The sequence below is a fragment of the Cryptomeria japonica genome, chromosome 6 (assembly GCF_030272615.1).
Source record: "Cryptomeria japonica chromosome 6, Sugi_1.0, whole genome shotgun sequence".
NCBI lineage: Eukaryota > Viridiplantae > Streptophyta > Pinopsida > Cupressales > Cupressaceae > Cryptomeria > Cryptomeria japonica.
The window spans coordinates 225,010,878-225,299,235 of NC_081410.1; the positions used below are offsets into that span (position 1 = coordinate 225,010,878).

Below are 288,358 nucleotides of genomic sequence, written 5' to 3' on the forward strand. Positions count from 1 at the left end.
TTCTTGCTTGGGATAAAATTTGCCGTCCCAAGGAGCTGGGGGGTGCGGGTATCCGTGACTTGGTTATTCAGAATAAAGCATTGGGGGAAAAATTGATTTGGAAGTTATATGCAGCCCCCTGTAGTAAATGGGCCTCTGTCATGCTTGCCAAATATTTAAGGGGAGCATCCAGAGAAAGGATTTTTACTACAACATCCCTTCCGAAGGGTTCTGCGTTTTGGAATTTTTTGATTTCTTGAGGGAGGTGGTCCTACCACATTTATCTTGGGTTGTCCATAATGGGAGAAATGCCCATTTTTGGGATGAAGTTTGGAATGGGCATCCGACTCTCTCAACTATTCATGATTGGTCCCCTTTGCCGGATATCCTATCGGATCTTTGGGGACCTTTTGTTGCAGATTATTTTAACATTGTCACCTCAGGTCCATGTTTAGTGGCTAAATGGAAGGATATCCCTCCCCTGTCTATCAATAATGATATTATTTTAGCTTTTGTAGAAGAACTTCATAGGAGACCTTTAGTTTTCCATAACAAGGAGGACTCTTTGGTTTGGGTTAAAAGTGCTTCAGGCTCCTATTCGGTAAAAGAGGGGTACAATTCTTTGGTTCAGGCCCCTATGCCTTTTTGTTGCCTACTAAGCTTTTCTGGCATCTTGCTTGTCTTCCAAAAGCAGGGGCTTTTGCTTGGTTAGCAGTCCGAGATAGAATCCTTACTGGAATGCGATTGGATAGGCTCAGGATTAGAACAATTTTCCCTTGTGTTTTCTGTGGTTATTGTATGGAATTGGTGGATCACCTTTTCCTACTATGTCCTTTTGCCTCTGAATGTTGGTATTGGTTGTTTGGTATGTTAGGATGGTCTTTTGCTCTCTGTCCAAATCTACTTTCATAATTTATGTCCTGGCCCTTGTTGTTTCCCTCTTGTTCCTCCATCTCTAGTGATTTGGAATCTTTGGCTTGAAAGGAATTCAAGAATCTTCAAACATAAGTCTGCATCTTTGGTAGACATAATTGGTAAAATTCAAACCTTTATTAGTGAAGTGGTGCTTTCTTTCATTCATAAAAATTTAGATCATTTGAGGTCCTTTTCTCATTGGGATAATTGGGTTACTTGGCGATGGTCTTCACTTCATTTGATGCCTTCTCATGGGGTTGTATCAGATGGATTTTCTTCGCTTCTTAAGCGCAAGATAGCTAAATGGAGCCCTCCTCCTTTCCCTTCATTCAAACTTCAGTTTGATGGGGCCTCTAAGGGCAATCCAGGGAGGTCTAGGATTGGGGTAATTATTTTTTATCACTCTTCAAAAATCATCAAAGTAGTTGGTAAATATATTGGTTTTGGCACTAATAACGTGGCTGAGTTTCAGGCTTTATCCTTTGGACTTGATCTTTTTCTTTCTCTAAACATTAAGGATATTGTTATTGAGGGTGATTCAATGCTGGTCTTTCAGGTAGTTGCTAGCAAAAAGTGTCTCTCTTGGCACTTGCAGTATTTTTTGGAGCACATTCTCCTCCAACTTAATGGTTTTTCCACTTTCTCTATTTCTCACTGTTTTAGAGAGATTAATGTTTTCACGGATTTTCTTGCAAATAAGGCTATTGCTAAAGGGGCTGATTATATAGAACTTGCCCCTTCAAACTTTCCTATCTCCTGTATGAAACTTCTCTCTTAACAGTCCTTCCATTTGGAAACTTCCTTCATTCCCTTTTCTTGGTGTGGTTGTTCTTTCGTAAGTGCCTATAATGAGGGTGTTGGCCTTTGAGGCAAGATCATTGCTATTGACATTTATTGGGAGAATCTCCTTATTAAGGAAAGAGTTCATGATTTGAGGGAATTTTTCATCTTCTGTTATGAGGTCTCTTGTTGGACATTTTCTTTTATGATGACAAGATAATCATACAACGGTTATCTTCTTCTCTGTTATACTCTAGATAGGTCTGCAGGTATGGCATTCATTCTTTTTTGTTCTTTTTTCTATTTACACAATGCTTTGCATTATTTGGAGATTGTTTGGCAAAATTGGTGGTTGGTGGCTTTTTCTGAGGAATTGGAAAGTGCAGTTTATTTGGTGGTGCAGATGGCTCCTTATCATGTTGTTACTAATATGGCTTTTGCTTTGGACTATTTTATGGATTGGCCTTACCCTGTTTCTTGAGGGTTTTCTCCATCCTTCTCTACTTCTCATATGGATAGGCATATGTATGCTAACCATTTTTATGTTGACAGGATTGCTTTTTCTTGGTTCCCTTTTGGCTGTGTGTTTTGTTCTCTGTAGGGCCTTGGACTCATGTGGTGCATAGGCAGATTGGCTTTTTGGGGTGCTGGCACTGATTTTGTTTGAGATATGGTGGCTTCATTTTGGGATGTTCTTCCTCACTGGGTCCTACAAGCTTTTCAAAGCTTCCTTTATATCTAATGCGATTGATGTTGTAATCTGGGGTTGTATTCGGGTCACCTATGAACTATTGTAATGGGTAGATAAGCTTTTGTTTTCTTGAGCAATACTGAAGGGTTTTCTTACTGGTTCTTTCTCTTCAGTGCTCATTAAATCAGACAGCATGTAAAAAATATAAAGATTTAATATAATTTCAGTGGGTCATCCACTTTTATCAAAAAAAAATAAAAAAATCCATAAAACACAATTATATTAGATGTTAAGAAAATTAATATGAAATAAGTATAAGGATTGTAAATGTCAGCTTATGTAACAAAAAAGAATATATCACTTTGAATACTAAGACCATATTCTTACCACATAGTTAGTGGCAGAAGTGTTAGAAGGATGCACTCTCTACTTGTCTAAGATATAACCGAAAGAAACACGGTGACCCAGGATAATTAGCTGTGCGAGCCTGATTATATATTCTTAAAGTAAAGAAAATCTCGAAGATTTCAGTTGAACATTGTATACTGTGGATCGGATATGTTTTTGGGAAGGTCATCTAACAGGTATGTTGCTCTTCTTCCATTAGTTTTTCTGTGGAATTACTGTACCAGTTTTGCATGGGCCCAAAGTTTGGTTCAAAGATCCCAAAATAGTTGTGGCGTACGCCAAGTATGAAATTCTGTGCTTGTACAGTATTCTACGGCTTCTATAGATAGGAGTATATTTCTGAAGGTTTGATACTCCTTCCGGGTATGATGTTTTATACTTTATAATATCATGCAATAGAAAAAAGGGAGGGCGAATCCTTTTGTTGGAACATACAAGTTTCTGAACTGTTTGCGCAATCAAGTTAATTGAAATTGGGAAGCCATGGGCCACGTGCAATGTTCTAGATATGCACTATCTATAGCTTATATTTTTCAGCTATATTTTTGGTAAAGATAAATGACAATTCGGGGAGAACTGTATCCTATACATACATTTTTCAGACAGCAACAGTGAGAATATGGCAGTATTTCTTATTTTGCTGGGATATTTTACTGTTCGTGGTGGACTTCTTACCATTTCCGATACGGCTATACAGTCCTTAGGATGCACCAAACATCAATTGTTATTGTTTTGTATTTATAATGTATGAAGGGTATTGATATCTTGGTGCATCTTAAGCGCTGGATAGCCATTTCCGTTTTTGTCAGGCGTTGAATTCGAGGAGTACTTGCATGTTTTTTAATTTTGAAAAAAAACACATTTTCTTTTTTGTTATTTCTTATTTCACTTTGATCCTTTGCAGATCACATTATCTGAGGACTCCTCCAAAGTAACACTATCTCTGACATTGTTATGCATCCCATTATTATCGTGCTCTGCAATACTCTGTTGTTTGTCAACAGATAGTGAATCTTCTGATGTGATAGCTTGATCCGCATTAATATGACATGTTTCTGCATTTTGATGCACGCCCCTTGCCACTTTTAGGAACTGTGCTTGATATTTCTAACAAAATGGAAACTGTTAAAAAAGGACATTTGGCAAACAATCTATCTATAAATTGTTATTGTTGATAAGTTAAAATATGACTGTATACATTGCCAAAATATGACATGTTTCTGCATTTTGATGCACGCCCCTTGCCACTTTTAGAAACTGTGCTTGATATTTCTAACAAAATGGAAACTGTTAAGAAAGGACATTTGGCAAACAATCTATCTATAAATTGTTATTGTTGATAAGTTAAAATTTGGGTAAAACACAAATTCAAGCAAATATAGATTATCATCAAACAAAATCCAAAAAACTCACTAAATTGATCTATTTTATAGAAGTTCAAGGCTACTATCAAAGACTCAAAAGATTCAATATCATCTCTAACAATGAAAACAAATATATCAATCAATAGAAAGAATCATAGATAAATTAAAAACCCACTAGCTTATTATTGATTCATTCCTAGTTGTACTTTGTTGGCTATGGCAATTGGGTGCAGGTTTTCTGCGTTAGTCAGACTCACAAGAATCAAGATATTTCAGGTGTTAGTCTGCACCAATAACCACTAAAGAAAAAAATTCAATTTTAAATCCATATGATAGTTGAGACAATATCCACACTAACATTCTAGAATGGGTGACTAAAAATTGAATTTTGGGTAGGTAGTACATCTGGGCATAGAAAAAACCAAGCAAAGGATAACAATAATTCAGAGCTGAACTAAATGTATAAAATAATCATTGAGAGCCTATATGGTACTTATATGAAAAGTGGCAGTTGTAATCGCACTAAATAAAAAGTGCCATCATCATATTTTGCTAGGGGGTATCAATTGATTTAGTGAATTAGGGGGTCTTCTTGTGGTTGCACTTGTTTCCTCTTGTAAAGGGGAAAATTAGGTGACTTGGCAATTTGCAACAATGAAGAAGAAATCACCAAATCACCTATTTTCGCTTTGGGGGAGGGGGGATGCCTTCACATTCAAAAGAGGTGGTAAATCTACTAGATCTAGTCACTAATCAGATTAAGACTGAATACTAAGTAGATTGATTGAAATGGAATGTGTTTGACCCTCTTTTGTAAGTTGACTAGTTGAATTAAGATTTAAGTGCTGGAAGTGAAGACAAATATGAGAAAACAATGAGCTACAGATTTGGGATTTCGTCGTGCACCTGGATCTGAGGAATTTGAGATGATTCGGAGCTGCTATGTGAAATCTGCCAAAAGTAGAAGGGACCGTGTGTCTGGACCAGGTCACCCACCCTCTTGGTCCTCCGAACTTTCTGCGCGTTGAAAAGGGTTTTTCCGTCTTTGCAAATAAAGCTTAATTCCAGAGGTACAACTGCGCACTTGCTTCCTGTACACAGAAGGAAAGGGAAATGTGTTGGGAATAGGGGTTTGCCTTTAGGTCAAACCCCAGTTTTGGAATTAACCAAGTGGTTGAAATAATGTAATTGAAATGACTGAAAGTAGAAATCCTCTGTTGGCATTTGCATGAAGATTGCATTAATGATATGTTATGCTGTCATTGATGTCAATTAACCGGTAATGATATTGTTGATATTGTTGTAATATTGTTACTGTAACCGGTAGGACGAATTTGTGGAGTGAACCGGTAACCGGTGTAAACCTTATCTATTGATGTAACCGGTAAACCCTACCCGTTGTTTGTGATAAACCCTAACCGATTAAGTTTGGTGAATTGGTTATATTGGTTTATGATCTGATGATGAGCGGTAATGATTATGACATGTATGATTATTGTATGAAGATAGTTTGAAGAGATTTTGACGAGTTGTTGTCACGGTTTTTGTCTAGGGAATGAGCAAATGTATTGCATCTAATGCAAAGCACGTGATGAGTTACTAAGTTCAATGAAGCGGCGATCAAGGTTTTCTTGATTGATGTGTAGAGATTGCTATGTAATACAACGGTCATACTTGAATCGATTTGTTTATAATCTCTATGAGAATTAGGTTTTTGTTGTGTTATTGACTTGATTGATTTGTTTATAAGATCGATGAAGTTGTTTAGTTTAATGAGTTGGCAAAGAGTTGGCACAGATCAGTTGAGTGTGTGGTTGCCGAATTGGATGATGTATCTGCAGTTTGAGTAAAGGTAGATAGGAGCATGAAATGGATTTGATCAAGCAAGTGTAGTGCTATTTAGACAGATCAGCAAACTCTTGTTGTTTTTCTAACAATTACAGTAGAATTGAAACCCCCTAACCGGGTAAGCTCTAACAAGCTTGGTGTTATTCAAATCCTCTAACAAGGTGATCCATTAGAGTGGATTTTCAAATCCTCTACCAAGGTTACTCCTTATAGGGTATTGCTTCTAACAAGGCATTTGTAGTCAATCCCTTAACCAGGTGATTCCTAACAAGATCAGTTCTTAACAAGACTTTTTGTAAAGCTTTAACAGACTAGGCTCCTAACGGGGCAAATTTTAGAAGAGTTCAAATAGTTATCTTGTGAGTCTCATCTCACTGTGGTTTTTACCTATTTTGGTTTCCAAGTCAAAAAATATTTGTGTCAAGTGGTGAATGTTTTTGTGGTTGATTTACTTAACTACTTAACTATTTTGATAAGTCATGATAACCAGAAGCATTGAGAAATGAAGAAGTTGTTTACTGTTAATTTGTTGTAACAGTCAACCGATTTATCTTATGAGTTTTTATCTTGACAGAGGTATTACATTGTTAGTTCTAAGTTTACTTTGAGAGATTGATTATTGAGATTGGTGAAGTTTGTATCAGTTTTTCTATCTACTGATTCACCCCCCCTCTCAATAGTTGACCGGATACTTATTCTTTCATCATACCATCAATTGGTATCAGAGCAAACCGGGTTTTCTAAGGTCTAAGCCTAACAACTTGAGGTAAAGATCTTGCAGATCATGATGAAGAAGGAAGCTTCAAAGTTTAATAGAGAGAACTATAGGATATGGAGTGACAGAATGAAAATTTATATCAAGAGTTTGGGAAACCAATATTGGGAACATTTCGATACTAAGTATGTTGCACCTACTGGGATGTTGACTGATGATCAGAAGAAAGAGCAACAAGAAAATCATCAATCATTGGAGGCTATTATCAGTTCTTTGTCTGATGCAGAGTATGTAGATGTTCATGGTCTTGAAACTGCATATGAGGTATGGAAAAAACTTGAAGAGATTTATAGCGGTGATGAACATGTTAAGATGGCTAAAGAAGAGAGTCTAAGAGGAAAATTTGATGACATGCGGATGGCTGAAGGTGAAAATATCTAGCAGTATGGTCAAAGGATAAAAGAGATAGTCGGTGAAATTAAGAGTGTAGGAGGTAAAGTGGAAGATTCCACAGTAATCAGTAAGGTACCGAGAACCCTGCTACCGGTTTACGCTATCCGAGTTGTAGCTATTTGGGAGCTGAAGTCCATTGACAAAACTAAGGTAACTCTTGACTCCATCATTGGCAAGCTTACTGCTTTTGAATTAAATGGTTATGGTGGTAGCGTACAAAAATCTAAATCTGAGTCTGCATTTAGAGCTTCTATTTCTAACCCATCTGTGAGGAAAAGTAGAGATGCCAGTCACAGTTATAAATCCAGATCCAGCAAAGAAGTTGATGATGAAGACAGTTTAGTTGAGCTTGAAGCATTGTTGGCCAAGCGGTTGCCTAGAGGTACAGGTAAATATAGAGGCCAATTACCTTTGAAATGTTTTGCATGCAACAAGATTGGACACATTGCTACTAATTGTCCTAATGGTGATAATGAGCACAAACAAGAGATTCAAGAAGTACAAGGGTAAAGGCAAAAGAGATTGTCTTATTGCTGTTAATGGTGGTATCATTGATGAGGAATCTGATGGTGATGCTAATGAAGACATTGTGTTTGTAGCCATTAAAGAAGAGATGTCAGACTAGAAGGCATTAGTATCCAGGATGGATAACTCTGATGATTGGATCATTGATAGTGGTTGTTCACATCACATGACCGGTGATCGGAGCAAATTTTTTTTTCTGAAGGAAATTGATGGTGGAGTTGTAAGATTTGGTAATGACTCACCCTGCAAGGTTAAAGGTAAGGGAACTATTTCTCTTAATGGAAAGAGCAGTGCAGATGATGTCTACTGGGCTGAAGGTCTAAAGCACAATCTTTTGAGTGTGGCACAACTCAATGACAAAGGATACCCATTAGAGTTTAAAAATGGTAGGTGCAAAATCTATGACAGCAAAGGTGAACTGATTGCAACCGGGAAGCAAACTAAAGGTAACTTGTTTCACCTTAATCCTAAAGTCAGCAGCTGTTTAATTGCAAAGATAGACGATAGTTGGCTTTGGCATAGGAGATTTTGTCATATAAACTTTGATAACATTGTTAAAGAGAGTAAGTCCAAGACAGTGAGAGGTTTGCTTCAGTTAGACAAACCGGTTAATGCTCTGTGTAAAGAATGTCAGTTGGGAAAGATGACATCCTCAACTTTCAAGAGCAAATCCTTTTAAGCAGAACATTTGTTAGATTTGGTTCATACGGATCTTTGTGGACCAATAGGAACAAAAAGTATTCAAGGTGACAGATATTTTATGATCTTCACTGATGATTGCTCAAGGATGATGTGGGTCACATTCTTGAAGGATAAGACTGAAGCTTTTGGTAAGTTCAAGGCATTCAGGGCCTTAGTTGAGAAAGAGAGCGGTAAGAAGATAAAGTGTCTGAGGACAGATCAGGGCGGTGAATTTACTTCTGAGGAATTCACTAGGTATTGTGAAGAAAATGGTATCAAATGACAACTTTCTGCATCAAGGACACTACAACAGAATGGTATTGCAGAGAGAAAAAACTGGTTAGTTGTTGAAGCTGCTAGGACGATGTTGATACAAGGAGGTGTAGCGAAAACTTTTTGGAGAGAAGCTGTCAGCACAGCTGTCTACACTATGAATCGGATTCTGGTAAAGAGAGGTAAGGAAAAGACTCTTATGAATATTGGTATGGAAGATCACCTGATGTTAGTTATTTCAGAATATTTTGAATCAAATGTTTTATTAAGAGAGGTGATTATATTAGCAAATTTGAGGCTAAAAGTGATGAAGGTATATTTCTTGGCTATTCCACCAAGAGTAAGGCCTACAAGTGTTTTAACAACTGGACACAAAGAATTATTGAGAGTGCTGATGTTCGAGTGGATGAAAATCCTAAAGTCTCAGAGGAAATTAGTTCAGAGAAAAAGGATGAAGATCCTTGCATTTTATTTTTGGAACCAAAAACTGTGAAATCTGAAACCGGCAAAGAAAATATTGATGTACCAGTTCAACTGGAACATATAAATTTAGAAGAAGATGATGATAATGAAGAAGCTGATTCGAAGATAATGATCATGTTATTCCAAGATATGTGAGACTGAATCACAATCCTAAACAGATTATTGGAGATAAGGATGCTGGAGTACTAACCAGAAGAAGAATCAGAGAGAATTCTTGCATGATCTCCACTATTGAACCAAGAACTGCTAAGGAAGCATTTGGTGACGATCATTGGGTTAAAGCTATGGAGGAGGAATTAGATCAAATTGAGAAGAACAACACATGGACCCTAGTACCCCGACCAGTAAATAAAAATGTGATAGGTACTAAGTGGGTATTTAGGAACAAGTTGAATGAAGATGGTGTTGTAGTTCGCAACAAAGCTAGGTTGGTTTGCAAAGGTTATGCACAAGAGGAAGGAGAAGACTATGATGAGACTTTTGCACCAGTGGCAAGACTGGAAGGTGTCAGAACTTTACTTGCATTTGCAGCACACAAGAAATTCAAGATATACCAGATGGATGTTAAGTCTGCATTTTTGAATGGGATACTAGAAGAAGAAGTATACATTGAGCAGCCAGATGGTTATGCTTTGACTGATAAGAAAGACATGGTATGCAGATTGCATAAAGCTTTATATGGATTAAAGCAGGCACTGAGAGCATGGTATGAAAGGCTTTATACACATCCTGATGAAGATAGGCTTTCTAAGAACCAGTGATGATAGTAACATATATCTCAAATCTGAAGGAGATAAAATACTAGTCAACGAAGTATTTGTTGATGATATCATATTTGGAGGTAATGATGACATGAGCAATAGCTTTGTAGATGAAAAATGAGTTTGAAATGTCTTTAGTGGGGGAAATAAATTTTTTCATAGGCTTGCAAATACAACAAATGAAGAATTGTATTTTTGTCACACAGTCTAAGTATGTGAAAGAGGTCTTGAAGACATTTGGCATGAGTGACTGTAAACCAGTTGGGACACCTATGGTTATAGGTTGTAAGTTGTCTAAGGAAGATGAGTCCAAATCTGTTGATGAGAAGGAATACAGGTCAATGATTGGAAAATTGCACTATGTTGTTCACAGTAGACCGGACATAGCTCATGTAGTTGGCATAGTTGCTAGATTCCAGAAGAATCTTAAGGAAACACATCTAATAGCAACCGAAATAATTTTTAGATATCTGAAAGGTACTATTGATTATGGGTTATGGTATCCATATGGCGGAAATTTTGACTTGAAGGTGTACACAGATGCAAATTGGGCAGGAAATGTTGATGACTGGAAAAGCTCAACTGGTGGAGCATTTTTTCTTGGAGGAAGACTTGTTTCATGGAGTAGTAAGAAGCAGAGCTGTACTTCACAATCTACTGCTGAAGCTGAGTATGTTGCAGCTTACATGAATTGTACACAGGCTATATGGATGAGGCACATTTTGGAAGGTTTTAAGATGAAGATTTCAGAACCTATAAAGATTTTATGTGATAATACAAGTGCCATAAATATTTCCAAGAACCCTGTTTTGCACGCACGAACCAAGCATATTGAATTGAAGTATCATTTCTTGAGGGAAAAAGTACAGAGTAAAGATGTGATCTTGGAGCATGTTTCTACCAAGGAGAAGCTTGCAGATATTTTTACTAAACCTTTGCCTAAGACTACTTTTGAGTATCTTAGAAGTCAGTTAGGGGTTGTCCCTCTTCATGAAGTTAGTTAAGTATGATGTAGATTACATCAGTCCCGGAGCTACTTGCAAAATTTTACAGAAGGATTGGTGTAGAAGTAGATTTATTCCACAGGGGGAGCATCAAGTTGTAGATTGTTGATGATGCACAGTGAAATTTGACATTACATGTTTTACTTTCTGTAATAACCCACCAAAATTGATCCAACAAAAATTGAGTATTATTTTTTTTATTTTATTTTATTTTTATTTATGTTTTATTCAATTGCATACTCTGGGCATCCATTCAATTAGGAATAGGCATTCATCCATTCGGGATGAGCTTCTAACCATACAGGTTAGGCAAATTGTCCATACGGGACGTAAAATTCCATCTATCCAATACGGGATAGGCATCTACCCATACAGGGTAGGCATCCATCCAAACGGGATAGGAGATGCTCTGGCCAGAGACTTAGACTCATCGGGACCATTCGGGTCCTGAGCCACTCACTAAGTACTACACTCTTCTAACAAGAATGCACAGAGGTCGCCGTCCTTAGGAGTAATTAAAAATAATACAAGCTTGAATTCCGCCTCGGAATTTGGCTTAAAGCCTCGGGAAGTCAAGCGAATCCATACGGGATTCCTTCCGAGTATGCATTGAATTAAGTTTGATTATCTTATCTTTCAATTAGGATTCTTACTCAACCAAGCCTAGACCCCACCCACGAACGCCTGAGTACGAGGGACAACTCCGTCCCAAGACTGCCTACATACCCTCTTCGGCACGGGATCAAGGCGTAAAGTATGTAGTTCTATTTTCTATTCTATGGTTTGATGTAAACTGATTTGTGGGTACGCAACCCTTTCTAGGGTCAGTGTCCCAGACAGTTTCTCTGCGGTTGCTACCCACGATGGTAGCACTTAAGCGAAGGCTCAAGATGGCCTATTGCTTGTGGCCTAAAAAAGAAAATAACTAGATCCTAATACTTATCATGAACGTCACCCAATTGCAAAACGCCAATATCCCTTCAAAGAAATCAATTTCATGAGAGTTTTTGACTTGACCATCCCTAAGAGGGGTTTACTATGGTTTATCTCAACGGATGTGAAATTCATTTAAAAGTTATCTTATTAAATTATCGATCCAAGGGGGATTACCCGCCCCTCGGATTTTAACTTCCAAATGTCCCTTATTACTCCCCGACGATTTATAGGGACGATGCCACAGACGTCGTTAATGCAGCTTTATTAGGCGTTAAGTGCAGTAGTTCAACACGACGGCATTACCCGTAAGCGTGACCCAGAGGCACCATATATACCGAACGCTGCTAGTTTTGGTTTTCCAACTTCCTTTGTTTAGTTTTCTAACTACGAATAACAAAAAAAGAAAGCGTAAATAATTGAAGTAACTACTTGAAGTGTAAATTGCATAATAATGACCATCACGAAACTTGCATAATAGTAATTGCATGTAGATAATGAATGCGGAATAAAAGCAAGGTAAAATAATATCATTGCACCCAAAATGAAGAAGTGTTTACTCTTATTGTAAGAACGATTAAATATAGAGTTACTAGCAATTAGTTTACACTTTTGGGATTAATCATAAGACTTAAAGATTTAAGTAAGCTCAAGTTTATCACCCAAGAATAAATTAGATCCTCAATGGATTGGGAGGTCCATTTTTTTTTCATTAATACACCATACGATAATCTCTATTGATTATTAAAAACTATTAATAATGATTATCAATAATTTATTAATAATTATTAGCAATTACATTAATAATAATTATTAATAAGTTATTAATAATCATTGTTAATTAATTTAAAACTTATTAAAAAAAATATCTAAAGTTTATCAATTATTACCAACTATTAACAATTAAATTCCAAAGAAAAAAGGGGATTTAAAATATGCAAGTCGTGGTATTGCGTGCCCAGCGCATTTAGTGGGAGGGGGACCCCACGGTTCCCCCCACTACCCTGTGGCCACTGCCGTAGCAGTGACCGCAGGTTAGTGGAGGGTACCGTAACGGTACCGCTCCCCACCTGCAGAGTTATTAACTCCGCCTGTGGCCGAAGTCCCATGCAACGTACCGCGTGGTGATTACAATCTCTCATGCGATGGGTTTTTTTTTTAAAACGCTTCGTATATATATATATGTATATATATATACGGTTTTATTTATTTTATTTTATCTTATTATTATTTTTTCTCTTTTCCAGGTTAATTTAAATAGATAGAGAGTAGATTTAAACTTTAAGGATAAAATAAATTAAAATATTAAGTAGCAATGGGGTTCATTTTCAGGAATAATTAACCCAGAGGGATAAACAATCCAGGGAGAATAACTAGATCCCAGCATAGTGCAGAGGATTGAAAACCAGATGTGTAACTAAGGGTAATTCATATTTTGCTTCCACACAGAGATTAAAATATCCCAGAGAGTAAATCGTTTCCAGCCATGAAAGGTAGATGGATTTATGTAGGCTTATGATTGTATTTCGTTAGTCTGATTTCAATCTTAAATTTACAGGGATAAATTTATTCCTACAGGAGGATTTTCTTCATTCAAAACAAGATTTTATTCATAGCAAGGAATATTTTAATTCTACAGCAAGAATTTGAAAACAACATTTTGATTATTCAAACTGACAAATCCAAACTACAGCAAGCAATTGTTGGATAATATTTCAATTAACAATTTCCAATCTACAGCAAGAAATTGAAAGACATTATTTTAAATCTTCAAGTTAACAGTATCAAATCTACAACAAGAAATTGAAGGATAATAATATTATTTAACAGTATCCAATCTACAGCAAGAAATTGATAAAACAATAATTTAATTCTTCAACTCATCCACTACAAACAGATTTTTCAACTAAGTTCAACAATATATATTAAACCTTGATCTAACAAAAATTTTTTTTACAAATGAATCTAATTCCTATCAAAAATCTGAAACTAAATTTCTTATCAAGACTCTGAAAAAAAAAAACAATTAATCTAGTTCTCATCAAATGATTCTAATCACCTACTTCTTATAAAAATTTGAAACTAATTCTTTCAAAAATCTGAAAACAAAAGAATCTCATTCTCATCAAATGATTCTAATTACCTACTTCTTATAAAATTTGAAACTAATTCTTTCAAGAATCTGAAAACAAATAAATCTCATTCTAACAATTAAATCAAATCTAATTGCAACAAAATAAGATGCATGAAACTAAATTTGAAAGAACCTGGGTGCTTGGTAATGGTGTAGAATCCTCTATGAATCTTCCTTGATCCTCCAAACTTGAAGAGAAGTCCTCCCAAACAAAATCTTAGCTGAAAATGAAAATTGACTGCAAAGGAAAATTTTACTTGCAGAATTTCTTATGGAATAGCCAACCACTCATTTTGAAACTTGTACCTCTTTTATAAAAGAAATTTCAAATTCCCACTACCTAATTTTTAATTGAAAAAAAAGAGATTCTCTCCCAATTTGGCCTCCATGCAAATTGATTAGGCTTAGTGGGAGGAGTTACATGCAAGGGTGGTGGAGAAGCCTCTAGAAGCTTCTTATTCCTCCTACAACATGTGCCTTAATTTGGGTGAGGGAAATTAAATAACCAATTAAAAATATATATGTATTTTCCATGTGTGTGTGGTTTATTATTTTTATTCCCTTACAATATTCATTCAATAGTTTATCCAAGGAAATATAACAAAGTTTTGTATTTAAATCAAAAAGGTGATAAAGGAGGGTTGTGACACTTTCAATTTGGCATTGCTGTCAAAGGGGGAGAAGAATTATGTGATTATGGGAAGGAGAACTAGCGGCAAGCTGAAGACATGGAGAGCATGATAAATACTTGGTAATGTAAACCAGGATTCCTATTCACAATCACGCAGCAATCAATGGTATTGATATTTGTATTGTCATCAATGCCAAAGGGGGAGATTGTTGGCATTTGCATGAAGATTGCATTAATGATATGTTATGTTGTCATTGATGTCAATTAATCGGTAATGATATTGTTGATATTGTTGTAATATTGTTACTGTAACCGGTAGGACGAATTTGTGGAGTGAACCGGTAATCGGTGTAAACCTTATCTATTGATGTAACCGGTAAACCCTACCTGTTGTTTGTGATAAACCCTAACCGATTAAGTTTGGTGAATTGGTTATATTGGTTTATGATCTGATGATGAGTGGTAATGATTATGACACGTATGATTATTGTATGAAGACAGTTTGAAGAGATTTTGGCGAGTTGTTGTAACGGTTTTTGTCTAGGGAATGAGCAAATGTATTGCATCTAATGCAAAGCGTGTGATGAGTTACTAAGTTAATGAAGCGGTGATCAAGGGGCGATCGAGGTTTTCTTGATTGATGTGCAGAGATTGCTATGTAATCCAACGATCATACTTGAACCGATTTGTTTGTAATCTCTATGAGAATTAGGTTTTTGTTGTGTTACCGACCTGATTGATTTGTTTATAAGGTCGATGAAGTTGTTTAGTTTAATGAGTTGGCAAAGAGTTGGCACAGATCAGTTGAGTGTGTGGTTGCCGAACCGGATGATGTATCTGCAGTTTGAGTAAAGGTAGATATGAGCATGAAATGGATCTGATCAAGCAAGTGTAGTGTTATTAAGACAAATCAGCAAACTCCTGTTGTTTTCTAACAATTATAGCAGAATTGAAATCCCCTAACCGGGTAAGCTCTAACAAGCTTGGTGTTATTCAAATCCTCTAACAAGGTGATCCATTAGATTGAATTTTCAAATCCTCTACCGAGGTTACTCCTTACAGGGTATTGTTTCTAACAAGGCATTTGTAGTCAATCCCTTAACCGGGTGATTCTTAACAGGATCAGTTCTTAACAGGACTTCTTATAAAGCTTTAACAGGCTAGGCTCCTAACAGGGTGAACTTCAGAAGAGTTCAGATAGTTATCTTGTGAGTCTCATCTCACCGTGGTTTTTACATATTTTGGTTTCCACGTCAAAAAATATTTGTGTCAAGTGGTGAATGTTTTTGTGGTTATGTTTTCATGGTTGATTTACTTAACTACTTAACTATTTTGATAAGTCATGATAACCGGAAGCATTGAGAAATGAAGAAGTTGTTTACTGTTAATTTGTTGTAATAGTCAACCGGTTTATCTTATGAGTTTTTATCTTGACAGAGGTATTACATTGTTAGTTCTAAGTTTACTTTGAGAGATTGATTTTTGAGATTGGTGAAGTTTATATCAGTTTTTCTATCTACTGATTCGCCCCCCCCTCTCAGTAGTTGACCGTATACTTATTCTTTCATCATACCATCATCCTCCTCTTTGAGGGGATGTTGAATTGATTGAAAATGAAATGCTTATACCTCCTTGTGAAGTTTTGCTTGCCTCCACATGGAATTATGATTTAATGAATTAGAATGATGATCTCCTCTTCAATGCTTGAAATCTTGACTCTATAGGTGCTCCACAGTTTGAAGGAAGACTGAAAATGCTCAATTGCTCTTGATTGCTTGGATGCTTGATTGAATTTCATGATCATCAAATGAGAGGGGAAACCCCTCATATATACTTGCTAGTAGGATGAATTAATTAATTTTCTGACATGAGCCGACATAGAGGGGTGCTTTCCTGCTTCAAATTTGAGATGGGGGAGGGGCCCAAAAATAGGTCCCCTTTAGGGAGGACCATGGCACCATGCCCTAAACCTTCCCTATTTTAGGGTAGGATCAAGGTGGCATCGGGTGCACCTTTGAGCTAGGATGCTGTCTTTGACATGTATGAGCATAATCAGGTCTCCGATCAGGCTGAGGGGCGCAAACACTAAGGCGATGACCCAAATGCGATCGAAAATTGCAATGGGTGCAATTTTAGGACTTTACATTTAGCGCCCACTTTAGCGGGAGTATGAGTTTACGCAAATACTCACAGTAAAGTACAAGGAATTCAGATTGAAAGACTTTCACAATGTCAAAGAGGCAAGATACACCAAGCCCCCAGTGGACTTTAGGATCTTACGACTTCAATGATAAGGTAAAAGGGAAGATCATGAGAGAGAAAGAGAGAACCTTGACTACAACTAGTAAGGTTCTCTTACTATGAGTCATGAAAAGAAAAGCACCAAAAATTACAAAGCAAAGACAAAGTTTGCTAAGTAACTTTAAGTATCAAGAGAAAGAATCATGAGCGGAGTGTATGCCCCCACATTAAAGCGATTGCACACACCTTGCCGGGAGCAATTGCTTTATGGTAGGATACACCCAAAAAGACAAGCACGTTATTACAATAATTTAGTTCCCAAGAGAGGATAAATCAAAGGATAATGAACACAAAGCATAAAACATGAGGTGGTTTCACCTAACTTTTGAGTCAGTATGCTTTTTATGATAACTCATGTATATATATATGTGCATAGAAGTGTCCTCATCCCCCAAAGAAAGGAAACCACCATGGAAGAAGGGAACACATGTGTCTTTTGAGTCAACATGGAAGAGACCAAAAGAGATCTCAACATTTTGCATCGTCCTCAAGTAGACAACACTAGGGACAACAAATAGAAGAATAGGGGAACAATTAGAAGAATGTCACAAATAAGCAAGAGAGAGAGAGAGAGAGAGAGAGAGAGAGAGAGAGAGAGAGAGAGAGAGTCTACGGTACTAATGAAGCTAATCAATTACGTTATCCTCCCCCCGACCTTGCTGATCATTGTTTTGGGAAGGTGGACAACACGCAAGAGGAGCCACATTGAGCACAATAGATGGAGCTATCACAAGTTCCAAACAAGGACCAATTAATTGACACTTACAGTGGGTGAAAAGTATATAAATTGAGGGTGAGGAGATTCAAACGTGTGTGACAAACCATCATATGCCACAAAGAATCTTCAAGACTTTCTCAATTTCGGAGTTGTTGAAGGTAAATTTAATTAATGTCATATTTACTTGAATTTTGATTTGTTACTAACTTATTTTTTACACAACATTAGGCTGTTAAGACTGGATTTTCATAGGTGCAAGAGACATTGGGTGCCATAGTTGTTAGCCACCAACAGAGCATTTGGAAGCAATCAAAATTAGATAGGGCCTAAAAGGCCAAGTCATTGATCTTGGATGATGATTGGTGTACTCGTGTGGACTATCTCTTGAGTTTCATTGAACCTATCATGAGTATGAGCAAGTTTGTTGATATTGATTGACCATGTTTGGGGAATCTATGATGGCATGGATTCCATGATAAAAAAAAGTAAAGGCTATAATAGCAAAGAAGGAGAATTACTGAAGATTTTTTTTTTCAAAGTGTGGAAAAATCATTCATCATCACTGGAACAAGATGAACATACTCTTTCATCTACTTACATATGCATTATCCCCCAATATTTATAGCACAACGATACTCTCTGCTAGGGAGAATCACACTATATAATGATAGTGAAGTTGCTAATGGGTACAAGTTGGCATTTTGAAGAATCTTTTTAGATCCAGAAGTGGTGGATAATGTTGGAAAAGAGTTTGACAAGTTCATCATAGGGTGAGATAATAGTATTTGTGCTCTTTGAGACCAATACAAGGACAATGCTTGTACATGGTGGTACCTCCATGGGAAAGACTATTTGTTCCTATAGCCTCTTGCAATCAAAATTCTATTACAAGTAAGCATTTTTTCATTCTTTAACATTCATAGTGCTTACCATTCTTTTTCTTTTTTGAATTTTAAGTTGTATTGACTTTCTCTCCGATTTCAACAAGTTGCAAATTCTTCTTTAGCTAAATATAATTGGAGCACATACTCCTTTATTTACTCAGTGAAGTTCACTTGGTCTATATCCATTCCAACTTGTGTCTCTTATCACATAAGGAAGTTGACTACAAGGTGCAACAAAGAATCAGGATACAACTCTTGAGTGTACCAACTTGGATGCATCTATTCTAGAGTTTACTAGATTTAATGTAGATGATGACAAAGCTCCTACACATGATGTACCTAGTGGGAGTGGTACTCCATTAAATTGTGGTTCAAATGATGTTGAACTGAGTGATGACTTCGATCTAGATGCTTTCAATGAAGATTGAAGACTTAAGCTACAATTTTTTGATTATATTATTTTCAAATTTTTTAATTTTAATGGATTTCATTTGAATCTTGACTGTGGAGTTTTGGACATATATGATATATTACATAATACTAAAAATTTTGAACTATAAATTGAATTTTTTTAATCACTATTACTGATACTGATGAAGTATTATACTATGAAAGATTTAAATGTGACTATCATTTTATGATATATCAAATGCATTTTCAATTTTGTATATATATTTTTTAAATTTTTTGCATATGTATATCATCAATTTTGTATATATATATATTTTATTTTTTTGCATATATGCATATTATATAGTTGTACCTAGTTGTACTATATGCAAGAAGTTTTGTCCATATTAGCATACTTGAACCTTGTGCTTATACTTGACCCCATACCAGAATTGACAACTTAGTTAAAGAGAAGTATGACAAAGCTGGTTGTCCAATCTCTTGGAAACCCAATATTGATGATGTTGAAAATCTTCCTAATACACGGAGATGAAATGTCTTTTTCCCATTTTAAGTACTTTGCCTATAACTCAATTATGCCCCAGGCAAAATACCTTTTTAACCTCTTGCAAAGTAAATAGATGCATTCTTGTGTTGACCGTGGGAGGTTTCTCTATCTATGGTTCATGCTTATATAGCTGCTTTGCATGAGTAAGCGATTGATTGGCTGTGATTTTACTATCCATGTTTTTCTTTCTTTGTTGAAGCTTCCTCCAAAAAAGTTTTGTATTATTTTTCTCTAAACAGATTAGCTTGTCTCTTCTTGTGATCATGTAATCTTTTTTTTTTTTTGGCTTTGACAATTTGCTTGGCTCTTTTAGAGCTTTCCTTGCTACCTTGCACTCCTCATCGAACCAAGCATTTTCTAGAAAACAATTTGTTTTCTTTTTCCTGTTTTGTTGCGCTAATGCATCTTTCTAGAGCCTCTTTGTATTATGCTTGTTAATTCATGGCTTATGAACTCCTTACTCTTTTCTTTTGTTTGCATTATTTATTTCAAAGCTTCTACAAAGGTAAAGTGTTTTTCTTGCGTTATTAACATTTTTCCTTTTGCCAATTGTTGATGGTTATGCTGCTCTATTATGTTAGGCTAATTGCTTTTTATGCCCAAACAATATACTACAAATTGGGTAGTGATACGATTTTAGATCCCTATGCGGATCCTTTATTGCTATCTTTATTATCTTGCCTTTCAAGCTTTGTGAGAAAATGATGTAATCAACCACACTCACACCATAACAGATTTTACTTATGTAATTTCTAGAGTACTCCACTAGGACTCGTACTCAGCTTGCACTCGACAGCCCAAAATTTTGTCTTGGACTTGGGACTCGACACAATCTTGGCAAAAAACTCTGCCCGAACCTTAGAAAAAAAAAAAAACCCTTACAATTACACAAAAAAAAAATCTTATAGAATCTAATTTGATTATCAGTTTGTTAAATTTCAAACATCACACATGTCATATGATCCTCAAACTCTCTAAATTTGAAATTTCATAGTTTCAGAATCAAAGAAACAACAAATTTATAAACAATAAATGTATAATAGCATCATAACTGTTTACATGTGATGATATGTCAAAATGAAAAAATAATTAAATACAATCTACATCATCCTCTTTTCCCTCCTAGCATAAATTTTTCAAGCCTCAAACTAGAAGGTAAGTTAGTATTAAAATAATGATAGATTGTTTCTTCAAAAGTGTCTTTGTCTCCTCCATTGCATCAGATTTTGTTGCTTTTGCTGCTCCTTTCTTCTATTCTGCAAGATCTTCATCAGTTTGGAGGACAACATTTTGTTCATTGATAGTCCATTCACCATAAGGATCAATCTCATCCAAGTTGATGGAATCATGTGAAATGCTCTCCACCTTTCTAGTTCCAAGTTGAAGGTTGTACCCAATGAAGAGAAGATCATTGGGGCACTCCTGGGTCAACTTGTTTCTCTTCTTCATGTGGATGCTCTCAAACAGGCTTCAATAATATTCACACCCAAAAGCACTATAGGATTGGGACGAAATACAAATAGCTAGCATTTGAAGATTTGTTATGCCAACATCATAATTCTCCCACCATAAACCTACAAAAAAACATTTAAAAAAATATAAGAATCATGTTTCTTATTTCTACTTGTAATATTAAGCTAAAAATTAAAAGATTTTTTTACTTTGTTGTTATTTTTCTCTCCTTTGAATTGCTTTAGCTGAAGAAAAGAGCCTCCCTTCTGCACCCTTGTAGACCTTGGATAGATAGATGAAATATAGTAAGTTAATTATTATGTCCATAAAATGGATGTTTCTAGAGAGTCAACATTGCCAAATTCATAAATAAGATATAGTGAATCATATTTAGTAAATCTCATCTTCAACTCATTAACCATCTTATCAATACATGAAATAAAACCTGCCATGACCTCCTCATCAACCTTAAATGTATTAGAGAAATAGAAATTTGGGTTCTGGTAGTAGGCCAAGGCATATACCGGTTGTTGGAATTGGTTTATCCATTTGTGATCAATGATTGATCAAATGGAATCATTTTTTTTTGGTTTCCACCATAGTAATGCAAAATGGCTTCTTTGGTCTTATCCATGGCCTCATAGAGGAAACCCATTGCCCCATCCACCATATGAAGAACCTTGACCAAAGTTTCTATCACCTCAAATTTGAAAACAAATTTGAAATTATTACAAAATTAACCCCTCAAAAAAAATCAACATATATATAATTTTGTATAAAGTTTATGTTTATATTTTCCTTATCTTGATTAACTCCTCTCTATTTTTGATGAATAAGTCATCAAAAATTGTTCTTGCAGTTTTCTCCCCTTCAACCTTTTTGGAAAATGGAGATTCCAATTAAGCATCAAACACAAACATTTCTCGAGATGAGGAATTGCAGCAAGAATGCTTTGCAAAGTGAGGAAGTGGCTAGTAAATCGTGTCACTCCTAGTCACGCAAACTCCTTGCCATTTTTGTGCTTTCTCATCAAAGAAAGGACATTATGGTTTATAGATAAATTTGGTAAACTTTTTAGCATCTTCATCCACACTTTTGACCCATCTGATCTCCCCAGTGTCCTCTAACAACAAATTCAAGCAATGTGCAACACAAGGAGTCCAAGAAATAGTAGGATGTTTCTCCATAATAAGTTTCCCTATGGCTACATATGTTGCTGCATTGGCCATGATAAGTTGCACAATGTTCTCAACCCCAGCCCCTTGGAGCACCCCGTCCAATAGATTGCACAAACTCTTAGCATTTTTGACTTCATGCAAGGCATCTATAGAGTTCAAGAACACCAATGTGCCATTAGAAGCAACTAAAAGCTAAGGAGAGTCCGATTCCGTCTATCTGTCCAACTATCAAATAAGATGTTGCAACCTTTTTTCTGCCATACTTTCTTTTGATCATCAACCACAAGCTGTGTGTTTATGGCTTTCTCTTGCAATGACCCACTCTATGCTCTACTTGGAGTCTTAAACCCCTTACCGGTGATTGTTAATGCATCCATAAAACCTTCACAATACGGGTTGTTTGCCACATTGAAGGGTAAATTATTATAGCTCCAAAAGTTTGTTGCTGCCATCTTAGCCTCATGGTGTTTTTTGTTATTCCATGCGGTACCTTCATGTGAGGGTTGTGCTCCTGGAACATTGCATGGAATAAAGAAATTTGGTGATGATGAAGGAATATGGCTAGAAGTAGAAATAGAACCCTCGGGTCTCTTACCAATAGAGGATTGTAGATGATCAATGCTTAGAGTTGGGGTATCAAAGGAATCTGTATATACATTTTGATTCAGCACTGCTGCTAATGCTTCTTTTGTCTTTTTCTTTTCCACTTTTATCATTTCAAACTCAGCAAGTAGGGCATTCATCTTTCTTGTAACCTATTTAGATGACTAAGGGCATCCCTTCACTTTTTGACCAGGTATTTTAGAAAGGTAGTTTTTTAATTTATTAATTTTCTCTATCATAGGCTGCTTGCATTCGTTACAAGTGACTTGGCCCTTGATAGCTCCTGGTGCCCCATACTTCCATGCAAGATCATTTTTACCACTCATTTATGTTGAACTTGACATTGCTGTTTTAACATGTAAAAACAAAATTAGTAGGGTTTTGCAAAAAATCACATTTCCATATAGCTGACAAGTTGACAACCCCAGACATCATTGGTGATGTTTAAAATGCAAATAAAATGAACATCACCAACCATTGGGGGTGATGTCAGCAAAACAAGGCTCTAAGATCTGTGTAACCCTACACAATGTGTGACTTGCCATGATCAAGCATCATTGAATTTGTCCTGCTCGAGTCTTAAACAAAATTCACAAACCAATCAGTTCTATTTAGCTTTGATATCAGTTACATTTGCTGTTTTATAGCTTTTAGCCATTTATGGACGTTAATTTGATTTGAATTTGAATTTCAGTTTCTATGCTGGCTTTTGAGTGAATGCAAAATGTAAAGCCATTGCAATATTGTAATGATAATTCTATATGAGTTAAATCGAAACCATAGTAAAATTACTCATATTTTTTGTGTTGTGTTGTTTGCTGTAGAAATTTATGATTTCCATTTATCTTCTACCTTAATTTTTGGAATATTCCTGTTGTGTAGTTTGATGCTTTTGTACGCTTCTTAAAAGTCACTGGATTTGATTGTGTTCAGCACTGGACAATTTTGGAGAGCATTTCAAAAAACAAATATTGTTTCCTGTTCAAGAAATTCTTCACTGGTATAAAATGTGTTTATAAAAGCTTCTTATACTATACTATCAATTGATATTTGTCATTTTTTCTTCTTGTCGTTTCCAATTGCATAGGAAATGCTATTAAGTGTAGTCATTCAGCCTAGTACCCTGATTTTGATTGCAAGATCTCATATGTGGGGAACAAAGTAAGGGTCAAGAGCATGAGTCGCACAAGTGATCGATCAATCGCAATGTTTGGTGACAAGAGGACAAAAGTCCAAAAGACTATGTGGAGGCCTGTTAATGCCCTGTCACATTCACCTGAAGGTTTGTTCAATGCTTTGGGCTTTAGTCATTTCCATCAGTTGTACCATTGAGGGAATAATGTTGTTAATACAAGTCTATGCTTAAGGATTTCTTTCATATTCTGATTCGTAATAAGGATGCGTACATTGTTTTACATAATATTTTTTTTTAATGATTAATTATCAGGTATAAGATGTAAAACGTGTCTTTGATTATTAGGCTTTGTTGTTTACAATCTCCATTTATGTTCTATAGGGTTTCCCCATTCTTAGAGAATTTGATCCAATTTATTTTGTGAAGCTGTTTGCCTTATAACTAGCAAAGCTCCATGAAACAATTGACAATCTTAATTAAGAAATGAGTGATCTTATATATTGTTCTAATTTAAGCATTCTGCATCTACGTGTTTTTGACTGTGTAACCCTATCTTAGCCACTCTATTGTGCATACCAATTGATCATGGAATGTGAACACCAGACGAATTGCACTTTTTTTAAGAACAGAAGAGTGCATTCTAGTATATTACATTGAATACTGATGGCATTCCTGCTACAGTTCATATTCTAATCTTTTGTATTTCTATTATGAATCTGTATTGCAATAAATTATGATTCACATTTAGTCTCGCTGCCCTTTTGTGATTTTGTGTACTTTGTTATGCTTGTAAACATGTTTCAAAATTAATTTGATCAAATTTCCACAATCCATAACTGAATCAGTAAGCTGTTTCTGGATTTGATTGTGTGTATCTTTTTTGCATCAACCTTTTGGATCACACTGTGTGATCCATCATCAGGATGAAAGAGAGTATCAAGAGATGTAAAAATAATAAATTGCAGACAAAGGCTTACTTAAGGGGTATTTGAAGGGGGAGGTTTTGGGAGGATGCACAAAGAACAAGGAGGAAAGGAGGCAAAGAAACACAAGACTAAAGAAAAAAAAAGGTTATTAAACTAAGTTAAAAAATACAAAAACTAATAATGCAAAAGAAAATTAAAAGAGACTAAAAACCAAGAAAGACGAAAAGACAAAAGAAAGTTAAATAAAGAAATAAAAAGTGGCCTGATGTCAGCGCTACGCTATTTGATTGTGGTGCTCTCTATATAGGCGAAACAAGTTGCTCTTTCAACACCAGAATCAAAGAGCATAGTGCTCACATTAGGCATGTTCGTGTTCACAAGTCATCCTTAGCTGAGCACTCTTTGTCCACCAAGCATCATATTTGTTTGGAAAACACTCTTATCCTATTTAAGGAAGACAACTATTACAAGAGAAAGTTGAAAGAGGTTATAGAAATCTACAACCACCCTTCTAATCTCAACCATGACGAGGGGTGGAACCTTAGCCCTTTTTGGCACCCTCTTCTTTCTTCCTTAAACACCCACCGCCACCCCTCTCCTTGACCATTTGTTTGCCCTCTCTTGCTCCGTGTTGATGTGTTTTTTATGCACATAACAATACAGAATAAATTACCAAAGTAATTTACCCTCTCTTGAACAAAATCACCTCAGATGCTAAGAATGAGATCAACTAAAATGATTCCAAGGTTTCTACATGTCAGGTCTTGACGAGTGGATAAGTTCAGTGGTTGATGTGAATTGCTGTGTTTCACTTTGGGGACTTACGCAAATGTTTGGATTATCATGAATGATGCGGAATAGGTGTGCTGACAACTTAAGATTTATCAATAGGGCTTTGGATTTACTTCTTATTAAAAAAAGGGGGAAAAAAGAATAGGGTTTAGGAAATCTATTCTAATCCTAAGAATGTAGGGAATGATGAATGGATTTAGTGGAATCAAACCAGGCGAGGTCTCACAATCAGGTATTGACACAAGCTTAGTGCAATCATCTAAGGTATACTTAATGATTTTCAGACTATTACCATCAAACGAAGACACCATCCAAGTTGATGCTTGTCAACAGATGCATAATAGTTGAAGTTATGCTTACTCAAACTCCAGTTGACCACACAAGGCGCACTTACCAGCGGAAAGAGGCTAGTGGTATGGATTAAGGATTCCACACAAATATAGTCAACAAATCTTCCATTCGATCTAACATACATGAAAATAAATTCTAATCTAAATTCTAATCTAACTTGGAGGAATTGAGAACCATGAATGCAAATACAACACTTGAAGAGCAAAATCACCAACAATTGAACAATGATTAGGATTCAAATAGCTGTAGCATATACCAACAATTCTACAAAAGCTCTCTCTTACAAATGAGAGACAGAGGGGCATATATAGAGTCTCTTACAAAATGGATGGCCCAGATTGATCTAAGATCAACGGCTGAGATCATGCCAATAAAACCCTAGAATTGCCCTAATTAGGGTTACATAAAAAATGGTGCCACCAACATATGGCCCAATAGAAAGATACCTAGTCATCATATAGGGAATCTTCTAGAAGATTCCTCCCTGCATCTCTCTCTCTCTCTTAGCATACTCCAAGAATCTAGCCAAAACTGAATCTAACTCCTCCATGGAAATGCTAGGCAAGGTATCCTGCTGTAAATCAATCACATCCAATGAATCCGAGCAAGCATTCAAAGTGTTCTCCCATTTAGGCATGAGCTTCTGCGAATTATGAACATGAATCAACAAAGAGACCAAGTCATCTATCTGACTCTTCTGCAAAGAGTCCAACTGGCAAAAATACATAAATTTTATCTTGTCTCTTAATTCGGCTAAGTGTAAACCACTAGCATCACTAACATCAACACCCAATAATTCCTCAATCGAGGCAAGGATCTTCATCTGAATGTCCTGAATTAATCCTTCCATCTCCATACAACTTGATTGGGCGTTCTCATAAGCTGATTTCTTCAAAGCTAGTGCACAATACCAGCCATGGAAATTATATATGTCTCCACTGTGCACAATGTTCTCGCTGACCAAAATGGAATTATGAACCTTCTTCAATGCCAGGAGGCGTGGAATAGTCTTCTCTTGGATAGGCCGGAATTCTTCCCAAACTTCCTCCAAATACTGGATCCTGAATACAAGCGTTGCTGTCTTATCATATGCTTGGACAAACTGAGTAAGGAAATCATCTGCCTGCTTTCTTGTGCTTTCAATCCACTTTTCCACCTCTGAGTGTGTACCTCTCGCTACCTCGCAGTGTGAATGTATTCCATGGTCAACTGCAATAGGGGAAATAAGGGTGGGATCTCCACGCCTTGTCCCTGCAATATACTCTCTGAGTCTAATATTTTCTTCTTTGTACCTTTCATTCTTCGCAATCGCTGTGTCTAACTTTGCATTGATTGCTTGGAGGTTGTCACCAATCTCCTGAAATTCCTGCCCTGCGGATGGACGACCAAGGGCAACTGAAGTGATCTGGAAATCCATGGGAGTAGCAGTGTCCACTGTCACGCCGGCTCTAGGAACAACAATCTGCGCAATCCGCATTCCCGTCTCATCTCTAGCTATGTGCGACAAAATCTCCGCTCTCTTGGGCTCCTTCTTCTTAGCACTCCTAGCTAGGTAGTCATCAATATCCTCAATAGGCTGTACTTCTATCATTTGTTTACTTTTTTCCATACTCTTCCTCAACCATTCAGGAATAGCGGTCATCTCTATACCATCATCAAGACATATTTCTCGATCAAGGTCCTTCAGTGCTGAGATAACTTCATCATTATCATCAGGATTATTCTTGGTCCAATCATATACATCATTTCCCAAACTAACTTCCAAAAGGACAGTAGGGGATCCCGGCTGGTCATCATTCTCATCAGGAGGTGCAGATGTTGCTATGGCATGAAATTCCTGAGTATTCTTAGGTAGTATCACTGTGTTGGAACACTGCTGAGTCTCCTTATTCTGTTCTGTTACTTCAATCACTTCGATTGATGAGACACTGGGAGGGGGTGAAGGAATTATAGTCTTCTGTTTCTTCTTCACATCCTCAATCTTCTTCCCTCTAGCATTGACTTCTCCAGGCATGTTCTTCCTTCTCTTGGGAGCTTGACTTTCTTCGTCTGCATGAATCCTGACATCATTGACAGTCCTCTGATCATCCTCGGAAGTAGACTCTTCCGTCTTCATCCTCTCATAAGTGAAGGGAACACCCATGTCAACTAATCTGTTCATCTGCATATCTACCCATGTGCGGGAGAAATTCAAGACTTCTCTCATCAATATATTCAGATCAGTCTCCTCTGACTCTGACCAATTTGGCAATAGGATTGCCTTCTTCATTTCATTCTCATAATGTGGGTGTGTATGATCTCTATCATCTAATACCTGATCAGGGATGAGGAAAAGTCCACACTTCCTCATGAAATCCACTGACATTCTGGACCACATTCTTCTCTTTACTACTTGTTCGTCCATTAAGTTAGCCCAATAATCCTCTATGTCAACCTTGTGAGTGAACTTCTCTCCTCTGATCCTTCTGACCTTCTTGTCTGGATCGAATCTCTCTCTTTTCTTGTAGGTAGCAAATCTGTAGAATGCAATCTCCTCACCTGCAGTGCTAGTAGCTATGGCGGATTGGCAGACCTCTGACGTCTTCCCAACTGAAATAGGGAATGTCATTCCTGTCCTGTGCTTCTCTCTCTGGATAACATCGAACTCTAGAAGCTGTCTTACCACTTCCAACAATATCATTTTGTCAGTAGGATACCTAGGAAGTCTGTGAGGTTCAGATTGAAACCCATGAATCCTGAGGTATGTGAAAGTAGGAAACTGTATATACCACGATCCATATTTCTCTATTAACTCTGTTGCCTCCTTGGACAATCTTCTGTGGATTCCGCCCTGCAGCATCCGTGTGATGTACATAGTGAATGCATCATTCACTTTCTTATAGTCTTCAATTCTGTGCATACTCAATTGGGGGTAGCATTCATAACTCTTAAACTGTCCTTGCCCATTCCCGACTTCACCTTTGCATATTAATCCTCTGTATGAAACAAATCGTGCAAGCAGGTACACTAGGTAAGAAGTCATGGCGAATGACTTGGACCGCTTTAAATTCCTCAACTGAAAATCGAGATTGTCGCTTATGATCTTAGACCAATTCACTAGTGTTCCTTTAAGACAATTCTGGATCAAGTAGAACATCCATCCTTGAAATATTGCTCCCTGCGGCATTCCCATCACTCTGTTGAGTAGGAATATCAAATCACTATATTCCTCCTTAAAATCTACACACATAAGTGTCTTGGGAGCCTTGGAATGATGATTCCTAGGTTCAATCATCCATTCTTTATTAATTAAACTCTTGCATACACCCATCTTCTTCGTGTATCTGTCTGCATAATCTTCCTTGGTCACATCCTTCATGTCTGTACTGCGTGGAATTCCGAATACCTCAGCAATGGCATCCTCAGCAAGGTAGGCGATGACAACACCCTTCGGACTCTTGATCATTCTTGTGAGCGGATCATAACATCGTGCACACTCTAGGATAAACTCACTGCACTGTATGGATTGTGGAAACCCAGCGGCATGGAAAATGCCACTCTTCATAATATTCGCATATGCTGGAGAAGGAACCTGATCTCTGGATCCGAACATTCGACGCTGCATCTGGTCGAAGTCCAGGAAATGCATGTTGGTATCAGTGATCTCCCTCCATCTGGATGAAATCTTGAACTCTGGATAAAATCCAGTCTCCAACGTCTTCAGCAGCTCTTTCCTTTCCTTGTATCCTGACTTCGACCTCGCACCTGTACGAAACTGGAAGTTAGTCCTAGGATAAAAATAAATACTTGTAATAAAATTCCTGACTTTCTAGAGATTTAGCTAGTTTAGAGCATGGAGTCAGGAAAATAATCCATACACTTGGTAAATTTTAGCAATTACGTTCAATGTGTGACAACACTAAGGCATGGAAGCCTTCCATAAAATTCATTTATACCTCCTTACGCTTAGAAAATATGCAAGCAAAGAATGCAAAGGAGTATACCGGATTGATGATGACTTAGGAAAGGTGTGAAAGGTTGTGTTTTCACACAACGAATGTCTGAAGACACCTTCCGCAGTCAACAATGGAGGTCAAAATTTTGAAGACAACCTGAAAATTCAGACTTTCAAAATATGTTGTAATCTTCAAAATGTGCATAAAATCAATAAAAATCAGTTTTATTGATGAAAACAATCATTTTCTGGAATGTAAGTATGGCTGGTAAAAATTAGTTTTTTGAGGACAAGTCTGAAAATCGAACACTTCAGACTTACCAGCACCTTGCAAAGTGGTTTAAATCCCTAAAAATGATGAAAAATGGCTTAGGAAACAGCCCCAAGCAAATTCGCCAAAATTGGTTAGGTGGCTGGAAATGAAAATTTCTGAGGACAACCGCCTAACAATGGAGTTTCAGACCTGCAACAGCGATAAAATGGTCTAAAAAGTGCACAGAAAACTCCACAAAATGTCTCCAAATGCTAAATATTTAAGTTAGAATTGGCTGGGCAATAAAAACTTAAGTCTGAAAATTAATGGCAGCCATTAATGGAGGTCAAAATCTGAAACAAACCTCAGATCTGAAGCGAATCAGCAGGCTGGAAATGATGACAGCCAACAAACATGTATGAAAAAAATCCACCAAAATGTGGCCTCCAAGCAAAATCGAAATTTTCCCAAGTCTAGTGCTAAAATGGAAATCTGAAAATTGATACCAATGGATAGCTCGGATCTGCAATAATGGAGGATGGCAATAATCTGGAAAAAATCGCCCAAGTTGGGATTGAAAACCCCAAACACAAAAATTTGCCTGCCTTAGCAAAAAATCGAAATTTTCAAAATTCTGAAAATCGTTGTCAATGGCAGCAATCTGCAGAAATGAAGGTCTGAACAACAAGCAACAATGGTGGAGGAAAAATCGCCCAAGGTCTCCAAACACAAATTCGCCCACTTGAAAAAAAATCGCTCTCATGGAGACACCTGGCAGAAATAATAATAAAATAATGCTGAAGTTCCTCTCATATACTTGCTTTCAGCTCCAACTTTCACCACACAAGCAATGTGGGATAAAAAACACTTGTATAAATACTTGCTTGGTGAAACCCTAACTTGCTTCTAGAAGATTCAAACATTTAATAATTATTGCAAGTTATTAAATTTTATTTTAAATTTTAAATAATCATTTAATAATTATTTAAAAGCAATCAAAATGGGGCTTTTATTTAAAATTTTCCAATTTAAATCCAAAATAAAGCCTCTAGGGGAAAATCGCTATAGGTTGGGATTAAAAAATCCCTTCAAAAATCGCTTAAGTGTCAAAATTTGCCCCATAGGGGAAATTCGACCCATGCTTGGATAAAAATCCATGCTCAAAATCATCAAAATGCACATAAATCACCCTCTAGGGGAAAATCGATATGAGTTTGGACAAAAATCCACACTCAAAAATCACTTAACTTGAAAAAATACCTCCCTGGTGGAAATTCGACCTCAGTCTGGACAAAAATCCGGACTTAAAAAACTCTTCATAATGTTCCCAGTGGAAAATCGATCCCTGTCTGGACAAAAATCCTTAAAAAAATGCTCAGGGGAAAATCGATCCCTGTCTGGATAAAAATCCGGACAAAAATCCTAACTTAGTTGTCACAAAAATCCTGGTGGAAAAACGACCCAGGCGTGGAATTATCCTTGCACTCCAATCCGCACTCCTAGGGGAAATTCGAGGGGTGTCTGGATGAATCCTGACACTTAGCCAAATTTTAGCATCTCCAGGGGAAAATCGCTCCAGGTGTGGATAAACAGTGGGGGAAATTAGTGGCCAGTATGGATTCCAGGGGAAACCCATGTGTAGTATGGATTTTGAGTGGGGGAATGGGTTGGGTAGTCTGGAATGTGAGGGGAAAATCACCTCTAGCATGGATTTTGACCCTTTAACCCTTGGAATATGGATTTCCCTTAGGATTTTAACATTTTAACCACTCAAAATCACTTAGCGACTTTAAATTTAACTGGACTTAGACTAATTTTTCAAAAATATGAGCAAAACGCCAAGAAAATGTTGGAATAAAGTGCGAAACCAATTTAAATATTACCTTAAGAGCGAGAAACAACTCCAAAAGGTCTGTGAATATCTTAGCACTTTAAAATCATTGATGCGCGTGTTTAAAAACACGTTAACGTTCAAATGCTCAAACACTTAGCAAAACTTAGGATCATTAAAAATAACATCTTTTGCAACTTGATCCTAACACTTCAAAAACCCTAGACGGCACTAGGCATGATCAAAACTCTGAGACTCGGGCACGGAAAACGCAAAATTGCCCACTAAGCAGCCAAAACCCTAACCTAACGACGAAGGAAGCTAGCAAAGAGGGGGTCCCCGTTAGCAATGGGGTGATGTGTGAAAAGGTCACAACACTCCGCTCCTTCCATATTTTGGGGCCCTCCCCTTCTCCCCTTTCTCCCCTTCTCTTGCCCCTTTTTTGGTGTGGTCTTTCTTCTTGTCCTTCCTCCTTTATTTTTCTTGTTATCTTTTTCCTTTACTTATGCTTATCTCTTTCTCTATTTCTTTCTTTTGTTGGTTTTTGTTTAGCTCTAGTTTTAGGTTTTGTATATATACATATATCGGGTGTTGGCATTGGGTTTTTTCTCTTATTTTTTCTTATTGGTTATTTTTTGTTTGATTTCTTTTTGTTTTCTTTTTGTATTGTTTCCTTGTTCTTTGCCCTTCTTGTATATATATATAATTTTTATAATTTTCTATATTTGTTTTTATTACTTTTTATTTCTTTATTTAACTTTTTTTTGTCTTTTCGTCTTTCTTGGTTTTTAGTCTCTTCAATGTTCTTTTGCATTATTAGTTTTTGTATTTTTTAACTTAGTAGTTTTATAACCTTTTTTTTTTTCTTTAGTCTTGTGTTTCTTTGCCTCCTTTTCTCCTCATTCCTTGTGCATCCTCCCAAAACCTCCCCCTTTAAATACCCCTTAAGTGAGCCTTTGTCTGCAATTTATTATTTTTACATCTCTTGACACTCTCTTTCATCCTGATGATGGATCACAAAGTGTGATCCGAAATGTTGATGCAAAAAAGATACACACAATCAAATCCAGAAACAGCTTACTGATTCATGTATCAAAATGTTATTGCTGTTATGTAGTACCATTGGCTATTCAAGTCTCGTTGATGTAAATGAAATCCTCTTGTTTTTAACAGAATCAGTTTTAACAATAGGTTTGGCTGTTACATAGGCTGCTCATACCTTTGCGTAAGTGCAGGCAATACAAATCCATCTACTCATATTAGCTTTTGGATTCTATGAGTTGAATCAAAAAGCTAAAATTTTAATTATTGTATTGAATAAACTCTCTCATTAAATTGTGTTTCAATTTTCCCAATCAGAAATAAATATTTTTTGATGTTTACAAGTCAACAAAATTGACTGAATCTCAATGATTAATGGACATTCATGCTGGTTCCTCGTGCACAATAAAATGCAGGGATTTGTCTACATTTTATACATAAATATTTATTAGAAAATTTAATTAGATAGGATTGTCAGTGGGAATTAAGGATTTCGATGTGTTGATATATATATATCATAGAAACGAGACTTGGACTTGGCGAGGGTGACTCGACTCGAGACTTGGCAAAAAAAACTTGGTGCACACTCATCAAGTGAAAAACCCAAGATTTTAGAATTTTTAAGGAATTAAAACTTGTTTCATGCACCCTTTATTAAATAAATCTTAAAGACACAATAACATCATCAAGTAGAAGCTAATTTGATCACATACACAAGTATATATCAATCACATAATTATAAGCACAAATTATAGTTGAAGGAAATAACACAATAGATATTTAAATATTGTCAAATGTATACAAAACTCATGGAATATGAAATCCATGACACTAAATGTTCTAACAAATATTAGAACAACTACTATAAATCTATGGCTTAGAGGAGTTTGCATCCACCCTACGAAGGCATCTAAGGTAGGTCCCACTAACTCCTGGGGGTTTGGGAGTGGAGATGCTAATGGGTTTGAGGCACAACAATGATAAGTTGCACAAGGTGTTAGATGTGAGAAAAATCCAACAATAAAAGGGGTGCGGGGAAAATTATTTTTAGAGAAAAAGAGAAAAAAGAGTGGAGAGCTGATGCAGAGTAAACTGCAATAAGGTTTCCACCAAATTGTTCTTCAAGGGGTCCTAACTACACACCCTAATGTGACCTTAGACCTTCAACTTTAGGTTTCTACCATTGAGACCTTATTGAGCATTCTTGGGACATGATAGCAACATCAGAGTTGTAATCTAATACAAGGTCCATTTGTAACCTTAAACAACTTCATGTCTTGTACAACAATGCAATGATGCATGGTTACACCTTCCCATTCTAATCTAGTGTGAGGGACCTGTTCTAAGGGCATACAAATAAGGACTGATTTGAAACAAGTTGAGACAGGGTTTGAGGGACCTTATTGACATAGAAACATTCCAAAATGGATCAAAATGACCCTAAATGGTCTTAAAGGACCTTATTGGACCCAAACACAACCAAACAACCAAAAAAACCAAAAATGAGTATATGCACTCTATGATGCCCCTGCATCAAGAGCAAAATGATCTTTGTATGGGGCAACATGATGCTTTTAGGAACATTTTAGGGATTTTGGATGCAATTTATTTTTTGAAAAAACATAAAAAAATGTTTGTTTTTGTTTTTTTGGCCGAATCTAGGCATTGGGACTCACCAAGTCTGAGCTGAGTCTGTGAGTCTTGAGCCTCGGCAAGTCTCGCTTTGGGCTTGGATGAGCCCAAGTCTGGGCCCCTGGGACTCACCTAGGATCACTCGGCTGGGGACTCGTTGAGTCCAAGCGAGTCCTGGAACTATATATATATATATATATATATATACATTCATGCTTGCTGCTGCAGTGTGAAATGGGTCAAACTGATTTACTAGCCTGCGAGAATATCAGGTCTTCTGATTATAAGAGTAATGAGGATTGCAAAGATACATGTATAATTTAGCAAAGATATATATATATGATTGCTGCTGCAGTATGAAATGGGTCAAACTGATTTACTAGCCTGCGAGTATATCAAGTCTTCTCATCGTAAGCGAAACTAGGATTGCAAAGATACATGTAGAATTTAGCAAAGAGACATAACACCAAACATTTTGTGGCAAGATTGTCATAGAATTGTATTAATGATGTGTCAAGTGTCAACATTTGCATAAACTAAATTAAGGTCTTGCATAAGGTGATAATTATGGCCCAATGGTGAAATCTTGTGTACTTTGAAATGGAGATCACATGTTCAAATCTGGAGTGTGTCAGGACTGTATACATCAATTAAAAAAAAAATTCTCTTGTGTGATGCTTGCATAAGGGTGTCACATACACCAAGTTGCTCTTTTGGTGGTGACCCAAGAATATACCTTTACCTTTGACCTTTTTACAATCACTTAAGAAAACTTAATTGAGAATTGAAAAAAAGATGGACCAGTAATGATGGTCATGTGGGGCCACATCAACCTGCATATCATGTCCCCGTTTTCAAATTAGAGCTATGGAGAAGACTAGTAGCTTATTGTCATTTCCCCTAGGCTAAAGGATAAAGCAAGGGAAATGACTAATAATATGATTATAAGTTGGACCAGATAATTTATTTTTTATGCAGCAACTTAATAATATTATTATAATAAATTTAAAAGTGTTCTTAAACTTTTAATTATTTAAAAAAGTGTTTTAAATACTTTGAAGGTAAATATTAATCCAAGGGCCTGTTTGGAAAGGTTTAAAAAGGTGGTCCTTGGCTTCACTTGGCATTCTTCACTTTGGAGCAGTTGTGTTTGAATCTACAATCAAGGACGAAAAACCTTCGTTGTTTGGAGTTCTTGGAGGACAAAAATCCTCTCGGAATTCATTTTTGGATTTGGGACAAAACCACTCATATCCTTCTTGGGCATCCTCATAGAGGGCTGCATTGGAGATGATTTTGAAGAGTTCCTATTGAGTTTTCTTGTTGAGGAATTTGATTTGCAAGGAACTATCAAGAGCACCATAGCTGGTTTCAGAATTTACTCCTATTTTGATGTGTCATTGATCAGCAGCAGCATTTAACATCTTTCATTAGGAGGATCACAGCTGGTATAAGGGTGATTTGGGTAGACAGCAGCTTACATCAAAGGGCATTTGATTTCTAAGTGCAGCTTAGTTCTAGGAAGTTGACTATTGCTGCCACACTACACAGTACAGGCCTTTAATTACCTGCAGCCACTTCACATCATCTTCCAGCAGCAGCAGACACAGGGTGGGTCAAGTGCTATTACCAGTTTGTTACGAGGAAAAATTGCAGGGCACAGTGAGATTAATTGTAGTATATAAGAGGTCCAAGATTTGATGCATTTCCAAATGTGATCATAGGTTTTGCATCATCAGAAAATTTTACAAATTTAAGTCTGAGCACAGACCAGCCAGAATTGAGTCATCAACAACCACTCATCACTTTTGGCGGGGTCGGGGTGCGGGGGAGTGGGCAGGATAAAGGGGTATGTACATCAGCATTTTGAAGCCTGATTACATTCTCAGGTTTAATCTCAACTTGCGACTATACCTTGGACAATGAAAATCACTGGTTTATTGTAAGTGCATAATTGCTTTCATTTTGCATAAGCTAGGGTTTGTAGATCAACCCTTATTTTGATGTAATGCAATTCAGATCTAATCAAGGAAGTTTCTTGAAAATTTCTTGAGGATTTGAAGCAATTGATTTTCAATTTCCAGTTACTATTCTTTTACTTACTTTCCAAATATCAGAAAAATGCAAAAAAAAATGTATATTCTGGATTGACACATTACACCACTTGTCAAAGAGTTATGGTTAATTTTGTTCATGTCTGACACGATTTTATGGTTTCCATGCTTGATACAAAATAAAAGGAAGCCTCACAAAATATGCTTACCTACTACATTATCAAGAATAAGAGTGTCCTCAAACATATGATGAAAGAGAAGAGGGTTGAGTGATGCCTTATGGCATTTATAGTGGTGCTTTTAAAGTTGTGAGCTGACATTATAAGCAGTCATTGTACCTCTCGTTAAATGATTTGCAAATGTCTCATTGGCCCTTAACAGCTATGCAATATCTTCATAGATTGTAATGTCCTTGACAGGACAGAGCTTAAATGCACCAAAATTTCTACAATCAATTCAAATCCTAGTTCTTTCAGATCACCAAGTTCCCAATGTGAGAAAGGTGTGAGCATACGAAGACTAGAATGAGGACAATGAAAATAACCAGGAATTTATTGGCAGCTAGCAAGTCAAACTACAATCAATGCCAAAATGGTAGACAATGATATGCAAACTTTGATCATGCCAAACTAGCAGATAACAAGCAGACATGCGTCAGTGCTAAAACAGTAGACCATATTAATCGATGCCAAAATCATAGATAATGCTATGCAAATTCTTATCATGCCAAACTAGCAGATGACAAGCAGACATGTGTCAATGAGAAAATGGTAGACCATATAATCGGATTCTGATTCATGCCAAATTGGTGGATAATGGTATAAAAATAAAAATGGATCCAGTGGTTAAACTGATAAGGATCTTCTTACAATTTTAGCATGGATCTTATTTTGAATTGTTTGAGATCTTTAACCATAACAATCAAACTTCTGTGGTAAACTATCCAGTTATTAAAATATAGGAAAAATATTAGAACTGAGATTTTCACACAATATCAGCACCATAACTAGCAACAGCAAGATTGAAATGATTACTTTCCACAATATCGTTGGAATTAAAACACCAGAATGTCATACCATCAGTCCTAATTGTATAACCAGCTCAATGATGGATGATAGCAAATAATTTTGAAATTGTGATATATTGCAGAATTGAAGTTGATTTGTAGGTTGTACGGCCTGTAAAAAATAGGGCGTGGCTAGCATTTACTTTTAATTTTTTGTTTGGAAATGGACGCCTCTGCATGCAAACAATATGGACCACTGAAATATCATTTGCTACTGCCAAAAAGGGAAGTTCACACAGTACGGTATTGAATTTGCAAATCATTCAATCTGTATGGCTAGGTTGAGATAAATATCAATTCACTTTTTTGACTGGTGTGGCTTGAACTCATGGATTAATATCAACCAAAAACATTGCCCAATTCACAAACCCTATAGAAAAATATTTGTTTTTTTTGAACATGTGGACTAGCGAGAAGTGTATAGCTTGGCTGAATCTTGTATAAATGCAATCTTTTTTACTCACAATTGGTACGGTCTGCATATGACATTGAATTCACAAAATAAAGTTTGATAAAAATGCAATAATATTATTATATCACCTTTGCAATCCAAAATTGGAATTTTCAAACCAAAAGTCAAACATTGGATACTGGAAATCTTAATCAATTTTAACACAATGGCAATCCTTGTGTAGGATTGCTCTTAATAGCTATAGGAGGGTTTTTGTCCCGAAACCATCTTACCAAAGGATTTTCAATCCTTAGGTGAAAAAAGAACTCACTTTCATTTTAGAAGTTTTTGAGGGAATTTAATATTAGTTTATATTATTGATAGCCCTGTTTTTAAATTGATTAAATTAAAACTTTTTTCATCAAACAGCAAGTATCATCATGCATCAAACCCTTTTTTCAAGTTTCTTTTAGTTAGAAAATGGTAGCATCACTTATTTCTCGTACCAGTTGTCATACTTGATCATATTTGAAATGTTATGTTTAACCTGTTTCATGTCAACTTTTAGTATTAAACCTAGTTAAAGTTCATCAGTTTGAGTAGAAAAGTCCATTGTTTCAACCAGAAATCTCAGGAGCAGTGATGCAGCTTGCCAATTCACTGAGATTTACGAATACAATTAAATCTCCAAAGTTATGCAAAGATCATACAAAATCTTTTATGGGAATGTTCTTGGTAATATTTCACACATTGTGGTCAGTTTTCAGATCAGAATGCCTTTTGGATTTTGAGATATTAAAAGTTAAAATTTTTCACTGGACCATTTACGGAAACAATTGAATTTGAAGTTTATAGCAGGTGGAGAAGAATGGTTTGGTAGGGGGGTTTGTGGCATCATTTTCAACAATGTGGCCAATTTTTAGATCAAATTGCCTCTTTCTGCAAGATATTAAAACTTCAGTTTTTCGCTTGTCAAGTTGCAGAAACAATTAAGTCAAAGGTTTTTTTCAATTTAATAGGAACCGATCTATGGGTTTTGGTTACAATGATATGATTAACAATCTGGCAAAGTTCCATGGGCAAAAACAACCCAGTCAAAAGTTATAATTGTTTTTCTCTTGCACTTGCGAAGGTTTATCAGAGAAAGTTTCATTAATTTCTTTGCAATAATTAAAATTGTTTAAATAGTAAGGTTTTTGACAAAGTTAGGAATTTAGTCTCAACCATACAATTTTTTCGTGTAATCCTAACTTTTGAAAATTAAGGTTTATGTGAAGGTTAGAAATTGAGCTCAATTGCGTGCCTTTTTGTCAATTTCTAACCTTTTGGGGAACTAAATGTTTTTAGCAAGTTAGAAATTGAACCTCAACTGTGCACCTTTATGTCAATTTCTACCCTTTTGGGAAGTAAAGCTTTTTAGAAAACTAGAAATTGAGCTTCAACTATGCACTTTTTCATGGATTTCTAACCTTAGTCAATGCTAGCATGCTCTTTTTCATGGATTTCTAACCTCCATCAACTCTACCATGCTCAGTTTTAAATGAGTTATGAACTTCATCACTTTCAAGCACTAAGAAGATGTAGTAGTTTTTATAACTACCCGTGACAAGCATTTAAGACCGAAATTTGTTTTTAAGCAATACATGGCTATCTATCGAAGCATGAATAGCAGATGTTTAGCAAAGACTGAAATTGCAAGTGTTCTATAGGCATATAAAAATGTGATGCATTGCCAAGGCAAATGAATTGTTTTGTTATTTCATGGAATGTAATGATTGCTGGATATTTGCATGATGGTTTCATTAAAAAGAATTTTTGTCAGTTATTGGCATTGCAAGTGCCATGGTAAATTTGTATGTTAACATTAAATTGTTTGATTGAATGGCTCAGGCAAATGTGAAAGCATAGGCAAGGGAGCAAATTGTTTGATAGTGCCAATGTGGGAGCTTTGGGCAATGTATAATCATTTACCCAGGTGTTGAAATTGTTGACACAATGCACCAAATGAAGTGGCACCTCATGGGATACCATGGTTGCTGGATACAAACACAAAATGGCTACATTGTAAAAGCTTTAGAAACTTTCAAACAAATGCAATTTGTAGTTGTAAAGCCAATCTTCACAACGTGCACCACCATCCTCCCAACCTGCACCAAAGTGGCACCCTTGAAGAAATTGTTACAATAAATCTATAGCTCTTAAGACCTGTGGCTGACCTTGATTACTGTTGACATTTTTTATGTCACCCTGAGAGCCATGTAAACAATCGTTCTGAGATATTTCCAGTGGCTTAAACCCTAAACCCTTGCTAACCTGCGTGTTAGTCATTCCAGCCTTGTTCTTATTTCTGGTTGACCAGCTAAGGCGGTTGTATCACTTAAGCGTCATCAGTTGGAGCGTCCCTTATTCGTCCCGGAATCGGCCCCACCCTATCTTACCCGCTACCGTGTCAGGTGGGACCAGTGAATATAAGGTTAATTGCTACATAGATTGCCAGATTGCAAGTTCGCAATAGTTAAGGTGAATTGCCAATCAACCTTGCGATGCTGCGATGGACTGTTGGAGGTTATCGTAAGCTGTTAAGTCGCATCATCGTAGTGGTTAGGACATGTGCTATTTCCAAACTGCGATCCTATGATTGGCGGCTAACGGTTAAGTAAGATGCTCGTCGCATCTTCTCGCATTTTATGTAATTGTTTTGGGCTAACCTTCAATCCCGCGAGATCCTGCCACGTGTCCTGTCCAGTTAGTGAGATGATAGTTTTTGGCACGCTTGGTGGGACCGACAGAGCTTCACATACGTGGGATAGCTGTTCGATTTTGCGTGAAGGGAAGGATCCAGCGACCCATATTCAAACTTAGAGGTGAACATTAGAATTCAAACAGTTGCCATGGTGGTTGCCGACCTATTAGGTCAAAATTGAATGCAAGTTCCATCGACACGCCATATCTGATCAGATTGAGTTCCAATCAACTCCAGTCGATGCAGGGCGATGAACATTACTCCTTTCGTTTCTGCAGAAGTTTCCCAAGGTCTCCCATGCTTATTTATTTCTTGCAGGGACTTTTTTGGCTCGATAGAAGACTTCAGATGTCATCTCCTGTCAGGGCTGCCTGGATTTTTTGTGAATTTTCTATCTCCATCGACTACAGTAACTCTCTAAGGATCTGCTCTAGCACGCAACATCAGATCTTCCATCTGATTCATGATCCTGATCTCTCTCTGTAACCTAATCCTAGTCGGTTAGGGTTTCGGAGCCTAATATTCTACTAGAGTTATGTCTAATCTATAAAGGCAATTTTGTATGATTTTCTTAGGATCCTCTCCCTGTTTTCTTTTATGGAAATTTATACCTTCTATAACTGTAAATGTCGCCTTGCCTTACATCAATAAAATTTGTCTGCTTTCCCTCTTTTCAGTTCAAACATTTTGTGTGATGCATCTTACCTCTTTGTTTGAATACATTCGTCTCTGTTTGTTGGTTGAAAATTTTGTACACTTGGGGAAATATACAAAATTGTGGTTTCAACCACAGCGTGTGAGTAAAACTCTCCTAATTAAGGGAAGGCTCCCCCTATCTATCTACAACTTAAAACTAAAATGGGATAGGACGACAGTCTTTCTTCTTCTTTCAAGAAAGCCAATATCCTTTTCTCTTCACAGAAAAGTGATAGCAATTTAACATAAAACAACATTAACAAATTTTTTGAAATGAAATGAGAGAAAGGAAATGAAGTTTCCTGAAAGATCAAAGACTTCCGTCAATTCCTTCGTGACGGGACAGCAATATCAAGCTCAAAGTCTTGATTATGTGAAGTCCTATCTACCCTTTTTCTATATTAATGATATTTAGAACAAATTATATCAGCACAAAGACTGAAATACCTTATTCTTTTCTACGTAAAACAGTAAGAAGTAGTACAAGCTCAAAGACTCACAACTATTTCTTACAAAATCTGCTTCTAAACTCTCTTAAGAACAAGTGCAAGCACAAAGTCTTATAGCTCCTCTCAAAAGAATATTTACTCTAATTTACATTAACCTCCAATACTTGCAACACAAAGACTGCAAATCAAATTTGATTAAGCTCTTAAAGAAACACTTGCAAGAAAGATAATATGGAACACAAACTCAAGAATGTAGCACAAAGACTCAAAGCTTGAGCAATTTTCTTCTATTTCTTTCAATTCTTGAATTCACACATGAAAGCTCAAAGACTTCTTTGCTGTAAATTTGGTAGAGTTTTTGCTTACTTTTCTAAAAGATAAAGATTACAATAGACCCCTCAAGTATTTATAGAAGAGGAGTCTTGAGAAAAAGGTGGGAGGATCCTAACTAACTTGAGAGATTCTCTCAACCACGAAGACTTATTCAATAACTAACTATGACTTATTCCAACTATAGTCCTAATTGAACACAACTTGTAGTTGTTTTACATGTAATTACAAAAGTGCAAGTAAAGACTTGACTTGCAATTTACAAAATGTTTTTATTTGTAACTTGTCAAAAGAAAAACTACAACTAAGAGATTACAATTCTGGAAAAAACGCAACTAAGTGTTGAAAAACACTTAAGTTGCAGCATGTGAAGACATGAATCCTTTGAATTTTTGGATGATCATTCGTAGCTCAGCAGGATTCGGTGCATGGGTGTTCTTGGCAACAACCATGGTCTTCACGATGGTGTCATGGCATTGAAGAAGCATAGAGTCGTTCTTCTCCAAAGTCGACTAGATTTTGTGCAAAAAGATTTGATGTTTCATCAAAACTTGAATTGAGGTAGCTGAAAATTGTTCGCTCCTCCACTCATTATGAATCTTCATCTGTAAATTTGCGAGCACTTCTTCTTCTGGTATCAACTCTCCATTTTGACGCATGATTTTTCAAGAGGCCTTCTCACAGTGGGAAACAACACCTTGGAACACTTCAACTTGCAATCTTATTGCATCGTCAATCTCCTCAATGAGGGATTTGAGAATAAGGGCTTTGTTCTCTAGAAGTTCTTCAAATTCCAAGTACATGACCCTGGAAGGGATAATGTCATGCTCTTGAAGAACACTCAATTGTTGTCGATGCATTGTGCGCCAAATTGTCAAACTACCTTCATCCCTTTCCAAATTATGTTTGAAAGTCTCAGAGGTATGATTCAATTTTTCTTCAATGGTCTCCAACTTATACATCGTTTGGAAAATGTCTTTTAGCACTTGTGCACACAGATCATGAAGTTGATCCACCCAAGAATCCAACACTTGTACTTTTTGAGTAGCTCTTTCAACTCTCCGAATTGATTCTTATGAACCAGAAGAACTTGTAGGATTACTCCCTTCACCAACAGGTTTTGTAATTTTATGAACAGTTGCAACAAGTTGCCTATTCTCCTCTTCTAGCTTGTCTTTCTTTGCTAGAAGTTCATCATACCGCTGTAGTAGTGAAGCTACGGATTGCTGGGCATCATGCTTTACCACTTCATGCGTTTGTTTACCCAATTCTATCCTTGTAACCTTGTAATTAGCAACTTGCATTTCCTCACATGGCTTATCTGCAAGGGGTTTAACAATTTCTACCACTTTAATCTTGTTGCTGTCAACAGTTACTCTTGAGATCGTCTTGGCTTTTTTAGCAACCTTGGGCCTAGACTGCTTGAGTTGTTGATAATCAAAGACATCAGGAGAGATTTCTAGCTTCTTCCTCTTTGGGGTAAAAGAACTAAGCCATGGAGGTAAAATGACTAGTTCTTCTTTAGTAGCTACTGAAGACGAAGGAGAAGCAGTTTCTGTTTGAACAGTCGTGGTCACCCTGGGAGGAGTATCTGTTTGGATGGTAACCATGGTTTGCTCGGTAACCAAAGTGCATGAAGATTGCCTCATAAATTCTTCAAAGCCAGAAGTAGAGGTATCAATCTCTGATAAATGGATAGATGCAGGAGTATCCTCGGGGATTTCCAACAAACTCTCTTGTTGATGATCAAGAGGTGGCTCAACTGCTGAAATAGGAACGACATTCTGAGGAGACTCCACTATTATGTTAGGAGGAGATAGAGGCAGCTCCATGGAAACTGAGGAGGGAATCTCATGAGGTGACTCCGAAGCCAGTGACTTAGGAGCATCATCGGATTGTTGTCCTTCATCCGGATTATCAGGATCAATCACATGAATGTGAATCTGGGATTTTTCTTTTCCATGAACTGTCGCCTCTTCAGGAGGAAGAACTATTGCCCGACTAACCCACAATTTGATCCTAGTGCCTAAAGATGATGCACCTTCCTTGTTGTCAATATGAATCTCAGACTTACGTCCAAGAGGCCTTGTAGAGTCATCTTCTTTTCCAACCTTGATCTTGATGAGTCTAACACCATTACCTTTGAGCCAAGTGTTGGTGTTAGCTAAGATAGGCTGAAATCTTTCTAGAATGGAAGTACATTCTTTAAGTGACCATTGGATTAAAGGAAGTGGGGCTTCCTCAACCCTTCGTGAGACAAACTCTGGGTCAAGCACATTACCATCCTCAATCATTCCTTGCGGAATGTCCACTAGGTTCAGATCAATAACCCGCTCAACAGTAAGCTTGCAGTAGTCCATCTTGAGAACCTCCAATTCTGTAAGTATATCTACCTAGATATCCTCAATACGATGCACATGTACAAAGAACTTTTTGATCTTTTCCTTCATACCCCGGTAGTCAAAATCTGCCCTCGACTTAAACCTTTTGAGTTTAATCTCCTGCATCTTAGTCTCCATAGCTTTGGCTTTGACAGATGTGACAAGAGAATACCGACCAATCTTCAATGGGTTAGTTGTAGAAATCCCCATTCCAACCTTATGTTTGACAGATTGATGAGCGTGCATAGCCATGATCCGTCTTCCCAACTCGATAAGAATGATCCTATCGGTTGAGTATCTAGGAAGCATGTACAGCTGCCCACTGTAGCATCCGACTCTTACATAAGTGAAAGTTGGGAATTGAAGAAACAAGCACCCATACTCATTCACTCTTTCCCATGCTTCATCTGACTCCCTTATGTTCCTTAGAGTCTTGTCAAACTGGCACATGAAGTAACCAAAGAATGCATCTTGAACCCTTCTGAAATGTAATCTGCTAGGTCTCAAGGGCAGCTGATCATAATATTCCCACACAGGTATAAGCGAGCGATCACCCTTGGTAGAAAGACCAGGGAAATGTCTGAGTGATGCTGCCAAAGACACTAAGTATGAATTCATGTAGAAAGTCATGTGGTAGTAGGGATTGCTGCAAGTTGTTCGCACAAAGTATCACTGATAATCTCTCCCCATGATATATGATGGCACTGCCTTATGAACATGGTAAACTGATACATCCAGGGCTCAAAAACATTAGAGTGTTCAAGACCCATCATCCTGATGAGGAGAGTAATGATGTCTCCAATTTCCCACTTGAAGTCACAACGGTACAACTTAGCCCACCTCGTGAAGGCGGCTCGTGGCTCATGAATCCACCTGTTAATGTGGCGTTTGCAGTCCTTTTCCCTCTTGACATAGTACTCAGCTGCACTATCCTTTGAAATTTCCATATAAACAGGTGCTGATGATATTCTGAAGACTTTCTCAATAGTATCCGCATCAAGGCGGATTATTACTTCACCGTCATCATTTCTAATGGTTCTCGTCTCTTTGTCGAAGTGGTGAGCGCAAGCGAGAACAAATTCAGGTTCTAGGGCAGCCACTGGAAAAGAAGATGCATGATGAATGTGGCTGTCCAACAACCACTGCATATTACTATCCTGCAGATCCTCCACCCTCTTAATGAATTTTGACATGTCCACATGCCCTATCTCCGTATCCTTGATATGATCCAAAGGAGAGGAAACTTGTGAAGGTGAAACTTCATTCTGGTACTTGTCATATTTATACTTCATTTTCTTCGGAATGGGAGATGATGGTAAATCTGACATTGAAGAACAACTTGGTATGCTGCGATGAAGACTTAAAAGTGTTAAAGCAACATCATAATCAACTGCAACTAACATTTTTCCTTCTTCAAATGGGAAGAACTCCAACCCTTGCACTTCACAACTTTGTGAGAGAAAGATGGGAAATAAATGGGAATGCTGGAAACTTGACTTTGACCAATTTCGGATCTTGGGGAATGTTTTACAAGTATACAAGTGGGGAAGAACAAACATGCAATCAGATTTTTAAAACCCGAATGCAAGTATACTTGTAAAACGGAAAATGGAGAAATGAGTGAAAAATTAGATTTGGACATGTGTGAAATGACGTGAATGGAATGTGTGGATATAGGCAATGAGTATGGATAAAAATGGGAAGATTTTGGGAATGCCATTTTCAAGAAAATGGGAAGAACTTTCAACATGCAATCCGGTTTTAAAAACCCGATTTTGGAAGAATGGGTATCTTTCATCTTTGCAACTTGGAATTTCAACAAAAGATGGTTAAAGTCTTATAACCATAAGGGAAGATCAATTATTTTCATCCAACTTGTAATCGAGATTTAAAATCCCGAATACAAGTAAAGAGGGAAAATGGGGAAGAACAATGCAATTCACAAATTGCTTTGCAAAGGGGAAAATCTCTCTCACAAAACTGATTTTAGGGCAAAACCAACATATATACAAATTTACAACTAGAATGGAAAAACAAGAAGACAAGAAAATGGAACAAGAAGAAAAGAAAACATACCTTGCTTAAATCCAAAATGCCTCTTCAAAAGATGAAACAATCTTTGAATGAAGATGACAATCCTTTAAATAGAAAAAGATTCCAAAACCCTTGTCACGTTTTTCCAAACTCAGATTTGGAGAATAACAGCAAAAACGTGTTTCAAGATGCAAGAAAATGGGTCGAATCTCTATCCAAACCCCACGCCTAGGTGAAGGAAGCAAAAATGATTTAGGAGAGTGTTGAAATTGTGACAAATTTCAAAGAAAATCGTGGCATTAATAAACACGTTTTTTACTGTTCATATATCATTAAAACCTAACGATTTGAACCTCCAAATGGCGTGGGACGTGTTCATGAATGCATAAAAGTAGGAAACAATCCAAAATGCCTCTTACCTCCTAAAATTCCTCCACAAAATTTGCTTGAAATCTCAACAAATCCGCCTTCTTGGCTGGTCGGGTTCTTGGAAATGAAGAACAAGTTTCAATTTTGCATGCAACAATGAAAATTGGGTTTTTGACTTCATATTACATGTTTAAAATGTCACTTTATCTTGCACAAGGCAAAATCGGGTTTTCAAAACCCTTTAGGAAGTCTAAAATGCCTTTATTTTTATTCATGGAGCAAATCGGGTTTTTAAAACTCAATTGCAAGTTTAAAATGTCACTTTATCTCCATTCTAGGCAAAATTGGGTTTTTGAGAGAGAAATACAAGTTATAATAACTTGTAAGGGGAAAATAAAATCCCCTCAACAAGTTTTAATAACTTAACACATGTAATAGGGGAATAAAATCCCCATTACAAGTAAAAACACTAAACTAGGAACTTTATAAAAGAATTACAAGTGACTTTTTAAATTTGCAATTTAAAAATTAACTTGTAACTTATCCAAAAAATCCCTATTATGACTTAAAAAGCCAAAAACATCAAGGGGGAAATAAAAAGTAAGTTACAAGTTCTTTTTTCATAAGTGCACTAGTAACTAGCTAAAAATTTCCCTCCAAAGACTAAAACAAAGGAAAACATTAAAACTTGCAACTTAAGGAAAATTTCCCACCTCTAGTCAGGGAGAAAAAACCCGAAATTGAAGGAAAAACATAGCAAACGAACCCAGAATGGGATAAAATTTGAAACGTGGTTCGAGGATGGACTGAGGATTAAGCCAGTCCAAGGGCAAAGCAAAATTCTGCCTCGAGAAGCATGCCATAGAGTAAAATTTTCATTTTTGATCATTTTTTTTAATGTAATGGTCCATCATTTTTTGAAAACAAAAATAAGGACAACATTGTTCTCAAATTGTGTGATTGTGTTAACACCCCTATAGGTGCTGTTTATGAATTCCCCTTCATTCTTCTCATCACCTTACAAGATGCTAACCTTTGCACACACTTTTGGGAGCTGATTAGAAGTAGGAAATTGTGCATGTCTTTGGGTAATTTCTATTGGTGTCTTGTGCAGTTACAAGTAGGAAGGATCAAAGCTTTAATCTTGGTGCATCACCTCCTTTTACATTCCGCATTTCTTTCTCCCTTTTCCTCTGCAAGTGGTTAGAATAGGCTTAGAATAGGTTTTACAAGTGTTGAGTTGGTTCAACACTGCACTCTGATTGGAAAGGAATTCGGCCTTCCCCGGAGATTCAACCTCACATGCGCAAGGTCCCGCACTTGGAGGTTGTTTCCATGTTTCACAAGGTTGTTGAGCATTAGTTCTCAACAAGGGTGCAAACTTTTGTGACAACAATTTTTGGCACACTCGGTGGGATTTGTTCTTTGTCAAGTTGAAGGTTTGGTGCATTCTTCAATGTATTTAGCTTTGACGAGGTATTTTCCAAAGCACTTGGTGACTCTACTGCTTATATGGATTCTCAGACCAGACAACATCCAAGTTTCATGTCCAAAATTGAAACAAGAGCATCTTCAAAAGGTATTTTTCAATAATCTGAACTTTCAAATCCAAGTTCTAGGAGAAGGAGAGGTAGACTTTCATTATCATTGGTAAGGGGCATTGAGGTAGTTACATCTACACCTCTTAGATCTCGTTCTACTCCACCTATTAGACCATCGCAATCTAGGGTATTGACCACTCATACAAATATATCATTGTTTCCTATGGCTGTCCCTAGAAATTAGGCTTTTGTTACCTTTAATGGAGGCAGTCCTCTTGATTTAGCCCAAAAAGATAATATACCAATAGCTTCTCTAAAAGCCATATCTTCATTTACCGGTGAAACCTCTGTTACCTTGCTTAAACATATCCAAGATGTTGCTAGCATTTCATTGCATTTGATGTAACTGAAGATAATGTAGCAGTTAGGCTTCTTGCATTATCCTTTAAAGGTAAGGCCTTACAATGGTATAGAGGGTTGCCCTCCAACTCCATTCACAACTGGGATGAGTTAGGAGAAAAACTATGCAAACATTTTGAAGACAAAAGTGATCATTTATCACATGTAGAGCAGTTGACCACTATCAAGAGAGCACCCCATGAATTCATGGGAGATTTCAATTACAAATTTCAAAAGACCTGGGATAGAATCCTTGCCTTGGTCAAGCCATCTTCTAGCCATGCCTTCTTGTATTTCCTAAGGGCCCTCAATAGTGATATTGCTACCATGGTTCAATCAATGGGAGGAATGACCTTACTAGATGCGTATGATATAGCCATAAGGACAAAAAATTGTCTAATACAGGGGGGAAAGATAGCCCCTAGATCCCCAATGCCCTTATTCCCAGAGGCTCCTACACAACAACCCATTTTGGCACCTCTCCCAATGGCGTCTATGAGTCAACAAATCATGCCTGCACCCCCTACATCATTAACAGAGATACACGAACTCAAAGCCATGGTCCAGGGTCTTGGCAATCAGTTGGTTACAATAAAGAGGCAGCTGGCTCAGGATAGCAAGCCCTACCAAGCGCAAAATCAGAACTATCAACAGAATAGGCCACCCTTTGAAGGGCAAAACCAGTGGAGTTACACAAAGCCTTTGAATGTTGTGTGCCCTACAACTGAAGGTGATTCTAAAGCACTAGTCCCATTGTAGAACAACTTGTCTCAAGAGCAGGATTGGTGTATTCCATGCAATCAGCCTCACAATCAAATTGCATGCCAAAGTGGAGAACTTTCTCAAGCCTTAGTAGCACAAAGTGATCCAACAACCTTAGGACAACAGTATGATGTAGATCAATCCAAAGCTAGTTGTCCGACCTATGCACGGGGAGATTCCACCCTATGAACTGGTAGGAGGTTGATTTTTGTGGCATTAACCAATTGGACAGTGACTTTGTGGCAAATAACACTAGGTCAAAGAGAAGGGCTATAGATAAGGATGCAACTTCTATGAAAGACAAAATTTCACAAGCTGCTACACATACTATAGCTATAAAAACTCTAGACAAGGTAGCAGCTCGAAACATAGTTCAGAGTAGTGGGAAGCAGATGGATCCTAAAGTCACTTAAGTAACAAAACCAGAGCTTGTTACTGCTAAGGGTCCTACAAAGGCTATGGTTCCCTTTAACATTGTAGAGCAAATGAAGAAAGCTAATCTTAATGTCTCTATGTGGGATGCTCTCTCCATACCATCTTAAAGAGACTTGCTTCAAGAAGCCCTAAAGAACATCAACAAGGCAGAGGGGACAACAAGAAGTAGATCATCGACTGCAACAAGTTTGTTACAACCTAAGGAGGCAAAAAATTCTAACAAGATCAGTAAGTTACCTCCTTTCTATCTCTCTTTGATTATTTGAGATAGTTAGTTCACAATTGCATGATAGATTCAGGAGCTAGTAGCTCAGTCATCCCCAAGAATGTAGCTAACTGTCTAGACATTTAATACGAGCCTGTGACTAAAGGAGTTGATGCAGAGAGTCTTGGAGCTAATCCTATTCACCTTCTTGGTTTCTTGTCTTACTCAACCCTCTAACTCCTCAAGCCCATCCAATGGTACTTGCTTGGGGTTTTGCTATCTAGACCTCCAAGGTCTGATCCACTTTGGCTTGCCTCCAAGGTATAGCCATTGATCTCTTTCAATCAACTCTTCCTATTGAGGTTGCCACCACAATCTCTTTACACCACTCCTAAGGCTCCAACAACTTCTGCAAGGATCACAACACACCAACTCATTCAATGGGTTCAAAATGCCTTTACTTAGTGCCTTTGAAGTCTTTTAGAGGTTTGAGCACCTTCACACCCATCGCCAAGCTTTCCTAACCTCTCTTTGTCTTCACCGGGATCAAATTGGCCTAATACAATTAGCCCTCCCTTGGCGGTTTTAAGGGCTTAGTTTCAAAACTTCCCAAATAAGGCCACAAATAAATTATAGTTTTGGATACCCTTTTCAGGGTTACAATCAATATTGCAAGTTTGAATCTGGGTTCACCGTACACATATGGGAACCAAATCTGTCCTAATTTCAAGGGTTTTGGCCTACCCGAGTGACTTACAAACTTATTCTTTAAAACCTTCACTAGTTGAAACATCTGCTCAAATAAATTGAGGATTCTTTAAGGGCATTCATAGGGCTTTCCAACCATGGGTCCATTTCTCTTCTACCAGTCCACATGTGCTCAAAATTTGCACATCTTCTGCTGTCCTAACTCACTAACTCCTAGCAGTGAGCCTAGGGTTTCATTGTTGCTCCTCCACAAAGGCTTGCAAAAACCCAAACACCTACTCTAGACAAATGTACAGACCTTAACCTAGCGTTCCACTTGATTTCAACTAGTGCCATCAATGGATGCTCAGTTTAGAGTCATTTTCCCCTTAAACCCTACCTTGCAAGGGTTTTACACCTAGTCCTAGAGAATGGAGTAGATCTCTGCAACCAGACACAATTAGACTTGCTAATCTACCTTATTGAAAAGTAGATTCAATAACCTTTCATCACCTGCAAGTAATTCCCTCTGTCAAGGACGTATTGGGCCGTACAATGCAACAAAAACAAACAAAAACTGTCAAAACGGTGAAGAAAACAAGATTTCCTTACAACTCAAATACTTGTTGTTTGCATTCTCAATCCTCCAACTCGTACAATGAAGTTGTTTTTGGCTTATATGCCCATGATTCAGCTGGTTGAACCAACTTCCAACGCCAACATCCAAAAATGCAACTTTTGCAAAAATGTTGCAAAATGTTGTTCAACAACTTTTACATTTTTTGTCATTTAGGATGCAACTTTGCATTCAAGTGTATTACAAGACTCCCAAAGGCCCTCAAACATCCTAGAAGACCTAAACACAATACAAAAGACCCCTATTACATGATGACTCTGATTTAGAGTACTATTCCTGTGATGAACATTATCATTACAACTTCCTAGGTTGATAGCATCTTGAACACAAATGACACAACCAAAAGCCTTGACAACTCAACCATGGCTCTACTGAGTCCCAAATGGTTGGTCCATTATTACATCATGAGAGACAACACATAAACTTAGAAGAAACCAAAATTGCATGCTTGGAGTGTTAGGTGCCCTGCACCAGGAGTTGTACAACTTGATGGCACTTCAGTTCAGAGAGTGGGGGCAATTAAGGATTTATGTTTGACCTTGCATGCATGCCCCGGTTGCAGTGTCTTGCAAGACATTTCAGTCATTGATCTCCCTGCTTTCTTTGCTATCTATTTATCCAAGGAGTTTACTGCCAATATAGGTGGGTACTTGTCTTCAGATTGGTCCCATATGCTATTTAAAACAAGATATGGTACAAAGGTTACTATAAAGGCGAAGCTTGTTGCAAATGACCACATTGAACCTTACATTCCTAGCCCTGTAAATATGAATTGTACCTTTCATGATGAGAGAGGATTATTTAGTTCAGGAGCTTGCTACTCTTGTGGAGGAGGTCCTTGATTGCCTTCTTGATGACTGGGCTAATGCTTTCTGATTCGACCCAATCGGTGAGGTTGAGGAGACAGGTGTTGGTACTTATTGCATTCACGAGGAGAACACTCCTATTCCCAATCTCACCAAAGCATGCGATGACTTCAAGGGATTGTGGAGTATGTTTTTTGATGGCTCAAGAAACAAAAATGGTGCAGGGGCTGGTCTATTTCTCATTTCTCTTGGTGGGGAGAAATACTGCTTCTCATTTAGGCTTCATTTTAGCTTCACTAACAATGTAGCTGAGTATGAGGCCTTGATCTTAGGTCTCCAAATAGCGCAAAGAAGAGGGATCAAAGCCTTACATGCACATGGAGATAGTGAGTTGGTTGTTAATCAGATTGAAGCTCAAAGCATAACCAAGAACAACCTCCTCAAATCTTACGAACATAGAGTTTGGGACCTATTGGAGGGGTTTGAAGCCTTCAACATATCTAGTGTCCCTAGAAATCAGAATAAACATGCTGATAGGCTAGCAGAAGTTGGCGCTCAGCATGACATACCAACTCATGTTGCAAACAAGGAGCAACAGATCAGGCTTGTGGCTAGGCCAGAGTGCTCATTAGGATAGGTTGGTCTCCTTGTGTTTTGAGTGAGTTAGTGAGTGGCCCAAGTCAGGTTCTCTTTTGCAAGCCTCTTCTAGGTCAGGCCTTGAGCTTGTTTTTAGGGTTAAGTCTTGATTGAGTTTGAGTAAGTCATTATATCATGCCAGGAGTTTAGCCTTGCCTTTGAGGCCTATGCCATTGAGTCAAAGTGAGTCAAAAGTGTGAATGAAGATGTGAGTTGTTTGAGCTATAGTGTTGTCAAGACATCCCCCTTTCAATCAAGTTAAATTGTTGCTTCAAGCCTCAACTATGGTGAAGTTGACCTTGGATGTGTCTTTGGGAATGTATTTGAACGAATTTTGGTCATGGACAAGAAAGAATGTAGACAAAAGGACCAAATTCGCTCCTGTCCCTTCCAAAGGTACATGAGCGAATTCTTCAAATGAGAGATTTTTCCCTTAATTTGGATGGACTCCATTTCGAGGCCTTGTTTGATGCAAACTTCACTCATTCTCCCTTTGGAGGAACAATACCATGAAGTTTAGATTTGAATACTTGACAAAGAGATGAGAATTTGAGCTAAAACACCAAATTTGCTCTTGTCCCTTCCAAGGGTACAAGAGTGAATTCTTCTAAGGCTCCCTCTTGGCTCCTATTTTGGACAAAACCCTCACTCTAAGGCATGGATTGGAAGGAAATTAGCTTGAACTTGCCCTTAAGAATGAATTTGAGCAAGTTTAGGCTTAGAAATTTGGAGGAAAGTTAAGGATTTGAGCTCAAGAGCCAAATTCGCTCATGTCCCTTCCAAGGGTACATGAGCGAATTTCCCTAAAATCCCCTCTTACTCCGAGTTTGGATCATAATTCTTGATTCCACGCCTTGATTGAATGAAAATTGATATATCCATGCCTTTGAAGTAAGTTGCAACAAGATTGGATGATGAAATTGAGCCATGAAGCCAAATTCGCTCCCGACCCTTCCAAAGGTACAAGAGCGAATTTTCTTGAAATCTCCTTTGTGCCTCTAATTTGAATCAAACCTATGCTCCAAAGCATTGATTAAGGTGGAAATAACTTAGACACAATGTTTGAATGAACCTTTGATCACAAGAAGTGAGGAATTTGACTCAAAAGCCAAATTCGCTCCTGACCCTTCCAAAGAGGTACACGAGCGAATTTCCCTAAGAGCACCTTCTTGCCCTTTACTTGGATCCAAATTCATGCTTTCAGAGCTCGAGTGAAGGGGACTTAATTCATACATGCCTTTGAAGTGAATTCAAACAAAGTTGAGTGATGAAATATGAAGAATTTGTGCAAACTTGACAAATTCGCTCCTGACCCTTCCAAAGGTACAGGATCGAATTTTCCTGAGGGTCCCATACCTCTCTAAGGTACACAAGTGAAAACGTTAAGACATGTTTTTTATCCAACATTTTGAGCAAGTAAGCCTTAAAGGTGACTTCTTAGTATGCCTCAAGACCATAGCAATGTGGATAAAGGAGAAGAATGAGCATTTGGTAGACATCTAAGCTTCATGTTCCTAATTCGCTCCTGACCCTTCCAAAGGTACAGAAGCCAACTTCTTGGAAAGACCTAATACTTCACCTAGAACATTGAATGGATATCATTTTGAGCAATAGTGAGAGCAAATTGGCTTGAGTATGGTAAGAAAAGGATCAAAGGTCAAGTCTAAGACAAGGTAATGAGAAAAGAAGCATGAATTGAGCTAAGAAACAAATTCGCTCCTGACCCCTTAAAGGGGACAGGAGTGAATTTCTTCAAGAGACCTTGTACCTTTCTTAAACCCTTGAACGAACCCATTCCTAAGCTATTTTAAAGGCAAATGACTTGATTTTGATGAGGAAAAAGTTGAGAGATGAAGTTCTATGAAGGAAGAATTGAGCAAAAAGCCAAATTCGCTCCTGACCCTTCCAAAGGTACAGGAGTGAATTCTTTCATAGTCTACATCTCACGTCTAGTTTGGGTAGAATCTTTAATCCAAGAACGACCTCATCCAAACCCTAAGGACCTACAATCATGGTTTGACCTATGAAAGTGAGAAAGGACAAAGAATTTGAGCATAAGTGCCAAATTTGCTCCTGTACCTCTCAAAGGGACAAGAGTGAATTACCAAAGAGACTATGTACCTTGTCAAAGGCACCCAAGCGAAACCTACTCTTAAGCCTTTTGGGGGTCAAAATGATGGTACCTTCACATGAGAAGGATCCAATCTAAGGCTATAATGACAGGGAGAAGGTAATAACTAGATTGAACAAGGAGAATGAGCGTGCCCTTTCATCCAAACTTCATGCAAAATTGGCTCAAATACTTTCTTGTTGATGGCTTGAAGTGAGAAATATCATGTTAGGATGAATATATCATATGTACTTAACCATCTTTTGTTTTCTTTATAGATCAAGAAGACTAGAATAGAGGAAGAATGGACAAAGACAGGAAGGACTTCTTCAAGCTTCATGTGCATTAAGGACGCCTTAGATACATGAGAGAGGACCCAAGGTGCTGCTAGGGTGAAAGGACTTCGAATGATCAACAATTGCAAGTAATAGAGAAAGCTATCTTCAAGATCCTCATTCTATCACATGGAGGGATCACGAGATGTCAAAAGGAGATCATACAAACACTTCAAGGCGAGATAAGCTACTAGAGAAGAAGGATGACTTGATAGTGAAGAAGCCTCATCAAACACAAGAGAGTCAAGGAAAGGTACATGTGATGTCCCCATCTAAACAGTCAAAAAATGATGATGCCCGCTTTAAAAAAAAAGGAATTTAATAATAAATAATATACAATTAAAATATAAAACTATATATGTATAACCAAATAAATAAAATTTAAATAGAATGAACTAAATAAAATCTTAATAATAATAATAATCAATATTTAATATATAATTTATATTTATTAATTATTAATATAATGACAGAAATTAATCATTATTTAAATTCATTACCAACATTAATAAATAATTCTTAATATTACTAGTGCGAAATTCCTATAAGAATCGCACTAAGTAGTGACGGCTTCTCTAAGAGTCACAACCCCTGGCGTTGATGTATTTTGGACAGACGTGACTTCAATCAGTCATGTCTCCTCTTTAGAATCGTGACCAATAGTCATGACCTGTGGAGGAGTTTTTATGGGGCAGTTAGACTTTCAAACAAGACATGACAGCTTTTTTGGAGGAAAAAGGAAAGGAGTGGGGAAGAAGAATGGCTGTAGGCACATACATCTAGTATAATCATATAAGGATATCATCTGCAATTATCGAATAGATGGGAAATGATTAAATATGGTCTATGCTCATAAAAGGAGGACAGGCAATAACTTCTTTGTTCTTGGGGGTGTCCCTAGGGGATGTGCTTATTACATATACCTAATATATGAAACTTGATAATGTCTGTATGCAGAATTTGATAGTAGTATAGACTGCAATGCATATGAGACATTTCATTTTATATATAATGGCAGACCAGATCTGACGCATGTCAGATCTGTCTGCCTTCACAACCACTATTATACTAACAACTGATAATCTTACAAGGGTTAGGAGGTTTAGAGGCAGTACTCATAAACTTCTTTACTAAAACTTACTAATTGACAATTAAAGAAAGATTATAAAATATATATTTCAGGTCAGATCAGAACTGTTATTAAGTTACAGGCAGTGACAACCTTGTCCTGAGTGGTATGCATAGGGGGTGTGTTTAATAAAGACTGTTTAATGTATAGACCGATAATGTTCGTATGCAGATTTTAATAATAATAATATTAACATAAACTACAATATGTATAATAGTAAATACTAATATAAAGGGATTCAAGCTTACTTTCACATACTATGGCATGTCAGTTCTGTCTGCCACTACAGCTACTAGGTGGAATAATGATCGGTGTTTAGTAAATGGGCAGTGTAGTAATTTATATTACAGGGAATATAATCTGTTTTATGTATATATATATAAGGGTTGTTCAGTCAAATAATATTTTACAAAGAACTACTCTGCAATAAAACTTATAGTGTAATACTATCTGAACTTAGATAAATAAATATATATAGAAACCGTAATTTGAATGAACAAGTAAATGTGAGATTATAGATCTGATTGAATTATCAATTCAATATCAGGAAGAAGATTATGTTATCACTGATTGAATTCCGGTTAAGATGGTTTTGTCTCCTAATCAACGTAGTTTAAGTCAAAATGTATAGAAATAGATTAATTATGGTTAAACAGCCCTAAACTTAGTAGGGGACATTACAAATGGGTATTAGGGCGGTTAGTTTTTACGCCACAAGAATATGTGTGTGGACGTGTGTGCCACACACACACATATATGTTTATAATGGATCTGTCTCTTTGACAGAGTGATAGTTTTATAATAATATTGTCTCATGTATATGTAGCAATAGATATATGTGTGTATGCAGGATATTTGTATGGATATAGGATCAATAATAGTAATTAAGGAATATGTAGATACAGACATAAATTATAGATTAAAAAAATGATAATGAAATATAAACTGTTATATGAATAACAATAATTTGGCTATGTGATGGAGGCTATTGGGAGGAAATTCCCTTAGCCTAATTCAAAGATTATGATAATCCTTGGTAGGCAGTATATATTGAGTATTTATATGCATATATGCTAGGGCTTGGGTGTCAAAGGTTCACCCAAGAAGAGACGGATCTGGCCGGTCCTCTCTGGTAGACTTTGATGATGAGATGCATCATCCAAGGCAAGGAATTGATCATATATGATGGTCTTCCTTGGTAGGCTTGGATGTAAGATGTTACATCCAAGACAGGAATCGAATTATCCATCGATTTCCTGGTATGGCTTGGAACCAAGATGGGTTCCAAGAAGGCGAGCGTTACAACTGCCTAAGGACATGTCCCAGCACTGCACTCGTATCCTTTTTATTAAATAAGAATTGAGACTAGTTTTAATTAAGTAATTGAAGTTTAATTGCAAATTAGATTAGTTATATATATATTTGTTGCATTCTAACAGTCTGTTTTGCAGGACAGTGATCCCTAACTAGTAGGGACATTACAGTACATCATTCATCAAGTACATCAAGGATGAAGGAGGATCAACCAAGGTCAGTGCAAGGGTATGTTGAAGAAGCAGATAGTTTCAAAAGAGTTAATCAAATTCCTCTTCTCATCATCATCACATTGAGTATCAAGAAATATTGCTCAACGTTCCTTGACCAAGAACAAACGTAAGACAAGGTGGCATCCTAGTCGCTATTCCTCCAGTCAGAAAGGTCCATGTCAACATGTCCATATTTAGTGAACCAAGCTTATACATGAAGGCACAAACTCTGATGTACCTACCCCGGTTTCCTATTGGTTCACAAACATTGAATGTAATTTTCTCATTGGCTAAGGGAGTTTGTTGTAACAAACCCTAATTAGGGTTTCCATCTTGTAATCCTGGCCATTGATTGTAAATCAATCTGAGCCATTGAAATGTAAAAAGCTCTCTATATAAAGCTCTGGCTCTTCATTTGTAAAGGTTAATAGTTAGTAGTTGGTCAATAGTTAATAGCAAGTAGAATAGCTAATAGTCAAGAGTTAGTAGTTATAGAATAGTGAATAGTCAGTTGGTAGGTAGATAATAGCTAGAGTATAGTAGGAGGAGAAGGCAAGAGATTGTTGCCCAAAATTGTAAATAAACTTCATTTTTCATTTGAAGTTAAGGTGAAATGTGTTGTTTCTTGCAATATGCATGGTTTCTTGTTGGATTTTCATATTAGATGGTAGATAATTAGATTGAATGGAGGAATTGGTTGAATGCATTTGTGGGGAATCCTTTAGTCCATACCACTAGCCTCTTACGGATTGCAAGTGTGCCCTGCGTGGTCAACTGGCATTAAAGAGCTTAATTTCAAATTGTTATACGTCCATTGTTCATGCATTAACTTGGATGGTGATCAGTGTTTGATGGAAATGATTTGAACATATCCAAAACGTCCATTAGAAGATTGCAGTGAGATGGTGTCGAATTGTTCAGTCTGATGGTGAGACCTAGCTCAGTAGGACTCCACCTAGTTGTTCATCTATTTTCTTACATTCTAGATCTTAGAGTAGACTCTTTAAACCTTGTATCTTTTGCCATTTCTTTATCTCCCAGTGAGTAGTTAGGACTTAAGTTCCAACAAATCAAGCATTTGAATGTAAGTCCCCTTGTGATTCCAGCAAAATCACATCACACTAATAGAGCTTATCCACACATAGAGACCCTACATATAAGAACATTGGAATTGTTTTGATTAATCCTTAAGCAAATCTTCAACATTCGAATAACTTTGTTCAAGAGAGGATAAGATACTTAAAGTATTTTATTTTGTGTTCGCATGTGCATGAAAAACACATCAACAACTCCCACTCAGGTGGTCTCTCTCATTGATGAGATTCGTGACACAGAGATCAGACATGTTGACATGTTCAAATTTTTGGAAAGAATGGAGTGTTCACCAACCCATGGGATGCAGCTGCTTTGAATAGCTATATTCTTTTAGTGTCTTCATTTCCGATGGCTGCTTTAGAACTTGAGTTCGTCCTCACATGTGCTACTCATTTTGATCGAGAAACGAGGACAATGAGGGATGAAGATGGGAATGATTGGATCCAGAAACAATTGACAAGATCTTCAAAGTCCCCGCAACTCCTTTGTATGCGGACATCATTGAAGAGTGCCTTGGATCACTGCAATCAGAGAAGGTCAGATTACATCAGGCACATTAATGCTAAGTGGCTGAAAACTCCCCAGACCTGCTTTTCAAGATGGCCTAAGTTATACTGCTGTGACTTCATTGGAGAAGTAGGCGACATGATCATGCTTCTTAGTAGAATAATGGGGTTAAAGCATTCTAATGTGTTTGAAATTTGGATGTATAAGTATATTGTGATCATGAGGAAGGGACAATTCCACATCTTCTTGGGAGAGATCATCAACGACAACTTGTGTGAACAGCTATCACAAGTTCCCACTACCTTCACTTTTTTTATGAATTCATACTTGGTATATATTGCAGCATCACTCAGACAATTTCCTGGTCTTTCTACCAAAGGTGATTGGTCGCTAGTGCTAGTATGGAAATACTATGATTTGTTGACTCTAAGGTCCAGTAGGCTTGATTACAGAAGAGTGCAGGATGCATTCTTTGGTCACTTCATGTGTCTCTTTGACAAGACACTCAAGAACAAAAGAGTTTCTGAGGCAACATGGAGAATAGTAAATGAGTACGGGTGTTTATTCCTGTAGTTCCCAACTTTTAGTTATATGAGAGTTGGATGTTTTGAGGGGCAACCATACATGTTACCTCGATACCCCACTGATAAGATTCTTCTGACGGAGTTGGCAAGACAGTTGATGGCAGTTCATGCAATACAACTTGCCAATCATAAGCTGGGTATCAATATTTCTTCACATAATCCATTGCAGATTGGTCGATATTCTTTGAACACTTCTGCGAGAGCCAAAGCAATGGAAACTGAACTTCAGGAGATTAAGTTGAAGAAGTTCATGGCAAGGAATGATTTTGATTACTGAGGGATGAAGGACAAAATCAAGAGAACCTTTACCCATGTCCATTGTCTGTAGGATATCTGGATAGATCTCCGCATTGAAGATGAAATCAGGAGAATGGATTACGGTAGGCTCACCTTGGAGCAAATTGTTGATCTTGATTTAACCAGGATTCCAAAAGGCATGGTAGATGATGGAAAGATCCTTGATCTAGAATATGTTGAGCAGAGAGTAGTAGAAGCACCTCTTCCTTCTCCACAATGGTCCAAAAATGAGTGTGACTCAATCATTGACAGATTTCGGCCCATCCTTGCTAACACTAACACCTAGCTCAAGGATAATAATGTCATGACAATCAAGGTCAAAGTTGAGACAAAAAATGATTTAGCTGGTCTCGTTGGGTGAAGATTTGAGGTCAGGGTCAAGTCTAAAAAAGGTGCTTCTTCTGGCACAAGGATCAAGTTGAGAGTAAGTAGAGCTTTGGTTATCCCTCCTCTAGAAGTGTCACTAAAAGCAAAGGAAAAACCAGAGGTGTAAATACAGGTTATTGATGCTGACAATAGTACTCACGAGGAGAATACATCAGGATCACCTCCTTCTGTAGGTTTGGAGTCTCCTCATATAGCCCTTCCCCAATTATCATTGGATGTACCAATGTTCCCAATTGATACAGATGTGGATTCTTTCTCCACCGTTCATGTGGAACCTGTGGAACTAAGTACATCTGTCTGTACTAGTGTGGAAGTACTTGTTGAGACCTCTCACGGTGGCTTGGAGAATGTTTTTGATGTGAATCCCTCATATGCCATCTTGTCTAATATCGATACTTCTGTCATGAGTTTCGATAAGTTCATGATAGAAGAAAATCATGAATTATCACCTGAGCAAAGGATCGTCGCTGTCCAGACATAAGCTTCTCCTCGAGTCACAACTATGGTACAGGTAGAGCTTGTTTCTTCAAAAACCACAGTTGCAGTCTCTGATGTGAACTCATTAGAACTACCCCCTTGGTTGAGTTCAATCACACCTAAGAGGAAGAAGCAGGAGATCTCTCTTGATATATTTGATTTTCGGTAGGTTGCAAAACTTAAGCCCAGAGCTATTAAGAAGGCAAAGATAGTCTCGCAGGTGGTAGTAGACAAGAATAGAATGAAATATGTAGAAGTAGCAAAGCCATTGGTTGAGAAACCGCCAAAAGAGATGCAGCTGTCGGATTACAGGCTCACAAGGATAGAACTTGGGAAGCAAACACATACATCTATCATGCATGATGCCACAGATTCAATAGCCTCTTTGGTCCATAATTATGATGAATTACTGGCTAAAAAGAATGATCTCAAGGAGAAGAATTCACAGCTCATCACGATAATTCAGAAAATAACAAATTCTTTAGAGCAGGATGATCCATTGAGCTCTTCCACATCAAAAAGAATCTGTTAGACGATTGAAGAAAGTTGTTCAGAAGGCCATGGCAGTTGATTCTTGGGTAGATCGGTTGATTGATCAAGGTACCCAAGTGGTAAAGAAGGCATTGCATGTTTTGAGCAATTTTAGAGCAGCAAGAGTTAAGCTGAACGAGACTATGAAAGTTTTCAATCAAAGTCTGGTTTCGATTGAAAAAGATTTAAAGATCTGGCATGAGATAGATCAGATCAAACTGGAGATATTGTGAAACAATATGGTAATATCTGGCATAGAGAAATATATAGAATTTTATGAACTTTTGACAAACAAGTCATTGGTTGTCAAGGATCTCATCAAAGATATTCAGGCAACACTTGAAATGAGTGGCGAAGTTGAACAAGACATACTCTCTAGTTTTGAAAAGATGTCTTGCAAAATCCTAAGTCTAGATGGAGATTTGCTTGTAGTAGATGTGGTACTTACATAAATGGTATCAAGTCTTCGCCAGGAGTTAGAATTAGAACAGTTTACTGTGGATTCGATCTATAGGTTTGTAAGCTATCAAGTGTTTTTCGATAAAATGTAAACTGTTCTTGAAGAGCATAGGGAGGCAACACTAAGATATTATGATGTTATCATTAAAACTGTTGCAGTTGGCAGGAACACAGGACGCCTTGAACCTGATGAATTGTAGAGATCTACCAACAATTTCCAGTCTTTCAGGGCCAGAGATGGAAAAGAATAAAAAGTGTCTCATGACATTTACTCTTTATTTTATGTATTTTGTTTTTGACAAGCTACATGTAGAATCAAATTTTGTAATTGCAAGTGTCACTTTCACTTGCATTTTTGTAAAATGTAATTATATGTAAAGCAACTACAAGTTGAGTTAGATTAGGACTTGTTGTGACCTTTTTCACACATCGCCCCATTGCAAATGGGCACCCTCCCTTTTTCCTACTTTCTAGGGTTTTTGTTAGTGTCCCGTGGCCTTCCACTTCAGTTCTGCTCGGTTCTGTCAAGTTTTGAACGGTTTGAGTCCTAGAGATTGAAAGTCAGTTTGTGCAAACCAAGTGATAACAGACTCCGGATACCATCAAAGTGCCTAGAAAGGCCAAAGGACGAAGAACGCAATTGATTTGAACGAATTTGAAAACCTTTCTATTTTTAGAAAGTTTGCGTTTTTGCTTTTTCCTATTTTTAGGAAGTTTCGTTTTTGGCATTTTTAGCCCGATCCCCGGAATGGCTATTTTTAGAAAGTTTTCCTTATTTTTTAGGGATGCCTGCTTTTTGCTTTTTCGGAGTGGAGACCTAGGGTTTGCACTGGTACCACTGGCATTCATCAAAAGCTATCGAAAACTTTCAAGTTTTGACCCAAAAAGATAAGTTCCTATATTTTAGGGGGTCATGGCACATTCAAAGGATAATCAGCTCGAAAAATCATCTAAGTCTTGAAATTCGCATATGTCATCCTGATTTGGCCTGAAATTTGACTAAGTCTAAAATTTTAAAAGATCTCCTAAAAACTAGAATTTGCATTATAAGTCCTAGAGATTTGAAACCACTCTCAAACATCCGGACAATATATATGAAATATAACTTAAAGTATAAGCTTCTTATACTTAAATGTTATATTTCATATACAAACAGAAGAAACTTAGTGTCAAGAATTGTTCCATCCTCAGAGTGCACACTTCAAATTCTGCCTTGGAGGTAGTCTCAAAAGTCCGCCCTACTTGGTGATACTTCAAAAGTCTGCCCATGCATGATGATGGAGATGCCTAAAAACCCCGCCCAAGGTGCTGATGAATGGATGTCTGTGAAAGTCCGCCCTTGAAGCATGTGTCTCAAACTCTGCCATGATGGTGATCTCTTGAAACTTTGCCCATGATCATGAACAAGTCAAAGTCCGCCTTGGAGGTAGTCTTCAAAATCCGCCTCGTGGGATGATAGCAAGTGAAGTAGCTTCAAAACTCCGCCCTATGGAGATGCCTAAAAAGTCCGCCCTAAAGGAGCACTCATTGAAGTCCGCCTTGGTGATGGTCTTGAGCTTCCAAACGTCCGCCATCTTGGTCTCTCCAAAGTCCGCCTTGGAGCACAAGGTAGAAAGTCCGCCCAAGTTGCATACCTCCAAAAGTCCACCCATGATGCCAAGCCTACAAAAGTCCGCCCTATGAGATGATGGTGAATGGTGTGCAAGCTTCTCAAAAGTCTGCCTAAGGTGATGAAGGAAGATGCCTATCTCTCCAAACTCCGCCTAGAAGATAGTTTCAAAGCAACACTTAAATTCCGCCCTTGGTGATCACTCAAAAGTCTGCCCTTGGTGATCTCTTCAAACTCCGCCCTCCAAGCCAAGTAGTGGAGCTTAAGAATTAAACTTCGCCCTATGAAGTGAAAGGTTCTCAAACATGAAAAGTCCGCCCTAGGAGGAAGGCATATGAAGAAAACAAGAAGAAGTCCGCCCAAGTTGTGGTCTTCAAAGTCCGCCTTAGGTGATTTCAAAATGAAGAAAATTCTGCCTAGAAAATGGTTTCTGAGCAACACTTAAACTCCGCCCTTGGTGATACTTCAAAAGTCCGCCTTGAGGGAAACATGATGAAGTTAAGACATAAAGTGCACATAAACATAAGGAAAGTTCCCACTCTATAAAAGTCCGACTTTGCCTTGCAACACAATGAGAAATAAATTTCATGAAGTTCGCCTAAGTCAAAGGTGAAGCCAAAAATATTTGCTAAGCATTGAGAATAGGGAATATTCCTTGGTGATGTCATCCAAATCTTCATAAGATTCGAACTAAGTTCCAAATTAGAAAGTTTAAAAAGAGATATTTTACGATCAAATATGAAGTGGAAAATCAAATTAGAAAGTTGTAAAATAAAGGATTCGAACTTAAGGAAGATGACATTGCAACTCAAAATCAAATTGGAAACTTTCTAAAGGTTGAAATCGAATTAGAAACATGAATTGGAAAAGATCTGCGTGTTTCTAATTGCAAATTCAAACTTCATTACAAATACCTTCTTCACTTCTTCATTCTCACACATAAGGTTTGAACTTTTTGAGCAAGTTAAGAGTAATATCGAGAGTTATTTTGCAGGTTGAGAGTTATTTCAAAGAAGATTTTGCAGATTGGAGGTGTTGCAGGGTGATCTCTTGCAGATTGAATGAACTTTTGAAGGAGTTTTAATTTTTCAACCTCATTCTTATCAAGTATCTGCAGATTTTGGAGTCCAATCAACTAGTAGAAGGCATAACTTCGAAGTTTTATGAGTTTTGTTCCTTCTATATTCTCATTTCTGTCAAAGGTGAAGTTGATTGGTGGGCAGACTTATCAATTTTGTCAATTTTTCTGAGTGTATTGGAGGTGTCTTTATCGGGTTTATCCAAAATTTTGATAAGAGGATCATTTTGGATTGAACGTTCTTTCTTTCAAGCATGACCTTCTAAGTGTTTCAAAGCCAAAAGTATTGAGAAATCGGAAGATCAAAGCATTCTGCCATCTAACCTTCAAAACTAAGCACTAAAAGATAGATTTTTAACTTAATTTCCTTTGGTTTTGTAGGTCGTAGATGGTAGTAGAAGCGGGATCATCTTAGAGATCGCAGCTGGAGTTTCAAGCCAAACGGAGGATTGAGGACAAGTTCGCGAGCAAGGTTCATTCGAGCGTGAAGATAGCCAAAATTTGGCTAAGTGTGGGAAATATTTCACAAAAAAAATTCCAATTTCCTCAATTATGATGAAGGCATGAAGAAATTCTTCTCCAAATTTCAGGGTATCAAGAAGGAGAGTGTTTACCTCACTGGGTAAACAGGAAGAATACAGAAATCGAACAGTAACGCACAATGCAAATACAAAAGAAGTACCAGTAGCTCAAAATAAATTGGGGGTCTGGGGGCAACGCCCCCAGCGGGGTTGAGGGGCAGCGCCCCTCGCGGGGTTTGGGGTAGCGCCCCAGCGGGGTCGAGGGGCAGCGCCCCCGCGGGGTCGAGGGGCAGCGCCCCTCGCGGGGTCCTGGGGCAGCGCCCCAGGTGCGCTCCCTTCTGTGATATTTTATGAGTTTACAACCTTCAGAACCCCACAAAAGTCCATGGCGCGCATCATTTCTGTGATATTTTATGATGTCAAAACCCTTCTTCTACACTCCAATATTTTCAGTGTCAGTGTCTAGGCTCCAGATGTCATCGAATCATTTTCAATCCGTCGTCGTTTTTTTTAACCACACGCTGTTCTTCCTTCTACCGCACGGTAGCTCCTTCTTCGCCCAAAATTCGACTTCCTTCCTTCTATCGCACGTTAGCTTCTTTCTCTTCACGCTATTCGGCTGGTACATCGGATTGGGTTCACCTTCTGTTCGCCCATACAAGTAATTAATCCTTCATTTCAATTTTTTGGCGTTTGACTTCCTTCATTCCCCCGCGACATCTCCTTCGTGCGGCGTTCTTAGCGTGCGGTGTCGTCTTCCACGCCTTTATCTCCCACGGCCTTCGGTTTCCACCGCACGGTGGCTTCTTCTTCTTTCCCTCCCTTCGGCGGCTCTTGTTTTCCCTTACCGCGTGGTGGCGTGGTGGTTCGGGGTTCTTCTTCCTTCCCTGCGTGTCCTGTGTTTCCTTTGCGCTGCGTTCGAATGACCTTTTTTTATGCGGCTTTCCCTTCGGTGGGCGGCTTTCCCTTCGGTAGGCGGCTTTATGCTCCACGGCTTCCACTGCACGGTGGTTTCCACCGCACAGTGGCTTCCACCTTCGGTGGTCCCACCGCACGGTGGTGTCCACCGTTGGTGGTGCCACCGTACGGTGGTGTCCACTATGGTGGTGCCACCGCACGGTGGTATCCACTACGTGGCCACCATACGGTGGTCCCTTTTCTTCTTTTTTTTTTTGACTGTACGGTCACCTGTCATACGACCGTACATGTTTTTTTTTTTTTTTTTTTCCATCTCCTAATTTAGATGTCTTAGAGAGTCGTCTGTTCAGGTCCCGTGTCTCTGGGATTGCCCTTCATCCTTCTCAGTTTTCCTCGCTCGACAGTCTCCTGTTTTGGTCCTATACCTGGCGAGTCGCCTGCTCGGCCTCTCGAGTCTCCTTCCATCCCCTCGGGTCCCCCTCCGAACTCTCGGGTGTCCTTTCGGCCTCTCGGGTCCCCTACACGCTTCTCGTGGTAGGGTTTCCATTTGAACCTATTGGTGGCAAGTTTGTTTTCCATGGCCATCCGAAGACCTGGAACCACAAATTCTACAGGGACCATGGTCTCCTTCCCGTACATAAGAAGAAGAAGAATAATAAAGATTTTGAAGGCTGCGGCCTTCCACACAGGATTCCAATCGGTGCCGACACTCTTCGGATTATTTACGTCGCCAGGGTTTGGGGCGTCTCCCTTCCAATATTCTTTGTATTCCGGCAGGTACACCTCTGTTGGTTGCTCTGGTTCCTCTACTTCTAGCCTGTAGCTTTGGAACATTTCGTAATCTTCCATCTGCCAGTGGAAGAGCCCGTTAAGTGAGCATACCTCATCTTCAGAACATCCCTCCAATTCGAGCACCCCTTCACTGTTCGGCTCCATCGCGTTCTTGCCCTTGCTTTCATCGGGACCCCCTTCCCCTTTATTAGAGTCCTCCGAGTCCAAGTCGGAAGAGGCGAGCTCTTCGCCAACATCTTGGGTGTGTAGGTCAATGGTATATTTCCGCCCTCCCTTCTCCATGGAAAGTGTATTTTTCTTCCAATTGTGGTTTACTCTCGCGTTGATCAACCACACTCTCCCCAGGATGGCGTCATAGCCTTTCTTCTTCGAGGGAATGACCACGAAATCTAACAAAAATGGTTGCGTACCAATTGTCACTTGCTGGGCCATCAACAAGCCAAGTGGCTTAATGCCGTGTTGGTCCGCTCCCACCAGGTTGAATGTGGGTGGCCATAGGGTGGGCTTCCCCAGCCGCTTCCATGTTTCTTCTGGTAGTACATTCACCCCAGATCCACCGTCCACAATGGTGTCCTTCAGAATGGTCCCACGGATACCCATTTCTACCACAGCTGGGTGTCTACCACTGCTCACGGCTAGTAACATCGGGTCAGTCAAAGGGCTGACGGAAACCTCCACCTGTGGTGTACTCTTCGTAGCGGTGGCGGGAACCCCTACCTGTGGTGCACTCGACGATGCGGTGCTTTGCACATTGGTGAGGATGGCAGTCCTCAATTGTGGCATAGAGTCTAGAAGGTCTTTTACCTTTATCGACACCTCCATCTGCAATATTTGCCCAATGATGTTATTTTCCGCTTCCGTACGGAATGATGTACTCGCCACCTCGTTGTCCCGTCGTTCGGTCGTCATCTCACGTTCAATATTGGCCTTTGCCTCCCGTAATCTCTCCTTCTCCGTACGGGGGTCGGGATAAGTGGCTTTTTTCGTCTGGGCGCGGGTGATCGCCAGTACTTCTTTCTCACGAGTCTTCTCAGCCTTCTCAATGTTGAGGAGATTAACCCCTGCCTGCGGGCAATTTGCGTCCTCATGGTCGCCTGGCCCACACCAACGACAGAGGTGCTGAGGGGTGGCTTCCTTCGTGCAATCACGGGCGAAGTGCCCCCACTGATTACAGGCCCTACATTGGATAATTGGCCGGCCCTTAGCATCATACTGGATACGGCTTCCGTTATTGGTATTGTTGCTATTCCTTCCGCCGCCGCGTCTGTTGTCCCGGTATCCTCCAGATGATGCATTATTGTTTGCCTCCGATGTGGATGGCTGCTCCTGCGCAAAGAGCACTTGCTGGTTACGTGCCTTCAGATTGTATGGACATTCCTTCGTAGAATGCCCCATAATCTGGCAGATGTCGCAGAATGCCTTCTTGGGACAGGCACCTTTCGTGTGGCCGCTCTCCTTACACTCCGTGCACCATAGTTCATCGTCCTTACTTGTAGTCCCCTTCATTGTCTTAAATTCTTTTAACATCCTTTCCATATCTTTTTGAAGGGCTGTGACTTTCTTCCTCGGCTTCTCGTCACTACTACTCTCTTCTTCCGATGTGTCATCATCTTCAGATGATGATGAAGATCTATTCTTCTTCTTTTTGGCCGTCTTATTTTCACTTTCCAGGTCCATGGCCCGGTTGTATGCATCGTCGTAGGATGTTGGAGGCACAATTTTCATCTTCCGTCGTAGCTTAGGGTTCAAACCCTCGACAAACCACCTCTTCTTCAAGCCATCGGCCGGTTGGCTTTCCATTTTCCCGACTAACTCTTTTAGTCGGCGCCCGTACGCCCGTACGGTCTCCTTTTTTCCTTGCTTTGTTCCGTAGATTTCGGAAACTATCTCGTTATCATCCCGGAGAAGCCGGAATTCCTTCTCGAATGCCTTCTTCAATTCATCCCACGTAGTTACACTGGTTTTATCCAAGTCTGCATACCAGTCAATAGCCACTCCTCTCAGTGTGGCGGGGAACTGCTTCATCCATTCATCCTGGTCAGTCACCTCATTGGCTGTCCAGATGGTTTCGCATGTACGGCAATGCCGTGTAGGATCATCTTTGCTATCCCCGTTGAATTTGGGTAACTTCTGTTTGGTCGCCATTGATGGAAATCGTCTACTTGGAGGTGGTTGTGGCTGTGTTTGCCCTCCGGTGCTGCTCCCTTCGATGCCGCTGATGCCTCCTGTGGTGGTGACCAAAGGTACGGTGTTCTGCCTTATACCTACCGTGCGGTTAACTTCCCCTTCGTCGTCGCCCGTGCCAGGCTCCCTTCGGTGATCCTCCCTTTGTGGCGCTTCGTCGTCACCCGTGCCCGGCTCCCTTCGGTGATCCTCCCTTTGTGGCGTGAGAGATAAGTTTTTGAACCGATCTCGAGTCTCTTCAACTAGTTCTCTCCGTAACCTAGTTTCCTCCAGAAACTCTTCAAGGCTTCTCGCTCTACCGTAGTCTGGCGACGCGTAGAAATTCCCCTCGGCTTCTGCACCTTCCGTGACACCTCCTTGGTTCCCTTCGGGCAACCCTTCGGCAGGTCGTCCTTCGGCAAGTTGCCTCAGCCTCCGTCTACGTTCTACACGTTGTTCCAGAATCAAAGCCTTCTGCGCAGCCTCCCACTCGTCGGTTTCTAATTTCTTATTTCTGTCTTTATTCAGTAAATTGGGCATTAATTGTGGTACAATTTCATGTTTCTCAACACATAAATCAAAACACAACACGTCTTTATTAATTCATTCTTTTGTATACAATCAACATAATTCTTCTGCTTCTAACAGTGTTCTTTATTTCTCTCCTTTCACAATTTAAGGATTATTTGTCCTTTGTCGGTCTTCCCTACGTCCGTCATCCTGGCGCTCATGAAATTCTCGTAAACTTTGCTGTCGTCGGTTCTCCGGGTTTACTTCACCAACGGGTAGGCCCATTGTGTCTGTGCGCCATCCGTGTCTTCCGTTCCTGAGTTCGTCCCCGGCAACGGCGCCAAATGTTTACCTCACTGGGTAAACAGGAAGAATACAGAAATCGAACAGTAACGCACAATGCAAATACAAAAGAAGTACCAGAATAATCTTTCCATTAATGTCAAAGGATGTTCATATTATATCTGTCGTACATATTACATTTTCTCCAACACCCGGAGGTGGTACAATATATGACAGCCGAAGGGGTGCGACACAACCGTCGCGACTCCAACTACCTACCCGTCGGCTAACTAACTGACCGCCGTAACTCATTATTACCGACGACAACATAAACATAATATAACAACATAACATAATGATTATTCCCGACAATAGAGAGCATGATCACAACGAACGTATGAACATCTTGATCCTATCATTTCATATTTGCAAGGGCTTATCTAGAGCTTTCACCCTCCTCTCGCGCAACATAAATTGGGGCCACGAAGAAGCAAGCATAGAGTTGTAAACAAGAAATTATTCTAAGAAATTCAACAATTTTCCTTCCGAGCTTCATGGGCCTGCCAATCATTCCTCTTGAACCAAGAAGAGATCTTGAACCACTACTACAGCCAGACTTGAATTTCAACGATGAGCAAGAAAACATCATCACATAATTATACAACTTAGCTTGGAGTGTAAAAAGAAATTATCCTGACTAGTGTCGAATGTGCTTTATCCTTGAAGAGGAGGAAGCGATTGCTGATTGCATTGAAGCATATATTCAAGGAAGAGAGCAACTTCCATTGCCGCCCCAAGGAGTTGATCCAGCTCCTGTACCTGCTCTTGTGCTGATTGTGCTGCCTCAGCAAGATTAAGAGTGACTCACTCTGCAGTGGCGCCTCGTCATCTTTCGACCAATAAGATTGCTCCAAGTCAACATGCCCAGATTTAATGAACTTGACTTATCCGAAAAGGAAACTAGACGCATACTTTAGTGAGAATGGCAATTGTGCCACTTGTCATGTTCTCATTCATTCAAACTGATAGGGTTTTGGGAAACCCTAATTAGGGTTTATAACTTTCAATCTGGGCCCTTGATCACTGTTTGATCTCGGCCGTTCATTTATTTTCTGAAAACTATATAAGGCTACCTCCTCTCATTTGGAGAGAGTGAGGTTTTTGATATATTGTTGTGTGAAGGTAATTTTTTTCAAATAATATATTGCATGTGTGCTTTCTCTTAAGGCTTTGTAATCTTTGTTGTTTGAGTGATTAGCATGGTTTCAATTTCCTCAACACATTAATTAAAGTTAATTTAGCTTTGCTTTCATGTTGTTAGAATTGAATGAAGGATTTGATAAGTGTTAATTGACGGTGTATCTCTGCTTATACTTTTGGTGAATGGATGATTTCCATTTCATTGGGCAAAGTTTGTCTGAGCCTATACTCTGTGCATGCCAACATTCCGATCATAAGCACAACCCGTTGAAGATTGCACCCGCTTTGTGTAGTTGTCCTCAGTGTTGCGAAGCAAAGTGCGGTTCCCCGAGAGCACCTAGTTAATACCATCTCCAGAATTCGTAGGTTTAGATCAGCTTTCTTAAACCCTATCCCTTTTTCCCTTTTTGAAAGTCTAAATCTCGAAAATCCCAAAAATGAAAGAGCCTAAAATTGATAAATCTATCTAAGTCCAAAAGCTTGAAAGACACTTGTTAACGTAAGTCCCCCTTGAGATTTTCAGCATACACTACCCAGGTAGCTATTTCATTAAAGTCGCTTGTTCGCACATATAGACCTTGGAATCAGTAGTGATTTTTTAGGAGAGGATAGAATACCTTCGGGTATCTTATTCTAATGTTTGGTAGATGATAAAACAAACACCAATAGGACTGTAGTTGGAATAAGTCATGGTGGTTGAGAGAATTTCTCAAGTTAGTTAGGATCCTCCCACCTTTTTCTCAAGGCTCCTCTCCTATATATACTGGAGAGGTTCTACTGTAATTTTTATCTTTTTGGCAAGCAAGTAAACTCTGCAGAATTTTGCACTCATAAAGACTTTGAGCTTTGAAGTTTTAAATTGTTTATTCTCAAGTAATATCAAAGATTTGGAATTTCAGACTTTGTGTTGAAGCCATACTTTGTGCCTATTGTAACCTATTTCACTCATCGCCTCATCACAGATCGGGGACCCCCTGTTTTTGCTTTTTAGGGTTTTGTCCTAGCTTTGCAGTTTCATAAATCCATTTTCTTTGAGAGTTTTGAGTTAGAGTTTTGAAGTCATCTCGAGCCAAATAGAGAAATCATGCTCAGAATCATGTTTGAATGTTATCAAAGTGCTTAGAAAGTCTGAAGGACGAGGATCGCAATTGCTTTGGGTCATTTATAACAATTTTCTATTTTTAGGAATTTCTGCTTTTTTGCTTTTTTTCTAAATTTAGAAAGTTTTGTTTTTGGCACTTTGGGCCTAATTTGAGAAGCAGCTTTTTTTGGCTTGCTTTTTGCTTTTTCGAAAGTAGAACCTAGGTTTTGTTCCTCAGGTCATTGGTCAGTGCCCATGTCTTCAGATTCACAATTTTTGCCTCAAGTACAAAAAGAAGGGTTATGTTTTTTCTGCTTTTTTGTGGAATTAGGGTTTTGATCCTTAGGCCATATCATTACTGCCCATGTTGTCAAAATTGAAGGATTTTGCCTCTAAGTGTAAAAAGCAGGTGGAAACCCTAATTAGGGTTTTTTTCCCAGATAGTCCAGGTATAAACATGGCAAATCAGAGATGGACATGACAGTTTGATTAAGTGCGAAGACATGGCTGTCCAGATAAAATGCCAAGCATGGAAGCATGAACATGGAATGACACATTAAACATGAACTCCGCCCAAGTATGTTGGAGAAGTGGCAAGGTAAACCTCCTCTTTACTCTCTAGGATTGCAAGCATGACAGAAGCCTGGGCTGATCTGCAAGATATTCAAGATAGAATTGTCCCATGCCTTAGAGAATTGAAAGGAGTTTCGAAGCAAGAACTAATTGATGGAAATATAAATTGAAGCAGGAGCTGTATACGACTTCAACAATTGGCAATGGACATTAGTTGCATGCTGAGGAACAAATAAAAGAAGTTCAAGACAAGGTTTACCTTGTAGCTGCAGAGGTGCTTGAAAAGGAAACTATTCGAGAGAAGGATATGAAGTTGGTGAAGAGCACTCAAATATACTGAGAGTGGGGGGGGGGGGGTGTGAATCAGTATATTATTTAATTTTCACTTCTTAAAATAAACTGAAACAATGTTGCTACTCAAATAACCACACATGTTTGCAAGGAACACAAAGAACACAATTATTTTCTTGTGGAAACCCAATGAGGGAGAAAACCACGGTTGATAAATGTTTAGTGAAATTCTTTTACAATAACTATAGAGGCACCAACCCCTTATTTGATTTGTGAGCACCAACCCACAAGAAGCACCAACTCCCTAAACTGATTTTGTGAGCACAACCCACTGGAAGCACCAACTCCCAAATCTGATTGTGAGCACCAACCCACTTCATATATATTGAATTTCCATCTTGACAATGTTGCTATATCAACTGATGATGGACAATTTGATCTTGTCAAATCTGCATATATTTCTTCATAAATCTGTTACAATTTCTTCTCCAAAATCTGCAAAGTACTCTTTCACAAATCTGCTGTCAAATCTGTACTGAATCCTGATTTCAGAATTATACAATCCTCCTTCTGAAATATTTACACAGCATTATACATTCTCATATTCACTTTCTACACATACTCACGCACATCACACTTCCCATAATGATCTTTTATTTTTTATTTTTCTTTCACATGTATTCACCGCGATCTCTATGTTCACCCTCAACACATGAATGGTATTTATTTATATATCTTACTTGTGCCTCTTCATGAAAGAAAGCATTCCTTAGAAAGTTAAATCTCATTTTATAAAGTCGTGACCTTTAAGAAATGATGGTTGCCTTTCATAAATAATCGCTGCACCTTTTACGTTAATCTTCAATTATAATCGCTGCACCTCATAATTAATGTATTACTGCTTTTTATCCTTGTTAATCACAACTCATATGTTAATTCTTCCTCTTCATAACATCAACGCTTTCTTTTAGTTATTCACGGCACTAATATAATTATCGTTTGTTTATTAAATAAGTCGATTCTTTAACAAATTGCCACCTTATAATTTTTATTTGCCACATCAACTTTGATTAATTTCTTTTAATTGCTGTCCTCTAAACATGAATCACATACTTTAATAATTGTTTTGGCGTCATGTATATAGGCATTCTTATGATAAAGTTGTCTCATATTATTTTATTTCAAGTCAATTGTCTACTGCTGTCATTAATCATCGTTGTTTCTTTCATAAGCGCTGCTCATCTCCTTGTTAATAAACTGACCATTGCTTTCCTTAACATATTTAACTCCTTAATTAAGTCATCCTTCTCACACGTCTACATGTATTGGAATGATGTGAATATTATAACTGCTGCAAAATGCTATTCCCACGATGATAATGTCACTGTCTATAATCACTGTATTCGGATGACCATCACTGCACAGATTAATTTGATCATCGATTGTCTTTATATATTAGTATGATCTGCTATCTTTGATGGAGCACTATGTAGTCGAACTTCACACTTATAGAGTTGGCTGAGAGATATGTGATGAAGAGACTTCTGTATAACTTCAGTCACTGATTTTTCCTTGTTACCGTCTTAATCATGAATGTAGTCAACTATTTCATAAAGTCTACCATATCTGTGTGAGTGAATTTTATCCTTCAACAACGTATACACCTGATTTTTTTGTTCTTCAAATTTTGAACTTGGATTGCTGTAAGAGTATCTGAAATCTGTGTATATGTATACTCCTGATTTCACCATCCATGATCTAAAAGGAATTATATCGTCCTCTTCAACTTTCTGTTGGATGTATTGGTACGAACTACAGAAGTATAGATAATTAGAAATAATAGATATCTAAGTCAAAGCTGTAGCCAAATATTTTGTCATACAAACTACATATATATATATATATATATATCCTATGAATATATATATGTATATCAGCATTTATGTATAAACCAACTATACCCCAACTATATACTGTGAATGTATCAGTATCTATGTCAGCATCTGTATCAGCATCTGTGAATGTATACATATCAATATCTGAGATTATTCAATTAGGTTTAACAGCACATAACCTTCTTTGACATCAATCACAATAGTCTTCTTGCATCTTTGACATCAATGACAATATTTCCATCAGTTGGAAAATCTAAAACCAAGACACAGGAGATCTTCACCATTGGGCCAGCCTTGAAGCAGAAGCTGGCTAAGGCATCGAACCTCCTGTCCATCAGAGATGCTTTCCAGAAATAGGAACTAGATTGGAAAATCACTTTTGCTGTATGTGCAGATGATTTGGAAGGATTAGAATTCAGAGTCAGTGTGCCACCACATGTCACGATGGAAGAGGTTGATCAAATTGTGACCAAGTTCATTGAACTTTCTGCCTCTCAACAATGGAAGGGGGTGCAATCCAAAAAAATAGCACCTTGTGCCATTTGTCTTACATGCATTGGATATTAATTTTATTTTGGGAAACTCTAATTAGGGTTAGGTTGTCTTAATCTCAACCGTTGATCTTAGATTGATCTCGGCTTTTCATTTGTTTTCAGAAACTCTATATAAACTCATTCTCTCATTCCATTAAGTGTGGAGATATTTATGAAATTGTTGTGTAGAGCTACTTGGATAATAAAAAGTTCATTATCAGTATTGTTTTGAAGTCTTATTGTTATCAAGTGGTTGCATGGTTGCATATTTTCTTCAACACATAGAATAGATTTGCTTTAAGTAATTTGCTTTGAAGTTGTTAGATGAATGAAGGATTGATAGTTTATATTGGTGAAATTTTCCTCACTTTTTTTGGATGGATGATTTTCATTCAATGTGGAAAGTTAGCCTGAGCTTTTGATGTGGATGCTTAACTTCTACTTTGAGTAATGTTGTTCAATTGTTGGTATTATTCATAAGTGTGAAAATCTTGAGCACAACCTTAGAAGATTGAACATGCTTTGCGTAGTTGTCCTAAGTGTGGCGAAACAAAGTGTCATTTATTGGTTTCACCCAGTCTACACCGTCTCTTGAGTTCTTAGCAGTTGTTAGAATTCCTAAACCCTCATCCTTTTTATCTTTTTTAAAATCCCAAATTAGAAAATCCAAAAACAAAGAACATTTATTGATAAATTCGCTTAAGTCCAGCTTGTGAATGATACTAGTTGTCAAGCGTAAGTCCCCCTTGTATTTTAGCACACACTACCCAAGAAGCTATCCACATAAAGTCGCCCGTTCTCACATATAGACCTTGGAGTCGCCTTGTGGTCTTTCTCGCAATCTTGGCACAAGTAGTGATTTTGTTCAGGGGAGGATAGAGTATTCTTGGATATGTTATTCTAATGTTCGGTATATGATAAAACGTACACCAACAGTTCCCCTTTGTGTTCTTATGTCATATGGGAACATTCCTTTGTACTTGCTTGATATTGTGGAAAGTTGTTAAGAAGAACTTCACTCTAAATATCTGCAGACTTTGTGCTGCAAATACCGAAGGTGGAATTAGTTTAGTTTGCTGTTAGAAGTTGAGAAAAATTGCAAGACTTTGCGCTTGTAGTAATTCCCATATAAAGTGACTTGAAGGTGCCACATTCTTGCACACTTTGCGCTGCCATATGCTGCACGTTGTTCTTATTGTATCATTCTGAAAAGGGTAGATAAGATTTCAGAAACTCAAGACTTTGTGCTAGTTTGCTGTTTTCCCGTCCCAGAGGAGGTGACGGAAGTCTTTGTGCTTTTAGGAAACTTTATTTCCTCTCTTGGTTTTACTTTAAATTGCTGCTATTATTACTTTAAAAATTGTTGTTTCTTTTCTGTGAAGAGGAAAGAACATAATCTTTTCTGAAACAAGAGAAAAGGTTGCTGTCCCACCCATTTTAGATTAAATTAGTCTTAGTTATGTGTTAGAAAAGGGGGAGCCTTCCCTAAATTAGGAGAGTTTATACTCGTGCTGTGGTTGAAAACACAATTTTGCACATCCTCGCGGGTGTACAAAATTTTCAACCAACAGTGATCTGCTATGCTATTTTTTCTCTTGATATGGATATGTTTACATGGTTGTCCAATCTATAATGTGAACATAGTAATACATCAAAATTCTACCTGTTATGGATATGTTTAGAGCCCTCTCAGTAGGTGCTTGATCAAAAGGTGCTCTTTGACCAATTTTCTGATTAATTTTGTTTGTAAATATTCATGGGCATATTGGCATTATCAAACATTCTTTGAACTAATATTCCTAATTTTGCATGATAACTTTCCTTGACATGGTTCTGAACTCTTTAATCTCATTTTGACTATTATCTTTATAGATTGGGATCCTTTTGGGATCAAGTGTAAAAGGTTTTAGAAATCATTGTCTCCCAGCAGAGGTAGAGTAGATGACCTAGTGAAATCTCAACAGAAAGGAGGTTATTGGTCAATTTGGCCAGAAGTATTTGATATTAGATTGGAATTGTGAGGGAAGGAAATGAAAAGAAGCATCATTGTTTATTTGTGCATGATATTTTAATGAGAAGCTTTGTTTTTTACGGTTTGGTAATATTAGGATAAAGCTCCATTGAACAATTAAACAGTGTATTTGCAGTTATTAAATAATTTTAATGTTCAATTTTTTTCGTAAGATAGTTTTTTGTTGTTATGCTTTCCTAGTTGTCAAGGATTTCTCACCTATTTAATGCTTCTGCAGGAAAAAAGAATGAGGATACCAACGTCCATATCAAAATAACACAGAGGGAGAACAGTTCAGTGGCAAATGCTAAACATTGGATTGTTGTAAATGACAACAGAAAACCTTCAGATAGTAACATTGCTAGCAATTTAGACATCGAAAACTCAAACCAAGATCTTGAGACTAAGAGTGAAACAAAACCTATAAAATCATTTATCGCAGTGAAACATATAAAATCTGAAGATTCAGTGAAATGCATAAAACCAAATCAAGAGAGTCTAGCTATAGAGCCAATTATCCTCACTAATCCTGAAGATATTTCCAGCAGTGAACAGGAGGTGTCTCTTGCCCAGTCTGAAGCTTCAGTAAAAAGTGTACAGAAAAGCCATAGGGGTGTGATTATGGAGGTAATTACCTCAGACCATAAAGATTTTGTAGAGAATAAGAAGCAGAAAATAGAAGAAGATATAGATTCCACAATTTTGCAAAATTGCACAGCTGCAGAAGAGTCTGTTGAGACTTCGAGGCTCTCAAGTACAATTAAGGTGAGATCTTGGAGAAGCTTACTACCCATACTCCCAGGATTGCAAATGCCATGTGTCTTTTGAATTTGCATTTCATTTATTAGAACTCTATACTCTTTACAAAAATGCACTATTACACAACCTTGCATAGACTATACGAAGTTCAAGTTTCATTTGGTATTTTGGTTTAGTTTATGACATTTATATCAAAGGCTAACATCTGGTCAGTAGATCTTTTCTGGATTACACTGTGTTCTTGCTTTCATGATCTATCTTTTTGCTCAAAATAACTTTTCTGATTGGTGAATTCCCCTTGTGTGGTGTCCTCGGTATGAGTTTTCCATCAAATTGACTCAGGACTTGCAGCTGGCCTCATTACTTGGGATATGCTATGCCCAGACTTGGATATGGTAGTTTTGCCTGATTCAACATTTAACATTTCTAAATGTTTCAGAGTGGAACGTGTCTCCTGGGGATTTGAGCATAGGCCTCCATTAAGAAACCCTTGAAGATTTACCACTTGAGTTTATCATATTTGAATTGTTCAAAGTAGAAACTTATATGCCAATAATAACAGTGATTTTATTAAGTGATTTGTTCAAAGTGGAAGTGCCCATAAGCTTTCCCACTGCTAGTGGATGTGCTAATAAGCTTGTTATTTACTTTCAATTTGTATAAGCTTTACAATTGCAAAGTGGATGTTCCCCTCACATACCATTAGACAAGTGGAAGATGCAATTTTAATTTCCAGTAATGTATATGCATCCCACTGAATAAGTGGTTCTGGTGAGCTTGCCGCCTGATGCTTTCCTTTCAGCAGTTTGCTTTGAGTTAAATGTAATCCGGAACACCGTATGCTCTCACCTTGCCCTTTCTAGGATTTGAGTTATCAGAAAGTGGGAAGGAAGTTGATTTGCATCTCACTTTTAGTTGGTGTAATTTTCAAAAAATTTAGGGATGTATATTATATATTTGCATGTATTTAATCAGGTCATTTAGGACTATCATGGCACAGGTTGGTTTAGTGAGACTTAATTGGTGCTGCATTTGAATGTGAGAGTATAATTATACTAAAAAAAAATAAAAATTATATGAAATACAATGATAACATTATGATAAAGTCATAATTCAGTTCTGATGCTTTCATTGCTTTTTCATTCCTCCAATTTGATTATTTTGTGTATGGTTTGAAGCTTTCCTGCACTAGTTGAGTAGGGAATAATGACCCACTTTTCTCAGGGTGGTAATATTTAGGGTGATTGCAAGAAGGTTTGTTATCTTAGATTTAACCAGATCAAATAACAAAAATATGCAGTTCCAACTCGAGCATTATTTTAAACTTTCAGTGGACAAAAAGGTTTGCTTAAGAGTGTCAAGTATCTGTTCTTGCTATCTTTCTTGACTTTGGGAGAAATCTGGATCTTGTTTGTTCTGAGAACAAAATAATGTTACTTGTACTGCTTATTTTTTTTGCAATTTTATTTTGAGACTTGTGGTTCTCTTGTCCATCATGCTAGTTTCTTCTGTTTTGCTGTTAAATTTTGTTGTAAGGGGTAACTAATTTATGATAAACTTAGAATTAATACTTCTTAAAATTACAGTTTCATTTTCAATTTCAAAAGATGAAATTGTTGTCATATGTTAATTTTTGACAATGTCATCATTGTTTTCTGTAGGTTGATGCTGCTTTGTTACGCTTTGTGAAAGGAAAAGGGTACGTTTTTGTTGCTTAAAGTATCCCTTAGTCTTTAATATTCACATGCTGAAGTCTGAAGGACTGTTGTGCATCATTCCCTATCTTTTGGTTCAGAGGGAAAGTGCAGCAGAAAATAGAGGAGACAACAGGTGTAAAAATTAGCTTCAAATCGACCAAAGATGAGAGTGCTGTTGGTATGTATAAATTGAGAAATGTAGCACCTATTTATGCTTGTTGGAAGAAACTTATTATTATATTGGTTCCTACTGCTATCAACATTAGTTTTGTCAACTAACATACCAATGAAATTTGTTTTTTCATTGGAATTATATGAGATTTTCTCTTTCACACTAGAAGACAAATGAAATTGGTTCAAGCAAAAGTTATAGTGCCTTGAATTAGCATAATTAATCCAATTTTCTTCTCTCTCATGTAAAATGAAATTGGTCTAGTTTTGCTGTATCATTCTTACTCTGAATGAATTTGTATAACTAATTAAAGTGTGCCCCCTTGGGAAAAATCCTTGTTTGTTGTGTCATTATTGTTGATTGAGTTCAATAATTCAATCATTGATTCCTTGAAATTTAGGAACAGATACAAATTTTCAAGTATTTGAGATCTTAGCTACCTTTTGGATTCATATTACTCTGGGTCCTTGTTGTGACGTATTCACACATCGCCCCATTGCAAATGGGGACCCCTACCTTTTGCTTTCTAGGGTTAGTTTTCTTGGTCTTTTAGGTTCTTGTCTATTGACCTCTTGCATTTGAAGGGTCGCCAGGGGGCTCATTAGGATAGCAGGCTCTGCTTGAGTCAGGTGGATCTACTCAAGAGGTCAGGTCAATTGAGTGATTAGGGGTAATTTAGATCATTCCTAGGGTGTTTTTTGTGTACTATCTGGTCGCACTTCAAGTTGCTAAATCAAACCTTGGTTGAATGCATAATGTCCTCCTAGGTCCCATCCCTTACATCAAGGGCAGAGCGAATTCGCCTTGAGAAGTCTGGAATGTCATCCTAATCCTCAAATGTCCTGAAATTTGGCTCTGTCTGGAATGTCATTTTGATCTTGAAATTTGACTAAGTCTGGAAAATTGAAGAATTCTCCAAAAACTAGATTTTGCATTATAACTCCTGGAGGTCCGAAACCACTCTCAAACATCCTGACAGTATATATGGAATATAACTTAAAGTATAAGTGACATTTCTTATACTTAAATGTTATATTCCATATATGAATCCTGACAGAGAGGCTAAAAATCTTGTAAGACCCTATTTCTTCACAAAATCTTGAACTAGATGCAAACTTGAGGAGCAAATTCACTTGATCATGATGGAAGGAGGCCTAAGAAGTAATATCCAAGCCAAAGAAGGGAGGAAAAAGGTGAGAAATGAGCCCAAGTAAGAATTTCGCTCCTGACCCTTCCAAAGGGTCCAGAGCGAAATTCACATAACCTTCATTTTCTTCCTTGTCATGGCCAAGTTGTGGACTTCTAAGGCATGGTTGGAGTGACCTTGAGGTGTTCTAGCCTTTGAAAGAAGGTTTGAGGCGATGAAATGGTGAAAATCAACCTAGAATGGAAATTTCGCTCCTGACCCTTCCAAAGGGTCCAGAGCAAAATTCTCCATAAACCTCATTTTCTTCCTTGTTTAGACTAAAAGCCTTGTTCCTTGGACATAGTGGGGGTAAATGGACATGTTCTTGCCTTAGGAAGAGAATGAAAGCATTGAAAAGTGAGGATTTTGTCCAAGATTGGGAATTTCGCTCCTGACCCTTCCAAAGGGTCCAGAGCGAAATTCTCCATAAACCTCATTTTCTTCCTTGTTTAGGCCAATATTTTAGTTCCTTGGGCATATTTGGAAGTGGATTAACATGTATTTGCCTTTTGAAGTGATGGGATGTGAAGGAGTGAAGGATTTTGTCCTAAAACTTGAATTTCGATCTTGACCCTTCCAAAGGGTCTAGAGCGAAATTCTTGAAAACACCTATTTCCCCTTTAGATGAGGTCAAGACCTTGGTTCTTATGGCGTGGATGGAAGTGAAGTGATGTGTCCTTTCCTTTTGAGGTGGATTGGAGTTGAAAAAATGAAGAAATGAGCTCAAGACATGAATTTCGCTCCTGACCCTTCCAAAGGGTCTAGAGCAAAATTCCCAAAATCTCCTTTTTCTCTCAATTTTGTGTGAAGCCAAGTGTGGATCAAGGTGAATTAAGATTAAATATGTCCTTAAGCATACCTTTGAATAGCTTGTGACCATCAAATATGAAGGAATTGAGCTAAAACTTGAATTTCGCTCTTGACCCTTCCAAAGGGTCCAGAGCGAAATTCTCTAAAGATCCTGTCCTTGGCCATGATTTGGAGCGAATTTCTCCTTTCAGGCCTTCTTAGGGGTTAAAAAAATGTTGCTTTCATGAGAGACGGATACAAAGTTGAAAGTCAAAGGAAAGCAAGGTATGAAGAATGAATCTAGGTGAAGGAAAACAAGCAAATCTTGAATTTCGCTCCTGACCCTTCCAAAGGGTCCAGAGCGAAATTCTCAAAATCACGTAGTTTGCTCATGATTGAGATCAAGACATGGATTCCTAGGCCTTGGTGGAGAGAAGACTAGTGTATGCTTGCCTTGGGAGGCATTTTGGAGTAGAGAAATGATAGAATTGGAGCCTAAGGAAGAATTTCGCTCCTGACCCTTCTAAAGGGTCCAGAGCGAAATTCTTAAAACCTCTATTTTGTTCCCAATTTTGCATCAAGCCTAGTATTGATTGAGATTAGAAACATCCTTAGGCATGCATTTGAGCAAGTTGTGGTCACAAAATGTGAAGATTTTGTCCTAAAATGCAAATTTCGCTCCTAACCCTTCCAGAGGGTCCAGGGTGAAATCCTTTGAAACTCCTATTTTTCACCTTGTTTGAGCTAGGCAAAGGGCTAGTTGTGAGATTATGATAAGAAGAGGTTTGAAGGCTAGGCATAAGATTATGAAATGATGAAATGAGGTCTAAATTAAGCCTAAAATGCAAAATTTTGCTCCTGACCTTTGAAAGGGTCCTGAGTGAATTTTATTATAGGACCTGTCCTGTAATGTCCCCATTTTGCGAGCATCAGAGTTTGTAAGAATTAGCCTATCATTTGACCCTCGTAGGCTAACAATTATTGATAGAGGGCCTCGTGTGGCAGTTACTTGGTGATTAGAGACATTACTCTTCAGCTGGATTCAGGTTTTGGCCTTTGCACAGGTTTTTTGACTCAGATTGGCACACTTACTATTTATAGTAAGTTACTATTTTGGGAGAGTCAGGGTTCCTATTAATAGAAAGACACCTGAGCAGAGCTTATTGGCAGTGTCGACCTTGATTGGGCCTTTGCAGCTATTTCTAGACTCAGTTCCACATACTTACTATTTATAGTAAGTCACTATTCAGGGTTTCTATTTTTAGACAGGCATCCAATCACATGGAGAACAGGGAGAGTCGACTCCTGGCTCAGACGGCTTAGCAATCAGACAAGTACATCAAGAGATATTAAAGTTTAAGTGACTTAAGTGATTTATTTAATATTTTAATATTATTATAAAGTTCTAAAGTAACTTTATAATAATAAAGTCACTTTAATATAATAAAGTGCGTTAAGTGAATAATTTAATGTGGGAATAAATCTTTTATCCCACATTGGCCAGGAAGGTGTTTGAGCTCTGTTAAGGAAAGAATAAAAGGAAAGGCAAGAGTTCATTCTCGGCATCCAGTTGATGAATAGTATTTTGATTGATTTTTATTGTGGAGCCTAGGGCTTTCGCAATTTTCTTCTTTGATCATAGGAAACGAAAACTTCCTATTGATAGCAATTTTGAAGGTGTGAAATAACACCTGAATTATTGCAGTTGTGGGAAAGAATACTTCAGTTCTTTCATTTGTGCAAATTGGTGAAGTTTTCTACAAGGGTTTGAAGTTTATTGTTGAAGAACATTTATAGTTGGTTGTGAATCATCCTTCTTTGGCACATGGAGTTATATCATTCTTGTTGGGAGAGATTATCAACAAATTATTCAAGGTTTTAAGAGCAGATTGCAAGTTTTTTCATCCATTGCTACAGTACTCGCGTGAATAGTACCCGCGTGAACAGTGCCATGAACAGTGCCGTGAACAGTGCACTACAGTGCCGTGAACAGTGCGCTACAGTGCCGTGAACAATGCGCATGAACAGTGCGCTACAGTGCCGTGAACAGTGCGCTACAGTAGTTTGAGTTCTATAGAAGGGGATTTAGAAAGGTTGAACAGCTATATATATTTGACAAGGGATTTGCATATGAGGAGAATCAAACCAATATATCAAGGCAGCCATTGAAATACCAGGTTTTCTATCTATGGTCATTGTATTAGAAAATCATTACTTCATTGCATCATTTTCTATTATGATTATATCATGAAATATTTGGAGGTTGCATATGTTTAATGGAGATATAATTTGCATATTCCACATTCATGGTAGCATTCAACATTGATCAGCCACTTAGCTTTTATGCCAATTGTTTGCTTAAATGCCTAATGGCTGTAGGTATACATTGGGATGCATGACAAGTGTTTGTCTTAATGTCAACTAGCTGTACTAGTTAATTTCAGTCATTACATATGTGTGGAAAGGTCTAAAACAGCTAGTATATCATTTCTATAACAACTTTGCATTGTTAGAAGCTTTCCATAACTTCATTTGCAACCTACAAACCCAAAGAAGACAAATAAAGAATTCACTACAGCGGCTTCAAACATTGTATGCCAAGTGTTTGACAATATTCCTTGGTGTTCAAATAAGCAAAACAGGGTCAGATTAGCCAAGGGATATTACATGTCCCTGGAGAGTATCTTGAGCAAATTTCATTCTAATGCCTTCTTGTCAAAGATATGAAAGGAAATGCTATGTTAGAATGAATTTATTATGTGTACTTAATCACCTTTTGGTTTGTTTTGCAAGTGGAAGAAAATCTGGAAAGGACAAGGACGACCTATTCCAAGCCCATCATCATCAAGGACATTCCAAAAGCATAAAGGAGGACTCAAGGTGTTTTGAAGCGTTAGAAGACTTCAAGTGTTCGAGGAGTTGCAAGCTAGCCTCAAGATCTCATTCTACCACACAAAGGAACCACTTAATGACAGAGAAGGAGGACCTTACAAGCTCTTCAAAGCAATATGAGCTACCAGAGGAGAAAGAGAACTTGACAATAAGGAAGCCTCATCAAGCACATAGAAGATCAAGGAGTGCATCTTTCTTCGCATCAAGGATAGAGGAGGATCAACCAAGATACAAACGTCAGACAAGGTGGCATCCCAGTCACTTTTCCTCCAGTCGGATTGGTCGACCTTAGTATGTCTAGATTCAATGTACTTGACTCATCAGGGACGACACAAACTTCGGTGTACCCACCCCTGCTTCCTATTGGTCCACACTCATTGAATGTAATTTTTTCATTGGTTGAGGTGTTTGTTATAACAAACCCTAATTAGGGTTTTCATCTTGTAATCCTAGCCATTGATTCTAAGTCAATCAGAGCCATCAATTTGTAAAGGGGCTCTCTATATAAAGCCCTGGCTCTTCATTTGTAAAGGTTAATAGTCAGAAAATAGTTAGGAGTTAGCAAAAGAGAGAGTCAATAATTAGTAGCTCAATAGTCGATAGCATTTTAGAGTAGAGTAGAAAGAGAAGGCAAAGATTGTTGCCAAGAGATTGTTGCAAAAGACATGTAAACTTCATTGAAGGAATGGTGAATTCTATGTGTCGATTCTACAATTTGCATGGTCTCTATACTTCTCAAATTTAATTTCATGTTATTATATGAATGGAAAAAATTTGTATGATCAATGGTGAAATTTGTATATCCATGCTACTAGCGGTTTGTTGATTGCAAACTTGCCTTGCATAGTTAACTGGAATCATTCAGCTTAAGCTTAACTACAATTATCGCTTCTTCATTGATATGCATCAACATGACGGTGTCTATGCTTGTAGCGGTGATCTGAACATCATAAAGATTTCCTTAGAAGATCACACTAACCTTGTGGAGATGATCCTAGCATGTCAAAACAAGACTTAGTTAAAGTTTTATCAAAGGTCATCCGTTGCTCCTACATTCTTAGTGTTAGAATTAGATCCTTCTCCAACCCTTATCCTTTTCCCTTTTTTAAAAATCAAGGATCAATAAAGACCCATGTTCCAGTGATATCCAAAGCAAATCAGACGCTCAGGTCATCGAATGTAAGTCCCCTTGTGATTCCAGGAAAATCACATCACATCGCAAGAGCTTATCCACACGTAGAGAACCTACAATTAGAACCTTGGAGCTACTCCGATTGATCCTTCTGCGAGATCTTCAACATTCGGGGAAGCTTTATTCAAGAGAGGATAAGGTACCTTTAGGTATTTTATTCTGTGTTTGGTCATGTACAAAAGACACATCAACAAAATTGGCGCTAGAAGGAGGTCATGATCACGATGAACACTTGAGTAACTGAAATCCAGATGTTATCAAGTCATATTTAGAGGAGCTATCCAGAACTTTTACCCTCTCTCTCACGCTCAACATAAATCTTCAGCCGGAAAGGATGGCATGAAGGTGAATGCGAACTCTTGAATCCAAGGAAGATCAGTGGAGAGCCTTTCCTCAACACTCAGTAGAGCTGGTACAAAGAAAGGAGGTGATTGTTGGGTCGTCAGTTGGACTTGCGAAAAGAAGGAAGCAAGCTGGAACTAGTTGAGATTTCGAGTTGAATCTGAGATATTCAAGATCTCTCTCATTCCAGAAAATCCAAAAAAAGTAAAAAACCAAAAATCCAAAAAAAAAGGGAAAAAATAGAAAATCCCCCAAAAAATAAAAAAAGAAAAAAAGAAAAGATTTCTCAATGGAGCAACAACAATTTCACGATGAGCAACAAGTTGATTTTCCTCAACTTTGGTGGAGATTGAATACACAAATTTATCCACGCCGATTGTCCGAGTTTGCAAGGCCAGGGCAGTGTCGAATCCATGAGACAGATGAACATGATGAAATGCATTGCTTGAAATACTTATCAAGGATGGAATCGGCAACGCAGGGAAAAATCTTCTTTTGGGATGTCCCCAGGCCAAAAGTAGAAGGCAGTTTCAGCGTCCTAGAAAGCAAAGATCCTCTTTCAAGCTTCTTATGGATGATCGAGAGTCAACTTATTTTGGATGGTGAAATGCATTTAGAGGGCATATTACTACCATTGTGGTGTAGGATTCATAACACATCTCACTCTGAATTTACTTGCTCAGTATGTGAAATGGCCATCAACCAAGTTAGATATCAGTTTGGAATGCCGGTTTTATCCGAGGAAGAGAGTATTGTGAACAGATCTTGGGGTACACATCTCGCAGCTGAATTCAGGAGAACTTATGAACAAGACATTGCTCCAGCACCTGATTGTGAGAAGAGCCAGTTGCAAGTTGAGGATGCAAGCTTCCTTAATGATCAATGTGAAGCAGTGAATGAAAGCTCTCTACACCTTGTACCAAAAGAAGAAAATGATTCAACAACCTCTCAAGATGGTGACTTATTCCTTGAAGAATTTTCATTTATGCTACAAAAGGAAATCCTTGAGAATGGAATACAAGAGGTTTCAAATAGCATTCTTAAAGAGGACAATCAAGTTGGGATGTTGAACAAAGAGCTACAAATCATCATAAGTGAGCCCAGGTATGAAGAACAAATCGAGGGGGCGCTTAGAGATTTCATCACCACCATATTATTTGAGGGGGCACCGAAAGATCTTATGGAAGAAGTACAAATGGAATCACTGCCAATTTTTTTTCAAGATAAGCAAGTTACTGTGAGTGATGTGATTCATCATCAGCTCCGGCCTCCCGAGACTATGCTTGAAGATGAAATGCCACTAGAGATTATATTTGATCAACTTGAAATGTTTGAAACTCAATCTATCAAGGAGTGCTCAATTTTTGAAGATATGCTCACAAAGTTTCATGAGGATGCGTGGTTTATGCATGGGGATGAACAAGATGTTATTGTGAAAACGAAGAAAGTTGAGCTATTCGAGGGGGCGCTAAGCCTATTTCAAAAGGATTGTGCAAGTGAAGATCAACATGTCATGGATGCTCGTGGAATGGTACATCACCAATGGTGACCTCCTGAAGTTGCTGATGATCTCGATACACTTCTATTTGAGCAAACCCTTACATCTGAGCTTGAAATATGCCAGGTTGCCTCTTTCCTTAATCCTAGCTTTGAAAGTTATTATGGTTTTGATTATGGGGATTTTGGGAAAACAACTTGCATTTGGATAGATCATGGTCCTGATGAGTTACCTCAACTGATTATCTTACATGAAACCTTGCTTGAATATGAGAGATGCATGGTGAGAGCTTGCTTTTCCATATTCAAAGATGAATTTGCTCGACTGAGAACCATCACTTTTGCCATGCTCCTGTTGCACAACTTGAGAAATCATGTATATATTTCACTTCTTTGAGTCATGTCAAGTCTAGGAGTCTTGTATATAAGCTTTAGAGTAGGTTTTCCTTTTGTGTGCTTTAGTTTAGAGGTTTTTGAGCCTTGTTCCTAATTTGAGTCATTTGACTCATGATTCCTGAGTGGCTCAGATAGTTTAGTCGCTTGCTTTCTTTAGTTGGCTTTTGGTTTGCTTTAGCTTAGTTTTCTTTTGGGGTCGGTCGTTTGCTTTAGTTTAGGTGTCTTGAGTAGGAGCCTCCATTTGTGAGAAAGGCGTCTGTGTTGTTGCTCACACACTGGCAACATCTTGGATCTTATGTTAGACTCGTTTCTTAGATATCTATTCATGAAATGCTTTGAATCTGAGGTTATTCCTCCCCAACTTTATCATCTGATCAGGACTTGTACTTGACTTGGAAGGGAATCACTTTCTGTGTCTTGATGCCGACATCTGTTGATTACTATATCTTTACACATTAATAAACTCCGAGTCATTATGGTTTTTTTAATTTGGGCTGTTTGTGAACTTTGTGATGGTGCAAGTATTTTATTATGATGCACAATTTGTCCAAAATTTGCAGCTCATAGGTGACTCTACAATTTCTGTTTTGTGACCTTTTGAGGCTTCATTCAAGCACATAAGAACTCCTTTTTAGATGCAATACTTTTAAAATGAATAATTTCCGTATACTTCATAGTGGTGTTGTTAGTTTCACTTGATTCTATTTCAAAATTGTACTTTATGTATTTAGCCTATTTCAAGCATTTGTGAAAGTTGAAACAATGAAATCAAATCCACTATGTATTTTTTTGCAAGTGGGAATTGTACTAGCACTAGTTATGAAGTGTCAAATCATTTTTGGTAAGGGAGTGTATTGATTGAGTTACAATGAAGGATCTAATAATTGAGTAATTTAGGGGGTTTCTTTATGGATCATGGTTTCCACAATTCTATAAATTAAGATAAGTATTTGTCTTGGAAATAAGGGATAAAGAATCATTGCATGGTGCATGATCTCTTGCTTCATCTCCTTGGACTTGTTCTTGAGTTTAGTTAGTCTTCGTAGAATTGTGAATGGGGAAACAACAACAACATGGTCTATAGAATAAGTTATTTAATAATTTTCAAGATATTTTGTATCATATTGAACACATAGAGTGCCCTTTCACTGCTTGGACCATCATGTGATAGTTGCATGGAGATTTTGACTCCATCTAAGAGTGATTGTTCCTTAGAGAACATTTCAAATGTGGCTGATATTGATTATTTTAAATCCTCCAAGTGATACCCCATCTATAGTTGAACATTCCTCCCTATTGCTTCATCATGGGCTGAAATTCTTTGGAGCAGTTTCATACCAATCTTTTTGATCCACCTAATTGGAACATTTTATAGACATTTCACATTTGTTTGTGGAGTCCCACTTATTGGATATTAATGACACTTTCAGGATTTAGACATCTTCTTTGATGATAGTGACTCTACAGTTATTGTCTCCACATCTTTTACACCTTTTTTTCACGAGTTACCATATCATTCTAGATGGTCTCTTTAGTTAGGCCTAGGACTCCTAATTTTTGTGAGTCTTGTGACTCTCATTAGCACCAACATGGTGACACTTGAGTAGTTTTTAGAGACATAGAGATTGAGTTTGCATTGCCCGAGGACAATAAATTTTTTGGGGAGGGTGTTACGACCACCCCTTGGTTGCTACTAATTTTTTTTTTTACAAGTACCAACTCAATCAACCAAGTTTCTTGTTCTAGCTTAGAAGTGTTGACTTCATAATTTCTTCAATCACCATAGTGGTGACAACTCTACACCACCACTTATGCTTACTCTCGAAGTTGGTAAGCTTATGAGGTTAGAGTCATCCCTAGACCTAGACCTATGCCTTAAGGGTTCATTCCTAATGACTCTATCTACGTATTTCTTCGAGGGAAACAAGAGGCTTCATAGTTCATCCAAAATGTTAGAGGGAGATCTTTCTCTCCTCTTGTATGAGATCTTTGATCTCTCCATAAGCTTGGCTATTAATTAAATGCAATCTATTAACTTAGTCCATTTCAATAGAAGATAACCATTGGCCATCAGGTAGTGTACAAGCATACACAATTTTCACAAAGGGTCATGTCCTTCTATAATTCCCAATTCTCCTTCCATAATTCCCAATTCCATAGAGAGGGACTTGAGCACACATTACGTAAACACAAGGTGACTGGCTCATACATCTCACACACACAATGACTAGCTCTAGCATACATCACATATACATAGTGACTAGCTCTAACATATGTCACATATACACAAGGACTAGCTTTAGCATACACCACAATATACAATGACTAGCTTCAACATACATCGCGTACATGGTGAACCAGCTCCAATGTACATCACATATATACAGTGAGAGACTGACAAATCCATAATGGCTAACTATCACTCACCCATAGTGCATCCTAGATAAAAGGAATGTCGATGCACTACGCACTACACAATGAGTCACATTCTTTTTCTCGGTCTTCTACACCGAGCAAGTGAGACATGATTCAATGTATCCCATACTAGACTGAGTGTTCGTCCTTGTCCCAACAAGGTCAAGCATATCATTTCCACACCAAGATATGCCCAAAATTATACTATGAGGTTGGTCCTATTATTACCTACCTATTCTTCATTAGAAACTCACTTCCATGCAGTCCATCGATCGGCTAAGCAATGGGGACATCCATTGCTGACATGCAACTGGCTCCCAGTGTTGATACATGATAGCTTCGGTAAGATAAATGATTTAATGAGAGATAAATGAAGTCTCTCATTCAATCATCTATCTCATTGATAGACTATGATAAGACTTCATTTATCATTCCTTTGTCTGATGATTATTATAATTGTTCTTCTATATGTTATTGCATTATCGGTTTTTCTTATACCAATAATGATGATCGTATGCATGATCATTCAAACTTATGTTGATATTTACATATACGATCTTGCTATGATCGTATTCCTTGATTTGTATATATATAACCTTGCAAACAAATCCCGATTAATATCGAGTTCTTAACCAATTCATAAATACCGATTAGCATCGTTCATAATTCGTAATGCACAAACACCGATTAGTATCGGTTGTATTTGTTAAATACATTGACACTGATTGGTATTGGTAAAGTACGATTATGGTTTTGAAAAGGCACGATCAAGTAATATCTTGATCGGCCATGTCTAATAGACATGATCGGTCAAGGTATTACTTGATCCCCTTGCTCGCATATATATATACCGATCGGTGGATGTTTGAGAATCATCGAAATTATTAATGCTCTCTCTCCACCTGCAACATAGAATATAATAATCAGATTTATTATATAGTGAATTGACAATTACATGAAAAATACAATAACATTATATATCTTGCTCATTGAATAGAAAATTGAAAACAATTACATGGTATCAGAGCCAAGTTAAAATCGAACCTGCGGCTTTTCAATTTTGTGTAAAATTCAAGTCAAGAATATATCCAACATCACATTTCTCCAAATGACCAGCACTATCAGATTCGAAGATAGACTCGGAGGAGGCGATGATTTCTCAACATGGAAGTTCAGAATTAAGATGATTCTAAGAGAAAATAAAGTTGAACCATTTGTAAAAGCTGAAACTACAGAACCTGAGACTAAACCTGACAAAGCGACATGGATAGAGGGAAATGAAAAAGCCATCAAAATCATAGTTGATGGGGTGAGGAATAATAGTTGATGTAGGTTATTTCATTCTCTCTTGTGAAACCGTTGTGGTTTTGTGGGATTGAACTTGGTTCATCTTAGCCTTTTGGAGGATGGAAACCCTCTTGGAGAAAGTCATAGTGGTGAAAGATCCTCCTTGGTTAATACGATGTGGGTCATTCAGAGTTACAAGTTGCATGGAAAGTAGATTTCCAGTTTCAATTGAAGGTTAGATCAATTTTTGAAGTCTGCAAGACAAGTTGACAGATTTTTAATAGATGATCATCAAAAAGTTAGTGTTATTGGGTTTGACTGAGTTTTCAAATTTCACTTTGGGTAATTGAAGCCTCTGTATGGGAGACCATTTAATGAGGGTTTGATTGTTAATATTTCATGAGGAGTTTTGGCTGTTGGGCGTTTTATACAGAAGATTGAATCCAGTTGGTCATGAGGTTAAAGGTTATTGAGACGTAGAGTTCATCATAGTGTGTTGGTGTATTGATATCCTTGTTGGGCAAATTGCTTGAAGGGGTCTTTGATACATGTGTAGGCTTAAATACCTTTCCATTTAACCAGCAAATTAGGTGCAACTTCCCATATCGGCTTCATGATTTCCCAACAACCTATTCAAATTTTACAACTGTCATACCTTCTTAAGGTTGTGTTGATGTGCGTTTTATGCAGTTAACATTTCAGAATAAAATACCAAGGTAATTTACCCTCTCTTGAATAAAATCACCTCATATGCTTAGGGTAAGATCAACTAAAATGATTCCAAGTTTTCTACATGTCAGGTCTTGACGAGTGGGTAACTCAATGGTCGATGTGAATTGCTGTGTTCACTTGGGGACTTACACAAATGTTTGGATTATCTTCTTTGACCATGAAATATGCGGAATAGGTATGCTGACAACTTAGGATTGAGCAATGTAGTTCTGGACTTAATTCTTACTAAAAAATGGGCAAAAGCAATAGGGTTCAATAAATCTATTCTAGGCCTAGGAATGTAGGAAATGATGAACAAATTTAGTGGAATCAAACTAGGCAAGGTCTCACAAATAGGTATTGACACAAGCTTAGTGCAATCGTCTAAGGTATACTTATGGATTTTCAGACTATTATCATCAAACGTTGACGCCATCCAAGTTGACGCCTGTCAAGGGATGCGTAATAGTTGAAGTTAAGCTTACTCAATTTTCCAGTCGACCACACAAGGTGCACTTACCAACGGCAAGAGGCAAGTGGTATGGATTAAGGATTCCACACAAATATATCCAACAAATCTTTTACCCAATCTAATAAACATGAAAACAAATTCTAATCTAAGATTCTAATCTAACTTGGAGGAATTGAGAACCATGAATGCAAAGACAACATTTGAAGAGCAAATCACCAACAATTGAACAATGATTTAGATTCAAATAGCTGCAGCATATACCAACAATTCTACAAAAACTCTCTCTTACAAATGAGAGACAAGGAGGTATATATAGTCTCTTACAAAATGGATGGCCGAGATTAAAACTAAATCAAGGGCCAAGATCATGCCAACAAAACCCTAGAATTGCCCTAATTAGGGTTTACATCAAAAATGGTGCCACCAACATATGGCCCAATAGAAAGATACCTAGCCATCAAATAGGGGATCTTCTAGAAGATTCCTCTCTGCATCTCTCTCTCTCCTAGCATACTCCAAGAATCTAGCCAATATAGAATCTAACTCTTCCATGGAAATGCTAGGTAAGGTATTCAGCTGCAAATCAATCACGTCCAATGAATCCGAGCAAGCGTCCAAAGTGTTCTCCCAATCTGGCATGAGCTTCTGCGAACTATGAACATGAATCAACAAAGAGACCAAATCATCCATCTGACTCTTCTTCAAAGAGTCCAACTGACAAAAGTACATAAGTATCATCTTGTCCCTTAATTCGGCTAAGTGTAAACCACTAGCATCACTAACATCAACACCCAATGATTCCTCAATTGAGGCAAGAATCTTCATGTGAATGTCTTGAATCAATCCTTCCATCTCTGTACAGCTCTGTTGGGTGTTCTCATAAGTTGATTTCTTCACGGCCAATGAACAATACTAGCCATGGAAATCGTATATGTCTCCATTGTGCACAATGTTCTCGTTGATCAACGTGGACTTGGGAATCTTCTTCAAAGCTCTGAGGCGTGGAATAGTCCTCTCCTGGATAGGTCGGAAGTCTTCCCGAACTCCCTCCAAATACTGGATTCTCAACATGAGCCCCGTTGTCCTATCATATGCCTGGACAAACTGAGTAAGGAAATCATCCGCCTGTTTTCTTGCACTCTCAATCCACTTGTCCACCTCCGAGAGTGTATCTCTCGTTGCCTCATAGTGTGAATGTAGTCCATGATCAACCGCAATAGGGGAAATAAGAGTTGAATTCTCATGCCTTATCCCTGCAATATGCTCTCTAAGTCTGATATTTTCTTCTCTGCACTTCTCCTTCTCTTCAATTTCTCTATCCAACCTTGTGCTGATTGTCCTAAGGTTATCAATAACCTCCCGAAACTCTTGCTCTCTTATAGTACGGCCAAGGGCAATTGAAGTAATCTGGAAATCCATAGGAGTAGCAATGTCCGCCGTCACATCTCCAATAGGAACAACCACCTACGCAATCCGCATTCTTGTCTCATCTCTAGCTATGTGCGACAAAATCTCAGCTCTCTTGGGTTCTTTCTCCTTATTGCTCCTAGCTAGGTAGTCATCAATGTTATCAATAGGCTGTACCTCTATCATTTTCTTACTCTTTTCCATACTTTTCATCAGCCAATCCGGAATAGCGGATATCTCCATACCATCATTGAGACACATCTCAATCAAGTCCTCTCAATGCCGAGATAACATCATCATCATCATTAGGATTACTCTGGGTCAATGTGATAATCCTGTGTTAGCACCTGATGTAAAGTATGGATCAAGTAAAAATTATTATTGTAAACAGAGGAAATACATTTAATATAAGTATTATATTATAGAGGGAATACATTATTTAAAATGTCAATGTTTAATATACACATATAATAAAAGAAGTATTATATTATTATTTCAAATAAAGGAAGTATTATATTATTACTTTTAAATATTATATTATTAAAAACAATGAAGGAAGTATTATATTAATATATATATTAAAAGCGCAAACTTTAATATATTATTATTAAAAACTAAAGGCAACCATTAATAAACCCCCCGATCCCCCCCCACACCAAGACGTGCGACGGTAATCAATTACCACCGCAACCCTTGGTGCGGAAGGAGTTCGTGAAGGGTCACAGCCCTTCACGAGGCTCTAAAAGAAGCAGCCACCGCAAGGAAAGTAGGAGAGGGAGGACGGGAAGAGCAAATAGGAGCAGACCTTCGCGGACAGCAGGTAAGAGGTAAGGTAGGATGTACTAGGATTAATTAGTATATATATTAATGCAGATTAATATATATTTCACTGAACATTAATTAAGTGTGGGAACTAATATATGTTGACATTAACCAATGTATGTTTCATTAAGCATTAAATTAATGTTTCATTAAGCATTAAATTAAATATGATAATTAGGATGTTAATATTAAGTAATGTATATTTCATTGAACATTGGTAAGAATATATTAAGGTTAAAACATATGTGCATTAAGGAAGGTAATTATTTAATGTACTAATCTGCACACAGGGAATGATTAAGAAATAAAAATGTTATCAAGGAAGGTGTAATACATATGTCAACAATAGTAGGATACATTTAATATGTATATTTGTTAAAGAACACATTAGGAATACATGTTAACGTAAAATGAAGATTAGGAAATTAAAATAGGACTAAATCATCAAATGCATTAAAAATACCAATGTATACCCATGTTGGAGGCTATTGGGAGGAAACTCCATTAGTCTAAGGAAGGGATTATGAAATCCCTAGGGCAGTATATATACTGATTATTAATATGCATATGTAGGGCTTGGTTGATTAAGTTCAACCAAGAGGAATGGGATCTGGCCGGTCCACTTCGAGGACTTGGGTGATGGGATGCATCACCCAAGGCAAGGAATGACATATGGTCTTCCTTGGAGGGCTTGGGCGTAAGAGGTTACACCCAAGACAGGAATCGAGATAACTTTTCGATTTCCTGGAGGGCTTGGATGTAAGGAGTTACATTCAAGACAGGAGTCGAATTCACCTTCGGCTTCCTGGAGGGCTTGGAACCAAGATGGGTTCCAAGAAGGCGAGCTTCACGGCCGCCTAAGGACATACTTTGTATGGCATACGTATCCTTTTCATTAGATTAAAACTATGATTATGTTAATTAAGTAATTTAAATTTTCGATTGCAATTTAGATTACATATATACATATATATCTATTGTATTCTAACAGTCGGTTTTGCAGGATAGTGATCCTTGCCGAGTAGGGACATTACAGTCAAATCATATATCTCATTTCCCAAACTAACTTCCAAAAGGATGCTAGGGGATCCCAGTTGATCATCATTCTCATTTGGTGGAGCAGATGACGCTGTGGCATGTAAATCCTGAATATTCTCTGGTAGTATCACTTTGTTGGAACATTGCTGGGTCTCCTTATTCTGTTCTGTTATTTCAACTTCCTTAATTGACGAGACACTGAGAGGGGGTGAAGGAATGATGGTCTTTTGCTTCTTCTTCTTGACCTCATCATCATCATCATTAGGATTATTCCTGGTCAAATCATATATCTCATTTCCCAAACTAACCTCCAAAAGGACGGTAGGGGATCCCGGTTGATCATCATTCTCATTTGGTGGAGCAGATGTCGCTGTGGCTTATAAATCCTGAATATTCTCTGGTAGTATCTCTTTGTTGGAACATTGCTGGGTCTCCTTATTCTGTTTTGTTATTTCAACTTCCTTAATTGATGAGACACTGAGAGGGGGTGAAGGAATGATAGGTGAAGGAATGATGGTGTTTTGCTTCTTCTTCTTGACCTCCTCAATCTTCTTCCCTCGGGCCTTGACTCCTCCTACCGTGTTTTTCCTTCTCTTGGGAGCTTGACTCTCTTCATTTGCATGAATCCTGACATCATTGATAGTCCTCTGATCATCTTCGGAAGTAGATTCTTCTGGCTTCATCTTTTCATAAGTGAAGGAAACTCCCATATCAACTAACTTATTCATCTGAATATCCACCCATGCATGGGAGAAACTCAAGACCTCTCTCATCAATATCTTTAAATCTATCTCTTCTGATTCTGACCAATTAGGCAATAAGATCGCCTTCTTCATTTCATTTTCATACTGTGGATGCATATGATCCCTGTCATCTAACACCTGATCAGGAATGAGGAAAAGTCCACACTTCCTCATGAAATCTACTGACATTCTGAACCACATTCGTCTCTTCACTGCCTGCTTGTCCATCAGGTTGGCCCAATAATTTTCTATGTTTGTCTTGTGGATGAACTTCTCTCCCTTGATCCTTCCAACTTTCTTATCTGGATCAAATCTTTTACTTTTCTTGAAGGTTGCAAATCGATAGAATGCAAGCTCCTCACTCGCAGTGCTAGTGGCTAAGGTAGACTGACAAACCTCCAATGTCTTCCCAACTGAAATAGGGAATGTCATGCCTATCCTATGCTTCTCTTTCTGAATGGAATCAAACTCTAGAAGCTGTCTCACCACTTCCAACAAGATCATTCTGTCGGAAGGATACCTAGGAAGCCTGTAGGGTTCGGATTGAAACCCATGAATCCCAAGGTACGTGAAAGTGGGAAACTGAATATACCACGATCCATATTTCTCTATTAGCTTTGTTGCCTCCTTGGACAACCTCATGTGGATTCCGCCTTGCAGCATCCACGTGATGTACATTGTGAATACATCATTCACTCTTATAATCTTCAATTCTATACATGTTCAACTGGGGATAGCACTCATAACTCCTGAATTGTCCTTGCCCATTCCCATCTTCACCTCTGCATATCAATCCTTTGTATGTAACAAACCGTGCAAGCAGGTACACTAAATAGGAAGTCATGGCGAATGACTTGGACCACTCTACATTCCTCAGCTGAAACTCCAGATTGTCACTTATGATTCTAGACCAATTTATCAATGTCCCTCTAAGACAATCCTGGATGAAATAGAACATCCATCCATCGTATATTGCCCCCTGTGGCATCCCCATCACTCGGTTAAGCAGGAATACTAAGTCACTATATTCCTCTTTGAATTATGTGCACATGAGTGTCTTGGGAGCCTTGGAATGATGAAGCCTAGGCTCGATCATCCACTCTTTATTTACTACATTTTTACACGCATCCATCTTCTTCGTGTACCGATCTTCATATTCATCCTTAGTTACATTCTTCATGTCTGCTCCACGTGGAATTCCAAACACTTCAGCAATAGCATCCTCAGCAAGGTAGGCAATGACAACGCCCTTAGCAGTCTTGATCAATCGCAAGCGAGGATCATAACATTGTGCACACTCCAGGATAAACTCATTGCACTGTATGGACTGTGGGAATCCAGCGGCTTGAAAAATACCACTCTTCAAAATGTTTACATACGCTGGGGAAGGAATCTGATTTCCAACTCGGAACATCCGCTGTCGCATCAGGTTTGGGCTCAGGAAATGCATGTTCGTATCCGTAATTTCCTTCCATCTAGATGTGTAATGTCCCCTTATGGGTTTAGGGACATCTCCTTCCCCACTTCTTAAATACTGATAGTAATAACATGTTTTAGACTATATGTATACTAATTGCTTATGTATTATGAATATATATATGAAATTAAGTATGACTGTCATACATATTGCAGTCCATATTAATATTATTATTTATTCTGCATAAGAACATTATTGGGCTTCATATATTAAGCATACTTATTAAACACATCCCCATGCATACCACCAAGAACAAGGATGTTACTGCCTGTAACTTAATAACAGTTCTGATCTGATTTGATCCATGGTGTATATCCTTTGGCAAGAGATACACCCTTTCACCATTGGCACCCTTTGAAAGAGTGTAACTCTTCATTATTTCTGCCCTTTGAAAGGGACACAACCTCTCATAATCAGATCTGCACTTATCATTTAAATCAGATCTGCACTTATCATTTCCAAATTATTCCCTCCCTCAAATGAGGTTCTCTTCTCCCTTTTATATCTCATTGTTGAGGGAGTCACAACCTTTCCTTTCATTTCTTTTGACTTTTCATTAACTTAATTAATTTTTAATTAATCATATTTAATTATATTTAATTATTTTACTTTATATTTTAATTTAATTTTAAATATTTTAATTTTATTATTACCATTTATTATTGAATTTTATTTCTAAGTGGGGACATTACAAGATGACATCTTGGATTCTGGATAGAATACAGTCTCCACAATCCTCTGTTGTTCTCTTCTTTCCTTAAATTTGAACTTCGACATTGCACCTGTACGAAGCTTGAAGTTAGAACTTAGGAAAAATATAATATTCTTAATAAAATTCGTGACTTCTTAATGATTTGGGCTAATTAGGGTATGGAAATCAAGAAAATAGTCCACACTCTAGGTAGATTTTAACAATTTAAATACGAAATGTGACAAGATTAGGGTATGAAACCCTCATGAAATCAACACCACCTTATACTTAGAAATTTTGTGCAAATTATAATGCAAAGGAGTATACCGGATCAAGAGTGACTAAGGAAAGGCGTGAAAGATGGTGTTTTCACACAAAATTATGTCTGAGGACACCTTTCGAAGTCAACAATGGAGGTCAACAAAGTCTGAAGACAACTTGCAACTGTACAAATTAGTCTTTCAAAACAACTTGCAATCACCTAAACGTGCATAAATTTGATGGAAAACAACTTAGACAATGAAAGCAAATCAAATCCGGGAAAAATAGTATGGCTGGTAAGAGTTAAATTTTCTGAGGAGAAGCAGCCATGGCGAAGTTGCAGACCTGTAACATCCCTCAAATGGTCAAGTGATTGACTGAAAATGACTTGAAAATTCTCCCAAAGGTAAATTGTTAAGTTTAGAGTTGGCTGGCAATGAAAGTTTAAGTCTAAAAATAGATGGACAGCCAACAATGGAGGTCACCCCTGCTGCAACAATGGCGTCAAAGTTTAGATCTGAGGAATGACAAGAAGTAAGGAGCAATGGGAATATCAAGAATGCATGGAATCCATCAAAATATGCCCTCAAAACACTTGCCAAATAAGAATCGTATTTTCCCAACCATGGCGTCACCTTCAAATCTGGAAAATGTCTTCAATCTGCATACAATCTGCCAACAATGGTCTAAGAACAGCAAGTGAGGATGGCAGCATCAAGGAAAATCATCAAAGATGGAAGAAGAAACTCCAAACATAAAAATCACCCCTTCACCAATTTGTGGATTTCTCAAAAAATGGCGAACTTTGACCAAAAATCGTGGAACGAAGGGTCTTCAATGGCAGCTAAATCAGTCTGATAACAACATGCAAAAATGGCAGCCCCAAAGAAAATCTCCAACTTAGAGTAAGAGTCCTCTTATCACTAAAGCTTGCACCCTTGCTAAGCTATCAACTCAACAACCTTGTGAAACATGGAAACAACCCCGAAGTGTGGGACCTTGCGCAAGGGATTGAATCTCCGGAGAAGGCTGGCTTCCTTCTTCAATTAGGTGCAGTTGTTGAACCAACTCAACACTTTAAAACTAATTCCTAAGCCTTCCTAAACAACTTGTAGAGGTAAAGGGAAGAGAGAATGCTAGAAATAGAAGGAGGTGATGCACCAAGAAGAGATTGTTCCTCTCCCCACCGAGATGACACAAAGAATTAACTGAAACACCCAGGAGATGCACAAATTCAGTTGCATGAGTGACTCCAATGCATGTATGGAGGTTAGAATTGGCTAAGTGTCAAGAGGGGAGAAGGATTCCCACAAGTCACACTCACAAAACAAGTTAAGACAACATATATGGAGAGAAAAGTCACAAGACATACACCTATAATGAAGGTAAGAAAACATACACAACATACATAGGTTGAAAGAAGGCAAGAATGGTGATTTTCAATTAATTATAAGACCAATGGACAAACTTACAGTTGCATAAATGCAAGATAAATACAAGAGAAGTGGGAGAGCATAGAATAGCTCAAGCCAGCAGGGAGAGAACCCTTTACAATGAGGCTTAACAACCTTTATATAGAAAAAATGGTTACAAGGGTGATCATGACCCCTGCATGTCAGTCTGGAAGTGCAGGGAAGTGCATGCACTTGACTTGTACATGCAAGCAACCTAGCCATACCCACAAAGGGCAATCCTGAGAAGGTGGATTGACCAACCTCCCAAAGTCAGACATGACATACGTCACCAAGCATGGCCCCATACCTCCTTGATAGAAATCCTGCCAAAACATTTAATGCACCCTTGTGGCTCCATAAAAGAAAGTGCACAAGTCACCAAAACTGTCAGAGCTTTTAAAGCCTTGAGTGTTGATCACGCCATCCGGAAGTGTCGCCAATCGGAAGGAAGTTCGGAGACTTCGGAAGCTCGGACTCCTGAAGTGAAGAAGACAAGGGAAGGAGCAAGGAACTTCGGAACCTCGGGGTTACGGAGTTGCAGAGAATTTCAAAAGGCTAAGGAAAGAACTTCAGAACATCGGAGTTCCAGAGTTCCGGGATGGAGAGAGGAAGAGAAGAAAAGGAACTTCGGAACCTTGGGGTTTCGGAGTTCTGGAGAGAGGAAGGGGAAGCAAGGAAGAGAACTTCGGAACCTCGGTGTTCCAGAGTTTAGAAGAAAAGGAGGAAAGGCTAGGAGGGAACTTCGGAACCTTGGGACCTTAGGGTTCCGGGGAACTACTCAAAAGAACTTCCGAACCTCAGGGTTCTAGAGTTCTGGGAAAGGGGAGAAGAAAAGAAGGAACTTCGGAACCTCAAGGTTCCGGAGTTCCAGAGGAGGAGGGAGAAAGGAGAAGAACTTTGGAACCTCGGGGTTCTGGAGAAACTGGAGAAAAGCTAAGGGAAGGAAGGGAACTTCGGAACCTCGAGGTTCCGGAGTTTCGGAGGAGGGAGAAAGGAGAAGAACTTCGGAACCTCGGGGTTCCGAAGTTCCGAAGCAGGAAAGAAAGCGGCTAAGGCAAAGAACTTCTGAACCTCGGGGTTCCGGATTTCTGGGAGAAGAGAAAAAGAGGGCCTAGGAACTTCCGACAAGGCAACACTTCAAACCATGCATCCACTGATTTTAACCTTGATCAACTAGGGCAGCGCTGATCCATGGAAAATATCTCTGATCGGTTCTTACTGATGGACGAAGGGTGTCATAAAATGACAACATTTTTGGCGACTTCTGCGGGATGCTTGCCTGCTAAGCATGAAGTCCAGAAGCCTTAAGCATCCATTGGGCATTGAGTCATCGAAAGACCCAAACATGTGTGTGCCATCACTTGGAGGAAAACTGAAAACTAGAGCGCACACCCTCTTAAGGAGAATGCGGCATGTGCATAAGCACTTATGAAAGCAAAACAACTTCTAGTCTAATATTTACATAGTTATCAACACCCTCTTCAAAAGCAGGGCTTGAGATGAATCCCATTCACTGGGATTGGAAGAACTTCACCATCAAGCCTGGAGAGATGAAATGCATTGGCCTCCTTGCAATTAGTGATGACATATGGACCACTCCAGATAGCATCAAATTTGGAGTGTCGCCCAACTTTGGCTTTGTCTGCATCCCACTTGAGAACTAGATCTCCCTCTTAGAAGACCCAATTAGTTGCCTTTTTGTCAAAAACTTTCTTGACCTGCTCTTGATGAGTCTTAAGTGTATGCATAGCCTGACTTCTAACCTCCTCTAGCTCCATTAGCTCTGCTAGCCTTACTGTCATGGCATCATTTTCTATCAATTCCAGTTGATGTGCTAGTTCAAGAGAGGGTAACTCTAGGGAAGTTGGGAGTTTTGCTTCCTTCCCATATACTAGCATGAAAGGGGAGTTACCAATTGCCCTCTTAGGTGTGATCCTGTCAGCCCATAAGGCTATCTTCAACTTAATATGCCATGCCCTTTGATTGTCTTCAATTGTCCTTTTAACTATCCTGATGAGGTTCTTGTTGGAAGATTCATCTAAGCCGTTACCTTGAGGGTAATAGTTGGATGATGTCTTCAAGTATACACCATGGTTAACTGCCCAAGAATTGATTTGGGTTCCAACAAATGCCCTGGCATTGTCTAATATGATAGTGGAGGGGATACCGAATCTTGTCACAATTCCCTCAAGGAATTCCAACACTGAGGCCTCAGTGGCATCCCTCAATGCAACTGCCTCTGTCCACCTAGTGAAGTAATCCGTTGCGGCCAAGATCCACTTATGGCCAACATTGGAAGGTGGATTTATCATGCCAATGAAGTCTAAACCCCATTGGGCGAACGGTTGATCTGCTTGGATGGGATGAAAAGGTAGGGCAGCTAGTCTTTGCTTCCCAGAGAAGAGAGCACATTTCTTGTAATTCTTCACCCATCTATGTGAGTCATTGAATAAGGATGGCTAGTAATAACCAGCCCTCATTATTTTGATAGCCGTAGTCCTTGCAGAGAAGTGGCCCCCTGAAGAGCCATCATGAAATTCCTCTAACAGTCTGCTGACTTGGTTTTGCTCAATGCATCTTAGTAAGACTCCATTGGAGTCTTTTCGGAAAAGAGTGCCATTCACTAAGACATAGGGAATGGATTGCAACCTAAAATGCCTTCTTTTGGTCCGGTCTAGACCTTGGGGGTATCTACCTTCCATTAAGAAGGTGGTCATGTCACCTACCCAACTGAATTGAGTGTTTTTGCCAGTTGGTTGATCCTCTTGTAACACAAAGGCGACCTCTTAAGTAGTCTCAGAAGATGAGACAAGCTGTTCACATAGGCCCCTGCCTCTTACAAGCTTGGTGATCTTGATGTTGATGTCATATTCCATGACCTTGGTTATCCACCCAACCCTCTTCTCATTGATATCCTTGTTTAGAAGGAAATCCTTGACATTTGCATGCGGAATTAAGAGCTGGATCCTGTTGTTGGACAACATGTGTCTGAACTTTTTTAATGCCCTTACAACAGTGAGGGCTTGCTTTTCTACATAGCTACACTTAAGCTCATAGTCCTTTAGCCCCTCACTAAAGAAAGCAATAGGTTGCTCCAAATTTTCATCGTTCAGCTGTGTTAGGACAGTTGAGATGCTGGATTCTCCTCCAAAGGTATAGAGGATAAAATCCCTTTCGTAATTAGGATTGACAAGGGTAGGGGCCTGAGCAATTGCTTGTTTGATCTCTTCGAAACCGGCCCTTCCCTCCTTGGTCCAACTGAAAGCCAAGTTTTTCTTCAACATGGAAGTGAGGGGTTTTACCATGGTGGCAAGGCTGGGAATGAACCTCCTCACAAAGTTGATCCTACCAAGGAAACTTTGCAATCCTTTCTTGTGACTGGGGAGTGGAAGAGAAAGAATAGCCTCCACTCGCTCTGGATCAATAGTCAAACCCTCCTTGGATACGATGTGTCCTAGCAATCTTCCTTGATCAGTAACAAATACACACTTGCTAGGGTTCAAGGACACACCATACTCCCTGCATTTCATGAAAACCTGCTCAAGGTGACCAAGATGGTCAGCTGCATGCTTCGAATAAACAGTTGTCATCAAGGTATACAAGCACAAACTTTGCCAATACACCCTTGAAAGCCATGTCCATTGCTCTTTGGAATGTGGCACCTGCATTGGTTAGCCCAAAGGGCATTTTACAATAAGCATAGGTACCCCACTTAGTAGTAAATGCAGTCTTGTATTGGTTTGATTCTTGGACCAAGATCTGATTGTAACCTGAATACCCATCCAAGAATGAAAATCTTTCTGAGCCACTGACCTTTTGGAGAATCTGCTCCATAGAGGGAAGGGGATAATGATCCTTGAGGGAGGCTCTATTGAGATCCCTAAAGTCTACGCATAGCCTGATTTCCCCATTCTTCTTCCTTACAGGGACAAGGTTGGCCATTCAGGAGGAGTGCTTGATAGGGAAGATGATATTGGCTTCTATGAGCTTGGTCAATTCCTTCCTCATTAGTGGCTCAATTTTGGGGTTTATTGGCCTTTGCTTTTGTCTAACTGGCTTTGCATCTGGGTCTAGCTCTATGGTATGCTGGGTTAAGCTAGGATCAAAACCCTTCATGTTTTCGTAGGTCCAAGCAACTATGTCATCATATTGTTGGCAAAGCTCAACAAAGGCCTCTTGCTCGGTTGAGGAACAGACCTTGCCCAAGTTCAAGGACTTACCCTCAGCAACAACAACTGGCTTGTAATCACCCCTCTTTGCAGCCAAGTTCATTTTCTTCTTGAACTGATCATTTGAGTTGAAAATGCCCTCCAAGGTAACTAGACCTTTAGGCAGCTTGTTGGAGTTGAGCCGCATGATTTGATCTCCATACTAGTCCTACAGCTTAGATTGATTTTTAGCAGAAAATTTTGCTTCATTTTGCAAGAAGTTGACGATCTGCTAATCGTTTTTAAACACTTGCCAATTCACTTGATTGTCTAGGACAGCAGGCCTCACAACTAGTCTGATGTGTTGCTCCTTCTCGCTTGCAACATGTGCTGGTATATCGAACTGAGCACCAACCGTTGCAAACCTATCAGCATGCTTGTTCTGACCCCTAGGAATGCTCTGGATATTGAAGGCCTCGAATCCTTCAATCAAATCCCAAACCCTGTATTTGTATGATTTGAGTAGGTTCTTTGCTAAACTTTGGGCTCGGCTGTGGTTAACAACCAACTCACTATCTCCAAATACTTGCAAAGATCTGATCTTTCTGCTTTGTGCAAGTTGGAGGCCTTGGATCAAGGCTTCATACTCAGCGACATTGTTGGTGCAACCAAATTGAAGCCTAAAAGAGAAGAAGTATTTCTCCTGCTCAAGAGAAACAAGCAACACCCCGACACCTGCACCATTCTTGTTTCTTGAACCATCAAAAAACATGTTCCATAACCCCTCTGAATCTCCTTGTGTCTTGATGAGGTTAGGGATAGGAGTATCCTCTTCATGGATACAATAGGTGCCAAGCCCAGTCTCTTCAGTCTCAGCTAATGGATCAAACTGAAAGTCATTGGCCCATTCATCCAGCAAGCAATCAGGAACCTCTTGCAAGAGAGTGGCAGGCTCACGGACAATACACTCCTACCCCTCATGCAAAGTGCAATTCATGTTGATAGGGCTGGGGGTGTAGGGATCTATGTGGTTTTGGGCAATGGGTTCTGCCCTTATGGTGACCTTGGTACCATACCTTGTTCGAAATAGCATATGGGACCAGTCAAAAGACAGGTACCCACCTATCTTGGCGGTGAAGTCTCTAGACAGGCAAATGGCAAAGAAGGTAGGGAGGTCGATAATCGATATGTCTTGCAAGACAGTGCAACCAGGGCATGCATGCAAGGCTAACTTCAAATTTTTCACCACCCCTACTGTCTTGATAGAAGTGCCATCTAATTGGATCACCCCTTTGGTCACAGGTTCGTATTCTATGCCAAGAAGATCAGCTACCTTCTTAGGCATGACTGAGCTACTAGCTCCTGAATCTATCATGCAGTTGTGAACCAAATTATCTCCTATGATTAAGGAGAGATAGAAGGGGGGAGGCTTGCGGATCTTGCTTGAATCTTCCTACTCCTTGGGTTCCACCAAACTGGTGGAGATTGCCTTTTCTTTGACTGCTACCTCATCACCTGACTGATTGACGTCCTTCAATGCCTCTTTAAGCAAATCCCTTTGAGATGGGATTGAAAGGGCCTCCCACATAGTGACGTTGAGGTTGGCCTTCTTCATTTGATCAACTATGTTCAAAGGAACAGCAACTGACTTTAGAGGCCCCTTTGAGGCTACAAGGTCTGCCTTTTCTCTTTGGACGACTTGGGCCTCCTCCTGCCTCTTGCTCCCTTGCATGGTATTTTGGCTTGTATCATGGACGGCTACATTGGGTGTTGGAGCTTGGGCTGATATTGAAGGTGAGGCAGCCTCCATCGCTTTCTTCTTTGACCTTGCATACTGTAGCATGGACTCACCATTTGTTTGGTTCAAACCACAGAATTCTCCCTCCTGCCAATTGACAAAGGTAGAATCCCCTTGTAAGTGAGCCTGAGTACCCATACTAGGCTGATTTGGATCATATTGCTAGACAGAAGTGGTCGGCTCATCTTGCACTACAAAAGTTTGGACAACCCTTCATTTTGGCATGCACTTTGGTTGTGTGTTTGATTGCATGGTTGACACCAATCTTGCTCTTGGGCGAGGTTATTTTGCATTGGAACTATCGCCTTTGAGTTGCTTGCGGTTGTGGGGTTCACACTAGTCAACGGCCTGGCGTTGCTCCATTGGTTTTGCCCTTGAAAGGATGGCATCTTTTGCTGATAATTCTGACCTTGTGCTTGGTAAGGTCTGCTATACTGAGTTTGTTGTCTTTTTAGTGCCACCAATTCATTGCCAAAGTTTTGTAGTAGAGCCTTGACCTCATGTAGCTCGTTGGAGGATGTAGAGGGTGTGGATGATTGTCCTGCGGGAGCCATGGGGATAGGAGCCAAGGTGGGTTGTTGAGTAGGACCTTTTGGGAAGAGAGGCATTGGAGGCCTTGGAGCTATCTTCTCAGCCTGAATCAAGCAATTTTCTGCTCTTATGGCTATGTCATATACACCCGGTAGAGAGGCTACACCCATTGGTTGTACCACGACAGCTATATCGCTGTTGAGAGCTCTAAGATAGTACAAGAAGGCATGATTTGGAGATGGCTTCACTAGAGAAGGAATCCTATTCCATGTCTTATGGAATCTGAAATTAAAATCTCTCATGAACTCGTGGGGTGCCCTCTTGATCGTAGTCAACTGCTCCACAAGTGATAGGTGGTCACTTTCATCTTCGAAATGGTTCAAAACCTCTCTCCCAATTCATCCCAATTGTGAATGGAGCTAGACGACAACCCTCTATACCACTGCAAAGCTTTGCCTTTCAAAGATGTGGCTAAGAGTTTGATAGCGACATCATCTTGCGTGATATTATGGACAGAGCAGGTATTTGCAATGTCTTGAATGTGCTCAATGGGTGTAGTAGTTGTCTCATCAGTGAAGTATGGTATACTATTCAATGCGGCCATTGGTATGTCACTCCATTGAGTCAAAATAAGGGGACTCCCTCCATTGAAGGTAACAAAAACCTGATTTCTTGCCATGTGAAACAATGGTCTATTGATATGAGTGGTGGGAGCCCTCGATAGTAATGGTCTTGTAAATGGAGGAGTAGAACGAGACCTGGGAGATGGAGTGTTTACAAACTCGACACCCTTGACTGGTGACAATGAAGGTCTACCTCTTTGCCTTCTAGAGCTTGCAGATGGGAGCTCTACGAATTGGAAGCTGCCTCTAGAAGACGCCCTTCTATGAATTCTAGGCATGAAATCCGCAACCGACCTCGGAAGTTTGGAGGTCCGGAGTTGCGGAGTATGAACACTTCAGTACCTTGGGGTTCCGAGGTGAGGAAGTTCGGGAGTTCGGAACCTGGGGGTTCCGTAGTTGCAAGGTTGAGAGATCTCAGGAACTCGGGGCTCCAGGGTTCCGGAATTCAGCGACTAGTAACGGAAAGCTCGGAGTTTCGGGGTTCAGCAAGTAACCAGAGTCGCCAAGTGCTTGAAGATGACTGCCTCTAAAGGTTGAGATATTAAGAATAGCACTGAATCCTTAGTATGTAATTCAAATGATGTCCCACCGGGCATGCCAAAATCTGTTATCACAAAAGCTTGCACCCTTACTAAGCTATCAACTCAGCAGCCTTGTGAAACATGGAAACAACCCCGAAGTGTGGGACCTTACGCAAGGGGTTGAATCTTCGAAGAAGGCTGGATTCCTTCTTCAATTAGGTGGAGGTGTTGAACCAACTCAACACTTTAAAACTAATTCCTAAGCCTACCTAAACAACTTGCAAAGGTAAAGGAAAGAGAGAATGCTGAAAATAGAAAGAGGTGATGCACCAAGAAGAGATTGTTCCTCTCCCCATCGAGACGACACAAAGAATTAACTGAAACACCCAGGAGATGCAGAAAATTCAGTTGCATGAGTGACTTCGATTCATGTATGGAGGTTAGAATTCGCTAAGTGTCAAGAGGGGAGAAGGATTCCCACAAGTCACACTCAGAAAACAAGTTAACACAACATAAATGGAGAGAAAAGCCACAAGACATACACCTATAATGAAGGCAAGAAAACATACACAACATACATAGGTTGAAAGAAGGCAAGAATGGTGATTTTCAATTAATTATAAGGCCAATGGCCAAACTTACAGTTGCATAAATGGAAGATAAATACAAGAGAAGTGGGAGAGCATAGAATAGCTCAAGCCAACAAGGAGAGAACCCTTTACAATGAGGCTTAACAACCTTTATATAGAAAAAATGGTAACAAGGGTGATCATGACCCCTGCATGTCAGTCTGGAAGTGCAGGGAAGTGCATGCACTTGACTTGTACATGCAAGCAACCTAGCCATACCCACAAAGGGCAATCCTGAGAAGGTGGATTGACCAACCTCCCAAAGTCAGACATGATATAAGTCACCAAGCATGGCCCGGTACCTCCTTGATGGAAATCCTGCCAAAACATTTAATGCACCCTTGTGGCTCCACAAAAGAAAGTGCACAAGTCACCAAAACTGTCGGAGCATTTATAGCAGAGAAACGAGAATTGCTCGAAATCGTCCAAACTCGGCGAGTCCGAGTCCGAGTCAGGCCAAACGAGTCCCAGGGGCTCGGACTCGGACTCGGCCGAGTCTGGAGAGTAAACTCGCCAGACTCGCCGAGTTGGCGATTTTGGCTCAAAATCGCCAGACTCGCCGAGTCCTGAGCCCCAGACTCGGCTACTGGCTGGGTTAATAAAATGACAAAAAAAAAACATTTTAAAAAGTTTCTTTAAAAAGTAATAAGTTTTTTTGGAAGGGCGAAATTTGACATTTTGGTCTCTCCGTCAGGATTATTTTATGGAATATAACATTTAAGTATAAGTGACATTTCCTTATATCTTTCTTCTTTCTTATACTTTAAGTTATATTCCATATATACTGTCAGGATGTTTGAGAGTGGTTTCGGGCCTCCAGGAGTTATATTGCAAAATCTAGTTTTTGGAGGATTCTTCAGTTTTCCCGACTTAGTCAAATTTCAGGATCAGGACATTCCAGACTTAGCCAAATTTCAGGGCATTTGAAGATCAGGATGACATTCCAGACTTTATCACTCACCAACTTGACCTAGCTTGGACCTTCAAGAATGATACTCACCAAGCAAGACCTAATTAGCAACAAGTGCAAAACCAGGCCCTAAGGAAGACTCTCAAAGAAACCCTAATTTAGACTTGTAATAAGTTTTTTTGGCCTCGCGGGGCGCTGCCCCTCGACCTCGCCCTGTATCGCGACAAGAAGCGCGCAAGGGGCGCTGCCCCCAAACCCCCATCGAAAAATATGGGGGAAACTGTGTCGATAGAAGTAGAGAAAATTTAACCTCCGAGTCTGACATTGATTGGATCGACCAGGTAGATATAGAGGTTGAGACTGTAGCCATGGCAGAGGAGGAGCGGAGAGCACGAGCACAGACAGGATATTCAGAGGCAGATAGTGACACGGATGTTCCTGATGTTGGTGAGCATGGCATGGTGTCACAGGGAGCGGCTATGGCAGTCGAATCATCCAGGAACTACCTTAGACGCCTTCGCAGGGGGCTGGGGCCAGATGGTGCAGGCTCCTCTGAGCCATAGACTTGTAGTTGTATTTACCTTTGGTATTTGTATGAAACATTTGATGATGATCATATGATGACATGGATTTTTTATTCCATGAGTTTTGTAATATTGTATACATTTGACAATATTTATATATCTATGTTTGTTATTTTCTTCAGCTACAATTTGCGTTTATGCTTATGTGATTGATGTATACTTGTGTATGTAATCAAATGAGCCGAGTTTGATGATGTTATTGTGTCTTTAAGGTGTATTCAATAAAGGGTGTCTGAAACAAGTTTTAAATATTTAAAAATCTCTAAATTTCTTGAGTTTTTCACTATCCCGAGTCCAGCTGAGTCTGGAGCCGAGTCTGACGCCGAGTCCCGAGTTCGAGTCCCGTTTCTTTGATTTATAGCCTTGAGTGTTGATCACGCCATCTGGAAGTGTCGCCAGTCGGAAGGAAGTCCGGAGACTTCGGAAGCTCGGACTTCCGAAGTGAGGAAGACAAGGGAAGGAAGGGTTCCGAAGTTCCGGAGAATTTTAAAAGGCTAAGGAAAGAACTTCGGAACATCGGGGTTCCAAAGTTCCGGGATGGAGAGAGGAAGAGAAGAAAAGGAACTTTGGAACCTCGGGGTTTCGGAGTTTCGGAGAGAGGAAGGGGAAGCAAGGAAGAGAACTTCGGAACCTCGAGGTTCCAGAGTTTCGAAGAAAAGGAGGAAAGGCTAGGAGGGAACTTCGGAACCTCCGGGCTTCGGAGTTCCAGGGAAGGCAAGGGAAGGGAACTGCTCAAAAGAACTTCTGAACCTCGGGGTTCCGGAGTTCCGGGAAAGGGGAGAAGAAAAGAAGGAACTTCGGAACCTCAGGGTTCCGGAGTAGTGGAGGAGGAGGGAGAAAGGAGAACTTTGGAACCTCGGGGTTCCGGAGAAACTGGAGAAAAGCTAAGGGAAGGAAGGGAACTTTGGAACGTCGGGGTTCTAGAGTTTCGAAGGAGGAGGGAGAAAGGAGAGGAACTTCGGAACCTTGGGGTTCCGTAGTTTCGGAGAAATTGGAGAAAAGCTAAGGGAAGGAAGGGAACTTCGGAACCTCGGGTTTCCGGAGTTCCGAAGCAGGAAAGAAAGCAGCTAATGCAAAGAACTTCGGAACCTCGGGGTTTTGGAGTTCTGGGAGAAGAGAGAAAGAGGGCCTAGGAACTTCTGACAAGGCAACACTTTAAACCATGATTTCACTGCTTTTAACCTTGATCAACTGGGGCAGCGCTGGTCCATGGAACATATCTCTGATCGGTTCTTACTGATGGACGAAGGGTGTCATAAAATGACAACAAGTCCTCTAAAATCATCAAAGTTGCCAAACTAGGAAAAATTGCTATCTCCCAAAAAATTGAAAATCTGAAAACAATCTAGTCAAGGAACTTAAATGGTAGCAATCAAGTGAATTGCGAAGCTGGAAAAATGGAGGAAAAAATGGAAGTCTTCAATCAACCACTCCACCAAAACACTTCATCGAAAATCACCAATAAGAGAGAAAATCACGCTTGCGTGGAGACACCTTGCAAACTTAGCAATAGAATAATGCTGGAGTTCTCTCTATTTGAACTCACTTTCATCATCAAATCTCACCTCACAAGCAATGTGGGATAAAACACTTTTTCTTATACTTGTTTTGGCTGAAACCAATTTGCTTCTAGAAGGTTGAAAAACATTAAATGCTTATTGCAAATCATTTAATTGTTTTTTAAATTTTTTAAATAATCGTTGCTTTATTAAAAAACAATTAAAACTAGGCTCACTTTATTAAAATATTGCAATTTAAATCAAAATTTGAGCCACTAAGGAAAATTGATTCAAGTAGGGATTAAAAAATCCCATCAAAATCATTTAAAACGTCAAAATATTCCCAACAAAATCCATCAAAATGCACACTAAATGGGGCTAGGGTAAAATCAACCTTACTCTGGATGAAAATCTGGGCTCAAAATGTGGAAAATCAACCTCAGTTTGGATGAAAATCTTGACTCGGAATCATTAAAAATGCTGTCAGTGGAAAATTGCCTTTAGTCTGGATTGAGAGTCTGCACAAAAATCCTCAAAACTTGTCACAAAAGACCTGGTGGAAAATCGACCCAGGTGCGGAATCAAGACAAATGTCATCCGCAATCCTATCCATAGTCCCTGGTGGAAAAACGTGGGTAGTAAGGATAATTCTTGACACTTAGTCAAAATTTAATGCTTCGAGGGGAAAAACGACCCTAGTATGGATTCACAGTGGTGGGAAAATGAGGCAAGTATGGATTTCAAGGGAAATCCATGTCCAGTTTGGATTCTGAGTGGGGAAAACCATGGGTAGTTAGGAATATGAAGGGAAATGCACCTCTGGTATGGAATTTTGACCTTTTAACCCTTTAAATATGAATTTTCATTCGGAAATGATGATTTTTCCACTCAGAAATGCTTAGAAACTTTGAAACTCAATGAAACTCAACTGGACCTAGGCAAATTCATCAAAAATTGGAGTGTAACACAAGGAAATCTATCGGGATAAAGTGCGAAATCAACTCGAATAACTCCCTAGGAGCGAGAAAACAACTCCAAAAGGTCTGAAAACGCCTTAGCACTTAAAATCACCGATGAGGACATTTAAATACACGTTACCGCTCCAAAAAGTCAACACTTAGACAAAACTAGGATCATTAAAATCTTAATTTTCACGCACTTGATCATATAACTTCAAAACCCTAAACGACACTAGGCATGATCAAAACTCCGAGACTCAGGCACGGGAAACACAAAATTGCCCACTAAGCAGCCAAAACCCTAAACGACATTAGGCATGATCAAAACTCCGAGACTCGAGTATAGGAAACACAAAATTGCCCACTAATCAGCCAAAACCCTAACCTAACAATGCAGAAAGCAGGAAAAAAGAGGGGGTCCCCGTTAGCAATGGGGTGATGTGTGAAAAGGTCACAACAGGTTGCCATACCACATATCACAGGGTAAGAAGTGGTCGATGCTTATTGACAAGTTATTACGATCCTTATGTTCCTACGTGGCAATTTCCAAGCTTTTAGTGCACCATCTAATTGGTCAAAGTAGCTAAGACAACTTCAACGAGGAAATTGTGACTTTCCCAGTCTGCAGCTCCTTCCCATTGCCGCCATATGTATTTGGAATTGTTCTACAGTTTATTGGAGTCACTATAGTGCTTCTAAAGGCTGCTAAACATGCTGAGGGAGGTATAATGAACCTTAAAAAGAAATAGTTGAAATCTCCAACAATGTTAAGGGCAGTCCCTCTATGTTCAGTCATTTGGAGTTAACAAGCTGAGTAGACATTTATTGGATCCATTCAGTCAGGTTTGCAGTGCTAAGGAACAATATTAAACATTTATATGTGGGTTGGTTCTTATTTATAGCTGATAAGTGAGTTTAACTTTAAACACCCTTGCTGGGTGAAAGGGAGGTCTGCTTGTTGGTGTTGGAAATAAGCCACACCCGGACTGACGATGGACTGGTCCAAGAGGGGCCAGTAGCTCAGTGGTAGAGCACTTCAGCATCATATGGAAGGTCCTAGGTTCGAGTCCTAGCTAGTCCATGTCTCAACATGGTATCAGAGCCAAGTCCAGGCTAAGAGCCCCAAGCACACGAGAGGTGTGGCTTAAGGGGGGGTGCTGGTGTTGGAAATAAGCCACACCTGGACCGACGATGGACTGGTCCAAGAGGGGCCAGTATCTCAGTGGTAGAGCACTCCAGCAGCGTATGGAAGGTCCTAGGTTCGAGTCCTAGCTGGTCCATGACTCAACATGCTGCTGGTGTAATAATTATATCAGTTTGGTTGGGCGAACAACAGTGACAGTTTGAGGTGATTTTCCAATATATATTGAGGGCAATTTCAGACACTACTGCTTGGTGATAGTCTACAGGTCAATTTGGGAGTTAGCACCTGGACATTGTCAACAAACTTGTGCTTTTAAGTTTTAATGCTGTTACAGACTTCAGATTGTGCTCTCTTGTACCATTTTAGAAATCCACTGTTTATCTGCATTTGTAACAAGAGTGTTTAAGGAAGTTTCATTGCATGGTGAATGATTTCTTGTTTGTAAATGACCAAATAATATGCAATGTTTGGTATTCTCTTCAAATATATTTAAATGATATTCAAATAGAAAAACATCATTGCCCATGCATGTGGAATATTTGATAAAATTAACAAATCGGTAAAGTTGGTGTTGATGTGTGTTTTAGGCACATAACATTACAGAATAAATTACCAAGATAATTTACCCTCTCTTGAATAAAATCACCTCAGATGCTAAGAATGAGATCAACTAAAATGATTCCAAGGTTTCTACATGTCGGGGCTTGACGAGTGGTTAACTCAATGGTCGATGTGAATTGTTGTGTTCACTTGGGGACTTACGCAAATGTTTGGATTATCATGAATGATGCGGAATAGGTGTGCTGACAACTTAAGATTTATCAATATGGCTCAGGATTTTACTTACTAAAAAATGGGCAAAAGGAATAGGGTTCAGGAAATCTATTCTAAGCCTAAGAATGTAGGAAATGATGAATGGATCTAGTGGAATCAAACTAGGCAAGGTCTCACAATCAGGTATTGACACAAGCTTAGTGCAATCGTCTAAGGTATACTTAAATATTTTCAGGCTATCACCATCAAACGTTGACACCATCCAAGTTGATGCTTGTCAAGGGATGCGTAATAGTTGAAGTTAAGCTTACTTAAAATTCCAGTTGACCACACAAGGCGCACTTACCAGGCGCAAGAGGCTAGTGGTATGGATTAAGGATTCCACACAAATATACTCAACAAATCTTCCACTCAAGCTAACATACATGAAAATAAATTCTAGTCTAAAATCTAATCTAACTTGGAGGAATTGAGAACCATGAATGCAAATAGAACACTTGAAGAGCAAAATCACCAACAATTGAACAATGATTGAGATTCAAAATAGCTGCAACATATACCAACAATTCTACAAAAACTCTCTCTTACAAATGAGAGACAAGGAGGCATATATAGAGTCTCTTACAAAATGGATGGCCTAGATTGATCCAAGATCAACGACTGAGATCATACCAACAAAACCCTAGAATTGCCCTAATTAGGGTTTACATCAAAAATGGTGCCACCAACATATGGCCCAATAGAAAGATACCTAGCCATCAAATAAGGAATCTTCCAGAAGATTCCTCCCTGCATCTCTCTCTCTCCTAGCATACTCCAAGAATCTAGCCAATACTGAATGTAACTCCTCCATAGAAATGCTAGGCAAGGTATCCTGCTGTAAATCAATCACGTCCAGTGAATCCGAGCAAGCATCCAAAGTGTTCTCCCATTCTGGCATGAGCTTCTGCGAACTATGAACATGAATCAACAAAGAGACCAAGTCGCCTATCTGACTCTTCTTCAAAGAGTCGAACTGGCAAAAATACATAAATTTCATCTTGTCTCTTAATTCGGCTAAGTGTAAACCACTTGCATCACTAACATCAACACCCAATGATTCCTCAATTGAGGCAAGGATTTTCATCTGAATGTCCTGAATCAATCCCTCCATCTCCATACAACTTGACTGGGCATTCTCATAAGTTGATTTCTTCACGACTAATGAACAATACCAGCCATGGAAATCATATTTGTCTCCACTGTGCACAATGTTCTTTCTGACCAAGGTGGAATTAGGAATCCTTTTCAAAGCCTGGAGGCATGGAATAGTCTTGTCTTGAATAGGCCGGAATTCTTCCCAAACTCCCTCCAAATACTGGATTTTGAATACGAGCCTTGTTGTCCTATCATATGCATGCACAAACTGAGTAAGGAAATCATCTGCTTGCTTTCTTGCGCTCTCAATCCACTTTTCCACCTCTGAGAGTGTAGCTCTCGCTGCCTCACAGTGTGAATGCATTCCATGGTCAACTGCAATAGGGGAAATAAGGGTGGGATCTTCACGCCTTGTCCCTGCAATATAGTCTCTAAGTCTAATATTTTCTTCTCTATACCTTTCTTTCTCCACAATCTCTCTGTCTAACCTTGCATCGATTACCTTGAGGTTTTCACCAACCTCCTGGAATTCTTGCTTTCTGGATGTATGACCAAGGGCAATTGAAGTGATCTGGAAATCCATAGGAGTAGCAATGGCCGCTGTCATGTGTGCAATAGGAACAACAATCTGCGCAATCCACATTCCTGTCTCATCTCTAGCTATATGTGACAAAATGTCTTCTCTCTTGGGCTCTTTCTCCTTAGCACTCCTAGCTAGGTAGTGTTGATGTTTTTTTTATGCACATGCGAACACAGAATAAAATACCAAGGTATCTTATCCTCTCTTGAACAAAGTTTCCCGATTGTTGAAGATCTCGCCGAAGGATCAATCAGAGTAACTCCAAGCTTCTTGTATGTAGGGTCGCTACGTGTGGATAAGCATCTTGCGGTATGTTGTGATTTTGCTGGAATCACAAGGGGACTTACTTTCGACGACCTGAACGTCTGATTTGCTTTGGATATTACTGGAATGTGGAATTTCACCGGCCCTTGATTTTGAAAAAAAGAAAAAGGATAAGGGTTGGAGAAGGATATAATTCTAACACTAAGAATGTAGGAGCAATGGATGACCTTTGATGAAATTCTAACTAAGTCTTGCTTTGACATCCTAGGATCATCTCCACAAGATTAGTGCGATCTTTTGAGGAAAGCTTCATGATGTTTAGATCACCGCTACAAGCATGGACACCGTCAGGTTGATGCATATCAATGAAGAAGTGATAATTGAAGTTAAGCTTAAGCTGAATGATTCCAGTTGACTACGCAAGGCAAGTTTGCAATCAACAAACCGCTAGTAGTATGGATATACGAATTTCACTGTTGATCATACAAATTTCTTCCATTCACCTAATAACATGAAATCAAATTTGAGAAGTATAGAGACCATGCAAATTGTTGAATCGACCCATAGAATTCACCATTTCTTCAATGAAGTTTACAAGTCTTTTGCAACAATATCTTGGCACCAATCTTTGCCTTCTCTTTCTACTCTACTCTAACTATTTCCTACTCTCTGACTATTCACTATTAGCTAACTATTAACCTTTGCAAACGAAGAGCCAGAGCTTTATATAGAGAGCTCCTTACAAATTGACGGCTCTGATTGACTTAGAACCAATGGCTAGGATTACAAGATAGAAACTCTAATTAGGGTTTGCTACAACAAAGTTTCTTAGCCAATTAGAAAATTACATTCCCGGAGCGAGGACCAATAGGAAGCAGGGGTAGTGTTGACGTGTATTTTGTACACAATCATACACAGAATAAAATACCCAAGGGTACCTTATCCTCTCTTGAATAAAATCTCTAACTGCTGAAGATATCGCAAGAAGGATCAGTTAGGGTGACTTCAATGTTCTTTTAAGTAGGGTCTCTACGTGTGGATAAGCACCAGTGGCCGTTGTGATTGCTGTTTCATCAAGGGGTCTTACGCCAAATCCGAACTGCAGGAACAGGGTTTCCTAATACTAACAAGCTCTCAAAAAAGATCAAAAGAGTAGGGCTTGCAAGAGATAAAGTCTAATCTAATCCTAAGAATGACTCAATGTGGACGAGACTTGGCAAGATTCTACCAACTTCAATATTGCCATAAAGTAACAACTCAATTGAAATTGATGCGATCTTCTAAGGTAACAAATGATTTTTCAATTCATCAAGGATCATAAACACTACCACAAAGGCACATGTCCAAGATACAACAATGATTGAAAGTTTAAGTGATTCAAGTTGATCCAGTTGACCACGCAAGGCGTTCCTACAATCAGCAAGAAGCTAGTGGTTTGGAAAGTGAACCTCACCGACGATCAAGTCCAACACTTTGTCCTTCAAATTAAAACACTATTTTGATTGAGAATGATTCAAGAAAACGAACAACTATGAAGATAACCACAAGAATTGCAATAAAACACCATAACTTCAATATTTTATTGATCTCAAAGCCATCATGAACAACAATTGTTTGAAATTCCTTCTTCAAAGCTCAATCTTGCTACAAAATACTTGCTTCTATCAAATTGCTAATCTCTAATCACTAATGCTGATATCTAAACTCTAGTTTCTAGTTACAAAATGAAAAGAAATGAGGGTATATATAGCATCCTCAATTACAATGAATGGTCCAGATCAAAAAGAAGATCAATGGCCAAGATTATGACACCTAAACCCTAATTAGGGTTTGTTACAACCATTACATAACATTTAATGCTTGACCAATGATAAAATTGTATTGCTTGGACACATGTCCTCTCTAGAAATTTCCACCAATGGATAGCTAGGGTAGGTACATCGAAGTTTGTGCCACCTTCTATGAATTAGGTACATTGAACCTGGACATTGTTGAGGTGGACCAATCCGACTGGAGGAGTGATGACTAGGATGCCACCTCGTCTGACACTTGTAGCTTGGTAGATATTCAATTTGATGTCGTTGAGAAGCTATCTTTAATTAACTCTTGTTCTAACTCCTTTTGTCCTTGATTTGCAGGATGATTGATGTACCTCGCCTTGGAATGCTGGATTGGAAGAGGTCGCCCTTATCTTGATGATGCTGGATCGAAGAAGGTCGTCCTTGATGAGACCGTCCTTGATCTGGCTTGATTTTCCTTGAGAAGAGTCTTTCGACTTGTAGATCTTTCGAGCTTGGGAGTCGCCATCTTGATACCTACACAACATTTCATAATAAGTAATAGATTTTGCAATGTATAAACATAGATTAGATTAAGGATTGAATTTAGGAAACTTCATGATAAGTCCTTGAGTTATCATTTCCTAAATACGATTGAGCTACTGGAAATTTCAAAATTTCAAAATTCAAAATTTAAGATCAATATTCAAAATTCAAGACAAGGGAAGACTTCGCCATACCTCACTTGAGAGCTAACTCTAAAAATGCAAAATAAGGAAATCGCCTAGGCAAAAAATCGAAATTTGAAGTATTAATGCGATCCTCCTCTAGCAAAGGCGCCTTCCTTGTTAACTTCGCCAACTTGTGGGGTCTTCAATGTCATGATGGCAAATTCGCTCCACTTGAACACAAACCAAGTTCGCACTCCCCTTTGAATGGAAATTTCGCACCTCTCCTTGATGAAATTCGCACCTTGTAATTGTCTTCTCCAAATCGCATGCAAAGGATGATTGAATGATGTTTTAAAATGCCATATCACACCCCCTTTATATAAGCGCTTACCTCCTTAATTACCTCTAGGCCGACTTTTGGAAATAAGGCAAAATAAAAACAAATTTTAAATAAAAATCAAGGCTGACCTTTTTTTAAAATATGGAAAATAAAACCCAAGCGCCCCAATTTATTTATTTAAAATAATAATTAATTAATTTAATGCCTTCGTATTTAATAGTTTCGATTTAAAAGACAAAACTAATTAATTAAATGTCTTGTGCGCACTTATTAAATGCCCATTTTATCGAAATTTAGCATTTGAAATAATTTGAAAATGATGTTAGCGCCAAAACATGGGAGATGTAAGGGGTACAAACCACATCGCTCTGGTCCCTGGGAGAGAGACATGAGCGATCTAGCAATTTGCTCTTGAATTTCTTGCCTTTTACGTTCAAAATCACTTCCTCCATGTTGAAACTGGCATCTACATAGGGAATCTCGAGCTTGATCTATTCAATTTTGTAGATGAACGCCTCTTAAGATCATTATCGCCCTGGTCCCTTGGTGAGGGACAGGAGTGAACTTTGTATTTACTCCTTGGTCTTCACCTCTTTAATCACCAATTTGCATCACAAGGCAAGTAACAACTTTATCCTTTCATTCCATGCGTACTTTACTTGTCCTTTACAAGGCAAATTTGACATCCAAGTGAATATCGCCCTGGTCCCTTGGTGAGGGATAGGAGCGAACTTGACACTCTAGCTCAAATTTGTCATCTTTTATCATTAACTCCTTGTTCATCACCTTTCAAATGACATTTCGGATCTTGTGTAACCTTGCTTTGATGTGATCTAGGAAGAAAAATGATTGATTTTATGAATATCGCCCTGGTCCTTGACTGAAGGACAGGAGCGAACTTGCCTCTTTGCTCAAGTTGGTCACCTTTTGATGTTTGGTTCCTTGCTTATCATCTTCTCAAAAACATTTTCGACCTTGTGCGACCTCGCCTTGACGTGGTTTTTGAAAGAAATGACCAGTCTAGTGAATATCGCCCTGGTCCTTGACTGAAGGACAGGAGCGAACTTTAGTCTATGGTGCAAATCCTCCATCATATTGATATCAAATTGTTTTCAAGGCGTAAAATGATGTCCTTTATTCCTTCTTGAACGTATGAAATGGGAGTGACATTCAACATTTAAGCACATTTGACTATTTCGCTCTGGTCCCTTAGTGAGGGACAGGAGCGAACTTGGGTAATTTCATCGATTTCCATGGTCCTTGCAACTTTGTTCTTCTTCGAGGCGTTCCAAACATCATTGCCACCTTGTACCTTGGCTTGGAGTGGTTTAAACTTGGAGGAGAATATTAAATAGCCTTGATTTCGCCCTGGTCCTTGACTGAAGGACAGGAGCGAACTTTCACTTGTAAGCTCATTTGTGCTTTGCCAACGTTTAAAACTATCTTCAACGGATCCGCTATGCTCCCCTTCGTTCACCTTTGACATGGAATTCGTTTCAACTTGGCAAGAAACTTGTCTAAGGAAGAAATCGCTTTGGTCCCTTGGAGAGGGACAGGAGCGCCTAGGACAATATGGGCTTCACTTGGCGTTTTACAATCTTCAAATTATCTTCAATGGGTTCGTTACGCCTCCTTTGCTTGCCTCAAACTTAACACTCACTTGATCTTTGCCCAAAACTTGTTTTATAAGGAAAATCGCTCTAGTCCCAGGGAGAGGGACGGGAGCTATCACTAAAATTCGCCCTGGTCCCTGGCAGAGGGACAGGAGCAATTTTGCTTCTAGGGCCAATTTTCCTCATTATGGTACTTTCAAGTTATATTCAACTGATAAGATGTACTTCCTTTGTTCTTCTCAAATCGCGAAATCATTCAAATCTTTCAAGGACAAGGCAATTTTGGATTTCAAGCTCCGGTCCTTCAGTGAGGGACAAGAGCGATTTTTGTTCCTGGCACATTTCCTTGTTTGCAAATTTCTTCAAATTATATTCAATGGACAGAACATGCCCTCCTTTATATCTTCCAATCCAAAAATCGTCTTGATCCTGCAAGGACAGTTGAATTTTGAGAAACAAGCTCCGGTCCTTCAGTGAGGGACAGGAGTGATTTGGCCTTAAACTTCAAAATTTGCCATTTTGAGTCTCAAAAATCTTCTAAATCTTCAATTATTGCATCTCCTGGCGACCCTGCACAAGACAAATGAAATATATTAATAACCAAGATGCATAAAATATCATTTTCGCCCTGGTCCCTGGCTGAGGGACAGGAGCGATTTCACTTCCATAGGCCAAAATACCAAGATTTTAAGACTTCAGTCACTTCACAAGGCAAAATTAGGCCATTTCCAATGCCTGGGATCAATTATCAAAATTTCCAAAATTTGGCCAAAAAATCACCCGGACAAAATTCACAATTCCATCATCAACACTTAGGCAAAATTTAGACTTGCATCCAAAAAAAACTGACTGAACCTAGACAAACTCTTTTAACCTCCTGACAGATTCACCTTATTTCAAAATTGCATCTTACGAGAGGAAGCTCAACAATCTCTCAAAATTGGACTGGACTCTGGCTTAAAATCATCGAAACGGAAACCCTAAGGCTTAACCCTGGTCCAGACGACTGACTCACCTACTCAAAACCCTAAAAGCAGAGAGAGAAACAGGCAAAACCGAGCAAAAAGAGGGGGTCCCCATTTTGATGGGGCGATGTGTGAAATGGTCACAACAGGTAGGTACACTGAAGTTTGTGCCGCCTCCGATGAGTTAGGTACATTGAATCTGGACATGCTGAGGTGGACCAATCCGACTGGAGGAGCAGTGACTGGGATGCCACCTTGTCTGACGTCTGCGTCTTGGTTGATTCTTTTTTGTCTCTGACGTGATGAATGATGTACTTCCTTTGCTTGATGAGGCTTTCTTATTGTCAAGTCTTCCTTCTCTAGTAGCATATCTCGCCCTGAAGTGCTAGAAAAGCCTTTCTTTGTCATCTTGTGGTAGAATGAGGTCTTGAGGCTAACTTGAACTCCTTGAACCTCCCTAGTCTTCCAACGCTTCAAAGCACCTTGAGTCTTCCCTTTTTGCATGTGGAACGTCCTTGATGATGGACTGGAAGAGGCCGTCCTTTCCCTGGCCTGGTCTTCTTCCATCTGTAAAACCAACCAAAAGGTGATGGACACATAATGAATTCATTCTAACATAGCATTTTCTACCTTAAATCATTAACAAGAAGAGATTAATATGAAGTTTGCTCAAGATTCTCCCCAGGGACAGGCCCTATAAGAATTTCGCTCAGGACCCTTTGGAAGGGTCAGGAGCGAAATTTGCATTCGTGGCCTAAATTCTTCTCAATTTGTGACCATGCTTGTTTAGATGCATGCCTAAGGATCCCTTTAACCTCAACCAATACCAAGTTTGAGGTAAAATTGGAGCAAGATGGAGTCTTTAAGGATTTCGCTCTGGACCCTCTGGAAGGGTTAGGAGCGAAATTCTTGTTTAGGCTGAAGTTCTATCACTTCTCCACTCCAAAATGTCTCCCAAGGAAAGCATACACTAGTCTTCTCTCCACCAAGGCTTGGGAATCCATCTCTTGACCTTCATCATGAGCAAATTAGGTGAAATTGAGAATTTCACTCTGGACCCTTTGGAAGGGTCAGGAGTGAAATTCTTGACTTGCTTGTTTTCCTTCACCTAAGTCTACTCTTTTCACTTTTCATACCTGGACTTCCATTTTTGAATCCTTCTCTCATCATGGCAAACCTTGCTTTACCCTCAAAATGGCTAGAAAGGAGAATTTCGCTAAGAATCATGGCCATGGACAGGACCTATTTAGGATTTCGCCCTGGACCCTTTGGAAGGGTCAGGAGCAAAATCCTAGTTTAAGCTCAAAATCTTGATCATTGGTGGCCACAATCAATTCAAAGGCATGCCTAGGGGTCCTTCCAAGCTCAATCTACCTTGATCCACACTTAGCTTGACACAAAAATGGAAGGAAAAGAGGGATTTTGGGAATTTCACTTTGGACCCTTTGGAAGGGTCAGGAGTGAAATTTGCATTTTAGGACAAATTCTATCATGTCTCTCACTTCAACTCACCTCAAAGGTCAAGGAAATGTTGCTCCATTCTTCCCTAAGCCATAAAAAACCAAAAGTTTGACTTGATTTGCAACGGAAATAGGTGATCTTAGGAATTTCGCTCTGGACCCTCTGGAAGGGTCAGGAGCGAAATCCTAGTTTTTGCTCAATTCCTTCAAATTTATTGATCACTAGCAACTCAAAGTCATTCCTAAGGACATATCCAATCCTATTTCACCCTGACCCACACTTGACTTGGCACAAAACTGGGAGAAAAGAGTGGTTTTGTGGAATTTCGCTCTGGACCCTTTGGAAGGGTCAGGAGCGAATTTCATCCTTTAGGCAAAATCTTCATCTTCCAATGCTTTCAATCACTTCCTGAGGCAAGAACATATCAATCTACCCCCACCATGTCCAAGGAACAAGGATGTTAGCCCAAACAAGGGAGAAAATAGTGTCTAGGGAGAATTTCGCTCTGGACCCTTTGGAAGGGTCAGGAGCAAAATTTGCATTTAGGCTCAAATCTTGACTTCATTTCTCACATTTCTTCATCCAAACAAGTGTTTTGCCCTCAATAATGCCTGGGAACGAGTTAGTTCTAAGTTTAGGTCAAAGTAGAATGTCTTATGGAGAATTTCGCTCTAGACCCTTTGGAAGGGTAGGGAGCGAAATTGAAATTCGCTTTGAACACTTTGGAAGGGTTAGGAGCAAAATTTGACATTTTGGTCTCTCCGTCAGGATTCATATATGGAATATAGCATTTAAGTATAAGAAAGAAGAAAGATATAAGGAAATGAAAGATATAAGGAAATGTCACTTATACTTTAAGTTATATTCCATATATACTGTCAGGATGTTTGAGAGTGGTTTCAGACCTTCAGGAGTTATAATGCAAAATCTAGTTTTTGGAGGATTCTTCAATTTTCTTGACTTAATGAAATTTCAGGATTAGGATGACATTCTAGACTTAGCCAAATTTCAGGACATTTGAAGATCAGGATGACATTCCAGACTTCATCACTCACCAATTTGACCTAACTCAGATCTTCAAAGATGATATTCACTCACCAAGCTTCATTCACCTCCTCAAACTCAAACAAGACACAATTAGCAACAAGAGCAAAACCTTGTCCTAAGTAAGACTTTCAAAGATGACCCTAACTCGGAGCATCCACTGATTCACCTTTAGCTAAAACAGAGCCTGCTCTCTTAGTGATCCCTCTGGCAACACTCAACATGCAAAGGCTAATAGACAAAACCCTAAAAGACCTAGAAACAAACCCCAGAAAGCAAAAAAAGTAGGGGTCCCCATTTGCAATGGGGCGATGTGTGAATACGTCACAACAGGTAGTCATCAATGTCGTCAATGGGCTGTACCTCTATCATTTGTTTACTTTTCTCCATACTTCTCATCAGCCATTCAGGAATAGCGGCCATCTCCATACCGTCATCGAGACATATTTCTCGATCAAGTCCTCTCAATGCCGAGATAACATTCTCATTATCATCAAGATTATTCCTGGTCCAATCATATACCTCATTTCCCAAACTAACTTTCAAAAAGACAGTAGGGGATTCCAGCTGATCATCATTATCATTTGGAGGTGCATATGTCACTGTGGCATGAAATTCCTTAGTATTCCCTGGTAGTATCACTGTGTTGGAACACTGCTGTCTCCTTGTTCTTTTCTGTTACTTCAGTCACTTCGATTGATGAGACACTGGGAGGGGGTGAAGAAATGATAATCTTCTGTTTCTTCTTCACCTCCTCAATCTTCTTCCCTCTGGCCTTGACTTCTCCTGGCGTGTTCTTCCTTCTCTTGGGAGCTTGACTCTCTTCGTCTGCATGAATCCTGACATCACTTATAGTCCTATGATCTTCCTCGGAAATAGACTCTTCCGGCTTCATCATTTCATAAGTGAAGGGAACACCCATGTCAACAAACTTATTCATCTGTATATCTACGTATGTAAGGGAGAAACTCAAGACCTCTCTCATCAATATATTCAGGTCAATCTCTTCGGACTCTGACCAATTAGGCAATAAGATTGCCTTCTTCATTTTGCTCTCATACTGTGGATGTGTATGATCTCTGTCATCTAATACTTGATTAGGAATTAGGAAAAGTCCACACTTCCTCATAAAATCCATTGACATTCTGGACCACATTCTTCTCTTCACTGCTTGCTTGTCCATCAAGTTGGCCCAATAATCTTTTATGTCAACTCTGTGAATGAACTTCTCTCCCTTGACCCTTCCTACTTTCTTGTCTGGATCAAATCTTTCTCTTTTCTTGTATGTAGAAAATCGATAGAATGCAAGCTCCTCACTCGCAGTGCTGGCAGCTATGGCGGACTGGCAAAACTCTGATGTCTTCCCAACTGAAATAGGGAATGTCATGCCTGTCCTGTGCTTCTCTCTCTAAATGACATCGAACTCTAGAAGCTGTCTTACCACTTCCAACAAGATCATTATGCCAGTCGGATACCTAGGAAGTCTGTAGGGTTCAAATTGAAACCCATGAATCCTAAGGTATGTGAAAGTGGGAAACTGTATGTACCACGATCCATATTTTTCTATTAACTCTGTTGCCTCCTTGGACAATCTTTTGTGGATTTCGCCTTGCAACATCCGTGTGATATACATAGTGAATGCATCATTCACTCTCTTAGTCTTCAATTCTATACCTGCTCAGCTGGGGGTAGCATTCATGACTCCTGAATTGTCCTTGCCCATTCCCGACTTCACCTTACATATTAATCCTCTGTATGAAACAAACCATGCAAGCAGGTATACCAGGTAAGAAGTCATGGCGAATGACTTGGACCGCTCTACATTCCTCAACTGAAAGTCCAAATTGTCACTTATAATCTTAGACCAATTTACTAATGTTCCTCTAAGACAATCCTGGATGAAATAGAACATCCATCCATTGAATATTGCTCCCTGCGGCATCCCCATCAGTCTGTTGAGTATGAATATCAAATCGCTATACTCCTCCTTGAAGTCTACACACATGAGTGTCTTGGGAGCCTTGGAATGATGAGACATAGGCTCAATCAACCACTCTTTGTTTGTGAAATTCTTGCATACACCCATCTTCTTCGTGTATCTTTCTTCATATTCATCCTTGGTCACATCCTTCATGTCTGTTCCATGTGGAATTCCGAACACTTCTGCAATAGCATCCTTAGCAAGGTAGGCAATGACAATGCCCTTAAGAGTCTTGATCATTCTTGTGAGCGGATCGTAACATCGTGCACACTCCAGAATAAACTCACTGCACTGTATGGACTGCGGGAATCCAGCGGCATGGAAAATACCACTCTTCATAAAATTCGCATAGGCTGGGGAAGGAACTTGATCTCCGACTTTGAACATCCGCCGTTGCATCTGGTCGAAGTCTAGGAAATGTATGTTTGTATCAGTGATTTCCTTCCTTCTGGATGAAATCTTAAGCTCTGGATAAAATCCAGTCTCTATCATCTTCAATAGTTCTTTCCTTTCCTTATATCCAGACTTCGACATCGCACCTGTACGAAGCTTGAAGTTAGACTTATGAAAATAAATAATGCTCTTAATAAAATTCTTGACTTTCTAAAGATTTTAGCTAATTAGAGCATGGAGTCAGGAAAATAATCCATACACTTGGTAAATTTTGACAATTAAGTTCAAAACGTGACAACTTAAGGCATGGAAATCTTTCATAAAATCCATTAATACCTCCTTATGCTTAGAAAATATGCAAGCTAAAATGCAAAGGAGTATACCAAATCAACGATGACTAAGGAAAGGTGTGAAAGGTTGTGTTTTCACACAAAGTATGTCCGAGGACACCTTCTGCAGTCAACAATGGAGGTCAACAATTCTGAAGACAACTTGAAAATCAGACTTTTAAAACATGTTGTAATCTTCAAAAATGTGCATAAACTCAATAAAAATCAGTTTTAATGATGAAAACAATCATATTCAGGAATGTAAGTGTGGCTGGTAAAAAAATAAATTTCTGAGGACAAGTCTGAAAATTGATTACTTCAGACTTACCAGCACCTTGCAAAGTAGTAAAAAATCCCTGAAAATGGTGGAAAATAGCTAAGGAATCAGCTCCAAGCAAAATCGCCAAAGTGGTTAGGTGGCTGGAAATGAAAATTTCTGAAGACAACTGCCTAACAATGAAGTTTTCAGACCTGCAACAGTGATAAGATGGTCTAAAAAGGCACAAAAAACTCCATAAAAAACCTCCAAATGTAAATCGTCTAAGTTGGAATTGGCTGGGCAATAAAAATTTAAGTCTGAAAATTAATGGACAACCATTAATGGAGGTCAAATCTGAAGCAAACCTCAGATCTGAAGTGAATCAGCGAGCTGGAAATGATGGCAGCCACCAAGAATGCATGAAAATCATCAAAATGTGGCACCAAACACTTCTCCAAACAAAATCGAAATTTTCCCAACTATGGCGCCAAACCAAAATTCTGAAAATATCATCAATGGCAGCCCGGATCTGCAACAATGGAGGTCGGGAACAACAAGCAAAAAATGGAGGAAAATATCGCCCAAGTCTCCAAACAGAAAATCGCCACCTTTCACCAAAAATCACCAAATTTGCAAAAAATCGCCAAACTTGGAAAATCGAAAATCTGGAAATGGTCTTTAATGGCAGCAAGGGGAATAGATTAGCAAGCTGGAAAAAATGGAGGAGGAAAGAATCCTCAACCCAACACTTCACTTCAATCACTTGCTAAAATTCGCCCAACTTGGAGAAAAATCGCCTTTCATGGAGACACCTAGCAGATTTAATAATAAAATAATGCTAAGGCTCCTCTCTTATACTTGCTTTTACCTCTCACTTTCACCACACAAGCAATGTGGGATAAAACACTTGCTTAAATACTTGTTTGGTAAAAAACTTAAAAACTAACTTGCTTCTAGAAGGTTTAAATATTAAATGTTTATTGCAAGTTATTAAATTTTGCTTTTAAAATTTTAAATAATCATTAATAATTATTTAAAAGCAATTAAATGGGGCTTACTTATTAAAATATTGCAACTTAAATCCAAATTAAGCCTCCAGGGGAAAATCGACTTGGGTTGGGATTGAAAAATCCCTTTAAAAAATCATTAAAGTGTCAAAAATTCCCCACAAGGGAAAATCGATCCTAGCTTGGATAAAAATCCATGCTCAAATTCATCAAAATGCACACAAAAACACTCCAGGGGAAAATTGATGGCAGTCTAGATTGAAAATCCACACTCCAAACTCACTTTACTTGCAAAAATCACTCCCTGGTGGAAAATCGACCTCAGTCTGGATGAAAATCCGGACTCAAAACTCACTAAAATGCTCTCAGTGGAAAATCAACTTGGGTCTAGATTGAGAGTCTGCACAAAAATGTGCACTAACTTGTCACAAAACATCCTGGTGGAAAATCGACCTAGGCATGGAATCATCCTCAACGGTGTCTGCACTATAATCCACATTCTAGTTTGCACTCTTGGTGGAGAATCGATGGTAGTCTGAATAAATCTTGACACTTAGCCAAATTTTAGCACTTCCAGGGGAAAATCGATCCAGGTATGGATAAACAGTGGTGGAAAATAATAGCCAGTATGGATTTCAGGGGAAACCCATGTGTAGTGTGGATTTTGAGTGGAGGAAAATGGTGGGTAGTCTGGAATGTGAGGGGACAAGCACCTCTAGCATGGAATTTGACCCTCTAACCCTTGGAATATGAATTTCCCTTAGGAATTTGACAATTTAACCACTCAAAATCACTTAGAAACTTCAAATTTAGACTAAACTTAGGCAAATTTTCCAAAAAATATGAGCGAAACGCTAGGAAAATATTGGAATAAAGTGTGAAATCAATTTAAATAATACCTTAGGAGCAAGAAAACAACTCCAAAAGGTATGGGAATACTTTGGCACTTTAAAATCATTGATGCGTGTGTTTTAAAACACGTTAACTCTCAAAAGGTCAAACACTTAGACAAAACTTAGAATCATTAAGATATCAACGTTTGCAACTTGATCCTATAACTTCAAAAACCCTAGACGGCACTAGGCATGATCAAAACTCCGAGACTCGGGCACGGGAAATGCAAAATTGCCCACTAAGCAGCCAAAACCATAACCTAACAACGCAGAAAGAAGGAAAAGAGGGGGTCCCTGTTAGCAATGGGGCGATTTGTGAAAAGGTCACAACAGTTGGGAAGGGTGAAAAATTTAGGATATATTGGTTAGGGCTCTAAGAGATCTTTGGCTATATGTACTTCAATAATATTGCATGACAGAAACTACAACAGAACACCATATTCCCTTCTTGCATGCAAACTGTTTGACATAAATACTTGTTGGGGAAAGGGCAATAAATTGGGTGCAAATCAATAGGGGTTTTGACAATCTTCTTTCTTCATCCCTCCTTGTGGGGGAGTTTTGCCTTGTAGGTGTTTTCCTTCTCTAGGGAATCACTTTTTATTTGGGTGCTTATCATGGCAACAAATTTGTTAATGCCCATTTTTCCTTCTTTCCATATCCACCTAAGCTATACTTATGCTGGAGGGGTTTGGTGCATTATTTTATTTTTGCATTAAGTTTGTTGCTTTATTACATATTATGCATCTAGGATAAGATAAAGATTGCTTAGGTAATTGAGTAAGTTGTACTTGCATGACGTGACTTATAATTTCCAAGTTGGTGGAGATGCGTACACATGTGATTACATCTCCTATTATCCCACATTGGTTTTACATTCACATATCTTAGTAGTGTGTTCTATGTATACCCATTAGTAGTTGAACACTTTTTACACATTGATCATGCATAGTGCAATCTATAGATTTTATAATCTATTGTACTTGCCTTAAGTCTATTGATTTTGGATGGCTTCCATAGCCAAATTTAACAAAGAATATCTGCATTCACTGAAAATTTAGCAATACTGTTGCTTTCTGTGAAGCAGTGCCTGTACATTACTACAAAATTATCACCGATCAGATTTGCTTCCCTAATTATGCTTTCCAATTTCTAAACTTTAATTCTCCTTGTGTCACTTTTCTATGATGACAAGGGAGTTGCCTTAATCCAATTTTTTAAATACGAAAAATTTCTCAAGATTCAGCCCTTCAACGATTGCTAATGCTTTGCTTCAGTATTGAATTTGGGATGAGGAAAAAATATTCACCTTTCACAAAGGTACTCCATGGCAAATGGATCACCATCCCATTCCCATAGGACCCATTACCTATGGTAGCCCCATCAAAATTAAGCTTTAAGAAACTATCCTTAGGAGGAGTCAATGGCTAGCAAGACAATCTTTAATTTCATTCCTGATCACCCAATTAATGTGGGGAAGTATAATTTATGCTATATCTATAAGAGAGTTATATTGAGAATTGCTCGAGTCTTTTTCTGCATCACTTGTGTTGTTACATCTTCTGTATCTTATTGTCTGCTGGTTATGCAAGTAGCTTCAAGAACTAACTTATACACCTATTGATGAGTGTTAAACCACATGCTATCCTTGTACAAAGTGATTATAAAGAAGGGGCTCATTGGTAAACCTGCCCATGTGGACCTTTTTGTAACATGGTTAATTATATTGAGAATTGCTCCAGTATTTTTCTGCATCAGTTGTGTTGTTACATCTTCTGTATCTTATTGTCTGCTGGTTATGTAACTAGCTTCAAGAACTAACTTATACACCTATTGATGAGTGTTAAACCACATGCTATCCTTGTACAAAGTGATTATAAAGAAGGGGCTCATTGGTAAACCTGCCCATGTGGACCTTTTTGTAACATGGTTAATTATATGCACATCCAATACATTCTTTGGCTCTCTTTTTGCAACTTTCTTTCTGGGAGTTTAACATTAATCATCATTAACTATCATTTTTCTATGATGTTTTGTTGTATTCTTTTTCTCTTTGAATATTAATATGGACATTAGCAAAAAGGTACTTATAGGCAGAGTTATTTTCATTGTGATTGGATGGTGACTAAAACAAGTGTAAAGAAATAAGATCTCTGTTTACACCGACAGACTGGTATAGTGTGTATGAATAAGAATATAAATAGATTATTTGACAAAGTTATTGATAATAGATATAGGCTTTTTTCTTTGAGGGCTAAAAACTTGTTTCTCAAGTGATTGGGAGATTTTATTTTAGTTTATTTTCGTTTTTGGCAGTTCTGGATGGACCATCCAGTGAAAGTGTAAACATAGCTACAACAATAATTCAAAAAATGCTTGATGAGGTTAGTTACTTTCGAATTCAATTGCTTTTAGACTATTATGTTCTAATGAGGCTGATTTCTGAGCTTGTCTTAAAATTTTCAGTATTTTGCAATCTGTATTATTGATACTCTGTTTTTGCGTAAGCGTTGTACTTGTAACTGTCTTTATTAAGTGGTGGATTGTCAACGAATTCTACTCATGCCAGCTACAATGATTACACATAATGGCACTAAATCTTATCTTTTGGGAGTTAATATTAATCCATCCTAAAATATTATGCTATAGAAAATTAGCATCTCCACTTTTATAGTACTTATTTTGAATACTAAATTAACCAGTGACCAGATGACTTTTTTGCCAAGTTCAGTTTTTTGTAGAGAATTGCATCTGTAATAGAAGATGATAGCAGATGTTGTAGAAGATAAAAAACATATAATGCTTTATGTGTGATCAAGTTTTCCTAGGGGATAACACAAATAGAGTGGGTAATCCAATTGTAAGATATTTTTTTAGTTTATGCACTTTCATAAATCTGGATTGTTCAAGTAACCATTTAGGTTGAAAGATATCTTTCTTCTACAAAATATGAGGCAATCTTGCAGTACAGAAATGTCAATATTTCCTTAACAATCGATTGATATTCACAATTTCTTGTTTCTTGTCATCGAGATATAAATTCTCACCTTTGGTCCTCTTTCTTATTCGTTGGGTGACTGGTATCTCCATGCAACAGTGACTTACAAGATATGCTGTCTATCTGACTGCATGTCTAATTAACTTGCCCACAAACAATTAAAGCTATCTATCTAACGATCTATTCTTGCTTCCTGGTCACATTCTTTGATTATCCCATCAAATCTACACCTTTATCTTAACTTTATTTTTATAGATAGTTTTTCTTATTAAGCCATAACAAATTTTTCTACTGCTTACCTTTTGTTTGAGATGTCAACTTGGTTCATCCTGGAATTACCATTTCAATACCTTTTTTTCCTACAATTCCTGATTCCTATGCTCACTTATATCCTTAAGCATATTCCAGTTACCCATATTAAACTCCATTCTTACTTTCAAATGGGGATGACCCCTATTAACTTAAAGAAATAATTGGTTCAGTCTAATTTTCAACCTTCCGTTTTCATTCATAAACCATTATAGGATACCGCTGGAGATTATAGCCTCTCTTTAAAGAGTCCACTTTGCCAACTAAATTCCTTACCGGGAACTCCCTAGCAACATGTAATATCCCTTTCCACGGAGTAGTGAGAATGACTTGTTTAGCCTGTTTAATTCTCGTAGGCTAATTTTAGGATATCAAGAAATAAATTTAATTAATTAATTAAAGTTGTTCAATGAAGTAAATTTTATGGATAGATTTACTTAAATTAATTTAATAAAGTGACTTCAGTGAAAATTAAAAGGAAATATAAAAGGTCACTTTATTAATGTGCTTTAATGAATATTTTAAGCAGGAACTCGAAAAGACTTCCAAATATTCCAAGGGAAATTATAAAAAGAGGAACTGGGAGCTCATCATTTTGCTTGTTCTTGCTTATTTTTTCTCTATTGAGGATTTGGAGCTTCTTGTGGAGTAAAACCCTAGGACAAAAACCCTAAGGGAATTGGTTTCGGTGGTGAGAGATCTACCCTAGCCAATTGCAGGTGGAATCACTTAGGCTTCTTGTAGGAGCATAAACAAAGGAAGATAAAATAATTTGTGAAGTCTTGCAAGCAAGACAAGCTATTGATGAAGATTGTTGTATTGATTTCTTGCATTACAGGAGAGGTTGGATGCCATATCTGGATAGGCATTTGTTTGGGTGATGGAAATAAATAAAGATGAGTGACTAGGGCTTGCCAGTTGGACGCCAAAATTTGATATTACATTTTGTGGAGTTAGGTGTTGAAGTTTATGACAGGTTGGACTGAGTTTAGACTCCCAACTTCTACTTGCCAATCATCCCTTTGCTAGGTGCGACTTCCCATGCCAGCTGTGGATCTTTCTTGACAGCCGCCCCTCTTATATTTAGGCATTTGGAATCTACAGTAGAGAAATCACTCATTGGAGGTAGTGAGTCAGAGTTTGCAGTGCTGAAGGCTAGTATTTGATATCAACTTGTGGGTCAACCAGCTGTATCTTGGGTCATAGGGTTCTGTTTTGACTGAAGTTTGTTCGATAATTCATTATAGACTGTTGGTACAAATTACAAACTGTTTATCTTTGGGGAAAAGGTCAGAAATCTGTCTCTATCTTTGTATTTTTTTGTAATAGCAAAGCTAATAAAGAAATCCATTGAATTCGAGTCTATCAATGTTGAATGATCTTCAATATATTCATGTATTTTAAATTAATGAGTATGTTACAATGCATTTCACTTTTAATTTCTTTGGAGCATAGTTAGAATGGGATTCAAATAGAAACCTTCACACTTACATGCATGCAAACTTCTTGACAAAATACTCATTGGAAAAGGTGGAAAAATTGGGTGAAAATTGGTAAGGGTCTTTACACAACATTAAAAGAAAAGTCCCCTACCTTATCATCTTCGTAGAAGACTTAGCTTTCTTACAAGACAAAGAATCTTCACTCTCTCCGAGTAGCTTCCCCTTCATAGTCTCGATTTCCTCCAATCTCTGGGAATTTAAGGTACTGATAATCTGATTGCCTTTGATTCCCCTTTCCTTCATCCCCCCAACCTTTTCCTTATCCTTATTATCTTCCAAGATCAAAACAACCTTGTCATTCCTACCCTACTCCTACGACTAGAGTCCACCTAATTATCCAAGGGGATTGTAATTGTGAAAGATTTTGGGACAGGATCCTCCTTTCCCTAAAAAGGTTCGAAGGGGCCAACATCGTGGATTCCACAAACTCATCCTTTGTAGAAGGTTCCTTGGGTGCCACTTTGGCCTTGGAGAATTGATAAAGTAGGAAATCAAGCCTTAGTGTAGCTGCATTTTAGCCTTATAAAGCCATAAAACAACAACAAAAATATCCAATGACATAAGCAAGTAAGATGGAAAGCTAACCATCCTCTTGTGTTTGAAATGGTTGAGTCTAGTCAAATGATAGGAAAAAATGCATTTGCATTTGCATTCAAGACTCGTATTCTATTAGTTGAATATTTACCCAAGGTTTGTGTAGGGACTGCCTTAGATAGCTTGCATGAAATCTCACAAGCTTCTCCTTTCCTCTCAAGGAACTTTCCATTTCTTTGTTGGGATTAAGGTGTCTCAACCTTTGGTAAGTCCTAGCATTATTTTATGGTGATTATTTAATTATTTATTCCAAAGTTTATTGCCTACATAAGTTGTGTCACTTTGTGGGACCTACCAATGAGGTGGCATCCTACATGGTAGGTGATGTGTACAACTTGTAAGCTAAAATGGTGGAAGTAGGCATCCAACTTGGTGGACATCATGTAGCATGATTTGTGGAGTTTGTCATAAGATATAAGTTGATCTATGACTGATTATGACAATGTTAGAGTCAATTATGACCTATTGATGATAGATTATGACATGTTGGCCCCATTTTGCGTAGCCTCTTATGCATGCATGCAGTGCATTGCATGTCTAGGAGGGCTTTGGCATGCAAGGAGGTATTCGAGAAATAAGTGGAGATGACACAACTTCATGCAGCCTGTCACATATTGCCATGTATCCTATGGCATCCATTTTGTTTAGAGCATTATAAATGCAAGTATTGGAGATGGAATTGGATAGGTTGATTATTTGCAGGTATCCTTATGTTGCCAAATTGATTCTAGGCTATCAACATTGTTTATACTCTTGAAAGAAGCTTGTACTGCAAGTGTGTTTTAACCAGTTTTGTTTATAGTAATACATTGCTAGGCTTTTGGAGTATGGGGTTTTGTCTTGATAGGGTTTTCTCCACGTATATTTGGTGTTGTGTTTTATAATTTTATTTGTGCATCTATGATGTTATTTTCTAAATTACCTATTATGTGCATCTTCTCCATAGTAACTGAATAAGGGTTTGAAAGTTAGAAAATTTTGCACATTCTCTCCTCTTAGATTCATATAGGAATCTTTTTCGCATATCCGACTTCCTTTCAGGTGGTATCAAATTTTGGCTAGCTTTTTTTTTTAAGAGGGGTAAACGCTTTTGACTCGAAGCCATGAATTAGTGAGGTCACAAACAGGGAGCCTCATCCCCATTGAAATTCAACAATAGCACCCCAGCGGGGTTTGAAATTTGATGGCAAGAAGAACAACAACATAACTTAACCATCACAGCATGCCAACGTTAGCATAGCCTGGCTAACTTTTGATTCTAGTTGTGAGTAGAGGATTTTTTGTACTAATCTCTTTGAGTGGGAGCTTGTTGTTGAGATTTTTTCGTAACATTGTTGCAAGGTGATGGCGAGCACATCTGCACATCTGGTAGAATCAAGATTGAGAAATCAAGCAACTTTGAGCTATGGAAAGAAGACATGCTGGTCGACCATGATCAATGGTTGGCTATATCTGGAACCAAACCATCAAGCATGAAATGAGAAAACTGGGATCTAATGGATTAGAAGGCTAAGGGTCTGCTAAGAATTTCTTTGGGTGAGTCTGTGCTCCTAAATGTCCATAAAGAGAAGATTGTTGAAAACCTTTGGAAGAAACTTGCTCAAATTTATTAGCCTAAATCCTAATAAATAAGTTGTTCCTACAAAAGATGTATTCGTTGAGGATGGAGGAAGGAAGATTTGTTGTAGATCATCTAAATGCATTTAATATGCTTGTTGCCCAGTTGAACTCTGTTGATGTAAAGATAGAGAAGGATCATTGCATGAATTTGTCGTGTTCAGTACTGAATTCATGGGACCACCTTGCCATAGCCATTGGAAGTACCATTACCACCTTCAAGATGGATGAAGTGGTTGCATTGTTACTATTTGAAGAGATGCAGAGAAAATATTCTGAATCGAATAAGGAGGCTCTTACAATATGAGGAAGGATGAAAGAAAAAGGCAAGAAGAAGAATGCAAAGCAAGAAAAGTCAGAATCCAAATCCTGTGGGAGATCTAGGTCTCGTAGTAAGAACAAGGCAAAATATTGGAATTGTGGCGAATCTGATCATTTTCACAAAGAGTGTAAGAAGGAGAAGAAGAAGCAAAAGAAGAATTTCTCTAATTTTGATTTTGATAAATCCTTTCAAGATAATGTAGATGTCTTCGCCACTGGCTTGGCAACACATGCATCACACAATGTGTGGTTGATAGACTTGGGTGCTTCTTTTCACATGACCTCACATCGAGATTGGTTCTCTAAGTATGAAAGTTATGATCGTGGGAAGGAGCATCTGTGTGATGATTCTCACATGAAGATTATTGGCCGTGGAAGAGTCAATATTAGATTCCTAGATGGTAGATTAAGGGTATCAACAATGTTTGACATCTCCCTAGTTTGGCAAAGAACCTTCTTTCTAAAAGTAAATTGAATGATGTGGGTGTGCATGTTGTCTTCTCAAATGAGGATGCAAGAGGACAAGAAGAGCTATGGGCCTTGCTAAGGGTGTTTGGCACTTTGTTTCAGCCAGATGATGCACGGTTCAATGCTATAGTTCTTTTGTTAAAACAAAGAAAATAACTTTTGAGTCATCATCATCACCATTGGAACCAATAGCAAAGAAGAGTGTTGTATCTACTTCCAATAGTCATGCTTTCTAGTTACCTAAGGGTGCTTATGCTTTAGAGATGAAGCTGCCTATAGGGAAGACAATGCTTTGGCACCAAAGACTTGGCCACATTGGTGAAAAGGGTTTTGAGAAACCTAAAAAATAAATGCCTTGTTGAGGGGCTTGATGATTGTAATCTCGAGTTCAATTTATGGAAAGCAAAATTTAGTTTCATCATAGTTCTCATAGACCTTCCGAAGTTTTGGATTGTGCATTTTGATGTGTTTGGTCTTGTAAATGTTCCTTCATTATCCAAATCCGTGTATTTTGTTCCATTTATTGATGACTATAATAGGACATTTGTTTATTTTCTCAAGAGTAAATCTGAAGTTTTCAATCAGTTTAAGTAATTCAAAGTCTTGGTAGAAAATCAGATTAGTAGAAAGATTGAGTGTTTGAGGATTGACAACAATGGTGAGTTTTGTTTTGCAGATTTTGACAAGTTCTATATAGAGCACAGGATTGAGAGACATAAGACAACTCCATATACACCTCAACATATTGAAGTTGTGGAGAGGATGAATAGGACTTTGATGTAGAGGGCTAGGAGTATGATAAGGCTGGCCTTGAATGGGAGTTTTGGGCTGAAGTTGTTGCCATTGTGTGCTATTTGGTTAACAGATCTCCTATATCAGCTCTTGTTGAGAAGACACCTATGGAGGTGTGATCAGGCAAGAAGCCCTTTTTGAGACATCTACATGTGTTTTCTTATGAGGCATATGCTCATGTATCGAGGGAGAAGAGGTCCAAGTTGAAGAACAAGGCTATTAAATGTATCTTCATTGGTTATGGTGTTGGTGTGAAAGGGTACAAGCTTTGGGATCCAATGGCAAGAAAGATTCACAACATATGAAGTGTTATCTTCAAAGCAAGGTTATCGGGAGACGAGGGTACTTGGAGACTCCGTAGACTGGTATCGGTATTGGTACAACTAATTTTCCTTTGAAAGGGTACAAGCTTTGGGAACCAATTTTGGGTCAATTTTTTTAAATATAATTTAATAATTTCCAAAACATATCATGACAAAGAACTTTGAAAACAAAAACAGTGGTAAAGTTTAACATTAACTTTAAAATTGAACAAAAGTTAAAATTAAAATTGCTTATATTGTTGATACCATAGCCAATCTAAATTGTTTAGTGAAAGTAAGGTAATATAGATGTTGAGCACACTCAATATCGTCAGCTAAATAGTAAAGGCAATTTCTCTTTAGACTATTACAATGATAAGTGTTGATCTCTAAAATTGCTTCTAGAAAAACAACCTTATGGGAAACTCCGTGATGGGGAACCTGCGCGTTTTCACTGTGTAACCTTTGGGATTTTAGAAGTCGGCTCTTCATTCAGTGGGAGGGAAAAGGGTAAGAAGGAACATAAAAAACAAATCTAATCTAAGGTGAAAGCCTGAGAGGATAATTTTTCAAATAAATGGCATAGAGAACTTCATATACATGTAATTCTAAGGCCCATTCAACAATCTACATGCCTCAACATACCTCAAGATACATTTAAAGATTCTTTAAATGAAGTGGTGCATATATAAGAACATCTACCAAAAGAAAGAGTTTATAACACGATTCAACTAGTAGAGTTCAAGCATACATTACTAGAGAAGACTGAAATTCGAAAATGCACGAAAACTATCAATGCACGCTGAATGAAATAGTCACAAAGGCCCGAGGCACAATTTGATTGCTTTAATTCAAGAGTACAAAAATAACTTTGAGGCTAGAATTCCTGCCTAGGAAACTTTTCTGTGTTTCTTAGAGAAAATAAAAGTTCAGAACCCTTGATTATACAAAAAATCCTCTACTTATAGAGGAAAGCTTAACCACCCACTACCAGAAACAAGAACTAATCATGACAATAGACCAGCCGACATTCTGTCCTCATCTTGCGCATTCATCAAATACTGTGAAAGTGATGACCGCTCTGGCCTTTGCACAGACAGGCATACCTTTATGTTAATTGGATTAGAAAAAGCATCCTCACTGTTCCCCTGCAACAAACTCCTTGGAGTTATTTGGAACGAAGCCCCAAAATTGGTTCGCAGCTAATCATTTTATCATCCACCTCATAAGAAACGCCTTGCTTTTGAAGAAACGAATGAGCGTGGAGGTTACTAGAGCCTGCTCTGGATGGACACGTGGCAACAGGATGGGGAGTCTCACCTTTCAACAAAACTGTGACCCAAAAGGTCTCACAAGGTTGCCACATGTATTTCAAAATGCCCCCCGCTTAAAAGTGAGCAAGTCCTCGCAGGAGAAAAGAAATGACGCCATGCGGCACTCGGGCGGGGCTTCGCAGCCAAAGGAAAATGAAGCCATCGAAAAAGCGTGTCGTGCCAACACGTGGCAAGCGCGCATGAGCTACAACTTGAAACACCCTGAGCAAGGAGAAAACATACTTAGACCCAAAAAGAAAAAGGGGAAAACTCTGCGGATGCAACATGAATTAAAATTCACAATAAGTAATCAGTCCTCTCAAAAAGTCTACACTGTCAATATATCCGATCACTATAACTTTGCATGGTTTTTTGTCTTCCTACGAAACACTTTCCTTATTGGTCATTTCCCTACGACTTTGCTTTGCTGCAAGCTTATCTTATTTATTTGCTTTATTTTTTGCCTTTTTATTGCATTTTGACCTAAGTTTTCTAGGAGGAGACATCAATTTTTGGTCAGGAGACTTCGGAGACAGCAGGAGACGGCAGCCAAAAGCACCCTATGCATCAAGAAGTTTCTAGAGACGCGTGTCTCCAGGGGTAGGTGACGGGTCTCTTGGTAACTATGATTCAAATAGATGAAACCTTTTTCCACCATTTTGTAACCTACAAAAGAACAAAAGAAAGATGTGGTTCAACTTCCTCTTGATCCTAAGAAAGTTGAACTAGAAGCCCAAAATGGACCTAATGATGAGGGCTCTAACAACTCTGAAAGATCAAAAGAAGAACCTCAACCTCAACCTTTAAGGAGGTCCACTTGTAATAGGCGACAACTTGAAAGGTTTAGTTATTCATTGTTAGATTCTAATTGAATTTTCGCTTTGATTGCTAATGTTGATGAGCCAAGGATTGTGCAAGAGGTAATGGGTATGAGTGATGCAGATTCTTGGATGAAACTCACAAATGTAGAGACAACTACATTGAAGAAAAATATCACATGGAATCTGATACCCTTGCCTAAAGGACATAAACCCATAGAAGAAGCTGATCCTAATGGTAGTGTTGAGAAGCATAATGCAAGGTTGGCCATGAAGGGTTATTCACAGATGAAGGGAATCGATTATGGTGAGATATTCTCTCCCATCGCAAAGTTGACATCCATTCAAATTTTTGTTATAACTAGCAGCAACATATGATCTAGAAGTAGAGAAAATGGATGTGAATATAGCTTTCCTTCATTGTGACTTGGAGGAAGAAATATATTTGTCACAACCTAAGTAGTACGTTATTACTTTGCAAGTTAAAAGCCTTTGTATGGTCTTGAGAAATCTCTTAGGATGTGGCACTAGAAATTTGACACCTTTGTATTGAGTTTGGGGTTTCCAAGATCTAAATTTGATCCTTATGTTTAGTGCAAAACTGATAATGATTGCATTCTCATTATTGCATTGTACATAGATGATATATTGTTTATTTGGAAAGGTAAAAAATTGATTTTACATTTGTAGTCTCAGCTGTTAGGACAATTCAAAATAAAGGATTTAGGTGCAACAAGGTATATCTTGGGAATAGAGATCAAAAGAGACAAAGCTAGTAGAAAGCTTTGGTTAAGCCAATGTAAGTATTTAAATTTAATGTTGGAGAGATTCAGCATGGTATCTTGTAGAAAATTAGTTGTTCCTATGTTATAGGGAACACAACTTTTTGTGGAGGATTGTCCAAAGTCTCCTTCAGAAATGGAGTACATGACCAAATTACCCTATGCTAGTGCTATTGACAGTTTGATGTATGTTATCATCTATATGAGGGTAGACATGCTTAAGCAGTGGGAGTCCTGAGTTAGTTTATGCCATATCTTTGATAGGTACGTTGCGATACAGTTAATAGAGTGTTCAAATATTTGAGGGGTACTTCCAAGTATTCCTTGTGTTTTCATGGTTATCCTTCTAGACTTGGGCATTCAATGTGTATTCGTGAATATGTTGGATTTAGATTGGGCAAGTGACATTAACAACATAAGACCCACCAATAGATATGTATTCAAGATGTTTGATGGTGCCATCAATTGCATTAATAAGCAACAAGTTGTACTCACTTTTTCCATGACAAAAGCAAAGTACATGGCAGCTACTGATGCTTGAAAGGAAACCATTTGGCTTAAGAGGTTGTGTTCAAATGTTGGGCTTGATGCAGGGATGATTACCATCTATTGTGATAATTAGAGTGCCATTTTCTTGGCAAAGAATCCTACTTTGTATGCTAGAACAAAGCACATTAATGTTTAGTTTCATTTTGTTCGTGATATGGTGGAAGATGGAAAGGTGAAATCAGAGAAAGTTGACACTTTGATGAATGTTGTAGATGCATTGACAAAGCTAGTGAGCATAGAGAAGTTCAAGTGGTGTTCCAATTATATGGGCTGCCCTAAGCAGTTCATGTTGTTTTTCCTCTTGAAACGTCTTTGACAAGTGGGAGAACGTTGGGATTAAGGCGTCTTCAACCTTTGCAAGTCTTGGCATTATTTTATAGGAATTATTTAATAATTTATTCCAAAGTAATTAGTTTTTTCTTGAATTAACATTTCAATACCTTAAGCTTCATATGCTGTTACATGTAATTGATTATTTCTTGAAATAACATTCCAATTCCACTCATTTCAAGGTTGATGAGGAGGTTTTGAGTTGTCTCTATTTGGCTGTAGAGTGGATGAAAGCAAATTCTCAACATAAAGCAACAATTATCTTCAAGATTGAAATCATTAGATTTGCTCAAGGGAACCTTTTTATGTGAGATATATATAAGCCAAATTCAATGACTTTGCAGCTAGGTAAAATTGGCAAAAGGTCATGCTTCAATATTTCTAATGTTAATCATGAAAATGAATTTATAATTTTAGCAGCATGTAGGCATAAAATTACTAATGGATAACATCTAAGTGCAGAAAGCAAGATAACTACAATGGATAATTTACTTGAAGTTTGTTCTCAAAATAAATTGCTTGCAAGATTAGCAATCTCTAAATACAAAATTATCCAAAATAATTATCTGAAAAAGGAAATCTATAAATGAATTTCATTTAAAAACAGTATAATTGAAACCTTATCTCTAGGAACCTATTAACAACAATCCTCCAAAAATATCCATATCAAAAAATAGCTATTTTGGAATGTTGTTTTCTCTAGTGATTGGCACATCAATAACTTGCTCTTTTGAATATTATTAAATATAGAAATGATACTTGTGATTAGGGACACTTTGAGCAACGATTATCTTTTCATTGCAATAATTTGTTCTTTCAGGACATTTGTAAGAACCCTGCTGGTTCTAACTTCTTTGACAAACTATTGCTGGTTCATTTTGGTGTTTTTCAAGGGTTTTAGATAATTAAAACAAAAAAATAACACTTTTGCCAGGCAAGAAATGCACATAAAACTGAACTGGAAAAGAATTGAGAGCAACTGCAACTATATTATGAATAAGATAACTGCTACAATAATTCCTATTGCTAATAGCATACCCGTAGGTCGTTAGCTTATTTAAAATTAAGAAATTGGGTGTTTGCCAGCCAAAACTAGGAAACCGACCAAAATGGACGGACAAGACTGAAATGCAATTTCTCTGAGCCAGAATGTAGTCACATCAACCTGTTAGGGCTAGGCGTTGGGAAAGGTATCTTCAAACTGCAGGAAAGGGAGGCGTTTCAGCGTCCAACCAAAAATGCCCTGTCTGGAACCCCATGTGCCAAGCTGAAATAGTATGGCCAGCAAATAACTTGTACGGCTGGTTATTGGAATTGTAAAATGCTGCTAATGAGGCTTCTAACCTATAATGCCTCCTTCCTTATTCAAAATCTACAAATAACTGAATCAATTAACCTCTGATGAAGCACATGAAGACTCCTGAATGAAGCCCTTCCAATCTACAATAATTCAGCTAAACTTTCATAGCCTCAGAATCACAGATCCATGAAGAATGAACGTTCTTCAATAGCAAACCCTCTGAAACTCCTGTCTCAGAAAATCCACAGAGCAAAGCAAAGCAATTTCAAATAATCAATAATAATGAATTTGAATTGCTAATTCTCCTTATAACTCCAAAAAGAACAACTTCCCAAAAGCCATGCCCAAATCATAATTAAATACATTTAAATGTATTTAATTCATCTCCATAGTTATATTCACCTTGGGTGCACAATTCATTTAAGTGGCTTTTTAAAAGTTACTTTATAAAATTTAAGTGACTTGTAATTTAATAAAGTCACTTTATAATATTTAAGTGGCATTAATTTTAATAAAGTCACTTTATGACTTTATAATATCCATATAAGTTAATTAAATAACTTGTCCACTAAAATATTAATATCTCCCTCAGCATTCAGTCTTTTGACGTGCCGTCAGAAGCTGGGGTCAACACTGAATAACCCCCATGTGTCTAGGTGCTCTGACTAAAAATATCACAACTACCAAATTGACTTACTATAAATAGTGAGTCTCTCAACTAAGCCCATACACTGATTGCAAAGGCCCTGGAAATGAAACCAAGACTAAACTGAACAAGTGGAACTGCCACTAAGACTCTCTATCCCGAATGTTAGCCTACAAGAGTCCAAATAATAGGCTAATCCCTCGAACTCTGATGCTCACGAAAACGGGGACATTACAACATTCACTTTCCTCTATTAGAATAATATCTCTCTCTCTGTGTTATTAATGGTCATTTAAGTTGTTTCTAATTTCGCCTCTAGTTAATGATTGTTTCTTTTAGAAACATCGTCTTTGTAACTCTATTTAAAGGAGCTTTGTCTCCTTGATTAATTGAACAACATCGATTCTTTGAAATCCATATGCTTTTGCATCTGTATTATGGTATCAGAGCAGAAAGAAAATTTTTGTTTTTTCAAAAAATTTCCGAATGAAATTTTTCATCATTGAAGAAACAAATCTAGGGCCTGTGATTTTTTCAAAATTCGAAATTCAAATTTATTTTTTAAAGGGTTTTCTTTCAGGGGGTTTTTTCTATTGTTCTTCATGTTTTCTATGGCAGATTTCTTTTTAACTAGACCTTCGTCCCGCGACGCCATTAATCCTCTGCGTGACACGATTTTTTCCACCTGCAAATTTTTTTTCTGCCATTTTTGGACGGAAATCTGCATTTTCGATTAGGGTTTTTAACCTTCAGATCAAGTCGATTTTTTTTTCTGATTGTAGATTCTTGGTGGGTTTTTTCGAGAGCTCAACTGGGTTGTTTTCAGAATTTTGTGGGTGCATTGTTTTCCGTGCCTCAAATTTCGTGCCAGTGGATTTCAATTTTGATTTCAGATTCTTTCTAGGTTTTTCGCAAGGATTTCTGGGTTGTCTTCGGATTTTTCTCGGTCAGCCGAAATTTTTTTTCTTGAAATTCGTGTCAGCTGTAATTCATTTTTTTGAAGTTTGTACCTACATTTGCCTTTGTTTCTGCATTGGGATTCAAATTTTTTGAATTCCGTGCTAGCGCCTCTTCTAAGTTTTTTTCGTTTTCCGTGCATTGGGAAACATGCAAGATGGCATCATTGACCAACTTGATGTTGGAAGGTAGTAAAGTTTTGTGCACTTAGCATCTTCTTAGTACCTCATTTTTCGTGCCTCGAAAAGCATGAAGATGGCTTATGGGCATCGATGTTTGTTTCGGTTTTTAATATTTTTTTACCTGAAAAAAATTCTGATGGGTTTTAATATTTTTTCCCTTAAAAAATTCTGGGTTTTTAAATATTTTTGTCCCTGTAAAAAAAAAAATCATGGGAGGGTTTATGATTTTTTCCTCAAAAATTGTACTTTGCTGCAGTCTGTTTTTAGTCGCACCTAGAGTTGTTGTGCGAACATCTGCACTAGTCTCTTATTTGCAGTCTATTTTCGGGCATCTTGCTCATTTGCAATAGTTTGGAGGGTTTGCCCATTTTTTCCTCAAAATCGTGACAACTATTCTTGGTGTGTCTCTAGTTACAGGGAGGAACAGTTCTCCAACATCAGGTTGGATGGTTGGTGTTGTTTTGGGTATCTCCAGAAGTTCTGCAGTTTCTGGGAGGGTTGGTGGCAGACTCATCTCAAGTGGCAGAGTTAGTGGCAGGCTCGTCTTTTGTTGCAGCGTGTTCTGAGAAGAAGGGGGCAACCTTCTTTGTTATTTCTCTTAGAACGATGACCATTAAGGGAGTGTATTAGAATAATATCTTTCTCTTTGTGTTATTAATGGTCATTTAAGTTGTTTCTAATTTCGCCTCTAGTTAATGATTGTTTCTTTTAGAAACATCATCTTTGTAACTCTATTTAAAGGAGCTTTGTCTCCTTGATTAATTGAACAACATTGATTCTTTGAAATACATATGTTTTTGCATCTGTATTATCCACAAGCAATTTACTAGACATAATTGCTTTTTGTCATTGTTGTTGTACCCTGAAATACCTATCACATATTCTATATTATCTTTATTGATTGTCTCTAATTGTTTGTGGGCCATTGATCTTTTCTCATATGAGATTGTGGAATTTTATTCTTATCTTTGTCAAATCATTTTCTTTCATACTGTCATTATACAAAGTGCATTGAATAGATTTTTTTTTTTAGATAAGTGCTATCGAGTATGGGGATAGCACCCTATATTGATAATAAAAAGTATTAAATATGCACGGACCCCCAAAAAGGATATGGCCCGTACCAGAAAAACAGAAAACAGTCATCAACCAATCAAAGGCCAAAGACACTACAAAAGCCTCATAATAGTCGCAATACGAGCACCCAAAGTTGCCACCTTTTCAATGTTGTTGTCTGACAGCCAACCCAGATCTTCATTCATCAACCTTTGAAATGGACCCATTTCGCCAATGGAGACCCCTGCATGAAAAACATCCCATGCATTGCCCATAAAATTCTCCTTCTTTATCCGCAACTCTATCGCAGCAACTTGGTTCTCATCTTCAGAATTTGAAACATCCACGTCCGAGAGGAAGCACTCAGGATTGAACTTAGGACCCAAGATGCTCGCCCATTCCTCTTCCAGCTCCATGATGACATTGCCTACTGCGTTGGCATCCACATCCCTGACAAACCCGTCCATTTTTTCAATGCATGCCTCCTTGGAAGGAAGAATGTCCACTAGCAGGCAAAGAATGATCTTGTAAATGAAACCATCGCACCAGTGCCTTTCTTCGCTGAGCGCGTCCTCAACAATAGCAACAATCACTACCTGCCCTTCGACATCAATGTTGAACAGTCGGTCACATTGCTCTGCCAGAGACTCATCACAACACATACAACTCAGCCCAAAGTGATGAACCATGATTTTGAAACAACTGTGAAGAAAGCCTCCTCAAAAACAAAGCCGGTCATTGCAAGAAGTTACTAAACCGAAAACTGCTCTGCGAATCCTCCAAACATCCTAAAATAGCCGATCGGGAAACAATTTCGAGGATTCTGCCCGAACGAAATCCAAGCAAATCTGCCTCTGTTGTCTAAGAAAAGAAAGGAGAGTGTCGTATAATGTGCATGTCATCACACACACCACATGATGAGACCCTCGAACTCAACTTATCTCCCGATCACGCAAAGACAAGGAAATTGGATCTACCCAATCTTGTTGACGTGTATATTGTACACTATCAAACACAGAATAAAATACCTAAGGGTACCTTATCCTCTCTTGAATAAAGCCTCTGATTGCTGAAGATATCGCAAAAAAGGATCAATCAGGATGACTCCAAGGTTCTTCGTTGTAGGATCTCTACGTGTGGATAAGCTCTCTGTGGTATGATGTGATTTGCTGGAATCACAAGGGGACTTACATTTGATGATTGAACGTTTGATCTGCTTTGAATATTGCTGGAACACAGGATCTTACTAGCTTTGATTTGAAAAAAAAAGGAAAAAAGAGGAGGGTGAGGAAAGGATCTAATTCTAATACTAAGAATGTAGGAGCAAAGAATGATCTTTGATGAATTCTAACTAAGTCTTGTTTTGACATCTCAGGACCATCTCCACAAGGTTAGTGCGATCTTCGAAGGAAAGCTTTATGATGTTCAAATCATCACTGCAGGCATAGACACCATCAGGTTGATGCATATCAATGAAGAAGCGACAATTGAAGTTAAGCTTAAGCTGAATGATTCCAGTTGACTACGCAAGGCAAGTCTGCAATCAATAAACTGCTAGTAGTATGGATATACGAATTCCACCATCAATCAAGCACATTTCTTCCACTCATCTAATAACACGAAATCAAATATGAGAAGTATAAAGACCATGCAAATTGTCGAATCGACCCATAAATTTCACCATTTCTTCAATGAAGTTACAAGTCTCTTACAACAACATCTTGGCAACAATCTTTGCCTTCTCTCTCTACTCTACTCTAATTGCTATTCTAATCACCTTCTAACTACTCTCTATTCACTAACTCCTTTCTAACTGCTTTCTATTATCTATTCTATATATTGCCTTTACAAAATGAAGAGTCGAGGTTTATATAGTGCCCATAATACAATTCGATGGCTGAGATCAATTCGAGATCAATGGCCAAGATTTTACAATGAAAACCTTAATTAGGGTTTGTTACAACCATTACATAACATTTAATGCTCGACCAATGAAATAATTGTATTGCTTGGACACATGTCCTCTCTGGAAAAATCGACCAATGGATAGCCGGGGTAGGTACATCGGAGTTTGTGCTACCTTCCATAAGTTAGGTACATTGAATCTGGACATGCTGAGGTGGACCGATCCGACTGGAGAAGTGATGACTAGGATGCCACCTCGTCTGACACTTGTAACTTGGTAGATATTCAACTTGATGTTGTTGAGAAGCTAGCTTTAATTAATTCATTTGGAACTATCTGCTTCTTCAACGAACCCTTTGCTCTGACTTCTTTTGTCTCTGATTTGCAGGATGTTGATGTACCTCGTCTTGGAGTGCTGGATTGGAAGAGGTCGCCCTTGATGATGTTAGTCCGAAGAAAGCCATCCTTGTCGATGCTGGATCGAAGAAGGTCGTCCTTGTCGATGCTAGACTGGAGGAGGTTGCCCTTGTCCTTGCTTGATCTTCTTGGAGGAGACCGTCCTTGATCTGGCTTGATTTTCCTTGAGGAGAGTCTTCCGACTTGTAGATCTTTCGAGCTTGGGAGTCGCCATCTTGATACCTGCACAACATTTCACAATTGATAATATATCTTGAAGTGTAGAAATTAGGATTCAAAAGGAAGATTTAAGATTTTAATTAGGAAACTTCATGATAAATCTTGAGTTATCATTTCCTAATAACTACGCAATTTCAAAAACTTGAAGTTCAAAATTCACAATTTCAACATTGGGCCTAGGATGATCTCGCCATACCTCCACTTGAGAATTAATTCTAAAAAATGATGCAAAAATAAGGTGAATTTTGGCTAGGCGAAATGTAGATTGAAGTCCTTCCTTTAGCAAAATGCGCCTCCTTTAATCTTCTCAAGCATCAATTCCACCACCTTTAGTCTTCAACACTTAAGATAATTCACTCCAACTAAACCAGATTTCGCACCTCCTTCCTTGCTCCTCAAATCGCACTTGAAATAATGAATGAATGATGATTAAAATTGCTCAAAATACCCCCATTATATAGGGCGCTCACCATTTCATCTCCCCATAGGCCGACTTGGCAAAATAGGCCAAAAAATAAATAAATTTGCAAAAACAAGAGGCCGACCTAATAAAATGGATAAAAATAATACCTCAAGCGCTCCTTTTTCAATTTTAATTTTAATTTCACAAAAATTAATTTTAAATACCTTAATAATAAAAAATCGATTTTTTGAGGCTCAAAATTAATTTATTAAATGCTATGCGCTTTTATTAAATGCCAATTTAATTAATTCTTTTTTTATTTCGAAGTTGATGATTTTGGCATTTCATGCGATTTGGAGGATGTCAACGTTGGGATATGTCAAAAATAAAGAATGCACATGTTAAGCGCTCTGGTCCTTCAGTGAGGGACAGGAGCACTTTTTCATTTTTAGGCTAGGATTCTCAATTTTTTAAAGTCAAACCTTTGTTCACCATGTTTTAGAAGATCCTTCCCATCTCATACAACTTTGCCTTAGCATAATCTCGGAGGGAATTTGTTGTTTCATAAAAAGCGCTCTGGTCCTTCAGTGAGGGACGGGAGCACTTTTGAGTCCATTGCATGAATTCTTGATCACATTAATCTTCAATTTACCCTCAAGGCGTAGAATATCACATTTCACTCCATCTTGAGCCTTGGTGATAAAAATAGCATTTCAAAATGTAAGGCAAATGGGCATATTTGGAGATTTCGCCCTGGTCCCTTGGAGAGGGACAGGAGCACTTTTGCCAATTGTCATCAAAATTTGCAACTCTTGCATCTCAATTCCACCCCGAAGCATTTTAAACATTATTTCAAACTTGCGCCTTGGCCTAGATTTGTCCAAAATTGGCGAGAAAGGCTAGATAACATGTTTTTCGCCCTGGTCCCTTGGTGAGGGACAGGAGCACTTTTTGTAAATTCAAGCTTATCCGTCCTTTGCTAGCTTCCCAAATTATCTTCAATGGGCTAATCATGTCCTCTTCCATTCATTTCAATCACAAACTTGCCTTGGCCTTGCAGGAAATTTACACTTTTTTAGAAAATCGCTCTGGTCCCTTGGAGAGGGACGGGAGCACTTTTTGCATCTTGGTGTATTTCTTTGTTCTTTTAAACCTTCAATCACGTCCAAGGCATAAAACATCCTTTGTCCTTCCCATCCAAGTCAAGTTTTGCCATAAAATATCAAACAAAGAGGAGAAACTTGAAAAAGTGGCATGGTCCTTCAGTGAGGGACGGGAGCACTTTTTGTCATTTGGGTTGATTTACTCCTTTGTGAACCGCTTAAATTATATTCAATGGACAAAACATGCCTCCCTTGACCTCTTCAAATCGTAAAATCACTTTAATCTTGCAAAAATAGTGCAATTTTGAAATTCAAGCTCCGGTCCTTCAGTGGGGGACGGGAGCACTTTTTGTCACCATGATCAAATTGCCTCACCTTTCACCTCGAAATTCCTTTGCTAGGGTAGATTTCATCTTACTTCACGCTATGAATAAAAGTTAGTGTCCAAGATAGGTCTAAAATTGTGCAAATAAAGAAAAGCGCTCTGGTCCTTCAGTGAGGGACGGGAGCACCTTTTACCTTCTAGGCAAAAACTTCATCATTTCATTGTCTTTGATCAAGTCTGGATGCTCTATCATGTTCATTTTGTCGTCCACCATGCCTTTGATGTTTCAATTTGACCAAACAAGGCCAAGAATGACTCAAATAAGCTTTTTCGCTCTGGTCCTTCAGTGAGGGACGGGAGCACTTTGCCTTGGTCCCTTGGAGAGGGACAGGAGCACTTTTTCCTTTAACCTTCAAAATTCACCATTTTTGTGCCTTCAAAATCTTCAAAATTATCAAGTCATGTCCAATTATCATTCCGGAAGACCCCGCACAAAACAAAATAGAAAAGTCAGTGACAAATATGCATAAAATAATATTTGTGCTCTGGTCCCTTGGAGAGGGACGGGAGCACTTTTGTCCTTTCTGGCTAAAATATTCAAAATTTAAGTCTCCAAACATTTCACAAGGCAGAGTTAGGTCATCATCAAGGTCAGGAATCAGTTAGCAAGCCCTCGCAAAATAAGAAATTGCACTTAGAATGAAATTCGCCCTGGTCCCTTGGAGAGGGACAGGAGCACTTTTGCTGTTTCAGGTATCATCTTGCCTCCGAAAAATGATCAAAATTTACCTAGGCAAGAATACACAATTTCATCTTCAAAATGCTAACACTTAGACAAAATTTGAATTTTCCCTCAAAAACCCTGACTAGACCTAACCTAGGACCTATCTGACCTCCTGACAGACTCACCTTACTTCAATAATCAATCCTCAGAAGGATGCTTAATAACTTTCAAAATTTGACTGGACTCAGCTTGAAAAACATCCAAAAGAAACCCCTAAGGTTTAGCCCTAGCCCAGACAGACAACTCACTCATTCAAAACCCTAAAAGCAGAGAGAAGAACAGGCAAAACAAAAGCGAAAAGAGGGGGTCACCATTTAAATGGGGCGATGTGTGAAAACGTCACAACAAATCCCTGACCTAGGTATTGGTGATTTCTCTCGGATCAAGATCTGCAGTAGAGCGTCCGGAATCTCATCCGCCGAAGACAACTTACTGGAGCATGAACTGGATATTCCCATGTTGGCCAGGCAATCTGCCGCTGAGTGTGAAAGTAAAATCAGAGATGAGCCCTGTAAGGTGTTGAATCCTAGGGATCCAACAATCTAGCTTCCAGTCCGTGAATCGCTTATTGGATATGCCATTGAGGATAACCTGCGAATCACCTTCAATGATAACCTTGTGAACCCCATTCTCCACACACCATTCAAGACCTGCCTCGAGTGTTGTTACTTTGGCAATGTTGTTGGTCGATACACCCATCGGGCCATATTTAGCCCTCACCATATCGCTAGACTCATCACGGATAATTGCCCCATAACTAGACTCACCTGGAGTCCCTTTGCAATCCCCATCAAAATTCATTTTCAAACACCCAGAGGGAGGAGTCCACTTAATATTTTTTCTCAAGGATTTCGAGTCAGAGAATTTGTAGTCGCTATTCTTCGACAATAGCCAAATGTTTTCCATAGCCATATCCCATTTTGTATATGATTTATAAGTTCTACCAAGAGTCTTAACATTAACCACTTCTTCAATGGCATGTTTGATCCTTGGAATGAGGACATCAACTTCCATAGCCTCGTCATTAAAAATAAGGCGGTTTCTCTCCTTCCAAAGGTGCCATGTTAGCATAGATGGACTCACAACCCAAAGAATACCCCATTTGGAAGACTTTGCCTTATTTGGCCAAGAGTAGAGAAAGTCTTTTAGCGACTGATTCCTGACCGAATGACACTGCAAACAATCAAGAAGCCAATCCCAACATCGCTTTGCTTAGGGGCACCAAAAAAGTAAATGCTCGACTGTCTCTCCATCCTTCTTACATAATGTGCACACGTTGGGTCCCGAGATGCCAATCAATTTTAGTCTCTTCCCTGTAAGAATACGTCCATGCAACGCGATCCACAAAAAAACACCCGCCTTAGGTAGAATGCTTTTATGCCAACACAATGCCTCGGGCCAATCAATATCTTTCTCTCTGTGTCTTTGTAATTTGTATCCCAGTTGCACTTTATACATTCTTGATTTGGCCGCAGACCACAACAAACTGTCATCTTCACAATTGTAGTGGATCTTTTTCTTACTGCATAGCAATTCATCCAGTTTCTTCCAATTTTCCTGGTTCCATTCGCCCACCACTTTCCAAACTATCAGGGCGGTAGAGCTAGGCATGTGTTGCATATAGTCTGCAACAAAGGGGCCGACTGTAGCTTCCACCTGATGGACCCAATCTTGGTCCTCGAAAGCCTTAGCCAAGGGAGTGTCTCCATTCCACGAGTCTCTCCAAAACCTTGCCTTTTTGCCGTTGCCAATTTTCCAAGTCAAATGCTCCGTAATGATTCTCCTACTTTCCCAAATAAATCGCCAGACAGGGGATCCTCCATCTGAGTTTGCCAATGTGAAGATTCTTTTTGGATTTGGAGAGTCAAGATATTTTTTGGATAAAATTTTGCACCAAATTTTCTGTGGGTGCATGTACATTTTCCATGCCAGCTTGGCACCAAGTGCCAAATTGTGCAAATTCATTTTCCTCAGACCAGCCCCTCCCTCATCTTTGATTGAGCAAGCCGTATCCCAGTTAATCAAAGGGATTTTCTTCTAGTCTTTGGACCCTTCCCACAATAATTTTTATAGTAATCCATCAAGATCATTTGCTGCTTTGGAGGATAATCTGAAACATGACATATAATAAATAGGTACAGCCGACAATACCGACTTGATCATTTGTATCCTTCCAGCCTGTGTAAGCCATTTGTTTTTCCACATTGCCGCTTTGGTGTGACATTTGTTGATCACCTCCTCCAAAAGCTTGTTTTGGAATCTCCCTACAGACAATTGCACTCCAAGATATTTGATGGGGAACTCACCAATCTGAAAACCCAAAATGTTTGCAATCTTCAATTGGGTTCTCTTGCTAGTATTGATGAAGTAGACCACAGACTTAGTTTTGTTCATGCTTTGCTCTGAGCCAACCTCGTATACCTCCAAGATGGCTTTGATTGTCTTTGCTTCCCTCTCTATGGCTTCTCCAAAAAGAATAGTGTCATCAGCGAATTGTGAATGAGATATAGGATTTAGATCTTCATGAATTGAAACGCCTCTCCAGCTACCCAGAACCACTAATTTTTAATATTTATACCAAGAGCTTCTTCCATCAGAACAAGCAGGAAGGGTGATAGGGGATCTCCTTGTCTTAACCCGTTAGTGGCATGAAAAAAACCGCACACCGAGCCATTAACAATGATTGAATAGCATATGGAAGAAACACAATGTTTGATACAATTTAGCCAACCTCTCTCAAAACCAAATTGCTCTAGAATAGAAAATAGAAAGGTCCAAATTACCCAGTCATAGGCTTTGCTAACATCTAGAAATTTTCCTTTTGCTGCAGGATCAACAAACTCTTAAAGTTGGGGGGCATGATAAGTTGATACTTTGTCATGTTTTTACCATCAAAACTCTTAGGTTTTTGACATCTTTTGGGTTGCATTGTGGTAGTAAAGTATTGTGAATTGACTATATGTATTCCATGTGTTAAACCTGAACTTATGAAATCATGTTTGAACTTTGCCAGTCTATTCCTACAGCCATGCCAATTTATTCCTGCAGCCAAGTGATTTGTTCCTATTGTTATGCGGATTATTTGGGATAATGTTATATGTGAGTTAATGAATGTATTAATTAAGTAAAATACGTATGCATGTCCTTGTATGTTGTTTTTGTTTAGTGCAGATAATAAATGATGCCGCGATGGATGTTCTCCTTTCGTGCCTAAGGAATGAAGAATCACGTATTATATAACTGGAGATCAAACTGAAGAGGAGCCGAGCGAGGGCAAGATATGGCATAACCGGAGCAGCCATACATCACTCTGGGAGTTTAACTCTAGTGGGCATTGAATTCGCAAAATATCGCTACGACATGCAAAGACTGTGGTTCAGTTTAGATCCACGTTTCCTGCAGCCAAGCTCTAGTTATCTTCTTCATCTGTCAATCATCCGCCTCTTCTTCTGGGCATGATTTGAGTTGTCCATTGTAGTTGACCTTTGCTTTATAATAAGCTCTTCCTTTTTCTTAGAGGTTAGATAGAATAGAAAGGAATAGAGCAGAGAATTTTGACAAGCATTCTGGAGTTTTTCTTTTAGAACATGTAATCATTTTCAGGAAGAAATGAATGAAAAATATGTTGTTCTGATCTGTTAAAAGTATTTTGCTGGAAGCTTGATATCACTCAACCAAGGGGGCCCACTTGGTGAGTGATTCTGTGTTTATGTTCATTGAAATTATTTCTCCTTTAGTTGCAGTAGAAGTTCATGCCTGGATTGTTCCTGCAGACACTGGAAATAGATCCACTGACTGTTACTGCAACCAAGCCAGAACAAAGTGATTTCTGTTATTTACAGTAGATCATTCTAGCATAGTTTTTATAAGTTTTCATGTAGCCTTCTATGATTTCCATTCTTGCTTTTCCTTTCTGCATAATGTTAGTTACTGCAGCAATGCAGAATAGCCATTGAAGGAGCTTAGTGCATATATAGTGCAGACCCATTTCAAGTTTTACGTCCCTGGGTTGATAACTAAATGAACACTAGCCATGAAAATAGTAACTTTACCAAATGAATGTCCAAACTTCGAATTGAGATTTCAATTAGAGTTATTATTATTATAGTTGGAGTAGACATTTTTGGAGAAAGACAGCTGTTCACCAGACATAATTGATTCAAAATCAAAGAGCAAAATGGCATGATAAATATATCAGGGAAAAGAAATTCAAAGTTGGTGACTGGGCACTACTTTATGATTCCAAATATAAAGATGCTATGGGAAAGCTTCAAACCAGGTGGTTAGGTCCTTATGAGATAGAAGAAGTTTTCCAGAATGGAGCAGTCCGTTTGTCCACAATTGATCCTGTTCGACTTAAACTCTTAGTAAATGGGCACCGACTAAGACTATATCATAAGCCAGCTACTAAAGAAGAGTTCCTGCAGCAGTTTGTTCCACAAAGTGACATAAAGGTTCCTGCAGCCACTGAAAAGGTTCCTACAACAACTGACACTGATTCTGCAGCAACTTATGAGCTTCCTGTTGCAATTAAGCAAGCTAATAAAGGTAATGTTCCTACAGCCTCTACAATGAACATATTTGCCAGTTCATAATAAAATATTTCCATTTTATATGGGAATATTCTTCTCCATACATAAAATCCCATTCACGACATTCCATCCCATGTTCTTACCTGTCATTTCATTTCATTTCATTTCGCCTTCATTTTCGTGCAATTGCAGGTACGTGTATATTGTATTTTATTTTAATTATGCATTTATAAGTTCATTATGATTATATCCTGTTTAAATCCGCTCCACTACCCGAAATCTTGTCAGCTTGTGTGGACACGTGCTAGGTTAAGTTGGGGGGGGTACTTTATGGTTCGTTTTCCAATATGATTAATTATCAGTCCTTTTTGGTACCCCGAATTGATCTACTCCCCATCATTACTTATTATGTTATTATTTCACGCAAGTGAATAATAAAGTCTGCCGCCAGAATTAAGATATGTAAAGAGATTTCATTTTTAGCACTACTGTCAAATATTTTGGTTCAGCTATAGAGAGAAAAATATCAGAGTAAAAGATGGGTGGTGATCTAATTCGCCATGAGCCAACGGTCCATGAAGGGTTGCTGCAGGATGGTCTTTGTGAGCATTATTTCCGAAACCATGGCTGGTTGGATTACTTCTTGAAAATCAGGGATTACAATGAAGAAATTGCTGCAGAATTCATGCATTCCTTTGATGAATGAGAAGCTACGGTTAAAGGTTTGAGGGTAATTGCTACGGAGCAGCGAATAGCAGAAGTAACAGGGTTGCTGCAGGAAGGAGAACTCTTTCCGGAATCAAAAGACGCAAGGAGTGCCAGGGCGGAGTTCACAACTCCCACTGACGGACCTTTAGTGGTGGATAGATAAGGAACTAGAAGGGTTTCTCTACCAGCACATTGGTCTCAAGTAGCTTTGTATGTTATGAAATACATTACATGTGAAAGGTAGTATTCAAACCTACATTCACCTCATTTAAAGTTACTTAGTCATCTGCAGCATGGCTGGCGAGTTAATGTTCCTAATTTCTTATACCATCTTATTTCTACAAGTGCTAAGGAGATGGGAAAGAATGGAAATCGCTTCGTTAGCCATCATGGACTGGTTAAGCTATTTGTACAGCGGTCCCTGAGAGATGTTTCACAAATGGAGCGGGGTGTATTTGAGGATATATAACAATTTAGGGTTGATGATGCCCCTGTTGTAGATAATCCGCCTGTTGAAGATGAGGGTTTGTTTGTTGCTGAAGGAGCCGCAGTTATTATGGAAGAAAATATTGAATCGGAACCAATTGAAGAACAACCCTCTATTTCTCTTCAAAGAGATTCGCCACTTTTGTGAAGGAAGGTAAAAGAGTTAGAAATGGGTGAAACAGAGGAAAAATTTATTACCCGGCCGCAGGTAACTCAGATTCCTCTTGCAGCCAAGAGGCGTAGGACAAAAATAAAAGCTCCTGCAGCCATTCCAAAAGTGTATGTGAGAAGAACACGAAGGAGGACACAAAAGACTCAACCTGTGGGTAATCTAGCAGAGGTTATTGCAGTATAAACTTCGGAAGAAGGAAGCCCTGTGGAGGATGAAATTCAAGAAAATGTTATTGAGATTCAAGAAAATGTTGTTGAGGATAAACTAGCAAATCTTGCTTCTGTGGCACTGCAATTTGAAGAATATGTTGAAGATGTTCTATAGCAGCCTGAGGAAAACATGGGAGGTATGCCAGCTTAGAATGAGGAGTTTAGTGAAGAAATCCCTCGATCTAAGGTAGTACCTATAAGACCTCCTTCATCCCTAAGTAGTTTATCTATTGCTTTAACATTTTATAGACAATGGGAAATAGAGAAGGATAGGTTGCAAGGGATTATTGATAAACAACAAAAAGAGATTGAAAAGAGAGATAACAGAATTGAGGAAGTAGAGGCTAAGGTAGAAATAATTTATGATAGCACCTCCAAGAATTTATGCAGTACATTTGAAGGAGCGGTATCTGAACTTCAAATTGAACCGCATTGTTAGGGACTTTAATCCTTCCTTAGAAACACCTGAAGAATTCTTTTCTGCTTATCAAACCTCTCCACCTGTTGTGAAAAATTTGCTATGTGAATTATATTTACATAACTATGCTGTACCTTCAGACAGGGAGTGGAATCCTTTATTGTATATTGGGGATATCCATATCAGAGCTTTAATGTCATGGATCCAAAATGAGATTATCATAGGGCCACAAGCCAGGGAGTATGAAAAATTAGAGCTTGACTGTCCATTGCCATTAAGAAGGGAATCACAAGAACCAAGGGTTCTTTATTATGATTGGCAAAAGTTACTAATAAGAGATGATGTTAGTAAAATAGTGCTTCCAATCATAATAACTTTTGCTAACATCATCTCTTATTAGTAACTTTTGCCAATCATAATAAAATACCCTTGGTTCTTGTGATTCCCTTCTTAATGGCAATGGACAGCCAAGCTCTAATTTTTCATACTCCCTGGCTTGTAGCCCTATGATAATCTAATTTTGGATCCATGACATTAAAGCTCTGATATGTGTTGGATGAAAATTTTGTACACTTGGAAGAAATATACAAAATTGTGGTTTCAACCACAGCACATGAGTAAAAACTCTCCTAATTAAGGGAAGGCTCCCCCTATCTAACTAAAACTGAAATAAAAACAGGATGGGACAGCAGTCTTCCTTCTTTCTTCAAGAAAGACAATATCCTTTTCTCTTCACAGAAAAGGATAGCGATTGAAAATAAACAGCAGTAACTACTTTCAAGTGAAATGAGAGAAAGGAAATGAAGTGTCCTGAAAGCGCAAAGACATCCGTCACTTCCTTCGGGACGGGACAGCAATATCAAGCTCAAACACTTGACTATTGGAAGTCCTATCTACCCTTTGCTATATTAAATTTTTACAACGAATAAAAGATAACAGCTCAAAGACTGGAATAATCTATTCTTTTAACACAAAGACAAGAACTAATGCAAGCTCAAAGACTTGCTCCTATTTCTTATCAAACAGTAATTTTTCCTCAAGAATAGACGCAAGCTCAAAGACTTGCTGCTCCTTTTAGAGATTTTCCTATTTTAATTAATCTTCTCTACTTGCAGCTCAAAGACTTCAAATCGGATTGGACTAAGCTCCTCTAGAAACACTTTGCATAGAAGAAATAACAAGAGTCAAACTCAAACATGTAGCTCAAAGACTCAAAACTTGAGTAATCCTTCTTTCTTATTCTTCAAAACCTTCAATTCACATACATAAGCTCAAAGACTTCTTGCTGTAAATTTGGCAGAGTTTTTGCTTGCTTTCCAAAAGATAATAATTACAATGGACCTCTCAAGTATTTATAGAAGAGGAGCCTTGAGAAAAAGGTGGGAGGATCCTAACTAACTTGAGAGATTCTCTCAACCACCAAGACTCATTTAATAAATAACTGAGACTTCATAAATTAACTAAGAGTTATTCTAACTAACTAAGACTTATTCCAACTACAGTCCTAATCGGACACAACTTGTAGTTGCCTTACATGTAATTTCAAAACTGCAAGTAATGTGAAACTTGCATTTTACAAAAATTACTTTTACATGTATCTTGTCAAAACAAAATTACAACTAAAGACTACAAAAGAGGGAAAATTCAACTAAGTGTTGAAAAACACTTAAGTTGCATTTTGTGAAGACTCGAATCTTTGAAATTTCCGGATGCTTGCTTGTAGTTCCTCGGGATTCGGTTCATGGGTGTTCTTAGCAACAACCATAGTCTTCACAATAGTGTCGTGACAGCGGAGGAGCGCAGAATTGTCTTTATCCAGGATAGACTGGATCTCGTGCAAAAAGGCTTGGTGTTTCATCAATGCTTGAATTGAAGTTGCCGAGAATTTTTCGCTCCTCCATTCATTATGAATCCTCATCTGTAAATCAGCAAGAACCTCTTTTTCTGGAATCAGCTCTCCATCCTGACTTACTATATTGCAAGGGGCCCTTTCACAATGTGAGACAATACCTCGATAGACTTCATATCGGAATCTCCTTGCATCACTGATCTCCTCAATGAGGGATTTAAGAACAAGGGTCTTGTTTTCCATGAGTTCCTCAAATTCCAAGTACATGACTCTGGAATAGATGATGGCGTGCTCCTGCAAAATACTCAGCTGTTGTTGGGGCATGGTACGCCAGATTGCCAGACTTTTTTCAACACTTTCTAAATTCTTTTTGAAAGTGTTAGAAGTCTGATCCAGTTTCTCCTCAATGGTTTCCAACTTAGACATTATTTGAAAAATGTCTTTTACCACTTGAATACATTGATCATGAAGCTGATCAACCCAGGAATCCAGTGCTTGTACTTTCTGAGCAGCCCTTTCCACTCCACGAATCGATTCTTGGGAACCAGAAGAACCTATGGAGTTACTCCCTTCAGCAGCAGGTTTTGTGATTTTATGAATGGCTGCCATGAGCTGTCGGTTTTCTTCTTCTAGCTTGTCTTTCTTTGCAAGAAGATCGTCACACCTTTGCACTAGTGAAGCGACAGAAAACTGAGCATCATGTTTAATGACCTCATGTGTTTGCTTGCCCAATTCTACCCTTGTAACCTTATAATCAGCAGCTGACATTTTCATCAAGTGGTTTATCTGCAATAGGTTCCACAATTTCAGCTACTTTCATCTTGTTGCTATCAACAGTTACCCTAGAGATAGTCTTCGCCTTCTTAGCAACTTTGGATCTGGACTGTTTGAGTTGCTGGTAGTCAAAGGCATCAGGTGAGATCTCTTGCTTCTTTCTTTTCGGGGTGAAAGAACTAAGCCATGGAGGCAAAGTCATCAACTCACTTCCAGTAGTAGCCGTAGGCAAAGGAGAAGCAGTTTCTGTTTGAATTACCGTGGTAACCCTGGGAGGAATATCTGTTTGAATAGCAACCACGATTTGCTCAGTATCGATTTCTGATAATTGAATGCAAGTGGGATTATCTTCAGGAACTTTCAACACACTTTCTCGTTGTTGATCAGGAGAAGGCTCATATGCTGAAATGGGAACTGCATTCTGAGGAGACTCATCTATGAGCAAATCAGGAGGAGAAAGAGGCGTCTCAATGGAAATTGGAGGAATGACCTCGTGAGGCGAGTTTGAAACTGGAGACCTAGGCACATCGTCAGATTGCTGCCCCTCTTCTGGATTATCCAGATCGATCACCCGAACATGGAATCGTGATTTCTCCTTCCCACAAGTAGTCATCTCCTCAGGAGGAAGCACTACTGCACGACTAACTTGTAACTTGATCCTTGTGCCTGAAGATGAAGCACCCTCCTTGTTATCAATCTGAATCTCAGACTTCCGTCCAAGAGGCCCTGTAGAATCATCTTCTTTACCAACCTTGATTTTGATAAGTCTAACAGCATTACTTTTCAGCCATGCGTTAGTGTTGGCCAAGATAGGCTGAAATCTGTTAAGGATGGAGACGCACTCCTTGTGTGACCATTGGATCAAAGGAAGTGGAGCTTCCTCAACCCTTCGTGAAATGTATTCAGGATCAAGTATATGCCCGTCATCGATCATCCCTTGTGGGATATCCGCCAAGTTTAAGTCAACAATTTGCTCAACAGTGAGCCTGCAGTAATCCATCTTCAGAACTTCGACTTCCGTGCGGAGATCTACCCAAATGTCTTCAATGCGATGAACATGCACAAAGGATTTCTTGATCTTCTCCTTCATACCTCTATAATCAAAATCAGCTCTAGGTTTGAACCTCTTAAGCTTGATTTCCTGCAATTCAACCTCCATGGCCTTAGCCTTTACAGATGTGACAAGGGAGTATCGACCAATTTTCAATGGGTTTGTGCTAGAGATCCCCATTCCAACCTTGTGTCTAGCAGACTGAAAAGTATGAACAACCATGATCTGTCTTCCCAACTCCATAAGAATTATATTATCGGTTGGGTATCTTGGAAGCATGTATGGCTGTCCATCATAGCATCCAATCCTTATATAGGTGAAGGTGGGAAATTGCAGGAATAAACACCCATACTCAGACACCTTGACCCATGCCTCATCTGATACTCTTTTGTTTCTAAGGTCCACGTCAAACTGACACATGAAATATCCGAAGAATGCATCTTGGACTCTTCTGAAATGCAGTCTGCTAGGTTTCAATGAGAATTGGTCATAATATTCCCGAACTGGTATAAGTGAGCGATCACCCTTGGTAGAAAGACCTGGAAAGTGTCTAAGTGACGCTGCTAAATATACCAAATAAGAATTCATGAAGAAGGTCATAGTGGTAGGAACTGCTGCAAGTTGTTCGCACAAAGCATCGCTGATGATTTCACCCCATGAAATGTGATGCGACTGCCGTATGAACATAATTAATTGATACATCCATGGCTCAAAGACATTAGAGTGCTCATGGCCCATCATCCTACTGAGAAGAGTGATGGTGTCTCCTATCTCCCACTTGAAATCACAACGGTACAACTTTGCCCATCTTGAGAAGGAAGGACGTGGCTCTTGGATCCATCTATTGATGTGTCGCTTGCAATCTTTTTCCCTTTTCACATAATACTTTGCTGCACTTTCTTTGGTGATTTCCATATAAACAGGTGCAGGAGGTATTTTGAAGACCTTCTCGATTGTATCCGCATCAAGACGAATTATAGCTTCACCATCATCATTTTTGATGACTCTTGACTCTTTGTCAAAATGATGGGCGCATGCAAGAACAAACTCAGGTTCTAGGGCAGCCATTGGGAAAGAAGATGCATGATGGATATGGCTGTCCAACAGCCGCTGCAAGTTGTTATCCTGTGGATCTTCTACCCTGTGAATGAACTCTGCCATATCAACGTGCCCTATTTCCGTGTCCCTGATGCGATCCAAAGGAGAAGAAACCTGGGAAGGTGCAACCTCATTCTGGTATTTGTCATATTTGTATTTCATTTTCTTTGGAGTTGGCGATGCCGGCAAATCTGACATTGATTGTGAACCTGGAATGCTGTGATGAAGACTTAAAAGAGTTAAGGCAACATCATAATCAGCTGCAAATATCATTCTTATTTCTTCAAATGGGTAAAACTTTGATCTCTGAATTTCACGGTTTTGTGAGAGGAAGAGGGGAGATATGTAGAAATGGGAAAATCTTGACTTTGACCAATTTCGGATCTTGGGAGAATTTTCGCAAGTATACAAGTTGGAAAGGACATACATGCAATCGGGGTTTTAAAACCCAAATACAAGTACACTTGTAAATTCGAAAATGGAGAAATGGACGAAAAATGGGATTTTGACTTGCGGGAAATGATGGAAATGGAAAGTACGGATATGGGGAACGTGAATGAATAGAAACGGGAATATCCGGGAAAGTCATTTTTATGAAAATGGGAAGAACTCTTCAACATGTAATCCGGTTTTTAAAACCCGAATTTGCAAGGGAGGGGTATTTCACACTTTTCAAGCTTGGAATTTTAACCAAAAATGATTAAATTCCTTAATTGTAGGGGAAGAACAAAAATTTCCAGCGAACTTGTAATTGAGATTAAAAATCCCAAATACAAGTTAAGAGGGAATTTTGAGAAGAACAATGCAATTCAACAATTGCATTTCAAGGGGAAGATTTCTTTCACGAAAACCAAATTTTTGTTTGGGGAAGAATATCACATGCCAAAAAATGTAACTAAAAACGAAAAATAAAGAAAACAAGAAAATAATAAAATGAAGAGAAGAAAGGAAGGAGAACATACCTTTCTTAAAAATGCAAAATGCTTCTCCAATAATGCAACAATTCTTGAGATGAAGAAGCAAAACCGGAATATCAAACCCTTATCACGTTTTTTGTAAAAATGCCCCAAATATAGCAGCAATCTTAAACTTGGAGGACCAAAATGCCAATGAGAGTGTGCATCCAAGCAAAACGCCTAAGGTAGAGGAAGAAGCAATGATCCAAATGATTGAAAACGCTGCCAAAGGGAGAAAACGTGGCCAAAGGAAATCACGTGGCCACCATAATAAACTCCAACGACATCATTAAATGGTGCGAAAACCCTCTCACCCTCCACGCCTAGGTAGAAGAAGACAAAACGCTTAAGGAGACTGCAGATTTATGAAGTAAAAAATGCCCAAAATGTGGGTTTAAAGAACCACGTTTTTTGCTGATTTAGCTCCAAAAACCAGTCAATATAACCTCCATTTGGCATGAAAGATGTTGATGATTGCATGAAAATAGGGTAGAAGCAAAAACGCCTTCCTTCTCTAAAAAATCTCCACAAAAAATTGCTTTGAAATCTTCAACAAATCAATTTTGCATGAAAATCGGGTTTTGGGAGACACATGACAAGTTCGATTTGTCCAAAATGAAGCAAATCGGGTTTTAGATAGAAAATAACAAGTTCGATTTTCACTTTTCCCACTTTCATGTCAAAATTGGGTTTTTTAAGACAAATAGCAAGTTTAATTTTTCACTTTTTCACTCATCAAGCCAAAATCGGGTTTTTTTGGACAAATGACAAGTTTAAAATTGTCAAAAATGCACTTTCATGTCAAAATCGGGTTTTTTGGAACAAACTGCAAGTTTAAAAATACTTGTAAAAGGGAAATAAAATCCCTACAACAAGTTAAAAACACTTGCACATATGTAATGGGGATTTAAAATCCCTATTACATGTGAAAACCATTAAAGTAGGGGTTTTTTGAACAAACTGCTAGTTTACTTGCAGTTGAGCCAAAAAATCCCTATTTTAACTAAAAATGACCAAAAAACAATAAAAAGATAAAAACATTAAAGGGGAAACTTAAAATAAATTACAAGTGACATATTTAAAATAAAAGTGCACATGTAATTGATCAAAAATTCCCCTACAAAGACCATAACAATGAATATCATTAAAACTTGCAGTTTGAAGAAAATTCTCCACCTGCAGTCTGGGTTTTAAAACCCGAAATTGAAGGAAAGGCATAGCAAACGAACCCAGAATTGGACGAAATTCGAAACGTAGTTCGAGAATGGACTGAGGATCAAGCTAGTCCAAGGATTAGTCGAAATTTTGCCTCAGGAAGCGTGCCATAGAGTAAAAATTTCCATTTTTTCATAAAAATTTCACCGTAGTGGTCCTTCATATTTGGAAACAAAAATGAGGACAATAACTGGCTCTGACTGGGGAATTCTTTCATTTGTCCTTCAAGATTATGAGAGAAAAGAATCTAGAACTCTAAGTGCCTTCCTCTTATCCATTGGGTCACAGGGTCAAACAAAGCAAAAACAAACAAACGAAGGACGAAAAACAAACAAGAGAAAGACATTATGTACAAAAAGTTACCTCGAATCTTCATTCAAAGTAGTGCTTCAAATGTTGACCATTATACGGCAGTGCAAATGGTGTTCCATCATGATAAGCCAAGATAAAACTATCTTCTCTAGCAATACGGTGAATGGTGAAGGGTCCTCGCCAAAGAGAATCAAATTTGCCATGTAAACCTTTCGGTTCCCTTCGCTTATCCCAAAGCAAAACACGATCACCAACTTGGAATCCTTTTTGCTTTGCTTTCTTATCAAAAAGAATTTTGACCTGTTGCTGATGCTGAGCAATTCGGTCTACCACTTGTGTTCTTTGTTCTTCCAGCTGGGAAAGATACATGATCCTTTTTGTCTAAAGCATTCTCATAAGTTTGATCCTCAATTGCTTTAGATAACTTGAGAGCAGGAAGTTCCAAAGTGATGGGTATTTCTGCATTTATCCCATAAAGAAGCTGAAATGGTGACATACCAATAGCCCTTTTAGGTGTAATCCTGTCCGCCCATAAAGCATCAAAAAGAGCCTTATGCCAGGACCTTTGATTTTCCTCCACAAGTTTGCAAATAATAGTAATCAAATTCTTGTTACTAGATTCCGCCTGACCATTACCTTGGGGATAGTAATCAGATGAATGAGTTAACAAGATATTATACTCAAAGCAAAATTGTGAAATTTCTGAGGAAGAGAAGGTAGCTGCATTATCAGTCACAATTTTGAATGGAACACCAAACCTGGAAATAATATTCTCCTTAAGGAATCTGCATACTACCTCAGAAGTAGCCTTCTTTACTGGTATGGCTTCCACCCACTTGGTGAAATAATCAGTAGCTGTAAGGACATAGGAATGACCTGCACTTGAGGAGGGATTGATCACACCAATGAAATCAATGCCCCATTGCCGGAAAGGTTCTTCAACAATAACGGGCTTCAATGGTAATGCTGCAAGCTTTGCTTTGCCTACAAATTGCTGACAATGTACACACTTACGTACCCACCGGAAAGCATCTTGAAAGAGTGTAGGCCAATAATATTTTGCTCTCAAAATTTTATGAGCGGTCACTGGCGCAGAAAAATGTCCACCACAAGCCTTGTCATGGAAAGATTCCAGCAATTTAGTTTGTTGCGCTTTGTCAACACAACGGAGGAAAGTACCATCAATGGCTTTTTTGTACAAACCAGTATCCCATAATACGAAGTTTGCAGCGTTCAACTTGATACTTCTTTTTTCCTTGAATGTCAAATGTTGTGGACATTCGCCATAGGTCAAGAAAAATGCTATATTAGAGTACCATTCATCAGTAGTACTAACAAACAACACCTTGGGAAGATCTTCCGAATCATCCAATTCTCGCTCCTTCAGAATACCTTCCGCCATCAGCTGATAGAGTCCTCTTCCTCGAACAAGCTTTGTAGGCTTGATCTCCAAGTCATACTTTTGGATTTTTGCGATCCAATTTCCTCTTTTTGTGCCAAACTCCTGTTGTGTTAAAATAGATTTTACTGATGTATCAGGAACTAACACAATGGTATGAGAATTCAAGATGTAAAAACGGAAGTTCTTAACTGCTTTAACCACCGCATAGGCATTCTTCTCAATAGAGGAATACTTGAATTCATGAGACTTCAGAGGACAACTCATGAAAGCGATAGGAGATTCAATTCCTTCTGAATTTTTTTGCATCAGAATAGCTGACAGAGTATGCTCGGAAGCATAGCTATACATAATGAACTCCTTGGTGTAGTTGGGACAAACCAACACGGGTGCATGAGCAATTGCATCTTTGATTTCATTGAATGTCGCTCTTCCTTCAGAATTCCAATGGAAAGAAGACTTTCCTTTCATCATGTCCACAATATGACGAGTCTTCTTCGCAAAGTCAGGAATGAATCTTCGCAGAAAATTAACCTTACCAAAAAAGGAATGAACAACAGTCTTGTTGGATGGCAAAGGGAGATTCTGAATAGATTTAACCCTCTCAGGATCAACTTTTATACCCTCCTTGGAAACAATGTGACCAAGAAGTTTTCCTTCCGTCACCCCAAAAATTGACTTCTTGGGATTAAGAGAGATGCCATGCTTGCGACATCTTTCAAGTACATCTTGTAGATGAAAAAGATGATTCTCACAATCTTTAGAAAAAACAGTAAGATCATCAAGATATACTACAATATACCTTCCCACAATACCACGGAAAGCTAAGTCCATAGCTCGTTGGAAAGTAGCCCCTGCATTGATCAACTCGAAAGGCATTCTGCGGTATGCAAATGTACCCCATGGAGTGGTGAATGCAGTCTTGTGTTGATCAGGTTCACTAACCTCAATCTGATTGTATCTCGAAAATCCATCTAGCATAGATAGCATCTCGGAGCCTATCACCGTTTGCAAGACTTGATCCATGATTGGCAATGGATAATTGTCCTTGAGTGATAGCTGATTAAGATTTCTAAAATCCACATAGATATGTATTTCCCCATTCTTCTTACGCACTGGTACTATATTCGCCAACCATGTTGAATGATGGATGGGAAAGATAATCCGAGCATCAAGCATCTTTTGAACTTCAGAAAGAATGGTACCTGAAATCTTCGGATTATATTGGCGTTGCTTCTGTCTGAAAGGTTCCGCGCCAAGCTTGAGAGGAATGTCATGTTGCACTTCCTTGGGTTGGAAGGACTTTAGATCATCATATGAGTACACCAAGAAATCATGGTATTGGCGCAAAAGCTGAATAAACTGATCTTTCTCATCTGAAGTGCAGTTATTGCCAATATTGACAAACTTTGGATCTCTGGTAGATCCAATATTATATTTCTCATATCCCATAGGAGAATTAGTACTTTCTTGTTGACGTCTCTTGATATAATGATCATGTTGATCGAAAAGTTTTTCAAGAGAAACCAACCCCTTGGGAATTTTATTTCCTTTCAGCTGAAGGATATTTTCATCTGATTCAGATGATGTATCAGGCACCGAATCTGATGACAAAGAAGGAGGAGAATTACTTCCTTCAAAATACAGGTTGTTGAAACCATCCTCAGCTTGCAAGAAATTATTGATCTGCTTATCATCATTGAAGATCTGCCAATGATCCCAATTATCAGGCACACTAGGTCTGCAGATTATCTCAATAATCTATTTCTCTTGACCAAAGTCAAGATGAGGGATTAAGGAAGTAGCTAAAACAGCAAGAGAATCAGCTCTATCATTGTATTCACGAGGAACAACTGAGATATTAAAAGAATCGAAATCTTCAATATTCTCCCATACCAAATTGCGGTAATGCTTGAGTCTGTCATTCTTAGTTTGATATATGTTTCTCACTTGACAAACAATTAATTCTGCATCACCTTGGGCATGAAGATTTCTGATTCCTCTTTTCAATGCAACACTCATTCCTAACAAAAGTGACTCATATTCAGTTGTATTGTTGGTATTAGCAAATTGCAACTTGAAAGAGTAAGGGAAGATCTCTCCCTTGGGAGATATAAGAACTACACCAGCTCCGGATCCATTTGTAGCGCAGCTGCCATCAAATTCAAGCGTCCATACATCATTTGAATTGTTGTTAGAGCTGCCTTCATCCGAGATGAGCGCATTGTGGAAAGAAAAGTTTTCATCTTCTTCCATGGGAGAGGATGAACTTTCCTCTTGAATAGACGAAGAATGAAGCTCTTCTTGCCGAGGATGTGATTGGATACTTTCATCAGCAAATGAAGATGTGACTTCTTCAATCATAACATATGAACTGGATGACCCATCTTCTGATGCTTGATCCTGATCGGTATCATCAAACTTTTCATTTGCTGAAAGTAATGAAATATCAGAGCTACTAGAAGGATAATCTTCAGTAAATTCTGAAATTTCATCTATATGGAGGTAATAATTCCCAAAACCCGAAGATTCAAAGAGAATCTGAGCATGAGGGTCATTGGTCTTGACAACCGTGTACTTGGTTTCTCTTTCAAGAATTAACTTCTGCACAACACCTTTGACAGGTATTCTTGCTTCTGTCATATCCATGCTGAGTTCACCTCCAACATCTTTACAAAAATTACGGCCAAGTAACATTCCGTATGATGCAGGAATGTCAGCCACCAAGATAGTCATCTTTATTTTATTATCCGGAAAAGTAGCAAATGCAAATTGCGCGTCCTTGATTTGCCCAATAAGGGGCACTTGCTTGTTCTCCATGGAATAACAATGACCAAAAGTTTTGGTCAAGGTCAGCCCCAAAGCTTGAGCAACTTTTGCGGGCATGACGTTATCAGAAGCACCAGAATCCAAGACACAATTTCTTAATTGAAAACCATTGATCAACAAGGAAATGTAAAAAGGTTCTATCTTTCCTTGGGTAGTAGATGGAATGGTCACCAAATGATTGGGCAAATTCTTGGGTTCTTGTGGGATAGTGTTTTCAAGTATAGGACGAGTCTCCTTACTTTTAACAAAATCAGCTAATCTATCAAATTGATCAGGATTAGCTTGTAAATACTCAACTTCGGACATTTGAATCTTAGTCTTCCTAGCATGGTCAATAATATCAAAAGCTTGAAATGAACCAGCTAGAAAGGGATTAACATTGTCCGATAATGGGTTGGGGTTGGGCATACTGGGCTTGGGATCAACAGATGAAGCAAGAGGAGGACTTTTGTTACTTACTTTGATTTTCGCTGCATCCTTTGGAATATAAGGCAGCGGTGTTCCTCTTTTAGCAATAACAACAGGTGATTGTAAATCACTTGTGATCTTTGCAGCTTCTTCTTGCTGGGCCAACCGGGTCTGGGATCTTGTCGTTACAGCAAATGCTTGGCTATGAGCCCTATCGGTAGCAACAGAGTCATCATAGTGCATGTAACGTATAGTAGAGTCGCCAGTCACTTCTTCTTCTTCTTGTTGAGGAAGAGCAACTTCATCGAACTGATAATCAAAATAAGAAGACTCATTTTGATCAGTCTCATAATAGCCAACTGCTGCCTTTGAAGGAGGTGGCTCAAGCGCAAGTCTCTCCGGAGGGGGAGGCAACTTGGGTTGATTTTTGGCAGCATAACTGGCAGCAGTATTAGGATATGTCCTTGGGATATCCTTGTACGGTGCGGGGTAGGAATTCTGAGATACTTGCTTCTTTAAAGCAAGAAGTTCATTTGCCAATTTCTATACCATAGGATCGGTAGAACCAGAAAATGAACCATCCATATGCGAACCTCCTTTGGACCGATTAGAATCCTTTTTGATCTTACCAGCTAAGATCAAATCGTCCTCAATTTCAGTAGCCATTGATTGAGCAACTTCTAAATCAGCAGGAGATGCTTGTCTTAAGAAGAAACTGACCTCGGGCAATTGAGTTTTGATGAAAAAACACTTGAGGTTTTTAGGAGTAGGCTTAGAATTAACAGGAATTCTATTTGCTAATTTGTTAAATTTAGCAATGAATTCACGCATGCCGTCATGCGTATCCTTCTTCATTTGTGTCAATTGGGCCAACAAGGCGTGCTCATCTTCTGCAGGCTTGAAATGTTCCTCGAACTTGTCTCTCAACGAGTTCCAGGAAACAATTGAACCAGCAGTAAGATTGAAAAACCAGTTGGCTGCAATACCTTGAAGAGTCTCTATAAACAACTGAACAACAACATCTTGATGTTCAACCCCAAGAACACCACATGCCATATAAAAAGACTTGACATGTTCATTTGGGTGTTGCTTTCCATCGCCATAAAATTTGGGAAGATTTTTGCGTGAACCTTGTGGAAGCGGATGAAGAGGTGGGGTTAATGCCAAAGGACCAAAAGCTACTCCCCACGGACCAGGAGGAGGAAGCGGAGGTGGATTAGCCATATTAGGTAATGAAGGTATCAGTGGTTTGAAAAAGAAGGAAGAATTTTCACTTGGGATGGATTTCTTCTTCCTTGAAGGAGGATAACTTGTGGTTTGTGAAAGGGAAGATGTACTAGTGAGCAAAAAGGATCTAGCTCTTTCAGCAACAGATATTTCTTCTGAATATTCACCTTTCTTCCGACGAACGTAAACACGCAAACTTTCCAGCTTAAAGAAATGAAAGAATTTCCAAGCTCTTCTTTCGAAAACAGCAAGACACTAGTCTTCAAACGAAAGCGCGAGGCTTCCGAATGCGTTCGTGTCCCCAGCAGAGTCGCCAAAAAACTGTTGGTTGAAAATTTTGTACACTTGGAAGAAATATACAAAATTGTGGTTTCAACCACAACACACGAGTAAAAACTCTCCTAATTAAGGGAAGGCTCCCCCTATCTAACTAAAACTGAAATAAAAACAGGATGGGACAGCAGTCTTCCTTCTTTCTTCAAGAAAGACAATATCCTTTTCTCTTCACAGAAAAGGATAGCGATTGAAAATGAACAGCAGTAACTACTTTCAAGTGAAATGAGAGAAAGGAAATGAAGTTTCCTGAAAGCGCAAAGACTTCCGTCACTTCCTTCGGTACGGGACAACAATATCAAGCTCAAAGACTTGACTATTGGAAGTCCTATCTACGCTTTGCTATATTAAATTTTTACAATGAATAAAAGATAACAGCTCAAAGACTGGAATAATCTATTCTTTTAACACAAAGACAAGAACTAATGCAAGCTCAAAGACTTGCTGCTATTTCTTATCAAACAGTAATTTTTCCTCAAGAATAGACGCAAGCTCAAAGACTTGCTGCTCCTTCTAGAGATTTTCCTATTTTAATTAATCTTCTCTACTTGCAGCTCAAAGACTTCAAATCAGATTGGACTAAGCTCCTTTAGAAACACTTTGCATAGAAGAAATAAAAAGTTTCAAACTCAAACATGTAGCTCAAAGACTCAAAACTTGAGTAATCCTTCTTTCTTATTCTTCAAAACCTTCAATTCACATACATAAGCTCAAAGACTTCTTGCTGTAAATTTGGCAGAGTTTTTGCTTGCTTTCCAAAAGATAATAATTACAATGGACCTCTCAAGTATTTATAGAAGAGGAGCCTTGAGAAAAAGGTGGGAGGATCCTAACTAACTTGAGAGATTCTCTCAACCACCAAGACTCATTTAATAAATAACTGAGACTACATTAATTAACTAAGAGTTACTCTAACTAACTAAGACTTATTCCAACTACAGTCCTAATCGGACACAACTTGTAGTTGCCTTACATGTAATTTCAAAAGTGCAAGTAATGTGTAACTTGCATTTTACAAAAATTACTTTTACATGTATCTTGTCAAAACAAAATTACAACTAAAGATTACAAAAGAGGGAAAATTCAACTAAGTGTTGAAAAACACTTAAGTTGCATTTTGTGAAGACACGAATCTTTGAAATTTCCGGTTGCTTGCTTGTAGTTCCTCGGGATTCGGTTCATGGGTGTTCTTAGCAACAACCATAGTCTTTACAATAGTGTCATGACAGTGGAGGAGCGCAAAATTGTCTTTATCCAGGATAGACTGGATCTCGTGCAAAAAGGCTTGGTGTTTCATCAATGCTTGAATTGAAGTTGCCGAGAATTGTTCGCTCCTCCATTCATTATGAATCCTCATCTGTAAATCAGCAAGAACCTCTTTTTCTGGAATCAGCTCTCCATCCTGACTTACTATATTGCAAGGGGCCCTTTCACAATGTGAGACAATACCTCGATAGACTTCATCCCGGAATCTCCTTGCATCACTGATCTCCTCAATGAGGGATTTAAGAACAAGGGTCTTGTTTTCCATGAGTTCCTCAAATTCCAAGTACATGACTCTAGAAGAGATGATGGCGTGCTCCTGCAAAATACTCAGCTGTTGTTGGGGCATGGTACGCCAGATTGTCAGACTTTTCTCAACACTTTCCAGATTCTTTTTGAAAGTGTTAGAAGTCTGATCCAGTTTCTCCTCAATGGTTTCCAACTTAGACATTATTTGAAAAATGTCTTTTACCACTTGAATACATTGATCATGAAGCTGATCAACCCAGGAATCCAGTGCTTGTACTTTCTGAGCAGCCCTTTCCACTCCACGAATCGATTCTTGGGAACCAGAAGAACCTATGGAGTTACTCCCTTCAGCAACAGGTTTTGTGATTTTATGAATGGCTGCCATGAGCTGTCGGTTTTCTTCTTCTAGCTTGTCTTTCTTTGCAAGAAGATCGTCACACCTTTGCACTAGTGAAGCGACAGAAAACTGAGCATCATGTTTAATGACCTCATGTGTTTGCTTGCCCAATTCTACCCTTGTAACCTTATAATCAGCAGCTGACATTTCATCAAGTGGTTTATCTGCAATAGGTTCCACAATTTCAGCTACTTTCATCTTGTTGCTATCAACAGTTACCCTAGAGATAGTCTTCGCCTTCTTAGCAACTTTGGATCTGGACTGTTTGAGTTGCTGGTAGTCAAAGGCATCAGGTGAGATCTCTTGCTTCTTTCTTTTCGGGGTGAAAGAACTAAGCCATGGAGGCAAAGTCATCAACTCACTTCCAGTAGTAGCCGTAGGCAAAGGAGAAGCAGTTTCTGTTTGAATTACCGTGGTAACCCTGGGAGGAATATCTTTTTGAATAGCGACCACGGTTTGCTTAGTTACCAATGGACATGAAGATTGCCTCATGAATTCTTCAAAACCAGAAGTGGAAGTATCGATTTCTGATAATTGAATGCAAGTGGGATTATCTTCAGGAACTTTCAACACACTTTCTCGTTGTTGATCAGGAGAAGGCTCGTATGCTGAAATGGGAACTGCATTCTGAGGAGACTCATCTATGAGCAAATCAGGAGGAGAAAGAGGCGTCTCAATGGAAATTGGAGGAATGACCTCGTGAGGTGAGTTTGAAACTGGAGACCTAGGCACATCGTCAGATTGCTGCCCCTCTTCTGGATTATCCATATCGATCACCCGAACATGGAACCGTGATTTCTCCTTCCCACAAGTAGTCATCTCCTCAGGAGGAAGCACTACTGCACGACTAACTTGTAACTTGATCCTTGTGCCTGAAGATGAAACACCCTCCTTGTTATCAATCTGAATCTTAGACTTCCGTCCAAGAGGCCCTGTAGAATCATCTTCTTTACCAACCTTGATTTTGATAAGTCTAACAGCATTACTTTTCAGCCATGCGTTAGTGTTGGCCAAGATAGGCTGAAATCTGTCAAGGATGGAGACGCACTCCTTGTGTGACCATTGGATCAAAGGAAGTGGAGCTTCCTCAACCCTTCGTGAAGTGTATTGAGGATCAAGTATATGCCCGTCATCGATCATCCCTTGTGGGATATCCACCAAGTTCAAGTCAACAATTTGCTCAACAGTGAGCCCGTAGTAATCCATCTTCAGAACTTCGGCTTCCGTACGGAGATCTACCCAGATGTCTTCAATGTGATGAACATGCACAAAGGATTTCTTGATCTTCTCCTTCATACCTCTATAATCAAAATCAGCTCTAGGTTTGAACCTCTTAAGCTTGATTTCCTGCAATTCAGCCTCCATGGCCTTAGTCTTCACAGATGTGACAAGGGAGTATCGACCAATTTTCAATGGGTTTGTGCTAGAGATCCCATTCCAACCTTGTGTCTAGCAGACTGAAAAGTATGAACAGCCATGATCTGTCTTCCCAACTCCATAAGAATTATCTTATCGGTTGGGTATCTTGGAAGCATGTATGGCTGACCATCATAGCATCCAATCCTCATATAGGTGAAGGTGGGAAATTGCAGGAATAAACACCCATACTTAGACACCTTGACCCATGCGTCATCTGATACTCTTTTGTTTCTGAGATCCACGTCAAACTGACACATGAAATATCCGAAGAATGCATCTTGGACTCTTCTGAAATGCAGTCTGCTAGGTTTCAATGGCAACTGGTCTTAATATTCCCAAACTGGTATAAGCGAGCGATCACTCTTGGTAGAAAGACCTGGAAAGTGTCTAAGTGACGCTGCTAAATATAACAAATAAGAATTCATGAAGAAGGTCATAGTGGTAGGAACTGCTGCAAGTTGTTCGCACAAAGCATCGCTGATAATTTCACCCCATGAAATGTGATGCGACTGCCGTATGAACATAATGAATTGATACATCCATGGCTCAAAGACATTAGAGTGCTCAAGGCCCATCATCCTGCTGAGAAGAGTGATGGTGTCTCCTATCTCCCACTTGAAATCACAACGGTACAACTTTGCCCATCTTGAGAAGGAAGGACGTGGCTCTTGGATCCATCTATTGATGTGTCGCTTGCAATCTTTTTCCCTTTTCACATAATACTCTGGTGCACTTTCTTTGGTGATTTTCATATAAACAGGTGCAGGAGGTATTTTGAAGACCTTTTCGATTGTATCCGCATCAAGACGAATTATAGCTTCACCATCATCATTTTTAATGTCTCTTGACTCTTTGTCAAAATGATGGGCGCATGCAAAAACGAACTCAGGTTCTAGGGCAGCCACTGGGAAGGAAGATGCATGATGGATATGGCTGTCCAACAGCCGTTGCAAGTTGTTATCCTGTGGATATTCTACCCTGTTGATGAATTCTGCCATATCAACGTGCCCTATTTCCGTGTCCTTGATGCGATCCAAAGGAGAAGAAACCTGGGAAGGTGCAACCTCATTCTGGTATTTGTCATATTTGTATTTCATTTTCTTTGAAGTTGGAGATGCCAGCAAATCTGACATTGATTGTGAACCTAGAATGCTGTGATAAGGACTTAAAAGAGTTAAGGCAACATCATAGTCAACTGCAAATATCATTCTTCCTTCTTCAAATGGGTAAACTTTGATCTTTGAATTTCACGGTTTTGTGAGAGGAAGAGAGGAGATATGTAGAAATGGGAAAATCTTGACTTTGACCAATTTCGGATCTTGGGAGAATTTTCGCAAGTATACAAGTTGGAAAGGACATACATGCAATTGGGGTTTTAAAACCCGAATACAAGTACACTTGTAAATTTGAAAATGGAGAAATGGACGAAAAATGAGATTTTGACTTGCGAGAAATGATGGAAATGGAAAGTACGGATATGGGGATCAGGAATGGATAGAAATGGGAATATCTGGGAAAGTCAGTTTCATGAAAATGGGAAGAACTTTTCAACATGTAATCCGGTTTTTAAAACCCGGATTCGCAAGGAAGGGGTATTTCACACTTTTCAAGCTTGGAATTTTAACCAAAAATGATTAAATTCCTTAACCGTAGGGGAAGAACAAGAATTTCCAGCGAACTTGTAATCGAGATTAAAAATCCCGAATACAAGCTAAGAGGGAATTTTGAGAAGAACAATGCAATTCAACAATTGCATATTTAGGGGAAGATTTCTTTCACAAAAACCAATTTATAGGGGAAGAACATCACATGCCAAAAATGCAACTAATAACGAAAAATAAAGAAAACAAGAAAATAATAAAATGAAGGGAAGAAAGGAAAGAGAACATACCTTTCTTAAAAATGCAAAATGCTTCTCCAATAATGAAACAATTCTTGAAATGAAGAAGCAAAACCAGTGAAAAGGAGCAATCCGGATTGTCAAACCCTTATCACGTTTTTTGTAAAAAATGCCTCAAATATAGCAGCAATCTTAAACTTGGAGGACCAAAATGCCAACGAGAGTATGCATCCAAGTTTATTAGAGCAAAACGCCTAAGGTAGAAGAAGAAGTAATGACGCCAAATGATTGAAAACGCTGCCAAAGGTTAAAAACGTGGCCAAAGGGAATCACGTGGCCACCATTATAAACTCCAACGGCATCATTAAATGGTGCGAAAACCCTCTCACCCTCCACGCCTAGGTAGAAGAAGACAAAACGCTTAAGGAGACTGCAGATTTATGAAGTAAAAACGCCCAAAATGTGGATTTAAGGAACCATGTTTTTGCTGATTTAGCTCCAAAAACCAGTCAATATAACCTCCATTTGGCATGAAAGATGTTGATGATTGCATGAAAATAGGGTAGAAGCAAAAACGCCTTTCCTCCCTAAAAAATCTCCACAAAAAATTGCTTTGAAATCTTCAACAAATCAATTTTTCATGCAAATCGGGTTTTGGGAGACACATGACAAGTTGGATTTGCCCAAAATGAAGCAAATTGGGTTTTAGAGAGAAAATAACAAGTTTTATTTTCACTTTTTTCATTTACATGCCAAAATCGGGTTTTTAAAGACAAATAGCAAGTTTAATTTTTCACTTTTTTACTTATATGCCAAAATCGGGTTTTTAAAGACAAATAGCAAGTTTAATTTTTCACTTTTTTACTTATCAAGCGAAAGTTGGGTTTTTTTGGACAAATGACAAGTTTAAAATTGTCAAAAATGCATTTGCAAGGCAAAATCGGGTTTTTTGGAGCAAACTGTAAGTTTAAAATACTTGTAAAAGGGAAATAAAATCCCTACAACAAGTTAGAAACACTTGCACATATGTAATGGGGATTTAAAATCCCTATTACATGTGGAAACCATTAAAGTAGGGGTTTTTTGAACAAACTTGCAGTTGAGCCAAAAAAATCCCTATTTTAACTAAAAATGACCAAAAAACAATAAAAAGATAAAAACATTAAAGGGGAAACTTAAAATAAATTACAAGTGACATATTTAAAATAAAAGTGCACATGTAATTGGTCAAAAATTCCCCTACAAAGACCATAACAATGAATATCATTAAAACTTGCAGTTTGAAGAAAATTCTCCACTTGCAGTCTGAGTTTTAAAACCCGAAATTGAAGGAAAGGCATAGCAAACGAACCCAGAATTGGACAAAATTCGAAACGTAGTTCGAGAATGAACTGAGGATTAAGCCAGTCCAAGGATTAGTTGAAATTCTGCCTCGGGAAGCATGCCATAGAGTAAAAATTTCCATTTTTTCATAAAAATTTCACCGTAGTGGTCCTTCATTTTTGGAAACAAAAATGAGGACAACAGGCAATATCAGCATACCAAGGAGTGTGAGCCTGTATGAGAAACAAATGTTCATTTGGAAAAGTGTCATCTATTATTATAGAATCTTCCTGCAATTGAAGACGTGAAAGATAATTTGCAGCCACATTAGACTTCCTTGGCTTATCAACAACTGTGATATCAAATTCTTGCATCAACAATAACCAGCGAGCTAATCTACCAGTGATTGATGGCTTATTCATGAGATATCTAATTGCAGTATGATCTGTATGGACAAATATGGGATACCCTATGATATAGTGTCTAAATTTGTTAAGTGCATATATGACAGCTAGCATTTCCTTTTCAGTAACTGTGTAATTCAATTCAGGTCCCTACAAATTCTTACTAATATAATATATTGCATTTTCCAATTTGTCAATTCTTTGGCCGAGCACTGCTCCTATTGCATAATCAGATGCATCTGTATGGATTTGGAATGGTAAAGACCAATTTGGCCCTTTAAGAACTGGTGCTTGAGTCAAAGCATGCTTAAGCTTTAAGAAAGCTTCATTGCATGCTGGGGTCCATTTAAATTCTGCATCTTTGGTAAGCAGTGAATATATGGGACTTGCAACTTTATTGAAATCTTTGATAAACCTTCTGTAGTATCCAGCATGACCAAGAAAACTTCTCACATCTTTTTGCTTCACAGGGTCATTAATATGCTGAATGACCTCAATCTTTGCTGGATCCACCTGTATGCATTGTACAGATATATGATGGCCAAGGACTATTCCTTCTTCCATCATGATAAAACACTTCTCATTGTTTAAAGCAGTGTTCCATGGGGACGCGTCCGCCCCCTTTTTGGGTGCGTCCCCCCGTCAGAAACGTCTCGAGGACGGGGGGACGGGGACGCGACGTCCCCCGCCGTCCCGCCACCGCCACCCAAGCGCCGCCGGGACGCAGAGACGTCCCCGCGTCCCCGCGTCTCCCAGGGAGGGACGGGGGGACGGGGACGCGACGTCCCCCGCCGTCCCACCACCGCCACCCAAGCGCCGCCGGGATGCAGAGACGTCCCCGCGTCCCCGCGTCTCCCAGGGAGACGTGGAGACGTGGAGACGTCTCCTTGGGAGACGTTCTCCCAAAGAGACATGGAGACGCCTCCACGTCTCCTTGGGAGACGTTTGGGCGTCTCCCCGTCCTTCAAGAGATGTGCAGACGTCTCTCCAAGGACGGGGAGATGCCCAGACGTCTCCTGTCGCCCCCACTTATATGCAATGTTTAAAATTAAAATTTTAAAAAAAAGTGAGTTTTTAAGTTTTTTGAGGGTTAAGGGGTAACTCTAATTGGATGTGGGCCAATAGAAAAATAACACCCGATGCCTTTAGAAAATAATAAAAGTATTTTTGGCCTCGCGGGGCGCTGCCCCTTGACCCCGCAAGGGGCGATGCCCCTTGACCCCAACTTGGGGGCGCTGCCCCCAAACCCCCGTTGAAAAATATAGGGGGAAACCGCACCGATAGAAGTAGGGAAAATCTAACCTCCAAGTTTGATTAGGCTCCATATAACAACACAACTTAAAAATCTTGGTATTTAGATTTAGTATTTCAAATTTCCTATAGTCTCATTTGAAATGTAATTCTTACACTGTAATACTGTCATACATCTTTTCAAAACTAGTTTTTCAAGTACTATATGTATATGTACAAGTATATGAGCACCACCACCCCGCCACCCCCCCGCCGCCGTCCCCCCGCCATCCCCAAATTTAGGCCCTTGGTCCCCCCGTCCCCCTGTCCCCCCGTCCCCAACGCCTGTGGAACACTGGTTTAAAGACAAATTGTAGTCTTCACATCGCTGCAAAACTTTCTTCAAATTACCCAATACTTGATCAAATTCAGAACCATAAGTTGTGAAGTCATCCATGTAAATTTCCATAATATCTTGAGAAATATCAGAAAAAATACTGATCAGTGCTCTTTGAAAAGTGGCTGGAGCATTACACAACCCAAAAGGAAGAACATAATATGCATACGTGCCCTATGGGCAAGTAAATGTTGTCATCTCTTGATCCTCTAGGGCTATCTGTATCTGATTGTAGCCACTAAATCCATCAAGGAATGAAAAATATCTCTTACCGGCAAGAGAATCTAATACCTGATCCACAAATGGCAATGGAAAATGATCTTTTCTTGTTGCTAAATTCAGAGCTCTATAATCAACACATACCCTCCATTTGCTTCCTTTTTTAGGCACTATCACCAGAGGTGATACCCATTGACTGTCAGAGATAGGATAGATAAACTCAGCTTTCAACAATTTCTGTAATTCTTCTTTAACTATCTCCTTCAAGGCAGGATTGACTTTTCTTTGAGGTTGTCTAAGTGGGCAACACTCATCCTTTATGTAAATACGGTGAGTACAAACTGTTGGATCAATCCCACTCATATCTTTGTAATCCCATGCAAAAGCATTTTATGGAGTTTCAGCAAGTCTACAAGGCCCTCCTTTTGAGTATTTGATATATCTCTATTGATATTCAAATATTTATTCAATTCCACCTCTATCTTAATGGTAAGATCAATCTGGTTTATATCAGAAAAATGAGAAAAAGATAATTCCTGCGGCAACAGAGTATGCAAAATATCAGTGGCTGCAAGAAAGTCCAAACCTGCATTATTCGGAACCAATTCCTGCAATTTTTGCTCTTCTATAAATTCATTTATCAGTATTTTATAAAGAATTGATTCCTCATCATATAACTGCATGAGTGGTCCTCGATTAATCATCATAAGGTGATTTATAGAGTCAATTTCTTCAGATTCCTCCCCCAAGATAGGCCAAACAGCTTGTTGCTGCTCAAGCTGTGGTTGTGCTGGAGAATACAAGGCTAATGTTTTTGTAGAACTCCCATCTGAAATAGTCATGTCTCCTGATCTACACCCAATATATGCATCAGCTGTGGCAAGCCAAGGTCTACCCAAAATGACCGGATATCCTCCCAATGTTGCTTTTGGAGATAGAATCATAAAGTCTGCAGGATATTCCCAAGAATCTAGAATAACTACTACATCCTCTATGATACCGTCAGGTCTCATTGTAGAGCCATCAGCAAGCTGGAGAACTGTGGGTGTAGCCCTTAAACTATTGATCTCTAGATGTTTCATTACTTCCCTTGTCATTACATTAATGGCTGCTCCTAAATCAATCAAAACATTCTTTATTTGATTGTCATTAATGACTATACTCACAACAGGACTACCTAGATCAGAATACTTTGGAATTGCAATTTTACCTAACATGATATCAGCCAATTGACCCATAACATGCATTGTTTGTGGATCCTTTTTCTTCCTGCCAGGTTTCTTTAGGCATGCCTCTCTCAATGCCTTACCATATATAGGCACATCCTTTATTGCTTGCAACAATGAAATTTTAACACAAATGTGCTTCAGTTGATCAATAATATCAAAGCTTTGTTGTTGTTCAATGGGAACTTCTTTGTCTTGCAATCTATGGGGAAATGGTGGCAATATTTGACTCTGGGGTATTGTATCTGTTGAATTAGAGATTTCTTGCTCCTCCTGTACCTCAGTGATAACTAGATGAGAGGGATTAGGTAAAGTTGTTCCAGATCGAAGGTGTATGCCATCTAGTGATAAAGAATAGGCTGGGTACTGATTAACATCAGCTGAATAAGCTTGTTGTTGTTGCTGAGATTTGATATTTGGATTTGGCAATGGTTGAGTAGGCAACTGTGTTGGTTTAGGCGGTGCACTAGTAGCTGCAGGAGGAGGCATTAAAGTAGGAGGTTGTGGCTGCTGAACAGGAGGCTGATATCCAGAAGATTGGGCTGGCCATGATTGGTTTCCCCTCCATTGAGAGGTAGGTTGCCAATTCCCTTGAAACTGGTTCCCTTGACGCTGAGGTGGATTCCAGTTCCCCTGTGGCTGTTGCCACTGTGGAGCTTGATTAACAAATTGCTGCCCTTGGCCTTGTGACCCATACCAATTTGGATAGTTACCAAAATTTTGAGAATACTGTGGTTGCCATTGGTTATTTGGTGCATAAGAATTACCACTATAACCAGAAAAAGAAAGTGGATCGGGTGGCATACCTTGTCTTTGAAAATTTGGTCTTCTTTGAGCAACATAGAAGGCTTGCTCGTCCTCACCTTGAACTGGTTTGAAGTCAGGTACGTCCACGTTTGCAACCATCTTACATCTACAATCTTTCTTCTGCTGTTTACAATGAGGACAAAATTCTGCAAGGAATTCATCAACTTCCTCATGCTTCTTCTTAGCTGCCAATGTATCCAACTGGGTAGCCATATTGCTTATAATGTCCTCCTTGAAGTCCTTTAACAGATGACTAAGTTCCAATCTAGAAACTCCAGTTCCAGATGCTGATAATGGTGCCCCTGGCTTAAATCTCCTATTCTTCTTAGATGTAGATCTGGAATACTTCTTGCAAATTTGTCCTATTTCAGCCCAAGTAGATTGTGTAATGTCACCCCCTCCCATAAGATCTAAGGAATCGGTGCATTCATCACTGATACCCCTCAAAAATATCAATTTGAGGGAATCTTCATTCAGAGTACTATGCTTGGACTTCTTGACACTAAATAGAAACCTTTCCAGATAATCTTCAAGACTCTCATCTTTAGTTTGTGTCATTCTAAAGATATCATCCCCATGACGATCAGTGCCTCTACAATAATCTTTGTATTTTGCAAGAAACAACCGTTTCATCTCATCCCATGTGTTGATTGTGCTACTACCCAAGCTCATAAACCATCTCAAGGATGACTCCTTCAAAGTGGCAGGGAAATTTTTGAGTCTATGGGCATCTGTATTATAGTCAAAACTCCTACAGAGAACATCAAACTCAAACAGAAATGTATCCGGATCCTCTGTCACCAACCCATAGAATTTAGGGAGTGAAGATGCTGGAATGTTCTTGAGGTTAGCATTATCATGTTGATCAGAGATGGGAAACTCGAACGTTGGACCTGGTGGTGGTGGTGGATTATTCCCACCAGGAGGAGGGTTCCCTTGCATTGGACTTGTGGGGGTTGTTACTATAGGAAATTCTTCTTCTTGTGGACCAAAAAGGAACTGAAGACTACCTTCTGGAATTCAGATTCAGGGTGATTCAAATTTTGTGGGGCTTGGTAAAGTTCAGCAAAAGGATTTATATTTGGGAATGATTAGGATGAGTGGGCAGAAATCTACCTCTGGGGTCTCTTCTTCTGCTATGCATGCAGGTTCATGAAATTTTCAACCAATTAACTAGAAACCATAATAACCATAAAAGGTTCTTAGTTTGACACCATCCCCGGCAACGGCGCCAAAAATGTCTGCTCCAACTATAATAATAATAACTCTAATTGAAATCTCAATCCGAAGTTTGGACATTCATCTGGTAAAGTTATTATTTTCATGGCTAGTATTCTTTTAGTTATCAACCAAGGGACGTAAAACTTGAAATGGGTCTGCACTATATATGCACTAAGCTCCTTCAATGGCTATTCTGCATTTCTGCAGTAACTAACATTATGCAGAAAGGAAAAGCAAGAATGGAAATCATAGAAGGCTACATGAAAACTTATAAAAACTATGCTGGAATGATCTAATGTAAATAACAGAAATCACTCTGTTCTGGCTTGGCTGCAGGAACAGTCAGTGGATCTATTTCCAGTGGCTGCAGGAACAATCCAGGCATGAACTTCTACTGCAACTAAAGGAGAAATAATTTCAATGAACATAAACACATGATCACTCACCAAGTGGCCCCCCTTGGATGAGTGCTATCAAGCTTCCAGCAAAATACTTTTAACAGATCAGAACAACATATTTTTCATTCATTTCTTCCTGAAAATGATTACATGTTCTAAAAGAAAAACTCCAGAATGCTTGTCAAAATTCTCTGCTCTATTCCTTTCTATTCTGTCTAACCTCTAAGAAAAAGGAAGAGCTTATTATAAAGCAAAGGTCAACTACAATGGACAACTCAAATCATGCCCAGAAGAAGAGGCGGATGATTGATAGATGAAGAAGATAACTAGAGCTTGGCTGCAGGAAACATGGATCTAAACCGAACCACAGTCATTGCACGTCGTAGCGATATTTTGCGAATTCAATGTCCACTAGAGTTAAACTCCCATAGTGATGTATGGCTGCTCCGGTTATGCCATATCTTGCGCTCGCTCTGCTCCCCTTCAGTTTGATCTCCAGTTATCTCATACGTGATTCTTCATTCCTTAGGCGCGAAAGGAGAACATCCATCGCGGCATCATTTATTATCTGCACTAAACAAAAACAACATACAAGGACATGCATACGTATTTTACTTAATTAATACATTCATTAACTCACATATAACATTATCCCAAATAATCCGCATAACAATAGGAACAAATCACTTGGTTGCAGGAATAAATTGGCATGGCTGCAGGAATAGACTGACAAAGTTCAAACATGATTTCATAAGTTCAGGTTTAACACATGGAATACATATAGTCAACTCACAATACTTTACTACCACAATGCAATCCAAAAGATGTCAAAAACCTAAGAGTTTTGATGGTAAAAACATGACAAAGTATCAACTTATCAGCTTCTCCAAAAAGAATAGTGTCATCAGCGAATTGTGAATGAGATATAGGATTTAGATCTTCATGAATTGAAATGCCTCTCCAGCTACCCAGAACCACTAACTTTTTAATATTTCTACCAAGAGCTTCTGCCATCAGAACAAACAGGAAGGGTGACAGGGGATCTTCTTGTCTTAACCCGTTAGTGGCATGAAAAAAACGGCACACCGAGCCATTAACAATGATTGAATAGCATATGGAAGAAACACAATGTTTGATACAATTTAGCCAACCTCTCTCAAAACCAAATTGCTCTAGAATAGAAAATAGAACGGTCCAAATTACCCGGTCATAGGCTTTGCTAACATCTAGCTTCGCAATCATTCCATGCTTCATGTCTCTACTCATGGTATGAATGGTCTCTACCGTAGAGATAATACTGTCTGTGATCTCCCTCCCCGGTGTGAAGCCATGTTGTTCAGGTGAGATCAATTTGTCCAGAATAATCTTCAATCTATTGACCATAGCCTTGGATATGATTTTGTACAGAGAATTGCACAACGAGATTGGTCTGTAATCGGCCATGGTCTCGCAAGTCTGCTTTTTGGGAATTAATGCGATCATGGTGTTGCTGATTTCTTTGACAAACTTACCTTTCTTGCGGAATTCTTCAACAACCTTCCAGATGTCTTCTCCCATGAAGCACCAACACTTCTGGAAAAATTCCATAGTCACCCCATCTGAGCCTGGTGCCTTGTGGGGATGGAGCGCAAAAGTGGCATCCTTGGTTTCTTTGATTGTGAAAGGGCGCATTAGATATTTGTTGTCCTCCGGAGTTACTTCTCTATCAATAACCTCCAGCAGATTTGAGAAACCACCATGTGTCTAGCCATCCACCGATCCCAGAATCTGCTTGAAATATTCGACTGCAATTTCCTGAACCTCCTCTATCTTTGAGAATTGCATCCCTTCCGAATTGTTGATGGAATCAATTTTGTTTTTTCCTCGTTTGGCCTTTACCGATGCATGAAAAAACTTGGTGTTCGCATCTCCCATGCTAATCCACAATTCCCTTGATTTTTCACGCCAATAGATTTCCTCTCGAAGCAGAATTTCAGAAAGATCATTTTTTAACAGTTTTTCTGTTAAGAAATTGTCTTCCGACATGCCATTAACAATGATCGAACTATTCATGCGGTCAAGCTCCTCCTCTATTATGATTTTCTCAGCAAATATGTTTTTGAAAGAGGCCACATTCCAAAGTTTTATTTTATCTTTGATAAACTTCATCCTCTGAGAGAAACAAAAGCTAGTTGTGCCAACAAAAATATTGCTCTCTAGCCACCACGTCTCTAGATTTTTGTGAAAATTAGGATCCCTCCACCACATACTTAAGAACTTGAAATTCCCCTTGACCTTTGCTTGAGAAGCATTGAAGCAAGTCTAAACCAGGAAGTGATCTGAGAGGGAAATAGGCAAGATACTTGATTCCAAGTTAAAAGAAGATTCGACCCAGAATGGTCCTACGAAAAGTCTATCAAGCCTCTCCGAAATGCTTGCAAACTTTGCTCTTCTATTGGTCCAAGTAAAACATCCGTTTTTCGGTACCACATCAAAAAGATGATTGTTGGAAACAAAGTCCCTGAAGTCTTGCATAACTCGATTGGACATTCTTAAACCTCCCTTCTTTTCATCAATATCAAGCAATGCATTGAAATCCCCCGCCACCATTGCTTTCTCCCATTGTAGTTTTGATTTGCTCCGTAATTTCAGTCCATACTTTGAGTTTGTCCTTTGTTTTGGTAGGCCCATACACATTAAACAATGGAAACTCGAGGTCTTCTTTTAAAAATTTGACCAAGGAGTAAATCGAGTTCTCAGATTTCTGAATCAATTTAATTAAAACTTTATCAGGGTCCCATAAGGTTGCCAATCCACCCGCAAAACCATTGGCTTCTTGAAAAAAACCATCCCAATTTTTGCATTAAAAAAGAAAACTTGATGCTTTGTCCATATTTAGCTTGGTCTCCTACAGTAGAATAACGTCACTTTATATTCTAGCCAAAGCGCATTTGACCAAGCAACTTTTATCAGGGGCCGAAAGTCCCCTGACATTCCAAGTAGTTATCTTCATTTCGCACCAAGGGAGAATCCATCTCCCTTGGCTTTTTTCATGAATTCCAACATGCTAATAATCCCTTTCTCTTTGGCCCTGTCTTCTCTCTTCTGGCGGTTGCTTTTCCTACCTTTAACACCTTTAGCCTTACCCAACAAAATGTTTGCGGATTGACTAATGCTTCTGGGATCGATGTTGTCCAATTCGTCATCCAAATGAAACTCATCTTCCGAATCCAAATCATAGTTGATTTCATTATCTGAAAGACCTTTGTGATTGATAGGATCCGGTCTAGATGGGGACAATCTAACATCATCCTTGTTTGCATTTTCCGAGTGTGCACCAGAGCAATTTTGCTTAGGGGATGGCGGTTTAGATGCCAGAATTGGAGTTTTGTCAAGGACATCACCTTTGTTTGCTTTTGTAACCGTTAATTGACTGTTCAACTTCGTGACCCACTTCTTAGCATTTCTTGCAAGTTTGACAAAGACTCTGGAATCTGCACTTTGATGGTTCTTTAAACCGCATCTCCCACAAGTTAGTTGATATGCTTCAACTTCCACTTGCTGCATCCAAACATTGTCCCCTGACAAAAGTGATAGTTTAGAAGGAATCTTTTTCACAACCACGATCTTCAGCCTTGCATACAAGTATGAATCACTTTCCATAATTCCATTATCAATATCAATCAGCGTGCCCAACAATCTTCCAATTTTTTCAAGGCATGAATCATTCCAATAGTCTAAAGGAAGATTGTACAAACGAATCCATATAGGATGATTGTATACCACCAAGGGTAATGGATTGAAATTGGGTTGCCAAGGCTGCAAATATAACGGGCACTCCTCCATGAACCAATTCTGTTGAATCAAAATTTTGTTTCTCACTTCATCCGTGAAGATGACAGTGAAAAATCCTTTAGGCATGAATTTGATAACCACTTTGGAATCCCAATTGCTATACACCCAATCTTTAATTTGATTTCTGTTGAATCTAAGTCCAATGAATTCGCCGATGACTGCGTGTTTTATCCACAAATCCAATTCTTCTTCAACTTCACTTGTGATGTCAATTTCCACATCTTCCGCTTCCACCTCTAATGGCACTTCTTTTTTACCAGTATTACCAGGATTCAAAGGTTCTCTCCAACCGTTCATGTTAGATTTTCCGCCATTCTGAAACTGTCTCTGAAACCCTCGAAGGCTGCTCCTCATTCTCTCACCTTTCTTAGATAGTGCATTGAATAGATAACATGAAGGAAGTAATGTCCTATTTTTCATCATACTATTTTACCTTCTTCTCTCTTGAGGATTTCAATGTAGATTTTAGGAATTGAGTCATAAGTTTGTATTAACCTATCCCAAAACTTCATGTTCCTTTAGATTTGCTATGACTTTCATCCTAAGTAACTTCATGGTAGCCAAAGAATGTGTTTGGTCAAGAGTTCTAAAATGTGCCTATAGGTAGACATCCCAAAAGATTATGATTGCGTGCATAACTTGGTCACAAACTTGATCAATCCATTATTGCATGATTCTCCCATATGTGACAAAATGATCCTATTGTTTTCTTTATTCATTATAGGCATCTCTTTTATCATTGATTCTTGAATTGAACCATCTCCAGAAATGGGTTACATCAAGTAAGCAATATCTTGCTATGACTCCTTCATTTGAGACTTGAGTCTGGCTTAACCATTGCCATCCTTGATCACCCTCTTTCTTATGCTATTTATGTACTTTTCTGAATTGAATTTTTTTGAATTTTTCACTTCTATAACAAGCATTAAACTTTAATATCTTTTGATCACCAAGATCTTGATATTGGCAAGGTGAGAGGACACATTGAAAATGTTAGAATGATATTATAATAAAATGCTTGTCGGTGACAAACCACACAACTCAATATTGCATTCTTTTACAAAATATGGAAGTTATGCTCAATTTGGTGGCATGCCTTCCAAAACAATTACAAATACCAAATTTGGTAGAGAACTACACAGATTAATATTTGAATACTAAAAATGAAATTGATTCATTGATGTTATAGAGATATAGCTACGTTACCCGGGGACGCGTCCTCGACCTGAAAACCCCCGTCCCAGTCCCGGGGATGTTTCGGGGACTTGGGGATGGCTAGGGGACGTTTCCCCCCGTCCCCAAATTGCCATGTATTTTGAGGGGACGCCCCCAAAACGGGGGGACGCCTGCCCTAGCTCTGGGGGACGTCCGTACGTCCCGGGGACGGCTGGGACATCCCCAATCCGTCCCAGGGATGGCCAGACGTCCCCCCATATCTAAGGCCATTAAAAAATATTAAAATAATAAAAAAGTAGTTTCAAATTTTCTAAATTTTTTTCTAATATAGGCCCCTTATTAATTCAAATTGTTTTTAAAAATAAAAAATATGTTAGGAGATGCAGTTTAGGGGCAGCATTATACTTTGTCAGGTTGATGAGGAGGAGACACCACATGGATTGGTTGGGATTCCATTGGATGAGGTGGACGTAGACCATGATAGTGGGAGAGACTCAGAGGACTCTGATTTTGATGCAATGTTAAGAGATGCAGTTTAGGGGCAGCATTATACTTTTCTTTTTTGTATTTAGTTTTACTTAGTACTATTTTGATTTTCATATCATAATTGACAATAAAACTATATGGCAGCAGTGTAGCCTTTGGGCATTTTGACATTTTGTATGTTATTTCTTTAATATCTATTATGATATGCATATTGACAATGTGAATGAATTGAAATTCTGATTTATGAATGCATAATTGCATATTGTCTATTGAGTATCAACAATTTTGTATGTTTAGAATTTACATTCTAAAATGTTTTCAACTTTTCATAGTATCATACACATGCTATATCCATGTTTTCATATGAATATAATGTATATATGCATGCTTTATCCATGTTTTCATATGAACATTTAGAATTTTCCTATATATTTTAAATTTTCCCTATATTTTATATAGCCGTCCCCTTTGCCGTCCCCCGCCGTCCCCAAATTTGGCAAAAAAAATTGCCGTCCTGGAAACGCGTCCCGCCGTCCCCTGCCGTTCCCGTCCCGGAAACTCGGGGTGACATAGAGATATAGCCATCCTGACTTACAATATTGAAATCAAATATTAAAAAAATTAATATATTTTCTGCAGTAAACCACACAAAAATTTACATCAATTCAACAATCCTTATTTCATAAGATATTCTAATCAGCTTATATATTAAACAGTAGCAAGTATAACAGTCATATAATAATCAGAATATCAACAAATGATAAACAAATCACATTCAAGCTGACTTGTAGATTTAATCTATACGCAAATTGGCAGCTTAAACAGTTGCGATACTCTTTGTAGAAGTATGACAACCAGGGGAGAATGTACAACAGAAAAAGATATTAGTACGGCAGCTTATAAATATTAAACCACCCCCTTTTCAAATACTCTAGTCCCTTCTAAAGGCTCCAATCAGATTCATACAGTACGGCAATACTTATGTTAATACAACATTAATACGATTTATTTGTTTAAAGGTATTATTGGTGTGTACAGCCATATCACAATAACATTTGCCTTCACAAACCAAAATATATATATATTAAAATCACACAACTTAAATTCACACTAAAACTCTACACCAGACCAAAATCTAGAAACTCACAAAACACTTCAAACCAATTGAAACTAAAAGATTTTCTATCCTACACAACCAAAATAACTAAAACTAGAAACCTTTTGCAACAATCAACTCATTCGTAATTCTTGGATGGAATTACCCAAATAAATAGGAAATCGATTTTTTGCTAAAGGGTTTTCATCCTAGGTGAAAAAAGATGAATAATGTCCAGTCGCAAGAGGAATGAATTTGATGATATGAATTGGTAGTCCTCACCATTCCTCAACTCCTCATATAGGTTTTTTGAGAAAAAAATAATATGATTTTTCTCTCCAAAACATTATTTTCAAAAAGTGTCTAGAAAGTCTTTCTAATTAATATTACTTTTGGACCCCATTCTTACCAACATTTTGTTTTCTTAAAACAACTTTTTTTTTATTGTTTATTTACATTTTTATATAGGAAATTGCTACCATGGGGGCAGCTTGCTTTGTATTAAAACATAGTGCCAAAAATGTTACAAAACCTGAAATTACAAGCATGCATTCTCATTGATGTAACAGAGTGTGAAGATCATAGATCCTTTCCTGCAGTCTTGCTATCTGTACAGGAGTGAGAAGATTATCCGTATGGGCAATCAAGAAAGTATAGGTCTCCATATTATCTTTGGTCATAGACTGTCTCTTAATAGGGTTATTTCTTGTTTTAGATCTTCATTGTTCCTTGTAGCAATTATGCAAATTGCATACCAACAAGACTAAAAGTAGGTCTATTTCTCAGTGTTGAAGAAGTGGTGGTAGCCTCCCAATAAGACTTGGAATGACATATCTACTTATTGCCAATTGGCCCCATCTTGCATCACCCATAGTTCTCACCACATTGTATAAAACGATTCTAGCAAAGTTGCATCATGAATATGGGCATGTTGCAAATGCATCTCTATGATAACATCTCAAATACTTTGTTCCTTCTTCAACGCTATGGCAAAAACTTGACAAAATTGTGCAAAGGTTGAACGATATCGCCCATGTTCATTTCAATCTTCATCTCCATTACAATCAAATCATGAGCTCAAATTTATCTCCCATTGCATGAGAGAATGTTTATCCACTATTAGATTTGATCACTAAGGCTAAGGATCTAGTGTGTACTAAGTATGACCATCGTAAGTTGATTCGGTTGAGATTTCATTTAGTGGGAATGGTGGAGGAGAAGGAGAGAGCACGAGAAGATCCTTTGGATGTTGCTAAGACATGCTCATGGCTGCAGCAACATCAAGGATCTCTTTGTTACTAGCATAGGATGCAGCTTAGAGCTAGTGATGCTGGGCCAAGTGATAGATATCATAAAACTCTCTACCATAGTTAATGAGTACATGCTGTAATGTTTGTTTTTGATGCCTTAGATATCATAATCCATGAGTTTATACACCAAGAACAATTGGTAATATATATCCAAAAGGCTTGTTTCCTTCAGCTTGCTTTGGTACTCATTTGATGTATACTTGTGTATGTGATTAAAATGGCTTGTAAGTGATTTGTTGTTTGGGTTTTTTAAAGCTGATTTAAAGAAGAGGGCATAGAAAAACATGTAATTCCTTCAAAACAATCCCTATTAATCATTTTTTTTTTTTCAAATTATTGAGTTTGTGCTGAGTTGTTATGCCAAGTCTTGGTTTGAGTAAAAAATCAGTCTATTGAGTCTGTGCTGAGTCCAAGACTGGTTATTATGAATGCATCTTACTAAATTTGTTTTTGTTGCTATTGCAGTTTCCATATTGTGAGGTTTCTTCTAAATATGTCTCTATCAGTAATTGATTCCTTAAATCAAAATACGAAAAAGAAATTGTGGAAAGAATTGTGTACAGATCTCAAAATTCCTCTGCTTGCATGGAAAAAGATGAGAAGGCATATATAGACTAGGAGGTTAGGCCTTTTATTCAATGAAGAATGCATATATACTTCTATTCACCTCTGGAGCTCTTTGATCTTAGAATTACATGTTCATAATCACTCTCAAACCTCAAAGCAGACCTTCCAGACCCCTCTAATAATGTTCTACTTCTGGAAAATTGAAAATTGCCATAAAGTGAGCTTTGAGAAGAATTTTCTGGCAGCCCTTACCTCCATTATCAAGAAACTGAAAATAACAGCCAATGTAACATTGTCCATCCTCACCTTCAGGTGAAGACAGCATGTTTTCTGGAATGCCTTTCTTGCTTCTGACATATAAAGATGGGGAAGAATTAAAGGGGACCCAATAGCTTCATCATTTGTTAAAAAATCTATATTTTTCATGTTATGTTGAAGCTTAAATTTATAAATGAAGTCTCTCCTCCAAAAGGCAAACGTATAAGTATCTTACAATAAAAATATCAGCCTAACTCATTGTCTCTTTTGTCTGTGAAACAAGCATGCTCTTATTGACTCTTTTTCCACTTCAATCTCTGAAAATCTTGTAAGCATTGGCATGGTAATTGCAAACTGCATATTTGAAGGATGCTTCTAAAGAATATACTGAGCTCAGACCATTCAACATGGAATTATCATTTCTTTTGTTTCTTAATTTTATCATGATTTTTTGTTAGTCTGTAGACTTCTCCATCGAGATTTGCTTCCTTTTGAGCATGGATATGTTGGTTGTTTGAAGCAGGCTGTTAAAGGTCGGAATCTCCAGTATTCTCACTTTATCTCTTTACCATTGGCTGTTCATCCAGCGCTTGTAGAAAAGCTTACTAACTTCCAAACCTCTATTCTTGCATTAAGTGGCTATGGTGGGAAAGAGGTTATTGATTCTGAAAGTTCTTCAACTGCTGAATCATCTGAGGATGATGGCGAAGAAGTTTGTAAAGGTAACATGAATGTTGAAGATAACAGTGAAGGTATATATGTTAGAAATTCCAAGTAAAATGAATTTTCTGAGAGTCCAAAATCATTCTTTTGCAGTTGAGACTAGTGCACATCCAGCAGATAAAATTTCTGATGTAAAAGAAGCTGTTGCAGTCAAGTTCAATATTGAGGATGAAAATGCTGTTGTCAAGTCAGGATTGAAGGAAGTTTCCTCTGGAGGTGCCAAATCAAATTCACAAGCAAAGAAAAGTATGTAGTTTTCAAAAGAATTTGAATAAGACCTGTGTTGACATATCAGGAGTTCTATTTCAAGGCTTCTTTGTAATTTTTTCCTCCGTTTCCTCTCCTTTATACTTGCTTAGTTTTGCAAGCATCTTTCCTTATCTGCTGTTTTGTGACTTGACTCTTGCAGATTTGGGGATTGACAAGTCAATTTTCATAAAGCCAGCAATGTTCCACTTGACAGTTCTTATGCTGAAGCTTTGGAATAAGGAACGAGTAGCTGTAGCAGCTGAAGTTTTGCAAGTAAAAATCTTTTGCTTATGTAGTTAACTTCTAAGGATTGTGTTTTTTATGTAAATCACTTTGGAAGTTTGAGTTCTCCTATTTGATTCCCACAGAAAGTTTCTTCCCAATTGAAGGAGGCGTTAGAAGATTGTCCTGTTGCTGTGAGCTTGAAGGGTTTGGTAAGATCAGCATCATTTTAGAAATGATAATTAGACTAAGAATTGAAAGTAAATTTATGCAACTGCTGCATAATCAGCTTCATTTATTTTCTGTTATAGTTTGACATGGTAATTATGGATTGAATATCTTGTTTATATGGGTAACATGTTGATCTTATCAATATGATGTCTCTAACCAGATTATCTCCCTTTTTACAGTCATTTCAGGATCTGATCACGGGAACAAATCATGCTATTTATGTTTACACAATTTGTAATTCTCTTCAATTTTAAGTTTCACAATGCAGTAATCTCTAAAATGAAAGGATCATTATATTAGTCTTCACTATCATGTTTGATAGTTGGACAAATAAGAGGAACAGGAAATTGTTGAATTTCCTTGTTTCTTCCCCTAGCATATCAATTTTCTTGAAATTCATTGACGCTTTAAGAAAGATTAAAGATGGTTTTTTTTTTTGTATTTTAGAGTTATTCATGGTTGAGGTGGCTAAGGAATTTTCTTTTTGCAAGTAATTATACTAATAGACAATACAAAAAATTATGTTTCTGCAGGTAAATTTCTCATGCAAAAGCACCCATTCATGTTCTAGACTCTTTGTTTTGCTCACTGCCTTGATCTTATGTTGAAGGATCTTGGAAAACTCTCATAGATCAATAGTCATGAAGTGTGCTAAAATATTTGCAAATATTTATACAACCGTGCTCGGGTTCTCAACTCAATAAAACAATACACAAATGAGGAGTTGACTCATTTTGAGATAGCTCTCTTTGCAATGAGTTTTTGACATTGCAATCTTTGCTTCATCAAAGGCTATTTAGAGGCACATACTTGTTAGTGACAAGTGATCTCAATTTTTATATGCTAAGACCATTGTTGCAGTTGACGTGATTTATTGTGTGTCAAGTAAATGGAATTTCTGGCTGTGTCAAAGAAGGTCATTATAATACCACTTTTCTCCAAGAGTTGTTTAAGCCATAGCAGCGGATTTAATATAATAAATAATAGAGTTAAGATTATTTAAAAATATATAATGATATCAAAATGGATCGAAATAAATAATACATACTACCACATGTGATAATTTGACAAGACTTCTAAATTAAATAATTTACACTGTAAATGGAATAACAGATCCCCATAATTTAATCAAACTAACCCCAAAATAATATATATAATATTCTCCATGTTGTGTAACATCAATGGTTTCCAATATTTATCCATATCAAAGATTCTGGTATCTTGGCTCCCATAGCTATGGCACATTCTGAGAGGAGTTTAACAACAGAGAGGAGCAACAACTTTCATGTATGATCATAGACAATCTCACAAACAGTTTGCATACATGGAATAATGCAGATACAGTTTAACAAACACTTGGCATACAAGTGCTGAAGCAAATATTCAAATTTAGAATGCTTAAATCAGTAGTTTTCTAGAATCTTAGCCAATAGAGAGGATGCTGGTATAGAATAGTGTTCAATAGGTATTAGGAATTGGAGCAACGTTGGTTAACCTTCATACAATAACAGCTGTAGCTGTTTTCACTCAGATCAGCAAAAATATTGGACTGTTCTAGCAAACTGTAATGTCCCCACTCAAGACCTAAAGGACAACCAAAGTCAACATACGATTAAATAAGTTTTAATTAAAGATTTAAACTTATTCATGAAGCTAGGCAATATAAAATAAAATATTAAATAGTTATTTTCTAAATAATCAAAAGTAACAGACGTGAATATCAAAAACAGAGACGCTGCTACGGGTGGAATAAGTTTTCCAATATGGTCGATGACTCACCCATATTTTATCCCTGGTGCTAATATGTTAGGAGAAGGAATACCGTAAATAACAATCACAAGAATAATCAATATGCTTGGTGGCCTGACCATGGAATTGTGTTCAGACTCTGCATTGATATATCAGTGTTTGTAATAACTGAGATCATCATCCTTTAACTATATCATTTAATCGATGATTAAAGAGGATGAAGTCAGTGATTATCTTCATATCGACAATCAGCATAAATTCCTAAATATTATTAAGCGGAGGTTAATGTTACATATGGAGAGTCAATTGAACAACATCGAATAAGGCATGGAAAGATATCGATTACGTGTTAGTAGAAGTCAATAGTAAGATAAGGCTAAATAATATCGATGATGATTAGATTAATATCCAGACCAATGTAAACAAAATAATTAATGATGTCGACTACAATATTGGTTTAGATAAGCATGCCAAGCTATCAATTATAAACTAATTGATACCATTATAAAGAGGCATGATAAAAATTAGGGTCAGCGATCATAACAAGCAGATGTTGATGATGTATGAAGGTAGCGATCAGTAAAATCAAATCAATAATAATAATTATCATTAAAGGATGCGATTAGCTTAAGAAACTAAGGCGATGCTGAATAGTCATGTCTCTTGCCACATAACTCACCATTCTAACGCACAAGTATAAGAAGGCATTTTCACTTCTGTCACAGGGCATATATATCACTTACAAAAAAATTCTATCTCCCTATCAGATTATCTTATTTAGTTGGAGGAAGTCGAAGGGAGCATTACAATCGTTTTATATATATGTCCGATTGCTAAGGCAGCCTAATACAGGTGGAGATTCATCCATTCTACAAGACAGTTGTTGCATGCTTAGGAGAAATAATCTACAGAAGCAGCGCTCTCCATCATTGCAGGTATACAGAGACTGAAATTAGATACAGCATATCGGATATAACAAGAATATTAGGATCGATCGGGCAGCTATTGGGTAAGGGTTAGTTCCCATATGACCATCATATAATCATATAGAATCATTTGAGACAGTGATTTCTTGAATTCCAGACAATCATAATATCAGACCCTCTGCGACAGAGAATTCAGATAAGTTATTAATATCGCCACTTCTATTAAAATGTGCATATGTGTTCAAGTATCAAATATTACTAAAAAAATTATCTCTTTAAGCAAACTGAAAGGAATTTCCCAGTATTTGCAAGCTCTAATATTGCATAATCAAAGAATTCCAGTAAGGGGACATTTCACAAACTTATAGCTTCCTTAATCCCTCCAAACATGGCAGCATACCCAATAACCATCAGCAATCACATTGTGCTGTGGCAACCGGCATTAGAATGGTCAAAATCCCCCGAAAAGCAGTCAACTCCCTCCAAAGTTCCCATGCCCACTTCCATATTGGATGATCAACAAGGGATAATTGTTGTCGGGAAATATGTATATCTTATGTTTTGGTAGTAATGTCATTTGTTAGTAGTTAGTTAGCCGACGGGTAGGTAGTTGGAGTCGCGACGATTGTGTCACACCCCTTCGGCTGTTATATATCGTACTACCTGCGGGTATTGAAGGGTGTTAATTGACGGCAGATAATACTATGAACATTGTATACACTTTGAGTTATTAATGGAAAGCTTATTCTTGCATTCATGTTGCACTGTTTATTTCTGTATTACTTCTGTACTCTACCTGTTTACCTAGTGAGGCAAACATTTGGTGCCGTTGCCTAGACATACTCGGGAACGGAAGACGCGGATGGCGCACGGACACGATGGGCCTACCTGTCGGTGAGATAAACCCAGAGGCCGACGACGCGCAAACAGAGCTCTACACAGGAGAAGACACTGCAACGAGGGAATTTTCAGTTCTGCTCCAGGTAGCCATCGAGACCTACGTCTGACGAGAGGCGACGGAGGCTGAAAGCCCACCAAGTGCCGTGTGGACAGCGTTGGAGGTTAGCTCGACAGTAAATCGATTGATGAACCATCTTCCCCGGTTGCTTGCACAGGCATCGTTGGCACAACAAGCTTGCCTGGAGAAGATTGCCCAGGAAGAGCGACGCCAATAGATCCTTCAACAGTACGAAGATAGCAGCCGACGGGAAGCGGAACGGGATGGCGCCAGGCCAGGAAGGAATTGAACCTTGAACCTTATATATTCAAATAAAAGTGTCATTGACACAAGTTGTATCTGACGAAATGAATTAATAAAGATGTCTTTTGGTTTATGTATTGTGAATTATGGAAATGTACGGCAATTAATGCCCAACCTATTGAATAAAGATAGAAATAAAAAAGCAGAAACGGACGAGTGGGAGGCCGCGTAGAGGGCCTTGATTTTGGAGCAGCAAGTAGAACGTAGACGGAGGCTGAGGCAACTTGCCGAAGGACAACCTGCCGAAGGGTGGCCCGAGGGGAACCAAGGAGGTGTCACAGAGGGTGCAAAAGCCGACGGAAATTTCTACACGTCGCCAGAACACTGTAGGGTGCGGAGCCATGAAGAGTTTCTGGAGGAAACAAGGTTACGACGGAATCTAGTTGAGGAGACTCGGGATCAGTTTAGAAACTTATCCCTTACACCACGAAGTGAGGATCACCAAAGGGAGCCAGGAGTGGGCGCGAGTGAGAACGAAGGGGAGGACAACCGTACGGCTGTAGGTGCTACACACGGCAGGCAAAACACTGTACCCCCAGTCATCCACGCAGGACACACCACCGGCGTCGGAGGGAGCGGCGTAGGGGCTCAGACACAGCCACAACCACCTCAGGGGAGACGACCCCCATCAATGGCGAGCAAACAGAAACTACCAAAGTTCAATGGCGAGGGGAAGGAAGATCTCGTTTGCCATTGTCGAACGTGCGAAACCATATGGTCAGCAAATGGTGTTACCGATCAAGACGAATGGGTAACACAATTCCCAACAACCTTGAGGGGAGTGGCCATAGACTGGTACTCAGATATGGATAAGGCCAAAATCGGCACATGGCCCGACCTGAAGGAGTAGTTTGGGATAGAGTTCTGCCTCCTGAGAGATGACAATGAAATAGTCACTGAAATCTATGGAACAAAGCAGAACAAGAACGAGACTGTCCAAGCCTATAGTCGGCGGTTGAAGGAACTATTGGGGAAAATGGAGAGTCAACCAGCGGATGGGTTGAAAAAGAGATGGTTCGTGGAGGGACTGAAACACTCCCTTCGAAAGAAGATGAAAATTGTTCCACTGACATCGTATGAAGACACATACAATAGAGCGATGGATCTCGAGAGCGAGACCAAGACATCAAAGAAAAAAAAGAAGGATAGCTCGTCCGAGGAGGATGACTCTTCACAGGAAAGCAACAGCGATGGCGAGGCTGGCAAGCGGCTGCAAGCGCTCCAGAAAGACATGGAGCGAATGAGGAGGGAGTTCAAAACAATGAGAAGCACCGGTCGGACTGAAGGGGACATATGGTGCACTGAGTGCAAAGAGGAGGGGCATACAAAGGGTACTTGCCCGAAGAAAGCATTTCGCGAGATTTGCCAAGTGATGGGACACTCCACCAAGGACTGCCCATACAACATGAAAACCTGAAGTACGCAAATGAACCAGGTGCTGTTCACGGAGCAGGCCACGACATCCGCACCAACGGGTACAGGCCAACAAACTAACACAACGTCATCATCTGGAGGATACCGAGATAACAGACGCGGCGGCGGAAGAAATAACAACAATAACAATAACAGAAACCGAATCCAGTATGACGCCAAGGGCCGGCCAATGATCCAGTGTAGGGCCTGCAATCAGTGGGGACACTTCGCCTGCGATTGCGCAAAGGAAGCCACCCCTCAGCACCTTTGCCGATGGTGCGGGCCAGGCGACCATGAGGACGTAAATTGCCCGAAACCTGGTGTAAACCTCCTAAACATAGAACCCACGAAAGCAGAAGTGTTGGCAATCACAAGGGCGCAGGCCAAAAAGGGTGCATACCCAAATCCCCACACGGAGATTGAGAGAGTGCAGGAAGCAAGAGACGAGATCACAAAGGAAATGGCCGCACAAGGACATAACAGCCACTAGACCTCAAATCCGCCACGAACGAGGGGAGAAGAGGAAATCTTATGGCAAGTATTGCAGATGGAGGTACCCGTGAGAATACAAGATCTCCTGGAGACCATGCCACAGTTAAAAACGGCTATCTTAAACTTTGTACCCTCACAGGTGAAAATGAGGGAGATCGTGAGCCCCACAGCCGACCCTGTGTTAAGGGAGGTCCTAAGCCCCATGGTAGACCCCATGTTGTTGGTAGTCAACAGCGGACGCCAACCGGCGATGGTAGAAATGGGCATACTGGGGACTACCTTGACAGACACTATTGTGGACGGAGGGTCAGGAGTAAATGTGCTCCCAAAAGCCACATGGAAAAAACTGGGAAAGCCTACGTTGTGGCCCCCCAGGTTCAACCTACTAGGGGTAGATCAACATGGGATTAAACCCCTTGGTACCCTCATGGGCCAGCAAGTGATGATTGGTATGCAGCCATTCGTGCTGGATTTTGAAGTAATTCCCCTGAAGCAGAAAGGGTATGACGCCATTCTCGGGCGTGGGTGGCTCATTGCAGCAAAAGCAAACCATAACTGGAAGCGGAATACTCTTTCCTTGGAAAAGGTGGGGAGGAAGTATGTGATCGATCTCCGTACACAGATGGTGAGTGAGGAGTTGGCATCCTCCTCTGACTCGGAATCTGAGGGAGACCAGTTGGGGGAGGGCGGAGACGGATGCCGCATGGAGCCTAGTGACGAAGGGGTGTTAGAACTGGAGGCATGCTCAGGGGACGACGGGGACTCCTTGAATGGTCTCTTCCATTGGCAAATGGGAGACTATGAAATATTTACACCCTCGTGCAATGTATTGAGCATCGAGGAAGAACCAGATATATTTCCCCCAGAATATGGCGAGTACAAGGAAGGGGAGGCCTCGGTGAACGAGACACCGACACACCAATTCCCGAAGGGGGAGCCCATTAAATACCAGGAAGCCAATTTAAAGGAGACAAACCTCGGGGCGATGAGTGACCCCAAGATCATCCTTGTCGGAGATGACTGGAACCCAGTGCTGAAGGCTACAGCCTTCAAAATTTTCCTTGATTGCAAGGATGTCTTTGCATGGATGTACAAGGACCTGAAGGGTGTGCCCCCAGAGTTGTGTACACCGAATAACATTGGTACTAGGAGCCCAGCTGGTAAGGAAGCGGCCTTACCGTATGAGCAAGAATTATGCTGCACGGGTGAACGACGAAATTGAGCGGATGTTGGAAGCAGGCATAATCTTCAAAGTGCAGAAAAGCGAATGGGTGTCTCCCATTGTGATTTCCCTCAAGAAAGAGGCCAACCAGATCCAGATCTGTGTAGACTTTTGGTATCTGAACGCTATTAAAGACCCGTTTCCCATACCCTTCACCGACAACATCTTGGAGGAAGTAGCTGGACATGAAATCTATTCCTTCATGGATGGGTTCTCTGGGTACAACCAGATATCCATCGCGGAGGAAGATAAGTTGAAAACAACCTTTGTGGTGGAGGACGGTGTGTATGCATACAACCGAATGCCCTTCGGTCTATGCAATGCACCTGCCACCTTTCAACGCATCATCTTGCACATCTTCGACAAGATGTCGGTGGGGAACTTCAAAGCCTTCCTGGACGACTGGTCTATTTATAGCGGACAGAACATCCACCTAAGAACCCTCGGGGAGTGCCTAGAGAGATGTCGGAGGGCACAATTGGCCCTCGATCCGAAGAAATGTAGATTCATGGTACCACAGGGAAGATTGCTTGGACACATTGTGTGTAAAGAAGGATTGAAAACGGACCCGGACAAGATTTGGGTAATAGTAGAAATGGAACCTCCTACGGACGTCACGGGGATAAAGTCCTTCCTTGGTCATGTGGGGTACTACAGGAGGTTCATCAAGAATTTCATTGAGGTGTCCCACCCATTGTATAGGTTGACACGGAAAGGGGAACCATACATTTGGACAGAGCCACAGAGAAAGGCCTTTGAAGAGCTGAAGACAAGGTTGATGGGAGCACCCATACTGGCATACCCGAATTGGGATAAGGAATTCCATGTTCACGTGGATGCTTCAAACTACGCCATCGGGGCTACACTAGCCCAGGTAGGAGGACACGGGTTGGACCATCCTGTTTATTTTGCTAGCAGGTTGCTCTCGAAGGCTGAAAAGAACTACAGTACCACAAAACGCGAAGCCCTCGGCATGGTCTATGCCGTACAGAAATTTCGTCATTACCTACTGGCTATACCATTCACATTTTACGTAGACCATCAGGCACTCATGTACTTGGTAAACAAGCCTATTATCCAGGGGAGGATAAGCCGTTGGCTATTGCTACTACAGGAGTTCACATTTTCAATTGTGGTAAGACTAGGGCGAAGTCATGTCATAGCTGATCAACTGTCCCGGATTAAGTCGGGGGAACCTCCAGAGGGAGTAAATGATGATTTTCTAGATGCACACTTGTTCCAAATAGCCGTACTTCCTTCGTGGTACAAGAAGATTGGAGAGTACCTGTCAACGTCCCGATTTCCGGAGGGTATGCCTCCAGGGGAATGGAGAAAGCTTGTATTAAGGAGTAGGACTTTTTCGCTCATCAACGTTTTACTCTACAAAATGGGGCCAGACTAGGTATTAAGGCGTTGTGTCATGGAGGAAGAAGTCCCGAGCGTATTAAGGGAGGCACACGAAGGACCCGCAGGTGGACATATGGGCCCAGACACTACAGCTCGCAAGGTGCTTCTGGCAGGACTATGGTGGCCAACCGTACATCACGACGCTAGGGAGTGGGTCGTGGGGTGCGACACTTGCCAACGGGCGGGCAAACCTCTGAAGCGGGACTTCATGCCCCTCAACCCGTCGCACGCACAGGAACTCTTCGAACGATGGGGACTCGACTTTGTAGGGCCTCTCAAGGCTAGCCGCACACGACGGTACCGGTACATTATGGTTGCGACAGAATGCTTGACTAAGTGGGTGGAGGCGAGGGCTCTCCCGGATAACTCTGCAGTAAGCACGGCTAAATTTATCTATGAACAAATCATTACGCGATACGGTATACCTATTCAGTTGACCAGTGACCGAGGGGGCCACTTCGTGAACCATGTCATACGATTGTTGACCTCAGAGTTCAAGATTTTTCACTCATTATCAAGCCCATACTACCCACGTGCCAATGGCCAGGTCGAGGCCACAAACAAAATATTGGTATCTGTAATTTACAAGTCCTGCGGAGTAGAAAAAGAAGATTGGGAGGAGAAGTTAGCCTCTGTACTATGGGCCTACAAAACGACCTACAAGGTGACCACGGGTCAAACTCCGTTCCAACTCATGTATGGGCAATGGTGCTAGCAGAATTCATGGTGCCAAGCCTTCGCATTGCGGTAGAGAACAAACTCGGGGATATGGAGAGCCTGAGAGAGAGATTGTATGCCTTAAGCAAGTTGGATGAAAAAAGAATGATGGCACAATGGGCCACAGAGGCAGCCCAACAAAGACGGAAGGTTTGGCACAACAAGCATCTTCGACGAATGAAGTTTACTCCTGGGCAATTAGTGTTGAAATTCAACAGGAAGAACGAAATCAAACCAGGAAAATTTAAAGTGCGATGGCTAGGGCCCTTCAAGGTACGCTAGGTCAATGCCAACGGGGCGATCAAGTTGTGGATGCTGGACGGGAAGGAGATACCAGACGCCGTCAATGGGTCAAAATTAAAGGTTTATCACAAACGGAGGGAACCTGGACCCTCCAGTCAGGATGTTTGACAGTCTATTAGAAAAGAAAAAAACAAAAACCGTACGGTCTGTACGACAACCGTTCAAAAAAAAAAAAAAAACCAACAGGGCCACCATGCGGTGATCACGCTGGTGGTGGACCACCGTGCGGTTGTGACACCGGCGGTGGGACCACCGACGGTGGAGCCACCGTGCGGTGGTAACACCGACGGTGTGCCCACCAGCGATGAAGCCACCGTAGGGTGGGACCACCGGTGGTGGATACCATCGTGCGGTGGACACCTGCACTTAAAAGCCCCGCAACCAAAAACAAAACGCAAAACAGAAGTAAAAACCCCGCACCACACAGCCACGCACGAAGAAAGACACGCAGCCCACGCCAAACACAACACGGACGAAGAGAAAAAAAGGAGAGACGCGCACAGCAACACAGCCGCACACACAACAGTCCCGTACAGCAACGTAGCCATACACAACTGAAGGAGGTGGTTACGAAGGTGTCCAACGACCGTACGACTTTTAACCAGAAATCAGTTATACTAGAAATTCATGGAGTTAGCGGGGAAACGAAGCTGGAAAAAACTGTTGCAGGCTTCCTCCAGTAGCAGCCAAATGGATAGCAATACCAGGGTCTTATCGTCAGGCATACGTGTTGCGGGCAGCACCATGGATGCCAGCGCCCGACAGAAGCAAAAGCAGAAAGCACCACAAGCTGCCATAGGTGGGAAAAATACATTAACACCTCAGAATATCACCTTTGAAGGCCTGAATGGGTCGGAATGCCGGAAATGGTGGTAGGACACTCCCGACAATGATCTGGTGAAGCAAAACCTCCGTAAGGCAGAAGTGGAGTGGGCTATTTGAATGCTCGTGTTTCCTATCCGCGAGTATGAGGGTGCCCTACGGTTCATGGTGGACACCTTCGACAAACACACACGCACCAGTACTTTTGAATACCTCGGGAGGGATGTTACCATATCCTTCAAAGCGGTGGACTTCACGAGAGTATTCGGCATTCCAGGCAGACAGGGCAGGAAAATAGAGTTGAAGGCTAAAAAGATGAAGCGGGAAGAGGAGGAGCAGTGGATTAAATTAATCTCCATGAACTTGACGGCAGCAGAGCTGGACAGCGTGGCTAATGCCACGAAGGGTCGAGGGATCTGTAAGACCTTTGTTGCAGAGGGCCACTGGCGGTGCATTATGGATGTCATTAAGAGCAGATTGACAGGATCGGGTAGGGCGTCGGACATCGCCCTCCCTCAAATTATGCTCATGAACGGGTTGATGAATGGCATTGTGTATGATTGGGCCGCGTTACTAGCAGAGCGCATGTATGAGTTCTTGACGATGTAGCGTCGCACATTCTATATGCCCCACTATGCTATAGGGTTGTTCCTGGAGGCCACGCGGGAAGCAGTGTCGGAGGCAGAGTTGGAGGTATAGCCGCAGGGACCGTTGGCAGCAGGTGAGCCTCCTATCATGTATTGGAGACACTTGGACATTGGGCACTCTTTCGCGAAGCGGAAATGGGCGGTAGCTATGGCCTCAGGGGAACCTGACAGCGGGAGGGATTCTAGTAGTACAGAGGATTCAGAAGTGGAAGATGAGGAGGATGATAGCAGCAAGGCGACGGAGGAGAGGGTCCTTTTTGCCCCACCCCTGTTACCGATGGGCACACCTGTGATGTCATCTGGAGTGGGCGGCACCTTTATTCCGGCATTTGTTCAGAGCTGCATGCCAGTTACACTTGGCCCCATCCAGCAACAGGTAGCATCATCGGGACCGGGCCCAACCATGGATGCACTTACCGAAGACATGGCAGAGTCACGGACGGAGGAGTCGCCGCATCGGGTAGTGGTTGATGAGGAGTAGGGGCTGAGGGAGGTGGTGGATACGGAGCCTCAGGTGCGGTTGGACATTGTCGGGACTGAGGCAGTGGTGACTGTTTCTGCCTCTTTGTTGGAGGAGCCCATGACAGCGACCCATCCCCCGGTCGTAGAGATGCGTACAGACCCGTCGGTCGGAGCTATGGAGAGTTGGCTGACACAGCGATTTCAGATGACATTGGTACAACCTGTGGGAGCTGCTGTATTCTCACCTTGTCGGGAGACTAGAGCAGAGGTAGTCGACTTGGACAATTCCTTTGGCGAGACACATGTACCAGCAGTTGGGCACGAGGCAGGAGAGGTCGTCTCTGCCATCCAGGAGCAGGAGCAGGGGGATGGTACGCCTCTAGTGGCGGAGGAGGTACCTTCATACCAGCAGGATGCGGTTGTGTCAGTTCCGCCAGAGACTTCACAGCCTTCGGAGCAGGAGGGGGAGGACATTGAGGCCTATCTAGCTGACATGGTGACGAGGGGTAGGCGAGTGGTGGCCACTGCCCAGACGCGAGCATTGCAGCAGGTTGTGGTGGAGTTAGAGAGGGCCCTACAGTTTATGCAGGTGGGTTGCCCCCCAGCCTTTGCTACATGCTTTGAGTCTCAGGGATGGCCGACTACTGAGACGGAGGAGATGCTCCAGGCTTGGATTCTGCGTCAGCCCATTGTGGAGAGTCGGGTGACGACAGTTGTCCGAGAGATTGAGCAGGTCTACTGAGACGCCTACTATGCACTAAGGCGTACACAACATGAGTCTGCGGTCCGCGAGGCTGCTAGAGTCGAGTTGGAGAGGGATGTGGCCACTCAGCAGGCCTCATGGGCAGCAGAGAGGGCCCAGTTGTTGGCACAGCTCGAGATGGTCCGTGCAGAGAAGGCGGAGGTAGAGACTCACCTGTCGGCGGAGCAGAGTGTGAGGAGCCTCGTGCAGTAGGAGTTAGAGGCAGTCACTACCGAGAGGAGCCTGTTGCAGACTCGATTGGTCGGTATGACAGAGACAGCAGATACCAAAGAGAAGGAGTTGCTGGAAGCCGTGCATATGGTGAAGACGGCTTTGGAGAAAGTGTTGGTGGCGGAGCGGGATGTGACTGCATGTACTCAGCAGGTTTATGAGCTTCGCGTCCGCCGAGTGTGAGGAGCCTCGTGCAGTAGGAGTTAGAGGCAGTCACTACCGAGAGGAGCCTGTTGCAGACTCGATTGGTCAGTATGACAGAGACAGCAGATACCAAAGAGAAGGAGTTGCTGGAAGCCGTGCATATGGTGAAGACGGCTTTGGAGAAAGTGTTGGTGGCGGAGCGGGATGTGACTGCATGTACTCAGCAGGTTTATGAGCTTCGCGCCCGCTTGGCGGCCCAGACACCGACATCTCAGCCTTCTACTTCAGGGATGCTTCTCCAGCCCCCTCCTTAGTTTTCTCTGGATGTATATTTTGTATGGGTTGCATTGTCTCCATTTTTGTTGTTAGTTGTCGGAGACGACTTCTTTTTTGGGGGGGGGGATGATGTTGTTGGGAAATATGTATATCTTATGTTTTGGTAGTAATGTCATTTGTTAGTAGTTAGTTAGCCGACGGGTAGGTAGTTGGAGTCGCGACGGTTGTGTCACACCCCTTCGACTGTTATATATCGTACTACCTGTGGGTATTGAAGGGTGTTAATTGACGGCAGATAATACTATGAACATTGTATACACTCTGAGTGGCTGTTATATATTCATGTTGCACTGTTTATTTCTGTATTACTTCTGTACTCTTCCTGTTTACCCAGTGAGGCAAACAATAATATATATTAATTAAAACACCCACAAGTATCCTTTACTTCATACTAAGTCATTCACATATCAATGCCTGCCTTATGAAGTAATTATAAAATCCAAAAGCATGGGCAGCTGGCTAGGAATACCTATAATCTCCTCAAGTTTAGACAGCTAAGAAAAGCAAAGCTTTATTTCACTAATTTTGCTCTTTGCCTGCAAACCTTCTACAACTTGCTGTCTGCAAATCTCTAAAATCCTGTATAGATAAATCAATTTATTCCCATCTTGCATTCTACAAACATTAAGCTCAAATGTGAACTCTAGGTGAATCCACCTCTTAATCCTTTCTACACACATTGTAACTCTAAATGAATCACATATTTTGGCTAGTGAGGAATCTGTCACAACCAAAACCAATCTTACCTCAAGGTTTCCTCTTAAGTGGAAAATATAAACAATGTCCAACCTCATAGAGAAAATAAAGTAAAATGAGCTTCTTCTCTTCCAATTTCCCTTTTATGAGCTTTTTTGAAACGTTTTGAAAATTATAATTCAAAGTCACCTTTCAATAATAATCTTTTAGCTCCGTAAAAGTGACTTTATTTTATTATTTACTTTTTGAGCACTTATGTCACTTAAATTCACCTTTATAAATAATTAATATAAGTGTTTTTTAATTTACCCTTTGATAATTTAAATATTATCTTATTTAATATTTTCGGCACATCCATCCAAAGTCACAGAAAATATAAAAATAGCTTGAAAGTAAATCTGATTTGCTAACATACTCTGAAGCCCATTGAAAATCCAACTTAATGAAAATTGATATTTTCCAAAAATAAAATACTTCTCCATGAAGTGTGGAAAACGCCCAGAATGTCAAAACTGCCTTTGGAAAAAACCAATAGATTCAACTTGATCTCTTGAACACAATGCCACTATCTAAAATCCATTCCAAAAAGGTTGGCACTCTCCAGGAAAGTTGGAACTTCCAAAGATGTTGGAAAGGCTATAAAAAGGGGACATTACAGTAAAGCTCACTTATGTGTTCTACCACATTGTTTTGCTTTGTCTCCACAATGTGTAAGTGTGTGAGTTAAGTTATGGAACTTGTTCACATAATCTTGAATTAATTGATCCTTGCCTTAGAGCAATTAGTAGAATTCTGTATACTCATCCTCCGTGTTCACTATTGGGTGCCATAAGATTCCCACTACTGTGAGACTGATATGGACATCTTTAAGAATCTATTTATCCAATGCAATGATTTCAATCTTGCCTTGAAACAAAGGAATGTCTTTTTTGACTTGGACCCTGATTAGGCTTTGATGCTAAAAAATTGTCTCAGCATTCAAGCTGGAAGGCTGCAACAAAGTTGGAGAACCCATATACATCATGATTTCTCAGAACTAATTGAAGAGTGTTATGCGCTGCTTCTTGAGAACATCTTTGGTGAGTTGTTGGATGTCTAGGGAGGCATCGAAATATTTGTTTTGGAAATCAGCCATTTTATTCTTGCTTTGGCATTTATCCTTGTAGTAAGATTTCTGCATAGGAATGCAGACAGTTATATCAACAAGATTTGGAGTGTCCAAATAAAATTGCTTCCTAATACTAGGAGATCAGGTTTCACTTTCATGATTTACAAAGCTTTAGGAAATCAAGGTGGCAGTCAAGCACTATCAGCAACTATAAAGGCAAATTGAACTGGTGAATAAGTTGGGCCAAAGGATAGAGGAATTAGGAGCAAGGGGTCATAGTTGAGGAAAAGGAAAGAGCTATAGTTATACAATAAGAATTGATCACCTTGATTCAATGGATTTTGCATTTCTTGCAAGTCAAATTTTTTTCTCATGTTGGGGTCATCATTGTCTACTAGTTGTGTATTCTTATGCTGAACAGCCTATACTAATATTATCAACCATGTTTTTAATCTGGGCAGAATCTCAGTTTGTACAGTCAAGATCTTTACTTTTTCAGTTGGAAAAGCTTTCAAATAAGTATATTTAAATTATTGTACTCCAATTGAAACACTTTTCTTTTGACAAAGAAATTTCCAAATAAATTACTTGACATAAATTCTGAAAGTATTGTGATATTTGTTCGTAGTAATACTAGTATATGTTTTCCTTTTAATTTAAATTGTCATGGTTCTAACCTGGCATATATTTCCATAGAACTTTCAGCAAAATTTCTTACGTGATAATGGCAGTTGCATTTATCTCTATTACTCCAATGGTTTGTTCTTGTATTTGCATTACACTAAACATTACTTTGATTATTGAAGATGGAAGTATTTGATCCAAGATCACATCTATCTGGATATTTCTTTGATCCATTAAAACTTCTTATGTCGTAATGACAGCCACATTTATTGTGAGCCATACAGTGATTTATTACATGAGACATTAAATTGATTAGTTAAGATGGAAGTATCTGATCCAACATTGATCCTATTTGGATATTTCCTTGACCTGGTTAGTAGCTTGAGTGACTTATTGTCAACCGCATGACAATATAAAATTTCACTTTCAGGGGATATAATGACCTTATGTTCTTAATGGATATTTGTCAAAGCAAGCTTGATGTATCATTACCCAACTTGTTTGTTCCATCAGTCATTCATAATTTTTTAATTAATCTTATTATCCTCATTTTTGCTGTAATACATTTAAGACACTCAATAGTGGATTGCTTCAGGATTCTCACAACTTGATCATGTAGAAATTAAAGGTCATGGAAACAATTTATAAAAACATGTAGCTGCATGTAATTTTTCTTATTTGTTTTGACATTTCTCTTTTTTTTTGTCTTTTAATGATCTGTAGGAGATCATGAGAGGAAAGCCAGCAAAAGCTCATGTTTTGTATGCTCCAGTGGAAGAAGTTGGGGGTGGAGATTGCCTGCAACGAGCTTGTCGTATCCTTTGAATATAAAATCAGTGTACTACCAGTTTGTCCTCAAGACTTAGTGTTATGTTTATTTCCCATTCTTTCTAAGTTCCTCAACTATTACAGGAGTCATAATTGATGCTTTTGTAGAAGCAGGACTTGTGATGGAAAAGGATGCTACTAGTGCTTTGAAGGTACAAGTTCTCAAAACATTTGGTAGTTGAGTGTCCTTTTTTTCTAATCGAAGTCCACTCTTGTTGAATAAGGTAATTGCATTACTGAAAAGTGTGGTAAAGATGAGTATACTTGAAGATGAGATATTGTGTTGACACAAAGATATATTGATCGCTTTGTTTTCAGTGCCAATATAATATATTGCCAAGGTATTTCAATGGAAAATAACACTAAGGGTTGTTTTCTTAGTTAATTCTCACACCAATTTAGTCTACAGTGATTAGAATGAAGGGAAAGGAAACATAATACTCATTACATTCATTCACATCATAACAGAAAGATAAATAGGCACACCAAGACATGAGAAAGGCAGAAGAAGGTAAGACCTCTAACTGATTTTAGATTAGATGCATGAGATTAGAGCATGATATCTTAGGAATACACATGTCAAAATCAATCCAAATGCACCTAACTCCTCAAAAATTTCTAGAATTGACAATATAGTTGGATCTGATGAGCTATCATACACGTTTGATCAGTTACAATGTCAAACTAGTTTATACTTACATTCTAAATGCAGGACAAGCACACTTCACAATCTCTGTTAAACCCTACTGAAACAACCTCATTCACTCTTGTGACTAGTACTAATCATAGTAGCATTAATTGTTTGGGGAATTAATCAGCAAAACAAAAGTATAGGATTTTTTGAAAAAATCGGATTTACAAAAAAACGTAAAAAATTGCAAAAAAACAATCAGAAACTATTTTTTTTATATTTAAGGGCATTTCCATAGCATAGAGATATTTTAGGCAAATAAAATAGACACTTCAACACATGAATTGTGGAAAATAGATTTTCGTTGTTTATATTCATATCGCTGATTACATTGCACAAAACATACCACAACATAAATAATATCTAGATGGTGATAGATGTCAAAATGTCGATTACAATATAGTTTGAGACTTTGTACAAAGTCAACTTGTAAACTAAGTACAAAATTCCAATAAATCAATTGTTATGTCCCCATTTTAGGCTGACATCAGATGATGTGTCGTTAGCCTGTTTTGCCTTGGTCCCGAGGGCTAACCAGGACTTTACAGGGATCAAAGAGGGATTTGGCCTAGGCAATTTCAGTTTTAGGCCAATCGGAGTTGTTTTGGCAGGGTTTCCAAATACATACTATTTATAGAAAGTCAACAGTGGTTGGGAATATTTGATGCATTTTATGATGTCAGTATTTTGGTGAACTTAATTTTTCATCAAGTCTGCAAAAATTAATGAGCCATTAATTCATTGGGCGATTATGTAAAAATTATTGAAGTTAAAGTTAAATATTTAACTTCAATGAAATATTAATGCTGGGACTAATGTTTTTAAGGGAAAAATTAAAAGTTCCCTTTAATGAGGAGACATAAGGGGGATAATATTATTTTATTATAACTTGTTTAGTCCCACATTTATGGTGCATTGGGATTTGTGCCCAAAAAGTATTATAAATGAGAGCTTTTAATGCTGAAAAGAGCACCTTGGAAATTGTGTACTTTTGGGATTTGTGTTTCTGGATTCAATTCTGGAAATCTTTTGGCTCTTGAGGACGTAATCGCTCTTGGGTAACATTTCCTACACTTGAATAACATCAGGCTTGGGAAATCATAAAAGTAAATTGCAAAGTTGTGCGTAATGGTAATGAGATCATTCTACAGGATGAAGCTAAAGTAGTTGCAGGGATTTTTTCTAGCTGGTAAGAGTTCTTTGATGAATAGAAGGGCATTGGTATTTATATTTTGATTCCAAGTTTGCCAAGCTAAGGAATATGCTGGCTATAGTGGCTGTCCTTCACTCTATTTTCAGCGCTGAAGTTAATACTCAGGTAGCACGATTTTTGGTTAAGAGTTTTTGCATACAACTCCAGCTAAGCGACAGTTATCACAAAGGAACATCCACCAGCAGTTGTTTTGGGTGCATCGCACAACATTCAGGTCATATAACTGAGTCTCATCCATGGTTGACTTGGATGCATATGTTAGAGATTCAGCTAAGTGATTGGGTGCAGTATGGGAGGCACTAGCCTGGGAAAAGACTATCGACCATCATCATTAGTGGTGTTGGGTGAATAGAGGAGTCGCAGCCTGTATTCGCAGCAATAAATCTGCCTATGCCTTGGACGTGACAGTGAAGAGACACTGGGAATTACCTGCAGCAAACAACATAGACAACGACTGGGAAATGCCCACAACAGCGATTCAAAAATTGGTATTCCACAAACAATAGACCAATATGCAGTGAACAGCAGGCTGGGCTTAGTACGAGTTAAGGAAGGAAGTCGTGGAATACACCAGCATCAACATCATTTTCAGCGAATATTTTACCAGGTTCTTCATGATTGTTTGCATGGAAATTGTATTTGGTTTATTCACCACAAGTTGAGTGGTCAATACATTGCTTAGTTATGGTGCAATATTTAATATTGAGTTGTTTGTTGAAGTTGGATTGCTGTTAATTAGTTGCTGATTGGAATTAATTTCTAAGTCTCATTTATCAGTAGTAATATGAAACTGATGTGAAATCAATATGCTTGCCATCTTGGCCATTAAATGTTTAGCTAGAAATTTAATGCATGCCAACTATTTGTTGAAATTCCAAAACAAGATTGGGAATAAATTGGATGTGTGGCATTACAAAATTCAGAAATAATAGACATTGAGGGGTTGTTTGCCAAGTGTTTGTCAAAATGACAACACATACAGACTAATATATTAAGCAGAAGGGACAAGGGTTCTTACATCAATTGTATGCAATGACATGCTAGAGGGCAGGAGGCCTTGATAATGAAGCTCCCGGGTGAGAGCCTATCCTAGCTCGTTCAATCCATTTAGGATCCAAGTTGGCTTCTGTCATGAGATCAAAATCTTCAGGCACAAGCGGAGTATTACCATCAGCAACAACAACAACAACAACAATCAACTCAAACTCTGGATCTATCTCATCGAGGTCAATTGGCTCGTCTTCCTCAATAGTTCCTGATTTTGCCTATGTAGAAATTAGTCTTTGCTTTACAAGTGAGAAACACAATGAATAGTGAATACAATTTCAACTACTGCAACTATGTATTAATATTCTTACCTTGAGCTTTCTTTATCTTCAAGCAAAGGTTGTGGTGAACAAATACCAAGTCATTCATCCATTCTTGTGTTAGGCGGTTGCATTTCTTGGAATGTATGTGTACAAAAACACTCCAATTACACTCACAAGCTGATGAGCTACATGGTTGGCTCAAAATGCGCACCCCAGTCCACCTTAAATTTGGTAATATGTCTCCAAAACAAGCCCATCATTGAGCTGAAAAACACATTATGGAGATGATATTGTAAGACTAAGAATATCTTAAAATCTTAACAAACTTAATGAGCATGTTGGCAAAACAAATAGATTGTCAAAAGTTTATACTCTATTACCTGGTTGGACGATCTTTCTACCTTGCATAGCAGCCGTAGAAGAGAGAAAACCCTTAGCCTACTCGTACATTTCCAACTCTAACGTAGCTGCATCAAATTATCTTGGTTTGGAAACATTTTGTCCATGCACTTGAAAGAGCCTTGTTTGATCTTAGCATTAATATCCATGAATGAAGTCTGGTAGAATAACAATGGATCGAGAAAGTATCCCGCAACATGGAGAGGAGTGTGCATCTGTCCATCCCATCTCCTATCAATTATGTCCCACAACGGCGTATACCTCTCCCTGTTATTTCCCAACTTACTCCTTATCACCTCCTCGGCCTATCCATTGCCTCATACACATATCCAATGGGGGGGTTTTCCCCATCCACTAGTCTCAAGACTTTTACTAGAGGCTCTGAAAATTCTACAATTTGTTCAATCTATTCCCAAAAGCTGGTAGAATACATGTACTCTGCCACTGCTATGCCATTTGATTGATTTGTGAAGCCAGACTCCATCCACTTAGTTGAAACAAACATTCGCCTCAAATTACTTTTTTGTTCGCATAGTTTCTGTAATGCAAGAAAGTGTGTTGCAAATCTTGTCACCCCTAGTCGAAATAGCTCCTTGCCTCCTTTGAAAGAGCACATTATAGCCAAAATCCTCATGTGATTATAAATAAATTTGGTAACCTTGTGAGCCTTTTGCAATGCCTCCTTAACCCATTCAATTTTTCCAATGTCCTCTAGGGTTAGATCAGGGCAATGTGCTGCACATGGTGTAAAAAACATAGAAGGGTATTTATCGATCAGAAGTCTCTCAGCGGCAACACAAGCAGCAGCAGCATTGTCTGTGATAAATTGAACCACATTTTGTGACCCTACATCTGTAACTACCATGTCATACATCTCAAACAATGCAGCTGTGGATTTCATTATATTAGATGTATCCACAAATTTCAAAAAAATAATGCCAATCTCACAAGAGACAAGGAAGTTAATGAGAGTTTGTTTCCTTTTATCTATCTGTTGACGTGTATTTTGTACACTATCAAACACAGAATAAAATACCTAAAGGTACCTTATCCTCTCTTGAGTAAAGCCTCTGATTGCTAAAGATATCGCAAAAAAGGATCAATCAGGATGACTTCAAGGTTCTTGTATGTAGGGTTTCTACGTGTGGATAAGCTCTTTGTGGTATGATGTGATTTGCTGGAATCACAAGGGGACTTACATTTGATGCCTGAACTTCTGATCTGCTTTGAATATTGCTGGAACACAGACTCTTGCCAGCTTTGATTTGAAAAAAAGGAAAAAAAACGAGGGCAAGGAGAGAATCTAATCCTAATACTAAGGAATGTAGGAGCAATGATTGATCTTTGATGAAATTCTAACTAGGTCTTGTTTTACATCGCAAGACCATCTCTACAAGGCTAGTGCGATCTTCGAAGGAAAGCTTTATGATGTTCAAATCATCACTGCAGGCATAGACACCATCAGGTTGATGCATATCAATGAAGAAGTGACAATTGAAGTTAAGCTTAAGCTGAATGATTCCAGTTGACTACGCAAGGCAAGTCTGCAATCAACAAACTGCTAGTAGTATGGATATACGAATTCCACCATCAATCAAGCACATTTCTTCCATTCATCTAATAACATGAAATCAAATATGAGAAGTATAAAGACCATGCAAATTGTCAAATCGACCCATAAATTTCACCATTTCTTCAATGAAGTTACAAGTCTTTTACAACATCTTGGCAACAATTTTTGCCTTCTCTCTCTACTCTATTCTAATTGCTATTCTAATCACCTTCTAACTACTCTCTATTCACTAACTCCTTTCTAACTGCTTTCAACTCTCTCTAACTATTCTAACTATTCCTTTACAAAATGAAATGTCAGGGCTTATATAGTGCCCTCAATACAATTCGATGGCTTAGATCAATTCGAGATCAATGGCCAAGATTCAACAATGAAAACCCTAATTAGGGTTTGTTACAACCATTACATAACATTTAATGCTTGACCAATGATAAAATTGTATTGCTTGGACACATGTCCTCTCTAGGAAATTCCACCAATGGATAGCTGGGGTAGGTACATCGGAGTTTGTGCCACCTTCCATGAGTTAGGTACATTGAATCTAGACATGCGGAGGTGGAACAATCCAACTGGATGAGCGATGACTGGGATGCCACCTTGTCTGACACTTGTAACTTGGTAGATATTCAACTTAATGTTGTTGAGAAGCTAGCTTTAATTAATTCATCTGGAACTATTTGCTTCCTCAACGAACCCTTGTTCTAACTTCTTGTGTCCTTGATTTGCAGGATGATGATGTACCTCGCCTTGGAATGCTGGATTGGAAGAGGTCGCCCTTGATGACGTTAGTCCAAAGAAGGCCGTCCTTGTCGATGCTAGGCTGGATCGAAGAAGGTCGTCCTTGTCCTTGCTTGATCGTCCTTGAGGAGAGTCTTCCGACTTGTAGATCTTTCGAGCTTGGAGTCGCCATCTTGATACCTACACAACATTTCAAAATTAGTAATATATCTTGAAATCTAAAAATTAAACTTTAAAAGGAAGATTCAAGATTTTAATTTAGGAAACTTCATGATAAATCTTGAGTTATCATTTCCTAATTTAGGATTTTCAAAGCAAAATTTAAATCTTCAAAAATGGTGCCAAGGTGATTACGCCATACCTCCACTTGGGAATTAATTCTAAAAAATGATGCAAAAATAGGAGAATTCGCTAGGCAAAATGTAGATCAAGACTCCCTTTAGCAAAATGCGCCCCCTTTAGCTTGGAAAAGAACTCCATCTTCCACTAGCTTCTTCAAGATCTGGAAATTCGCCTTCAAATACCTTCAAAACATCTGGAATTTATCCTCCAATCTAGCAAGAAATACGCCTCTCCAATAGCCTTCAAGATGAATTTCGCCCTTCTTAGTCTCCACTCCTAGTAGAAATTCGCTCCTCAAATTATTTTTCCAAGTCGGCCCATGGAAATAAAATGGTGAGCGCTCTATATATTTGAGGCATGTTTTTCATTATTCAAATCATTCACTCATCATTTCAAGTGCGATTTGGAAGAGCAATTTGAGGAGCGAATTTCTACCAGGAGTGGAGACTAAGAAGGGCGAAATTCATCTTGAAGTCTATTGGAGAGGTGTATTTCTTGCTAGATTGGAGGATAAATTCCAGATGTTTTGAAGGTATTTGAAGGCGAATTTCCAGATCTTGAAGAAGCTAGTGGAAGATGGAGTTCTTTTCCAAGCTAAAGGGGGCGCATTTTGCTAAAGGGAGTCTTGATCTACATTTTGCCTAGCGAATTCTCCTATTTTTGCATCATTTTTTAGAATTAATTCCCAAGTGGAGGTATGGCGTAATCACCTTGGCACCATTTTTGAAGATTTAAATTTTGCTTTGAAAATCCTAAATTAGGAAATGATAACTCAAGATTTATCATGAAGTTTCCTAATTAAAATCTTGAATCTTCCTTTTAAAGTTTAATTTTTTCAAAGATATATTACTAATTTTGAAATGTTGTGTAGGTACCAAGATGGCGACTCCCAAGCTCGAAAGATCCACAAGTCAGAAGACTCTCCTCAAGGAAAATCAAGCTAGATCAAGGACGGTCAAGCAAGGACAAGGGCGACCTCCTCCAGCCTAGCATCGACAAGGACAGCCTTCTTTGGACTAACGTCATCAAGGGCGACCTTCTCCAATCCAGTATTACAAGGCGAGGTACATCATCATCCTGCACATCAAGGACACAAGAAGTTAGAACAAGGGTTCGTTGAAGAAGCAGATAGTTCTAGATGAATTAATTAAAGCTAGCTTCTCAACAACACCAAGTTGAATATTTACCAAGTTACAAGTGTCAGACGAGGTGGCATCCTAGTCATCACTTCTCCAGTCAGTGTGGTCCACCTCAACATGTCCATATTCAATGTACCTAACTCATGGAAGGTGGCACAAACTCCGATGTACCTACCCCGGCTATTCATTGGTGGAATTTTGTAGAGAGGACATGTGTCCAAGCAATACAATTTTATCATTGGTCAAGCATTAAATGTTATGTAATGGTTGTAACAAACCCTAATTAGGGTTTTCATTGTTGAATCTTGGCCATTGATCTAAGCCATCGAATTGTATTGAGGGCACTATATAAGCCCTGGCATTTCATTTTGTAAAGGCAATAAATTAGGAGTTAGAAAATAGTTGGAAGCATTAGATAGATAAGAGATAGATAAGTAATAAGATAGAATAGCAATTAGAGTAGAGTAGAGAGAGAAGGCAAAGATTGTTGCCAAGATGTTGTTGTAAAAGACTTGTAACTTCATTGAAGAAATGGTGAAATTTATGGGTCGATTCGACAATTTGCATGGTCTTTATACTTCTCATGTTTGATTTTATGATTAGATGAGTGGAAGAAATGTGCTTGATTGATGGTGAAATTCGTATATCCATACTACTAGCAGTTTGTTGATTGCAGACTTGCCTTGCGTAGTCAACTGGAATCATTCAGCTTAAGCTTAACTTCAATTGTCACTTCTTCATCGATATGCATCAACCTGATGGTGTCTATGCCTGCAGTGATGATTTGAACATCATAAAGCTTTCCTTCGAAGATCGCACTAACCTTGTGGAGATGTTCCTATGATGTCAAAACAAGACTTAGTTAGAATTTCATCAAAGATCATTCATTGCTCTTACATTCTTAGTGTTAGGATTAGATTCTTTCCTTGCCCTCATCTTTTTTCCTTTTTTCAAATCTAAGCTAGTGGAAATCCTGTGTTCCAGCAATATTCAAAGCAAATCAGAAGTTCAGGCATCAAATGTAAGTCCCCTTGTGATTCCAGCAAATCACATCATACCACAAAGAGCTTATCCACACGTAGAGACCCTACATACAAGAACCTTGAAGTCATCCTGATTGATCCTTTTTCGCGATATCTTCAGCAATCAGAGGCTTTACTCAAGAGAGGATAAGGTACCTTTAGGTATTTTATTCTGTGTTTGATAGTGTACAAAATACACGTCAACACTATCCACCTATCTGACATAATGCTGCAACTAGTAATAGCCCACTGTAACCGATGCTCTTTAACAACATCTTCAACATCATGTACTGCATCTTTGAGCATACCAACCCTCAATGACTCATAAGATGAGGCTTGAAAGCCAATACCTACAACTACAATAGCATCTACCATAAGTTGCCAATATGGATTTCTAGAAGCATGGAATACCAAGCTCGAGTACCAAAAATTACCAATTGCCTTCTTTGCTTGTTCAGTGACGGTTTTCCTCCATCCTGTACTCTCCAAAGTGGTTTGTGATCTTGGTGTAGTACAAGGTTGGAAGAAAGCATTAATGTTTCCTGCACTTGTGTTTGGTCCACGTGCTGTAGAAGTAGGTGCTGACCCAGATTCCCTAAAACCCCCATCTTCACCATCCTCCTCACCCAAACGGTTCCTCCTGGCATTTGCAGAAATAGAACCAGTTCAACCCCAATTCTCTCCTTTTTGGCCTTACTCTCAGCAATCCCTTCAAAAGATTGCTTTGCCTGATACGAGACATCTGCAAGGCATTCTTTGCAAATCTCAGTATTATTTCCTCATTCTTTTGACAAATGCCATTTGAAATGATAAATTCCACCATTGACATCATTTAGACACCAATTGCATTTAACCTTCGTGCTACTAGCAATTGGTGTGCAATGTGTCCATGCAAAGTCTTTATGATGTGGCATTGTGATCAAGAATCAGATTTGCAAAAACATTACACTCAGTCTTTAACTTCTGAACTTTGTTCATTTCTATGCTACATGTCAATATCCTATTGCATCATTATTGGCATTGCAATGTTCTATCTCTAAACTTTGTTCATTTCTATGCTATATGTCAATATCCTATTGCCTACACTATAAGAATGTAAATGAAATGAAAAAACAAAAACACATAAATGCAAGTATAAAATTAGAAATCAATTTGCTCATAGATTTATAATTCAAAGACATATAATGGGTGCTCCACCACTAAAATATTCCATTCAAATTTGGCTCATGGCTCGGCTCGGCTCAACTAAATTAAATCCTAATTATGAAATATAATGGGTGTTCCATTCATTGTGATGCTAAAGATTTGCTTGATAAAGGATTTCTGAAATATTATGCACAGTTGAGTTGTATTGCAGCATGATCAATGATCAATGCATAAGGTCAGAACTTATTTAAGTACATATTTATGCTCTCTATTTATTAACAAAAGTGTGCTAGTTTGGAGCCATTTTGTCATCAGCCATTACCTGCGTCTAATGTCACAAATCTCCTATGTTTCAATCTGAAACAGATTTCTGAATGTCCTCTGTTATTTCTTGATTGTGATGGATGTAAAGAAAAATACCCAGTTCGGTTCTATTAAAATTGATCTTAATATGTATGCCATAAATCATATATTGCAATACTTCGTTTCCATTTTGATTGTGAGCATTCCAGTATTGAGAAAAATGATTATAATTGCACTCAAAATAAAAACAGAAAACTTCAACAATAAAACAGTAATTTAATAATTAGAGAAGACACAAATAAAGAAGAAATATAACAAGAAATAAATTGTTAATGTTTGTAGCTTCAGTCGAATGATCATTTAGAATACATATAATATATGTTGATTAATAATAATATATTATTATGTTATATTATTATATAATTATTAATCATATAAAATTTAATATTCAATATTAATCTATTATATTATTCTAAATTAATAATTGATTGATGAAACATTATAATATTGATTAAATTATTATAATTAAAGGAGAGACATGTCCGTTCAAGGACATGCCTTTCCAAAGGAATATATATAGTATAATGTTATTCAATTTGAGAACACATAGAATTCCAAGAATGCAAGTATCAGATTGAATCAGATATATACATTAAAATACATCCAATAAAACCTGGGAAAATCAACATTGTATTAGAGCTCAGGCCTGTGAAGATTAATTTGGAGGTTGGAGAGGGTTGGAGAATTCAGTTTTTTTTTAGAATTATCAGTCTGAAATATGCCATTGTATGGCCCTTGGTTGGCCTCAAAATGAGGACTATAATATATGGATGGAAAGATCTATGTTTCTAGTTTTCAAATATGTTTATCTCATCAAATTTGATTCAATTTTGTGCAAGATATGATGACTTTGGTACATGTCACTTGAAACCCTACCTAGGGTTAGCAGTTTTGGGAAAAATGTCATAACTTTTGTTTTAACCGTTGGATCTGGCTATAACTTGGACGAAACGTTTGTAATTATATTTTCTAACATCTCACTGAAGAGATTGGATAAATTTGGTAAATTGCAAAAGTTATTAACGATTGTGTGTGGCAGATCATAATGAAAGTGTTGATCAAAATTATGAAAATGTTCTACATCATTCAAAGGGAATTATGATGAGAGATGATTCATGCATGATATTTCTTATATGGGCTCACCTTATGAAAGGAAATTTTTAAACTTAAGATAAGTATTCCATGTTTTATTAAGGCACATGAATTATTGAGTTTGTAATTTATGCTATAATATTGGCTAGTAAAATCTTGTATGCTTCTATCATTGGTATTTTTGTTTGAGATAATTTAGTTTATGAGCTATTTGTAATCTCTCTCTGACATACCTTCAGGACGAAAGCACAATAAAATTGAATTAAAGGGAGAAATAAATTGATGCTTATAAACGACTTGATGATTGAGACCAGATGCAGAGGGAGTCTGACATTTCAAAAGAGGACAAGAGGTTGATACAAGAACTTGAGCTTCAGAGGGAGCAGATGGTTCAGTCAACTTGTGACAATTTCGATCATAGTGATTGAGAGGGATTTTCACTATTAAAGGTGAAACACTTATGAGGTAAAACTTGATTCAATTGATTATTAGACTAATGAAATCATTTAATGCCTTATGGGCCCTGTGTAAATCATAAGGAAGTGACGACTTCCAAATGATTTCCATTTGTATTTTTGAGGTTATTGGAAGGTGACGATCTTACAATAACTTGAGCTTGTGGATATAATCGCCGATAGAGGCAATCCACATGAGAGATCGTGGATAGAATCGCCGACTGAGGTAATCCACATAAGAGCTTGTGGATAGAATCGCCGACTGAGGCAATCCACGTGAGAGCTCATGGATAGAATCGCCGACTGAGGCAATCCACATAAGAGCTTGTGGATAGAATCGCTGACTGAGGCAATCCACGTGAGAGCTCATGGATAGAATTGCCAACTGAGGCAATCCACATAAGAGCTTGTGGATAGAATCACCGACTGAGGCAATCCACATAAGAGCTCATGGATAGAATCGCCGACTGAGGCAATCCACGTAAGAGCTTGTGGATAGAATCGCCGTTTGAGGCAATCCACACAAGAGCTTATGGATAGAATCACCGATAGAGGCAATCCACGCAAGAGCTTGTGAATAGAATCGTCGACGAAGGCAAATTCACACCTTGAGACTATGGTCCCCTCTGATGAGCATCATATGGTTGATGCAAATACTCCCAATATCATGAGATGATATTTTTGAGTTATGGTGAATATCATGTGTCTTGATATTCTTGTTTATACCATACTTCCTGATATCATAGTGAGATAATATTTTCTCTATTCCATAATTAATCTAGACTTAATGCATTTGCATTGATTTTATCTTCCCTAGCTAAGAGGGAGTGTTAATTATGTTTTGTGTAGCTATGGTGAGGGCCATAAGTGTTGACATGGGATATCACTACACATTCTGTCTGATCATCCTCCCTAGCTGAGAGGGAGTGTTAATGTTTGTAGCTTCAGTCGAATGATCATTTAGAATACATATAATATATGTTGATTAATAATAATATATTATTATGTTATATTATTATATTATTATTAATCATATAAAATTTAATATTCAATATTAATCTATTATATTATTGTAAATTAATAATTGATTGATGAAATATTATAATATTGATTAAATTATTATAATTAAAGGAGAGACATGTCCGTTCAAGGACATGCCTCTCCAAAGGAATATATATAGTATAATGTTATTCAATTTGAGAACACATAGAATTCCAAGAATGCAAGTATCAGATTGAATCAGATATATACATTAAAATACATCCAATAAAACTTGGGAAAATTTACATAAAGAACAAATATAACAACATTCTAGCCACATTTTTATCAATTCGTTTGTCTTTGGAAATAGAACAAATCTTTTCAGATAGGCATAAAAAATTGAACAAAACAAAAGATATTGTTGATAATTCCACTGTAAATTTAAAATTTAACGACAATACTAGTATCGAGCTTTCAACATACCCGGCAAGATTTATGACAAATTTGCACTCCTTAAGTTCATTGCGCTGGCCAAATTTGCAGAACACCATCGGTTCGCCGTGCCTTGAAGCTCTTTCACATGAATTTTCATTCGTTTCCCGACCATTTGGGAAGTAGATATGTCCCGCAAGCCGCCAAATAGGTGTTTCGTAGGGTTTTTTAAACGATTCGTGGGTTTTTTTTTTGGTTTTTGCGTCAATTTTAGGGTTTCTATTTTTTTCTGCAATTTTTACTGATTAATCAAACAATTTAATCGCGATTTAAATGTGGCTAAAGTCGTTGAAAATCGTTGACTTCTGAAAAGCAATTTTTTCAAAAAATCGGCTCCAATGACGATGCCCGATTTATTGGGTATAATCACGTTTGTTTGCAAATTATTGCTTCCTAGATTGCCGGTTCGGGTCGGGTTCGAAGAACCGGTACGCCGGTATGGCAAAATTTTGAAAAGGTGTTTGGGTTCGTTAGTACAAAAACATGTAAATTATATATATATGCAGCCTATAAGCATGAATTAAGATTAGCATGTCACATAGCATCATATAAACAACAAAACCAACATAAACTTGTAATCATAGCATCATTATCATACCATAATAGCATCATATACATCAAGTTTAATATCAAAATGATAAAATATTCAAGTATCATTGTTTCAACTTTCAACAATTTAAAGTTTGATCATCAAATGGATTCTCTAATCCGTCATCCTCATTCTCCTCCTCATCATTGACATTGACATTAGATGAATCAATGCCAATGCCAATGACACTTGCACTTGCACTTTAAGTTTGCTTGCTATCTGAGTCATCAAATGCAACAAGCTGAGAAGTGAATTTATCCAAATCAGTATGTTTTGGCTCCATATCCCACATCTTCGTTTCCCCTTGCTTGTAGTCATGTTGCTTGTGTGAAATGAGCCAAGTTAATGTTTTAAAACTCCCTTTTAAGGTCATTTTAATTTTTTATGTGGTGGAATTCAAAAAAAAAAAAATTGAAATTTTTTTGGGCTGTCAGACCCCTGGGTTCGACTTGGGTCCTCTTGGGTTCGCCCTGGTTCGAACCAGGCCTGTGAACCACGAACCCTGTCCAAACCACAGGCGAACCGGACTCGTACCAGGGGTCTAGGGGGCCGAACCTGGTAACTCAGATTGCTTCTATGGTACTAATTAACCCCATTTTTGCTCTTTGGGATTCCATTGGTGTCTTTTTTATGATCCAGATGTGTTCAAACCCAAGCAAATGATGTTGATCCCCTCCATTATCATTAAGATGTAGGTATAAATCAAGAATGAAGGAAAATAGAAGATTTTTTGGTCCAAAAAGCCAAATTGCACGAGAAGGTGCCAAAATCACCTTAAGGTGTGTCAAAATGATCTAAAAATCAAGTTTTTTTCAATTTGTGTGAAAATTTATGAGTGGAATAGGTTTTTCTTTCCAAGTCCACCAGTATTCAATTCTGAGATGGTTTTTCATCCCAGCCAAAAGTAAAAAATGGTCTATCAGTTTATCAAGTCAAATAAAAGAGTAAAGTCTAGAAGGAAAAGAAAAAGGAGAAAAATTCAAAACTGTCATTTTGATGGAAGAAACGTGCCAAATGACACTTTAGGCAAATTGCATAGAATGCCAAAATCTCACCTAGATGCAAAAAAATGACATAAATGACCTTTTATTGTGATTGTCAAAATTGCTAAAATAGTTCTCCAAGTACAACAAAATGACATAAATGACCTTTTAATGTGAGTGTCAAAAGTGTTAAAATAGTCCTCCAAGTGCAACAAAATGACTTATGTTTTGAAGTGAACATTGGTCAAAATTGCATGCTTGGCACACCTAACATGCCAATTTAGCTTGAAAGTCAAAATTTCAAAGATAGAGAAAAATTCATGACAAACAATTTTTTTTATCAATTTAAAAAAGAAAAAGAAAAAAAGAGAGAACGCAGTAAAAAGAAGGAAAAATTTAAAAACTTAAAAGTTATAAAAGAAAATAAAAAGTCAAAGTGTAGAGCTTATGTCTGCATCTTAAGGCATTGACTTGGGCACACTAGGCATTTTGGGCAGGCCGACAGGCTTGTTTGGCATATAATCCAAATGGCACGTTGGTGTGCCATATGTGCCAAGGTCTTAGGGCCTTAAAAAACTTGAAAAATAAAAAAAAAACATAAATAACAACAAAACATTAAACTTAAAATGATAAAAAAATAGTTCATTCATGTGACACGTGTCAAGGAGATAAGGGATTGTACAAAGAGCTGCATTTCTTGTATCACTGCAAGCTTGCAAGCCTAGAAATTTTTACAGTGAATGCATCATACAGCAAGCAAGCAATCACATTGGAAGTAGATTGAAGGAAATCGTTTTGTTGTTTTTCAATCACAAAATGGAGGAAGAGATTTTTGCACAAGAATGATTGAGGGCAGATTTTTCCCATATGCTTTCATTTTCAGATTTGGTAATCTTCCTCTTCCACAATATTGAGTAAGTTATTTTACCAAATTCTAATTTCTAGTGTGGTTTTCTAAATCCTAAAACCCTAGTTTCAATGTGGTCAAGATTTTGATTGGATATATTATTTAAAAAACTTGGTAAATGTAGTTATTAAATTAAAAACTAGCAAAGTGGTATTTCTTATGACTTATCAATATTGTGGTGTTCCTCCCCTATATTTTATTTAGAATGACCTAATAAATATCTGGGATACATAAAGAGGCCATGTGGATTCGCTAAGGAAAGATTCGATAGAAAAACACAAAAATGGGATGAACTATCTCAAAACTTTTGTTTCTCTAGTATTTGGGAAGCTGCAGCTTTTTCTAGTTCCCTGCAGTCCCTTGAACTTGTTCTCTTGACTACTAGATCTTATAGCTAGGACATCAAAGGAATTAGGGGTTTTAATGGGAAATTGTTGGCTAGCTTCATTTTAGAGGCCTTTGATGATTTATTGGGTATTCCTACTTCAAATGTCCTTTGTGCAACAATTGAAAGAACGACCAATCATTCATTGAATCACAGCTTCTTTTGAAGTATTGTGATCAGAACATTTGGATTATCTTGGATAGGCCTAGAAACTTAAGGAGATGTTTTTATCTTGATGATGTAAGTGGAGATCAGAACTCGCAAATTTGGAGTACGTTCTCACAGTGATTTGCAAGAATATTGGTAACAAATGAACTGGAAATTCTTCTTGGAGTTCGTCTTTCCCTTGACAAAATACAACAACAAATTGTAGCATAAAAGAATTGATTGCAACTTGGCCTCCTAGAGAGAGAGAGCAATATATCTCGTGACTATGTAGCTTTCAAAATCAGGGTGCAGTCCTGACAGGCATCCTTGATAAAGGATTGGGAAGAAATAGAGAGAAAGAAAAGCTAGAAAAATGTGAACTAAGTTGGCAAACATTTTTTGGCTGTGTTTCTAATGCATGATCAACATTCAAGAGCAGATTTTATGAGCATGCAAGAATACAATCAAATTTCTTGGGATAATTATTATCTAGTATGTTTGATATTGTTAATAAGACAAAGAGCAGCCTTTCTGACAGTTTGCAAAAGTACCTGGAAGCAATAAGCAGGATCAATAATCTCAAATTTCTTTAGACTGCTTTGTCAACCAAGTTTCTGATGAGAGTGCCATGGAAGTTGGAGCAGTTGCTCAGAATCTACATGGAATCAATGATCATCTGCAAAGCAAAAATAATCAGAACTTTAAATTCATATTACTTGGAGAAGCATGTAGAGATGTCAAATGCATTTATGACACACTAAGTATATTGTCCCTGGTGGATTAAAAAACAAACTTCCAGTAAACATTTGCCAGAAATTTGTATTTTCTATGGCCCAAAACGAAAGAGACAAACAGAGGAAAAATATATAGATAATCTATGATAACCTAAAGCCAATTATATTACCATAAAGAAAAGGCAAATTAGATGCATGTCCTCACTTTTTCTTTTCCAGCAATTCTTTTGGACGAGGAACCTTCCTCTCATAGGATTGTTTTTATTACATGGCCTTTGCATAGTCTGACTTGTTTAAGATTTTCCCCGTTCTTAGTTGCTTTTATTAGTACCTAGTTTTATTATTTGTGGATATCTTTCTTAGTCTGCAAATGCATAGTTGTCTCACATTGATATGATATGCATGATACGAGACTCAGTCACCTAGAAGACTCTTTTTGGACTGGATGGGGTGGAATGAGTGTCAAAATGCATTTTGCATGTTTTCTAAAAACTTTCCTTTTCCAATTATCTTCATGCCATATTCTGTGAAAAATAATGGTAAACTAAAGTTTGTCTTTGGCTGATGAATTTCTTATTCACCATATTTTAACTTCTTGAATTGTATGCCATACAAGAAAGCAAACTCTCAGAAAAAAAAAGGAAATTATGCTTCTTACAAACTTTCTGACAAAATTTTACTCATGTTCTCCTTACTAATGCAGTTACATGCGACACTGATGAATACCAGCCATAGAAAAATGTAAGCCTTCTGCATGTTAATTTTACTCGTATTCTATTTCAAAAAGTGATAGGTTTATTATTATGTTAGTATTAAAGAATCATGTCATGCTATATGTTTCTTTTGCATCTGCAAGGCCTTTCTACAGTAGAACCTATTTGCATTTCTGTTTGTACCATACCTAATACAGAGGTAATTTCCTCAGGAAAAAGTCCAAAAGAGACAGAAGGAATCTTCCCTTTGATGCTCGGCCTGTTATGGAACTTTATGGTTCTGAAAATTGGGGTCAATATGTCATTCATGAAGCTCATTTATCTCAACGATTTAAATATGATGACAATGGATATTATCACTGTTGCTCATCAATTCCCTTTCCAAAAGTTAATATAAGTGGTGATGATACTTATGAGACTACCAAGGAAATTGCGGAGACAATTGCTCAGGAAATGAGTGAAGCATGTGGAAAGGAAGATGATGCAGACACTAAAGAGGAAATCAATCAAGAGTCTGCTGGATCAACAGCCAAGGAGGATGCCAAAGGGACTGATATGAGGGCCATATGAAAGGGTATCATACGCATGATAGTCAAGAGAAGATGGTGAATTTTTTGACTTAAACGTAGTGGTATTTCTTTTTTTAGTTAATGAACTGATTCAACCATCCTAGACTAATTCTGGAGCCTTTTGACTTTCTATACAACAAAAAAGGTCATGGTAATGGCCTTGAATTCATAGGTAGTATCACAGTTTGATGTTTTTGGGCGGTTTTATTGTCTTTCTTGAAGCAGATAATTGTCAAAAAAAATTTAAATACCCCTTGTGGGATAAATTTACCTTGGTTGGCACAATTGAGGGGTGTCTCATTTATTAAATTTACCAAGGACATACACTAAGCCTTGTAAGTTGGGGTACACCACACATGATCAGCTGGATGCGGTGTTTCACTTAATTTCAACACATTATCATGTTTCCTGCAGATTTGAATCGATACTTCTACTTTAGAAACCCCAATACATTTATCACTTGAGCTCATTCCATTTAACACTCAATTTGGGATTTATTCAAAACGTTAAGATTTTGTTAATAATCCCATATTTACAAAAGTCTTGTAATGTATGTTCTTACTTAAACTTGTCATTAATGAAATGAATGCACTGAGTCCTATCCAAATCTTTTATAATACAGCTATGCTTGATTTCTTTTGTGTCTTGTCATAGGCTATACTGATATAACTTCTCTGGGGCTAAAGCAAAATTTCACTTGGAGACATTGTGATTTCCCCAATCTCAGCATTCTTAAATTGCAAATAGAATTTAACATTACAGAGTTCATGACAGACCTTTATCGTCATAGGCTATAATGATAAAACTTCTCTGCATCTAAAGCAAAATGTCACTTGGATACATTATGATTTTCCCCAATCTCAGCATTCTTAAATTGCAAATAGAATGTTGCATTACAGATTGCATGACAGTCCTTTATTGAAAATTGAGCTATGCTCCCAATATGTTATATATGCCCATGAACTGAACCTTTTCCAGTTTATTTGCTCTTTGCCCCAACCATAGTTGATATAATGATAAAACATTTCTTGGAGTAAAGCAAAATACCAGTTGGATACATCGTGATTTCCTTCAATCTAAGCACTCTTTTTAACATCACAGATTGCATGACAGCCCTTTATTGAAAGTGAAACACTGATTCAGGACCTAATATGTTATGTGTCCACAAAGTAGGTTTTTTCATGTTATTGATTGTTACTTTAATCATAGTTTGGATAAATACTCCTTTTTGTTTCTTTAAATTTGTTGGAGGGTTTTATGTTAAACCTCATCTTTTTTGCAATTTGATATAGGAGCACAACTTTAAATTGATATCTTGGGATGATATTCGGTAAGTCACTCAAAGCACAGTCTCAGCCTCATCCCTTATTTATTGCGCCTCTAAGAGATTTGAATCTTGATTGATGGCATAATCAAATAGCATGCTATTACCCTTAACATGTATGCTCAACAATATATAGACAATTTAAAAACACATTTAGAATAAGAAAAACAACAACATCATTTGTATAATATTGAAAATAACTAAAAATAAGATAGAATAGCATGGTTGTCGTTGTGCTGTGACGTTTTCACACTGCCCCATTGCAAATGGGGACCCTTACTTTTTACCACTTTCTAGGTTAGTTGTCCTAGTTTGGTCATCTAGTTGTGCCTTTTGCTTGAGGAGGTGCAGTGTCATGGGTTGTCAGGAGGTGATTAAGTCGTCTCTCTCTCTGTAAGGTAGAATTGGGGTCAGTGTAGCCTTTTAAAGCCTTAGCAATGGACGATGTATGATGATCATTTCATTTGATCATCATCATCATCATCAAAGGTGAAATGTCGAGTGTAAGTGTGGAGGTCAATCGGGAGAATTGGGATGTTTGATGAATGCCAATCATGAGGAGGTTTTATTGATGATGGACCCTTAGAATGAGCAAGGTAAGTGCCACAACTCACAAAATTCAGTGAGAGAGGTCATTGTTTGTGACCCCTCAAAACCCCAGCTTGCGTTCACTCATTGGCAATGACCCCCAAAAAATCCAACCTGCCTCTTCTAGCACTGCCAATTGGTGGTAAGACCTTCGATTTGCCTTGAGATCATTTCCAATTGACCCCCAAAAAGTCTGACCAGGTCGAAAGGCTCATGTGTTTGGTGAGTTGGATGTTGATGAAGTCAATACTTAAGGGTTTTGAGTGATAATGATGTATGAGATTGGTAGAATCAGCTAGGAGCGAGTGGAAATGCCTTGAAATGCTCATTGAGCAAGTAGCATTGATGCTTTGGGGTGAATTTCCAGTGGACTCCTAAATCCACACCCACTTCCATTTCAAGGTCAAAATCATGACCACATTGAAGGATTTCCACTTGGAGGCTAAATCAACAATCATTGTTAGTGGACCTCAAAAGGCCCAACAAGCTCTAGTTGGCTTCCAATTAGCATCAAAAGTCTGACAACCTTGAGGGAGCATTTCCTATGACCCATCAAAAGCCCGATCAAGATGAGAAAGTCTTTTTCACTTGGCAAGATGAAGATTTCTTGAGGTAAAAGCTTGATGTTTGGAGAGATAATGATGATTGGCATGGGTGAAATCTTCTTGCAAAGACTTGAAATGCTTTAAGCTAGCTAATGGAACAAGCAAAATTGACATCCTTGAGTTACTGCCAATAAACCCTTAGATCTACAAACTTCTTGATGTCACTGTCAATGAGATTCCAAAAGTCTGAAGTGTTAGTGGGGTCCAAAAGTTTGAACTGGCAATGGGGTCCAAAATCTCTGACCAGGTCGATATCACTTTTTATTTGCCTTGAAAAGTACGGCCTAAGGAGTTAAGGTCAATGATGGGTGAAGGTGTTGTTGTCTCAATGCCTCAAAGGAGATAAGGTTGCCTTGATGAAATGGGTATGAATGATTCAAAGTTTGATTAAGCAAATGATTGATTTGATGAAGGGATCAAGAGGGTGATTAAAGATTATTAGGGATCAACACTTCCACCCAGCCTTCAAGATCTCTGACCTACACTTCCACTTGGAGCCGTAATCGGCGACCATCTCATGTGCACTTCCAATGCCCTATCAAAACCCCAGCCATGCTTAGATGATTTCCACTTGTCCTTGAAAAGTCCAGCCTAGAGTGCAAAGGTAAGAGCAATTTCAAGGTTGATCAAATAGGTGATCAGAGATGATGAAGAGACAAAAGTTGTTACTTCTACTTCATGATAAAAAGCTCGATCAGTTATGAAGGACTTCTAGTTGGACTTCTAATCCCCGACCTGCCTTCACGTCAGTTGTCAGTAACACTCAAAAGGTTCAATCGGTTGACAAACAATGCCAGTTGGAGGTGAAAAATCCGAACTTATTGCATGATTTCCTGTTAGGGGCTAAAACCACAAACTGTCACTGCATGGTCAAAAACCTGACCATCTTACTGTCATTGCCAGTGCTCACCTTAAAGCTCGAACTTCCAATGTAGGCCTAAAAGCCTGACCATGCATGTATTTAGAGGGGAATCAAGTCTTAGCTTGAGTATAAAGACCTGAAACTAAGTAAAATCAAACATGAATCAGACCTTGAAGGTGGAAATTTGAGATTAAACAAAAGGAAATTATTTCCAAATTTAAAGAATGAAATTGTTCTCTTTTATAACTTGATCAGGGTTTGTTTGCTTTTCAGGCTATGAGAGCAAGAGAGGAGGAACTTCATCACTTGAGGGAGATAAGGACACACATGAGATCGACTTGTGGTATTCAAGCCTAAGGACATGAGAAGACACAAAAGACTTTGCAATATTGCGAAGATTAAGTATCCAAGATGAGTTGCTTTATAATATCAAATTTGCCAGGGTGTTGACTCACACATCAACATCAAGAGATGCAAGTTAAATCAGCAAGGACTCGAGCATCATAACAAGGAGATCAAATAATGCTAGAAGAAGGAATGCTAAGGACAAGATCCATACATACAAGGTGATTGCAATGGATGATAGGTTAAGATGAAGGAAGTATATAATGAAGACGAATGCAAAAGTAAGCATGAGAGTGCACATGCTAGAGGAAGGAATTTTACAACTATCTTGAATTTCCTCTGAAAATCCAAGAATCAATGCTAATACATCAAGAGATTTATCAATTCTTGAAGAGGAAGAGGATGTAAAGGTGATCAAGATAGTAGATAGTTCTAGAAGAGTTAATCAATGTTAGAAAGATTGATCCCCAAGGATGATGCAATTTGGGAATATCTCTTACCTTCATCTCATTCATGAATGAGCTTGGAAATATTGAGTATCAAGAGATATGCCTAAATCACCTACCACTTGTGATGAGTTACAAAAGCAAGTAGTTGAGGTGGTGCCCAGTCATCACTTATCCAATTACATCATTGTAAGATAAGGTGTCTAAATTCAATGCACCTAACTCATCCAATGAGGCAGATAACTACCATACGTAGGCACAAAGTCTGATTCACCTACCCTCATCATGCATTGGTTGATAATTCAAGGAAGGACGTGTCCCATAAAATGTATATTTATCATTGGTCAAGCATTAAATGCTATGTAATGAGTGTAACAAACAATAATTAGGGTTTTCCATCTTTAGATTTGGCCATTGATTGTGAATCAATCTGAGCCACTTATTGTAATAAGAGCTACCTATGTAAGACTCAATTTCCTCATTTTGTAAAGGTTAATCATTAAAGAATAGTAAGAGAAGACAAAAATTGTTGCCAAGTTTGTAAATAAACATCCTTTTCATTGAATATATGTGGGAATGTATTGTTTCTTCTACATAATTGCATGGTTTCTTGTTGGATCCTCATGTTAGATGATGATAATTAAATGGATGAATCTTTGTGCATGATTGATGGTGAAGCTCCTATGCTCATACTACTAGTATTTCATTGATTGTGAAGTATCTTGCGTAGTCAACTAAACTCATTTATCCAAGCTTAATTTCAATTACTACTTTTTCAATGATATGCATCCTCTTGATGGCGTTTATGTTCGTGGTAGTGATTTGAACATTATATGCCCACCTTAGGAGATTACACTAAACTTTTTGGAGTTTTTGCTTTGCATGGCAAAGCAAAGTCTAGTTGGTTTCACCAAATATTGTCCATCGCTCTTGCGTTCTTAGGATTAGATTAGCTCTCTCAATCCTTTGTCCTTTTGCTATTTTTTAAGTTAAGTTAGTATCCACGTTCCAACAACATTCAAGCATTCAAGTATCAAAGTGAGTCCACCTTGTGATTCCGGCAAAATCACATCATACACTGAGTCTATCCAAGAGCTTGTCAAGACCTGACATTCGAAACCTTGGAGTCACCCCATTTAATCACGCAGTTTAGCATTTGGGAGGATTTTGTTAAGAGAGGACAAAATACTTAGTATTTTATTCTGTGTTGCATACTGCATAAAAAACACATGAATAGAATTGGCACTAGAAGGAGGGTTGAGCATTTGAACGCTGGACCTTGTCAACTCACATCACATTTGAAAAACATTATCTCAAGACTTTTTTACCCTTCTCCGCGCTCAACAAAATTGGTGCTAAAAGGAGGGTTGACAGTGAATACATGATTGCAAACTCTTGAATAGATAAATCTAGTGGAAGATCAGTGGAGAGTCATCCTCAATGCTCGACAGACGTATCACAAGAGGAAGGAAAGAACGCTTGGTCATCAACTAGACATGCAAGGGAAGGAAGCAGTTCATGCCAACTGGAACCAGTTGATCTTTCAAGCTAAATTTGAGATATGTTAGATCTCTCTTAAGTCAAAAAAATCCCCAAAAGTGTAAAACCCCAAAATCCAAAAAGTTAAAAAAATTTAAAATTAAAAAAGAGGATTTCTCAATGGAATGGCAACAAGATTGCCAAGATGATCAGGAAGTTGATGTTCTTCAACTTTAGTGGAGACTGAATGCACAACTTCATCCATGTCGTTTGTCTGAGTTTACATTATCTGGGCAATGTAGAATCCATGAGATGAATGACCACAATGAAATGCATTGCTTAACATTCTTGTCAAGGATGGAATCGACTGTACAAGGAAGGATCTTCTTTTGGGATGTCCCCAAGCCCAAGGTAGAATCAAACAATTTCAGTGTCCCAAAGAGCAATGACCCTCTATCAAGATTCATAAGGATGATTGAAAATCAACGGGGTCTCAAGGGTGAATTGCGGTTAGAAAGCATATTGCTACCATCATGGTGTAGGATTCACAATGCACCCCACTCCGAATTCACTTGCTTATGGTGCAAAGAAATTGTTAATCAAGCTAGGTGCTAGTTTGGATTGCCAACCTTATCCAAGGAAGAGTGTATTGTGAATAGAGCTTGGAATGCATACTCTGCAGCTAAGGAGTATTGAAGAACACAAGAGCAAGGCATTGCTACATCGTCCTACAGTAAATGAAGCTAGTTGCAAATCGATGACGTGGGTCAGCTTAATGATCAATGCATAGCAGTGAATGAGACCTTTCCATACCTTGCACCCAAGGAGGAATGTGATGAAATGCAAGTTGAGGAAACAATTGAGGATGACCACACAAAATAAATAGTGACAGGTGATAATCATAATGTTGATACAACAACCAAGCAAGAAGAAGAGGAATTCCTTGAGGAAAATTCGTTCATGCTACAAAAGGAGATCCTTGAGAATGAATCACAAGAAATATCAAGCATCCTTGGAGAAAGCAAAGCTCATATTGTGAAATTGAACAAAGAATTACAAGTTATCACAAGCAAGCCCAAGTATGAAAAAGGATTTGAGGGGGCGCTTAAAGACATCACAACAATGCTATTTGAAGGGGTATTGAAAGATCTCATGGAGGAAGCATGAGAGGAGTCGTTGCCAACATTATTCTAGGACAAGCGAGTTGTTGCAAGAGGCATGATTCATCATCAACTTTGACCTCTTGAAGCATTGCTGAATGGATTGCAAGAAGATGTCATTAATGAGTTAAGTAATCAAGACATCACAATTGAAGGTAACCCCGTCTACAAGGAAAGTGAGGAAACAACAAAAGACATAGCAAAGAGTAGGAGTGACTTGGAGGATCACCATGATTCACTATCACTTGATGCCTCACCATTCCAAGAACAAGGAATTGAGTTTTATACTATTCAAGAGGGATTCAGTCTTTCTAGAAGAAGAATCAAATGAAGAATTTCAAACCGTCTTAAAGGAAGAACTTTCAAGCATGCTTGAAGATAAATAGAAGGAGCTAGAGAGCGAGGAGCACTTTGAGGTGGTGCTACCATCAATATCAACATTTGAGTAGCCACTAGAAGAAATTTTTGAAAATCAAACACTTAAGGAGACTCCAATTTTTGAAGATATGCTTATGGAGTTCCATAAGGATGCATGGTTTGTGCAAGATATTGAACCCGTTGTCACTACAAAAGCAATGAGTGAAGAGAAATTCAAGGATGTGCTAAGTCCATTCCTAATGATTCCTAACTAACCAACAAGTGAAAATCAACATGTTGTGGATGCTCATGGAATGATCCATCACCAATGGCGACCTCCTGAAGCAGTTGATAGCCTCTCTTCTGACGATGAACTGGTGGATAGCGAGAAAGAATTTCCATCTGAGTAGTGTCAAGTTGTTTCTTTCCTTAATCTTAGCTTTGAAAGTTATTATGATTTTGATTATAGGGGTTTTGGGAAAACAACTTGCATTTGGGTAGATCACAGTCCCAATGAGTTGCCACAACTTAATTGCTTGGGTATGAGACTTACGTTGTGAGAGCTTGCTTCTCTGAATATAAGGATGAGTTTGCACATCTTTGAACTGTGACTTTTGCCATGCTCCTGCTACATATCTTGAGAAATCATGCGAAGTCATGTATATATGTCACTTCTTGGAGTCGTGTCCACTCTAGGGGTCTTGTATATAGTTTAGCCTTAGAGTAGGTTTTCTTCTGCATGCTTTAGCTTAAAGGTTTTTTAAAGTCACGTGATTTGTTTGCCTTGAGTCATTTGGCTCAAGATTCTTAAACGGCTTAAGTCATTTCATTTTCTTGTTTTTCTTAGTTTGGGTGTCCTAAGTGGGTAGCTTTGTTTGTGAGAAAGGCATTTGTGTTGTTTTATCACACACTAAATCTTATGTTTGGTCCATTTCCTAGATATCTATTCATGAAGTGCTTTAGAATCTGAGGTTGTTCCTCTCTAGCTTTATCATTTGGTTAGGAATTGTACTTAATTGGGAAGGAATCCTTATTGTGTCTTGATTCCGACATCTTTCAATTACCATATTTTACACACTTAATCAATTGCTCTAAGTCATTGTGGTCTCATGGCTAGTGAAAAATAAAAAATCATGCTTCAGAGCCACTATATTTCTAAAACCCAAGTGAGCTTCATTGCTTACGAGCCAAAGTGTGGAAAATATGTGAAAAGAAAGCGATATCAAAAGAAAGAGGAAAAATGAGCAAGAAAAGAAAAATCAAGAGAAAAGAAGTGGAAAAATTTAATATCAAAGTGTCTGGCTTTGGGAACATGTGAATAATGTCATCAGGGCTATGGACAACCGGTTAGCAATGGAGCATATTTTGTGAGATTACAATGATAACCTTGTCGGGGCTATAGATGATCACTAGCATTGAGGCTCTATCCAAGATGGTTATGAAGTTTGGGCAAATCACATAGCTAGTCACGATGAATTCTATGAGTCACAATGTTCTTGTGAGCCAGAATGAATACATTTGCACACATATGGGTAATTGAAGACTAAGTACCTTGATCCAGTTTGGGATTCTTCTTCCTCCTTAAGTATGTTTCGTAGTCTCTTGATAGGTTGGGTCGAATTTTCCGAAGATTCTAAGTGTGGATTGGGTCTTTATCTTTGAAATGTTTAGGGAAATTTATTTGAGGTGGCACTAGAAGTTGTGATGTTTTCACACATCGCCCCATTGCAAATGGGGACCCCTACTTTTTCTCGAGTTCTAGGTTAGTTTTCCTAGTTTGGTTGTTTAGTTGTGTCTTTAGCTATTAACCTTTTGCTTGACGAGGTGCAATGTCTTAGGTTATCAAGAGGTGATTAAATCATCCCTCTCTCTATAAGGTAGAATTGAGGTCAGTGTAGCCTTTTAACGCCTAAGCAATGGACGATGTATGATGATCATTTCATTTAATCATCATCACCATCAACAGTGAAATGTTGAGTTTAAGCGTGGAGGTCAGTCAGGAGAATTGGGATGTTTGATGAATGCCAATCATGAGGAGGTTTTGTTGATGACGAAGGACCCTTAGAATGAGTAAGGTAAGTGCCACAACTCACAAAATTCAGCAAGAGAAGTCACTCTCTGTGACCCCTCAAGACCCCGGCCTGCCTTCACTCATTGTTAATGACTCCCAAAAAGTTTGACCTGCCTCTTTTAGCACTTCTAGTTGGTGGTAATATCTCCACCAGCCTGCCTTGAGATCATTTTTAGTTGACCCCCAAAAAGTTTGATCGGGTTAAAAGGCTCATGTGTTTGGTGAGTTGGAGGTTGATGAAGTCAATACTTAAGGGTTTTGAGTGATAATGATGTATGCGATTAATAGAATCAGCTAGGAGTGAGTGGGAATGCCTTGAAATGCTCATTGAGAAAGTAGCATTGATGTTTTGGAGTGAACTTACAATAGACCCCTAAATCCACACCCACTTCAACTTGAAGGTCAAAATCACAACCACGTTGAAAGATTTCCACTTGGAAGCTAAATCCACGACCACTGTTAGTGGACCTCAAAAGGCCCAACAAGCTCTAGTTCACTTCCAGTTAACATCAAAAGTCCGACCACCTTGAGGGAGCATTTCCTATGATCCACCAAAAGCCCAATCAAGGTGAAAGTCTTTTTCACTTGGAGAGATAAAGATTTCTTGAGGTAAAAGCTTGATGTTTGGAGAGTTAATGATGATTGACATGGATGAAATCTCCTTACAAAGACTTGAAGTTCTTTAAGCTAGCTAATGGAACAAGCAAAATTGACATCCTTGAGTTACCGCAAGTAGACCCTTAGATCTATGAACTTCTTGATGTCAGTGTTAGTGAGGTTCCAAAAGTTCGAACTGTTAGTGGGGTCCAAAAGTCTGAACTATTAGGACCAGACCGATATCACTTCAAGTTTGCCTTGAAAAGTTCATCCTAAGGAGTGAAGGTCAATTATGGGTGAAGGTGCTACTGTCTCAATGCTTCGAAGGAGATAAGGCTAGCTTGATGAAAAGGGTATGAATGATTCAAAGTTTGATCAAGCAAATGATTGATTTGATGAAGAGATCACAAGGGTGATTACATATTATTAGGGATTAGCACTTCCACCTAGCCGTCAAGATCTTCGACCTGCACTTCCACTTGGAGCTGTAATCAACGAACATCTCATGTGCACTTCTAATCCCTTATGAAAACCTCATCCATGCTTAGATGATTTCCAATGCCCTATGAAAACCCCAATAATGCTTAGATGATTTCCACTTGGCCTTGAAAAGTTTGGCCTAGAGTGCAAAGGTAAGAGCAATTTCAAGGTTGATCAAATAGGTGATCAAAGATGATGAAGGGACATAAGTTGTTACTTCTACTTCATGATAAAAAGCTCGATCAGTTATGAAGGACTTACAATTGGCCTCCTAATCCCCGACCTGCCTTCATATCAGTTACTAGTAAGACTCAAAAGGGCCGATCAATTCACAAACAATGCCAATTGGAGTTGAAAAGTCCGAACTTATTGCATGATTTCCTATTAGGGGCTAAAACCATGAATTGTCACTGCATGGTAAAAAACCCGACCATCTTGCTGCCACTGCCAGTGCTCACCTAAAAGCCCAAACTTCTAGTGGAGGCCTAAAAGGTCGACCATGCATTTATTTAGAGGGGAATCAAGTCTTAGACTGAGTATGACAAATCAAACTGAAATCAAGTTTATCAAACCTTGAAGGTGAAAATTAGAGATTAAACGAAAGGAAATTATTTCCAAATTTAAAAAATGAAATTGTTCTCTTCTATATCTTGATCAAGGTTTGGTTGCTTTTCAGGTTATGAGAGCAAGAGAGGAGGAACTTCATCACTTGAAGGAGATAAGGACACACAGGAGATTAGCTTATGGTGTTCAAGATTAAGGATGTGAGAAGATGAAGAAGACTTTGCAATATTGAGAAGATTAAGTATCCAAGATGAGCTACTTCATAATATCAAATTTTCCAAGGTGTGGACTCACACATCAACACCAACAAATGCAAGATAAATCAGCAAGGACTCAAGCATCATAACAAGGAGATCAAATCATACTAGATGAAGGAATGCTAAGGACAAGATCCGTACATTCAAGGTGATTGCAGTGGATGATAGGTTAAGATGAAGGAAGTATAGAATGAAGATGAATGCAAGAGTAAGCATGAGAGTGCACATGCTAGAGGAAGGAAATTTACAACTATCTTGAATTTCCTTTGGAAATCTAAGAACCAATGCCAATACATCAAGAGATTTCTCAATACTTGAAGAGGAAGAGGATGCAAAGGTAATCAAGATAGGAGACAGTTCTAGAAGAGTTTATCAAAGTTAGAAAGATTGATCTCCAAGGATGATGCAATTTGGGAATATCTCCTACCTTCGCCTCATACATGAATGAGCTTGGAAATATTGAGTATCAAGAGATATGCCTTCATCACCTACCACTTGTGATGAGTTACAAAAACAAGTAGTGGAGGTGGTACCCAGTCATCACTTATCCAATTACATCATTCCAAGATAAGGTGTCTAAATTCAATGCACCTAACTCATCCAACGAGGAAGATAACTACCACATGTGGGCATAAAGTCTGATGCACCTATCGTCATCATCCATTGGTCGATAATTCAAGGAAGCACATATGTCCCATAAAATGTAAATGCTATGTAATGGGTGTAACAAACCCTAATTAGGGTTTTCCATCTTTAGATCTTGGCCATTGATTGTGAATCAATCTGAGCCACTCATTGTATTAACAGTTGTCTATATAAGGCTTAGTTTCATCATTTTGTAAAATTTAATAATTAACAAATAGCGAGTTAATAGTTGATAGTAGTTAGCAATTAGAAGTAGAATAGAAGAAGGCATAAATTGTTGCCAAGTTTGTAAATAAACATCCTTTTCATTGAAGATATGGTGGAATGTGTTGTTTCTTCTACATAATTGCATGGTTTCTTGTTGGATCCTCATGTTAGATGACGATAATTAAATGGATGAAATATTTTTTTGCATGATTGATGGTGAAGCTCCTATGTTCACGCTAGTAGTATTTTATTGATTGTGAAGTATCTTGCATAGTAAACTAAACTCATTTATCCAAGCTTAACTTTTTTAGTGATATGCATCGTCTTGATGTTGTCTATGTTCGTGGTAGTGATTTGAACATCATATGCTCACCTTAGGAGATCACACTAAACTTTGTGGAGTTGTTTCTTTGAATCGCAAAGAAAATTCTAGTTGAGTTTCACCAAAGATTGTCCATCGTTCTTGCGTTCTTAGGATTAGATTAGCTCTCTCAACCCTTTATTTTTTGTTGATTTTAAGTTAAGTTAGTTTCCATGTTTCAGCAACATTCAAGCATTCAAGTAGCAATGTGAGTCCACCTTGTGATTCCAGAAAAATCACATCATACACACTGAGTCTATCCAAGAGCACATCAATTGCTAACATTTGGAACCTTGGCGTCACCCCATTTGATCACGCAGTTTAGCATTTGGGAGGATTTTGTTCAAGAGAGGATAGAATACTTAGTATTTTATTTTGTGTTTCATAGTGCATAAAAAACACATCAACAAGTTGTATCCATTGTTTGGTGCAGGGCATATTAATTGCTCCTATGGCTTCCAAGACATTGGATCAATCACACAACATGCTAGGTGTATAAGAGGTTGCAAGAGAAAACATCCCCTCTTAAAAGATGTATATTTTGTTCTCTTGCGATTCTGAAGTATTTAATCTTGTGGGGGTATGTGTTTGAGTTATTTTGAATTCTTTGTGCTCTCTCTCTCTCTCTCTCTCTCTCTCTCTCTCTCTCTCTCTCTCAATATATATATATATATTAAAAAAAAATATTTTTAAAATTATTAAATAAGAAATGCCAAAATTCTTGTTTTATTGTTTTTATTTTAGATTAAAAAGCATTGGTTCCTTTGTCCATTTGGCCATGTTCTACAACTCTTAAAAGTTGTGGGGCATACTTATAAACCCATAACACTTGTCCATTCCTTCAAGGTTAGGGTGGTTTAAAAAGGAAATTCATCAATTGAATAAATCATTCTCCTTATTTCTTGCTCTCTTCTATTTAAATTTATATAAGTGGTATAAATAGAAGTGTAGTACCCCTACCCTAGTCAGCTTTGTAAAACCGGTTTGACCTTGATTGACTTTTTATGTGGCAATCTTGAATGGTTTAATTACCATGAAGTAATGTTGTAGTCAGATATTATGATTATTGTGCATATCTGTTAATGTGCTTTCACATTGATTCTTATGTGAGTTTAAACTGTCCTCCTGATTCTTGTTATTAATCTTGAGCTAACATCTTCATTATATATATATAATTGTCTGACTCTTGGTTGCAGGAGATTGCAGGTACAGTACCGCCTAGGTGTAAGGTTCATCTTCACCTGGATTCGCAGGGTTGAGTATACCTCTTTTGTCCTTAGAATTTGGGTTAGGTGGTCGTAAAACCTTCAGTTTACCCTAGTCATACTCAAATGAGCGTCGCTTGTATTCCGTCAGTTTTCTTTTTATTTGGGTTTGTGGGTCGGGTAATTGGTTGGCTTACTTGGTTTGCATGTGGTAAATAGAGTATTTAACCCTAAGTATTTATTTTGATTTAATGTGTTCATTTACACATTAGTAATTGAGGAATTAAAATAAATAGGTTTCTTTTATGTGATTAACCATTAATTAAAAAGATCACCCTATTTATGTTTGCAGTGAGTTTAATTTAATGGTTAATTTTAAATAACGAATTTATTCAGTTTATGCATTTTAAAAAGGAAAGATTTAAATTTATTCGAAATAGAAATAATTTAATCTCTTTTGCTTTTTGGAATAGAAATATTAATTTTAATTATTTAAGAAAACCAATTTTAATTAGAAAAGTGAGTTTTATTCATATTTATTTTATATAGTGTGTAAGATTGATTTTGAGAATTTAATTTAATTAAAAATATTTTACCCTCATTAATATTGTGAAATGCAACTATTAACTTTGTTAATTAAAAATTAAATGAGGGAGAAAAGCATTTCTTTTAATTAACTAAATTTATAATCTCAATGCATAAACAATTCAACTATGACTTAATTAATTAATTAATTAAATTAAGTTGCAAGCTGCATGATATTAGAAATATATTTTTATTTAATTTTAGTGAAAAAATAAATTAGATTAATTATATTTATTGTTCCTAGAATTTTAAATAAATAAATAAAAGAATAAATTAAAAAAAATGAATAAAAGAATTAATTGGAATTAAAGTATTGTTTTAATTCTTTATTTAGAAAATTAATTAATTTGCATGAGAAAAGAAAAGAAAGAATAATGATTTTTAATTATTGCATGTTAGCTTATCTTTTGTTATAAAATTAGAAAATAAAATAAAATTACTTTTATTCTAAATTTAGGTTTTTTGAGAAAAAGCTATTGAACCTAAAATTTTACTTTAAATAGGGAATAGGTCTTTATTTTAGATAGACAGGAATAGGTCAGGAATTTAGGTGAAGAAATTTATTGGAAGCTTATTGAAAAGGTTAGGGCGCTTCTACAGATATCTTCCAGGAAAGCTATACCAGGTTGGATGAATTCTTAGTTGTGGGTTTTTAGTAGATATATTTATTTTTCTCTATTTGATGTGTGTGTATAAAATTATTGTCGAATATAAACCCTCTTCTTGTGAATTCGAGTTTTGTTTTAAAATCCATGCATGGCGTGTTTTTTTTAGTTTATGGGAAGAAGGTAGTTTTGAGAACATTGAGAAAATTATTATGAAAAAATTATTCTCTCTGGTTTGATTTGGTCTGATAGTCCTTTAAATAAATCTTTGTGGTTTCTTAGAAATAAATTTAATTGTGAATTAAATTTATTGGATTATCTAAATTAAAAAAAAATGTGTTTGAAATAAAATTCTGTGAATGAGTTTTAATTCTATAGAAATTCTATTAAATGAGTTTTATGTATTTGGAAATTAATTTAAAAAAAATAAAAATAATAATAAAAATATATATATACAAAAAAAAAATATAAAAAAAATAAGTAGCACGACGGTAGTACACAGTACTACCGACGGTAGCAGTGCTACCAGCAGTAGCAATGCTACCAGACAATAGCAGTGCTACCGAACTGTAGTACTAGCTACCGGACGGTAGTACTAGCTACCGACGGTAGCATAGGCTACCGTGCCTAGGGCAAAGAAAATTTTTAATGTTTTTTTTTTAATCTTAATTATTTTCTAACCCCTGTGTGTACTGCAATATGTTTTGTTTCGGGTTTCGTACCCAAGGGTTGCGTAAATAAAATTAAAATATGTGCTATATATATATATATATATTAGATGTGTTTTCTTTATGGTGGTTATTATATTATTTTACTGTTATTTAAATACTAGTTATGAGTTGATATATATATTTTTAATATAATTATAAAGTATATACATACATATATATATATATACATATATATATATATATATATACATATATATATATATATATATATATACATATACATATATATATATATATATATATATATGTATATATATATATATATATATATATATATATATATATATATAGGTATGCATAAAATTATATTATAGTTATAAAATTAGTTTATAGTTTGAATGTTTCAAAAAAACGTATAATTTTTATAATGGATAATTATGTTAAATACGTTAGGAGAATTATTTCTATGAGATCTTATTTAACTTATTGGACAAATGGCAAGTTGATTTCTTTGTATTAAATAGTTGTACTTTCTTATTGTCTGGAAAATCTTTGTTTGCAAGTTGTTTATGTTTTGGGCTGTTTTAAAAAAAAAAAAAGATTGCCTGTATTAAGATCTTCTTTAAATGGTGTTTGCAGTCAAGCTTAATTTCATTGCAATTCTGGTTGAGTTGTCATTGTGTCCCATGTTGATATGTTTGTGTGGACCTTGTCGTTTGGTTGGTTTGGGGTACCTGTTTATGTCTTCGGTTTCTAGTTTGGTTGTTGTCTTGTGATGGTGTTTTAACTGGTCTTGTCCTTTATGTGGGTGTCGAGTGTTGATTTGTGGTTGACCATAGCGAGTCAGGTCTCTAGTTAGAGTACTGTCGAGCAGTGGACCTTGTATTAGCTTTTAATATGTTCAGTTGGATCCGTTTCTTTGTAGGGATCATTTATATAATTATTGACTGATGTGATCGGTTGTTTGTTGGTATGATTTGCCTTAATGGCAGGAATGTAAATGATATGAAACTTATGTACCCTTAACTTATTTAATTATCAGAGGGGTCTTGCAGTTGAGCAGACTCGGAGATGTAGCCCTCTAGGGGTGAACTCCGAGATCATTTTGGTGTTATGTGTTGCTTTTGTTCTTATGTTGCATGTTTTAGTGTTAGCATGTATGGATGACATTTTGATAGAATGTGTAAGTGGATTAGATGAAATTAATTGTAATGCATGTTTTCAGTCGTCTCTTTATGCAGTAATGTGGTTCATGAAAGAGTGTACCTGATTTGCAGAATGTATTCTATAATTGTTAAGGAAATTAAGTATGCATGGAAAGATCTCGTTAGTTTATGAGGAAATTCAAGTGTGTTATTAAATTGGATGCATGACTAAAATTTTAATGAAAAGTATGGACGAAGGGTATGAATAAACCTTAATGGATGAACTTTATCTTGTGATCTATATTTTGTCTTGCTGAAAGAAATTATCCTTGTTTAAGAATTTTCTTGTTATTAAGACAATCGGCTTATTGGATTAATTAGCATAAGTTAAGTTAAATGTGGAATTAAGTAATCACGTTGGGAAACTCTTTAGGTGATAGTTGATGTCTTCTGCTGTGTATTTTGTACTTTGATATCTTATTGTATCTTTATGTTGTGTCTTATTTTTTCAAAAAAATTATTGCACTCCATTCGTGTGTTTTAGCTTTATCCCTTCGGGGTTTCCTGGCGGAGCATTACAAGAAGAGATCACTACAAAATGGAACAGGAAAAGAAAATGTACCTACCTCATTTAGCATGATGTAATGAAAAGAAAAAAAAATGTCGGGAAGATGGTATTTGATTGAGTAAATGACATTTTAAAAGTAGTTATATGAAAAGTTTTAATCATCTACGTTTGACAATATGTAGTCTATTATTAAGATGAAATATATATTAGATGTTAGATCAAAGTTTAGTATTTTTATTTATTTTTTATTTTTGTCAAATTAGATATGTTCATAAAAGTGCTGAAATTAATTTTATGATTAAAAAAAAAATCATATTATATGATAGTTATTTACATTAGATGTTAAGTAAATTAAATTATATGTGTAATAAATAGGTTTGTTAAATATTAGTATTTAAATTAAGGATGAAAAATACATAGCATATTAGTGTAGTGATTTTGGATTGGATTGTGTTAGAATTCAAAAGCACTGCATTAATTTACTATGGATTGCGGAAACTTGATATCATTAATACCTAGTATGTTCTATTTTGGACTCACTTTGACTCATTTGTCTGATATGCAGTGTCTAATGTACAAGTTGCATGTTTTTTCTTAAAAGTTGACAATTAATTAGGATTTTGACTAAGTTTCTTCTACACATCTAAAGGAGTTGATCTTGTCTACATTCTTCCCATTTTCCAACTTGGTTGAATCTATAGTTGCAAAATCTATAGCTACAAATATGACAGGTCCTGTAAAGCGGAAAAATCGAACTCTAGTCGTTCTCCCCTCCCCAGCTCCGAGGAGAGAGAAGGGAGAGTCACTAGGGTTGATGGTTTTCACTTAGGAGGGACTTTACATTCAAAAGAGGGGTTGAAACCTGCAAGATCCAATCCCACGCAATGCAAGATTGGATTCTATATGAGTTTCAAGGGTTGTGATAGCAAGGATACCCTCTTTTGTAAAGAATGCAGATAGAATGATTAAGCTAGGAATACATAGAAAGTGAGAAAGATTTGCTTATAAACTGAGATAGGGATATGATATGAAGCTGCGGACCTGGAATTAGCAGTAAAATGTCGAGACGGCGCTGTTCTGCAAATTTGAACGAAAGTTGACGGGACGATGGCGCCCGACGTGCACACGGTCCTCCAAAAAATCCGCGAAACGAAGGGGGATCTGTTCGTCTCTGCACAAGGATTCCAGATCTTCAATTTCAGCCGCGTACCTGCAACCTACACACAGAAAAGCGAAGACGATTGGGGGGTTAGGGATTAGGGGTTTGCCCTTAGGTCAAACCCCGGTTTTGGAATTAACCAAGAAATGAGAAATGTTGTAAATGTAAATGACTGTAATGTAAAACAAGTACTAGTACCTTGTTGTAAGGATGTTTGTATCCTTATATGCGAAGGTATAGATGTTGTTGTTTGTTGTATGTTGTATGTTGTAGTATGTGATCTCCTCTTCAATGGTTGAATCCTTGTCTTGAATGCAACACCTAGCCTTGAATGGAGACTTAGAATGATCAATTGCTTGAAGGAATGCTTGAATGTTTGAATGCTTGAATGTTTGAATATCGTTTTCGCGTCTTGTACACATATGTCCTTCCTCTTTTTTTTCATCTACCCCAAAATGGGAGAGGAAATGTAGTTTATATACTTGTCAATTAGGGCTGATAAACTGATTTTTTCGACCTTGGGCCGACCAGGAAAGAGTATTTTCCAATTTGCAAACATAAAGACCCGAAGCCCCATAGGAGACCGGGCCCAAAATAGGGCCAGGGACTAGGGCGCTGGGCGCCCTGGTCCTGAAGGACCAGGGCGCTGGGCGCTCTGGTCCCACCTCCCGGGACAGCAGGGTGCAAGGAGGGATTAGGCAGGGTGCTAGAAAAATGCAGTTTTTGATGTCATGAGCAAGTTTCGGGGTCTCCATTCAGGTTCAGTGTTGCGTCACCATCGTGAAGACCCAAATGCGGTCGAAATTGCAAGTTTCGCAATTTTAGGACGCTACAGGTCCAAACTTTCAAATTGAAATTTACTTTAGAACTTAATTGACTTCCTTCCAACTAGTTTTTACTTGTCAAGTTGAGTGTGAAATGTTTGATTTATACTTTATAAAAGGATTCAAACCCTAAACTTGAAATTTCAAGTTTAAGGATAGACCCAACTAACACATTCTAACAAGCCATTATTTGTTGACTTGGCCACAATATGTTCAATTTTCAATCTAGCATATTATATAAAAGGATCAATCCTAATTTAATTTTAGTCCGCATGATCCATCAATCTCTATCTAATTATCATAGTATCACTTAGAGAGAATCACATCATTGTGTTGGCAATTTGGAGGAATTGATTATGTGTTGCATTGATGTTTGTCATTGATGTCAACATTAGTTGTTTTGCTATCTACCGAGTTCTGGTAGAGTGGTTGGATTATGATATTGATTGGGAGATCTTCTCCGGTATGTTCTGGCTGTTGGAATTGGTTTGGACTGGTTATGCATGTGTTCCTGATGTGTATCTCATTCAGTTGGTTCGGGATTTGATGATCCGAAAGCTATCATTTGTTCTAGTAAGCCTTTTGGTTACCGGTAAGGGTTTTACCGACAGAGCTTTGTTGAAGATCTTTTGATGAATCCGATAAGTGGTGTTGGTGTGGCTTTTGGAAGGTTATCAGGGTGTTGATGGTTATCTTGTTCGTGTTCCAGTTGATCGGTGGTATTTCATTTAGCTTATGGCAACCTATTTTAGGTCCAGTTCTATTCTGTTAGGTTATGGACTGGTTTATGTAACATGTTGGTTGATGCTCCCGATGCATTACCGGTTGGAATTACTGATTGGTTTATGTTGTTTCAATCTTAGGCCAACTTGGTTTATCATTGGTTTGCGGGATTATGTAATGGATTTATTGTATTCTCTTTTAGGTGGTCGACCTAATTGTTTAGGTCTTAGGTTTGTATAATTATAATTTAAGATCTGTTTGTAGATCGTGGGTTATGGGATTTTTTGTGTGCGAATACGGTTGTAATCATATGTAGAGGTTTTGGTCGATCATAGGTGATCGAATTGGGTTTGTGTAAGAGGTTTAAGACCTCCGGTATTGAGCTTAACCAGAATTGTACTCAGGCATAGGAGATGCTATTCTTGCAGTTCACTCATCTTTTCAAATTGTAGTATGGATTTCTTTTGTAGTCAGTGAGGCTCCTTTTGTGATGAGTAGTGCACTCTAGGTAGTGTGCCTTCCTGCATGTGCAGGCCCCTCTTATTGTAATCACATGCTTACTACATAAGTATTATCTGATTGTGGATAGGCTTCCCACAATGGTTTTTTCCTTTACCAGGTTTTCCACGTACAAATCTTGGTGTTATGTGTTGTGGATGGATGGTAATTGTTCTGTGATTTATGTTTGTGCTTAATTGTTATATCCGCTATTCCGGTATTTGGTTTATGCATTCCGGTAAAAGGTTTTGTGTGCTTAAAGTTTCACAATCTATTGACATCTGATTCACCCCCCTCTCAGTTGTTCACCAGTTATCCTAACATATTAGAGAATCAATAGTTATGGATTAGGTGTCTTGCATGGCTGCTTAACTTGTTGATAAGGCTTGGCCCCTTCCTAGAATTTTCATTAGATGTAATATTTGATTATTAGAATATAATAATGTTTTTCTATTAATATTTCTAGAAACTTCTTTCTTCTAAAAGCATCTTTGTATTCCTTTAAACAATGTATTATGATGATATTTTTTATTGCCTTCCATTGAGAAAATATCTCTTGTGAGTTTTCTTGTTTATATGCACTCATCAATTATCTCAAATTTGTTTGAATCTTTAAATTGATCCAAAGGGTTTGACTAAGGCAAGATTCCTTCCACAAAAAGATTTAATATATTTGTAGACATGCCATTATTTTCATTTTGTAGAGGGGAATAAATTTCAACAAGTCATATGCACATATTGAACCCATAAAAAAAGGTTAGATTTCCATGTTTAGTTTCAAGTTGCATGTATGAGATTAGTTGTGTAGTTGTAAAATTAAACTGAAGAGAATGAATCATCTTGCGATCTATCAAACATTAGTTTCAAATTTGATCACAAAGGATTGAATTAGATCACCTAGTATAATTTATAACATAATACTTCAATCTTGCATTCAAAGCTAAGTAATTGTACATTTTGTTAATTTTGATATTTATGCTTTGTGGTTCCACAAGCTCAATAATCCGTTGTGGGATACTCTAATTTTTAGTGCTTGATTGCTTTTATATGTCCCACATATCTTCAAAGAAACTTATTTTTCCATCTTATAAAACCATACTCCTACTTGAATAATTAGGGTGTTCTTGTTTCTTCATTGTCTTTTTATTGTGCTAAACTTGTATAAAAATGGAGTCAAATATTTGAGAATCCTAAGCCAATCAAAGCAACAAATCATGAATTCCTTTTTCAACCAATCTAAAAATCTATATTGATGAGTCTTATAGATCACGATGAATATCATGATTATGATAAACTTTTGCATAATGTTGAATATTTTAATGATGCGAGACTTTACAAATATCCAAATAACCCTATTAGCTCACTCAAAACTAAACATTATTGCACCCACTAGATTGCTCCCTACAAAATCGAGATTTATGGACACGTAACTTATAGGCGTATAAGCCAAGTTTTCCCCAAATTATGACCTTGGGCACTTACATAGAGGAAATCTCAAATAGAAAGCCATGCATATTTAAACCACCCATACATGAAGATTGCTTCCTTCAAAATTGAGATTTATGGATAGGTACCTTATAAGCGTAGAAGCCAAGATTCCCTCAAACTCTGACCTTGGGTGCTTACGTAGAGAAAATATCTCAAATAGAAAACCATTTATATTTAATCCACCCATACATGATCTTAATTCATTTGCATGTGTAGCCCCTCAACAATCAAATCCTTATTGTTAAAGTCATACATCAAAATACCCCTCCATCTCTATAAATCTTATTCCACTAAACCATCCATCTAAACCTATAATATTTCATCCATTAGTCCACACATTAATCCGTGCATATTTGAACCTTTAAATCCTCAATCAATTTTTTAAATCCTAAAACATCAAATCCTCCATCTATCCATATTAATCATAATGCTAATCCATTAACACCAATAGCTACTACCCCATCAACTGATGGAGATCCTAATCAAATGACCCATGGTTTAACCCTAACCAAGAAGAAGCAATTCTAGCACAAGATGACCCTTCACACCAAGACCAAAGTTAAAAATGGAATGTGCTTGATCAAGTCCAAACCTAAAATAAACAACTAGCCACCTTATCCTTCTACATAAGTCTTTTGTTGCATACAACTTCATAGCCTAAGAAAATTCCTAATCAATCTAATCAATCTAATCCATCTAATCAACCCAACTTAGCTATGAAGAATGTTATCAAAGGGATATAAGTAAAAATCATAATCAAACTTCAAATATGAGTATTGTCACAACCCTTCTCTTGTCATTCAAACGTGTCAACAAGGTAAACAAAGGAAAATCTCCTCTTTCATAAGATACATGCATGGCATGAAATCCAAGATCCATACATAAGAATCATGAAATTAACAAATATTCCACTCATTGATGCTCAAAGTTGAAGAAATAAATCTAATATCTAATCGATAGTGGAGGTTTAATTTTTAAGATAATGAATCGATAACAAATGTATCTACTTTACAAAATCACAACTCTAAAATATATATAGTTCCTTGTCCAAGGCATGATCAAACTTGTCCACAACCAACTCAAGGTCAAAGAGCTTATGTTGATACCATTGATCCCATACCATCCCAAAAATTCCATCAAATTGATCTGACCACCTTTGTTTGATTTGGTCTCCTTGCATATGAGTGAATTGAAAGTTTCAACAATTCCTAGTTATCTAAAAATTACTGTGCATCTTGTTTTCAAATTAACAAGTATCCCATCACAAAAAAATGTGTAGAATCATGAATTATCAAAAGCAAAGGATCAAACCTTCATGAGAAAGGAATCTCGGAACCTGCTAATTTTTATGCAAATCATGGATTTTAGGGCATTGAATATAATTCTCTTAAAAGTACAATAAGGATGTTAATGAATATTTCATGAGCACTATGGTAACTTTTCCCAACACCAAAATAGTTTCCTCCAATCATTCTTACAAAGATCTTGTTTCCACCAACCCCTTCATTGATCTTATTATCCTTACCACCAACCTTAACCTTCCATCACCCAAACTCCTAGCTTTGAACCAATAGTATCACACATCAATCAACCTATTCCAAAATAATGAAGCTATCACTACTTATATGATTTTGAAATCACATTCATTTAGAAGATTGCAATGTGGGTTTTGAAATTTATTTGGATGCATCCACACCTTGGCAAATCCATCCCAAACTCGAAAATTGTCATATTCAAAAGGTCTAAAATCTAAACATAATAAATCCAAATTCCAATAATTCATGTGCATTCTAAAGTCTAGCAATCCAAATGTAAGGAAATCCACAAACGAATGCCCATTTGAATTCCAAATTTCAAGAATATGTACTCCAAAATCTAAGCATCAAAATTTAAACAATGAAATTGAAATATTCAAGCAAAAATACAACAAGAAAAAACACACAAGTCATTTGGATCCCTAAATCCCCAAATGTGAAATCTAAGAGCTCAAGCATCTCCAAAAATCCTAAATCCTACATACTAGAAATACAACATCCAAAGTCAAAAAGTTCACAATCCCATGATCAAAAAATTTTAAGTTCAAAATTTACCATAAAAAAAAACAACTACCTCCCAAATCTACCTTGGTGTGTGAAATTCTTGGTCCTATGTCTCCTTGGTCCAATAATATTTACTCATGCTTTAGAAATCCCATGATTCCATCCTATTATATCATACCACCAAATCCCTCATTCAATATATCTTCATAAGAACATTCCTTACATACATTCTTTACCAAGCATGCCTCCTACTCCATTGTTTTTTAGCAACACCCTCTATCATAGGGGCTATAATGATATTGTGTTAAGATATTTACATTTGGGAGAGGTCAACTTGGACATCACTAAAGTTTACAACATTCGTCAAGAATGATGCAACATAATGGGATACTATAAGATTACCATGGAAATAGACCACTAAATCTAAAATCTAAAAATATCAATCTAGAGAATTATTCCAAATCAAAAAATACACAAAAACAAGTAAAGGGAAAATTTCATCCAAAGGTGAAAACCATTCTTATGGCACCTTAAACAAGTACCATTATGAAGAGAGTTTTTATTTTTATTTTTATTTTTAATTGGAATAATGTTTGGTCTACGATTTCTCTCACCCAAAAAAATTCAAACTCTTCCTCCTCTGCTCACGTCTCCTCTGTTGTTGCATTGGCTATGTAGGGAGATGCTCGGATTGTTGGTATTTTGGATATGTTGATATGGTTTTGTCATTGATGTCAACACCTATCATCACTTGTCAACACTTATCAGTACTTGGAGATTTTGGTTATGTTCACCGGCAAGACAAAGACTTATGTAAGACATTGGTATTTGGTTCACCGACAGATTATATTGTTCACCGACACTTGGAATGACTTGGAAACTACTTAGTTATGTCGAAGACATTATTCGATCACTTGGTTTTGGCGATTTGGTTAATTATTTATTCAGGTTTACATATTTGCTGTTACTGACAAATAGGTCCAGGATAAGCACCAACAGACTTATCTATTCCATATCAGCACGCCATGTTATGGAGATGATTTATTATTATTGTAAATGCATTGAGATGACATCATGCATCAGATATTGATTTGTTTGTAATTAATTTTATTGTAATATCTTTTAGTGAGCCGACCTATTCAATTGGTCTTAGGTTATGGTATATATGTAAGATCTTATTTGCAAGATTGAATATAGATGGGATTGTGAATGCAAAAAGGATTGTAATAAGGTTTATGCAAAGATAAGAAGAGCTATACATGTAGACATCATTTGAAAGTTGAAGGAAGGTTTTTGTGAAGGCAATCAAAACTTAACCGGTACTGAATCCAACATATGAAGATGTTATTTTATGCAGTACACTATCATTGGATTTAACCATCCAATTGTAGTCAGTGTGACTCTCATTTTGTGATTGAGCAGTGAGCTCTAGGTAGCTGGCCTTTCTACATGTGAAGAATCCATATTGTAAACACATACTATCTGCAGTAGTATTATTTGATTGTGGGTAAGGCTTCCCATCATGGCTTTTCCCCTTATAGGGTTTCCACATACAAATATTGGTGTTATGTGTTGTGGATGTTATTGTCTTTCTATTTCATGCATTAATCTTTACCGGTATTGCAATTAACTGTTAAGGCTATCTATCAGCATAAAATCTGGTTTACCGGTATTAAGCATTAAGTTTTGGTTAAGTAAATTTTGGTTGAATTTATTGGACAAGTGATTCACCCCCCCTCTTAGTTGTCTCTAGGACCTAACACGTATGACTCCTGGTGTGGATCCTCATGTCCAGGGGGAGTCTGATGCCTCTCGGTCCTTGGATGCTCATGCTAGGGTTTTGGGTGCACTGGGCTCCTCCCCAGTGTCCTCCTATCCTAATGCTGCTAGTGTGCGACCTGGTGTGATTCGGAAGCCATGACCTAGATCATTTGGTGGGTTCATTCCAATTACTAAGGCCATAGCTGTCAATTTGAAAGATGATACGATAGAGGAAATTGTTTATAATGCTTCTATCATCTCTTTACATGGTGCGATCTGCCACTTTAGGGGGTTTTGACCTTCTCTTCCTTAGTTGCACGCTTAGAAATATGAACACTGGGAGCCTCTTATCACGGGTAAATTTCATATTTTCCCCATGGCTAAGGGGTTTTTTGCTGCAAAGTTTGATAATTCCCAGGACAGAGACAAAATTTTATGTGATCACTTTTTCAGCCAGGAGGATAAAATTTTGTTGTTGATTAAGCCTTCACACTCTAATTTTAACCCTTCTACTGAAATGTTTAATTAGATTCCAACTTGGGTTTGGCTTCATAAATTCCCACTTCATTTATGGAATGATTCTCTTTTAGAGGAAGTGAGAGATGCCCTTGGTGATTTTCTGATGGTGGATGTTGAATCCTCTGATATTTTCCACTCCATATTTGCCTGCATACTTATTGACCTGGATATTTCAATTGGGCTGCCAACTCAAATTTTACTTAATTCTTCAAAGGGTTCTTGGGTCCAATATTTGGACTACGAAGGGATTTCCTTTCATTGCAGAAGATGTTTTAAAACTGGGCATGTTGCTGAGCATTGTGGGTTTGAGAAAATGGCAACTAAGGCTACATGGTGGAAAGGCGTATCGGTACAATATTATACGGTGTCGAAGTTACCCAATCAACCTAGGAGTTTTTCTGATGTGGTTTCTTTAGAACCACATGATCCTGAAGCATCCCCTCTATTTTTCTCTCTTGGTGGGGTTGCTGAAACTGTGCATGTGTCTCCTGATGTCTCCTGTGTGAAGGAGACTCAGGAGGCTTCTTCTAGTGATAATGACTTGGCTAGTACTCCTATTTTGACCAAATCTACTGACTTTCCTGCTGATGCAGGGGTTTTGTCATCTGCTAGTTTTGGTGAGGCTGTGTCTGTTGGATTGAGGTAGACTGGTGATGTTGGGGTTTGGCCTTTGTTGTCTATTGGTTCTGGTGAGGCTGAGACAGTGACAATTGGATCTCACTCTCAAGATTTTGGTGTGCTGGATTAGGATGTTAAGACAACGCAAGTGGAAGAGGGATGAATTTCTGTTAAAAGAAAAAAAGCTAAGTCCTTTAAGCCTTCTTTCGATATGACTCTTCGATCCCATAATAGAAATTTTAAATGTAAACCTTGATGGTTCTTGGGTAGGGGATGGTTTTTGGTTGGCTGCAGGTTGTTCTTTCTGCAGCTTTGTTGTTTTTGATTATGGGTGTCCTTTTTACCCATGGTTGTCTAGTGCTTTCCTGTTCCCTTTATTCAGACAACTTTTTGGTTGAGGATTCCAGATCCTATCTTTTTCTAGTTGTAAAGGGTTTCAGGTCCCTTCAAAACCTTTTTTTACCCTAATAAAAAACAAGTACCATTATGAAAAAAGGTTTATGATTTGATATGTAAACCAATTGTCTATATGTGCCCTACACTTCAAGTAAATTTATCTCATGCACCTGCACTATCCATCCTTCATAGTCCCTAGCCCTATATCACCACCATTATATCATTCATTGTTAATGATATGGTTTCAACATAGTGTGTTGTCATTGATGTCAACCCTCAATGTGTTGTATTTTCATTAGTTCTTGCACTTGAATGTTGATGGTGTGCTATGTTAATGGTTGGGTTTGATGTCAGTAAACCTTAGCTAAATGATCAATAGAGGGAGCATCATGAGGCATATTAAGATGAGGATTAGAAGCATTAAGATGGAGATTAGAAGTTGACAATGAACTGGATATGGTGTTGAGCATGTTGTAAACTGTTGTTCTATCTCTCTTGTTACTCCCGAGTGAGGAATTGACGATACAAAGATGATCTAATTTTTGCATGTTAGTGAAAGAATAAGATTATAGGGAGTTGTACTGAAGAATGTATCGAAGAATACTTTGCGCTTCTCTAAAATTGTAACTATGGGCTTGTGGTTTGTAAATTAGCTTGTATATGCTATGTACAATGTATCTTTGTCTTTTCAAGGCATAGAAATTATTGCTAATGTTTTTGGTAATTGCAATATGTAGACAATTTGGTTGTATGTCACCCTTCCAAGAAATGCTCGACATTTCTATGCATTTATATGATTGCACATTTGGTTGGGAGGTTGTGCTTATGTTGTATATGTAATGTCACAGTTCAAGTTTCAAGTGTTGATGTGTACAACAAGTATGATTACTAGAGTTTTTTTTTGCTTATCATGAATGAAGTGTGTTTCATCTGCTTTCTTCATGCCAGCTCAATTGAATGAGATAGTATAAATGAATGGTAAATAAATAATTTTGAAAGACATGATGTTGTCTTGTTCTCTACATTGTTTTTCTTGATCATACTAAAACTATTTGGTAACTGGATTGGTTATGTTGGAAGGCTAAATGGCTATTTAGCCAGCCTAAGATACTTGAGCTAACGCATTGTGGTTTGTGCCAACATGGAGAGTTATGCTAAGGTGATTTTGGTCAAGTCTATCTCTTACCTCCATTTTCATTTACTTCCCTTCCCTCACAGAAGTGTTTGGGGCCGACCTCCTTGGGGCATGCATGTTTCATACCTATATGCTTCATCTCAGCCAACTTAGAATATGTGTGCCACTACTGTGATGTTTTCTCATGCATGGAGATATCTTCTAAGATTATACTAGGTCCGGTCTATCCCTTGGATTGGATGCAACTTGCCTTCTTTCTTAGCTATTATTGTTGGGTTTTACCTCTTGGATAGTACATGTTTCATCATACTTGGCTGATCTGATGAAGGTTTTAAGTTCTTGCAGAGGATATAAATGAAAGATCAAATCAATTGCAAAATGTGTTGAAGTGTGGCAATAGTGGCAATTGTGTATTGTGTGTAGAAATGCTTTATGCATATTGGAAGAAGTGAGTTGAAGGTATCTACATTTGGATACATACAAAATTTTGCTAGAAGCAGTGAGCTAAAGGCATCCATGGTGCAGAGGTGCAACAATGGGAATTCATCATTCATTCATAATACTCTAAGGTTGTAGCCTCTTCTATAAGTGTTGTAGTTCTCAAAGAGTAGTGAACTTTTTTTGGTTGTAGACATAAAACTATTCTTCAAGGAGTTGAAGCTTCCTCGAGTTGTAGCCCTAAAACAAAGTTTTAAACTTGTTTATATTATTATGAGGATAGGTCTAGACAATAGTTCGAAGAAACTTTTCTCATCATGGTTTTTCCCCTATGAGGTTTTCCACATATATTTGGGGTTCTCTTGTGCACATGTGTTGACTTCTTCATCTTTCATTGGTGTTGATTAGTTTAAGGTTTTGAATTAAAATTTGGTGCAAAAAAGTTTTAAGTTTTAAGGGGATATTCATTCACCCCGGCCACCCTCCCCCCCCACTCTCAGCATCTGATATGCTCAAATTTTGGTATCAAAGTCAAGTTCCTTTGAAGAAGCTTAACTACTTGAGTAAAGTCTGGGATGGCTCAAGATAGATCTCACAAGGTACCTAGGTTTGATAGAACAAATCACATTTTTTGGAGAGTAAGAATGGAAGCTTATCTGACCTCTCTAGGATTTGGTGTTTGCCACTAAATCAAGGATGGTTATACTTCTCCTGCTACTCCTCCAACTATTCTAACTGCATTTGGGTTATATGAGAATAATGTTAGGGCAAAGAATTCTATTCTAAGTGGACTTGTTGATTTTGAACTTTTGAAAGTGATGAACTACGGTTTTTCTAAGGATGTCTAGGAAATGATCTGTAGCATTTATGAAGGAGATAATAAAGTAAAGGAAGTTGAGATGCAAAACTTCAAGAGAAAATTTGGGACACTAAGGATGATAGAGGATGAAGACATTGCTAGTTATATGCTCTGGGTGGATGAAGTGGTTAATCGCATTAGAGATCTTGGTGAGAAAGTGAAAGAAGATAAGATTATGAAAAAGGTACTGAGATCTCTCCCTAAATCCTATAGTCATAAGGTATTTTCTATTAAGGAATCTAAAGATTTAGATAACTATTCAATAGATCAATTATATGGTTCTCTCACTACTTTTGAAATGAGAGAGTTTGATAAAAATGCCCCAAAGAAAGAAGTTTCTTTCAAAGTCAGTAAGAAGGTGGAGGATGAAGCATTTGATCATATTGATGGATTCAATGAGGAGGAAGCAAACTTTGCGAGAAGACTGAAAAAGGGCACAAAGGAAGTTACCCTTCAAATGTTTCAACTATGGGAGAATTGGTCCTTTTGCTTCTAAATGTCCCTTAAGAGAATCAAAAGATAATAAGAAAAGAGAAAGGTTCAAAAGAAGTCTTTATTCTAAAGAGAGCAACTCTTCTTCAAAAGATGAGGAGCACGATGATTCAAATTTTGAAACTCTCTTCATGGCCTTGAAAGTTAGTAAAAATAATAATGATGTTGAAAAATTTAAGAAGTATGGAACCTTATAGACTCACAAGGGTAGTGAAAAATCAATGGTTGTGTGGACTTCATTTCATGCAAAAGAAGAAGCAAATGCTTCAGTGATTGGCAATCATTGTTCCAATCACATGACTCGTGATAGGAAGAAGCTCATTAACCTCAAAAATTGGAATGGAGGATTAGTAAAAAAGATAAAGGTTTTGCACAAATTTATGGAAAGGGTATAATAACCATCGATGAAAAGAATAAGATAGAGGATATTCTCTATGTCAAAGGGTTGAACCACAATCTACTCGGTGTCAGCCAAATGTGCAGCAAACGATATAATCTCACATTTTATGACAAAGGATATGAAATTAGGAAGGTAGAATCTGATATAGGGATGAATATAATATTTAATCACCTAAAGGAGGCTAATGAGAATGTATATTGAATCAAATTGGCGATTGTTGGTTATGGCACAAGAGGATGAGGAACATCTAATTTGACAACCTTGTGAAGATCAACTCTACACATGCAGTAACAAACATACCAAAAATTATCAATCCTGCTAACATCTTGTGTTTGGAATGTCTAATGGGAAAGCAGACAAGAACTAGTTTTAAGAACAAGGAGTACTCTACAAAATATTTGGAGCTGATACATACTGACCTATGCGGACCTACTGTTGGTTCCCCAAAACACACTTGGCGGGGTTTTTGCACTGCCCCTAGGGACAAAAACCAAGTTGAGTCCTCAAATCATGCATGGAGGGGCCAACCTCCAGACCATTTAGGATACTCAGGGACTTGGACCAACAATATAACAAGGATTCCCTAATTATCCTTCTACACTTCGGGCTCTGCAAAACTCGGGAGGGTATTCCCTTAATGCTTCTGCAATCTCCACACCACATTTGCAGTCAACATTAAAACAAAGCAGATGGTCTCACTCCTAAATGGGGGCTCAAAAAAAGAGGGAGAATGTTACAAAGTGGCTAGCTCTCAGTGATCCTTGACCTGCTTTGGAGTGTGAGACAAATTTTTGACAAACAACATCATGCATAGAAAATGAAAAGATATTATGATATTATCATAGCTATAGAAAGTTGTCGATGAGTGATGAGTAAAGAAATGTCATAAAAAAATGGCTAGAAACAACGGTCAATGTCTTATCCATTGAGCAGCTGAAATTGTAGAATGCAAAGATAAATATGCAACATAAACCTTAATCTAATAGCCAAAGATCCTGAGACAACACTGCCTTATAATGTATCTTATCTATTTATCCCAACCCACAATACTTATCAGAATCCCTGTATAAGCCTTGTTAGTCTGCAAATCCTATCTAAGTAGTTTAACTGACCCTTAGGTCAGTGTGTAAGATAGAAGAAATATGCATCACAACAATGCAACAAATGAGAAATCCCTTGATCTTACTCATTCATAAACATAATAGAGTCATACATTGGAGAAAATGGATTCAGACAATATTTTCATTCATTTCATAAGCCATTTTATGTTACAAATTACATTACATTACATATAACTCCTTCAAGAACCTGCAACAAACTAAGACACAAAACCATTTTATTTGCTCTGCAAATTCTTGTTACAACCTACTCATTTCACCTAAACCTGCTATACATGACCAAGGATTTGAATCCAATATTTCTGGACCAAATTTCTCGACCCTTTGTCTCATGACCTTGATTTCCCTTTTATAGAAACAAGGGAGAAACAAGCTTCGAGCTAGAGGAGACACCTGTCACAAGATTATAAGATTGCTTGTTATTTGTTACAAAACATTCCTCACAATCTCCCAAAAGACTGTCCTTGTTGGCGGTCACGATGAAGTAGAACCCAAAATTCCCAGCTACATTTTGGTAGAAACAAAAACCTTTGATCTGTGCCACTATCTCTGTAGATGCTTCCAAACGGATCGTGAGATGCATCATTTTATCTCTATAGAGCATTTCCCTTTGGAAAGGGAAATTAGATCCTGACAAGAAGTAAAGTCACCCCTAAACTAGAGGAGGAGCTTCAAACTTCATACCCAGGGTCAAAGATAATGGAAAGAGGAGCTCTCGAAGGAAAACAAAGTGATGGGAAGGCATTGCAACTTGCATACCCATGCTGAGATGATCGGTTTCTGCCCCAATCCCAACCTCGTTTTGATCCTTTTCCTCTATAAGGATCCTCTTATAGCCCTCTGCCAATAAATGACAGAGGAGTGATAGAGGATGAGTCCTGCATGGCTTGTTCTGATAAGAAACTACTTTGAAGCCTCCATTGACTATCCTCCCCATTCTCAAGAGTCCATTGACTATAAGCATACTCACTCCCATAGGAAATCCATTGGGTATCAAAAGATTAGTGTAACTCCTGGCACGATATGGCTCAAAAATTGTCTTCATCATTTTAAAATCTTGAGAGAAAATAATGAACTCTATGTTCCTTCTACCAATTGAAGACACCACAAGGCCATATTTATAATGAAAATACTTCTCTTAGCAGTGTTTATGCATGGAAAAATCATCTTTTCAATGCTTTTCTACTCATCCTGCCAGCAAATGGACTTAGGAAACTATATCCATCAAATCAAGAAATCGTCAGACTTAAACCGCCAATTCACTGCTTTCCTGACCAAGTTCACCTTACATGAACAATCTTGTTTTTGATTTCTTGATTTCTTGACTGCAGATTCTTTGCTCTAGAATCCTCTTCTCGGATACATAGTTTATATCTTTTGAAAGTTTCTCAGCAATAGTTTCTTGATTTTCTGTCTAACTGTGAGAATCCCTGACCATACGCATCCTATGATTTTGTTGATACGTCCTTGATCATCTCGCTTCTAGCTCAAAAAATCATCCTTATGCCTTTCATCTGTCTGAAAAAAACTTTATTTTCTCTCTATGGCGGAAATGAAAACATGCAGAAATTGCCACCTCAAGTGTTGTCTATTTTGTCCTGCAAATACAACTCGACTTAACGAAACACCCTTTAAAATGACATTTTGAAAATAATTTGGCATCCACTTGTCTCGATTTTTCTCTATTTTCCATGTCGTCATACCTACTTCCTTCTGCCTTTTCTTTTCTGCATGAACAACACTGAGACAATCTGAATCACTCCTTTTGAAAACCTCTTCTGTTTTCATTGTTGATTTGTCCAGCATGGAAAATCGCATGATCACCATCGGTCAATACTAATATTGACCTTCCTATGTAACAAGTGGGCCCTTTAAAACTTGACGAAGCATCGCCAAATCATCCTAGAAACTCCGCTCTATCAGCTACCCTACTACCAGACTTGACCCGCCCATGACACGTGGCATCATCTCATGATGTCGCAGTCCTTATCTTCCCTGCATCTTTCATCATGGTTTTGCAAGAGCCGTCTGATCTGCTCGATCATTATGCATCGCTTACACAGTCTGCTTAATATTCATCGTTGTCTCACAAGCATCTTTTCTACTCAAGTCAAAATATCTCCGTCCTTTTGAAACTCATGCAAATTCATGGGATCATTAGTTGTTCGGTATTTGATCGAGGAAATAAAACCCAAAATATCAATATTGGACTTAGGGAATTGAGAACCCCCAGAAATATAAATTGGGGGGGGGGGACTATTATGCAAAAGACATAATTTTCTTAAAAGGTCGGTAGGAAATAACACCTAGGGAAAGAAAGTGGTCCCCTTTTGATGATGGTAAAGACCCTCAAGCTTTAAAATGAAAAAGGTAATGCAAAAACATAACAAGCCTGTGGTTTATAACAAAATTTTATCTGGGAACATATAAACTTGAAAACCCTAAACCCTAAGGGCAAAAACAAAGAGCAACAGAGAGTCAAAATAGCTAAAATCATCATCAGAAACACCAAATTTTTGCATAGTCATTTTTAGGACAATCACCTACCAAGACTTAGAGTCTTCAAGGTGAAAATTATTTTATGTTGCTTATGGATGATTACTCTAGGAAGACAAGTTACATTTTTGAAAGAAAAATTAGAAGCTCTTAGTAAGTTTAAGATTTTCAAGTCTATGGTTGAGAATGAAATGTATGATGAGATCGAATGTCTAAGATTTGATAGAGGAGGTTTTTGGAACACATTCATCCTTACGGAAAAAGATCAACCTGTTAGTGCTTGATACAATCATAAAAGATAAACATATCCATAGGAGGAGGTTATTCCATATCCCAAATTCAAAGGGGGATGTTGGCAATCATCCAATAATCCCTTCCTCAATGTAAACCGAGGGGATTCAAACCTATGACCCAAATTTAGTACCATTTGTTAGAACACATTTGTTGCTGCATAAAAAGATCAACCTGTTAATGTCTGATACAAATGCCAAAGATAAATGGATACACGGGAGGTAGTTAGTCCATGTCCTAAATCCAAAGGGGGATGTCGGCGATTAGTCTAAAAAAGGTGAATTTACTTCAAATAAGTTTGAATTTTTTTGTGAATATCATGGAATTAGGAGACATCTGTCTACTCACAGAACTCCTCAATAAAATTGGGTAGTGAAAAGAAAGAATAGAACTATCCAAGAAATGGCTAGGACAATGTTGAAGAAAGCCAATTTGCATGATATTTATTGGAAAGAATTGATTCATATTGCTATATGTATTTTAATAGAGGACAATTGAGGGGAAACAATATTAAGACCCCTTTATGAACTATGGATTGGGAGACCTACTACTATCAATTACTTTAGATTTTTTGGTAACAAACGTTACATCAAGAGAGATTAATAATTCTTGGCAAAGCTTGATTCAAGATCTGATGAAGGGATATTTCTTGGTTATCCAACCAAAATCAAGGCTTAATAATGCTGCAACAAAAGTTTGAGGAAGATAGTTGAAAGTGTAAATGTTAGGGTAGATGAAGAATTAGGTCAAAATGCACAAGAACCAAAGGACAGTAGATCAAATGAACCTTCCTACATAGAAGAAGAAGAAGAAGAAGAGACAAAAGAGAAGGAAAAATAATTAGAGAAGGCTTCTAAGACTTTGGCCAAGTATGTCTAGAAGAATAATTTAGAAGATCATATTATTAGAGATAAGAATTAGGGAGTGTAGACTAGGAGAAGACTAGTAATAGAAAGTGAGTAGGTGAATCTTTTTATTTGTCCAAAATAGAACCCAAGAACTTTGTTGATGCCAACAAGGATGAAAGATGGATACAAGCAATGGAAGAAAAATTGAATCAAGATGAGAAAATTCAAACATGGTTGATGGTTCCTAGGCTTGTTGATAAAAATGTGATAGAAATAAAATGGGTGTTTTGGAACAAATTGAATGAAGACAGAGAAGTGGTAAGAAAAAAAGCAAGGCTTCTATGTAAAGGTTATTCACAAGTAGAAGGAGTTGATTTTAAGGAGATTTTTTCTCCAATGGCTAGGAAGGAGGAAAATAGAATGTTTCTTATTTTGTTGCTCACAAGAACTTCAAATTATATCAGATGGATGTCAAATCTTCCTTCTTGAATGGTGACCTAAAATAAGTCTACATAGATCAACCTAATGGGTTTTAATTATTAGAAGATGATCTGGATATGGTTTGCAAACTTAAGAAAGCATTGCATAGCCTCAATCAAGATCTTAGGGCTTTATATGCTATATTGGACAAGTATCAACTTTAGCAAGGTTTCAATAAAGGCACCACATATAAAATTCTTCATATTAATATTGAGGAAGAAAGAATTATGATAGTTGTATAAGTTGATGGATTGTGTAAGAAATTTGCTAAGGAAATGTAGAAGGAATAAGAGATTTCTATGATAGGTGATTTTTCCTTCTTTCTCGGACTTCAAATTGATCAATCTAAAGATGGCATCTTTATCTCTCAAGATAAGTGTGTTAAGGAAATGCTAAAGAAATTTGGTATGTAAGACAACAAACCAGTAAGTACTCACATGACAACTAATTGCAAATTTAGCAAGAATGATGAATCACCTATACTAGATCAAACCCTATATAGGTCTATCATAGGTCACATATTGTACTTAATTGTACCAATAATAGACATTATGCATGCGGTGTGTTTGGTTGCAAGGTTTCAAGTTAAACCAAGAGAAAACCATGTGAAGGCAGTGAACAAGATCTTCAATTATTTGAAAGGTACTTTGAACCATGGATTGTGGTATTAAAAGGATAATGACTTTTTACTAAGTGCATACACTAATGTTGATTGGGTTGGTTGTGTTTGTGACAAAAGAAGCACAAGCGGAAGAGATTTGTTTTTGGGAAATAGGTTGGTTTCATGGCTTAGTAAGAAGGATTTAGTCTCTCTATCAATTGTAGAAGCAATTTATATTGTTGCACTCAAGTATTGTGGATAGAGAAGACCTTGAAGGATGCCAAGGTAATATGTGATGATCCCATTCTTATCTTGTGTGATAACACTAGTGCCATGCACATTTCAAAGAATCTAATGCTGCATTCAAGGACCAAGCATATTTCTATCTAGTATCAATTTTGAGAGAGAAGGTTGTAGATCAAGAAGTCAAATTGGAGTATGTACCTATAAAGGATCAAGTTGCTGACATCTATACAAAGGAACTCTCAAAGGATACATTTAGATATCTTGGATCGAAGTTAAGGGTTGTCACCCTCCTTCTAACTAAATGCAATAATGATGCATATGTCCTAGGGGAGTAATTCAAGTCTTATATTTATTCCTGGACTAATGGTTTCTACTTCTTAACAAGAGCTGGTAGGTGGTTGTTGCTGACACAAGGAGCATGTGTGATGATGGAGCTTCAAAATGAGATCATTTTCCCTTTTTCCCTTGGCTCTTTATATAAAAGGGGGGAGAGTGGAAATGTGTGTTACCATCAATGAAAAAGGGGGAGATTGTTAGTGATATGGTGTTAGCATACTACATTGTCGTTGATGTCAACCTTCAATGTGTTTTGTTGTCATTAATGCTTGCATGTGGATGTTGATGGTGTGCTATGTAGATGATTGGTTTTGATGTTAGTAAAGATCAACTAAAATATTGACAAAGTGAGAATCATGACATACTAAGATGAGGATTAGAAGCATTAAGATGAGGATTAGAAGTATTAAGGTTAGGATTAGAAGATAATGAATTGGCTATGATGATGAGCATGTTGTAAAATGTTCTTCTATCTCTCTTGATTCTCTTGAGTGAGGAATTGATGTTACCAAGATTATTTGGTCTTTGTGTGTTACTGAAAGAATAAGATTGTTAGGAGTTGTACTAAAGATTGTCTAGAACAATACTACACTTATGGGCTTGCATTTTGGAAATTAGCTTGTATATGCTATGCACAATGTATCTTTCTCTTATTGTTTGTAGTTTCTAGATTTGATTGTGTGAGAAATATTTAATTATCAATATTTCAAGTCACTCCATGATTCATCATCAAGGTGGAAGAGAGTTCAAGGAGCATCTTGATGATGGATCACAAAGTGTGATCTGAAACATTGTTGGTTAAAATTTGCTCACACAATCAAATCCAAAAACTAAAAACAATATTAGCATGGATTGTGAAATCTAATAGCATTGGCATCTTTATCTTTTTAGGACACAAAAGTTGTCATTGACATTTTTGGTAATTGCAGTATGTAGAGGATTTGGTTGTATGTCAAACTTGTCTAGGAAATGTTTTGCATTTATGTGCTTGCACTAGTGATTGGGAGGTTGTGCTTGTGTTGTATGTGCAATGTCTTAGTTCAAGTTTCAAGTGTTGATGTGTACCACAAGTCTAACTACTAATGTTAAGTGTTTTTTGGCTTATCAAGAATGAAGTGTGTTGCATCTGGTTTCTTGCACCAACTCATTGCAATGAGATAGTATGAAAGAATCGTATAGAAGTAATATTTAAAAACATATGATATTGTCTTGTGCTCTGCATTTTTGTTCCTGGTCATTCTGGAATTGTTTGGTAACTATATTGGTAGTGTGCGAAAGATAAGTGGTTGTTTGGCTGGTTGGATTAATTATGACATTTATCTAATTATTTATCAATTAGGTCTTTTATTACTTCTTCACTTAAGGTAAAATTAGGTGCTTTTTGTTATCCAGAGTTTTCTTTCTAGCATTAGTTCTAGCATGTAGTTAAAGATTAATTTAGCTCCTACTTTGCATTTCTTTAGTTCTCCTAATTTTAGCTTTAGGGTTTTCACCTAGGGTTTCATTCATCCTTTATAAGGATTCATTCATTCATTGTAATTATATCTCCAATATTATTTTGTGCAATAATATATAATTATCTAGTTGTTATAGAGCATATAATATTTGCTTGATCTCTTTGGTGTGATAGGTGTTTTGTATGCAGGTGAATATTGGCTCCTATAGTTGATCATCAAATTCTACATGGTATCAGATCCAATCTATCAAGTTCCTATCTGCATGCTTGAGGGATTCAACTTGGGGTGAATTTTTTTCGGACATTAGGCTCAAATAGAGGTTTCCATTATGTCTATAGCATCTCAAAACCCTAAGATCGACTGTTGTTTCACCAAAATTTGAGTAGTTGAAATATTGGGTCAAATTGGTTGAGGGCACAAAAATTGAGGCAAAATCCAAGGGTAGCTAAAAAGTATAGTCACTTTGGAGGAAACAAAAGGTCACCATCACACTCAAAAGGACCCAAAACACTAAGATAGCCTACCAAATCATCAAAACTAGATGTCAAAAACAATTTCATTAAAAACAATTGTGGCACATTTCATGAGGTATGGATCCTGTAGTGTTGTAAATTATACACCCTTAATTGGGTGGTACAATTACACACTTAGGTAGCACTCGCCTTAGTGTGTTTGCATCTTGCATCTCAATTTCCGTTTAAGCATTTAATTAATTAATTTAATTAAATCTAATGTCTTCTTTCTTCACTCTACACATCATAAAATTGGGCCCTTTACCCTAAGTGTGCCACTTTCTATTTTAATCTTTCAATTAATCATTTTATAAAATACCCTAATTATGTCTTATTTTGACCTTCAAGGCCCAATTTCACATATCTAAATGTCGCAAATTCCCACATACTTCTGGAATTTTCTTTAAAATCACAATATCTTGCTTTCCTAAAATTTGGTGAAAAGTTGGTCAAACCATGTGGGTACCCACATGGTCCCGAATTTTTCTCCTTGAATTTTGGGAGAATGTTTTGGTGGTATTTTAATATTCAAATCCAAGAGATTGGTGAAAAATATTATTTCTAAGTCGACCTATGACTCAAAACAAAGTTAGGGTCTCCTACATAAACCCTTCCTTTCCTCATTTGAAGATCTAAGATCTAATGATTGAAGGAGGCTCTTGTGAAGTGAAAGTGGAAGTTATGTGAAGTCTACAATAGAAAATGAAGCATTCATCAAGCCTTCATCAATCATTTTCACCATCCATTAGGAGCTTTAAAGACATTGAAAAATAATAGGAGATCATCGACTACTAATTGGCTTGTGCCTGACCCTTAGGGTTTGGTATGGTTTCATGTTATTTTCATGTCTTTACATGAGCTTCATTTTCAGATTTACATTCATTCTTTAGATCTTTAGTTCATTTGTGATTTGAAGCATTTACATTTACATTTACAATCATTTATGGTTTTCTCTTGAAAGCGTAGGGTAGTACTCTAGATTCTTTATTACTCTCATTTAGGATCTTGCACATACACAAGATTATTGCACACACATATTTAATATATTATCGGCTATTTGTGGAGGTGGAAACCACCAAAACAAGGGGTTTGACTAAGGCAAAACCCTGTATATCCACCTAGACACCATTTTTCAAATTGCAGGTATAAGTATAGAAATCTGGTGAACGTGTGATCTTCAAAACCAACAAAGCACATAGATACAGACCCAACCTCCAAATTTGGACTCATTCTTTAGGGACTAAGGTGTAGCGCCCTAGTCCTCCCCAGTACTAGGGCGTAGCACCCTTGTCCTTTGTGTTTTTTTGCATTTTTTGGTAGTTCTACAGTTTCAACCCTCTCCTCTAACATGGACCAGGGCATGTCACCCTAGTCCTACATATTCAACATCAAATTTCAATTCTAGGTACACATCAAAATTCCCCTCTGTAGTACCCCTCATCGATTAAACTTATTAGACTCATATTTTACTATGGTTTACTTTCAGTGGATGCATTACCATTATGTGGTATTCAGACTTATATGACATTATTTCATGCTTTATCTGGATATGGGATGCCCAATTTATTTATAGTATTTCAGTACTTGTGATTTGTGGTATTTTATGGATTATTGCTATGTATAGACACTTTACTATCTATGCAATGTGTAATTATATGTTGCGTGTCTGCGATTGTATTGGATGCGAGGGGATGATTTTCCTTCACTCACTCCGGTGAGACAGGGAACGCCATGATTCTCTTTCATCGGTGTGTGTGTCGTGTATTCTATAATTGTATATATGCATATGTGGTTCAATGATGCAGGACATTGCAGCTACAAGTATCGGGTGAGTACGGGGTATCATCTCCACCTGGCTTCACAGGTCTGAGTGTGCCTTATTTGTCCGATGGGAGCGGAGGAGATAGTGGTTGACCCTAATTGTACCTCAGTTACACTCTTGTGAGTGTCGTCAGTCAATCATCCCTTTTGGTCTTGTTCGGCCATCGAGTCGGTTTGTTTGACTATTTTAGAGTCTTTGTTTGGGTCTTCTCGGTTTATGTGCCCTAGTTGATTAGATTAATTATTTGAGTTTATGGCGTCACTTTATAGTTAGCATATTTACTTTATGAATTATAATGCTTTAAGTGATTATAAATTTAATTAATTAAGTGAAGTGATTAAATGTAGTGGCAAATTGCATTATATTAGAAATATAATTTTAATTAAATTGCATTTATTGTTCTCTAGATTTTAAAAAAAGAAAAAATTACTTTCCCTTATTAAGTTTGCAAATTTCATTATTTTAGAAATATAATTGTAGTCACATAAATCTGTCCACTTAATTAAATGAATACTTAGTATTTATTTGATTATTTAACCATCAATTAATAATTAATTAAATTAATATTTAATTAATTCATCTTAACCCTCTTCTCCTATTAATTAAATAAATTATTCAATTTATTTGATTTAATTCACTTAACCAAATTCATACCATTAATTAAATAAATAAATCATATTTGTTTAATTAAATCTTCTCTCACATTTAAATAAATTAATATTTATTTAAATCCCCCAAAATCCCACCTCTCACATTTAAATAAATTAATATTTATTTAAATCCCCCAAAATCCCACCTCTCACATTTAAATAAATAAATCATTTATTTAAATCACCTTTATCCTCCACCCACTTGTATTTTCCTACAAAAGCAAGTTGCACAACTATTTTAAATAAATTATTTATTTAAAATCCTATTTATCCTCACCCACTTGAAGCCTTTAATGGTTTCCCTTAAATTATTCAAACTTGATGGCTTTAAAGTCTTCAAACTTGATGGCTTCCTTCTATAGTCTTCTTAAGACTTTAATGGTTTTCCTTAAAGTCTTCAAGCCTTTAATGGTTCCCCTCAAAGTCTTCAAGCATTTTAATGCTTTATCTTCCTTTTTTTCATTTAAATAAATTAATATTTATTTGAATATTTATCCAAATACAACTTGCACACATTTATTGAAATAAATGAATTTTTATTTTAATAAAATCCTATTTTCCCTCACCCACCAAATCCACTTGCAAAATCTAATCCCCTTCTAGATTTTTCTAACCCCTTCCTAATTAACCTAATCCATCCCCTAATTATTGTCACATTCCTAAGCAAAATGGAGTCACTTCTCAAAGCCTAAAAGTCTTTGATAACCATTAAAGGCTTTCAACCTTCAACCACTAAATGTCTCAAAGTCTTGGATAACCTTTGAAAGCTTCCAACCTTCAACCACTTAATCCACAAAGTCTTCAAAAACCATTAATGGTTAACCCAAACCCTCATACATGGTTAAAACATTTGTTTTGACTCAACCTCTACCCAACCCAAGGGTCTCATCAAGCCTTTAATGCTTTGACCATGATTATCTCTTAATCATTTGCACAAAGGTTTATCCTTGCATTAACTCCTAATCCAGTGGGTAATCCTAATTTAGGCTTGACCCTTACCTTCTAGATAACCATGAGGTCTCCTCAGGCATTTAATGCCTCCAACCTCTTCTCTCAACCCAATCTTATGTTGACACTTGTCACCATTTCATTGGTGCAAATTGTGCACATGGATCCCCAACTTTCAAGCTTGACCCTTGATTAAACCTTTCAATCCTGGCCATCCATTGCTCCATTTTTCCTATAAATAGAGCCCATTCCTTCATAATCCAGATCCTGAAAACTTGTATGCATTTAGGCTATAGACATTTTTAGAGAGCATTTAGCATAGCATAACTAACATCTTATCATTTTTGGTTAAAATATATCATTTTAGCATCAATAGCATAGTATTTAGCTTTTCATTTCATATTTGAAGCTTAATATTAAATCTCAATCCTCCATAAGCATCCATAGTGCAAAAAGCTGCTGAGAGCTACACTATTTTGGAACTTGGAGAGGAGAGGAACAAGGGAGAAGGAACTAAGAGTATGTTAGGAGGTATTTGGAGATGCCTCATCATGTTTGCTTTGATAGTTAAATATGCTTGCATGCTTGTAGTCTCTCTTTTGGTATGCCTTTTTAGATTAGTTTTCGATTGACTAACACTAATGTTTTGTGTGTTTTTGTGTTATTTGATCATAGACTAATCTTGTGCCATTTAGGAGGGCATCATTTGGTGAACCCGACGTGAATCCAAACACCAAAAAGATCAACTTTTTTTTTTTTAACCAATATCATGTTTGAATGTTGAAAATGTCACACAGGTTACGTTTTTGACACTGTTTTGGCGTGTTTGACATTATTTTGGCGCTATTCACCCCGTTTCAATGCTTTTGCCTTCTCTTGTCTTTCCCTTTCTTTTAGTGCGTTTGTGTTAAATAGTGCCTCTATTCAAATGCAGACTAGCGCTATTGTAACAAAACGTTGTACAAATCACCTTGTAACCAAAAAAAAAAAAAAAAAAACCCCCCAAAAAAAGAAAAAAGTTAGGCTTGTAGAAGCCCACCAAATAGGCGGATTTTACTAACTATTTTTCTCTTTTGTGCAGATTTAAATTAGATTAAAAAGTAGATTTATATTTTTTACTAACTTGTTTTTGAAGTTGGTTTTAAAAATGAATTCACTTTTTATTTTGGTTTAAAATTAACTTCACATTTCAAATTTGGGCTTTTAAAAAAGAATCACATATTTGTTTGGGGCTCTTAAAAAGAATTTCATTGTTCCAAGGTAAAAAGAACCACAAACTTATACAAAAACAACTTTATTTTTTTGCAAGTTAGGAAACAAACTTCGTTTTGGTGCTTAAAATCAACAAGGCAAATTTTATTTCTTGCATCAAGATAAAACTCACAATCCACACTTCCATTTTTGGTGCAAATAAAATTCACAATCAACTTGTCTCATTTTTAAAGCAATTTTACTTCATGCAAACATATTTTTCATTAAGTTGACCAGGATTTTCAAATTCTAGTTTACTCAAACAATTGCCTTTGAAAATTAAAAAGAACACCATGATTGTTGGAGCAACATCTCCAAATACTTAGATCACATTGCAATGATAGATTAAAAAGAACAAGTGTTTTTCATGCTTGGCACACTTGTGCAAAGAGTTGGTCGAGTGGTCCTACTTCTAACACACACTATCCTCTCCCTTGGCTTTCGTGGTCCTAGGTGCAAGAGAAACGTGTTAGTAACACTCAAAATTTTATCTTTTTAAGAGAGGTCTGCCAAGAGACACATCACTCTTGGGAACGACCTTGAGCGGTAAATCTTTCGAGCCGCTATAGAAATCAGGTGAGAGCGAAAGCTGTAGCCTTGGGTATAGTTGTTTCTACAGTGTAACTGGCCGAAAGGACAAATGGGCCCCACCGCCAGTTACAAGGCTCTTAAGTGAGTCACTGCAGAATGAACTTATGTCCAAAAACATCGAACATGACTAAACACCTTTAAATAGTATCCCACCCGTTCTATTGATTGAGGATATTTGAGATATAATTTAGTGCAAGAGCATAGATGGTTTTGCTCCCAAGATACTCACCATACATATTTCCTTGAGTAGAAACATAGCTTTTTGAAAAGTCACTTGTGGCTTGATAAAAGTGGTGACTCCCCCATCATAGGGATCATCTATTTGTTATGCTTGTGCAAGACTTAGTATATCACATCCTAACCTGCCACGGCGGGATTCATAAGGTATGTAGTACCAAAGTCGAAGAAATATCAAGATGTGGGCTAAATTTATCACAACTGGCCATTTAACCTTAGGGATAAAAAGTGTTTGAAGTGTGTTCGTTTTACAGACCTAGTGCAAATTGAGCCGACTTCAGGCTTTGGAAATACACCTTAAAATAAATCTAAAGGAAGGGTCAAAAACAAGTCCAAGGACTAGGTTGATCTAGACCCATACTCATTTGTGCCTTTGAGGCTACAATTTTGTGTTTGGGTGCTTGCTTTGTTTTCTTGTCAAAGAAAAATCAGAAAATCAATCCCAAAAACAAAGTATTCATCCAACATCTGTCAACACAACCAAAAATACCAAAAACAAAGTGCAAATAACACAGAGTCACAACTTTTATGACCATTCTTCACATCTTGCGAAAGAAGAAGCCTCATCAAAATATCAACTTGAAAAGAAGACAATTAAGCTCAAAGGCTTTGATCAAACGAAAGAAATTCTTCTATATCAATGGACAAATCTTTGTCTCCCATAGAGTTTTCTTGCGTCACATGTGTCTCTATCTTCAAGGAAAAACAAACGAATTTGATTCCGAATCATTGAACCGCAGAGCTTTTATGCAATATAGAGCTTTGAGTTATCACAAAACTCAGGGAGGAAAGATTAATCCCAATTTCTTCCCAAACGTCTGCATCACCTATAGCACAGCTCGAGAAATACCTCCAACACCTGAAAGGGAAGAGGTAGAGTTTGTCCCATTTTTAACACAAAGTTTTTATTGAAGTTGAAAACATTTTCATCCATCATTTCACTCATACATCATCACTTCATCATCAATCCGTCCCAACTCTCAAAACATTAAGAGGTTCTTGTCCCAAGTTCTCTTTTAGATATTGCTTGAAATAAACACATCACATCACTTTTTACATTGTTTCTACATCTAGGATAAGCTCATCCTAAGAGACACATCTACGCAGGTTAAAACTAGTTCATGAGTGAATCCTCTCATTACTAGGTAGTTAAATCTGTAACACATCTCAGATTTCTCTACACCTTATCACATCAAAACTTATCAAACAAACAAGCAATTCAAAGAAGGAATTTTGGTTACATCCACCTTAAAAGTGCTAGAGATCCACGTGCAACACAATTCACCAACCATCAACCTTTCATTTCATCAAAAACTCATCATCATCTTCAATCAACTTCAAACACAAACTTGCAAAAAAAATGGCTCAAACTCGATCACGGTCAAGGCAATGAGAAATAGAAAGAGAAGAAGAAGAAGAGGAAAATCTCAATGAATTTCAAGAAGCACTTGGAGGAAATGCAGATGACGAAAACCCAAGTACTCCCACTCCTGCAACAATAGAAATGGCTCAGCATAACCCTCTCTTTAACAGACTTTTTGACGAAATACTCAGGAGCAATGCGGATGCTCACTTCTTAAGACTTGCTCAAGAAGGAGCAAAACTCCCCTCTAACTTTGATCTTGCCCAATTAAGACAAGCATCAGAAAGACAAAGTCACCATGAAGAGGAAAGAGGTAGAGATCCCATCAGATATAACATTCCTTGAGGTAACCCACCACCTCCTCCTCCAAATGAAATGGAGATGTTGCGGCAACAAGTCAAGAATCTCGCCCAACAGCTTCATAGTGGTGTCAAGATTAACCAATTTTCACTCAATGACATCTGTCCTTATCCTTTTGATAGAAATCTTTATATGCCACCCTTTCCACGCGGATTCGAAACACCCAAATTTGAAAAATATAGGGGAAAGGGAGATCCTCGTGATCATGTCCGAGAATTTCATTCCGCTTGTCTTGAAGTGGCATATGAAGACACCTACCTAATGCGCCTTTTTCCCCAAAGCTTGGGAGGAACAACCACATCATGGTTTTCCCGACTACCAGGTGGCATTAGAACATTTGAGGAACTCATCCAGAAGTTCCTATCTCATTACTCTTATAACATTGAACGCGACATCACCATGGCTGATCTATGCAATACCAAACAAAAACCAGGTGAACTATTCTCAGTATTCCTACAATGATGGCGCCAAATGTCTAGCAGACGTTCTCTTCAGTTACCTGAATGAGAACTAGTGGAAATTTTCATTTCCAACTTAAACGAAGAAATGGAATTTCACTTGGATGTCAAAGACACAGACTCTTTTAATGATATGATCACCAAGGGTTTAAAATGTGAAAGGGAACTCATCAAGAAAGGACTCATCAAAATCTTTAATGAACCAAAAGATGGTCCTCGCCCGTGCTTCAATAGTAATAAACCAAACTTCTGGAACAAGAATAAGAATATCATCAACGATGGGGTTGTGGATGCTCGGACTATCCAAAATGCACAAGCTGTGGTTCGATTTGCAGGACAAAATCCTCCACTTCAGAATAACACAAATGTTCCTTCCAATCAAGGTCGCATCACATCTCATGATGAACCAAGACCTCGTCCACAAAAACAAAAACGCGCATATACTCCCTTAGGGGAACCCATTGAAACAGTGTTGCGACAACTCATTTCTCAGAATTTGATCACTCTACCTAAGCTATCAAACTATGAGCCTCAGGTCAAACCGGCATGGTGGAGAGATACTGAACACTGTGAATTCCATCAAGGAAGAGGACACAAGACAAGTAATTGTCACCGATTGAAAGATTTCAATCAGGATCTTATTGATCGAGGAGAAATTGAAATTGAAGGACATGACCCAAAAACAACCAGTAATGATCATCTGATGTTCAAAAATCCACTTCCATCACAAGATCAAAGGGATCCTTCCACTTCCAGACGAGGCACTGATACCACTGATTATATGCAGGCTTCGTATAACTACACTGTAAATCACCTGTATGATGCCAGTGAACAAATTGCAACCATAACCTTCAAAAATCCCACCTCAAATTGCAATGTTGTTACACGTCATGGCAAGGTCACCATCAAGGCAGCTCCATAGGGCACCACCTCCATCCCAAAGTAGTACAATCTTGTGGAACAATTAGACAAAACCCCTGCACTTATATCCATTTTGGAGCTTTTGCGTCTGTCACCCTCTCATAAAACAATCTTGGATCAAACACTCCAAGAGGCTTCAGTCCCTGCAAACCTGAACACGGACCAGTTTCAAGCCATGGTTGGAAATCTAAAGTCATCACCTTGTCTCACTTTTTCCGAAAGTGACAACTCTTCTTTCCAACAACCTCATAATGCTTCGCTACACATTGAAGGCTTTATCAACCAACACAAGATCAAGCGAGTCTTGATCGATAATGGAGCAGGCCTAAACATTTGCACACTACAGTTGGTCATAGCATTGGGATATGCAATAGAATCCGTGGATCCTCACAAGAAGATCACCATCAAGGCCTATGATGATGCAGAGCGTTCATCCAAAGGAGCTGTGGTACTACCAATCCGAGTTGGTCCTGTGGTAAAGCACATAATTTGTCAGGTTCTGGACCTTCCTCTGCCATATAATCTATTATTAGGGAGACCTTGGATACATGCCATGCAAGCTGTTCCATCTACCTACCATCAATGTATCAAGTTCCCACATAACGGTGTAGAGATCACAATCCTGGGTGATGCAAATCCCTTTGCATTTTGCCATAATATCAGCCATCAACCAGAGATTACCGTTCCTAATAATAGAGAAGCCATTTCCTCCACATCATATATAAATCCCGCCTCTCTTGCCAGTTCAAACACCACTATACTGAAGCAAGAAAAGCTTAAGATGAAGATCGCAGAGGAAGGTCCTGGGGAATACAACTTGAGTCAACTCTTTTGTGTGGGACAAATGCCCACTTCTCCTAGAACACGTGGTAAGCCACAACAGTTACTCCAACAACCACTAATCACGCCAGCATGTGCCTTGATGCCTTTCATCCTTGGAAAGAGTCAAGAGGAAGAGACACAAGATGAGGACCTAGCGGAATGGATCTATAAAGATCCCATCACCACTGATAAACCGCAAGTTACACTTCCTACGGAACAGTATGGCAAAGGCCTCCTCATTATGCAAAGAATGGGATATGATGGTCAGAGTGCTTTGGGATACTGCAAACAAGGACGACATGAACCTCTGCTACCAAAATTCAAGCCCAAAGGTAATACAGGCCTAGGCTTTGAAAAAGAGATCTTTCCTAAACTCAGATTCAAAGGAAAACCCAGCAAACCATTTTGCCCACCTACTGCAAAGAGGACACCTTTCATAATCAAAGCACCATCAAGCACTATCCCCACTACCCCATCGAGGCTCACAACTCCACCGCAACCATCACCAATGCCAAACATCCCACCAATCGAATCAGTAATCCCATCCGCGACAGCCATCACATCAATAAAACCATTCGCAGCAACAACTGTATCCGAACCCACAACAACATCTATGGCACCAGTAGTTCCAGCAGAAGCCACTGAGTCACCATTACCAATACTTCCAGTAACAAATCCTTTAATCCCCATCAAAATTCCTGTAGAACCAATCACGACAAAAGTACATAAACCAATCACGCCTGCAGTATTCAACTCCAGCGACATCCCAGTATGGTATAGTAATCGGATGCTGGAAAGTGATTCAGAGATTGACTCACATGAATGGGAATTTGATTATGTACAACTTAACACTTCAGATGAGGAATACACATCACCACCTCCGCCACGCAAAGACATCCCTATTTACAAAGAAGCATAGATAAAGACCACTTGGGTTCCTGAGCTGGAAACATCTTCCACAGACCCTATGTCTCATCCTACGCCTGATTCTGACAAGGAGGGTACCATTAACGACCTTCACCATAACGTCTTAACCCTCACTGATACATCTCCCGCACTTAACCTAATCAATGAAGTAATGCCCATTATCCACCCTGAACTCATCGAATGGAACCAACCAAATCCCCCATGTCTTGACCTCTTCCAAAATGATGAGGCCATCATTGACTTTTTGGAATTACGGGATAATCTACCAAGCGGGGATCACAAAGCTGGATTCGCCATTGAACTTAATAGCGCAGCATACTTCGGGGCGGATGCCAAACCTTTCAGCTGCAAAAATATAACAATAAAACATGGATCTTCCAGTGACAACCACACTGTGGCACTATTTGATCCGACAAAAGTAAAAAGAAAGAGCGTATCCAACGGTGAAAACCTCTCTGAGGTGCCTGAGGATGAAGGGTTTGACATTCTCCTTGCTAGTACACAACAGGAATGATCAACGATTCTCATCGAGGAAACCAAAGAATACAATGTGGGGACTCCTGAAAATCCTCATATCATACATCTGGCATCTCTTCTCACTCCAGAGGAACAACCTAAATTTATAGAGTTCTTCCAGAAGCGTCAGATCAACTTTGCATGGTCATATGCAGACATGCCTGGGCTTGATCCTGATTTAGTCATGCATCACCTCACCGTAGCAGAAGGAGCCAAACCTGTCAAGCAGAAGCTTCGTAAGATGCATCCCCAGATTGCAGTGCTAGTCAAAATAGAACTCAAGAAACTCCTAGATGTTGGTTTCATTAGGCCAATTGATTATGCAGAATGGATCTCCAACATTGTGCCTGTCGGCAAACCAAAAGGGGGCATCCGCATTTGTACTGACTTCAGAGATCTGAATAAGGCATGTCCTAAGGATGACTTTCCCCTACCAAATATCAACATCATAGTGGATCTAACAGCAGGACATGCAATGCTTTCACTCATGGATGGCTTTTTTGGCTACAATCAGATAAAGATCGCACCCGAAGATCAACATAAGACAACCTTCACATGTCCATGGGGCACATACTGTTGGAATGTAATGCCTTTTGGTCTAAAGAATGCAGGAGCGACCTATCAAAGAGCAATGACCACCATCTTCCATGACATGATGCATACTATGATGGAAGATTATGTGGATGACTTACTAGCAAAATCACTTACTAGAGAAGGGCATCTCCACATCTTAGATCAAATCTTTGATAGACTGGAACAATACTAGGTTCGACTCAACCCAAAGAAATGTGTCTTCGGAGTGACCTCTGGGAAGCTTCTAGGATACATTGTCTCAAGCAAAGGCATTGAGGTCGATCCAGCAAAGGTTAAAGCAATCATGGACATGCCACCTCCAAGGAATATCAGTCAGCTAAGAACACTACAAGGATGGCTTCAATCCATCCGAAGATTCATTGCACAATTGGCTGATAAGTGTCACCCATTTACACATCTGCTACACAAGAACATCTGCTTTCATTGGGATGCTCGATGCCAGCAAGCATTTCAGACACTTAAAGACTATCTCATGAATCCACCATTGCTGATGCCACCAGATCCAAGTAGACCATTGTTACTCTATATCTCGGCAACAAGTATAGCATTGGGTGTACTACTGGTACAACATAATGCATAAGGCAAAGAGTGTGCTATTTACTACATCTCTCGCACACTGGTTGGCTATGAACTCAATTACACACCTATTGAGCGAGCTTACCTAGCAGTAATCTTAGCAGCCACTAAACTGCGACACTATCTGTTGACACACAAGGTACAACTCATAGCAAAGATTGATCCACTCAAGTATTTACTCAACAAAGCAGCATTGACAGGCCGCTTGGCCAAATGGGTAATGATTCTAAGTGAATTTGACATCGAGTATGTGGACCGTAAAGCTATGAAAGGGCAGTTCATTGCAGATTAGTTGGCCGATGCACCACTCATAGGCGATCATCCCCTCATTTCCAATTTTTCAGATGAAGAGATATTCATGATCACAGAAGTACAACCATGGAAACTATATTTTGATGGTTCATACACTAGGCACGGCTCAGGGGCAGGCATTCTGTTTATCACACCTCAAGGTGATAGCATCCCGAAGTCTTACAGGCTCACATTTCCATGCACAAACAACATAGCAGAGTATGAGGCCTTGATCACAGGACTCAGGTTAGCCGTACAATGGAAATTACAAGAACTACAAGTATATGGCGATTCCCAACTAGTCATTCGACAAGCAACAGATGAATATCAGACCAAAGATGATAAACTCATGCCATATAAGCAAATGGTGGACACTCTAAAGACATCATTTACTACTATCACTTTTGAGCAGATACCAAGAGATCAGAATCGAGCTGCTGACGCCATGGCTACCATCGCATCTCTACTAGATCTTCCACAGAATTCAACACGCTACGAGTTCTTGGTAGAACAGCTTTGGATCCCCGCTTATGATATCCCCAAATCCGAAATGATATGTCGCCTTGTTGGTTTCGAATCCCCATGGTATGGTGAGTTCTACACCTATCTCCGCGATCATACCCTTCCTCCCAACCAATCAAATAACCAACGAAAAACCTTCATTCGCCAAACTGCTCGATATACCATTATTGCTGAAACCCTATACCGACGCGGTCTTGATGGTACTCTCCTTCGATGTCTGGAACAGGATGAGATAACAAAGGTTTTGGAAGAGGTACATGAAGGAATTTGCGGGACTCACTCAAGTGGTCCATCACTAGCCAAGAAGATCATGCAAGCTGGATACTATTGGCCATTTATGGAAAAGGATTCCTACTACTTTGTCAGAAAATGCAAGAAATGTCAAGTTCACGATGACCTGATACATGCACTAGCACAGGAACTGCAACCAATCACAACACCATGGCCTTTTTGTCAATGGGGCCTTGACCTTGTGGGTAAGATTCATCCATCTTCATCCAATGGCCATAAATTCATTATTACCGCCACCGAATATTTCACAAAGTGGATTGAAGCTGTTCCACTTACCCAAGTCACCGGCAAGCAGATCGCCTCATTCATCCTCAACTACATCATCTGCCGGTATGGTGTACCCATGTCCATCATCATAGATAATGGTCTTCCTTTCAAAAATCAGGATTTCTGCAAACTTTGTGAGAAATTTCATATCCAACATTGCTTTTCCACCCCCTATTACCCACAAGGAAATGGTCAGGCCAAAGCATCAAATAAGAACATATTAAGAATCCTCAAGAAGACAGTCAATGATGTCGGTCGTGATTGGCATGTTCAATTGAATCCAGCATTATGGGCATATCGAACTAGCATTCGAACCCCTACAAGTGCAACTCCTTATTCATTGGTCTATGGTGCAGAAGCTATCTTACCTATTGAGGTTGAGATACCATCATTACGAGTTTCCTTGCATAATCTCATCGATGATGAAGCATACAGAGTCTCACGTCTTCAGGACTTAGAGTTACTTGATGAGAAGCGACAAGCTGCATACAATCACCTCAAAGCCTATCAACAGCGCATGAGTAGAAGCTACAATCACCGAGTTAGATCTCGTACATTTGAGGTAGGTGATCTTGTTCTTCGAGAGAATCCTCGCAACCAACCAAACAGAGAACATCAAGGCAAGTTTGAATAAAATTGGCTCGGCCCATATGTTGTCACTGCTGTATTCGGGTCCGGGGCATATCAGTTGGCTACATCAGACGAAGAACCGCTCGCAGATCCAATCAATAGCACGCACCTCAAACGGTTTTATACCTAAGGTGTACAAGGCATCAGGCTCCCCTGCATATCAGAAAATACCAAAAACATTCAGAAAAATGTCCTAAAGAAAATACCAAAAACATTCAGAAAAATGTCCTAAAGAAAATACAAAAACATTCAAAAAAGTAAAGAAAAATCATGCATCCAAACGGTGAACAACCACTCCAGTGGCACCTTGGGTAAGTACGATGGCGAAAACCTGGCAAACAGGCGCCACTCGTAAAGGCAATGGCTCCAGTATCTTTCAGGCTCGTTGCGATCATATTCATACATACACACATCCATCCATCTAACCATGGCTTGTTATTTGATCTGTAATCCAAGAAAGTACTTCATGCGTCTGGCATCCCGCTTTTTCATAAATCATGTCCAACTTGGGGGCAATGCCCTTACAATCTAGATGATGGAAGTGGATTCTACATTACTGGTGATTCATTGGCAAAAACATTCAAAAATGTCTCGCAAAATACAAAAACATTCAAAAATGTCTCGCAAAATCCAAAAACATTCAAAAATGACTCACAAAATCCAAAAACATTCAAAAACTATTACACAAAATCCAAAAACATCGAAAAACCCATCGAAAATCACACAAAAACATGGCAACACCTTGTACATATTCATTCAAGCAGATGCAAAACCAACATTAACACAGTACTCACACAATGACCATTTATCAATCGACCACACAATCCACATCCAACAAATCAGAAACTGTCTTTAAAAACAAGGATGCATCCTTCCTTACCAAAACAAAGACAAAAGTGACGTTTTCTTTGACAAGAAAATTATGTTAAGCTATCAAATACTTGGTTGATTTGTGAGTACAATCGTTCGTTTATTTATATCAGGTTCCTACGATATTTTTTATGTATCTTTGACACATTATTCCGATGAAGTTCTGGGGCATGTACTAATGGTGTCTACGTGGGAAGTTCACTAGGCTACGTGATCTTATGCCAAATGCAATCATAGATCACTACGGCTTGCTGACTACAGCGTATACCTCGACCATATGAGCATGAACCATTACCAAGGATCCATATTCTTTATTCTTTATGTATATATTGTTTGTTTGTAGGTGCAATGCTCTTCCTTTGGTTCCTCCTACCTCATCCAAACTGGATAAAGGTTTTTTATCTCTTAGTATGGTATGAACTTGTCTCAGGATATGATCAGCCTAAGATCAAGGAGGACGTTCCAAGTCATGCATGAAAGGAGATAATCCTTGCCTGTTCTGCAAGCAATACTCAGGTCAACTTGATCCATTATATCAAGTTGCTTGTATTAAATTGCTATATCAAATCCATGTAAGAAATACTCTGGTCATCTTGAATCATTATGTCAAGATGCTTGTATTCTCTTCCAACATTTTAAAAGCTCAATGATGAAAATAGAGCACTATGGATCGTCATTCCATCTCATCTGTATATACTGCATTTCGTTGCATTCCAACCATCCATACATTCATAATAGCTGCATATCATGCATACATAGTCATAATAATGCATACTCTATTTTCCTCTTCTTCCATAGGAATGAGTCATAGGTCCTCCATTTCTTCTAACATCGAACCCCCCAAACCTTTCCCATCTCAATAATCAACATCACATATCCTTCATTGTTTCCCATCAACCCAATCAAGCCACGTTCATCACCATCCATCTCTAATAGGAGGGATTGTGTTTCCCATCCTCATTCATCCACACAATTAAGCCAGTTACTCTGTCTACACAGATACATCAACTCACGCACACCTAGACTATCAACAGATACTCTGATCAAGTATCTTTGGGTCTCAACAGGTAATCGATCCTGGTAATCTTAGACTACATTAGGCATTTATCATAATGACCTAGTCTCAATGGGGTTGCCATGATTCCCCACAACCATCCATCACACGCACATACTATCAATTGATCAACCAATCAAACACAATCCAACGGACAATTACATCAATTGTCTACATCTCAATGAGTATTTTGCTTCATATACCTTGACTTCATCGGGCAATTACATCAATTGTCTATGTCACATTAGGTCACTTTGATTCACTTACTCAAACTTTATCATGTCCAAGCAACCAACTGACATCAACTGTCACGTTTTGACTTGATCAGGGCAATTAAACCGATTGCACCAGATTGTCCAAACAATTTTGATCAATTGTATAGCATCAATCCAAACCCCACACTACATCTGCTATGTATCTCTTGCATGACCTCAGGGTACTCACTGGCTTGTTGTTTCTTCATATTCACTCCATTTTCTCCCATTCTTTCATCATTAGTTCTAATTTCTTCTATTCTACCTCCCCTCCACTTTGCATTCTTTTTCGAGAGATCGCCCGAATTTTCAAAATAAAATTCCGCCCATATCTCGAGGGGGCATACCACCCATTAAATTTACATTTTATGGGGCATTTCTTCACACCTATTTTTCTTTCTTTGAAACGATGCGATAAACTGCACCGTCTCAAAGAGGGGCAAATGTAGTCACATAAATCTGTCCACTTAATTAAATGAATACTTAGTATTTATTTGATTATTTAACCATCAATTAATAATTAATTAAATTAATATTTAATTAATTCATCTTAACCCTCTTCTCCTATTAATTAAATAAATTATTCAATTTATTTGATTTAATTCACTTAACCAAATTCATACCATTAATTAAATAAATAAATCATATTTGTTTAATTAAATCTTCTCTCACATTTAAATAAATTAATATTTATTTAAATCCCCCAAAATCCCACCTCTCACATTTAAATAAATTAATATTTATTTAAATCCCCCAAAATCCCACCTCTCACATTTAAATAAATAAATCATTTATTTAAATCACCTTTATCCTCCACCCACTTGTATTTTCCTACAAAAGCAAGTTGCACAACTATTTTAAATAAATTATTTATTTAAAATCCTATTTATCCTCACCCACTTGAAGCCTTTAATGGTTTCCCTTAAAGTATTCAAACTTGATGGCTTTAAAGTCTTCAAACTTGATGGCTTCCTTCTATAGTCTTCTTAAGACTTTAATGGTTTTCCTTAAAGTCTTCAAGCCTTTAATGGTTCCCCTCAAAGTCTTCAAGCATTTTAATGCTTTATCTTCCTTTTTTTCATTTAAATAAATTAATATTTATTTGAATATTTATCCAAATACAACTTGCACACATTTATTGAAATAAATGAATTTTTATTTTAATAAAATCCTATTTTCCCTCACCCACCAAATCCACTTGCAAAATCTAATCCCCTTCTAGATTTTTCTAACCCCTTCCTAATTAACCTAATCCATCCCCTAATTATTGTCACATTCCTAAGCAAAATGGAGTCACTTCTCAAAGCCTAAAAGTCTTTGATAACCATTAAAGGCTTTCAACCTTCAACCACTAAATGTCTCAAAGTCTTGGATAACCTTTGAAAGCTTCCAACCTTCAACCACTTAATCCACAAAGTCTTCAAAAACCATTAATGGTTAACCCAAACCCTCATACATGGTTAAAACATTTGTTTTGACTCAACCTCTACCCAACCCAAGGGTCTCATCAAGCCTTTAATGCTTTGACCATGATTATCTCTTAATCATTTGCACAAAGGTTTATCCTTGCATTAACTCCTAATCCAGTGGGTAATCCTAATTTAGGCTTGACCCTTACCTTCTAGATAACCATGAGGTCTCCTCAGGCATTTAATGCCTCCAACCTCTTCTCTCAACCCAATCTTATGTTAACACTTGTCACCATTTCATTGGTGCAAATTGTGCACATGGATCCCCAACTTTCAAGCTTGACCCTTGATTAAACCTTTCAATCCTGGCCATCCATTGCTCCATTTTTCCTATAAATAGAGCCCATTCCTTCATAATCCAGATCCTGAAAACTTGTATGCATTTAGGCTATAGACATTTTTAGAGAGCATTTAGCATAGCATAACTAACATCTTATCATTTTTGGTTAAAATATATCATTTTAGCATCAATAGCATAGTATTTAGCTTTTCATTTCATATTTGAAGCTTAATATTAAATCTCAATCCTCCATAAGCATCCATAGTGCAAAAAGCTGCTGAGAGCTACACTATTTTGGAACTTGGAGAGGAGAGGAACAAGGGAGAAGGAACTAAGAGTATGTTAGGAGGTATTTGGAGATGCCTCATCATGTTTGCTTTGATAGTTAAATATGCTTGCATGCTTGTAGTCTCTCTTTTGGTATGCCTTTTTAGATTAGTTTTCGATTGACTAACACTAATGTTTTGTGTGTTTTTGTGTTATTTGATCATAGACTAATCTTGTGCCATTTAGGAGGGCATCATTTGGTGAACCCGACGTGAATCCAAACACCAAAAAGATCAACTTTTTTTTTTTAACCAATATCATGTTTGAATGTTGAAAATGTCACACAGGTTATGTTTTTGACACTGTTTTGGCGTGTTTGACATTATTTTGGCGCTATTCACCCCGTTTCAGTGCTTTTGCCTTCTCTTGTCTTTCCCTTTCTTTTAGTGCGTTTGTGTTAAATAGTGCCTCTATTCAAATGCAGACTAGCGCTATTGTAACAAAACGTTGTACAAATCACCTTGTAACCAAAAAAAAAAAAGAAAAAAATTAGGCTTGTAGAAGCCCACCAAATAGGCGGATTTTACTAACTATTTTTCTCTTTTGTGCAGATTTAAATTAGATTAAACGGATTTTACTAACTATTTTTCTCTTTTGTGCAGATTTAAATTAGATTAAAAAGTAGATTTATATTTTTTATCAACTTGTTTTTGAAGTTGCTTTTAAAAATGAATTCACTTTTTATTTTGGTTTAAAATTAACTTCACATTTCAAATTTGGGCTTTTAAAAAAGAATCACATATTTGTTTGGGGCTCTTAAAAAGAATTTCATTGTTCCAAGGTAAAAAGAACCACAAACTTATACAAAAACAACTTTATTTTTTTGCAAGTTAGGAAACAAACTTCGTTTTGGTGCTTAAAATCAACAAGGTAAATTTTATTTCTTGCATCAAGATAAAACTCACAATCCACACTTCCATTTTTGGTGCAAATAAAATTCACAATCAACTTGTCTCATTTTTAAAGCAATTTTACTTCATGCAAACGTATTTTTCATTAAGTTGACCAGGATTTTCAAATTCTAGTTTACTCAAACAATTGCCTTTGAAAATTAAAAAGAACACCATGATTGTTGGAGCAACATCTCCAAATACTTAGATCACATTGCAATGATAGATTAAAAAGAACAAGTGTTTTTCATGCTTGGCACACTTGTGCAAAGAGTTGGTCGAGTGGTCCTACTTCTAACACACACTATCCTCTCCCTTGGCTTTCGTGGTCCTAGGTGCAAGAGAAACGTGTTAGTAACACTCAAAATTTTATCTTTTTAAGAGAGGTCTGCCAAGAGACACATCACTCTTGGGAACGACCTTGAGCGGTAAATCTTTCGAGCCGCTATAGAAATCAGGTGAGAGCGAAAGCTGTAGCCTTGGGTATAGCTGTTCCTACAGTGTAACTGGCCGAAAGGACAAATGGGCCCCACCACCAGTTACAAGGCTCTTAAGTGAGTCACTACAGAATGAACTTATGTCCAAAAACATCGAACATGACTAAACACCTTTAAATAGTATCCCACCTGTTCTATTGATTGAGGATATTTGAGATATAATTTAGTGCAAGAGCATAGATGGTTTTGCTCCCAAGATACTCACCATACATATTTCCTTGAGTAGAAACATAGCTTTTTGAAAAGTCACTTGTGGCTTGATAAAAGTGGTGACTCCCCCATCATAGGGATCATCTATTTGTTATGCTTGTGCAAGACTTAGTATATCACATCCTTACCTACCACGGCGGGATTCATAAGGTATGCAGTACCAAAGTCGAAGAAATATCAAGATGTGGGCTAAATTTATCACAACTGGCCATTTAACCTTAGGGATAAAAAGTGTTTGAAGTGTGTTCGTTTTACAGACCTAGTGCAAATTGAGCCAACTTCAGGCTTTGAAAATACACCTTAAAATAAATCTAAAGGAAGGGTCAAAAACAAGTCCAAGGACTGGGTTGATCTAGACCCATACTC

General features: G+C 38.2%; 1 protein-coding gene across 6 annotated transcripts; it reads left to right on the forward strand.

The window, feature by feature from the left end:
- Positions 1-2,754: 2,754 nt before the first annotated feature.
- Positions 2,755-243,007, forward strand: LOC131071440 (uncharacterized). Of its 6 annotated transcripts, none has more exons than XM_059207313.1 (15): positions 2,755-2,949; positions 23,606-23,672; positions 23,813-23,954; positions 78,321-78,847; positions 80,503-80,540; positions 80,637-80,716; positions 132,934-133,001; positions 194,229-194,427; positions 194,522-194,674; positions 194,838-194,950; positions 195,046-195,111; positions 211,156-211,246; positions 211,345-211,412; positions 228,665-228,702; positions 242,788-243,007. In XM_059207313.1, exons 1-15 carry the CDS (start codon positions 2,924-2,926, stop codon positions 242,891-242,893), a joined length of 1,782 nt encoding a protein of 593 aa, XP_059063296.1. In that variant the 5' UTR covers positions 2,755-2,923; the 3' UTR covers positions 242,894-243,007. The 6 variants fall into 6 exon arrangements, with proteins under 6 accessions (XP_059063296.1, XP_059063297.1, XP_057863257.1 ...); XM_058007274.2 differs by lacking the exon at positions 242,788-243,007 and adding an exon at positions 228,887-229,879 and having other exon boundaries at positions 2,758-2,949; positions 23,555-23,672; XM_058007272.2 differs by lacking the exon at positions 242,788-243,007 and adding an exon at positions 228,887-229,879 and having other exon boundaries at positions 2,758-2,949.
- The last annotated feature ends 45,351 nt before the right edge of the window (positions 243,008-288,358 follow it).

Excerpts from the sequence above, each read along its gene's own strand:
- LOC131071440 (XM_058007272.2), top strand. The coding sequence starts at position 2,924 with ATGTTTTTGGGAAGGTCATCTAACAG. Across the intron at positions 23,673-23,812 it reads GTTCAAGAAATTCTTCACTG|ATCTCATATGTGGGGAACAA; the intron begins GTATAAAATGTG and ends TTTGATTGCAAG. Across the intron at positions 194,675-194,837 it reads AAATTCACAAGCAAAGAAAA|ATTTGGGGATTGACAAGTCA; the intron begins GTATGTAGTTTT and ends TGACTCTTGCAG.